The sequence below is a fragment of the Amblyomma maculatum genome, chromosome 1 (genome assembly GCF_055883805.1).
Source record: "Amblyomma maculatum isolate TAMU_Amacu chromosome 1, ASM5588380v1, whole genome shotgun sequence".
NCBI classification, from domain to species: Eukaryota; Metazoa; Arthropoda; class Arachnida; order Ixodida; family Ixodidae; genus Amblyomma; species Amblyomma maculatum.
Window position 1 is genome coordinate 319,368,246 of NC_139344.1, and position 288,358 is coordinate 319,656,603.

The window sequence follows — 288,358 nt, forward strand, 5'->3', positions numbered from 1 at the left end:
ATGGTATTGTTTCTTACAGACATAAAACTAATAAAAAATTGTGTGCGGCAATTTGGTGCGATGAGGCGGAAGGTTTTGTTTCAAACGCCGCTGATTCCTGTCTGCTTCTGTATGCTCTGTGCTGCGGCGTTCAAAAAGCGACAAATGAAAGGAGTAGCACAGACGCTTCGGTTGGACGCCCGGCGGATCAGTGAATCGCTTGGTGATGTCATTGGTTATGACCGGATGTGACGTCATCTGACATCAGTTCCGGTTATTTACGTGACAAGGTGTGGAGCTATGATGAAGTCACATCCTGTCATAATTTCGCGCATGGTCATGACCGATGACGTCATCAGTTGACGTCACAATCTCGCAGTATCCCGCGGTATCTCGCGAATAAGTGTGACACTACTCGCAGCCGAGAACTCATGAGGCTTTCGCATTAAAGAACCCCAGCAAATTTCCGGAGTTCTCCACTACGATGTCTTTCATAGTCTGAGTTGCTTTGGGACGTTATATCCTACAAACCAAGCCAAACCTTAATATTTAGATCGCTCTGCAGCGACGCCCGATTCGTAAACGAGCTGTACGTTTTGAAGGCACGTGAGTCGGTTCGAATTCATATCGCTTAACTAAACTCGCAGATGCAGCGAAATGGCTCCATGACCTCATATAGAGTCATGCCGTTTTGATACTATAAAATTTTGATTGATTGATTGATTAAAACTTTAATTTCCACCGATTTAGGAGGCTCCCTACTCCCTGCTCCTGGCACGCAGGCCTGAGGAACGTGGGCTGGAACCTCCGCGACTAAGGACTGGCGAATATATATTGGTTATTTGCGGCCTCAGCCGCCAGTCGGACTGCTTTCTGCTGGTCAGCGAGGACGTCGCTTCGCAGCAGGGTTACCCAGGCTTCTCTACTTTTAATGTCCCTAGCGCCCGGAGACTTAGGGCATTCCCAAAGTATATGGTCGAGGGTCCCCCTCGCTTCGCAGGCTTTACATTTATCATTTTTTCTCTCTTCTATCTGGGTGTGAAACAACCAGACAGGGTTCGGGAAATTTCCGGCTTGTAATCGCCGCCAGGCTATGGCCTCTTTATTATTTAAGCTAGGATCCGGTGGCGGCGGCAGACGTCTTCCTAATCTATAATTTTCGATTATTTCTTTATAGGTTTGCAAACGTTCGTCCATCGCCTGGCAGCCGGGCGGCTCCGCGTTTGCCCGGAAGTAGAGATCTCGGGCTAAATCATAGGCCGCCTCGTTGCCGGGGACGGAAGTGTGTGCTGGGATCCAAATTAGGGTGATTTTGCGATCGATTTTAGCTGCAGCTTTTAGAATTCGAGCGACTTCTTGCGAGACCCTGCCTTTTCCGATATTCCAGAGAGCAGTTTTACTGCCGCTAAAGATCAATATAGCCTTCGTTCCGACGCAAGCGAGCGCTATTGCGACCTCTTCAGCCGTGTCTATGTTTCTGCTTCGGATGGTGGCGTAGACGACTGGTGCGCCGCTACCATTGACTACCGCGGCGACTGCCGCCCCTGATCGGCCGCTTGCAGCGTCTACGTAGGCAACTTCGTTTACTCTGAATTCTTTTGCACTTTTAACCAGTGCTTCTGCTCATCTTCTCCCGTCTCTCCTTGTGGTATTCTGGGTGCATGTTGCGGGGGAGAGGACGGACAATGATGTTCTCGCGACATTGTGTCGGCTGTGCCCCTATTTATTTTTCTACCCACCCATTCTAAGATGGTTCGACCCGTGCTCGACCTACTTAATCTCTCATATTAAACCTGCTGACAGACTCTGGCTGCCCGACCAGGGTGGGAAACAGTGTGAGCAAAGACACAACCCAAGACTTAACATTCACCAAAAACATATAGAGGAGCTTAGGTGGAAGAACACAGAGCTCAACTTTGGAAGCGATCATTACGTCATAGAAATAAAAGTTTGAAGATCAAACCTGGCGTCACATAAAGGGGCGTCATATAGTGATTGATGCCTTAACGTGACGTGGCGAGGGATTCGAACCCTCGACACACTCTGAACCCATCGATCTCTTTTTTTTTTAGAATTCGAACATATACGTAACCCGGGATTCAAATAAAAAAGGACTATAACCCTTGACAATAATTTTGGACACCCTCTACTTTACCTCACTAAAACCGTTGACATTATTACGTCACACTGACACTGATACTACTTTATGCGGACAAGTTCCGTGACAGGTTCTCGCCTTAATCAATGCGAGGAGTTGCACACACGTGCTTTAAGAAGCGATAGACAAATCCTTTCTCTTGCCCGACACACACACACAAACGCACGCACGCAAGCATACACAAACGCACGCATATATATATATATATATATATATATATATATATATATATATATATATATATATATATATATATATATATATATATATATATATATATATATATATATATATATATATATATATATATGGAGGAGGAGGAAACAACTTTATTTAACACATTACATTAAGCGTTAAGAATGTCCTGGGCCAGGGTCACCAAGGCCAACTGATCTTGCAGCTGGTCAGAGGCTAACCAAGCCCGCCACGTTGGGGGAGGAGGGTGTGGAAAGTGAGGAGATTGGAGGGCGACAGGGCATGAAAAGATGCAATGCTCCAAGTTTGCATAGTGTTCTGGGAAATTTGGGCATGCAGGGGAATGTATGATTCTGTATAGAAAAGATCGGGCAGGAGTAAGCAGTGTATTTAGTTGTATGCGTCTAAGAATGCGGATTTGCGTGGTAGTGAGAGATTTATCAGGAAGAGGAAGTGTACGGAGAGTTTCTCTAATGTTGTCGTAGTGAACGTTGATTTCTTTTTTGTAGTGAAGAGTAGTGTCCCACGTTGGCGGATAAGGCCAGGGAATCCCAGGCGCCCGGTGTTGAAGTTCGCGGGCGAGGCGATGCACTACCTCATTGCCAGGGATTCCAGCGTGACCAGGAATCCACCTCAGTGTTACAGTGTGGGGACGTAGTTTGGTAAGAGCTCTGTGTAGATCATCGTGTAGTTCTTCAGGAATGCGATCCGTGTAAATGGCGCGTATAGCTTGTATTGAATCAGTGTATATGGTATATCCTGAAGGGTTAGGGGGTGCTTGTGCGAGGTCTTGAATACTGGTAACTATTGGTAGGGTCTCGAGAGTCGCTGTAGGAGGAGGATCTATGTAAGGACCGAGGGTGTGCGTCACTACATCGCTACAGCTCTGAATTGAGTAAGCAGCCGCTCCGATGTTAGTTCGTGATGCATCTGTGTAGATGATCGTGGAATCTGTTGGGTGAACATGGTTGGAAACGCGAGCGTAACGTCTGCCTGTGTTAGTGTCGGGTGCAACGTTTTTTGGAATGGGGATTATTCTGAGGTTATCCGGGAGCGAAGGAAGGGTAATTATAGGGAGGTCTATAGGTTTGAGTGCAACCTGCTATAGTATCCAATGTCCTTGTTTGGTGCTAGAAAGACGTGCCATTTGCCGGTCGCGATGTTGTATGAGGTCTCCCAGGGGCAAGAACAGCCGTAGAGTATAGGCGCTCCGTGGACGTATGTACAGGGACGTTAAGGGCGGCCTTGTACAATATGTGAAGCGCAACCTCAATTTGATGTCTTTGGCGACAAGTTAGTGTAAGGTAAGGAATCGTATATAAAATTTTGCTAAGTGCTAATGCGTGGACAAGCTGCCTGACTTGACCCTCGCGTAGCATGGCGTGCTTATTGACTATGCGGCGAACTAGATGCGTAAGCTGATTGCAATCTTTAACGGTTGTAGATACATTGGCCTGATTGGTTGACTCATGGATATGAAGTCCGAGGATCCGGCAGGATGAGGGATGGGGTGACCTGCCATTGTGAGATTGATCAGCTGGTTATGTTGGCGTTGATAGCGAGTTTTTGCAATCAGCAGCAATTCGGATTTTTCAGGTGCGGGAGATAGCCCTACTTTATCAAGGTAACTAACGACTGCATCGATACCTTGCTGTAGGGTCTCCTCTACTGCTCCAGGAGACCCAGAAGTGCACCAAAGAGTAGGGTCGTCTGCATAGAATGTGTGTTTTAGGTTTGGGATAGACGCTAAAATACGAGATAGAGGAGCCATTTCAAGGTTAAAAAGGGTGGGTGACAAAATAGCGCCCTGAGGAGTAGCACGTTTGAGGGGGAAAGGATCAGATATCGAATCGGGGAGGCGGAACTTGGCCGTACGGTCGCGGAGAAATGCTGTGAGGTAGCCATACATCTTTGGACCACAGCCAGTAGAGGCAAGGATGTTTAATAGAGGATCGTGGGCAAGGTTATCAAAAGCTTTTCGCACATCAAGGGCCACTATGGCTTGGATCTGGGAAGTGGGCGGAGGGTCAAATTCGTGCATGAGGAGAAAAAATAGGTCCTGAGTAGACACACCTTTTCGTAAGCCAATTTGTTGAGGGGGAAAGAAATCTGTGGATTCAAGATGAGTCTCGAGCCGATTGAGCACCATCCGCTCCATGGTTTTTCCCAGGCATGATGTTAAAGAAACTGGCCGGAGGTTTTGAAGCGCAGTTTTTTTGCCTGGCTTTGGAAGTAGGGTTATAAGTGATTGTTTCCAAGATGCTGGGAGTGTGCTTTCTTCCCAATGTAAGTTTATAATGCTCAGAAAATGTTCTTTGTCCTTGTCAGAGAGATTTCGAATGAGTGAGTATGTAATCTGGTCTTCACCTGGGACTGACTTCCGCTTTAGCTGTTCTAGCGCCCAGTCGAGATCCCAGAGGGTAAACGGCTGATCGAGTTCTACATTGGAAGTACCAGTGTACGGAGTATAAAGGCTGGGTAGGGGAGGAGGAATGTAGAGATCGCGGAGTTCGGCTGTTAAGGCATCCGCGCCTAGTTGAGAATAGTGCTTCTCGAGAGTGGGAACAGGCGCCGGTTGAGGCCCGAGTAGTTCTCTGAGTAAATGCCAGGTTCTTTTTTGATTTAGTGTGCCGTTAACGGTGTTACAAATTTTGTTCCATTGATTGGTGTCAAGTGTAACGCAGTGTTCTTTAACAGCCGGCGAGGCCAAGGAAAGCATTAGAGATTGTACTTAGTCCTTTTTTTATTTTTACTTCGGTAATTACGTAAATTAGGAATAACTGTTTAGGGGAAAGATAATTGAACACAAAGTAGAAGGAAACACAACGTGCCGATGGTGGGAACCGAACCTACGACGAATTGACCTTGCCACGACTCCGAACATCGCGTCCGGTGCTCTTCCAACTGAGCTAACTGAGCCGAGCTACATTGGCCGCTGTCCCACCTGCTACTTTCTTGTGTGGACGTAGCGGTGGACGTAGAACGTCCTGTGTTACCGCCAGCGTCACGTAGAACGTGCGTAGAACGTGATCACAGAAAGCTGTGCTAGAACCCTCTTATGCTACCTATGGCTTCAAGACTGCCAGAACCGAGACCCCCGTAAGCTACAAGCAGATAAATGAAGGGAAAATGAGGATGCTCGTTATAATACATGAAGGAAAGAAGCCAACAGTCGGCGAGGCCAAGGAAAGTATTAGGGATTGTAAAGTATTAAGGATTGTGGTGGACACCTTGTCCGCGGTCGGACGTTTCTGTCGACGATTGTACCCAAAGTTCTTGAGTCCTCTACCACACTTCACAACATGACCTCCAGCCATCACCCGGTCGCAGCGGTTCCACCGCACGCTTTCTGACATGCTGTCTATGTACGTCGACCAGGACCACCGAAATAGGGACGCGATTCTGCCTTATGTTTCGTTTGCCTACAACACGGCTGTACAGCGGACCACAGGTTACACCCCGTTTTTCCTCGTTTACGAAAATTCTCCCGCTACCCTTCTTGATGCCTAGGTCTTTCTTTTCTACACCTGCCAGAGCCTCATCGTATCTTACTGACCTGTTCATTTCCCGAGTGCCAGATGTCGCCGACTTGCTCGCCTCAACACTGAGGCCAACCAGGAAGACCGCAAGTGTCACTACTATATATGCTACTCACCGCGAAGTTTCGTTCCGTCTCGGCGACGAGATGTTACTTTGGACACCATTACGCACTCCTGGCCTTTGTGACAAGTTCCAGCGCCGTTTCATTGGTCTGAACTCAGTTCTGACAAACCTCCCTGTCAACTATCGCGTCTCCTATGTTTATCATCCTTCGGACAGCCGTTACCGTGGAACTGCAGGTGTACACGTTTCACGCATTAATTAAGCCTTTTATTCGGCGCAGTGCTGCGGACTAATTGGGTCAGGCTGGCCGCTTCAACAACCACGGGGGAAATAGTGTGAGCGCTGTATGGCGCTTCATCTTTTACACGGGTACAGTGGATGTGCATTTGCTGCTTCATCTTCATCCTTCTCTCTTGAAGATACCCATCGTCATCGCTGAGTGTGGTTCGCTGATGTGTGGTGCGGCATTCGAGGAAACGCCAAATGAAAGGCGCAGCACGGACGGGACCGGACGCGCGGTGCGTGAATCACCTGGTGAAGTCATCGATCATGACCTGACGTATCGTCATGATGACATAGATTGGATTGGTACTGAGGCTTCCTTTTTTTTTTTTTTTTTTTTTTATCAGGTGGACCAGACAGGTCCTAGCCAAGTCAATTCCCTACTGTGATGTTCACTAATGGAGTCTGTCGCGCCGAGGCGCAACGCCACCAACACTACTAACGGTGATGTCATTACTGCGAACACATTCTAAGGTCAACACAACGGTACACGGAATGCAACGGTGCACGGAGCAACCGTCGGCTTAAACAGCATTGCTGTTAAAAAACCCAAGAATCAAAGTGCTTTGCTTGAGAATATCGGCATATCGGCAATATCGGTTCAGACCATAAACGTTGGTTCAGACAGGTTCAGATCAAAGTACGAACTGTCAACGTAATAAGAGAAATGAGCTCCTGGAGAGCACGTATTCTTAATTAGCTATTTTCTTGAAATGATAAACATAAAGTATTTTGGCAAGTAAATTTTGAATTAAGAATGTTTTTGTCCTACGACGATAGGGTGCGAAAGGTAACGACGGATCTGACGCCACCGGAAAAGCAACGTTGTGGAAGCCAACATGGCGACGTGATGTGCGAAAGTACCGATGAGCAGTTGTGTAGAAATGCTAGTTGTGCCCTCTTTTATTACTTAAATGATGGGGATCCTTGACTTTCTCCTGAAATCATGATGCAAGGGTTCACGGAAAAAAATGCCAACGACAGGACCGCATTTTGGAGAAAGAATGCGCGATCCGTACCAGGAAGGTAAAACATATTCCCTGCTTTTCCCTTATAAATCACCGCGACAACGGCGTAATGTGCACTTGCGTGCTTTAATTACGCTTGCAAACTATACCTTGCATCGCCGATCGTGTACAAGAAGTGTCTAGTACGGGCGTAGGCCGGAGCATTGCGACATGCCGGTAAATATCTTGGCAGTCGCCGCCGTGACCTCGCCTATGTTTACGATTGGAATAAGTTTCCGTAAACAAACGCAGTATTGACATTGTCCAGTATTTCATACCATTTCTGGAGGCGTCGTGCAAAGTAGACACGTCACCGCGCATAAGTTGATTCATCATGTCAACACATTCTTGTGCATCGGTTATGAGCGCGTCCGTGTCGCCGTTTTTGGTCACGGTCGTTGCCTGGCAAAATTGTCGACAGAAAACGCGCTTCACGGGAAACAATATTGCATGCTCCGTCTTCCCGAGCTCGGGCGCATTGTGAACTGTTTTGGTCAGGTTTCGCGAAATTGATAATTTTTGATAAATCCCGCCAGTTTCTGTTGTGAAGGCCTTCTCATCTCTGCATTATAGTGAGAAAAAGCTTAATTCAGTCATTTTTTTCCGCGCTTGGCGGCATATTCAGAGCAGCGGTGCGAAAGTTTGTTGAGGGTTTTGTTTTTGAGTGTCATCTCGCGGACTGTTGGTACCAACAGCGTAGGCGCTATGCGGCAGCTGTTTGTCTCGTTTTGTGCATACGGGAGCGCTACGTAGGCGCAGATTTATGGTCAGTGCATTGCATGCATGTTTGCTATGCGCATGTCCTTTTCGCCTCGAATTGTTGACTGTGTAGTTCATCTTGGATATTGCTGGAGCGCTTGATGCGGCGCTTTCTTACTTGCTTGCATCATGTACCTTCCCCTGATGCTAGACTGTTTTTTTTTTGCGCTGTATTATCCATGGCACGACTGGCCTTTGCCGGTCACGTGGGGCGTTAACATTCAGGTTTTTTTCGTAAAAGTGGTGCTCAGTGTTGTCGATTCTTGGCATATAAATTGACATACATGTGCTTCCTGATGTGCCGCAGCATAAGCTTGTTCAAACTAGGTCTGTTTCTACTATATGTTACTAATCATCTGGTTGCTTGCATTCTGTTTGGACAGGTTTTGAATAATTCCTGAGCATGCATATCGTATATGCAGAAGTGAGCACGTTGATTTAGACATGGTTTGCATTTGAATGCTGCTGTAATCTTTCTCTCATGTATTTTTAACATTAATATACACCTCCAAATACTGTGAATGTTTAAAATTTTTATTTACACCTTTCATACCTGATCATATAGGTTTTTAGGATTATAAGGCCAAGGTTTGGCCTTTCATAGCGGTGCACTGCTTTCTTTTTGTTGCTGTGTCATTGACCTTGGAGCTGTTTGCAAAAATGAAACTGGTTTATTAGTTTACCTTTGAAGGAACATGGAAAAGTAGAGCTAAGTTTGCTGATATGATAAATGTTTGATATCCTCCAGCATCAAGCCTGTTTATGGAGCATCCCATCCACCAAGGAAAGATAACATGTGAGTGTATCTGTGTTATGAGAGCACTTTGTTTCTGTTCATGATAGCTATGCCATGTTGGACAGCTACAATAACATTTAATGTGTATTTTTGTAATCCTGGTATACATATGAAGGCAACCTTCATACATGTTAATGAGTAGCCCATTAGCCATATGGAGTAGGTTGTGAATTTTGAAAGTATACAGAACTATACCTGAAGATTGATCTGGTTCACTTGATTTCACTTTTCTGACATTTCTTTTATGTAGAAACAAGAAGAAATGAGTAAGTGGTTTTAAACAAAAATGAACCACAGGACGGGTTATTGTCACTTCTTAATACCCGTGCCAAGGTCTTACTTTTCTCAGTCTTGACTTGTCAATTTATTGCATACATGCTGATTGCACAGTTTTCATTCATTAGGCAGTCCTAACGCCCCATGCTGTCTACTTTTCGTATTTTTCTTGAAGGCCATCCACCCCGAAGAAAGATGGTCACAGCAGTCGACATCGAAGAAACACATCATCTAGCTCATTCAAGGACTTTCAGGAAAGCACTGACGATGCCTGGGATATTGGTGATGATGAATTCTGCGTTGTGTCAGGTGAGGATCTGGCTTTCCATGGCTTTGTTCAGCACTGACCATTTAGTTAGCCTGAGCCAAAAATATTGAGGTCACATACTGCATAGCTAAAGCAGTTGTTAAAACGTGCTAGGGAACACTGAACCACAGCACGACGACTCGGTGGTTGGGTACTCGGCTTCTGATCTTGAGGATACGAGTTCAGTTCTGGCTGCAGTAGCCACTTTTGATGGAGACAAAAAGCAAGGGTATTGTGTTCTGTTGGTACACATTAAAGAATTCCAGTTGAAATTTCTGGAGCCCTCCACTACGGTGTCCCTCATAGCCCGAGTTGCTTTGGGATGTGAAACCCTGTAGGCCGTACCAATGGATCATCGAGTTTTAGATACTGACGTAAAGAGAGAGAGTTGAGTTTCAAGGATGAGCAAGCTTTCTTCATTCTGAGGAAGTTCAAATGGGCATGAACAACTGCGAGCTTGAGTTAGCCTGAATCATGTCTTGCAGCAGCTCATACATCTTGAGACTGAGCAGTGAATCATTCTGGAGCATTAGCTTTTTAAAAGAACACCTGAGGTATTGTGAAATGAGCTACTACATATTTTTTATAAGTATTGCGCTCTGAAACTGTGAAAAGCACGAAGAAGGAAACTGCACTGACCTCTGTGTCTGCTAGTATGAGCACTTTAAATACCAGCAAGTGCTTATTGGTAGCGCTTTCAGAAAAGTACTTCTGCCCTGCAATGGACAGAAAAGCCTGATGGTAATGACTTCAAGGAAAGACTGCAATATTTGCAGCCACAAGTTGTGCGGGAACTGCCACGTAGCATTTGGATACATCTGGTAAACAATGAAAAATTCTGGTTTCATTGCACAGAGCAGCACTTTGGTGATTGACATTTGTGACCTTCCTGCTGCAAGTTTTGATATACGGAAGGCTGTGCTGGAACTTTGTCATTACATGGTAATTTCTTTTTTTTTTTTTTTGCCTTCACCAGTTCTCAGGCTTCTATAAAAAGCAGTGCCTGTAGTTTCTTTTTTCCATAGGAAATACAAAAAATGTCCCTGTGCAGTATGATGTCTGCAATGGTAACAGCCCCGTTTGACCTAAATTGATCCAGAGTTTTCCACTGCAGAATCCCTCATAGCCCATGTGTCGCTTTGGGATGTTACACCTTGCATACCATTTTCCATTTTTTCCTTTGCATAATTGTGTAGTGACGTCATTTCGCTTCTCGGAAGTTGTAACCTTGAAAGCACTAGTAAGTCCTCATTCTGTGATGACTAATTGGGGACAGTGCTATTTATGCTAAAAATCCCCTCCTCTATCCTTGCCATTAACAGACGTGAAGATAGTGTCCAAGGTTGTGCAGTCTACCGCAGAATCTGTCATCACCAACCATAGCAAAGCCCAGAACTCTGCCGAGCTCCCGTACGAATCTCTGGGCTATGATGTCTCTGATGGATGCTCAGCAGAAGCGCGTGCAGCGGCACTGCAGCGGCTCGCCATACAGAAAGGTAGCCAGCTACTCTCTTTTTTAGTCTCCTCTTGCACAATCCTTCTATTGAGTATTTTGTATTGGGTATTGTATTGGATATATTGTATTGTATTGAGTATTGTATACTGGCAAGTAATGTGCGGGGCACATCAGATGAGAATGCTTGCATGCCCTGCATTTCGTTCGCCAATAGGAAATATAACTATGTATAGTAATATGTGGGAAAAAGAAATATACAAAGTATAGTAGCTGAGAGCAGTGCATGATTGTAAGAAACGTATTTCAGCAAATATGATATTGCAGGGCAGCTCATGGTACCATTACACTGTTAAGCCTGGCTGTCTCAGTGTCATGCAGCATTTAGCCATTGAGCATATATGCACTTTAGGTCATATTAGATAATTGTCAAAAAAGAAAGGAACAAAATCTAAACTTTTGCATCCTAGGAATGATAGGGTCTGAGGGTAGAAGTTACCTGCAATAATGCCAAATTGCTTGAAGAGCTAGCCTGTCTTTTAAGTTCCTGCTAGCAGCAAATCTATAAATGTTGAGTGTACAAAAACACACACAGATATTGCAGTTTTGGTCTTCCTTGCAGAGTTAAAATTAATCTTGGTCTTTTCCATAACCCAATTTACTTTGCTATGCTCCATGGAACAAAGTAATGTTTCAAATTTTCATGGTTTCAGTATTTTTTCAATCTAGACATGCTATGTATCTTGTACATGACAGCATGTGCAGGTTCCCCGCTGGAGCCATGTGTGGTGCCGCCATCGCGAACAGGCTTTGGGCCAGGCATGGCTGTTCGCCATCCAGCCGGCATGAATGCATCACCCCACCACGCAGCCTCACAGAACGCCCTGAACACGCAAGCAACCCTGGAGAAGTTCCAGAGTGTACTGCAAAGTCCCAAGACAGACCTCGGTGAGGTGCAACCTACCTCCTATTGTATAGGAGTTCTGAAACAACGAAGAGAGAGGGGGGGGATGTGCTAAAATATGTTGACACAGCATGGGACTTGCACAAGAGAGCCAAATGGTAAAAAATTCACTGTCTAATCTGAAGTTAAACCTGGTTCCAATGAAATGTAAAAAAGTCTACAATTTTTTGTTACATCCAGGTTTTCGTTATTTGCAGCTTTCGCTCGCAGAATAGAAAGGACAATGCAGAATGGAAACCAAAATAGAATTAAAAGTAGGAAAAAGTCCATTGCTTGAATTTATAGAAGCAGTGGAACATTTTGCGATCACGCTGAAGGTGTGGCATAACTGGCAGCAGCCTCCACCTCTACCGCAGCTTGCACGGATCAACTATGAGTTGGGGTGGGAGAGGGGGATGATGGAGGCATCAGAATCTGCACACCATAGCCAGGCTAGAAAAGAGCATGCACACGGTCACGTGCCACCGGACAAGGAGGTGCCTGCGTTGTCGCGCATGTTCTCACTTGCAGTCTGCCTGCGATCGTTGACTCTTTGCCTTGGGGCACCAGCGCTCTTAGCTGTTTCTGCTACCAATGCATGAGAGCTGTTGGCATTGCAATCTCGCGAGTTACAGTGTGACAGCAGTAGGTGCACGCTGCTCGCCCCATGTTTTTATTTGTTTTATTTTCCTGCTATTTTTCGCTGTTTTTAAGCATGAACTATTGCAGTGCCATATTTCCAAACACAAAAGCAGTGGAGACTGCTGCATTTGCCACATAGATGCGCCGTCGTAACTGAAACACAGTGCTTTGTTAGAACTGCGGTCGCTCGTTGGAATCGTAGATGTTTCTGTCATGTTATTTCATGTTTTATTGTAATGGAACTTGTGCAGTTCTGTTAAATATTTCTTAATTAAGCACCACCTAGGAGATAGACGGCATAGCAAGTTCAGTGTGTCAAGATCAACCGCTGCAACATATTCGTTACATAGAGTTTTCAAATACATACACTTCAATGGGGGCAGCATTGTGGAATTGAAGAACTTCAAAATAGCGAAGGAATTCACTATGTGGAGGTTTTTTTATGTAGAGGTTTAACTGCATCAATATTTTTGGAGATGGACCGAATTAACTTCCTTGTTGCAACTATACTTTGTGTTGATTTCTAACATTAGTAGCTCAGGTGTTTTACTCAGAGCTTGGTGGCATGTCTACCTCATTCATAACTGTTGCCTGAGTGAATGTTGTGTTTGAGGGCATGCAGGCTGTTTGAAATGCTTTGTTTGGAAGAAAATAGTTCATTAAAGTACAGTAAAACCTTGATCATTTGAACCCTTTTCATTCAGTATCCACGATAATTTGATTTATATTTGTAGTCCAATAATTTCTAATGTAAATTTGATCAAATAATTTGATGTGGTGGCCTGCACCATCCCAGGTAATTTGATGATCTGGGATGAAGCGATGGCCCTTTGGAGCTGCTAACTGGCGCTGTCAGGTGATGCTGATGCTCGATGTGCCTTTGCGCTCTAGCCCCAAGACTTCCAGCATATTACGGCTTCTGGACTGATGATATGCACGCCTGCAGATGAGAATGTGGGCTGTTGCTTTCAAACTAATGTGCTCTTTGTGCTTTGTCAAGGCACGGCCAGACAGGAGGCAGCATTATGTGCACTTGTTGCCGCTCTTGGGTCCAGCCATAGTGAAAGCAACATCTAGCTAAGACAGTGCATGCCCCACGATGCACCATTCTTGCCCGCAGCATGTTGACCGCACGCACCACTGGCCTGCTCCATGGCTAGAGGGTTAGGTTATCGGCATTTCAATTGTTTCACATACCTGAGTGAAAATATGAAAATTGCTGGCCTATTTTTGGGGTAGGTAGGTAGCTTTGGAAAGGCAGCAGGTATAGTACATGCTCCATGCTGTCACCTATTCCTGGCTGGGCATATGGTGCTCCGAAAAAGAGTGTTTAATTTGTATGCAGATTCTATAGGAAATTCGAATAGTGTGCTGTTTGTCTGGCTGTGTTGTGCTGGCGGTCGCTTCCTCGAGCAATAGGTAACATGAGAGCAGCTTCCGGTAGTAATCTCAGGGGTGTGCTGGAATCTGAAACTGCATGGCCATTCAGGTTCGCTGCAAGCCGTTCGGGCTGCTCTGGAGTGTGGAAGGCAGGGTGCAGCAATGTTTCACTTTTGACCTCTGCTGGTATTGTTATATGTTTCAAATTCATTGCGGTAAGAATCGCGCATTGGTATCCAACAGGAAGCTAAAAAAAAAAAGTGCGGCAGCGGGATGAGGGGCGGAAAAGGGGGAGGGATATGTACAGTGTATTCTTGCTCTCGGAATGAACTTTTTGCCCAGGTTTCATTTTTATATGTATTCGGTTATTTCGAAATTCAGGTTGAGAGAGAGATTTTTTCTAGTCTCAATGACTTACGATTAATGAGATCTAACTGTAATAATTGCCAATTAAATTAATGTTTTCAACATTGAAGGTTATTAATGAAGTTATGCGCCTCAAGAACTTAGTAGCTTTATAGAATATAATTTAAATATAATACAAATCTGTCGAGGTTGTGAAAAATATTTGTATCATTCAAAACCAATGCAGTCTGTGCACAGAAGCAGAGGAAATGCATCTATGCCAGTTTGCTTGCAGCAAACATGAGCCATTTTTTGCTGCACTCTGCCGCTCGCTTGTTATGTTGCCAATGTGCAGGCTGCATGTCGTCGCCGACTTTGCATACTGGTACTGCATACTTTCCATGTACCTGGCGATCATAGTGTTAGCGATGTGCAGGCAGGCATCACATATGTTTGCATCATCCATGATTGTGTGTAGGGTGTTTAGAAAACAGAAAATTCTACAAATTGTACACAATGCATTCTGGCTAGGAAACTTTGTTAAATCTTATCATCCCGAAATTTGCCACCAATGATGATATTGTGTCATATTGTTGGCGTTATTTTAATCCTTTGGTCTGCCTCCATGCAAAATGACCTGTAGGTTGTGGAGCACCTGTGTGTAGTTGTTGCTTGGATTGTGGGCTTATGAGGACATATGTAGGTGCATTCTTTTTCACCTGATTGACATTTCCTGCCTGCTGCAGATGCACTCCGCTCTTTAAGTTGGAAGGGTATTCCCGCCGAAGTGCGCCCCATCACATGGAGGCTTCTGGCGGTGCGTATCATTTCCATTTTTTTTTGCTCTGTTCAATAAAAGTGTCCTGCAGGACCATGGTGTGGGTTGTTGCTAGTCTGAGGGACATCTCATTACCATGGTTGTCAGTGCTACAGCAGAACTAATTGGGAGTATGCAACGAAACGGGAAAGCAACCATGTCCTGTACTTATACCTAGTGAAAAGGAAAGATTCAGAGGACTTATTTGAGGCTAAGAACGAAATTGAAAAAGTAAGGCTTTACGGAACCTGAAACCATGACTGAAGCCATGATAGAAAAGCGAGGGAACCAAATTTAGCTTCTTGCATTCAAAATGGCACAGGAACTGGGTTCCACACCCTTTGTCGAAAGTTTTAAGCCCAAAGGGTTTTGTTTCGAGCCACACTATTGGTTTCATGATGCATTCATAGTGTTCCAAGTTTTCGTAAGGCAACAAGATTTCTGTCCTACCCTTTCTGATAGGAACGACTTCCACGAATGCTAAAGGAGCGGCACTACATGGATTACAAGCAGACCCTGCGGGCTCTAAACTTTTGACAAAAACTGTACATAACTTGAATGAACATATGTAGAACTGTGATGGAATAGTTTTGCTACTTGACAGAAAAACGGTGACTTCAGAGATCGTTTCAATGCAGCTTAAACACGTTTTCAGAAAGGTTTCCCAAGAGACTATATATCTGTCTGCAGTGTACAAGTGACTAGTATAAGAATGGCTGAAAAAAACAGATTTTTCTCTCTGCCGCCATTTTTGCTGATGCAAAACAAATCTTTTTATTTGTTTAATTGATTTGATTGATTGCTTTATTGATTGATCTAAATATTTGCATCTTTGCCACAGAAAGCTAATGTGCTACAGAAATGAGGGCATTATAGGTGAATTTGCATTCAGCCTAGGCTGGTACTCTGCCTAAGTATGCCTGGAAGGAAAACGTTGGTGTTGCTGTGTACACACTCATGGGGCTAATTCTCAAAGGTGGTTCTTTGAGAATGTCAGCATAAATGCACTCGGGAGGTAACTACAACAGCGTAAGGCTATGACATGTTTTCTCTTGTAGCCAGGGTGGCTGTTTTTTCCTTCCATTTCCAAGTCTACTAGCGCACATTCTCATCTGCATGCCCTTGATTGCTGCTTTCAGTAAGCTTACCTTCCTTCTTCCTTTCCTGCAGGGTTACTTGCCAGCCAACTCAGAGAGACGGGCAGCAGTTCTTGAAAGAAAGCGGGAGGAGTATTTTAACTTTGTAAAGCAGTATTACGACACACGAAACGAGGACATTCATCAAGAAACATACAGACAGGTTGGTAAGGTCTTCTGCATGGGTTCCCGTCTTCACATATGCTCTGATGGCATCACTTGGATCTGTGTTTGTTGTCAGCAATCAGTGTCTGACATTCTTTTGGTTTGGCAGCTGGTGATTGTATTGTGTGCACTGCATTGTATGCTTCCATCTTGGCATGCTTCATCGTGTGCACCCCGCCGGGGTGGCGCAGTGGTTAGAACGCTAGACTACTGTGACCAAGGATTGAATCCTGGCCTCGGCAGCTGCTTTTCGGTGAAGGTGAAAAGCAAGGCGCCTGTGGGCTGTGCGATATCAATGCACGTTAAAAGAACCCCAAGCAATCGAAATTTCAGGAGTCCTCCAGTACGGCATTCTCATAGCCTGAGCCGCTTTAGGACGTTCAACCCCACAAACCACAAACCAACTTCATCTTATGCGGGCACATAAATGCAGCTGGACTTGTAAAACCCTCGTGAACTGTGCCCCATTCTCCTAGGTACTTAGACGTAGGCAGTGCCAGGTTTTGGTTTTGATTGTAAGTATATGCCCCACTTAATTTCCAAAGTTGAAAAAAAGAAGTCAACTTATAATCGTGTAAATAATCCAGAGCCTTTCACTGCGTTGCCTCCCATTCGCCGCGAGATCGACCTAGAGGTGGCGCCACCGTCACTCCGGTAGTGTGGATCGGCAGCTGGCGGCACTCGCAGAAACGCACGCTGCGTAGGTCTGCTTCGGAGTTTACGGCGGGTTTGTTGGCTATGAAAACGTGTCTTCTGCAGTAATCCAAGGCTTTCGCCAATGCAGCAGAAGAAGAGCGGATTTTAGGAAAACAAAGCACGCAACCACCAGTCTTCTAGATTTACTTTGCACGTTTCTTGCTCTGTACTGCGCTCACGCGCCTAATGCTTGGGCCTGCCTAATGACAGCTTTGTTTTTCTTATCGACTTTTAAACAGTTTGCGCGTGTCTGATGCAAGTGAGACCGGCGAATTTAGTGTCAAGCCCACGGAGATGTAGTGGTACATTCTGTCATAGCCTCACCCACAACCAGGTACATCGTTGCAGCCACGTCACTCCTTGCCTCGCTACTAGTTATACATAGAATATCCAGGTAGCACCTTGTAATAACGATTGTGACTATATGCTATAGCCAGAGTGATTACTCATAGCCATAGTTCACCACAGTATCGCCACCAGCTACGCATTAGCTGAACCTGGGCTTAGCTATGGGTATTGCTTCCGCAATCTTCCGGGCTTTACCAAGCTAAGCCTCCGCCAATTTTTTTTTCATTATTACCACATTTACCACGTGGGATTGTTTATTGTGCAGGTAAATCCCACAGCAGAGGAACGCCTTTCGAAACGATTGTGATTGAATCCCCCGTTCTCGAAATCAGCAGTCGAGCGCCCTTCCGCGACAGAGGTTTAAAAGAAAAAAAAAAAAAAAAGAGCTCGCACAACTCTATCGTGCATACAGAAGGCATAGTAGGCATAGAGTGGTCTGTTCAAACTGCATTCTGCTATATGAAGCAGTCTGCGGTGGCATATGTTTTAGTAGCTGCGGTATTCCAAACAGAAACGGGAATATGCGATTTCTGAGCGTTTGCATTAACTTTTTTTGACGGTGGCAACCTGATTTGCTTTGACACGGCGGTAACGACAGTACCACTTCGTTTGAGACATTGCATGTCAAAGGATCTCAAGCGCCGAAGACTGCGATGGATGATGTCCTTATCCAAGCATGACATGCTCGATACGGACAAGTATATATTTTTTTTTAATGAAGCGTGGGGTTATAGACTGTTCATATTTATTTTGCAAGAGGCATATAGGTAAGCAAAAGCTCACAAGAACCGCGAAACAAACAAAAACACTCGTGTACACGCCGCATGCGCGCGCGTAAATCACTGCGGGCTGGCACGCAACGCGAAAACGCATCCACACTGAGTAGGTTTCGCCGCTGAGCCGCAGGGTGGCGACTGCTCGATCTCGAGGCCAATAGCCCGACTCATTTTGGAGTGTTAAACCCCAGTTGAGCTTGTTACAGTTTGTTTCTTCAAGATGTTTTCCAAACCCTTTCAATCTTGTAATGTGGCGTGGATGAAAATGACTTCTGTAGAGGCAACTCGTAAAAGAAGATGCCAACAGGAAGATATATTAACAGCATATATGTACAGAAACCAATTTTAACACTAGAACATAAACAAAAAAACAGACCTTGCGGTGCTTTATTCATTGACATTTACCTTAGGTTAGAGCCTAAGCACTACCACGCAAGGTGCTAGGCATGGAGCCCTGCTCAGACAGCACTGGACAGGTATTAAGACTGTCTTTTCATTGTTTAAGGGGTAATTTTGTACAGGTACAGTGAGCGAACAAAAGGGAGGTCATTTTAGGGACCTGTCCAAATCGGCAAATAACCAAATAAAACTTGTGCAAGGCAGGTGCCACCCTTGTAGGTTGGGCCACCCTCAAACACAGGCAGAGCTCGGCCACATTGCTAAACAAGAAACAAATAGCAGAATCCTTTCCCCTGTGAGAGCATCTCAGCCCTCTCTTCTAGGGACCTTTCCTTTTGTCTTTGCTATCATTGTTATCCCCGCAATAGATGCCAGAGGCAGACAGTAACGGGAATTTGTCACATAGCTGCTACGTGAAGAGCGGCAGAGGGAGCTGCTGAAAGGGATAAAAACATTCCTGAGCTCTCCTTCTTTGGTGATGATGACCTGCTTGAAGCGGTTGCTATCGCTTTTATTAAGATGAATCATGCCACTAGTATGGAGTAGTTCTTTTTGTCCTTAATTGTACAGAGTGGTTGTTCCTCCGTTTTCTTTCTTTCAGCGAAGTACTGCATAAGTAGAAAGTTTAGCAGGAAGAACAGGTGACTCTTGTCGAGCACTGGTATATAGGTTTTATATATACAGAAGACTATTTACAATTAGTATATACATAACAGCATGATATCTCACCGGCTGCCCCGTGAACCCACTCCACGGCTACTCTAGAGCACGATCTGCGTGCCTGGCACCGTTCGAGGCCAAAATTTCTGTGTCGCGATGGCGGCCGAGCATTGCATGCCCCGCACTCTCTCCCCATCACGAAAAAAAAACAAACACAAAGTTGAATTGGTCCTAAGCCGCTAGCAGGAGTTTCGTCAAACCAGGCAGGTCGACAGCATGTATTTTTGCTCTCTCCCTCAAAGCCCCGGCCTCGACGCGGCTTTGAGGGAGACGGCGACAGACGCCCATCCACAACAGGAACCGTGACACCCCCTCGAGGCAGGCAAGATGCCACTATACATTCCCAGATGTGGCTAGCAAATGGATGCAGACTCCGGGCATTGTCTGTACCGCGACACGCCACGGGGCAGCGGCCCTGTCGAGGAAGGGATGCCTTCGTTAACTGTAAGCCCGCCCTCTACTAGCTTAACTCTTTAAAGAAAGCCACGAAGCGCAAATGTTGTAATGTTGTTTCCCTTTCTCCCCACTTCGGACATGCGGGCGATCCGCACTCGGCTACAAAGGATGCTTTTTTCCCGCAATCCATGACTGGGCGGAAACGTGACTGTGAACTGATAAGGGAGACTTCTTGTTCATTTTGGTTAAAAAAAAACAACATGGAAATGAGCTTTCAGCGGAACAGTGCGCCGTCCGGACAAAAGACCCCAACGCACTCGCCGCACCGCGCATAGAGCGGCTGTTTTGCTGGTTAGTATGGCACCGGTTAAAATAGAAAGAGGTAAATGAATGGCGCCAACCTTACACCGCTATTTTCATGCAGGCATGCTTCTTAAGCTTTGTCTTGGAATACATATCTGGCAGATTTAGGAATCACCGCAAAAATAATTTCCGTGCTTTTTTAGACGAGCTGCTGATGGTGCCAGGTGCAATAGGGCATCAGCGTGCACCTGTGTATGGTTGGTGTGCAGGGAGACAAAGCTCGGATCACGAAATACGCACCTGTCAATCGTCAGTCCATCGTCTCCCTGTCAACCATTGTGCGCTGATGAATCCACAGCTGCGTCGGCTTGAAAACATCTCGCTGTTTCTTTTGCAAGTGCTTGGCACGGGGCTAGCTGGAACATGTTCTTGAGAAGTACATGGGCTACTTGGATTTAAAAGGCTTTGGTTAAGAAGACAACACGAATGGTTGAATGCAAACAGTTAAGCGTAAGCTGTTTGCACTTTACCGTTTGTCTTCTTCACGCTGTTGCCCTAAATCTAAGCAGCACGCATACTTCGCAAGTGCTCTTTTATTCCTTCCATCAGTATCTGTGGTCAGCATCACAGGGATGCAAGGTTTATGCACTTCAACAAATAAAATGAGCCATGGCCTTGCAACCCCTATATCAGTTACAGTCGCCAACCGATTTTTTGGACGCAGGATTTTCCAGACTTACCTGATTATTTGGACTCTGCCATGGCACCGTCACATATTCCATAGAGTCACTGCATAACACCGACCAATGTTTCGGACATTTTAAACTTTTTTCGTTTGATTTTGCAGACTTTTTCTCTCGATTGCAGATCAAAGCTTATGAAAAATTGTCACAACATCGCTGCCGTTTTGTTTTTCTGTAACGTGAAACCTGTGTTGCATGCATCCCACATACCCCTATACTCTCAGTACCAAGCACCGCTAACTGTGGGGAGTCAATGAACCCGTTACTTCCCGAAATAGGGCAGCCTGTGCCGTGGGTGCCTGCTTCACAGTTTTGTCGAGTGGTGGCGGCGGAACTGCGCCCCCATGGAGAATGGGCCAATAAGCGAGCGGACTTCTATCACGTGTCCATACATCACAGCTTGCGTGTAGCTGAGAGCGGGAGAGCTGGCAGCGCGGATCGCTGTGGTGGCCGCAAGCGGAGTCACGGTAGTACGGGTTTTCTTGCATATGATGGTGCGTAAGCATGAAGAAAAAAACATTTCGTGCCTGTCTAGTGTTCTGAAAAGCATCCACTGCCAACTTCATTTTGCAATACTCCGGGTGTCCCAACTAAACATGACCTCTGAAAGAGCTCGTGAGACAGCTTCTTTGTATTTTTTCTCTTTTAAACCAATGCGCTGTGCACATGACTTCCGCCTCTCTTGCAGGGACAGCCGCTACTGCCGCTTTTCACTTTTTTCATGCGGGAGAAAGAAAAAAAATGGTGCTGACGTAGAGTCATGAACATCACGCTTCTCCGATCGTTGCATGGTTTTTCCTGCCATCACTGTGACGCCGGAAAGGAGACTGGTTGTGAGAATGAGGAGATTCGCACAGAAACAGATTGACAAGTTTTCAAAGACACTCGCTGAATAAAGATGCTTTTATTGTAAATTTTCTTTTTTTTAAATCTGTCAGAGACTGTATACTAAACAAATAACATTCACAACAAGATGTCTTGTAGTCTTGACTCTTTTATCATCGCGCAAAAAATAACTTGCATTTTATCGCAACAGCATTAAGGGCTCTGTTCTCCAGAAAACCTGGCGTTGCCTTGCTGATGTCGGTGTTGTGAGCGAAAAATCTTGGGCACGCCTCTGGTAGGAAGGAGGTAGTTGGCGGGGGAAGTGGCCAGGCACTTTGGAGACCATACGACGTGGCTGCCAACTTTGGTGTCTCCTTTGAGAGGAGAATCAGACCTAGGACCTTTGCATCTCGACAACATGCTGTTCATATGGCTTGATTCAAGCGAGGCTTTATATCTTATGTTGGATGTTCTTTCATAAGGCGTGGTAGCTTGTGACTGTATACAAATGAATATGTAAGATAAGAGTCGCAGATTAAAAGATTAGTTATTAAGCGAGTAGCAAAGTGCATGTGAGTTAACGAAGATCTGCTAAGGGACTCACATACAAGAGCCATTAATACTGTGGCATCACAATCCCAAAGGCGGAGCTCTTCTGTTTTTTGTGTTGCTGATAACAGCACGCTGTTGCTGGCATAGCTTCATTTATGTACCGGATTCTAACATGCATATCATTTTTAGATGAATTTTTCCAGAAAAAAAGGTGTGTGTTAAAACTGAGTAAATATTGTATATCATATCCAACTAAATTTTATTAGTGTGCTTCAGGGACTTACTTTTTGTACACAGCTTTCAAGTGGGAATCCTTTTGTGAAATAATGTGTGCCCTCTGACCTTTCCTTTCCTGATTTCTCTGGGCTTTTCTCAGATACACATCGACATCCCACGCATGAGCCCCTTGGTGCCATTATTTCAGCAGGAGTCAGTGCAACAGGTGGGTCATTGAAAAGATGCTTGCAAGCTCTTCGCATTTCGGGTGTTATAAAGATGCCTGTATGCTACTTAGATTTAGGCTATTTTAAGGTACTCCATATGGTTGAAGTTAATTCAGACCTTTCCACTGCATTGTGTTTCATAGCCCACAGTGGTGTTTTGGCACATGAGCTAGAGAACCCGTTAACCATTTAATGCTGTATATGCTCTTGTAAGGGCTTCACTTTTTTTTTATGCACTTCTGATGTGATGTGGCCTTTAAATGGGGTCATCATTTTTTAGTTGAAATCTTCTGACTACAGTACAGCCCCACTTACTACACCTCCCTTTTAAATAGGGACACACATTTTTGCGGCTAGTTAGCACAGCCCTTCATATACATAGTCCATTGAAAGTATAAATAATATGACACGTGTGCCTGAAGGCCAGCTTAAGTTAACCTCCCGTAAGAGAGTTGTAGGCATTGTTTTATCACTGTATTATCTTTGCTGGAAATTTAAGATCTTTCTATGATCTGCCGCTTGTGACGTCTTGGAGGGGAATTCCATACATGCGACTCACTGCGATTGGTGTAGGGTGTCCTTCGCCTGGGCTGCATTTCTGTGTGCATTGCTGTCAAAGGCCTTATGGGAATCAGTTTTCTGTTTATTTTAATGTGAGGTTATTGCTTGATGGTAAACTGATAACAGGGTTTAACATTTTGTGATTGCTTATAATAGATGGAAAGCCTCAGCGCAGAGTACATTATGCCTGGCAACAATATGCTGAACTGCACCCTACAATGACACGTACCCTATTGGCACTGCACGGAAGGGCATCACTTGCACTTGTTTGCACGTTGGGGTGTACCCAATGCACCTGCACCCCTTGCAGCATTTGCACAGCATAATGTTCTGTCCTTTGTGGTGTGAAGCCAAGTGCATCAAATGATACCTTTGCTGAGCTGCTCATTTGGTGGTTTGATGCAGAATGTAGCACATTGCCACTCGTTCATGGTCATAGCGATTGTCACAGGCAGTTATCACCTGATCACTCCTTGTTGGTCAGAATATGCACTCATGAAACGTGAAATGTTTAGGTTAAGACTTTTTTAGCTTATTGGGCACCAAGCTGGGGGTGCTGCCCTTATATAAGTATGTATGGTAATTGGAAAGTTAATTGGAGTATTGTCACGTGGCAGTAACAACGCTGTGGGCAGACAAGGAGACAGAAGTGACACTGAAGAAAACTCTTTATTAGTCCAGCTCGCACTCACAAAAAAAATGAGCGGTAACAGTAGCAAGCATGCTGAATGACCTTCAAAGAATAAAATGATGGCCGCTCTTGACCGCGTTCCCAGCACCACTTATTTCCTCAGTGCTGTTCTATTGCAGTTTGTTTTCGAGTATTAGTTTACCTATACAAATTACACGCTGAAACAAAGCTCTCTGAGGCACCTTTTGTTTCCTTGCTGCAGATATTTGAGAGGATCTTGTACATATGGGCCATTCGGCATCCCGCGAGCGGCTACGTCCAAGGCATGAATGACTTGGTCACCCCTTTCTTTGTTGTCTTTCTTCAAGAGCACGTGCCTAAAGGTGAGCCCACTTCCTTGCGGAGATGTCATGGGACCTGCACCTTTCAGACCGATTCCTTGGTATATAATTCTTGCCATACTTTGTTCATTGAGGCTTCTGAAACTGGGTTCCGCGTAGCCCGTGGAGGTTCTCTGGCATGTTTTCTGTGCAGTCCTCTTAGTCCATGCAGGCCTCCACTACCTTCTTTCCTTTAATCAGTTTGCATAGGCAGTAACAGAGCTGTAATTTCTTACAGCAGGTGACTATGCTACGCAGAGAGAGAGAGATATTTCAATGGCAACAGGAGATGACTACGCAGAGCCATTACAGTTGAATTATGGCTTTTACTTTGCTTGCGTGCTTGCGTGCTTGCTCGTTGTGGGCAGGAACAGATGAAAGACAACACTTCTGGTGATTATTACTTTTGAAAGCCACGGGGGTTTATTGAGGACAGAAGATTGAGAACACAAGGACTGAATTGACTTAGCTTTTGCAGTTGACAGATTAAGGAGAATGTCGGAGTGGTTTTCTTAGTTTGCAGCTTCTTGTAGCAATCTGTATCACTCTTTTCTGCAACATTTGAGACAAAAGTGGCTGGAGCACCGCCCTGCAATACCCTCTGCAGAGGCAGAAGTGGAGACGTTTATGGTGGACCGGCTGGAGCAGTCGATCCTGCAGGACATAGAGGCGGACAGCTTCTGGTGCATGAGCAAGCTGCTGGATGGCATCCAGGACAACTACACATTTGCGCAGCCAGGCATCCAGAGCAAAGTGAACACCCTCAAGGAGCTCATCCAGCGCATAGACGGTGAGGGAGGCCTTGCTTGTTTCTTTCACCAGGCGACTTTGTAAACTTGAGAGGTAGGTAGCAGATTAATCACAAAATATGTTTACTTCTCCGAGGCCCAGTCAAACCACATGATTATGACTGATGGCAGTTATACTACGTGTTTCAGGGAAGCTAGCCACTAATTCCTGAAAATAGGCTCTTTGAGGCATGAAGACAGCTTCTGCAGCATCATATACATGTGCTGACGGGCAACAGAGAGAGCTCATTGGTGTTAACTACTATTAAGCTTGTTAAAAATTTCTCATAAATAACTTTTTAACTATTGCAATTAGGCAACCTGCTTGCAATTAGAGATTTGTAGCCAGCCATTAGCTATGATCGTATTAGTTTTTAGAATTTTGAAGCAATTTCTGTTGGCGTTGTGGATCCACAATTTTTGGCAGTCTGTCACCAAAAGACGCTTGCTTTCAAAAAACCCTCGCTCCAAGTGATGGCTCCAGTGCCATCATTCAATTGCACCTGTCTCGCCCACTGTCTGGTCCGCAGAGACAGAGACGTTCACGTGACACTGGAGCTCTTCATTGATGGAGCTGCGGCTTTTGACTTGAGCATGAGTTTTTCGAAAGCACACATCTTTTGGCGCGAGGTAGCCAAAATTTATTGAGGCACAGCGCGGAGGGAAATCATGTTTGAAATTCTAAAGTCTGATATGGCTGATACTAGCGGCTGGCTACAAATCTCTTGATTGAAACCAGGTGCATAACTGTAATAGCTAAAAAATTATCAGATATTAGTTACCTAGCTCTGTAGTTAACACCTCTTTTTTGATGTCAGCCCTCACTCATATGATGGTGCTGTAGAAGCTTCATATGAGTGAGGGCTTCATATGAGTGAGGCACATCTCAAAATATCTATTTTTTTTTTTAAATTAGTGGCCTGCTTCCTTGCTTCCTTGAAACACGTGGCTGTGTATACTAATGACAGCGTTATGTACTGACAGTGGTAGAGCTCTGCAAGGCTGTGAGGCTGGCCAGGAACAGCACTCAAGGAAGGTCCATTAAGTGGACATGTCCAAAAGAAATGAGGCGCATTCTTTTGCTTTTTTTTTTTTTTTTTTTCATTCTTTTTAGCGCGAGAGCATTACTTCACAAGGTCTAACTGGCACTGGCTCGCCGTTCCCTGCGTCGAATTGGCAGGTCAGGTGGTACCAGTTTGAAATCAAGACTCCAGCCTTCCAGGACCCTTGGATCCTAAGTTAGGTACGCTGCTCCCAGGCTATGCAGCCGTGGGTAAAGCACAGCTTTATGTCTAAGCTACTTGTGGCAACTTGGACAACACGGTGCTCCTCATAAACTTGCATCTGCCAGGTGAGGACAAGAAAAGAGCAACAAAGTCATTTGCATCTACAGCCTACTAAGATAAACCGCACCAATGTAGGGCTTTTGCGCTTTATACTAGATTTAGCCACAACCTCCGCAATTTTTTTTTTTTCAGTTCCTGACAGTTTCTTCAAAAACCTCATTACCATTTTGATGCTGACAGCCACTGTAGCTGCCTGTGCATACTTCCATTGCTCAACTCTTTTGTCTAATCGACATGCTAATCATTCGGCCTGAGTGTTGAGAGAATATGACAGATTACGTGTTTATTACAGGCAAACCCTGAATTGTATGCTTTTCTGCATTTTGTTTCATCATGGATTCTCTTGCTGCCACAACTCTGCCTTTACTGGTGTGTTTTGTGGAACCACAGTATAAACTCAATAATTGGGACTTAGAAGGTTGCACTTCAACTTTCTGAAGATCCTTTGTCACAAGTTCCTCCAGCCACATCACACGTGGCCAGATGCATAATGAACACTTGCCTTGAATTGGCGGGCTAAGAACATACCCATACTGGCTGTTTCATTAGAAAAGTACTCGGCAAAGCGAGTGGTGTTCACATTCTTTGCAAGGTTTTTGAGCAAAGCAGCTGTTGCCACTTGCATATGCAAGGCAGTGCAGTATCCCAAATATAACAGGAATCTGGCACGAAAGTGAGGGGTATTTTTCAGTGATTGAAATAAGATATCTCGTACTGTGGCTTCAGTGCCTCTATCAAGTCAGTTGCGTTTCTCTATTCTGAATAATTGAAACCGCCAGTAGCACCGTCAGACGAGGCAAGCTAGAGTGTGACGGCGTCTTTGATCTCAAGCAGTCATGGAAGCATGAGGTACTGACTGTTCCACCTTTTCTGAACATCCTGAACAATGTGAAGCTCTTCCGTGTTCAGCTGTTTCTTCAGTTCCCAAGTCTTTTCTGTGCTGCAGGACTGCTCTTATATTGTCCAGCGATTTCCCTCGCTTTCTTGCACAGTCTGATCATGGCTGACGTAGACGAGCTTGCATTACTGATGGCTAACTGAGGCTTATGAGCAAAGCATGCTCGCCCAACCGTGGCAACATTCTTGCAGCAGCTTAAATGTTGGGGCCTTGGAGGGACAAGGAGAAATGTTCGAATTAAAAAAACGTTCAGGAAGCCTTGTGAACTTTAGAAAATCATTTGGATCACAGTAATTTTATCTTTTGAACAACTCTATGATGGTAGTGTGAATTTGAGATCAAACCTTAGTGAATGATGGTTTTCACCTGTTTCGTCAAGTGCTTTACTTTGCACACACTTTTGGGCACGTTGAAGAAGTGCCCAAGAATTGTAAAGGCCTCCGCTACCCTTTTCGCAGTGCAACACATTAAGAGTAGCACCTTTCCAGAGAACAGCCCCGCCGTTCTTTGAGGATGCTTCACCGCATGGGTTGTGCGGTGAAGCATCGCGGTGAAGTGCGCAGTGCGGTGAAACTGCACGTGTCCAGTTTCAGCGTGCATGCAGCAGTGAGTGGTCGCACTCGAGGGATACAAGTGAAGGCATTATAACAGCGTGACGCCACTCCAGAATAAAAATAAAAAGTGACGCACCAAGCAGCATCTGAAATGGCGTGTACGGCCAATGCGTGCGCACAATTGCAGCCACGTGATGTCGTGGAGTTAACGAAAGTGACTGAAATTATGCGAGCAGGCTTTATATTTCGAAAATGGGGAGGAGGAGGAGGAAGAACATTTATTTCCACCAAATATGGCGTGGCAGCCACCTCCGGGTCCGCACGCAGGCGTCCGGGGAGGCAGTCTGTCGCACCGCGGCCGGAGGACACCCGGCCCCGTCTAGGAGAAGAGGTCTTCAGCCTCGGCCGCCAGGCGGACGGCGAATCGCTGAGTTTTTTCGTCGGAGCTTCTTAGCGTGGTCTCCCATTCATCGCTAGTTTTAATCACGTTGCGCCTTGGGGCACAAACGCGTCTCCATATTATGTGATCTAATGTTGCGACGTGGCCGCAAAATTTACAAATTTCGGTTTCTGCACCGTCCCTCTTCCGCCCTCTGGCCCCCGTCCAACTCCTCCACAGAAGCGAAAAGAAATTTCGAGCTTGGAGTCTTCTCCAGTCGTATGATTCCTTTTTACTCGGGGATCTATCTGGTGGCGGATATATCCTCCGGTCTTTCTTCAGGTTGTCGGTTACATCCCCAAACGTACCAATACATTCTTTGCTTTTAGATGTTGTTGTGGAGGCATCCGCAGCACCCCGAGGTAGCGAGGAGCGGGCGAGCATCGTGACCATAATCTGGACCCCAGCACGACGAGGCTGTCGAAATGGGGAACTTTTGATTGTCCTTGTGCCTGTCATAGTGTGCACGAAGTGTGCGGGCACCATTGTTGCACTCAAATGAGGCTCGGGGTATTTCGGTGATCGCTCGCTGCGTGGTTCGTTTCTCAATGCGATCGCCCGTCTGAATTAACGCGAATCCGACCCAATAGATTTACATGGGCGTCAGCCGGGACTGCGCTCTTAGTTCAAATTATAATCTGAAATTGCAGGGGCCAAATTAACGAGGTTTTACTGTATCATCGTACACAGACGTGCGACAAGTGCGCATCCTAGTTTTACGCGAGATGGCGGGGTATAACCTCAAACCGCTTTCTTCATACGCGTTTTAAATCCTTGGTTCGACAATGTAGTATGGCTGAAGATCGAAAGCTATCATTTCCGCGACATTTAGACCAAGCACGTTTAGTTTCTTTTCAGGCAAGGGCTGCTGTGTTCAAACTACATCATGGAGCAATCGTTGACTCTTTGGAACCGCTTTTATGGCACCTCTCTTGTGCCTAGTCTTGTAGGATGCTGCTTAAGGTGGCTTTGAAGCATCATAGTCTTTCTGGTTGGTGTTCGGAGAATACATTCACACGACTTGCACTGCGTCATTGGCGGCTGCGTTAATTAAGTAATAGTCCCATAGGAGAGACCTTTCGCATTTTTTCGTCGGTTGGCTTATTGCTAGCAGTCGACATATTCGCTGTGTATGCGCAGCTTGGACAGTAGCAATACGCAAACTACGATAGAAGATTGCACGTGCGAACTGCGGCATGGCAGGCAAGCTTCTGAACAAAGACTAGTTTACCCACCTGCGTTTCGGATTTCGATTGGATGGCTGCAGTTTCAGATTCAGAATGGCTATTGTCCGTGCTGATGTGGCTGTTGACCTGATTCTGCTTGTTGTCTTTTGACACACACCCGCGGACTACTTTGGCTGCTGCTAAAAGTTGACTTCGATTGTTCTTCCTTGCTTTTTTTTTTTTTTTTTTTTTTTTTTACATTTCTACTCTATCTTCAGATAACTCGTCCGGGTACTGTGGTCTCGTCGATCAGTATTGGTCTGACAGATGTCAGCTGTATTCGATCGATGCGAAATGCAGTGTAATTTCTTTTAATTCAACCTTCGTTAATTCGGAAGTTTGGATAATTTGAACTAGAAGTGTGGTGCCGGCCGACGAATATATGTCTATGGCTTTGGACACTCGTTAATTCTAATGCGGGATCGCGTTGATGTACAACCCGTGCAACCGGCGATCGCCGAAGTAGACCTCCCAGAACTTGCAATGCATAGAACAGTGGTGTCAGCGCACTTCTGTGCGCGGTGGCAGGCACAAAGACGATCGGAAGTTCGACGTTCCCAAAATGTACAACGGTATAGCTCAGTCAAGTAGTTCCGTTCTCGCTTGCTGCGCGCTGTTTCGGAGGCTACTTGGCACGTCACTGTTCTTATTTTAGAGCGCAGCTCTTTGGCGCCCATTCCTGGGTTTCTGGCGGCGTCGGTGTCGTCGGCCTCGTAGCCAGTTCCGCCCCCCTTTCAGCCCCCCAGTTCGAGCCGGCGCTTCGGCAATCTGAGCCTCGCAGGAATGGGGAGAGGGGGGGGGGGGCGGGGGGGTCACTCAGCGGCGAACGATGGGGGCAGGAGCGCGCGCATCAACCGAAGAACACGAGGAAAGGGCGGGGGGGAAGGAGTGTCGCCGGAGGCAGCGCTAGTAGCGACCTGACGCCGCTAGCAAGTCAAGACGACGTGCTACGTAGAACACCGTCGCCGTCATGCAGAAAGAGAAAGAGGGTTAATTCTTGCTAATACTTTTCAACACTTATTCTAAGAGTGGCCCACGAGCATGCAGTGACACGGTTACGTGTTACTGTGTCAAAAAGGACAAATATAGTAAGTTTCTGGAACTTGCAGCACCTGATATGGCCGCCTGGTATTAATTTTACTTTTTTTTTAATGGGACAGTGCAAGTGTAGCATTGGGAAGGTATAAACTGTGTACTTACCATGCGCTTGCATATCTTTAGCCTATCTTCACAGGTATTGCATTTCCTTCCCCTGCGGTTCCTATTGCGGTATAATGCTATGCTGCTGATCCCAAAGACATGGGTTCAATCCTGGCCATTGTGACCGTTTTAATGGAGGCGAAACGCAAGGTGCCTTTGCACTGTGCAGTGTCTGTGAACTTGTCCTGGTGGTCACAATTTCTAAAGCTCTATGGCTATGGCATCCCTCATAGATGCTGTTTTGGGTTTGGGTGCCTAGTGCATAGAGAAACGCATAATGCATAGAGGTGGGTAACTTGCCGGTACAGAAAAGTCTTCCTTCGCTCATGTCATTCCAAACATGACGCAGCGCCACTGCATGACCACCTGTCGCGGCACTGCGTGGAGTTCCTGCAGTTCACCTTCCGGTGGATGAACAACCTGTTGATGCGTGAGCTACCCCTGCACTGCACCATCCGCCTGTGGGACACCTACCTGGCCGAGCCTGAGGGCTTCTCCACGTTCCACCTGTACGTGTGTGCCGCCTTTCTGCGCTACTGGTCCTCGGCCCTGCTGCGCGAGAGGGACTTTCAGGTACTTGTGCCTTTCTCCAAGCCATTCAGGAACACACTGGTTAAGCCTAGCCCTGTGCCTTGTCGCATCTTGAGTTTTGCATGGATGAGATGCCATGCGTAACTTTGGGGAAGACTGTCCTTGCTTCCAGCCAATTCTTGATGCACTTCTCTGAAGTGTGTGTTGAGTATGAGTAGTCTCCTAACCAGTGAAGACAATTCAGATGTTGAGAGGGGGGGGGGGGGGGGGGGGGGGGGGCATATCTCTAGGATTTGAGGTGGGGAGGGGTCTGTGGTGGGTGGCGTTTCTGGAAGATGAAGTTAGAGGGTGAAGGCTTGCTCGGACTGGAGGCTTTACTTTGTTTCCTTTCATTATTCCATTTAGGCCACATCCATGCTTTTTAAGGGAAATGAAATGGCCCATATATTTATTTGTTTTCTGTCGCACAAATTGGAATGTGTCGCAGCATGTACCACTGAGGTCCACTTTGCTGTGTTTAGACTCAATGAAAATGACCAACTGTTTTGTCCAGAGAAACATTTGGGCTTTACAGCAGTATATTTGTATGAGTGCCGAGTATAGTGCAGCTGTGAAGAGCATCTTTGGTGTGCACAACACTGTTCGCTCAGGCTAACTTATTGCTTTCGTCATCTTCTTGCCTCTGCGCAGGGCCTTATGCTGCTCCTTCAAAACTTGCCAACGTACGACTGGGGCAACGAAGAGATCACTCTGCTCGTTGCCGAGGCGTACCGGCTCAAGTACACCTTTGCCGACGCTCCCAATCACCTGCAAGCCCGGAAGTGATGCCAATGAACAGCAGACACTGCTCTTTGCGTGTGCATGTGTGCACGCACGTGCTTCAGTGTTGTGCATCATGTCCCTTCTTCACCCCAGGGCAGATGCAGACCAATCACAAAGGACAGCTTAGGGCAGTGCACGTGGCAGCAGCGTGGAGGCAAAAGGAGAAGAATGAGGAAGCGAAATGTGTTGTTGCTTCCTTTCACTTCGGCAGGAAGGTGGCTGTGAATGAGAACGTTGCAGGTCTCTAAGCAGTGCTAGCTCACTAGTCAGCGTCCAACTTCAACAAAAGTAACATTGGAATTACAGCACGTTTCCAATGCTGACACATTTGGGATGACCTTAGCGAGTTCTGGATGAAGAGAGTTTCGGCTTCGTGTGGGCTCTTGTGCATAAAGGGCCATGATTCTGCTGCTAAGTGAGGCAGCACTGCCAGTAGGACTGTGAGCCGTCTCGTTGTTTCGCCACTTTCTTTTTCCGAGGTCCCTTCCCAGAAGGCCATCCTACTCCTCCTGAATGAGGCTTGCCAGCCTTCCCTTGTCACCTGCCTGCAAATTTTTTAACTGTATATTTTTGTACATTAAACAAAGCCTCTCTATGAGATTCCCATTAAAGCACAGTGGAGGGCATGCTTGGGCGGCATGCTGAGTTGCTCAGAGGGATGTGAAGTGCCTGCTGGATTTAAGGTACAGTCCCGGTGTTAGCATGTGGGAAAGCTCATTTTGTGGGAAAAATGCTTTTGGGTGGTTGTAATCTCTGGATGCGTGACGAAGTGTTGGTTGGTCCCTGTGCAATGCGACCTTGAGTGTGTTGGATTAACACACTGGCTTTTCAATTAGAAGTATGAGATTAAAAGTATGTTTGAAAGCTGATTAGTATGAGTTTCTATTTTATCTCTCTCTCTCTCTCTCTCTCTCTCTCTTTTTTTTTTTTTTTTTTTTTTTTTAAAGAGCATAGATTTTGCTATATTTTCTGCACTGGCATGTTTCCTGCTGCTGAACTACAATGTAGAGAGAAGTAAAACTATTGAAATGGGTTCTAATCATACTTATGTGAATTGGGTGGAGGATAGTATAATGCCATTTTTGATAATGTGCTTGAGGCTGCATAAAAGTATGCCCGTCATCCTTGACATGTCCGAAGCAGAAAACGCTGCTTTTTATTGTAGACTTGGACTAAGTAAATTATGCTAGGGATGGCATGAGCAATGTGAGATGCTCTTGCATTATGTTTTGCAGATTCAACATGGAATGACGGTTGGTTACTCAGTTTATATGGTTTAGCATCCGCAAAAAACCCAGGCTATTGAGAGATACCGCAGCGTAGGGCTCTGGATAATTTCAACCTACCTGGGATTCATTAACACTCGCCAATATCGCACAGTACACAAGTGCCTTGCATTTCGCCTTCATCGAAACGTGACTCTTGCAAGTGACTGTGACTTTGATCTCCTGGTCAGTAGACCAACACTTTAACCACTGTGGCATGTGTTATATTCCAATAATGGCATATTGATTGCCTTATGCATTAAGCCTGAACTTTGCCTTCTCATTTTGTTATTGTTTTTCTTTGAGGTGTGTAATCGGGATCACTACTGCTTTTTAATTTTTTGGATTTTGCTACACCCAGCTGTCAGCGTGGAGGCAGTTTTTAAAAATTGTGTTGCTTTTGTGGTTGTGATGAAGGTGTGCACGTGTTGGAAAGCTCAAGCCCGGGTGAGAGGGTCTTGACACATAAAATATGTTATTTGTGGTTGTGATAAAGCATTGCACCTTTTGCAACGCTCTGACCGAAATCCAAGGTCTCAAGCGGTTAATTTTTGGCCGCTTTAGCAGTTGAGGATGGAAACTGTGAATGGCTGCGTTATTGGCTTGTAACCAGTAACTGGAAGACTAAGATCCTGGTGTTGTAGTTTCGCCACTCACTGCCACAAATACCATCAAAGCAACCTAATTGTCTTTGTGTCCATCAGCAAACATGCAATGTGAAATTCTGTATGGTATGCTAGCTTTTAAGTTTCACTGCCTTTGCACTCACTCTATGTGCTATGTGCCAATAAGTACCTGATGGTCCTGACAGCGTCCTCCTACAGTTAATTTGGTTCCCAAAGGTGAGAAAATTACAATACAGCTTCAAAGTTTTGAGAGTACTGGTTTGCTACCTTCTGTAGTATACCTATCTTGCTCTCTCCAAGCTTCCTCGAACGTTGCTCGAGATGCATCCTTGCTTAGGGCTGCATTATAAGCTATGTTCAGAATGAAACTTTGATCACTGGCCATGTTAAAAAACATTGGGTGACATTGCAGAACCTATGCTGTGTCAGAATGTCATATCCTGGCATGATCAAGGAGCATAGTTATATTTTACTATGCTATCACCTAACCAGATGGCTTTCAATCAAACCCTGGACTACATAAGGTATATATACGAAAGGAGTTTAGATATAGAAGCCAAATTTTTACTTGCATATTTTCTTTTCTGCAGTAATTTATTTGGTAGTATGCAGGGGTCACATCGTGGTATTCAGTTACAAATGCCTAAATTTATTTGAGTTTATTCTGTAATGCTTCTTTCATTTCAACAACCAAACAATAGCTAATGTGTAAAAAGTGGGTTTAGGCCTAGTGAGGCACAAAAAAAAAATGCTTTAATTTCCATTATGTCATTTTAGTTCACAATTTTAAGCCAGCCTTCATTGAAAGCTGGAATTGCAGCCAATGAATTTTCATCAATTGCGACAATTTTTTCATGTCTTGCATGACCTAAGCCTACATTTGGCATCACAGCCATTGTCCGGTTGTTGAAATCAAGACTGCTTTAGATGATTTCAGTTGTAAATTTGGCAAATGTCTCGTGTCTGTAAAGTGAGTGGTCAGCTATGCACTTTTTCTTGGATTAATATCTGTTGGTACTATAATGTTTCTGGGCGACTGCGCGGCTGTTTGGCAAAAGCGGAAAGGAAAGGTGCGGAAGCACAGGAGACTTAAATTTGGAGTTGCCAAAGGGAGATTGTAAAGGGAGGGCACAATTTGAGGAAATACATCAAGACCTGCTGCTTATGCCATTTGTAGCACACTTGTGATTGCGATTTCTAACTTTATTATTTTTTTTTCTGTAATGAGCTGTGTGTCATAATTTCCTAAACCTAGTTTTGGAATGATGACAGTGGCATCATGTGACATGTTGGAGCAGTGAAATGTTTGCTGCTGCGAGTTTCTGTGGAAAAGACTAGTAGAGTTATTTGGAGAAGATGTTTGAGCATCATCGCACTGCCTTTGCCATCCCTTTCCTGATAATGCTGAGCTGAGTTTCTGTGGCAATAAATGTACCTTCCCTTTCATAGCAAAACATTTGCACATAGGTATGCTGCTAAATGCGTTTCTGAAGAGAGCCACAAGCTCATTCCTGCCCTGTGGTTAGAGTGCTCGGCTACTGATACAGTAGCCATGGAGGACATGTTTCGATGGAGGCAAAATGCTACAAAAATGACGCCTCCCGTCTGTATGACTCCCTCAATCGCCAATCTTTGTTCACATGAATGCACTTTGTATATTTGACTAATCAGCCATTTCTTAATTTGGGTATCTTATGTCATTTTTACTCATTAGTTAGCACACAGCCGTAAGCTACCACATCATGTGCAAGACCTCCCGACATAGATGCTACCGGCGGACCTACTACCAGTCCCTTCTCTAGAGCGGTGGGAGGCTATAATGGCCAGCTCAGACATGTTGACGCAAATTTTTTGTGATCGCGAAAAAAAAAAAAAAAAGATTACGGCCGATTTGCATATTTATTCAAATGCGAAGTATATGTGCGTAGCACTGCTTATCCCTAGCTGCTATACCTTTCCATCGCTTGCAGTCGCACAGCCCGTTGTCCTGGAGTTTCTACCACACGTTTGTTCCTCTTCGCTTCGGCATCTGTTTCACGGTGACGACGCGCCCGTCGTAGCTGACGTACCGTGGCCGACGTCACCGGCTCCGCCTCTAAGATGGAACAGGAACCTTAGGCGAAGGATAGCAAGATATAACAAAGAGATTGAAGATTACGCAGTAAAACTTTGCGAACAAAACTGGTGTAGTAGGTGTGACGAGATGGAAGGGAACATGAGCCTTGCTAATACGTGGAGCCTACTCAGACACCTACTTGATCCTGACAATTCGAAAACTCAATCGGGCATAAGACTGACGAAAGCCAGACACGCGTTCGAGGGCACGGACGGGGAACTCATGGCGAAACTAATTAACATGTACGTAGGCGACACGCAAACCTTACCCCTGCCGGATTACGAAGGACCCTTAAACGAGGCCCTAGACGCGCCGATCACGGAGGCGGAGGTTCGCGCCGAAATATTAGGCCTAAAAACAAAATCGGCTCCCGGCCCAGACGGAATCACAAACAAGGTTCTCCGAAATTTGGACGATAATTCCATCCGCGCGCTCACCAAGTACATGAGAATCGTATGGGACAGAGGCCGCCTCCCACAACAGTGGAAGACGGCAAACGTAATTTTGATACCGAAGCCAGGCAAACCCCCTAAACTAGAGAACTTACGACCAATCTCTCTAACATCCTGTATAGGGAAATTGATGGAGCGGGTAGTCCAAACGCGACTAACGCGTTTCATGGAGCTTAACGACCTGTGGCCACACGAAATGGTTGGGTTCCGGCCCGGCCTGTGCACACAGGACGTAATGCTCCGCTTGAGACACGATATCATAGAAAGCGAAACCAGGGACGCGAGGGTACTACTAGGTCTAGACCTGACAAAGGCGTTCGATAACGTAAAACACGCGGCAATTCTTTCTGGTCTCCAAGAATTGGGGGTCGGAAAGAAAACGTACGACTACGTAAAAGACTTCCTGTCGGGTAGAACGATAAAGATAAAGTTTCAGGACATTGAATCCTCCACCGTCAAACTAGGAAGCAGGGGTACGCCACAGGGTTCGGTGCTGTCCCCGTTCCTCTTTAATGTTACCATGCGAAACCTCCCGGCAGAACTGAGGAAAGTGGAAAACTTGAAATTCAGTATGTACGCGGACGACGTCAACCTGTGGGCTACCCAGGGGAGTGACGCGAGCATCGAGGAGCGCTTGCAAGCGGCGGCGGACACCGTCGTGTCCTACGCGGCCGAAAGGGGCCTCTCGTGCTCTCCACAAAAATCGGAACTGTTTATATACAACCCGAAGGCGCTCAGGTGTAAACGCCAGATAAACATCAGCGTAACAGTAGACGGCCAAATAGTGCCAAAAGTCGAACAAATTAGGATCTTGGGGCTGTTTCTACAAGCAGATGGGTACAACGATACAACGGTAAAGAAACTGAACGCGTACGCCACGCAAGTCACGGGTCTGTTCAGGAGAATCGCACTAAAGGGTCGGGGCCTTAAGGAACGAAGCCTCCTGAAACTAATGCAGGCTTACATCACTAGCCGCATATGTTACGCCACACCATTCCTAAACATTAGATCAGACGAAAGGCAGAGAATAGACGCACTCATCAGACGATGCGCGAAGAGGGCTCTGGGACTACCCATCTCGACCTCGACTGAACGCCTCCTCGAAATGGGGGTGCACAACAACTGGACGGAACTAGCGGAGGCTGTGCGCATGGCGCAACTAGAAAGATTAAGCAGAACCACCACGGGCAGAACCATCCTCGGCTGGGTGGGACTGCAGTCAGATAGAGGAACAAGCCACAAAGTAGACATTCCACGAGAGTGTCGCGAATATATAATAGTGCCCCCCCTACCTAAAAACATGCACCCTACGTACAACAAGGAGAGGAGACAAAAGAGGGCCGAGACGCTCGCAAAGAAAGCGGGGAAAATGAAGCCGGGGGAGGTCGCCTACGTGGACGCGGCTAGCGGGAAGTCGGGGGCGGCGGTGGCTGTGGTCGTCAACGGCCGCGGCGTGCCCGCCGCCGCCGCGTCCGTTAGAAGCCGAAATGTAGACACGGCTGAAGAAGTTGCAATAGCGCTCGCTTGCGTTGGAACGGAAGCCAGCATAGTTATTAGTGACAGCAAAACAGCTGTCTGGAACTTTGGAAAAGGGAGGGTCTCGACGGAGGCAGCCAAAATTTTAGAGAAAAGAAAACTTGAAAGAAAGATTCGAATTATTTGGACCCCCGCGCACGAGTCCGTCCCCGGCAACGAGGCGGCGCACGAGCTAGCCCGAGCTCTCTACTTCCGGGCAGCCGTAGAGCCGCCTGATTGCGATGGGATGGACGAGAGGCTGCAAACTTATAAGGAAATTTTAGAACACTACAGACTTAGCAGAAGGTCCCTGCCACCACCGGACCGAACGCTAACTAACAAGGAGGCCGTCGCTTGGCGGCGCCTGCAAGCTGGGAATTTCCCAAGTCCCGTCTGGCTTTTCCACACGCAAGTGGAGGAAAAGGCGGACGATAGATGCGAAACCTGCGGAGAAAGGGGTACTCTTGATCACATAATCTGGCAATGCCTTGATTCCCCTGGCGCCAAGGAAAACATAAACAGTAGAGAAGCCTGGGAACTGCTACTGCGGAGCGAGTCCCCCGCCAACCAGCAGCAAGCTGTCCGCCTGGCGGCTGAAGCCGCGAAGAAACACTGTCACTTCGCCTGTCTTTAGTCGCGGAGGCCCCGGCCTCCGTCCCATAGGCCTGCGTGCCGGGGGCGGGGAGTAGGGGGCCTCCTACATCGGTGGAAAAATAAAGTTCGTAACAACAACAACAACAGTCGCGTCGAAAACGTCGAGCTATATTGGGGCCTGTGTCTTGAGTAGGGGCTACTGAGAGGGCTCATAAGGTCGCCGAGAGCCACGGCCTCGAGTCATGTTGGAGGGTTTAATTCTCTTCTAAAAGGATTTGCTAGAGCACGGCCGGTCTCGGGGGAGAGCGCGCGCGCTCGCTGGAAGCTAGAAGCGCTCTCTCCCTCGAGACCGGCCGTGGCTAGAGGCGCCTCTTCTCGGCCGTGTCGTGTGATCAAGGTGTGATCTCGCAACGTCACATAACACAACGCGAGCAATCCATTCCTTGTCATGTTATTTGCTAGACTCATGCCCGAGATTTTTGCTTATAACTCCGACACCGGATTTTCGGGAGAACGGGACCTCTAAGCCCGTTTCGTTAAAAAACTGAGCGATGTCAGCGCACGAGGTTCCCAGGTGGTTGGTTGAAACATCGCCTCTAAAGGGTGTTGCACAATTAGACGCGCGCTGTAGAATGCTTCTCCCAGCTAAACCGCGGAATCCTTGCAGTTCAGATTTCGCACAGAAATCGCATTTTGTCGCTAGTATTTTTTAATACTAAATTTGTGTAGGGTACTTGCCTGATTCGATCAGAAGAAGTAAAATATTTCCATCGCCTGCGGCGGCGGCGACGCCAGACAAACCGCTGCCCCAGCGATGGGACTGGTGGCGCCACCTCATGCTGCTTACAACAACTTTGTAGCAGAAAAAGAGGGGGCGAACGTTTCTGGCAGAAGGTTTGAGTTGTTGTAAGCAGCATGAGGTGGCGCCACCAGTCCCATCGCTGGGGCAGCGGTTCGTCTGGCGTCGCCGCCGCCGCAGACGATGGGAATATTTTACTTCTTCTGATCGAATCAGGCAAGTACCCTAAACAAATTTAGTATTAAAAAATACTAGCGACAAAATGCGATTTCTGTACGAAATCTGAACTGCAAGGATTCCGCGGTTTAGCTGGGAGAAGCATTCTACAGCGCGCGTCTAATTGTGCAACACCTTGTAGATGAGGCAATGGTTGAAATTATTCCGGAGCTCTCCACTACGGCAGCTTTCTTTCACTGCTGCCATCCATCTTTCCTTCCTTTTCTTTCTTTTTTTCTTTTGTCACGACCGTTGTGTAGCCTACCATGGTGTAGCTGGAATAATACGCCGAAAAGCCCAGAACCCCAGAACTCTCCACTAACTGCACTTCAACGCCTTTTTTTTTTTTTTTTTTTTTGTGGATGCAAAAAAGCATGCATAATCCAAGGAGGAAGGCAAGAAGGTAAGCTTTTCTTCGTTCATAACATATCCAAGGAGGATATATAAAACTATAAAGTTTTGTATATATCCCTACCCATGTATATCCTCCTTGAACACATCCACATACCTTGCATATCCCACCGACCATGACCTCGTGACGCTGACGTAGCCAATGATACGGCGATACCGCTTTTATTCTCGTACACAACTTATCAGCATTTGTATTGATCTTGAAGTGTTACCTGCAGTGATGTTCATTTTCTTCAAAACTAATAATTATTTCGATTCCTCAAGGCATCATTAGCCAAGGGCCCGTTAGCCACAGAGACGCTGGCGCTTGTTTCTTGAGATTTAAAATTAATAACAACATAATAGTCTAAAAAATCTTTTTTCTACAAAAAACAAATTGAAAGCGATACGTCATGTTATAATTATGTGAAGCCTGCGTGAAGCGTACGGTAGCTGTGAAGCATGTGAAGTGCGTGACACTACGATTCTTCAAAGGGAAAGGTGGAGGCAGAGGTCTAGCAGTACGTTGCACTATGTATACAATAGAGGTACCGACCGGGTTTCCAAGGTCCCTTTTGATAATTTTTGCAGAAGCGACGGTTTGTCCAGCGTAGTCAGCTGTTGGGTATGTGTGTGTGGGTGTGCTTTCGGTGCCGCTTCTTTTCCGGGAAATGATCATCGTGAGGATTTGAACGGTTTTAATCAGCAGTTCTCGGACCATTATCAAGCAACGTGCTGCCGTGCTGTGACACTTGCCAGCGAAGTCGCTTGAGCAACGCGCTCCGCGCGGGTCGGCGTGACTCCAAGGTTCTTCACTTGGCGTCATAATCGAGCGTAGCGGTAGTTACACTACACCTGCCCGCCCTCTTCGATGAGCGACTTGGCATATGACTGATCAGCGGTCAACTTATTTACTGCTTCGTGAATGATGTGACGAGAAAACAATGGACTTGAGGTCGACCGAATACCGGCCACTGTTTGGTGGGCCTGTCGACAGACCGCTGTTCGACGAAAACAACACGCGGGTAAGGTGGTGTGCTGGCGTTTTCTCTGCCTCATCACCGATTGCGATTGGTCTGTCGCGCCTGCGCACGGCGCTGTGTTTCAAATATCCTTAGTAGGAGTGCTTCCCTGCGCTTGTGCGGAATGTTAGCTGCGAAAACTTTGGCTGGTTTGGATGCGCTCAAGAGTTCCCCGACAAGATATCAGTTGCCAGTTAGTTGCGAGGAAACACACTGCACTGTCGCTGAAAGCGTGGCAAGGGCGATGTGCGCTGCGTGCCGTATCACCGCATTGTGTTCGATTGCTGGCGCAGGTGCTCTTTAAGCAGAGCCTCCATTTTGTGCGGCGTCTGCTGTTTTTCTGTTCCTTGCCTGTTTCCGAGTTTGCTATGCGCTAATTTTATTTTTTTTTCTTGATGAAGAGGCGGGCAAATCTGTGATCGGGAACAGGGCATGATTTGCTTTAACTACGTGTATCAATGCAAATGGGGTTGGTTTCGCATTTGGCTTTGCAGCCAAATATATTTTCAAATGACTCCCATATTTCTTATTTGTTGCAGGAACGAATCCTGCACCTGCTAATTGGGGCCGTCACAGTAATATTTGTTTTGGTGAGTAAAAGTCTCATTTTACATTGTATTCCCCATCCAAATATTCGATTCCATGTTTCAACAAAAATATATTTACCTTTACTGTTTTAATCTTATTTCTTTTTCACAATGTGTTTTATGCAGTTCCCTAAGCCTGAGTAATTGTTGCACAGCCAAAATGTGCCAGAGTAAAAAATTGTTTTGGCATGGTTATTTTGCGTTGCAGGCAACATGAAGCCACTTGTATGTAGGTAACGTAGGTGGCATCTGGCAGCCTGAAAGCCATATTTGTCCATGCACCTTTTGCATCTTTTATGGCACTTGTTTTTCATACACACTATTTATGTACTGGTTTTAAGTGCATATATTGAAAGTACACCAGAGTGTTAACTTAGCTGTCTAGGAACAAAAGTCTTGCATTCTAAGTTACCATACGATGCCTTTGAATGAGCCTCTGAGGAAAAGTAACTGAAGACTAACCAGTAAGGTAAATCTCAAAGTGGCATTAGCTGTAAGGAACTCTATAAGGGAAGGCACTAGCGATTTGAGGTCATTCGAGGTTCTTTAACGAGTACAGAAATCACATAGTAAATAAGTGCTTTGGGTTTCACATATCGAAACGCAGCTGCCGGGGCCGTAATAATGTGCACGTCTTTGTGCTCGACAGTCGAGCACGCTAAATCCTGATTCACTGTGGTGTGGTCCTAACAAGCAGACATAGTCCTTGTAGAAGATGTAAGAAAAAATTTTAAGAGTTAACCCCCGTGGTTTTTGGTGGTTTGAGCAATTAACCTAAACATTTACCATAGGTTTTCCCCTGTCTCATGATCTTTTATGCAAAAATTCTCAACCAAGTGGCATTTTGTGTCAGTGGAAATAAAGCTGAGTTCAGCTCATTAAACAAAGTTGAGCCTGTTTTGTATCATTTGAGAAATTTAATTACACGGGCTGTCATTTCAGTTATTTAGTGCATGCATGTGGATTTTCACAATCCTGTCTAATGTTACCTGTTAGGCATTGGCGACATTATTCGTTGCTTGAAATCCGATTCCAGTTTTCCCTCTTTTTGTTGTATCGATATCATTTTGGCCATTATTTTGAAAACTTATTGATGGCATTTAAGAGGGGGATGGATTTAAGAGTAAGGTGCTCATAATATCTGTTTGTCCTTCCAGGCATCCATCAGGGTCTCTTTTATTCATATCTGCTTGTCTACTTATAATTGAACATATGGACAGCTTTCGTCCATATGCATGGTGCACGGTGCTATCGCACTCAGACAGTTTTTGCTGCATCATACTACTGCACTCAGTATGACTTGCAATACCCGGCAGTGTGGATGCAGGGCTTTCGGGAAGCATGGTGGAGCACTTGAAAGCTGAAGGGAAAGGATTTTGCTCTTGCAGATGTCACCATTCTCCCCTGCGTCATCTGCTCTTGGCAATACCAAAGTGTTTTGTGCGATCCCAGCATGATCGAATCGCCAGTCTGACAATGCTTATGCAACAGCGCAAGGTGCATGGCGCATTTCATCCTCTTTGGAGTTCATGACGCCTACATCTTGTGCTCATAATAGAGCAGTTTGGTGGCATGGCAGCTTGCATTTCACACATGTGTAAAATACTGACGTGTAAAAATGGTCCAGTGGTTAAGGCTTTTCACTCTGCTGTTGTGTTGAGCAAAAAATGCAGGATGCGGACTGCCAAAGCAGTGCAATTCTTTCCACTTTGTTTTAAGCTCACAGCTTGTTAACACCACTGTGCGCGCAGAAAGCGCTGTTGCCACTCGTGCACTCATTGCAAGTAATTTTAAGTGCAATATTACATGTGATCTAACTAAGCAGCTTGCAGGTGAGCAACATAATTTGCCTTTTTGTTAAGTGACCTTACTTAAGTGTGGAATATACTTCTTTGTGTTTAAGTAATTACTTATTATGCATTGCACAAGGTTTAGTGAAACTGGCACATCACCTTTAGAGTTAGAAATCAATAGAAAAAAGAAGAAAAAAGTATTTTTGTCCCATAATTCAGGGGCCCCTTGCACCAGTGTCGGGGTACTTCTTTTTGATTGGCCCCACCGCGGTGGTTCAGTGGTTAGGGCAGTCGACTACTGAACTGAAGGAAGCGGGATCGAATCCCGGCTGCAGCGGCCTCTTTTCAATGGCGGCGAAAAGCACGGTACCCATGTACCGTACAATGTCAGTGCATGTTAAAGAACCCCACATGGTTGAAATTTCCAGAGCCTTCCACCACGGCGTCTCTCATAGCCTGGGTTGCTTTGGAATGTTAAACACAACCAAAGTGTCATGCAGAGGGTTGGGCATCAAAGTGTGCTGCTGGGCGAGTTGGTGACAGAGGGTTGGGCATTAATGCTTTCTGGAGCGGCACCGCTGACTTGCTATGCAGTTTTTTCTTCTACGGTGCATTTGTTCTTGGGCTTCATGTATGGCTTTTCCTTTCTAAGATGTGTTAAAACAGCCTGTTGAGTACGAAACAGAAGCAAAAAAATGAGATTGCTTTCCCAATGCAAACAGGGTGCCATCTATTGCATTGGAGGCTGAACTGTGCTGTGGCCTTCTTAAGGTTTACAGTGGGGTTATCACTCCTGCTCAAATTGTGGGTATTATTACTTATCCATTGTGCAAAATCTATTTCTTAGGATATAATTGCCACAGATTGCATTCACTTCTAATTAATTTGAGCTGTAAAAGATAATCAGTCCTTCTGAACCTAGTAATAAGCAAACCACATGACAAGATGTCGCATCCATGCAAAATTTCAGATGGCCCTAAACTAGCGTTCTATATCACAAGATAACAGAAAAATCCTTGTGTGAAATTCTGTGAGATGAAGTGTGCAGTTCATAGAACTTTATTTCTACACTCTGCAACAAGTGTGACTATATTATAAGGGGTGTAAAAGATGTGCTTTTGGGGCAAGCGAGTTCAGAGTAGCATTATTTTCACCGCTTTGATACATTGAGAACAGAAGTCAGACTTTGAGTGATTGTACATTGATTAGATATTGATACCACAGATGTTGATAAGAGAGACGAAATCAAGGTTTCTTGATTTATCAATGGCCTGTGATTCCATTTCTTTTGTCCTTGACTGCGCATCCGTTTTTAGTGCTCTTATATTTTACTATGAGAGGAAGTCCCTTTTTGCTTTGCCTATGTGACGTACACAGGCATGTTTATTTCGTGCCTTCTCCTTGTTAGACATGAGGCACAGTTCATGCATTTCTAGTCTCATGCTTTATGATAGTTGAATGACAATATTAAGGATACAGTTCTGCAAAACTCTGTTGTTATCTGTGGTCTGGCAACAATGTTTAATCACTCTGATGAATGACTATGGCACACGTCATCAGGTGTAAAAAATATTTAGCACTTACGAAGGAAACATCACTTACAGTACTTTTTTTAGAGCCATTGTCTGTGCGAGTACTTCTTTGGCCTAGAAAGAAAATAAAATAAGTATATTGCAATACTGGGTTTTAATCCTGTGGTGGCACAAACAGATCATCTTCGCAGGCCGCTTTATTAGAGAACTAAATCATTACTGCAGCTGGGCATACCATGTGTTTAACCACTACTCTCTCCTGCTGCGCACTGCATATTGTCGCACAGCTGTGGCCAGTCTTGAGAGTAACGACCGTGGTGCATCACACACATGTCGTCATTATGTATGACATGCGCTCACAGGTGGTTGCAGGGAACAGCTATGTTTAAGCCAATATTGAGGTGGGCAGGGTGTTGCAAGGTGGTATATTCATGCCCATATTGCAGCCGAGAGAATTCTGTTTAAGGAGGCATAGTCCCTGGGAAGAAGAGTCCTCCCATATTGGATGCAATTCTTGCCAATGGCACTTTGATCCGTTCAAGGTGACAGCAGGGCTGAAATGAAATGCCTGCACAAGCACAGCAAGGAGTTGAGATGATGAAGCTGTGCTTTGAATTATAAGGACATTTCTGTTGGCATAACAGGTTTTAAGGATGTTCAAAAGTTTGGTAGTTTGGAATAATCACACACAAGGAAAAAGGCATGTCCTTTTGTTTTTGTTAGTCTTGGAGCCTTTATATTGCTTACTTCTTTAGTTTCATTTTTCTTTATTTTTGTCCATTTTTGTTCATACTCCAAGAGATGTAGCCCAGCATTGCCACTAACTCTAGCATCACTGCTGCTACGTTCCATGTGTGCTGTTTGCAGAGTGCACATTGATTGCATACTGTCCAGCGTGCATGCTGACGCAGCAGGGCAGTGAGGTGCTGGAGTGTAAAAAAATCGAGTAAGATCATCAAGAAGCTGTGTGTCCAGTATTGATGCAGCACATGCAGGGGGCAAATTTATATAAGTGGCTCAAGTCAAAAGAATGCAATTTGCATGTAGGTTCGGAATAAGCCCAGCAGCCCGCATGCACGGCAGGATATTTCGTTCCTCCTCTGTGTCATGTTTTGCGCTGGGAAATATATAGCCCTTATTTGCACTGTCGTATTTCATGTCGCATGAGGTATAGTAGGAGGTGGTTTTGCAGTAATAACTAATCAATGCTTTTATAAGGCTGAATTAGTTTTACAGCGAGCAGATGAGTCAGTGCCATGTCAGAGAAGCCTGTTTTCCTTATAAGTGCAGTAAGCTCACCATCTTTCTACATGTTTCTTCCAGATCACGTTCATCCTTGCATTCTTTTACTCTGTTCATCCACCATGTGGGAGACACATCTATTATGCACTTTGCATCCTCTGCCTATGCTTCGCCCATGCAATGCTGGTAAGATCGATCTTCAGTTGTGTAGTGGTATCTGGAGTGAAAGAAAATGTGTAAACGTTCAAGAACGAAAGGTGCTGCTAGTTTTGTGGCAAAGCTTATATCATCGAGTGAAAGGGGCTCACTTTTTAATGGAGGAGCTGCAAAGTTGGCATGTACAGATGCAACTTCACTGTTTTTGTGTCATGCAAATGGTGTTTCATATGGTAGGCTTAACTCTGGTTTTGAAGTGAGGTGCTTTTCCGCTTGGGAATTGTAAGGGGCACCTGCAATATTTTTCTCGGTTCTTACTTTTGGTGTCATCACCTAGCCACTATGGTGCCCTGACCCAGAGTGTGCAGGTCGGGTTGAACTGAATCCATGTCAGAGAAGGCACTGCTGAACTGAAAATGCTAGACGGTCTCAGAGCAGGTATGTACTTACATGATGAAAGCAGAACCTGGAAGGTCAGACTGAATCTAAGGACACAGCATCAAATCCCAGCCATGGCGGGCGCTTTCTGATGGTGACAAAAATGCAAGGTGCCCATGTGCTATGCAGGGTCTGTGTGCAATAAAGAACCTCAAATGGACGACATTTCTGGCGCTCTTCACCGTGATGCCTCTGGTAGCCTGAGTCGCTTTAAGACAATATAAACCAAACCAACCTTTTCAATTTCCATCCTCGCAGCATTCAGCAGCAGAGAAGTCTGATTAGCACCGCAATGTGACTTTCAACCGGAGCCCTCCACTGCAGCGTCCTTCATAGCCTGAATTGCTTTGGAGTGTTAAAACCCCATTAACCAAACTGCATCAAACAACCACTTTGCTACTTCTCCACCTTTGCCACTTCCACTGATGACAGCACCATTATGCACTGTTGACATGCATGGCACCATGAAAGCACCCGAAAGTGACCATTTCAAGACATTGTTAGTTTTCCAGGAAGTTTTAACTTGCGCTCAGTTGTTACTTTCATTTTTGTGTTGGGTCCATGGATGTTCCTGGTGTACTGTGTTCAAACACACAGTTACGCGCAAAAAAATTCAATGCTAAACACAATTTCTAGTAGTCTGAAAGACCAAGCAGGGATTGCATGCTGTGGTATTGGGCACAGAAGCTTGAGCCATTGTAGGATGCTTGGGCTTCTGTTCAACATCCTTTCCGCAGCTAAGAACAAAAGCGGGATGGGATAAACATTGAAATAACAGAGCAGTTACTCATTAGCATTCACCCAAGCATAACAATGCAGCTACAAAGCAAGGCTTTGTAGCTTACATGAGAACTTTGCAGCTAAAATAAAAACTCTTCCTGGTCTCAGGTTTGAACCCAGTTCCAACATCTGCCTTGGGCACTAACTCAACCAACTAAGCTAACCAAGGTGGCTAGCAGGTGGCATTGATAAGCAGCCCAATGTAGGAACACTCTTAGCCTAGTGTGCTTGAGGAAATCTCCCAAGGTGAAATTAATTTGAAATAAGGGCGTAATTATTCATTACCAGACACCCAAGTGCATTAATGCAATTGCAGAGAAAATCTTTACAGCAACGTTATTAGATATAGACAGTTGGAAAACTGTGCTGGCACGCTGCGCTGCAAAGTGGGCCCAAACAATCGCCGGTCTGGCCTGAACTGATTGCAAAGTGACCGTAGCAGCCCCCTTCCCTGCTGCGGTGATGGGTGAGGCCATTGAGCTAATACACAGGCAGAAATTTTAAAATACTACTAACCCTCGTCTTTCACCGAAACAACAGAAAATAAAATTCCGTTTGCTTTTTTAACACTTTTGTACGCATATTAAAGCCACTACGTCTACTGATGAGTCTGAAACAAGGAGGTTGCAGACGCGGCTCAAGCGTGTCGTCTGCTGCCTGCCTGCACTTGAGATACGTCTGCAAACGCGGTGGCGTTTCATGCGTACAAAGATGTGTTTAAAAAACTTAAACGCAATTTTATTTTTTGTTGCATTGCTGAAAGAAGAGGGTTAGTAGTTTTAAAATTTCCGCCTATGTATTAGCTCAATGACCTCACCCATCTACCGCAGCAGGAAAGAGGAGTGCTGCGGTCGCTTTGTGATCAACTCGCGCCTGACCAGCGATCGTTCTGGCCCACTTTGCACCGCGCAGTTTTCCAACTGTCTCTATCTAAGAATGTTGCTTTACAGCTTTCTCAGGAACTTCCAATATCAAGAAAAGCTTTAGCTGGTCAAGGTTTTTGTCATTGCAGAAGATTATTGTAACCATATTTAGTGTCATTAGGATGTGATAAACATTTTGCACTAGTGAGCCAGTTGAAATTGCCAGTGAATTGTTGCAATGTCTGACTGGTTAAAACACTCGACTACTGAACCAGAAGAAGACCCGCATTCGATCCTGGCCATGGTGGCTGCATTTCAGTGGTGGCTAAGCATAAAGCATCCATGTGCTGTGATGTGTCAGTGCATGTGAAAGCAGCCAGTTGGTCGAAATTACCTTGAGCCCTCTACTCTGGCGGCCCTCATAGCCATAAACCAAACGTATAAAGTGATTCCTCTTAGGGCAGAAATTTATCGCATGCTTTTGTAGAGCTTTAGCTTCTTAATTACTTGCAGCTTGATTTCTGTCTAAGCTTCATAAAGAAACCCTGTGCTTAGTAAAGTATTTGAGTGCATTTGTTCTTACCCAGTCAAAGTGGTGACTCTGCCAGCACTGAAGGATCCTACCAGCATGAGGATATGGTTTATTAGCATGAAAATTTATGAAGGCTATCGTGTGTTGGGTCAAACGAATGTTTGAAAGAAAAAGTGCATCTGCTGCAGTATGTACATTATCACTTGCCAATTACATATAGAAGCATTCGTAGCCTAAGATTATTTATTTTTGCACAAAATGGTACCAAGTTTGATGCACATATGTAAATTTCATGTCTGCACTCTCATGTCTGCATGCACATCTGCATGAAAATGATTCTTACAGAAATAATTTTCAGAAGCTTCGCACTTGTGCATAAAAGAATAACATTGTTATTATCCTCAGTTTAGGATTTGTGCACAAAACAATTTTACTAATGTTAGTTACAAAATGATGAGCAGTAGGAATTGCAAAAGAAGTGCAATTGGATAGAAGCAGCGTTTATTGCCTTGTATGTTTTTGCTCTAGACCAAAGTAAGGTAGCATTTCAGCCAACGGAAGTCTTCAACTTGTGATCCCTTCTCTTCATGGTGATACAGGTGTGATGGTGCTGTGTTGTCAGAAACTTGCTGAATTTGCGGTGTACCGGGAACACCAAAAACATGATTTACTCATAATTTTCCACAACCACACACCATCAAAGAAATATACTTTTCTAAATTTGTACCATATGTTTTACTATGATTTTTTGGTCACGAGACTGTGAAGACTTGAGGGCTACAAGAAAATAAAATAAATAGAGAATAAATCCTGAAAGAAAATTTGAATCAGATTGTCCATTTTATCTTCTGTGTATCCCTGCACAAACTGCATTCTGTTGTGCCTGCCACTTGCTTCATGTTATGGAAAATCTGGCCCTAGCCTTGTTGTACATCCAGGCTGTAATGAAATTTAAACAGTGCCTGCGAAGAAAAAATATTTTATGTGTCTACAATCAGCTTCAGTATACAACTAGCATGATATATACTTCTGGCTAAAGTGCACATATGCACGAACAGGTTACAAGGTATATCTTGCTGCAAAGTAGATAAGTACAGCATATGTGTGTATGCATTTTATTCTGACCTGACTATACATGTCTCGAAAGGGAATCCACTGAAACATTGAAAGTAGTGGGGAATGACACATGACGTGTCATGGCTGGGCCTGCTGGGACCAGTGAGGTAAATGAGAAATTGGTTTTTGAGGCGAAAGCCTTTAATTAAACCTTATCATTGTCGACAGAAGGTTGTCAGCAGAGGTATCACAGTTTCGAGAGCGAGAGTTAAAAATAAATTAATAAACCTTGTCTCCACTAGGAATCGAACCTCCATCCCTCGGATCCCCAGCCCAGCGCTTTACCAACTGCACCACGCCCCGGACCGTGAAACGCTCTTCATAATTCCCCTTGTCTACAGTGAGGATAGCGGGATTCTGCGAATGACAGATACTGCGCCTTTCCTTTCCTGTAAACGAATTATAGAATGCTGGTGAACTTTGATGCGTTCAGTGAAATGCTGGTTGTGTTCAACAAGGGGAACGCAATGTACTGTTACGGTCATGACGTCACGAGGCAATTCATGCATATACAAAGCTGACCCCTCCGGATTTTCGATCCAGGCGTTCATGCGGTGCCTTTCATTTGTGGTTGTTTTTGTTGTTGTTGTGGCTGTAGGAAGAACGAAAAGAAAATGCACGGGCCTGCTACTGGCTCTATAGCTGAGCTACCTCCGCTGCCTCGTGCGGACAGAAGAGAGGAAGTAGAGAAGAAATAAAAGGAAGAGGGAGAGAAAAACGCGCGCTGCAACAGCCGTCGTCCACCACCTAAGCAATTGTGGGTGCAATGACGGCCTACAACAGATAAAAATTTAGTAGCAGGCTAGCCCCCTCCCAGCTATGTAGGGCCAGGAACAGCCACCCTTCCCCTTTCATTTGCCGCTTTCTCGGATGCCGCACCACATAGCAAACAGAAGCAGACCCAGATGTCTAGGAGGCATTAGTACAGCAGGCATCAGTGGCGTTTGAAATTGATTTACAGGCTAGAAAAGGTGCAGTGTTACAATTCTCCATGGACATAGGAAGGTGGGAGTGAAAGAAGAGAGGGAGATAGAGGTGCCGTAGTAGAGGGCTATGATCCACCGCGCTATAATGGCTTTCGCCTCATCGCACTTTAGTTGTCCAAGGTGCCCTTTAGAATTTTTTTATGCCCTGTCACATGGTCGAAATAATAAGGCGAAATACTTTAAGCGAAATACTTTAATTGCTGATACTCGCAGCCAGAACCCTGTCCATCCAGCCATGACCATGTCACACCTTAACTAGGACTGGTTAGTGACCAAATAGTTATTAATACTAAATATTGACTTACTAGCCACTAAATAGTACTAATTAGTCATTAGCCATGGGTAATGATAGAGATGACTGTGACTACTAGTCATCACATGGTGACGTCATCGGCCGTGACGTCTTGACTGGATGCGACATCATGATCCGGCCATACCTAATAACTAGAACTGACATCATAATGACGTCACATCTAGTCATGACGCCACCAGACAATTCATGCATATACGAAGATGATCCCACCAGGCATCCGATCCAGGCGTCCATGCGGCGCCTTTCGTATAGCATGCTTCCTCGAATGCTACACCACACATCATATAGACGCAGGTGCAGTACAGCAGGCATCAGCGGCGTTTCGAATTGGTTTACAGGAAAGAAAAGGCACAGTATTTGTCGCAATTTTCCATGTGGACACCTGACCTGAGCGGTAAGGAAAAGTAGGACAGTGGGTGCAAAAGGAGAAAGATAGAGGTGGGAACCACCACCGCACTATAAAGGCTTTTGCCTCATTGCGCTTTAGTGGTCCAGAGTGCCCCCTAGCATTTTGTTTGGTTCTTTGGGTGAATCTCATATCAAAATGTAGATGCGGGGACCTTTAGGCTTCCACAGTTCTAACCCCAAATAGTTGAAAATAACTGAGTCCTCTACTGTGGAGGAAAGACTCACAGTCTACAGAGTTGGCCCTGCCATGGTGCAGGTGCAGTGGTTAGGGCGTTCAACTGCTGTGCCCAAGGATGCAGGATCGAATCCCAGCCACGGGGGCTGCTTTTCGATTGAGGCGAAAAGCAAGGCACCCATGTGCTGTGTGATGTCAGTGCTTGTTAAAGAGCCTCATATGGTCAAAAATTCTGGAGCCCTCCACTATGGCGTCTTTCATGTCTGAGTTGCTTTGGGACGTTAACCTCATAAACCAAACCAAACCAGTGTACAGGGTTGGTTTGGGATATCTCCACGTGTGACAGGTCTGTGTCATCTTCTTGGCTAATGTGAAGATTGAATACAAAGCATTGTAATGCAAGCTTTGTCTCCGTCTTAAAAGAACAGCATGCCAACAAGATTGTTAGCTGTTGGCCGTTGGCAAGACATATGTCAACATTGCCATCTTGCTTTTAAAATGGGCAGTTGCAGCTATTGACATTGTACAATCGAGTGGTTGAGGAGCGTACTGAATGAAGGCAGGTTTTGCGGGAGCAATTTGTTGAGTATTTACTGTGCAAATTATTTTAGTATGCTCACATTGTTTGGCCTAAACAAGTTTTCTTTAGTGGTATATCATTCCTATTTTTCGAACACTTGCGTCAGTGTCAAACGGGCCTTCATTTGGAAGTTTCATGCAAGTAAATTACTTCTGTAGTTGACGTGATACATAGTGAAAAGGTGCATAGGTGAACTTCATGAAACTCCTTAGTGTTTCTGCAGTTATCATGGGACTGTTTTAAGAAATGTCTGTGGTAGTATACGTTTTTAAGTGTATTAGGAATAGGTGGCACACTGTTGGCTGTAAAAGGGCTGTTTGGAATGCATCCATTTATATCTGACTTCTGCTTCATTTTCAGATCCATTGGTACAGGGAAGGAGGAGTTGATCCCAAGTTTCGAAACCTCATTTATGCTAACACTGTGATTATACACTTGTTCTGCATATCTGCCATCACATATTTTGTTCATGGTTGTTAGCAAATGTCTTGTGGTGCACCTAAATGTGCAATTTGTTTTTGGTAATTGCCTTTGGGGTTTTAAAGACTCTAGCGGTCCTCTTAGCCTTGAACCAGAGGCACTAGGTGGCAGCACGTCCAAGTAGACATCTCTTTTTTGTATTTAATTAATTTGGTAAACTATTAGAAAGCTCTGTGTAGTGGAAATAGGGATGTAAATTGCATGCTGCAGCATGAACAGATTCTGTTTCTGTTCACTGTCGAGAGGTAACCTTGTTTAAGAAATGCATGGTATGTGCATGTTCACGCGGCATGTACGCGTGCGACCAATCTCAAGAATGTTGTCCATGCGTGCCATGCACGACCACAAAACTCTCACTGAAGTGCAGGGGCTATCGTTCATGGAATATTAAGCACTGGGTCTTCATTATTGTATCCTGTTGTTAAATATTTTTTATGTAGATTGCAATGGGTAGTATAGTTTGTGTGGACACCATCTTTGTTCATGCTCCAGGAATGTAATGGTAATGATGGTTTTGAGTAAATAGCTAGTAAGTTGAGCACAAGCACTGCTACCACCCTTGATCTGATATTCGCTTCATGAGGCTGTGAACCTGAGGAAATGTACTCATTGTAAGAGGTGGGGAGGCCAGGGTGCAAATGCTTGCAGCTGTCTCTGGACTTTGCTTTAAAGCTCTAGAAATGTTCATGGTGCCTGAGAGCACAGAACAGGGACAATGTGAGGCAGGGATAGGATGAAAGCCAAACAACAGTGTCAACTTCTGAAAATGCAGGAGAAGCGACTTCTGTGCACTTCTGTTCAGAAGTCAGTGTGTATTTAGTGCCTTGGTTTTGTTTCGTGCACTTTAAGGTGCAGGAGTTGTTTTGTTTTATGTACTTCCCTCCACATTCCGAGCATCCTACATGGTGCTGTCCTTTTTATCCTTATTTCACAGCATGGAACCATAGCACGGGAGTTAGTATGGGTTACAGATCGGACCATGAAGGAATCATAAAATTCCTTCACAATGAATGGCTCACACTGTTACGGAAGTTGTACTCTCTTTATTAAAATTTTATTCATTGCATTTGTAAGAATCTTTATTGTCAAGAGTAAAATAAATACTTGCAGCAGCAGTTTTATATCAAACAGTTCAGAAATTTATTAGCATGTAATAGTGCTTTAAGGAGTAAGACATGCCTATTTGTTGAATCCCAAGGATAGAGTCCTCCTTTATCCTTGGGATTCAACAAATAGGCATGTCTTAGGACTCAAGATATGCCTCTATTATCTTAGCAGGATATGCAGGATATGCAAGGAGGACTCAGGTTATGCCTCTATTATCTTTCTTAGTTTTTGTTGTCATGCGCTTGCCCTTAGTACTTTCTTAACATTTTGTTTTTGTAGCGTTTTAAAAGTTGCTGGTGTCTGGTGTCAGCTATAATTTTTCGAGCATATGTTGAATGCAAGCTGCTGTAGGCTTTATTTGAAGGGCAACTCCAGCATTTAATCAGCCTCCTCAGGTTTTATTGAAACTCCTGCAGTATTACCTCCTCAATTCTCTTTTAATTTGTACCAAACTTTTTGAAGTTTATTGCAATGCAATTGCATTCCATTTTCCATTTTGTGTCGTCAGTTGGGGATATTACTACTACGGGTGACCTTGCATGTGCGAAGCCACTGGATGCACAGCTGTTGCAGTCATCAGTTTATCTGTGGCCACATTTGGGATGCCATATGTTTGTACTTCATGATGTTCTAGTTTGGTTGAAACCTACTTTTCGACTTTATTGGGGCTAGTAAGGGTTTTGTAAGAATCTTTATTGTCAAGAGGAAAATTAAACACTTGTAGCAGCAGTTTTATGTCAAACAGTGAATTCGCCTTACTAGCCATGTTACGTGAAAATCCATCTCGAGTTTTTGTTGCTGCTGTAGTTGTTGGAATTGTCAGCAAATGAGGGCACCCATAAAGATAACTTTGGCGTATGGCATCACTAATAGGCTTCCATGTGGTGCTAGATTGCCACTGTTTTGTATCAAAATTTTGATGCAACTGTCTTTCACGCAGCGTTCTGGGTGGTGTCATATCATTTCGCTTCCTTTTTGGCATGTACCTGCTAGTCATGTTGGACCTAGCTGGTGCTCTGAGTGGCGCACCCTCTCTCTGGTGAATTTTTTCTCATTTAAAATACTTGTATTTGATATCTTGAAAAACGCTTACTTTTATGATGTGGTTATGAACTCAAAATGCTTCAAAACGCCCTGGGGCTGCCCTTTACGATCACCATTATGGGACCTTGCAAACCTGTTCTGCCTCTTAGAAGCTCCCATATACAGAAGTGCCTGAAGCTTAGGGCTTAACAGTAACATGTATGAATCAATAATGTAAATGCTATATTTATTTGTATCTGGGCTGATAATTTTTCTAAGGAACATGAGATATGAAGCTCTGGGGTCAGCTTAAAATCGAGGATTTATAAATATATTTCATGATGTGCTCAGGTACATGTCACTGAAAATGAAAAAAATGGCGCTTAGGTGTTGCCCTGCGAAACTCCATCAGAAGGGCACATTATAGTCATTATTACTTTTAGCTGTTGAGGCGGAAGTATTTCGGAAGGTTGCCCTGACATCATTCAGGAGGTATACGAGTCGTGGAACTTCATCTTTCTATGTGACCTGGCATCCTGTACGCTGGATATGAATGGCATTTGGGAGTACATGAGGTGCTTTTGTCATTTTGCGTATTGTATCTGTTATCATAGCCTTCAACTTTGGGGTATCGGCTTAAAGTTGAGGTCAGCCTAGATTCAGGCAAATACCATTGTAATGACTCAAGAATAAGTGAGGGCTGGTGTGCAAGCAGATATTTTCACGGATCATGCACAAGCCTAAACTCAACTTTTCAGTTACTGTGAAATTTCTACATGTCATTTTTGAAAAGGAAGAACATCCACATAATGTCTACCAAGGTGCCTGCTTCTCTGTCATGCTACCGAGAGACCTGCTGTTTGGTTTGAAGAGCAGAATATGTTTGAAATTTCAATACAAGTTCAGCCACCTTTTATTGTTGCTCTTGCTAGGCTAGAACTTGGATCACAAGGTCAGATGCAGTCTTGCTCTTGCCCACACATGCAAAGATGTTCAAGTGTGCTTTCAGCATTTTAATGTTGCTGTTTCTGCTACACTCTTTCTTTACACAGTTCATTGCAGTTACAACATATTAGCCACATGTTGCTGTGAGAAGCTAGTCAGTATGGCATTGTTAGGGTTTATGTTAACCAGGCCCAATGGTTGCTATTAGCCAGAATTTTTTCTACAGTGTGTTAGAAACAAGGTAAAGGTTCTTAGCTGCTCAGCCATATCAGTATATTTGGCTTATTAGTGTTGGTTTCAGAGGGAGTCAACTGTACTGAGATTAAACTACGGGAAATGTTTACAGTGTTTGTTGCATTTATGAAAAATGTGCTCTGCTTGTGGAATCTGTTGTTTCACATATATCTGCAAGAGTGCAAATGGGTGAATGTGAATAAGCAGCCAGACAAAGTTGTGTATGCAACTGATATGCTGGTATCTTTGCTCTTCGCCTTTTATATCTGCGCTGTTGTTTTTGACTCACATATACCATAAAGAGATTTAGGCTTGGCTGCGATCTCACTCGTGCCTTGCCATCCACTCGGGCCATTAGTTGTGTTCGCCATTGGTATAGCTTTTGCTTGTTGGACTGTTGAGTTGGACTAACTCTGCTGACAGTAATGGTGTGGTCCAAGTAAGAGGCTAAAGGCATGTCATTTATTGGAGAAGGAATTGTGACTCACAGCCTTAAAAAGTTCAGTATGATTGCAGTAGTTTGTGAATCATGTTGTTTACTGATTAGCTTTGCTCTACAAGGATTCTTAACTCTAGCCACATCTTAATTGCGTCATCTGCATTATATATTTTTTTTTTGCTACATTACTCCGAGCAGCAGCACATGAAAATAGGTCCAGGGCACAGTCCACATGGTGGCTGCCTTTCAATTTTCTTCTACCTGCACCTGCACGCTAGCATCACAGCTCAAACTTAGTGTCCCTCTATAGAGTTCACGGTGTCATTTTTATCCTGTCGACCCGGCCGAGAAAGTGTCGTGGCTGTCTCGCGGTTATTTGCAGCACTCTCCGTTTTCGTGGTCATACACACTCGTATCATCTGTTCTGTTGCCTGACGATTACATAAACAGTCGACATGTTCTAAAAGCTGTCTTATTTTGCCTTCAAAAGCAGCCAGCAGTCACCCGAAAACGCGCTGCCAGCGACTTGCATCACGATAACGCGAGATGCTGCTGCCGACCCACAGCAGCTGCCTGCGTGAAATTCATTAACTTGCGACGTCTATCTTTCGCTATTAACCGAGGAAGGTACCCGGAAAGTATGGGTACATGGGCTCGACATATTTAGGTAGGCTCAAATGAATAGCAAATTCGTGCGCTGGTTTGTTCACTTCGATGAATGGCGCCGTTCATTTCGGCGGCTTGTGATCGAGCACGGCCAGTCTTGAGGGAGAGCGCGCTCTCCCGCGAGACCGGCCATGGTCGAGCATGGCCTCCGAGATCACCATCGCGCGCGTGTTTCTTTCCGGCCGTTCCAATCGGCGCGCGCCCCAGCCAAATGTAAGTTCGTCAGTTCCTCCAGGTAAGGTTCCTCCTCCAGGCGCCTCCAGGTGCCACCAGGCGGCAGTGCGCGCCTATGCCTGGTCACCCTGGCCGCCACCTGTGTGCACCGACTGGGCCTGCAATTCAACGCCAGGAAGTCCGCAGTGCTGCAATTCTCGAGCCCGCCCAGTGGGGCTGAGGTGACCCTGCCCAGCGGTGACACCATGCCCCGGGCTACCGAGTACCGGTACCTAGGTGTACTCATCGGATCGGCGCCTGTGCCTTTGGAGGCCCACGAAGAACACGTTCGGCAGTCCAGCCGCAGGGCGGGCAACATGTTACGCCGACGCTGCCTGTGGGGCTGCAATAGGTATATGCTGGTCCGCGAACTATGGAAAGCTGTTCATGTGCCCGCATTAACTTTTGCAAATGCTGTTCTCTGCTTATCGGCCAAAACCCGATCATGGTTGGAACGTGGCCAGCGTAAAGTGGGCAGAGTGGCACTGGGCTGCCATGGCCGGGTTGCAGTCGAGGCCATACAGGGCGAACTCGGCTGGTCTTCGTTTGAGGCACGCGAGGCGCGCAGTAAGCTTACCTATGAGGGCCGTCTGAGGACTATGCCTGACTGCAGGTGGGCACGCCGAATATTCCGGTACCTGTATCTCAAAGGTATCCGCACAACTTGGACTGCGCGCCTACACACGCTGAGCCGCAAGTTTGGCCTCCTGAGGCAGCCAGTGCAGGAAGCAAGCGAGCGGAAGTGGTCCAGGGAGGTACAGGAGCGCGTCCGAAAAGAGGAGACGGAGCAGTGGCGCGCAGCAATGTGCGCGAAGTCAACACTGCTTCTCTACCGCACACACAAGACCGCCCCAGCCCCGGAGAAGCTGTATGACAACGGCAGTGGGAGCGCTCTTTTCCTCGAGGCGCGTACTGGGGCGCTGCGCACTCTGGGTGCGTTCCAATACCCCCTCGTAGACGTCTACTTAGGGTGCGTTCCAATACCCCCTCGTAGACGTCTACTTAGACGGCTACGCGAGCAGCCGCCATCTTGGGATGCGTTCCAATTCTCGCGAAGCAGTCTCGCGAAGACGGCTTCGCCGAAGTCAACATCGATGCAGACTACTTTGCTGTCTAAACATGGCGGACAGAGCGCGTTTCGCTCTGAGCGAGTCGTGCGTGCGGTTGTTGCAGTAGCTGTACGGTGGTCGTGCTCTTTGCGAACGCCGGAGTATGCATATGAACGATCTTTCAAACGTGAGTTGTTACGTCAGTGTATGCGCTAGCTAGAGGCTAATTTAGCTGTCTTTATTGTCGTGAGATGTAGCACTGCAGATTCTTTTACCGCGCTAAGAGGAAAGCGTGCGTTGGATGCTGTTGGTCTTCTTTTTTTAACTTGACGACGAGTTTCTTCAGTCTGCTTTAGTCTTGGTGTTATCGACGAACTCGTCGCACCTCGCCGGGAGTCAGGACGGCTGCTGTACGGCGCATGTGTGTGTTTCTACCTTGCTGTAGTAGCCGTGGCAAACTTCCGCCGATTTTCAGTTAATCTCAGAAGAACGAACTCGCCTGACGATGCCTACTTGTTGCGCATTGATTTTTTTGTGCCTGTACATTATTAAAACAAGTTGTCTTTGGTTACCTCGTCTAGTGACTACAGACAACAGGTGTAACGGCACAGTTTTTCGTTTGCCGGTTATCACCTTTCGTCCGTAATCGCCTCAAGTTTACAGTATTTTGCATGTTTTCATTCTTACAGCTGTGTGAATGAGACATCTGAGAAGCATGTACACTTCAGAAGCATGTACACTTCAGCATCAGTAATAAAAAAGGGAAAACGGACTAACGTTCTCTTCCGTCAATTCGTGATAGGGTTCATTGCGTGAGAAGTCTGTCTGCTACAAGTTAACCTATTAATAGTTTATCTACGTTGTGGCAATTGCACATGTAATATTGTTGCTGCAAAAAGTCGGCGAACCGTTAAAAACGTGATTTTCACCTGTATTGTCATAAATCTTTAAACAAAACAGCGTTATAATAGTTGTTAAAACTGTTTAGTTCAGCCTTTATGCCGCGAGGTGACGCTAGGCGTAAACAGGTAGACGCGTTCCAATACGCGAACCTGTAGACGTCTACGTAGACGTCTACGAAGCAGTCTTGCTAGACGTCTAAGAATTGGAACGCACCCATAGACGGCTACGTGGGCAGCCGCCATCTTGGGGTCTTCGCGAAGACGGCTTCGCCGAAGTCAACATCGATGCAGACTACTTTGCTGTCTAAATATGGCGGACAGAGAGCGTTTCGCGCTGAGCGAGTCGTGCGTGCGGTTGTTGCAGTAGCTGTACGGTGGTCGTGCTCTTTGCGAACGCCGGAGTATGCATATGAACGATCTTTCAAACGTGAGTTGTTACGTCAATGTATGCGCTAGCTAGAGGCTAATCTAGCTGTCTTTATGGTCGTGAGATATAGCACTGCAGATTCTTTTGAGGAAAGCGTGCGCTGGATGCTGTTGGTCTTCTTTTTTTAACTTGACGATGAGTTTCTTCAGTCTGCTTCAGTCTTGATGTTATCGACGAACTCGTCGCTTTCTGGGCACCTCGCCGGGAGTCAGGACGGCTGCTGTACGGCGCACGTGTGTGTTTCTACCTTGCTGTAGTAGCCGTGGCAAACTCTTCCGCCGATTTTCAGTTAATCTCAGAAGAACGAACTCGCCTGACGATGCCGAATTGTTGCGCATTGATTTTTTTGTGCCTGTACATTATTAAAACAAGTTGTCTTTGGTTTCCTCGTCTAGTGACTACAGACAACAGGCGTAACAGCAGTTTTTCGTTTGCTGTAGCCGGTTGTCACCTTTCATCCGTAATCGCCTCAAGTTTACAGTATTTTGCATGTTTTCATTCTTACAGCTGTGTGAATGAGACATCTGAGAAGCATGTACACTTCAGCATCAGTATAATAAAAAAAGGAAAAACGGACTAACGTTATCTTCCGTCAATTCGTGAGCATGCTCATTGCGTGAGAAGTCGGTCTGCTACAAGTTAACCTATTAATAGTCCATCTACATTGTGGCGATTACACATGTAATATTGTTGCTGCAAAAAATCGGCGAACCGATAAAAACGTGATTTTTACCTGTATTGTCGTAAATCTTTAAAGAAAACAGCGTTATAATAGTTATAAAAACTTTTTAGTTCGACCTTTATGCCGCGAGGTGACGCTAGGCGTAAACAGGTAGACGCGTTCCAATACGCGAACCTGTAGACGTCTACGTAGACGTCTACGAAGCAGTCTTGCTAGACGTCTAAGAATTGGAACGCACCCAGAGGTTCGACAAGTCTCCGGTGGTTCAGGCGGGACGCTGCCAAACGTGCGGTGGGGAGCAGGAGAACATAGAGCATCTGGTCCTCCAATGCCCGCAATTGGCACCGCGACACCCAGAGGGCACCACCCTACTGCAGGCGCTAGGTTTTGCCGCCGGTAACACTCCGCACGCGGCGATGGCGGCAACAAAAAGCCGACTTCGACAGTGGTGGGGGTCGACTCAGCAGCGCAAGCCGAAGGCGAACTCGGTGACTCCAGCGAACGCACCCCCCGACTGTGTTTAAGTGGTCTGTGTGTGGCTGTGTGTGTGTATTTGCTAAGACTTATGTCATGTAAACGGCTAGGGTGCACATCGTGCGCCCCCCCCCCCCCCCGATGCAAAGGGATTGCCACATAATCATCATCATCATCATCATCGTAAGGGTGCCTCGATACCAGCGCCGCCGTACAGGGTGGTGACACCCTTTGGCATGCCCCGCGCCGCCGCTTTCTCCGCGCTCGCCATCTTGGGGCAAGTCGCTTCAAGCCGTTGCTGCGGAGTGTCCGAAGCGGTTGTGCTGTGCGCTGCGTGCTGGGCGACTGAACTGTGTTCAGTCGCGAAAACTAGCATGCCAGGCTGTTGTGTTCCATTGTGTGCTGGCTCAGCAAAAAAAAAAAAAAAAAAAAAAAAAAGAGCCAGATGTTTTCGTTCCCCATGGGATAAGAGACTGAGAAATGTATGGGACGCGAAAGTGAAGCGTGAAGACTGCGAAGTAAGCCAGAATACCTGTGCTTCTTTTATGCATTCATAAAATTGTTTCACCCATCTGCTTGTAATCGCGAGCTTTGTGTGGTTTTTGGCTTCCGCATCTAGCATTGTGCGCAACAGATTTTGGTCTGTCTTCTTCAACGTTTAAGCAGGTCGAATCATCGCATTGCCTGACATCGGGAGTAGCGCACTGTGTTTTTTAAGTGTAAATTTTGAATTTTCAGCGTACGTGAGGGCTTATAAACTAAATATATGGACAATTGCGTCTGCTATGTTGTAGTCACTCGGGGAAATTTAGTGTAACTTTCAGTGAGTGACACTCGACTTTAGTATCATCCGCGTAGTGTCACACAATATCTGTTGTTGAGGATCTGCCTTTCTGTGTTCATAGCCGCACCAAGAACATGTGGAGAAGGTCGAGCCTGGTATTTGTCAAAGGAATGCACCATTGTGCCCTTTCGATCGCTCCAATTTACATTCGATCTTGAAAGCTGGTGGCAATCGCCGAGGCTTCAGATTCATACAGATTACATTCCCTCTCTCCTTCTCGGGAAATAATACAATGGAGAGCGACGGATGGCATGTCATCTCGCGACAGAGTATGAAGTGAAACTCAGATTGTAACAATTATTTTGGTCGCAAAAAAAAAAAAAAATACCGTGAGTTGGCCGCGCTGGAATTTGGCAAGTGGGCTTATCGCTAGTACAACATTTCGCGAAACAGAGATAACAGGTCCTCTGAAGCTGTTCTTTTTTTAATTATACACAGGAGCAGTTTTACGCGAGGTTTTTGAGATTTGCAATAATATAAAAGGTTGGGTTCTCATGAAAATTAGGTCGTTTTAAGCATATGATTGGCAGCCCGACGAGTCTCAAAGGAACTTCTCTCGTGAGTTGGAAGGTGTAGCGGCATCATCTTGTGAAAGCGGTCGTGAGGAAACAAGGTTCTTGCGCAGTACAACAGTTCATCCCGAATGCAGCTTTTTCTTCCCTGTATAATAATTCCGCATCGCGAGGCGATGCTCACACCCTTTTGTCCCCGCAAGTACTCGTCTGAGGTTAAGCCAAATTTTGGTGAAGCTAAATTTGACCGCCTGACACCCGAATTAGTGCTGTCGCTTGTTTGGCATCCATGGAAAAATTTTGCGATCGTACATGTAAATATCGCATTGCTTCCATAATGTTTTTATTGTTTCATTCATTTGCGTGCACACTACAAAATACGCAAAATGATTGTTTCGTCACCTATCTCATTTCAGCGCCAGTTCGAGGGCAAACACTGTATGGACGGTGGCTCATCAAGTCAACAGCTGTCCCGACATTGTTTGATTGCGTGTAAAAATTATCGGAGCAAAACGACATCTTCCGCTTGAAGAGTCGAGTAAAATCCTATAAATGCCTTATCGAACAAACCGTTCTGATTCCAGTGGTTGATTGCGCGGAATACCCAGAGCTTTTGAACAGACTGTTAGAGCGGTTGGGGACGATCCGCTTGCGCGTTTACTTCAGTTGGCTAAGTCAGCCAGAAAAATCGAATGATGGGTACGGCAGCAAAACTGCAGCTGACACCAACTTTTATTAAAAGATGTCTCCTAGGCGTGCATCCAAAATCAGCTTCGAAGTCTTAATTAGGATTGTTTTGGAATAAAATGCCGTGTGCATCAGCATGCGACACGTGTCAAAGGTTGATTTACGCATCGTTTTTTTGCTGTGTCTTTTCTACGGTTTACGATGGGCCAATGCGATACAAACTATTTTCGATATACGGCTCCCTGAAACGTACACATGGTTGTTCATCTATAGCAATAAACGCAACTGAATGTTATGCACCTCATAAACTCAATCATGGCCGGCAGTGCAAAATGCATTGCCTTATAAAACAGCCAGTCGTTAAAATAACCGCATTTGAACATCCGAGACGGCGAAAGAGTAAATTCTTACCATCTGCAATTTGATCATTTCCTCTTAAACCACGCATGCTAGCAAGCAGTAGTTGCTTTCACATTTTTTTTTTCGAGCGAAAAAGCGCTCAGTATTGCGAGTATGTGTGTAAAAACGGTACACAGCCGAGTCTGCTAGCACAAGCGCGTGCTGAATAAGAAATCGAGCCGCGGCTCCATAGCCCGCCGTATCTGAGCTTGCCCCAACATGGCGCGGTCGAAGGCGGTGTCTCCACCCTGTACGGCGGCGCGCTACATCGAGGCACCCGGCGCGCTACATCGAGGCACCCTAATGCGTCGATGCATCGTCCAGCCCGCTCGCGGCGTATCTCCACTGGCGGTTCTCTCGTATTTTTGCGCGTGTACATTGACGAAAAATTTGTTAGGAGCGTGTCAGGTAGCCTTTCATTTTTAGCTGGTTTTCCAGCAAAGACTGACCGCAAGATGTGTCTGAAATGTTTCACAATTTAAGTGTTGTGTTTACTACCGAAGTGTAGTGTTGATGTTCTTGCTGCGTTTACATAATGCATTTCGTTCTACTTAGAATTTACGCATTGTGCTCATGTAGATAGTTTGCTTGTGAAACAGTTACTCGTCAAGACTACCTCGTGTAGGTGGTAGTCGTTGAGTGCCTAACTGTCACTCGTGAAGCCGGCAGTCAATCAACGTTACGAGCGTATGCTCGAGTGGTCAAAGGCATCAGAGGTGGGCATTTGACCTCAAAAACCTCGACCTCACCTCAAACTCAAAAAATATTTGGCGACCTCACTCAACCTCAACCTCATCAGTTGAGGTTGAGGTCCACCAGACGACCTCACCTCACTTTTCAGGTGACCATTGGCGACCTCACTCAACCTCACCTCAAACTCAAAATGTGAGGTTGAGGTCGGGCGCTCGACCTCAAAAAAAAAAAAAAGAATCATTAAATTAAACCGTAACTTAAAGCAAATTTACATTTCTCGGTAATCCTGGGGTATATATAGACTAGCCAGAATTTTGGCGTATGAAGGCTGTATTTTACTATAAAATCAGAGAAACTCTGGACACTACATGTCTAACTCTGCACTAAAGTGGCAATCCTCTCCCCCTCCTCGCCTACCCGGTAGTGGTCGGTTTCAATCTAAGGCCTACATGGGTACCGCGTTACTACGCATAGGCCCATAATGCCATACAAAGAGTTTATCCCATCTGACCCACGTGAATAAGATTCGTATTAGAAATAAAACAAGCCAGTTCTTACTATAAACTGAAAAGACAAATGCTGTTGACCCTAGTGACGACGACAACATTGATGATATGCTCTTTTTCTTTTCTTGCCACATAGCGCTAAAAAGACAGGGACACAGCGAGACACACGGGACGGGCGCTTTTTTTTTATCGCCCGTCCCGTATGTCTGGCTGTGTCCCTGTCTGTTTAGCGCTATGAGGCAAGAAAACCGACACCAACGCGCCCAAGCTTTCATCCTTGCTCTTTTTCTTAATTCGAAAAAAAAAAAAAAGTTGATGATTGCCGAGCTTTTTTTTAATACACTGTACATTGTTTTGCTAAAGAATACATTAATTTAAGAAACAAAAGGAATACAGTCATGCCTCGTTAGTATGGAAGCTTTTGTTTCCGACCAAAACTGTCCATAAAGCGAGTCATCCATAATAACGAGTCATGAATAAAAACGAAAAATATATAATTGGGAAAAAATATATATTAATGGCTGCTGTTTTAATTAATTTGGGTATATAAACACAGTCGAGATGTCGATGCTACCCTCTTCTCCATAAATCCGTCGACCCGAAACGTCATGTCTGTTCTTAAACCTTGTCAGCCATCCTCTTTAGTAGCTGAAGTCAGTAACGCCTAGACAGAGCGTAGAATTATATTTCTCAGTAAACATCTCCCTGTTTTACTGAACAAAAATTCCGTAAGTCATGACAGGTAAAACCTATCAAGACGGAGGAGAAGAAGCACCCATAGTTGCCGAGGCAGCGAGCCTTCTCTTGAAGCATTTCGTCGCTCACGACAGCACCATTCGCGCGCACATTCCCAAACCACATTAACAAGGCTGACTCCATTTCTTCGAACTGTGCTGGGCGCTGTCGGACTATGGCTTACGCTGTGATGTAGACGTTGAGTCATTTATCAGAGTCCGGTAGTATATATAGATGGTATACCGTCGACCTGACGAGGCTGAGGCCTAGTTGAATTTGGGTCCAGTCTTTCACGGCTTGGATTGACTGAGATTGCTTTTGCCGCTTGTATTCATAGATTTCCCGCTTCGCGCCTAAGTTCAGCTCCATTCTTTTGCGTTTAACTCCCACTATGCCAAAAGTCAGACTAAAGTTGAGAATTACAGGCTCTTGCTTCTTTGCACTCTTTTTCCCTAGTTAACCTCCCTGACTTTCCGTTCTTCTGATTCTCTTTCTTGCCTTGTACTGTTTTTGTAAGGAAGCGAGGGAGTCAAGTTGGCAGGCTACTATACAGAGGGCTATCAAACAGCCCTTTCCTGTGCCGTTTGTATGTGTTCCTATAAAACAAACACTGCAAGCTGAAGTACAGTTTAGAACGACGGCTAGCCGACTACGAAGAGCTCAGGCCTTGTCAAGGCCGCATCGCTGACTCAAGGCGAAGCCGACATGCGGATCGCTGTGGTGCAAAATGTGGTAGTTCGGCAGCGCGACAGTGACGAAAACCAGGATCACGAGAAGGAAGGGCGCCCAGGACGGGACACCCGGTCCTGCTTGCGTGGTCGTCGCGTTTCTTTTGTCGCTCTACTTCGTTAGTGTGTCTTAACCCCGAACGAAAAGCGTCGACGGCTTCATGGAACATATATACTTTGTGTTCTGGGATAGAAGAACTTCAGTTCCCACCCTCAATTTTCGGCGCTTGTCTTTCTTCTTATTGTTTCTTTCTTACGCTTTTGCCGGCCTCTCTTCTGTTCACGTTCAGCAGAATTGATTGCGACCACATGTTGCTGTTATCCCGACTGCGGCCTCTAGTTGCGGCGCTGCCGCTGCACCCAGAAAACTCCCGGTTCCCTCCTTTTGGGGTCTTCCTGAGTTAGCTGACCCTCGGTTTGCTGTGTACGATCCCTGTCATCCACCCTCCTTTTCTCCTCCTCCTCCCTTCCTTTCCGCTCCCCCCATTCCCTCCTAAAACGACTACACGCCCGCTTTGGTTCTTTGCAACTCCACAGGACTCGTTCAGGCATCCGGCCGTATCGGCTGTCGCATAAGTTCCCGGCCTGCGCACCCTTCTTTAACTTGCGTTCGGACTCCCCAGCTTTTTTCAAACGATGTCCATATTAACGAGACAAATATACATGGGCCGAATAGGCCGTGTGCATTCATTCCATCTCCATTGTTCAGAGAGCGAGTTTCTATATTAACGAGACATAAATACATTGAAAAATCTTCGCCCCTAGAAAAACTGTCCATAATTCGTGTCCTCCATATTAACGGATGTAATATTAACGGGGCACAAATTTTCCATAATAGCCACTCATGAAACGACTTGTGAAGACTAAATCCCCAACAAAACAAACAAAAGAGGAAAAGACAGCAAAACACCAACTAATAATAAAACTCGGCCAACGTCGAATAAACCTTCCGAAAATTTCGAAGAGGAATGCTGTTTATCTTATGAGGTCCCAACCGGCCACTCCTAGGCCGTTAGTTTATAATTCTGTGATCCCGTGGCGTATTGCAAGAATTGGCGAAATTGCTTCTTCGAACACCAGGTTTACATTAAAAAATTACAAGGGTCGGAACTGCTAGGAAAAAGCGTTAAACGTGAACCACTTTGCTGTCGCGAACATCGGCTCGCCCGCCAAATTTCGCCGGAGCAAAATGTCCAGCTCCCACCTGACTAAAAAAACAAAAACAAAAACAAAACGTACACACGATATAAATGCTTGTACGTCCGAAGCGAATACTGGATGCCATTTCGCCAACAATTCTGAGACGAGCTTCTTTGTGGTATTCACTTGTTTTCCTTTGAAGACTGAACTAATTAATTGCACGGTGGTGTCTCCGAAGCTGCTTCGCTGTAGGTGGATCTAGAGAATTTCACTAGAATTTGAGAGAGAAATAAAGGGCCTTAGCGGAGCGAAATCATTTTTTTTTTCATGGCGCTTTACTGCATACAAGCCCCATATATTTTTTTGTCTCTTCTATCTCGGCAAATGGTTAACATGCGCAGGCTTTTTCCTGTATACCAGTTGCACCTTATAAGCTGTGCCGTCCATTGCATCCTGTTGCATGTTTTACCGCTACACTAGCACCTTCATCACCTGTGAATCTGGTAGAAGAAACAAGCAGCACAAGACCAAAGACAGGTAGTTTTGGAGAATACAAGAATATAAATTTACAGGACCGGAATATAGAACGATGACGAACAATTCGAAAGGGAGGACTTCGATAAAATGCCCAGATGGTATTGTGCCGGTTTTTCTGGTTTGTTCGTGTTTTTTTTTTTATCTGTCAGTATCACGTCCCCTTAACAATTTCGCTGCACCATTTTCTGTTAAGTTTCCGTGTAATGTACAGCGGGGTCCTTTATCGAATGTAAGGCAGCAGCCATGACGTTAGCTCCTGGAAACGGGCATGCACAAGACACAGTTCTGCTCCGCGCCGTCTGCGCAAAGACAATTTGCTTCGCTTTTTAGTTTGCTGGTTTCTTTGCGGCATCCGACAAAAGCACCGCAGGTCAACGTGAGTTATGTGCTTTGCGCGCTCCTGGGTGTTTGAGCCTGCGGCAAGCATCGGCACAAACAAGTCAAAGGAAACGGGGGTGGCTGGCGGGGGGCATGAGGAGTTCGTGAAGTAAAAAACAAAATATCTCCTTCCAAGTAGACCAGAGGGAAGCGTCCTCGGGCTGCGGACATTACGGTGGAATGCCGAAAGCTGGGCAGGGGCTGCGGCATCCGGTCGTACGATTGGGGGGTAACCAAACACCGAGAGTCGGTGGGCACACCTCGGCAGTACGCTCGAGCTCCGCGTCAAAAGGGGCGCTCTTTGAAGAAAGCCGCGGCAACAGCAAAAAGCCTGGACCTCACAATTTCGACCTCACACAATGACGACCCCACTCAACCTCAAACTCACGCGTGAGGTTGAGGTCCAATTTCGTGACCTCACTCAAAATATTTCGACCTGTCACCGACCTCACCTCAACCTCACCTCACTCCATGAGGTTGAGGTCATTTTGAGGTTGAGGTCGACCTCATGAGGTCGAAACCTCATGAGGTTGCCCACCTCTGAAAGGCATGCATGTTTCTCAGCTGCAAGGTCTTGTTGCAGTTTGGTGAACTGATGAGACATTCGTTTTCCTCCCCATTTTTAATCCTAAGGCTTCTGCGCTTGCTTGCAAATATAACAAATTCCAGTGGAGCGTACATCGCTGCATTCCATGTACAGCGTACATGTCGCTAACTTATGTTGCTTACTTCGAGAGGTGCTCTCTTCTAGCTTTGTGCTCCAAGAAAGGACCACGCCACTGAAACAACGAAGATAATCATAGAAAAGTTGCTTAGGCCACAGCTAATCAATGCAGGAAAAATAGTAATTGATCAAGCAGCTTACTGGAAAAAAACAAAAAAGAAAACATGCTGAGCAAGATATAGGAGCTGCGTGTTTAGTCTGGCGGGTTTTATCTTTGCGAATAGAAAACTACGCAAGTAGTCATCATGTGGTGATTGAACTTTGTAAATAACGAAATGTTTGTGTGTACTTCTTGATTGTGCTTGCCCATATTGTTTTTCTCTTTGTCCACCTCATGAGTTTTGTAAATAGGGAAACTTGTACGTCTTTTTTAAATTGCTCACAGTGTTTGCCTCGTAATTTTGTTCAGAAAGTGGCTAGTATCATTACAACCAGCAGAAGTTTAGTGCCAAAACTGTTCTGATAAGTTTCGCATATCATTGAAAGTTAATGAAAAATTGCTAACTAGTGTGGCAGGCGTGTATGATAGTGCCATCCTATAGTCTAATCATAATTCGTTTGAATTAACCCATTTGCTCGGCTTGGCCCTTTGCGTGTATAGGCATAGGAGTAAAAATTAAAAATAAAAGCACTGCACCCAGTCTGTAGCATATGCAAACAAGTGAAAACAAGAAATAAGCTGAAACTCGCGTGATTATCTTCTCCTCACTTTCGATCGTATAAGCTGATCCGTTTTTAACGGGATCACTTCCGAAAACCTCGCATATATTCATATGACGGCAGAGGTGCCTGAACGTGCCCCGATTACCCTTCACCTTTATCGAACTTTTTTTTTTTTTATTACGCAAGCTTGCCATAAGGCATATTATAAAAACACATGTAAATTGTTTTCCGCAAGGACTCTATCGAACTTGAGTGCTTACGATATTCCAAGGCTGCTTTAAAACCGTGCGAGAGAAAAAAAAAAAAAAAAAAAAAAAAAGCTATCGTGACATGCATCTAAGTAAGCAATAATGTGGCTGTGGCGGAACCATTTAGAGAATTGCATTCGTGCGATGGATGTTTATGTAAGTCGCCGCACTCGTAAATACTGTATTTAGCGAGTTAATGAACTCGCAAATGTACGGCGTGTATAAACACACTGACAAAAAAAAAAAAAAGACGCTGAACCGCAGCAGAGAGCGCCGGACAGGATGACGGGCAGGATGGCGACGGGCGAGCTCAGTGCTGAGTGTACAGACGTGAACTCTCCGCGCGCGAAATTTGGTATCGCGATATCAATATCCGACATTATATAGCGTGCATCTATGTACGTATGCAAGCGCGTAGGCAATGGCTGCTGCTTCGTTGGCTGTCACTGAAGAGGTGACTGAGGGGAGGGGGGACAGTGGCAAGAGGTAAGGAGGAATTGGTGGTGGCTACCACCGTTTCCTCACCTATGCATTGCATGCAGCCTCCACTCATACGGCGTCTGTTTCGGAGCCATAGTATTTGTGGAGCGCCTCTGCTCGGGCTCGGCGGCACAGCTCGTGATGCTGGGGGTGCATGTTGTGAGGGAGAGGTTTGATGAGGTCTCGGTGCATGGGGCGAGGTATGGGAAGGAGGGTAGGGTCGTTCACTGGGATGCGAATCTCTAGTGTGGAGTATATGGCGATCAGTGGGGCGTCTGGGTGAGATGCAAGATGGGTTTGGCAATGGGCTTCCATAGGCTCCCCAGCTGTGTTGTGCAGGTTCAGCTGTAGTAGGCGTTCTGTAGAAGTGTTGATTGGCAAGCGCAGAGCCGTCTTGAACGCCATGCATAACATGACGTCCACGGCGCCCGTTTTCTGCCTGTTGAGTTGTAGGTAGGGGATTGTGTATAAGAAACGGCTGAGGACAAAGGCGTGCATGAGACGACATAGGTCTTTCATCTTCATGCCGACCCGAAACTCGGCAGATGAAGTGCGATATCGCTCTCACCTGCTTGAATTTCTTGTGGGTTACGTTTTTTTGCCAATGTTATGGATGTGAAGTCCTGTAAACCGGAGGGTATCGATCTCCGGGACGGGGGCCATCGAGTTCAATGACAGTGGATGCGGTGTGGCATCCGCTGGTCGTGGGGCGAAGTATAAGGAGCTCAGAATTATTTGGGGAGCATGAGATTCCGATGCTCTGGTCGTGTTCTTGTGTGAGTGGGACCCACATTGTGATGGCCGCATAAGGGGCGTGTTAAGATGAGATATTGTGGACAGTGTCTGGGCGAGTGGGATGAGGGATACGTTGAATAGCAAAGAGGACAGACCCCAGTGGAGTGCCGACGCTCCATAGGCCGTAGGGTTAGGAGGCAAGGGGCCAGAATGAACCTCAGCCGTGCCGTCCATGAGAAAAGCCTGAATGTAAGTACATCCGTACACCAATGTTCAGGGGGATAGGGCAGTCATGATCGCCTGATGTTCGACGTTATCAAAGGCTTTGGACAGATCCAAAGCCAGTACTGACTGCGTGGCCCGAAATAGCCGGTTCGAAGGTGTGAGTGCAGCTGCAGTATGGTGCCCTTAGCGGAGAGGTTGGGGCGGAAACTCACCATATCGTGTGGGCGGAAGCTCACCATGCTGTGCGGGTAAAGGCCGTTGTCGACCATGTGAACTGTCAATATCGCGAGTGCCACGTGCTTGAAAAGTTCCCCAGACACAAATGTGAGCGACATTATGCGCAGGTTTTGTAGTGTACGAGGTTTGTTTGGTTTTAGTATAAATATATGTGGCGTGTCGCCAGGACTGGGGACGGTTCCTTCTGCCGAGCATTTGTTGAAGTAGTCTGTAATCTGAGTGCCTGATTTGTTATCCAGGTTGCGGGGTATAGAATGGGAGATTTTGTGAAGTTCTAGTGCCGAACTGGTGCGGGGAGAGTGGAGGGTCGCTCTTCCGCCTCCAAAATTCGGCGTCTATCGTTCCAAGTCAAAGTTACCTGAGTAGGGGAGCATGATGTTGGATGTGCCGGAGGGGTGTATGTCCAGTGAAGGGTGTCAATGAGTGTGTCCTGGTCGCTGTTGTGTTCGTGTACGACGCGTGTGATATGGTGTTGCGTAGCGGATGTGGACTGTGTGGGATCTATGAGATGTCTGAGAAGTTACCAAACTCGCTTGATAGAGCTTTTCGGCGAGTTCATCGCAAGCTTTCCCCAATCCGTGACAGAGCTCCCCTGCGTGTTGTATCTGTAGCGCGGTCGGCCGCTTTTTAAGCGTTCAGTTTTGCAATTGCCTTTCCAGCACTCGAGGAGGCTGTGGTAGGCCTCGCAGAGGTGTGCTTGGCGGGATTCTATAGGTGGGTATGTCCTGTGTGGCTGTGATGTGCTGGGTATTGTGTTGGATATCGGTCATAAGTGATTCTACCCATTCATCGATGGCCGTAATAGGTGTGTTTGGGAAGTCCTTCCGCAATACGCGAATGGCTTCCCAGTTCACCAGTTTGTGGGTGATGCGTTCGTGGCGGGGTTGTTTAAAGGGGAGCGAGATGTTAGTGATGTAGTGATCGCTTTCCAGTGTGTGTTTTTGTCCATGTGATGCCACTGAGGGAGCGACTGAGTGTCAGGTCTGGACTGGTCCTTGCTGACGCTGGCGCCGATCCGCGTGGGTGTGTGGAAGTTGTGTTTAGCGAGGCGCAGCTCCTGGACTAGGGACCAGAGGCGTCGACCAATGCCCGTAGTATAGCAGTACCCCCAGTCGGTGTGCTGACAGTTGAAGTCCCCTCCGATGAGGAGGGGGTACTTGCCTGCTAGTAAAGACATCGGGTTGAGAGGGGGGGGGGGGGGGGTATATCCGCAATGAAGATGGAGGGGACGGTGTGTGCGTGGTGCATGATTTCCTTGCTTACGCGATTACGCAGGGTGTCTCTGACTTAATAGTGCGTGTTTGGTGGGTGATTAAATGGTGTATAAGTGTGGACACCCTGTGTTTGTCTGTGGCATCTGGGCATAAAACTAGGAAGCGATGCCCTACTGGCTGTATCCTGGAGGAGGATGATTATTTTTAGTGGGGGGGGGGGGGGGGGGGGAGGGGGGGAGGATGGGAACGAACGGTTCAGTTGAGCGTCTTAACCACTGAGCCACCGCGGCGGGCAAGTTAAAGATCGCCAGGTGGTCGAAATTACTCCGCAGCTCTCCTCTACGGCACCTATTCATTTCTTTATTACAGTCAATTGCCGCGTAAGCACAGTGCTTATATACGGAACTGGCAGCCAACAATATACATAAGGGGTCCTTCAGACGAACAAATAGATAAAATTATAAAATTTCCACGAAGTGTTAAAAACACTGTCACAGTTCATATTCAATCACACGGCATTAGACATTCAAGCATATTCAAGCGCAAGTTTAAATTTTCTCCACTTTTTATTGCGAAAGCAATACTACTCGCACTTTTTGATTCAGCAACATTAAACCCTTGTAATTTTTTTACAGACATCAGACAAATAAAAAATACGAAAACCCACAGAAACAAAGAAAGAAAAACAGGTAGCAATGATATCATCTTTTTCACGAATTGAATTCACGACATACGTAAGAAGCGTTTCTTAGTGCTTGTTTCGCACTTGCAGCCGAACTGAAGCATAAGTCTTGCTCAGATAACATATTGAAGAAAAATGGGAGGCAAAAATTTCTGCCCCCCTTTCCATATTTCGTGTATATGTTTGGCGCAATGTGTATATCGGTTTTCCGCAGGTTGGTTTTACGATTTTAAATTCATGGTTAAAGTATTGCTTTGTGCATATTACGTAATCATGTAACTCTTCGAAAGGCGAAACGTCTACCAGCTTGGATACGTCATTTTTACTCATGGCACCCGTTGCAACACCATATGCCATGTTTTTCACGCATTTATATACGAGCCTGTTTATTCGATTCTTTAAGGTGCCCGAACAAAATCCAAGCAAAGTAACTCCATAACGTAAAGTATTTATTTCACCAATTAATGAGTTCAGTTGAAAGTCCTTTATTGAATAGAAAGGCTCATTGTGGGATAATCTTCTTTGCACAGGTTCGTCACTCAAACCACATTGCTCTGACCAGGCCACTAAGGGAGCCATACTTCAACTATCATTTGTGATAGAGTCAGTTGCTAGAAGGGAACGGTAGCTCAGGCGGTAGGGTTCGATGTCGGAGCGTCAAGTAGAAAAAAACAGGGCAATCCCAGAGAAGAGGAGATGTGCCGTCGTGCGTTAGAGTCGTGAAGTGAGGGGGGGAGGGGGGCACGTAATCATTTCCTCTGTGTACTGTCGCCAACGGGCCATAATACGTGACGTGTCACGTGGACAATGAGCTTATTCAAGCAGACTTCTTGACATCGGGTGAGATGGGGCTTACGCGTAAAAGGCGGGTCTTGTGTGGCCACCTGCATGCGATGCTGACTGAGGCTACGAAGACAGGTCCGTGTATAGCGCACAAGGGCAAGAGAAGGGGCATGTTGCGCGCCCAAGGTCGAGTAAGGATGAAAAAAAAAAAGGGGGATGGGGAACTAAATATGGACGTCCCACCGGCCAAGGCAGCCACTACTTTTTTCAACGCAATGGTTGTGCAGCTTTTGATATGATACAGCCGTGCTAACAGAGCCTTTAACTTCCGACATACAGCCTCCACATCCTTATTCCAGGAGAGTACATCATCAAACTAGATGTCCAAATACTTTGCACAGGAGAGAGAGAGAGAGAACAACTTTTATTTAAAATGCCTGCAGAATCGGTTAGGCTCCCTCCAAGCAGGGAGGACAAGCTTTTACCGTGACGCGGCCACTACGTCAGTCTCGTGCGTTGTGCTCCTTGAGGTCTTGTTACGTCCCTCGCTACTTCCGCGGGTTCGAGAGGGCCGCCGCCCCCTTCTTGGGGGTGCTGCCCCCCTCTCCTCGGTTTCGCTCGGTCGCTGCCTCTCTAGAGCTGCCGAGACATGCTGGACGGCCTTGAGTTGTGTCTCTTGATCACAGCTCCTCGTTGCAGCCTCTAGCTGCGGCGGGATCGTCGTCTTCTCGCTGGCTTCGCGCGGATTTACGCTACAGTCCCAAAGGATGTGAGCCGCGGTGGCTCTCTCCTTTGCGCACAGTCTACACATGTCGCTCGCGTGCACACTCGGACACATGTGCTTAGCTAGCACCGGGGTGAGCAGGGACCCCGTCTGTAACTGTCTGTATAACACTGCCTCCTTCCGGGTAAGCCCCGGGTGAGGTGGCGGCATAGTCTGTCTGTTCAGTCTGTGCCATTTCACTATTTCGTTGAAGGTGGTCATCTTGTCCTTGGCACTGCGCCGCGACCGACTCCGAGTCGGCCGTGCTTGCAGCCGCGCGGTTAGTTAGTCCTCGCGCGGCCGAGTTGGTCGTCTCGTTGTAGTTCACGTTTCCGCGTTCCGACACGTCACTGCCCATGTGGGCCGGAAACCACTTGATCACCACAGGACTTTTGCGTCCGATGTCTTCGGCCTTGCGCAGTATGCGCGCGGCCTCACTACATACCCTACCCTTGGCGTAGTTCTTCACTGCCGTTCTAGAGTCACACAATACTAGTGCATCCGGGGTCGGAAACGGCCAAGGCGATGGCCACCTCCTCCGCCCGGTGCGCTTCTCGAGTCCGGACGCTCACCGCGGTCTTCGTTGCACCCGTCGATGCCCCGACAACCACCGCCGCGTATGCGTTTGTGTTCCCTCGATACTCCACCGCGTCCACGTAGGCGGCGCCTTCTTCTCTGGCGTGGAGGTCTACGAGAGTCCTAGCCCTCGCCAACCTCCGCTCCCTGTTGTGCTCGGGGTTCACGTTCTTCGGGATCGGGAAGACCCTGAGCTTTCTGTTGATGCTATCTGGTATAGGTACGTCTTTCTGCTGCTTGCCTTCCCTCGGTTCGAGGCCAAGATCCCGCAGTATCTGTCTTCCGGTTCTCGTTTCAGAGAGACGCTCGAGTTGCGCCGTTCTCTGTGCTTCGGCTATTTCGTCCAGGGTGTTGTGGACTCCCAGCGCCATGAATTTTTCGGTGCTCGTGCCCCCGAGGAGACCGAGTGCCGCCTTATACGCCTTGCGTATGGTGGCGTCTATCTTGTTACGTTCACTCGGCCTCCAGTTGTGGAAGGCGGCCACGTACGTTATGTGGCTAACTGCGAAGGATTGAACGAGCCTAGTCAGGCTCTCCTCCTTCATCCCCGCTTTTCTGTTGGACACCCTCTTGATGAGTCTCATTGCCGCAGCCGCTTTGCCCGCGAGCTTGTTGACCGTTTCACCGTTGGCTCGGTTTCGCTGGATGAGCAGCCCGAGTACTCGAACCTTCTCGACCTCCGGTATTACTTGTCCTCCCGCCGTCTTGACCGTGATCTTGGGACGCTCGTACTTGACTTCCATATTCTTTCTTTTCCTGCCCGATCCTTTCGGGGGAATCACCAGCAGTTCTGACTTGGCCGGAGAGCAAACGAGTCCAGACCCGTCCAGCTGCTCCTCGATGGCGTTGACCGCTTCTTGCAGCGTTGTCTCGATGTGTCCGTCGCTTCCTCCCGGTACCCATAGCGTAACGTCGTCGGCGTAGATGATGTGCCGGACTCCCGCTACTCTTTCTAGCCGGGTGGCCACCCCGATCATCACGAGGTGCTATATCGGATAGGGACGCACGTGCAGTTCGTGCATGTTTCCGTGCACACGCACTTTCTCTACACTTTCACTTTCACCTTCAATTCCCTTCCCTTACGGCGCGGGTGAGGTGTCAACAGAGAACGTGTGACTGATACTGCGACTTTCCTATAAATCAATTTACATTTGCATTTTATAATTTCATTTACAAGATACAGAATACCATAGCGCGCTGTCCGTGGATATACCGACACACAGCTCCTATTCGCTACATAGGAGAGCCAAAGCAACCTGACCAGGGCGCTGTAGGGCTGCAGACTGATTCTGCAGACCCTTCTGATTAGGTCCAGCCAGAAAAAAATGTACGGTACAACGAATCAGACCTCGAGATAAAAACGTTCTTTCCCATTTCCACCCACAGTGGCCCTGATTCTCACCTCAAAATAAGGGACTTTCAATCTAATGGTGCTTTCGGCTGACGGCACTAGTGGAGTTTTCTGCGCACGCGTACGGCGCCACACGTTCTGCTAGCCGCCACTATTGCAGTGCCGTAAGCTCGGCTGAAACGAGCACAGTATGAGTGTGCGGCATCGTGCCACCATGCCGTCGTGGAAACCGACCGTGGAGCGTGATGGAATCCCGTCGTGCAGCGCGTGCTAGCAGACGCTGCATGTCGACAGAGCAGTATTTCATTCTACAGTGGCCGATAGCAAGCTTTGACGGAAAGAAAAAATAAAGACGAAGCATCTCAATCTGGCATATTTAAAGAAATGGATATGTGGCATTTGCAGTGCGCTCTTCTATTCAGCCACCGATGACCCGTGCGTCACTACAGCGTGTGCAAAGTACAATATATTCATAGAAACCGGCAAGCATAACAGCGTGGTGGGGCGTCTGCCAAACCTACACCACCACAATCGCAACATTTCGCGAGAATGCGCTGGCGTGGCTTGTTAGCAATCGTTGTACACCATTTCGACGAACGTAGAATGACCTCCGAGATTTAAAGTGTCTCTGACGTATCGCGCGTTCGGTTAAAGCACAAAGGACGTACTACTAGTGTTGTGTTTGGCGCCACTTCCTGCGCACCGGCGCAGAGGCAGTGCGCTTCAACCAAAGACACCATTAGGACATTTCGTCATCGTCAGCCCACCCACGTTTACTGCCTCACGAATGCCTCTCCCGTTTCCCTGTCGTGGGCTCCCACCTTGTTAGCTCTACTCAGTGCGTGCACAAGTCGAGCACCGGCGGACTGTGTCCGTCTGATCTTCGTTTCACCGTGAAACTTTTTGAGTCAAGCCTCAGCAACACAAGTGCTATATCGCTGTGCAGCTTACGTCGAGAATAACAGCAACACGTGTTATATCTCTGGGTACCTTATGTCGAGTAGCCTTACTAGTTACGAGTTGTAATAAAGTTTATTTAAAATTGAACTGCATGCTACATCAAGTCATATATAGATGATACTTTATGGCGGTTACGGTTTCACAGGAGTGATTGCAAGTATTAATGACTATTGGTTAATTGCGATTAGCATTTGAACTTAAAGCTACAATTAACGTCGTCGTATAATATTGAACAGGTGTCCACGAGTAAAACAAAAATAAGTGTCGTGTTGGCCGGCGTGCGACCGCGGGAATCAATCACTCAGCTCATGCTACACGAGACTCTTTATTCAAGCGTGCAGCAGTTTATGATGATGATGCTCAGGGCCATACCCTTTGAAACGGGTCGGCATCAAAACTGGTGCGCAGGCCAAAAGTGAAAGGGAGAAGGAAGAAAGTTAAAAAAAAAGAAAGAACAAACAAAGACAGAGCACTAGGAGAAAAGCACGAACAGGATGATGCCACACCCTCCCAGGTGAAGTTCGGGGTGGGGTAGCTGGCTCCACACTACACTCCTACACCACGCCGCACCACAGTCATCCACTCAGTTAGTCGCCTTTTTGTCACTGCCACTGGACTTGAATCACCTTCTGCAGTGGCGAAGTTTGGCGCCGAGCGCGGGCAAAAACCCATGCGACTGCGGTAACGTGGCGGTCTCCAGCGGCGGGGTCGGGAGGCTCGTGCACTGTTGCACGATGTGCGTCATTGTTTCGCTATAGTGCCTAGAATATAGTTTTGCGCTCCTTGCCGCACACCCTACACAACATACTGCACTGACGGGTCATACTTGCTGCGGTACTCCAGGGTCCGGAGAGCATCTGCTCGTGCCTCAAAGAGGAAGCTGCTGCCGACAGTGTTATCGTGCCACCCGATGGAGCTAATAGACTTTTTGTGCTGCACGTATTCAGTGAGGCAGGATTTCTCCTTGGCATCTGAGAGCCACATGGCTTCCTCAGCTTCCACATGGCTTCCTCACATGGTGTCCTCAAGCGTAGTATATACAAAATCTTAGCGCCATCTGTTGTTGGTTATTGACAACACTTATTAACTAAGTGCACCTAGTGTTGACTATGAGCACTACATCCTCCCTAAAAAGAAACATATATGTACAAGTATTAAGGAGGTGCTAAGCATATACAGATATGTACAAGCAGTAAATATCAGTGCACATAATCCTGAAATCTTGCGGGTGGCCTCCGACTGAGTGTTGGTAGCTCGGCATCAGGTTCATTACAAGCACTGTCACTACCAGCACTATCGCCGCTCTCACCATCAGCACCAGCACTATCACCATCACCACCAGCACTATCAACACCATCACTTGGAGCAAGTCGCGTGTGTTGTGAACTCTGTTGTAGTTGACCTGGTGATATTGACTGACATGGCTCAAACGGCAGTGATGTTCCGCCAGATGTCTGTGCAGTTCGGTCACTGTGGGCCTCGTTAGCACCGCATGCTGTGGCGATGCCTTCATTGGTGCTGCGGTCAACTGCGAGGCGTTCCAGGTGTGCCCATCCTCCAGGACGAAGGACCAACGTCACCAACGTCCTATTCGCTTGAGGATTTTCAGCGGCATTCCAAAACCTGGAGAGCCTTTCGGGCCGGGGACCGATTTCTTAACTCTCACATACTTTCCGACTTGGACTTTGGTACTCGGGCCCCTCTTCGTCGGTCAGCATACACCTTATTTTTGCGCTGGTACTCCTTCACCCTTTCCGAAGCGAGCACATTTCTTGAGCGGGGTGTGCGAAGAAAGTCGGAGTGGGATGTCCAATCACGTCCAAGGATGTTTTCATGTGCCGCGGTCATGCAGAAGCGCAGCAGGAGAGACTCCAGTGGCACTATGAGGGGTGGCTCTATAGATGCCCAAGTACTGTGTGACAGTTGTTTTTACTGGTTGCTGTTCCAATATGGCAATCTGGACATATGATTTGAGCACACGGTTAAACCTTTCCACCTGGCCATCTGCTTGCGGGTGATACACATCAGAAAATATGTGCTCGATTCCTCTGTCTTGATGAAATGACTCTCGGGATGTAAACTGTGGTCCATGATCTGAGACCAACTCATCAGGGTATCCTTTCCGGGCAAATGTCGATAGGAGAAAATCTATTACTTTACGGGAGGTCACATTCCTACAGAAAGCAATTTCTGGCCATTTAGAAAAGTAATCTACTAAAGATATTACAAATCGACAGTTTGCTGATGCACACTCAAATAGGCCAACAATGTCAATTGCTATCTTACTCCATGGTCTGTCTGGAAGGGGCACTGGCTGCAGTGGAGCAGAATACGTTTTGACACTTTTTTCTGCGGCTTGACAGATCATACAGCTGCGGATAGCAGTCTTGACCTGTTTGTCTAGGCCTGGCCACCAGTACTCCCGAAGATGTTTTGTCTTCACTATTTCCGGGTGCGATTCATGGGCCAGCTGAACAAGCGTAGCTCTGAGCTTCGCTGGAACTACAATGCGTCCCGAGCGCATGAGGAGGCCGGCGGTGGTGGAGAGTTCCTCACGAACCTCATAATAAGGAGACAACTCTGTTGTCAATCTTTTCTTGGGTGGGCATGATGTCTGGACAAAATGAGCAACTTCTTGTAGCTGGCAATCCTTGGTTGTAGCAAGTTGGAGGTCATTTTTGTGAATCAAGGATGTTACGAGGGACACGATGTCCTCTTCAATTTGAACGCCATTTTCTGTGGCTGCAACAGGTAACGGGGACAAGGCGTCTGCTATCTTATGTTGCCCACGTCTGTACTGAACAGTGAAGTTGTAATGAAGCAAACGAGCGGTCCACCTTGTGATGCGAAGCGGTCGCTGTCCTGTGCTTTGTGTCGAAAGCAAAGATACTATAGTGCTCGATGATCCGTTACTTAAGTGAATGGTTGTCCCCATAGATAAATATGCCATTTCTCACACGCCCACAGACAGGCCAAGGCCTCCCGCTCTCCTGCTGAGTACTTTCACTCTGTCTCTGTGAGCGTTCGGGATGCGAAAGCAAAGTACGAACATTTGGGTCGTTAACTTGCTGCAGTACTGCCCCCAAGCCATACGCAGACGCCTCTGTAGCCGCATTAACCGGGAGCGTCGGGTCGAACATTCGCAGAACTTTGTGTGAAGCAAGAAGCTTCTTTGTTTTTTTAAAACTCTTTTCGGCAGCGTCATCTCATTGAAAACGAATGTTCTTGCGAAGTAGCCTACGCATAGGTTCTACCTCTTCAGCCAGGTGAGGGATAAACTTGGCATAGTACTCTACCAGACCCAAGAAAGAACTAAGCTAAGAACTAAGACCCAAGAAAGAACTAAGAACTAAGAAAGAACTTGCTCCAGGTTTCTCAAGTGTTCTGCCTCAGTTCTACCAAAAACGATGATATCGTCTAGATAGCAGAGGATATCTTTGCATCCTTGCAGGACCGTCGTCATGAGTTGCTGAAACGCAGCTGGAGCCGATGCTAGTCGGAAGCACAGCCTTTTAAAACGAAAAAGGCCGTCGTGCGTTATGAATGCAGTGAGGTCTCAGCTGTTGGGGTGAAGCAAAACCTGATAATAGGCAGAGGCCAAACCGAGCTTCGAGAAGTAGCGTGCTCCATTCAGCGAGTGTAATAGCTCTTCCATATGAGGCAGCGGAAAACTGTCGACAACAATAGCTTTGTTTGGCTCCCTTAAGTCAACGCAAAGGCGGATGCTGCCGCCTTTCTTGAAGACTACAACGATAGGAGGGGTCCACTACGAGGCATTAACCCTTTCGATGACATAGTCAGAAAGAAGGCGCTCAAGCTGGTCGCTAACAGGTTTGCGCAGAGAAAGTGGCAAACGTCTGAGCTTCTGCACAACTGGAGGGACAGAAGACTTCATTTTAACTTCGTGTTGAACGCCCTTGGCCAGTCCAAGGCCTGGTGAGAACAAATGATAAAACTTGGACCATAACAGAGCTCGCATACCGATTTTTGGAGGACCTGCCATCTCATTGCTTATAGGTTCTAAACCTTCTTCGGCAGCCATGTGCAGGCAACGTAGCTGCGTGCCCAGAATACAAAGTCCTAAAGCTTGCACAGCGTCCAGACCAAGAAGGGAAGTCCGCCTAGGTGTGACATGAATCATCACAGCTGTTTTTTTTGAACGACACGCTAGCTCTAAACTGGCCCAGTACAGGAATCTTACTGCGTTGGAAGTTCAGCAGCCTAAGTTTTGTGCTAGTCAAGGGTATTTGTCTTCGAACATGCTTTGGAATTCTTCCTCTCCCATAACTGACACAGCTGATCTAGTGTCGACTAAAAAAATGCTGAGGCTTAGCTAAGGTTAAGCCTAGTCAGATGCGAAGCATACTGGTGGCTAGGCTTGGAAATGCACGGTTTCTCCTTGGTTAAACTCGGCAATAGCATGACTCGTTCATCTCGAAAATACGGTAGTATAACTGTGTTACCGACACACAACGAACATGACGAACCCCGGGCCAACGCGTACCAAATGCTCTTAGAACATCGACGTGTTGAAGGGATCAACGATTATGAATTTTTCGGCAACAACACGGTCATATGGGAAAGCCTTCCCGTAAACTACCCATGTCCAGCTGGCTTGACATGCAGCAAAGGTCGTTTCGTCTTCACTAGGCATGGTTGTGAGGTCACGTCATGTATACCCTTCGAGCCATATCACCGCCACGGTGGTCCTTCAATTACACCACCGAAGCCCATAAAGCGGTCCTTACGTAAACTGTTCAAAACCGAATCACGCAATTTGTTTTGTTACCTAGACGAGGAAACGATAGGTAGTGCATGCGAGCGCGTGCCTCGTTATAAGAATGCCATTATGCGAAGAAAGATGAAACTGCCTGTAAACGATACCGCTACCAATGACGTACCCGATACACAGATGCACAATTGGTTCAAACTGAAGATGACCGACGAACGGTGGAGGTGTTACGCAGACAACCCGGCTATTTACAACTTGGCTGCAATGTACAAGTTACCCCTGGTTCATCTCGATAGTGACTCTGAAACGTACGACAAGCTTTATCGTAGTTTGGACGGAGACAATAATTCAAGCATTTATTACGGCGTAACGCTACCTCACTTCAACGAACGGTATTGCAAGCACCGGGTAGGCATATTGCAGGCACCGGGTAGGAACGGTGGGGCAAGCAATATCGGAAGATTTTGTGATGGGTACTCTCGTAAGGGAATTGTTTGTCTCTATACACGGTTTCGATGGTTGATACTACCCAGTACCTCACCGATTCGACGAATAGATGGACAAACACACGTGTTACTCTGCCTCGCTGATTTGCAAACGGCTAGCCACCTCTTCAGCACGTCGTTTCCTCCGCGTCTCCTTTTCCCTTTCTCGCCTTGGTCGTTCTTTGTCAAGTCGCTGCCGTCGCTCTTCAGAAGTTTCCCGGGCACGCCTAATTCGTTTCGTAGCATTCCAGCGTTCCGAACTGGTAGAAGTATTGTCAGACTCACTGGCCGCACTAGTGGAAGCATTGCTGACAAGTTCCTCGCTTTGTTCTTCAGTTGTTGTAGAACGTTGTAGCCGAGCCGCATATTGAGGACGCCGCTTGGCTAGACGTTCTTCACGCTCTTCATCGGCCTCTGTAGCACGCCGCAGCTTTCGCTTCTCATTCCAACGGGCAGCCCTGTCTTCAGGAGGCATCTCAACCCCGTGTGTGCCTAGCAGAAGTTGTTGTTGTGGCTGTAGGAAGAAGGAAAAGAAAATGCACGGGCCTGCTACTGGCTCTGTAGCTGAGCCACCTCCGCTGCCTCATGCAGACAGAAGAGAAAATATAGAGAAGAAAAAAGAAGGAAAGAAAGACGCGCGCCGCAACTGCAGTGTTATCAGGTACGCGTGCTGATGTATAGCATAAGCTTGACTGTTTACACGTGCCGCATTCTTGCGTATCATGATCTGTAATCAATGCGGTTCTATTATAAAACCAAGCACACCTATCAATTAAGGGGCAGTCCTTTGGCCTCCAGCCGCCGGCTACGTTCCGTTATTTCAGTGGCGACGAGGATGGGATAGTTGCTGCACGATGGCAGCCAGGCCACCCGAGTTCGACGACACGACTAGTAGCTGGGGCACTTATCGTGTTCGTTTGGAGGCCTTTTTTGAGGGCCACAGCATCACAGATCCAGGAAAACAGCGTGCGCTTCTGGTGTCGGCACTGAGTGACAACGTGGTGCGCGTGCTTCAAGGCCAGTGCCAGACGGAATCGGCGAAAAGTCTGAGCTACGAGGCCGTCGTACAGCTCCTGGACAATCACTTTGATCCCCAAGCCAATGAGATAGCAGCTAGCTACTCTTTCTTTATGCGGAACCAAGCGGACGGCGAAAGGGTACGGGACTACATCACCGACCTGAGGCGTCTCGCCAAGGATTGCAGTTTTGATAAGTTTTTGGATCGCATGTTGCGGGATCGGATTGTCTGCGGAATCCGTGACGAACAAGCTCGACGGCATAAGTTATCGCAAAAGAAGCTGAGCCTGGCAGAGGCAAAAGCTTTTGCTCTAGCCGCGGAAACCGCCGAGGCGAATGTCCGGGTGATGCAAGAAAGGAGCTTTAATGACAACGGGGCGGCTGCCAACGTCGTACGGAAGCACAGCCGGTATCCGCAGAAATCCGGACGCAAGCAAGGATCCACGACCGAGTCCTCGCAATGCGGGAGATGTGGCTCGAACCATGCTTCAGAAGTGTGTAGACACAAGAAAGCGACGTGTCACAAGTGCGGCAGGACAGGACACCTAGCACGGATGTGCTCCAGTGGTCGCGCTAACCCTTCAGGAACATACGCGGTGAAGGAGGCAGACGGCAGCGACGGCAGTGAAGAAGATATGCTCTACGCTTTGGTGGCTCACAGCTACAGTACTAACGAGGCCGTACGGCCATTCGAAAGGGATTTCATCTGGGAAGGTCGGAACCTGCGCATGCTCGTGGATACAGGGTCTATTGTCAGCGTCATTCCAAGGAAGGTATTCGAGAACCACCGCGACTTTTGGCCGACACTGGAGAAGACTGCACTGCGCCTATCGTGCTTCCTGGGGCCGCTTCCGGTCCTTGGCCGAGTGGCCATGAAAGTCGAATGCGGTAACACGCAAGTGGACAGCTCGCTCGTGGTTGTGGATTGCGACGGGCCTTTGTTATGCGCCCGGAACACCATCCAAGCCTTCCAGAATGCGGGCATGGCACTACTGGAAGAATGTGCGCCGCAGAAAGTACATCTGGTTCAGGGTGACGCAGCGACAGTCGAACTTTTGGCGGAATTTCCGAAAATTTTCGAGGATAGTTTAGGTCGTTGTAAGGGGCCGCCCGTGAAACTACACAAAAAAGAGGCCGCGGTACCACGCTTTCTCAAGGCTCGACCAGTGCCCTACGCGCTTCGGGAAAAGGTATCGGCAGAAATTGACCGCATGGTTCAGGAAGGAGTGCTTTCACCAGTGGGAGTTTCCGAGTGGGCTACGCCTGTCGTGCCCGTAGTAAAACGGAACAGTGAAATTAGACTGTGCGGTGACTTCAAACTAACCGTGAATCAGGCGACACATTTGGAACAGTACCCATTACCAAAAATCGAGGACATCTTCGCATCTCTGTACGGAGGGGAGGTGTTCACCACTCTGGATTTACGGCACGCATATAATCAACTTCCACTGGACGACGAGGCACGAAAAATGGCCGTGTTAAACACCCACAAAGGGTTGTTTGCATACAACCGCCTCGCTTTCGGCATCGCATCGGCTCCAGCTTTGTTCCAGCGTCGCCTCGAGTCCGTTCTACAAGGCATCCCTCGCGTCAAGGTATACTTAGATGACATCATTATTGCCGAAAAACAGAACGGCAACTCAACTCCCCGGCAAGTCTTCGAGCGGCTGCGCGATAATGGGCTCAAGCTGAGCCGTGACAAATGCAGGTTCCGCGAGAAGGAAGTTTCGTTCTTGGGCCACAAGATTGATGCAACTGGACTACACCCCCCTGAGAACATGGAAGCCGTCACAGCCGCACCCAGACCGGAGACGGTGAGCCAGCTTAAATCCGTCTTGGGATTGATCACATATTACGCCAAGTTTTTGCCCAACCTTGCCACTACGCTGGTTCCCCTCTATAGGCTGTTGACTAAAGGAGCGCGATGGCAATGGGGATGCGAGCATGAGGAAGCATTCCAGGCAGCAAAGCAGGCTATGGCAAAAGCACAGCTTCTCGTACACTACGACCCCGAAAAGCCGTTGCGGCTTGAATGCGACGCTTCGCCAGTGGGGGTCGGCGCTGTGTTGTCACACCGAATTGGAAACCGGGACTATCCCATATCGTTCCATTCAAGAGCACTGACACCTGCGGAGCGGAATTATTCGCAACTGGAGAAAGAAGCGCTGGCTTTGGTTTTCGGCGTTACCAAGTTTCGAGATTATTTGTTGGCGAAACATTTTACTCTGGTGACGGATCACAAGCCACTGACAGGTCTGTTCCACCCGGAAAAGCCGATTCCGCAAATGGCAGCAGGAAGAATTCAGCGGTGGGCGTTGTTACTGGCGGCTTACCATTATGATCTGAAGTATCGGCCAGGACAGCTAAATGCTAACGCAGACGCTCTCAGTCGCCTTCCAGTGCCGTGTATGGAAGACCGAGGAGGGCAAGAACCCATGGAATACGTACTTTATACGGAGAGCCTCAATTCCACCGCCCTTTCCGCTCAACAGCTAGTGGACCTAAGCGGCTCGGACGATACGCTTCATCAGATCAGGTGGTGGATCGCACATGGCTGGCCACGGTATTTATCAGCAGCACGGCAACACCTGATGCCATACTTTTCTCGCCGCAACGAGCTCGCGGCCAGTCACGACCTGATTTACTGGGGTCATCGAGTAGTGTTGCCGGAGGCGGTGCGACAAAGCATGCTAAAGGAACTGCACGACAGTCACCCCGGTATCAGTGCCATGAAGCGCACGGCTCGGGCGTTGTTTTGGTACCCTGGGTTAGATAGGAACATCGAAGTGTTGGTTCGAAGTTGCCCGCAATGTATACAATGCTGGCCCATGCCGGCTGCGGAAGTTCCCAGTCCCTGGCCGGTGAGCAACAAGCCCTGGTACAGGGTTCATATGGACTTGGCGGGCCCCATCAAGGGCTACCAAATTTTTGTGCTGATTGATGCTGAGACAAAGTGGATTGAAGCCATACCTTTGAAAACGACCACAGCGGAGGTCACCGTTCAAGTACTCGAGGTATTTTCGCACGCTTTGGCTTGCCATTCTGTGTGGTATCGGATAATGGACCACAATTTTCAAGCTCCGCCATATGTCCAGTTTCTTGCAGGAAAACCAAGTGAAACACATAAGAACCGCCCCATACCATCCCCAGTCAAATGGGTTGGCGGAACGGGCCGTGCGAACAATAAAGGAAGGTCTTCGGAAGAATTCCAACAGGTACACTGCAAGAACGACTAATCAAGTTTTTATTCCGTTATAGAACGACACCTTTGGAAGGAGGAAAATCGCCAGCGGAACGGCTGTTTGCCTTCCGTCCCCGAACCCGGCTGACAGCTTCTATCACGGATACCAAGGTGATAAGACATGACGGTTCGAGCGAAGCGGTTCCAGCAGCAGCAGAAGCACCGACCCGGTTTCAACCTGGCAGGCATGTATGGTCGCGCCAGTTTCAGTCTGCCCGGAGATGGATGCCGGCAACCGTAGTGTCCATGACGGGAACACGCATGGTGACACTGGAAACACCCGAGGGACAGCAACGACGCCACGTAGACCAACTCCAGCCACGACTAGTCACAGGTTCATCACCTAACAAGCAGACCATGACCGGACCAACGACGGAGCTCAGCGTAGTTCTGGGGAGGCAGAAACTCGCCAAGGTACGGAGGCACCAAAAGTCAGCTCTCAAGCCGAAATCCAACAACCACCACGTCGTTCGACTCGCCTGCGGAGGCCCCCAGATCGTCTTACGTACTCCAGCTTAGGGGGAGGGGATGCAGTGTTATCAGGTACGCGTGCTGATGTATAGCATAAGCTTGACTGTTTACACGTGCCGCATTCTTGCGTATCATGATCTGTAATCAGTGCGGTTCTGTTATAAAACCAAGCACACCTATCAATAAAGGGGCAGTCCTTTGGCCTCCAGCCGCCGGCTACGTTCCGTTATTTCAGCAACAACAGCCGTCGTCCACCACCAGCGGTGGCGTGTGCAATGACGCCCTAGAACAGATAAAAATTCGGTGCCAGGCTAGCCCCCGCCGCAAGCGGCTGTGACCCACCTGTACCAGCCCCATCAGGGGAGACCCCAGACGCACCCCCCTTATATACCGCCGCTCCGGCATCACGTGTTCACTACAGCGCACCTAACGGTAGAAGTGGGAAGCGCATTGGTAGCAACGCCGCGCTCGACCGCGCGAGCCGGCTGCCCCTCTCTCCTCTGCTCTGACGTCACGCATCACGTGGTACTTCTTGGAAGCGACGCCGCGCTCGACGGCGCGAGATGTAGCCCGGTCTCTCCTCTATCGTGACGTCACGCATCACGTGGTTTTCCTTGGTGGCGACGCCGCGCTCGACGGCGCGAGATGCAGCCCGGTCTCTCCTCTGTCTCGACGTCACGCATCACGTGGTAGGTCATGAAACGTCAATGATGGCGACACCGCCGCGCTTGAGGAGATGAGGCTTAGCTCTAGTAATATGCTTCGCATAAAATCACAGCGTGCGGTTGCGAACTGTAAGTGATTGGCGCGACTGTCACGTCAATGTAAGCACCAATGCTCTTGTTTCTGTGAACAGTAAGAATGCTTGAGTCCTGGTGAATCTTGTTCAGGTACAACTTCGCGGACCTGAGCGGGGCGTCGTCCTTGTGTGCTGCGGGAGTGACGACAGACTTGCATGAAGTGGCCACGGCGGCCGCATGCGAAGCAGGTTTTACCGCGAGCGGGACAAACTGACGGATCGCAACCAGTAGTACCGCTATTGCCGCAGTCTTCCGGCTTAACAACGGCGGCGTCCGTGTCTGAAGTATGCTGGTCAGAAGAACGAACGCTTGATAAACCGGAGCGCCCGTCGTTATTAGAGAGTTTTTAGCTTACCGTGATCCGCGATCCGCTACTGGGATCCGCCACCGCGCGTTCCACTGCACATGCCCAGACCCCCCTTGACGCCGACAGATGGCGCCACATACTGGATGTCGTCAGGTTCGACAAGTCTCCGGTGGTTCAGGCGGGACGCTGCCAAACGTGCGGTGGGGAGCAGGAGAACATAGAGCATCTGGTCCTCCACTGCTCGCAACTGGCACCGCGACACCCAGAGGGCACCACCCTACTGTAGGCGCTGGGTTTTGCCGCCTTTGACGGTGGCACTCCGCACGCGGCGCTGGCGGCAACAAAAAGCCGACTTCGACAGTGGTGGGGGTCGACTCAGCGGCGCAAGCCGGAGGCGAACTCGGTGACTCCAGCGAAGGCACCCCCCGACTGTGCTTAAGTGGTCTGTGTGTGGCTGTGTGTGTGTGTATATGCTAAGACTTATGTCATGTAAACGGCTAGGGTGCACATCGTGCGCCCCCTCGATGCAAAGGGATTGCCACATAATCATCGATCATCATCGGCACACAAACCTGCCGCGTCGGGACCAATCAGCTTGATGGTCAAGCTGATTGCCATCGCCATCGATGCCTACCAGATGAGCCATGTTTGGCTTGTGAATTTCTGTACGGATGATGCAAAGAAGAAGCTGCTTGAGTCTGGGCGTATCAGCGATAAAAATAGTATATCTTTGGTCATCGGTCAAATAAGGCAAGAGTTGCGTTTGAAGTATCATTGGCTCGCGTTCGACAACACCACTGACATGCATGCGGCGGACGTTCGCCGAGTATGGCGACGTGAAAGTAGTTGTCGTTGACCGATGGAAAGTGACAGATTTTGAGAACGCCGAGTCACCGTCCCTACTTGTCCGTCTTGTTTTACGTGATTGCATAGCCATCGATAGGATACAACACCAGCTTCGCATAGGCAGCGGCATGGCTCTTGTTGTGGTGCCTGATCGCACCCCGCTATGCCTAGGTGTTGAAATACGAGACACATTCGAAAAGACTGCAGGGTTTCAAAATGTGAAGCATGCCACACTTTCGGCCACAAGAGGGTGGACTGCACACGTTCGTACGCCTAGGTTGCAGGCCGAGGCGCTGAACGTGACCACACAGAGCACGTAATGAACGAGGAGGAGGCTGAGTTAGCGGCAGTGTCTGTACAAGCAGCCAACGAGCAGAACACAAAAAGTAAAGAAGGAGGCCCTGCTGCATCTAGTCTACCTTCATCGACAGAGGGGTGGTGAAGGATGGCCGATTCCTACCCTGATGGGGCTGGGACGGGTAGGTCACTGCCGCTTGCGGCGGGGGCTTAACTGCCACCGAATTTTATCTGTTGTAGGCCGTCATTGCACCCGCCACCGCTTCGGTGGTGAACGACGGCTGTTGCGGTGCGCGTCTCTCTCCACCTTCTTTCTCTTTTTCTCTATATTATTTTCTTCTGTCCGCACGAGGCAGCGGAGGTGGCTCAGCCACAGAGCCAGTAGCAGGCCCGGGCATTTTCTTTTCCTTCTTCCTACAGCCACAACAACAACTACAACCTTCGGAACTCCCTGCTATAAATGTGCAGTGTGTTAGCATTTCAGTTAGTGCCACGACGGATAGCGTCGGTGCATCGGCCAGGGACGCAGCCAGCGGCGCGGGTGCAGTGCTAAGGAGGAAAACCACATCGGAGAGAGGGGTAGAAGTGGATCAGTTGGATATGGAGACTGAGGCAACTGCAAAGAGACGCCGAGAGGAACTTGGAGACGCAGTCTCTACAAGATGGTAGCGGGAGGAAAGTGAGTGGCGGCAAAAAGAAAAGGAATGCCGCTTCCCCGCCGCGGGCGCCTTCGCTCCTGCGGGAGAGGTCTGTCCGTAGGCTCAAACGAGGCACTATGCTTCCGGTGGGTTTTAACGCGATAGCGTTAAGGAGCTCGTGTCGCAGAAAAGCCGGTCTCGTCGGCGTCGGCGGCGTTGGCCTGTGAGTGATAAATCCCGGCATGCACTTCATAAATAAAAAGCAACTTCCAAGATGGGCTGGGTGGGAATCGAACCAGGGTATCCGGAGTGTGAGACGGAGACGCTACCACTCAGCCACGAGTTTTTTTTTCTTTATTGCCATACTTTGACAAACACTGAACACACACACACAAAAAAAAACTTCATTCAATCTTGACACCAGCAACCTGCCAGAGCTGCATGACAGGCCTTGTCTTGTTTAAAATTCTTTGAGCAGGCTCAAATTTTCCATCCAGGTAGCCAGTCGGGGTTACATGATTGTGATCTCACCACTTGCACGAATCTGTGCACATTCTCCTTAAAGTATATGCGGGCCGGTCGCGCGTCTGGGTCGCAGTAATAACCCGCCATCCTGGAGCGCCATATACTATGGAGGCCCCAGAGCATTACTTGGTCCAACGGGAAACCATCCTCATTTTGAATGGCCAAAAATCTGATGCCGTACGGATGAAGCGGAAACTCTTTTTTAATGGTTCTTTGTAAAACATCCCAAAGATACACCCCCTCCAAACAGTGAAGAAATACATGATCAGTTGTTTCGGGCACTTTGCATATTAGGCAATGCGTACCCCAGGGTAAAAATAAACCTTTCCCCTCTAAGAACTTTTTAACTGGTAGTGTTTCTGTATGTAATTTGAAAAAGAAAGTTTTTATTCCTGGCTGCACTTGCATTCTTTTAACTCTTTTCAAAACGTCCCCACCGTTGCCTCCATTGTACATGGCTCTGTACACTGGCACTGGAAAAACAACATCACATAGATCACCGTATAGCTTTTTCCGCTTCACTTCACTTAAGAATTCTGCCGAAAAACGCGCTGTAAGAAATTTCACGCTGTCAACCACTTCTCTAAAATAACCGAAGATTCTCCCTGGTAAACTCTTGGTACCCACAACAAAATCGGGCAAAACACGGTTCAATCTTAGTTGGCACACAGTTCTTAAGAAAGGGTCTCTAACATCTCGGAAGAAGAAAAACCTGTTGACAAGCTGGCGGAGAAATAGATGTCCCAGTCCGAGACCACCGTCTTTCACACTTCGAAACAAGTTCGTCCGCTTGCACCGTTCCCAGCTCGATGACCAAACAAACACAGCCAGAATACGATGTATCTTCTGTACATTTACCCGGGAACAGTGCCACACTTGCATGACATACCAGAGTTTGCTTAAAAAGAACACATTGCACATCTTGCAAAAATTGATAAATATGCCCCCTTCCATCTATCTGCTTTTTCCTGTATTTCGTTCAGTTGTCCTTTCCAGTATGCATCACTGTCCCTGTAGCTGTTTAATGGAACTCCTAAGTATTTTGTGGGGGTTGTTACCCAGGGCACATTTGCAAAAAACTCTGGGGTCGATGGCCAATTGCCATGCCAAAATCCCTGACACTTTGACCAGTTCACTTTGCTTCCGGTTGCCTTCCTGAAACTGTCGACACACAGCACTGCCTCGCTTATACTATGCTGATCCACAGCACAGACCGCTAGGTCATCCGCTTATGCGAGCAACTTGACTTCAGCTGCCTGCAACTTAAAACCTTTAACTGCCTCGTTTTGGATAATGTTCACACATAGTGTCTCTATGTAGATGGCAAACAAAAGTGGGCTGAGGGGCAGCCCAGGTGCAACACTCAGCCACGAGTTCGATGCTTGAAAACGGTACAAAAGCACTTCTAGTGAATGCGGTGTTGCCTTAGAAACGTGCCGTAGAACGTTATACTGCGGTGTATATCGGTAATGAGCATGTTAGTAACAAAAGTCGCAGTTACACGAGTAGCGAAGTACGTTTCCGCTACATTTCTGCGCTCTGCGCACATGCAGAGCCATCTTGCGGCAACACAGAAGAACCCCTCCTCGCAATGTGCGGTTCTGGCGCCCTCAACCTCACCTAACCCACCCCCTTCCCCTCTAGGCCTCAGGTCATCCTTATGAATAAAGGTTTATGAATGAACGGTGCGGCGCTGCCCCGACACGTGGCGCGCCACTCGCCCCTGACGTTTCGCCGTGCACCCTCACGGGTTGTAGAATGAAGCGTCTTTCCTTTCTTTAGATCACTATATTCGCTCACCCGCTTCTCCCCTTCAGGCCGCGCGGGTAGCGGTACGAGGATGCCCCAATACCCTTGCGTTTAATAAGTTTTCTCGACGAGGTGCAATAACGCTAACGCGTTCCACTCTTGAAGGCGAAGCTTAAGCGTCCTCCAAATTTTTGCTATGCAATAGCATCGCTCGAGAGGACTTTACGAGTCAGAGCGGTTAATGTAAGAGGGTTTGCCTCTGGAAAAAAAAACAGATGCAGTTGTGTCGACTCGTTATGGATCGGGACCTTGATGTAATGGCGGTGCAGGAAACAAACGCAGAAAACGATGACCGGACCGCAAGCATGGTGTGGCGTTTCACTACGCGGTACAACGCATATATGTTAACCCTGCGGTTGGGACCTCGGCGGGATGAGTGCTGTTTGTTCGGAAGTGTGTAGGCATGGTTGTTACGGCGGTTACAACACCTATTTCTGGCAAGCTTATAGTCTGTGACCTCTCTTTTTCGTCTTCAGAATGGCGTGCGATATGTGTCTACGTACCAGTGCTTACTGATGAGAGGCACGACTGAAAAAAATTATTGTAACTGCGACCGCTCTATTAACATGCTTGGTAACAACTGCGTTCGTGCGGCTCGCGATAAGTCCAGCAATACACCTTTAATAGACGCTAGTACCACTGCACTAAGAAATATGATTAGTGAATTCGATCTAGAAGACGTTGAGGGATTAACAAAAGTGGGAGTGTCTACATACACTTTCAGGACTCGAGTCATGCTCGTTTATATACAGAGAATATATTTCTTTAGAACTTCTAGCAAGGTGTATGGATTGCAACATAACACCAGTTTCAGTGATCATTGTCTAGTATCGTTTAGATTACGTAGTAAAACAGAAAGTAGAAAAGTTTTCGCCTGGGACTTATGGAAATTGAATATAAAGCTTTTATACCTACATCAAGTGTTCAAGAGCTAGAAAAATAATAAGAAGCGACTAGTGAGAGCTATGGCGTACGATGGGAACGCTTTAAGCAGCTCATTAATATGAAGGCCCTGGAGCGATGGAGTGAAATAAAGCTCGATAAAAGCAGGCATAAAAGTGTTATTAAGTCGAACCTGAAAGCGCTGATAGATTTGGAGGCTGTCGAGCCTGGAAAGTGCAAAGATGACATCGGCGTTGTAAAACAAAAGTTTGAAGTGCTAGATGAAGGAAAATACCGAGGTACGCTGATAAGAGCTAGGGCTGAAAAAAAAAAAAAAAAAAAAAAAAAACAGCAGCTGGCGAGACAACCACTAAGCGTGCTCTATTACTTGAAAGGAGAAATGCACAACGTAATATGATTAATGAAATAGAACATAATGGGTCGGTAACAAGTGATGTAACGGTTATTGAAAATGCATTTTACGGATACTACTATGGGCTCTTTGCCCATGACCTGTTTAAGGTAGAATACTTACCTTTAATGCCGAAAGTGGAAAATGAGATGAGAAAAGTTTTGGAACAACAATTGTCTGCTGCCGAAGTTTCGAAAGCCATAGACGACCTTAACCCTGGCAAATCACCAGTACCGGACGGATTACCTGCCGTGTTATATAAAAGATTAAAAAGCGAACTAGAACCCGTTTTAACCAATGCATTTAACGAGGCTTATGAGGTGTAAATCGTTTAACCTTCATTTGGTTCTCCCACACAGTACTCATACCTAAAACAGATGATCCGACGAAGCTGAAAGAAGTTAAATCATATCTGCCGATTTGTTTAACGAACGTGGATTATAAAATTTTTATGAAAGTATTGGAGAGAAAGCTTCAAAGTGTGACGAGAGATATTGTGTGTTAGCCATCAGAGTTGCGGTATCAAAGGACGCAGTATTGTTACAAACATACAGAAAGCGCGCAGTGTTCTGGACGTATGTGATGCTACAGGGGCACTTGTTGCAATGCTGCAAGTAGACTTGGAAAAAGTGCTTAACCGTGTCTCTCACAATATTCTCCTTACCCCGCTAGATCATGTTAATGTTGAGAAGACAATTCACAATGGAGCGAAAATGGCTAACTGTGGTTGCACAACACGCCTTATCGTGAACAAAAAGGTTGGAAACAGAATTCAGGTCGAACGGTTTGTGCGACAAGGGTCTCTTTTATGTCAAGGGCCTATTTCATCGCTGCTTTGCATCTATATTGAACCGTTCTGCTTGATTATCCTACACGGCAACTGTATTGAAGGATTTCGATTGCATAGAGAAGAGTTTCGTGGGCTGGCATTCGCTGATGATGTTGTTAATTTCTGCTCCAATTACCAAAGCATTTCGGAATGGTTAGAAATGTTACAGCTTTCTGTGAAGCAAGTGGAAGTGCAGTCAATTGGGGAAAGTGCTTGGAACTTTGGTATGGTGAATGGTCTCGGACCCCGGCTATCTTCGCCAATGTAACGTGGACAACAACTCTACCTAAGTACGAAGCTGTCTCTCTTGAATTTTACGCTGAAAATGGGCCTTATTGGCGAAGTAAGGTTGCAGAAATAGGAGAAAAACAACAGGATTTCGTGGATTGAACCTCTCGATGTTTTGACGTGCCACAGTTTGCAAACTTTTCTTGGTCAGCAAGCTGTGGTACGCGATGCAAGTGCTACACTGTTCCCATCTAAATGTGCAAAAGTTGCATAGGGTGTTTGCAGTGTTTGTGTGGAATTCCTCTTGGGAAAGAACCAGTCGAACCAACCTGTTTCGGAGGGTACGCGCTGGAGTCCTTAGTTTGTCATTTATTTGTGCGGCAGTTAGCTGTTTTATTTTATTTAGGGATTCTAAGGACCCCTATTTACGTGCTGTTATTCAGTTGAGACTGGGCAGAGTTTTGCTTGATTTCGTCGTTACATCGCACTGTATTCAATGAACTATTCGTGGGTATTTGAAAGTTGTTCAAGCTTGTCATTTTATTTATACACGTCTTTGTTTCAAGGTGCGTTGTTGAAGGCGCAGTTGATGTTCTTACGCTCGCATAAAATTACGGAGCCTTTTGTCGGCAGGTACAATGACACGTTCTGTGCAACTTATCTTAGCTCATCCGGCAATGTTCAAGGTCGATTTGCACAGTGATCTCTATATTTCTGTGCAGAACGTGGCTTACGTGCATAGCTGGGTCGAACGTTACCGCCCTTGGTTAAGCTACAGTACGCAGTGTGTGTCTATGGTCCCCAATGGTGCTCGCTCCGAAATACCCCCATCAATTGCTTTGTCAGTCATTATTACGAACTTTCCTGGCAATCCGGTTGTGCTGAGGGCGGGTGCACTTACTAGCAGTCGGACGCAAAAAGGAAAGACACGTACTGTGCAGACTTGGACGCTGAGGGAACGACCCTTGCGAGTCGGAATGGCTGCCCTAAACGAATCGGGTGAAGCTGTGCATTTAATGTATGTTTAACGCCTCACTACAGATTTTGCCCCCACGGAATTAATGCATTTCATCATGACATACGATATGAGAACATACGAGACCTCATTACTTGCTAACCTTTAGTATATGGCCTCTCAGTATTCATTGTAGCGCAATTTCAGCGACGAACACTGGCAGAAAGAAGTATACAGGACTGGCGTTTGCTTGTTGCTCTTTATCTCGACATAAAGCGCCACCTTCAACTCTTTCTTTCGAGACTATTTTTGATGCTCTGTTAGGGAAGAACCTTTGAGGGGACTCTGCTAGGGGCCTTAACCAATTTAGGAGACGTCCAACTTTGCAGGCATCCTCTAAGTGGATCAGCGTCAAGAATGTTGCGCCATTTGTAACTGCTAAGCTTTTTTATTTAATATCACGTTTGGTCACATCAAGAGAGAACTTAGCACGCTCATAGTAGCATCTTGTTTATTTTATTTATTTATTTATTTACATGATACTGCAGACCTTTCTGGTCCAAGCTGGAAATACTAAAGTCATATACAAGGAAAGCTTGCATTGCATTCCACTAACAGCAATACATAAATACACATACGTTTCAAAATTTATGGGTCCAAGAAGCATCTCCACGATACCCTCATAAGACACCAAAGCAACAGGCTCGGATGAGGAATCACATACAATGTTCACATTACCAATGTCATTATCATCGCTACTGGAAAACACAGAATGAAAATACGAGATGAAGTGTGGGGTCATTTCTTCTGGGCATGTGATGACATTATCATTTACAACTATCTGCTGAACAGGCTGACTGGAAGCCTTTACGGATTTCAAAATTTACTTTAATTTTTGCGCACGAACTGCGGGAGCATTTCAATAAAATAACGCTGCCTGGCCGACCGGATGCTAGCGTACAATTCCACCATCAATGCGTCTAAGGAACTAGATTTTGGGAACTTACCTATTTATGCTTCAGGGTTTAGAGTTCGCGGTGACCGCGTACTTCACTTCATAATGTGCTAACTTAGGTGTTTACATTCTTCCTATCCCGATAACATGAAACATCTTAAGTTGGTACATTAAAGCTTCCATAGTCGGCTCTAGAAGTTTTGCGGGAATGAGCACGATGGGCACCAACTACATTCAAACGGGGCCTTTGCAAATGTTATGCTGAAGGGTGTTACTCCTCGTCGTGTCTGGAACAGATATTTCTTGCAAGCAAGAAGGAAATGGAAGCGGCATGAAGCTGTTTCTAACCATTTCTTGACATTTAGCACAAGCCGGATGTATACCTCTCGATGCCTCATGCTTTTGATGGACAAAGCGCGTTACACAACGACACAGTGAATAGTGCGCTGCCTCTCTTAATATTCGCTGCAACTGCTGCCTTCGTCACTTCCTTCAGATACTCTCACTTTTTCGGACAGACTTAATGTACTAGACGCCAGTACGAACGTACAGGTTGCGATACACAAAATTTCTCTGGGCGAACAGAAACCTGCCAAAAGCGGAGGCGTATCATCACAACGATACCGAAGTTTGGGCAGCAATGGTCCGGTCATGTGTGTTTTCTTCGTGTTCCCGTTTTTCGTGCTGCGAACTTGTTTCAAGCTGGATATCATCACAGCCGACTGTTCTAACCGAAGTACCTCTAATGAACTTGATCTGCACTCTACAAGGAAAGTGTATTCCAACAAGTTTGGGTGGGTGACTTCCTCCTTGTCGTCATGTGCCACGTTATAAAGGAAGCCTTAGTCCTATGGAAACAGATGATCTATTTTAATACATGTGCAGTTATACGGGGCCCACCCTGAGCCAACACATGGACGAAGTACATCCAAGGTCACCGATCAAAGCAGCCAAGAATGAAAGATGAGAGAAAGGAGATGTGCAGCGATAAGAGAAAGAAGAGAAAAGGGGGAGGGGTGGTGGGACGCTGTTACAAACAGAGAGGTAGAAAGAAGACAAAAGGGAAACGGGCGTAGCAGTTTTCGTACTTACCGCTTCTCGCTATCGGCGCTGCGTCGGCCACGGCAGGGGTGTTATTGCTGACACGAGTGCCGCGGGACGTTTACTGCCCACGCTATTTTCCTATGTCGCCCTTAGTTTTGGCTTTACCTCTTCATCGCCTAGGAGAACGGCCGAAGCACGGACGCACATGTGTTCGACGAGGAAGAGCTTAGCCTAGATTCCTTTTGCGGGCGGCCAAGAAAACATAATAAACCGAAAAGAACTGGCAGCGGTTTAACCATGGTTAGGTCGAGTTTAACCCTTTCAGGCGTAACCAAGGTTACCAAACTTAACCACAGTTAATCGCGAAAAACAGGTTATGGTTATACTTACATGGAATACTGTTTTGTCTGCAAAACGCTATAGAGGAAGACTGGTGCTCTTATTTACTGTTTCGCGAAGTAACAGATTACGAAATCGCTTCATGCCCGAGCTCAGTGTGCACGACGAAGAATACAGCCGGGAGTAAGTTGTTTTCATTCTCACTCATTGACACGCCCGTTCACAACTACGTAGGCAGAAAGTCGTACCCATGCGAACATGTACTCTTTTATTTGGCCGTCAAGGAAAGAAGGCGGAAGTAAACAAACGTCACGTCCTGTGGCGCCGCGGATTGGCTGAGGAGCTTCGTGGCTTGTTGCGTCGCAAGAAATCGGTCAGCGACCGACACCCCACGCGCGCGTGTCGAGCAGCCGGTGAGCAACAACAATCCATGCCGTGCCGCAGTTCTGGCGATGCGGATGAAATTCGCGCTCGCGAGGCCCGACATAGACAGATCCAACTTGTGCTTGTCGCCAGAAAACGATCGGCGGCGAACATCGCAGAAGGGAGGACCGCACCAGGCGTAGGAATCGTTAGCGCGAAGCAGCTGCCGCACAACCAATGGCCCATAGGCCGTTGCACAGGCTCGCCAATTCATTACATCGGCTTCAACACACACACACACACACACACACACACACACACACACACACACACACACACACACACACACACACACACACACACACACACACACACACACACACACACACACACACACACACACACACACGCACGCACGCACGCACGCACGCACGCACGCACACGCACACGCACACGCACACACACACACACACACACACACACACACACACACACACACACACACACACACACACACACACACACACACACGCACACACACACACACACATGTAATAATCGCTATAAACACCAATCACCCTACCAGGGGGTAAGAGGAATTGGAATTACCAAGTCTTCAAACACACTTGTGGGTTTGCACATCCGGGTCCTTCTTGTACAGTTCTTTTGTGTATTCCTCCCACCTCTTCTTTATCTCTGAGGCTTCAGTGAGGTCCTTGCCTCGTTTGTCCTTTATCACGCCCAGCTTAGCACAGAAGCTTCCTTTGATATCATTGATTGCCTTATACAGAGCTCTTGTGTTCCTTAATTGGCTGTTGTCCTCAACTGCTTGACACTGTATGCTCAGGAAGGCATTCTTATCTCTCCTTGCTATTTTCTGAAAATCCGCATTGAGAACCTTGTATCTTTCTCTTTCCCCCATAACTTTTGCCATCCTCCTTTCCTCAGCTATTTGCAAAGCCTCTTAAGATAACCAGTTTGCTTTCTTGCATTTATTTTGCTTTGGAACTACCTTAGTAGCAACATCTTGTATTACATCACGAACATCTGTCCACATCTCTTCGGGCTCTCTGTCTTCTAGATCTAATTCTTGAAATCGATTCCTCACTTCCACAGCATATTCTAATGGAATTTGATCCAGGTCATACATGAAAGGCCTTCTAGTTTTCTGCGTTTTCCTCAATCGAAGCTTAATTTTGGCAACAAGAAGCTGATGATCGGTGCCACAATCGGCCCCAGGCCTTGTTTTTACTGCTTGTATAGCGCTTCTACATCTCTGCCAGCAAAGAATATAATCGATCTGATTCCTGTACAGACCGTCCGGTGACGTCCATGTGTACAGGCGCCTCTTGTGCTATTGAAAATGAGTATTCGCTATGGTCAGGTTGTTTTCTTGACAAAACTCTACTAGCCTCTGTCCAGCTTCATTTGGTTCGCCAAGACCGAACTTGCCTATAATTCCGGATATTTCTTCACTCCCGACCTTAGCATTCCAGTCTCCTATGAGAAAAACGACGTCTGATGATGGGGTGCTGTCTAAAAGGCATTGTAGGTCCGCATAAAATCTCTCAACGTCAGCTTCTTCAGCAGTAGTGGTCGGTGCATAGACTTGGATAACTGTTATGTTGAAAAGGTGACCTTGGATCCGAAGTGAAATCATTCGGTCGTTTTTGGGGTCGTACCATAGCACTGCTTTGCCCATTCTTCTGTTTACTATGAGAGCGACCCCATTCCTTCTCTTGGATTCGTCTTGGATGTCTTGGAATAAAAGACATAATTGTCGCCGGAGTTAAATTCTCCCATTCCGGTCCACTTGAGCTCGCTGATACCCAAGATATCAATGTTCAATCGGTCCATTTCTCGCTTGACGACATCCAGTTTACCTTGCGTCATAGATCTTACATTCCATGTTGCTATGTGATATATCTCCTTGCAACATCGGACGTTCCGGTCGCTTCCCGACACATCCACAACTGAGCGTCCTTTTGGCTTTAGCCCAGCCGCTTCATTCGTCGTGGAGCTACTAGGAATCGCCCTTTGTTCATCCCCAGTAACATGTGGGACGCCTTCCAACCTGGGGGGGCTCATCTTCCGGCGCCATATCATTAATGGTATTGTGACTGGCCATATGGTTTTCTTGGCAGGAAATACTGGAGTGGGTTGCCATTACCTTCTCCAGTGAATCACATTTTGTCAGAACTCTCTGCCGTGACCTGTCTATCTTGGGTGGCCCTACACAGCAGAGCTCACGACTTCATCGAGTTTCGCAAGCCCCTCCGCGACGACAAGGCAGTGATCCATGAAGGGGCCTTTCCCCTTAGTAAAACAGAAAAAATGAAATTTGGGCTTGTTGGTACTGGTCGCACGTTGTCTTCCCAGACTTGTTGAGAACAGTCCTATCCACCGATGAAGCCACTACAATGGTGACATGTGTTCGATTTGTGTGTTCTTTTTTTCGCATTTGCCTCACATATATGAAAATACCCTCCGGCTTGGGTCGTCCCAGTCCTTGGTTAAAAGACGTCCTACTGGACCAAATTGCACTCAGCCTTACTTGGGTGCTGCAGTATCCTCTGACAGCGCCCCGGCTTATAGCACACCTTCTATAGCGCAACGTTTGGGCATTGTATGACATATGTAATGCACACGTTGATGCGAATGCTCTAGAAATCCGATGTGCAGCAAAATTTTGCTTTTAAAGTCTGTACTGCGCTCACAACGAGTAATTAAGTCTTGCATAGAAAACCGGCCGGTATAGAAGCCTATACCGGGGGAGATCTGCGGATATTCACTGTGTTATGGCGTGATCATAATAGGTGTGAATAATAATAACAATAAAAAAAGGACTTTCAGAAACATTTTGTCGGGCTTTGTTTTCTGGGAATTTCCTGATGTGCCGATTGCAGTTTCATGTGAAAACCCACTTTAAACAATCCTAGTGGAAGCGGGTGCATGGGTTTTACAGCTACTATTGCATTAAAAAAGCATACCCCGGATAAGCGCCTGTTGGAGTCACTGTCGTTTGTCGTAAAAATTAAGAAAAAAAAAACCTGCAGTGTCTGCTTGTTTTCATAAGTATTTAAGTCCTGGCTATATCTTTTTTCTCCCCAAGGACTCTTTTACTGGCCCTTCCGTCCAAATTAATAGCCAGAGAATGAGAACGTTACACAGATATCCGGCGCATAGGATGATGCTGAACATCAATAGTGCGTTCTCCTATGTGGACTTAATGCTTTATGATGGAACACGTTCGTTTACCTGTCTCCCTGGGCGTACAAATACTTCTACGTCACAAAAATGACTTCCTGCTTAACCTGACCGAAAGTGAAGCGAAACACAGCTGGTAGCGTGTTTGAAAAGCCCTGACTCTTTTTTACGTTTCACAAGCGCTGATCTTGTTTTTATTCAGCTACATAAGTTTCTGCGAACGCTGTAAAACTTTTTTTTTTTTTTTTGTAGCCGTATGGCTGCGCTCTGGTGTATGCTAATAAGTTCAGTTAAGTTCAGTCGTTCAGTCTTGTCCGACTCTTCGTGACCCCATGGACCATATCACGCCACGCTTTCTGGTCTCTCACTATCTTCCTAACAACACATAACATCGCATGCTAATAAGTAATTACTCTCTTATTATGAACTCTTTCGCAGAGTTTACATATCTCAAGCACGTTTAAAATACCACGCCTCGGAGTGACAGCGTTGGAGAAGGAAAAGGTTGAAGACAGGAGACGGACTTTCGGTTGGCTGAACCAGCGCCGGAGATTAGCATGCTTTGCCACTAGTCCCGTAGGGAGGTCAATGTAATGCCCACTCAGGTGACTTGCAGCCAATTTCCAGGACAACTATGTGGTCAGCCACTCTAAACTTCGCTAGGTTACAGAATTTAAGATTGGTTGACGAATTATCAACAACTATCTAAAGGTGACTTTTGAGACCTGACGGATCAGCCTAGCTATCTATGTCTTCGTTCTCGCCGACACCGCCCCGCTGAGGTTGCCTGCACTGCAGCGGATAGAGCCGTGGAGCAGCCGCTCAGTTGCAAATTAAGGCATATATAGTATACAGCAGGAAGGAACAGCAGTCTACATTAGGTAGCGGAATACTGGAAGTAGTAGGCGAATATGTCTACTTAGGTCAGGTAGTAACCGCAGATCCGGACCATGAAAAGGAAATAACAAGAAGAATAAGATTGAGATGGAGCGCATTTGGCAAGCACTCGCAGATTATGACTAGCAGCTTACCGGTATCGCTCAAGAGGAAAGTATACAACAGTTGCATCTTGCCTGTACTCACCTATGGGGCTGAAACGTGGAGGCTAACGAAGAGAGTTCTACTTAAGTTGAGGACAACCCAGAGGGCTATGGAACGAAAAATGGTAGGGGTAACATAAAGAGATAGAAGGCGTGCAGAGTGGGTCAGAGAAATAACTCAAGTTACCGACATTCTAGTAGAAATTAAGAAGAAATGGACATGGGCAGGATATGTAGTGCGAAGAGAGGATAACCGATGGTCGCTGAGGGTAACAAACTGGATTCCAAGGGAAGGAAAGCGTAGCAGGGGGCGGCAGAAAGTTAGGTGGGCGGATGAGATTAAGAAGTTCGCAGGGGTCAAGTGGATGCAGCTAGCACAGAACCGGGTTAAGTGGAAAAATATGGGAGAGACCTTCGCCCTGCAGTGGGTATAATCAGGCTGGTGATGATGATGATGATGATGATGATGATATACGCCGAGAATTGCGGCGAGTCTAGTGCTGTGTTACGGATGAGTCAATGACACTTAGTGCGAGCGCTCGCTACGCTCGCCTACAAGCCAGATCTACTCATTCCGCAGACATCTATCGCCGTGAAGAACTAAACGAGCGATGGAAGCTCCCGATGAGCAGGAAGAGAGGCTTGCAAAGCGACGAAGCAAGGCGATGGAGAAGATGGTGCAACAAAAACAGCAACAGACAAAGAATTTTGTCTCATTCATGATTACTGCTGGTTTCGTTTTGTATATCCTGACTTAGTTGAGTCAAGCCACTCTCTTTTGTCTGTAGTATTTTTCTCGGTGTTTGAAATAGCTCTGTTCTCGCCAAAGTTCACTGTTCTGGCCATCTACCTAAATAATAATATTACAACGTCCTGACAAAATACCTTCATACCTTTAATGTTATTTCCGCATGTTATACGTGAAATATGATTTTATACGTCAATGACTGAGAAATTTCCTCTCATAAATCCAAGTTCCACCCCGATTTATTTTCACTGCCTTTTGATTTACGGCACAGCATCCCTCTTCTGACTTCATTTTTCATCCCACAATATAGCTCCAGACTATAGCCGCCTTTGGTTGGTTGCTTTGTGTAAAGAGTTTAACGTCCCAAGTGGTCCAAGCTATGAGAGGCGCCGTACTGGAAGTCTTCGAAAATTTCGACCAAATGGGGCTCTTTAACTTCGCACAGAACGCTTGCTTTTCGCCTGTATCGAAACGCGTCTGCCGTGGCCAGGTTCGCATGTGTGTCCTTGGGATCAGTAGTAGAGTGCCTTAACCACTGAACCACCGCGCCGGGGCTATCCAGCTTTCTGTTAGCTGTTATATTTCTCTGTAACGATGATATGACAAGCCAAAGATGCATACGTGGGCCCGGGAGCGTATTTGGGTTTGCTAGGTACGGTGGCTCCGCAAGGGACAAAACGACAGAGGAGACGAAGAAAGCGGGCAGTTCCGACTAGCATCTACCGCCCCCAGGAGCCGAGCAACCTAGCGATTAGCGGCGCATGCTTTTTCAATTGGCGTCATGCTGGACGCGGCACTAGCTTGAGAAAGCCTGTACTACTACTACTACTACTTCTACTACTACTACTACTACTACTACTACTACTACTACTACTATTACTACTACTACTACTACTGATACTACTATTACTACTAATACTACTACTGCTACTAAATAATAATAATAATACACAGTAATATTTCTCTGCTAAGTATTATTATTAATGTTATTATTATTATTATTAGTAGTAGTAGTATAGAGGAAGACTCGTTTCACGAAGTTGGCACTGAATTGCCTGTAGGTAACGGCCGAAGTAACTGGCTAAATATTATCTTCACATTTTTAATTAATAATAATAATAATAGGTTCACAGGAAGGGAAAGGCGCAGTATCTGTCACACTTGTGTCTGTGGACACCTGAACTACTCCGTAGCCCTCCGCTACAGCTTTCCTCTCTCTTTTCCTCCCTTTTGTGTGTGTGGACACCTTCATCCCTTGGTGTCCACAGACACAAGGGTGACAGATACTGCGCCTTTCCCTTCCTGTGAACCAATTAATATTATTATTAATAATTAAAAATGTGAAATTAATATTTAGCCAGTTAATTCGGCCGTTACCTACAGACAATTCAGTGCCAACTTAGTGAAACGAGTCTTGCTCTATACTACTACTACAACTCCTCCTCCTCCTCCTACTACTACTACTACTACTACTAATAATAATAATAGTAATAGTAGTAATAGTATTATAAGCTTTCTGAAGCTAGTGCCGCGTCCAACATGAAGCCCATTGAAAAAGCATGCGCCGCTAATCGCTAGGCTGCTCGGCTCCTGGGGGCGGCACATGCTAGTCGGAACAGCCCGCTTCCTTCGTTTCTTCTGTCGTTCTGTCCCTTGCGGAGCCACCGTACCGAGCAAACCCAAATATGCGGCCCGGGAGGAGGCCTGAAATGACTCCGCAGCCCTCCACTACGGTTCCTCTTTCTCTCTTTCCACTTTAAACGAGTCTTGCTCTATACTACTACTACAACTCCTCCTCCTCCTACTACTACTACTACTACTACTACTACTACTAATAATAGTAATAGTAGTAATAGTATTATAAGCTTTCTGAAGCTAGTGCCGCGTCCAACATGAAGCCCATTGAAAAAGCATGCGCCGCTAATCGCTAGGCTGCTCGGCTCCTGGGGGCGGCACATGCTAGTCGGAACAGCCCGCTTCCTTCGTTTCTTATGTCGTTCTGTCCCTTGCGGAGCCACCGTACCGAGCAAACCCAAATATGCGGCCCGGGAGGAGGCCTGAAATGACTCCGCAGCCCTCCACTACGGTTCCTCTTTCTCTCTTTCCACTTTAAGTCCCACCTTCCTCCCTTCCCTTACGGCGTGGTTCAGGTGTCCACAGACACAAGTGTGACAGATACTGCGCCTTTCCCTTCCTGTGAATCAATTATTATTATTATTATTATTATTATTTTCTAATACATTGTCTCGGCACATCACATTCTCCGGTTAACGCCGTCGCTTACGTCCGTGTTTGCATTGTACATATTTGTGTGTTAGTTTTCTATTGTTTCAAAAAATTGCCTTTTCGTAGGTGCTAAGAAGCCCACTTTGGGTATCTATATTCTGTCTTGGTAAAAAAAAAGAAAAAGAAAGTAAAAAATCCCATCCCGTATACGACTTACTGTCCGGTGTGCATAAGTCCGAGCTAGGAGGGCTGGTTTTCTTCTTTTCTTGTTTGCTGCTAGCTGGCATTTTTTTAAAGCTTTTCCCGCTGGCTTATGTAGTATACAGCGTGTTTCAGGGAAGATATAAAAAATAGTTTGTTAGAAAAAACAACTATTTGCGGCAACAAACGTCCTGCCGAGGGGGACATAATATACTGCAGAAGTCCTCTAATTATTCAGATAATGAAATAATATCCACTAATTAACTTTTTATTTATCGCACTTCAGCAGTTACTCCCAATGAAGAGTTCAAAGCCGTGAACGATGTGATGTATATCAGTTATTGAAACAAGGAAAATGTAATTTTCTGACTTCCTGCAGCACGAGGAAATCCGACGCTTTTCCACGCACGAAATCGGAACTGATGGAAGAGATGCGCAGAAAGCTCGGCACAAAAGCGATGTCCAGTGCGACGTGTCCAGTGGCAACGACGATCAGTTCGAACTGCAAGTGTATTGCGCCACATAATGTACGTACAGGTGCGGACATAAGTAAACGGAGCACGCTTTTCCGATCAAGTTAAAATCACGTCTTCAGCATTCGAGCAAAAAAAAATAGTGGTCCATGTGAAAGGACACTGGCACTACTACCAGTTTGCACATACCACAACTGCCAGTTTCAATTACGCTGGTCGGAAAACATTTTAGAATGCGATAGCGTGCTCCGTTTGCTTTTGTCCGCACCGGTACATTCTTTTGCCTCGCAGCTAGGTGCAAGGGAAAAGCCAGTCTTTGCCAGCTGCGCGGTTGTTATGTTCGAGAGTGACGGAGCAAAATAAAGTGCATCACACATCACAGCGGAGCAGGCAGTTTAGGATACGATAGCGTGCTCCGTTTACTTTTGTCCGCACCGGTACATTCTTTTGCCTCGCAGCTAGGCGCAAGGGAAAGGCCAGTCTTTGCCAGCTGCGCGGCTGTTATTTTTGAGAGTGATGGAGCGAAATAAAGTGCATCATGCACGCATCACAGCTGAGCAGGCAGTTTAGAATGCGACAGCGTGCTCCGTTTACGTTTTTCCGCACCGGTACATTCTTTTGCCTCGCAGCTAGGCGCAAGGGAAAGGCCAGTCTTTGCCAGCTGCGCGGCTGTTATTTTTGAGAGTGATGGAGCGAAATAAAGTGATCACACATCACAGCGGAGCAGGCAGTTTAGAATGCGACAGCGTGCTCTGTTTACGTTTTTCCGCACCGTTACATTCTTTTGCCTCGCAGCTAGGCGCAAGGGAAAGGCCAGTCTTTGCCAGCTGCGCGGCTGTTATTTTTGAGAGTGATGGAGCGAAATAAAGTGCATCACACATCACAGCGGAGCAGGCAGTTTAGAATGCGACAGCGTGCTCCGTTTACGTTTTTTCGCACTGGTACAATCTTTTGCCTCGCAGCTAGGTGCAAGGGAAAGGCCTGTCTTTGCCAGCTGCGCGGCTGTTATTTTTGAGAGTGATGGAGCGAAATAAAGTGCATCACACATCACAGCGGAGCAGGCAGTTTAGAATGCGACAGCGTGCTCCGTTTACGTTTTTCCGCACCGGTACATTCTTTTGCCTCGCAGCTAGGTGCAAGGGAAAGGCCAGTCTTTGCCAGCTGCGCGGCTGTTATTTTTGAGAGTGATGGACCGAAATAAAGTGCATCACACATCACAGCGGAGCAGGCAGTTTAGAACGCGACAGCGTGCTCCGTTTACGTTTTTCCGCACAGGTACATTCTTTTGCCTCGCAGCTAGGCGCAAGGGAAAGGACAGTCTTTGCCAGCTGCGCGGCTGTTATTTTTGAGAGTGATGGAGCGAAATAAAGTGCATCACACATCACAGCAGAGCAGGCAGTTTAGAATGCGACAGCGTGCTCCGTTTACGTTTTTCCGCACCGGTACATTCTTTTGCCTCGCAGCTAGGTGCAAGGGAAAGGCCAGTCTTTGCCAGCTGCGCGGCTGTTATTTTTGAGAGTGATGGAGCGAAATAAAGTGATCACACATCACAGCAGAGCAGGCAGTTTAGAATGCGACAGCGTGCTCCGTTTACGTTTTTCCACACCGGTACATTCTTTTGCCTTGCAGCTAGGTGCAAGGGAAAGGCCAGTCTTTGCCAGCTGCGCGGCTGGTATTTTTGAGAGTGATGGAGCGAAATAAAGTGCATCACACATCACAGCGGAGCAGGCAGTTTAGAATGCGACAGCGTGCTCCATTTACGTTTTTCCGCACCGGTACATTCTTTTGCCTCGCAGCTAGGCGCAAGGGAAAGGCCAGTCTTTGCCAGCTGCGCGGCTGTTATTTTTGAGAGTGATGGACCGAAATAAAGTGCATCACACATCACAGCGGAGCAGGCAGTTTAGAACGCGACAGCGTGCTCCGTTTACGTTTTTCCGCACAGGTACATTCTTTTGCCTCGCAGCTAGACGCAAGGGAAAGGACAGTCTTTGCCAGCTGCGCGGCTGTTATTTTTGAGAGTGATGGAGCGAAATAAAGTGCATCACACATCACAGCGGAGCAGGCAGTTTAGAATGCGACAGCGTGCTCCGTTTACGTTTTTCCGCACCGGTACATTCTTTTGCCTCGCAGCTAGGTGCAAGGGAAAAGCCAGTCTTTGCCAGCTGCGCGGTTGTTATGTTCGAGAGTGACGGAGCAAAATAAAGTGCATCACACATCACAGCGGAGCAGGCAGTTTAGGATACGATAGCGTGCTCCGTTTACTTTTGTCCGCACCGGTACATTCTTTTGCCTCGCAGCTAGGCGCAAGGGAAAGGCCAGTCTTTGCCAGCTGCGCGGCTGTTATTTTTGAGAGTGATGGAGCGAAATAAAGTGCATCATGCACGCATCACAGCTGAGCAGGCAGTTTAGAATGCGACAGCGTGCTCCGTTTACGTTTTTCCGCACCGGTACATTCTTTTGCCTCGCAGCTAGGCGCAAGGGAAAGGCCAGTCTTTGCCAGCTGCGCGGCTGTTATTTTTGAGAGTGATGGAGCGAAATAAAGTGATCACACATCACAGCGGAGCAGGCAGTTTAGAATGCGACAGCGTGCTCTGTTTACGTTTTTCCGCACCGTTACATTCTTTTGCCTCGCAGCTAGGCGCAAGGGAAAGGCCAGTCTTTGCCAGCTGCGCGGCTGTTATTTTTGAGAGTGATGGAGCGAAATAAAGTGCATCACACATCACAGCGGAGCAGGCAGTTTAGAATGCGACAGCGTGCTCCGTTTACGTTTTTTCGCACTGGTACAATCTTTTGCCTCGCAGCTAGGTGCAAGGGAAAGGCCTGTCTTTGCCAGCTGCGCGGCTGTTATTTTTGAGAGTGATGGAGCGAAATAAAGTGCATCACACATCACAGCGGAGCAGGCAGTTTAGAATGCGACAGCGTGCTCCGTTTACGTTTTTCCGCACCGGTACATTCTTTTGCCTCGCAGCTAGGTGCAAGGGAAAGGCCAGTCTTTGCCAGCTGCGCGGCTGTTATTTTTGAGAGTGATGGACCGAAATAAAGTGCATCACACATCACAGCGGAGCAGGCAGTTTAGAACGCGACAGCGTGCTCCGTTTACGTTTTTCCGCACAGGTACATTCTTTTGCCTCGCAGCTAGGCGCAAGGGAAAGGACAGTCTTTGCCAGCTGCGCGGCTGTTATTTTTGAGAGTGATGGAGCGAAATAAAGTGCATCACACATCACAGCAGAGCAGGCAGTTTAGAATGCGACAGCGTGCTCCGTTTACGTTTTTCCGCACCGGTACATTCTTTTGCCTCGCAGCTAGGTGCAAGGGAAAGGCCAGTCTTTGCCAGCTGCGCGGCTGTTATTTTTGAGAGTGATGGAGCGAAATAAAGTGATCACACATCACAGCAGAGCAGGCAGTTTAGAATGCGACAGCGTGCTCCGTTTACGTTTTTCCACACCGGTACATTCTTTTGCCTTGCAGCTAGGTGCAAGGGAAAGGCCAGTCTTTGCCAGCTGCGCGGCTGGTATTTTTGAGAGTGATGGAGCGAAATAAAGTGCATCACACATCACAGCGGAGCAGGCAGTTTAGAATGCGACAGCGTGCTCCATTTACGTTTTTCCGCACCGGTACATTCTTTTGCCTCGCAGCTAGGCGCAAGGGAAAGGCTAGTCTTTGCCAGCTGCGCGGCTGTTATTTTTGAGAGTGATGGACCGAAATAAAGTGCATCACACATCACAGCGGAGCAGGCAGTTTAGAACGCGACAGCGTGCTCCGTTTACGTTTTTCCGCACAGGTACATTCTTTTGCCTCGCAGCTAGACGCAAGGGAAAGGACAGTCTTTGCCAGCTGCGCGGCTGTTATTTTTGAGAGTGATGGAGCGAAATAAAGTGCATCACACATCACAGCGGAGCAGGCAGTTTAGAATGCGACAGCGTGCTCCGTTTACGTTTTTCCGCACCGGTACATTCTTTTGCCTCGCAGCTAGGCGCAAGGGAAAGGCCAGTCTTTGCCAGCTGCGCGGCTGTTATGTTTGAGAGTGATGGAGCGAAATAAAGTGCATCACACATCACAGCGGAGCAGGCAGTTTAGAATGCGACAGCGTGCTCCGTTTACGTTTTTCCGCACCGGTACATTCTTTTGCCTCGCAGCTAGGCGCAAGGGAAAGGCCAGTCTTTGCCAGCTGCGCGGCTGTTATTTTTGAGAGTGATGGAGCGAATTAAAGTGCATCACACATCACAGCGGAGCAGGCAGTTTAGAATGCGACAGCGTGCTCCGTTTACGTTTTTCCGCACCGGTACATTCTTTTGCCTCGCTGCTAGGTGCAAGGGAAAGGACAGTCTTTGCCAGCTGCGCGGCTGTTATTTTTGAGAGTGATGGAGCGAAATAAAGTGCATCACACATCACAGTAGAGCAGGCAGTTAAGAATGCGATAGCGTGCTTCGTTTACTTTTGTCCGCACCGGTACATTTTTTTTGCCTCGCAGCTAGGCGCAAGGGAAAGGCCAGTCTTTGCCAGCTGCGCGGCTGTTATTTTTGAGAGTGATGGAGCGAAATAAAGTGATCACACATCACAGCGGAGCAGGCAGTTTAGAATGCGACAGCGTGCTCCGTTTACGTTTTTCCGCACCGTTACATTCTTTTGCCTCGCAGCTAGGCGCAAGGGAAAGGCCAGTCTTTGCCAGCTGCGCGGCTGTTATTTTTGAGGGATGGAGCGAAATAAAGTGCATCACACATCACAGCGGAGCAGGCAGTTTAGAATGCGACAGCGTGCTCCGTTTACGTTTTTTCGCACTGGTACAATCTTTTGCCTCGCAGCTAGGTGCAAGGGAAAGGCCTGTCTTTGCCAGCTGCGCGGCTGTTATTTTTGAGAGTGATGGAGCGAAATAAAGTGCATCACACATCACAGCGGAGCAGGCAGTTTAGAATGCGACAGCGTGCTCCGTTTACGTTTTTCCGCACCGGTACATTCTTTTGCCTCGCAGCTAGGTGCAAGGGAAAGGCCAGTCTTTGCCAGCTGCGCGGCTGTTATTTTTGAGAGTGATGGACCGAAATAAAGTGCATAACACATCACAGCGGAGCAGGCAGTTTAGAATGCGACAGCGTGCTCCGTTTACGTTTTTCCGCACAGGTACATTCTTTTGCCTCGCAGCTAGGCGCAAGGGAAAGGACAGTCTTTGCCAGCTGCGCGGCTGTTATTTTTGAGAGTGATGGAGCGAAATAAAGTGCATCACACATCACAGCGGAGCAGGCAGTTTAGAATGCGACAGCGTGCTCCGTTTACGTTTTTCCGCACCGGTACATTCTTTTGCCTCGCAGCTAGGCGCAAGGGAAAGGCCAGTCTTTGCCAGCTGCGCGGCTGTTATTTTTGAGAGTGATGGAGCGAAATAAAGTGATCACACATCACAGCGGAGCAGGCAGTTTAGAATGCGACAGCGTGCTCCGTTTACGTTTTTCCGCACCTCTACATTCTTTTGCCTTGCAGCTAGGTGCAAGGGAAAGGCCAGTCTTTGCCAGCTGCGCGGCTGGTATTTTTGAGAGTGATGGAGCGAAATAAAGTGCATCACACATCACAGCGGAGCAGGCAGTTTAGAATGCGACAGCGTGCTCCATTTACGTTTTTCCGCACCGGTACATTCTTTTGCCTCGCAGCTAGGCGCAAGGGAAAGGCCAGTCTTTGCCAGCTGCGCGGCTGTTATTTTTGAGAGTGATGGAGCGAAATAAAGTGCATCACACATCACAGCAGAGCAGGCAGTTTAGAATGCGACAGCGTGCTCCGTTTACGTTTTTCCGCACCGGTACATTCTTTTGCCTCGCAGCTAGGTGCAAGGAAGAGGCCAGTCTTTGCCAGCTGCGCGGCTGTAATTTTTGAGAGTGATGGAGCGAAATAAAGTGCATCACACATCACAGCGGAGCAGGCAGTTTAGAATGCGACAGCGTGCTCCGTTTACGTTTTTTCGCACTGGTACAATCTTTTGCCTCGCAGCTAGGTGCAAGGGAAAGGCCTGTCTTAGCCAGCTGCGCGGCTGTTATTTTTGAGAGTGATGGAGCGAAATAAAGTGCATCACACATCACATTAGAGCAGGCAGTTTAGAATGCGACAGCGTGCTCCGTTTACGTTTTTCCGCACCGGTACATTCTTTTGCCTCGCAGCTAGGTGCAAGGGAGAGGCCAGTCTTTGCCAGCTGCGCGGCTGTAATTTTTGAGAGTGATGGAGCGAAATAAGTGCATCACACATCACAGCGGAGCAGGCAGTTTAGAATGCGACAGCGTGCTCCGTTTACGTTTTTTCGCACTGGTACAATCTTTTGCCTCGCAGCTAGGTGCAAGGGAAAGGCCTGTCTTTGCCAGCTGCGCGGCTGTTATTTTTGAGAGTGATGGAGCGAAATAAAGTGCATCACACATCACAGCGGAGCAGGCAGTTTAGAATGCGACAGCGTGCTCCGTTTACGTTTTTCCGCACCGGTACATTCTTTTGCCTCGCAGCTAGGTGCAAGGGAAAGGCCAGTCTTTGCCAGCTGCGCGGCTGTTATTTTTGAGAGTGATGGACCGAAATAAAGTGCATAACACATCACAGCGGAGCAGGCAGTTTAGAATGCGACAGCGTGCTCCGTTTACGTTTTTCCGCACAGGTACATTCTTTTGCCTCGCAGCTAGGCGCAAGGGAAAGGACAGTCTTTGCCAGCTGCGCGGCTGTTATTTTTGAGAGTGATGGAGCGAAATAAAGTGCATCACACATCACAGCGGAGCAGGCAGTTTAGAATGCGACAGCGTGCTCCGTTTACGTTTTTCCGCACCGGTACATTCTTTTGCCTCGCAGCTAGGCGCAAGGGAAAGGCCAGTCTTTGCCAGCTGCGCGGCTGTTATTTTTGAGAGTGATGGAGCGAAATAAAGTGATCACACATCACAGCGGAGCAGGCAGTTTAGAATGCGACAGCGTGCTCCGTTTACGTTTTTCCGCACCGGTACATTCTTTTGCCTTGCAGCTAGGTGCAAGGGAAAGGCCAGTCTTTGCCAGCTGCGCGGCTGGTATTTTTGAGAGTGATGGAGCGAAATAAAGTGCATCACACATCACAGCGGAGCAGGCAGTTTAGAATGCGACAGCGTGCTCCATTTACGTTTTTCCGCACCGGTACATTCTTTTGCCTCGCAGCTAGGCGCAAGGGAAAGGCCAGTCTTTGCCAGCTGCGCGGCTGGTATTTTTGAGAGTGATGGAGCGAAATAAAGTGCATCACACATCACAGCGGAGCAGGCAGTTTAGAATGCGACAGCGTGCTCCGTTTACGTTTTTCCGCACCGGTACATTCTTTTGCCTCGCAGCTAGGTGCAAGGGAAAGGCCTGTCTTAGCCAGCTGTGCGGCTGTTATTTTTGAGAGTGATGGAGCGAAATAAAGTGCATCACACATCACAGCAGAGCAGGCAGTTTAGAATGCGACAGCGTGCTCCGTTTACGTTTTTCCGCACCGGTACATTCTTTTGCCTCGCAGCTAGGTGCAAGGGAGAGGCCAGTCTTTGCCAGCTGCGCGGCTGTAATTTTTGAGAGTGATGGAGCGAAATAAAGTGCATCACACATCACAGCGGAGCAGGCAGTTTAGAATGCGACAGCGTGCTCCGTTTACGTTTTTCCGCACTGGTACATTCTTTTGCCTTGCAGCTAGGTGCAAGGAAAAGGCCTGTCTTTGCCAGCTGCGCGGCTGTGATTTTTGAGTGACGGAGCAAAATAAAGTGCATCACACATCACAGCGGAGCAGGCAGTTTAGGATACGATAGCGTGCTCCGTTTACTTTTGTCCGCACCGGTACATTCTTTTGCCTCGCAGCTATGTGCAAGGGAAAGGCCAGTCTTTGCCAGCTGCGCGGTTGTTATTTTTGAGAGCGACGGAGCGAAATGAAGTGCATCACACATCACAGTAGAGCAGGCAGTTCGAACTTCGAGCCGCATCTGCTGCTACACGTCATCACTGGAGCGTGCGTACGGAGATCTGCGCGTCTCTTACGCTCAGTTTTGGTTTCACATGAAGAAAAACGGTCAAATTTCCTCGTGCTGCAGGGCTTTAAAACAGTTTTCGTTTAAAAAAACTGATATGACGTCGCCTAGTTCATGGCTTTCGACTCCCCACTGGGACTAACCACTCAACTGCGATAAATAAAAAGTTGATTAGGGGGTTTAGCAAGAGTTTTTGTCATGTTAGTTGGCTTTAATCTTGTAATTCTGTGAAAGGTTATGCGTGAAAAAAGAAGACACAAAGGCAATAGACACGACAGCCTTCACTACGCGTCGTCTTTTTATCGCATAGCCTCTCATAATTAGTATGTTTTAGTTATTTACCTGGTTAATTAGAGAAGTATTGAAGAATATTGTGTCCGTTGCGGTGGAGAGTTTGTACATAAAAATAATTTTTTCGATGTGAGACCCACTATTTTGCTTTTAATTTAAGATTCAGTTTTCCCTGAAACATCCTGTACAACAGGAGCCGGAAATAACTCTCAAGCGCTGTATTCTCGTACACGTGTGTAGCATTTATGAAATGTTGAAAACAGTCGCAATATTATTTTATTGCCACAACTCTGGATAATGTAACATAGTGGTTGTTCTTCTACTCAATTTCACTGCAGGTCAGCCGTACCTTTGATTGAGAAATTACCCTGTCTTTGGTCACACCCATACATTTGTTCGCATGCATTTAGTTTTCACGACAGCGTGCAATATCATTTAGACAGCGCGCGTGCGGCTCACTCGATCCTGATGTAGTTGCCACGGCTCTTGGCTAGTGTGTGAAATTTTCCTTCTGCACCCTCGTTTTCTGGATTTACTGCAATGGTAACCTTGTACAGAAGTGCAAGATGCCGGGCTAGTTGGTACTGCATAATGAAATAAAACAGCGCAACGAACGGGACGAAACACAGTGTTTCGTCCTGTTCGTTGCGCTGTTTTATTTCAGTAACCTTGTAGCTGGAGCATCCGCCTGTTATGCTGGGTTACTGTGTCCGACCCCAGCTACCGCCGTGTACCCGGTGGTGGAATGGGTACACACTTTCCCCTGGCATGATGCTCGGCTTGACTGGTGTGGGATGCTTGGAAGATGGGTCTTCGACTCCGCCTTGTGTAAGGAAAGATATTTTGCGCCAAAGCTACTTTCGCACCATTAAAATTCAACATCGTGATCATTTCCTGAAATTAAGAATTTCTCTACTATTGAACGCACTTCTGAGGAATGAAAGGACTTCGTATGGTGGACATGTAGCAGTGTTCAAGGCTGCTTAGATTTACTGCTAGAGATGTTGGAAAGGAAGTCGAAGTGCTTTGCAGTTAACTTTCAGCCTGTCATTTCTGGCGGCAGGATGTACTATAATGTTTCACTTTGCCGAATGCACGTGCCTACTCTATACACAAGCATCCGGTTATCAGGAGCGTTGCTGAACACTTGTCGTGGGGCGGGATTGAATGTCCATTCTCTTGTGCACAGTCGCAAACGGTGCTTGCTCGAACCGGAAAGAACAGATCTGGTGCTCAAAGCCATGCCGCCCACAGTACTGCTGGCGGCTTCACTCAAACGGAAGTGTGCAATGAATAGACCTTGAGTCGCTTAATAAAGGCTTAAATGCAGTAACGAAAAATAGACCTTCTTTTAGAAATACCTTAACTACCGACAACGAGGATGAGGGACAAAAATAAAAACGAACACATGGCTTTATAGCGGCGTTTTACACTTCATTGCACACTGCGGACATGAAAGCGGTTGGTGCCGTATTTTATATAATCAGCTAGGAGTGTCCTCCACGCTTTTTTTTTCTTGGCGCCACAGCTTTGATTTTTAGTCGTCGAGATTGGTCGTAGGGTTGTAGCTACATGTATCAGGAGAGGGCCATTGGCTCCTGTTAGCCTGAACAGACATTAATAATAATTATTAGTTGGGTAGCGCCGACAGTAATTTCGCCTGTGTCTCATAATAAAAAAAGAACCAACCTCTTTTCTACCGCACTCCTTTTATTTTCAATTTGGGGAACACAATGCGAACGGCATCATCTGATGTCACGCACCTTCAGAGTGCAAATCAATGTTTCGCGCTCGTCCGGAAAACGTGTGCGTGGGAGGAGAAAATTATGCACCTCTCCCACAAAGGCAAAACATGAGCAGAAAGGTAACACTTCAACTGTGCTGGCCTTCTCTGGTTGCCCTTGCTAAAACGCATTCAAAATGAGAACAAAATGTCCTGTGAGCTGCCGTCTCCACAACTGCAATTTTGGCTTTCCTCTCTCGCAGGTATACACTTTGACCCTACACTGTTTCACAGTCTGCTAGGCTTCGTATGGCTCACTTTTATTGCAAGAAGTCGCCATCGTCAGAGGGAGGAAACAGCATGTTTTGGGCGTTTTAAAGATTACGAAAGAAGTAAACAACGCACACTGGCTAAGACTTGCAGAAGCGGCATTCATTTCGAGTGTTTGGGTTGAGATGGTCCAACCTAGCTTGTTACAGGGAATTACAGCCATATGCGTAATATTTTCGCAGAGCAGTGAATCCAGAAGTATCCAACAGCTGTCACCAAACAATTGTTGTGTACACAAAATGATGCCGTGACCGAAGTGTAATTAGACATTGTGCTCCAAGTCGAAAAAAAAAAACACACACAAAATCCCAGCGCACAGCCACCTTGTTTTCTTCTACAATTTTTGCAAAATAGAAATCAAATATTGATATTTGAAATATTGAAATCAAACTAAGGCGTAGCTTGACTGTAAAATACAAGTGCCTCGAAAATTTCTTTTGAAGAAGGTACTGAGATATCGTTCATGTTGACAAAATAGAGATAAGAGAACACAATCGTCCGAGCTACACTTAGGGTTGCTTAATGCGATAGGGAGAAGCCGATGGTGAGCCCGGCGGTGCCATCGTTTCGGGTAAATCTATTAGGTTTAGCAGGCGGCATTTTCGGCAACCCTGTGGTGTGGAGCAGCCATACTAAAAGGAAAAAAAAAAACGAAAAAGTTTCTTACGCGTCGGTGTCGGTCTACTGGCCTTCTCCTTGCTGAGCGTCGCGCATGCATCGGACACTTGAGACGCTTCGCAACGCCGTCCAACCAGAGCTCGGATTTAACAGACGCCGTGTCATGATTCACCGTAGGCCCTCTCTATCTTTCCTTCTCCCTCTCTGATGTTGCGTTGTGCGTGCCATGGTTGCTAGAAAAGCTGCAATGACGTCAGGTGAATAAGCTCTATACCATAAGAAGGTTTGAGGCTGCAGGTAAACGGGTGGAATTGGAATGTAAATGAATTTCTTTGAACGAAATTTACATGACGTGAGATGGTGATCAAACACGAGATACTTAGATCCCAAGCCATTATGCCACTAAGTATTTTATTTAATTGATAACAATCAAAAGAAATGTTCAACCTGATTACTGACTTTTATGACACGATTATCTTTTCCAGACTTTATTCCATAGTATGCGCATAAAATTGGATTCCAACGCTGTACATGTTATTGCATCAAGATTCTGTTTAGCGTAGTGAATTCGGAACTAAAGACCATTTATGAGAAAAATGACATTCCACAAGGCTTCTGCAGTTCATCCATTAGCTGGGTGTCCTGTAAGTAGTAGGTATATATACTCTAGTGTGTGCATACCACGTGTATGTGTGAAAATGTTAGACTACGTAGGAACATTCGTCACACACACACACACACACACACACACACACACACACACACACACACACACACACACACACACACACACACACACACACACACACACACACACACACACACACACACACACACACACACACACACACACACACACACACACACACACACACACACACACACACACACACACACACACACACACACACACACACACACACACACACACACACACACACACACACACACACACACACACACACACACACACACACACACACACACACACACACACACACACACACACACACACACACACACACACACACACACACACACACGCACGCACGCACGCACGCACGCACGCACGCACGCACGCACGCACGCACGCACACACACACACACACACACACACACACACACACACACACACACACACACACACACACACACACACACACACACACACACACACACACACACACACACACACACACACACACACACACACACACACACACACACAGCGTGCATCTTCCACATAATGTGGTAGCTTACGGCTGTGTGCTGATGAGTATGCAGAAGGGAATAGAGACAATAATTAAGGTAGTAAGCACCATCGCGCGCACATATGGCAAAGTACGAACCGGTATGTGACTGGCTGGAACCAGCACGCTCAGTTACCACTGTTATGCTTGTAATCGCCATGCGAGTGCGTGTCGGGTAGGAGTGCATGCACTCGAGCGAGGATCCGCAAGGGGGGCCTCGGCAGACGGGAGCCATTAACGCTGTGGTGTCGTACTCTTAAAGTTAGAGCCTATGTGTGCCCCGAAATTTTCTGGTAATGGGCGCCATGTTGTCACCGATGAAAAGCAAGAGTAGGATGTAAACTATGAAGAAAACTGAAATAATGCCTTGTAATGTAAGAAGGGAAGAAGTTTATAGGAACTGCGTATCGAAAAGCGCTACGGGTGCACATGTCTGTCCTTGGGCGATAGGAAATCGGGACTTTCAGAAATAAATAGCTAGGAAAATAATTATATGGCTTAGCGTCTTTTATACCACTCTGAAATCACAAAGAGTACCTTACCAGTTCAAGTTTTCACGGTCGTTAGAAGCTAGATGGGAGATTAAGTTAGTTGCATGCACACCCAAGGTGAACTTTCAACTTCAACGGATGGTTTGGTGAAACAACAGAATTTGTATGCGCGATACTGTCGCTATCTATGGGAGGAGTTAAGAAGCAGACGCGTGGAAATCATAAACTTAAGCGTAGGAAACATTAATAACAACAGCACAGCTCTACACACTCACGCGTTAACCTTTTTAATAAGAGAAGCATCACTATGGAAGAGAATAAATAAAAGAAAAAAGGAAAACGATCAACCATAGTAAGAAGTTTGGAAGAGTCGGCAGCAGAGGAGAGGAAATCGAGCTACACGTTCCCGCAAGTTCACCCGGCTGGCGAGTTGAAGATGAGCACATGTATTTTTGTTTTAGCATAGATAATAGCGATTGCGCAGAGTATGGAAAAAACTTGATGCGGTTAAACCCAATGCCATCAACTTTGTATGGAAGTAATTGACCTACTTCTTAGATAAGTTTTACATGCTTTACTTGATTCTTTTCAAAGCATATTTCATCTATTTAAAAAAGAAAACGGCCCCTGTGTAAAGAGATGCGCACAAAGTATCTTGAGCAGGCCTAGAACTGTTCTCTTTCAATAGGCACTGTATGACACTCATAAATAATAACACAGGCTGTAATAGCATGACTGATGGAAGTTCATTCACCTAGTAAACACAAACACGCTAATGATTTCTGTCAATCAAATCAAAATGCAATGGGACATTGTGACAAGTGATAAAATAGAGAATACCAGCAGAGAAGCAAGGATACGGGGCGAGTGAGCGTGTGCTGTGCAAGGATGCGCAGTCTGTCCTATGTGACTTTGTCAAACTGCCTCACATGGATTGCACTGTGTAAGATCGAAAAAACTGGGCTCTAAACTTTAACTGAAATAGCAGTGATGCGGAATATTTATGGACGAGGACGCAGATAGAGTTTCTCAGATTTGATTTTTCTTGAATTAACTTTTTTTTCGTAATTTTTCATATGTATGAAACTGCATGATCATGCATTACTATCATGTACCTGGGGTTGTTGTATGTTGCCATGTACACAAGACCACAGACCCCATCAAGCTCATTTTGAGACTTTTTGTATACGGCTCTTCACCACTGCTGATGTTGAAAATAATCTGATTCTTTAATTGATTGATTGGTTGATTGATTGTAATGCGAGCTGTTACATGAAAGTAGAAATTTGAAACAAGACATGTACCGACGCCTTCTCTTTTTTTTTTTTTTTTGCATTGTATATACTTCTAGGATAATATGCATACGACTGTCGACAGGGTATTTCAGGTTGTATTAGCACGAAACGTTTGCGTTCGCTGTTTTCACTAAACAGACGCTGTATGGCGGCAACGTGGCGGACCGCTGGGAGAAGAGCTAGCGCTTGTAGAACCGTGACTTACGTTCCAGTATATACTATGTAGGCGGATGATTTTATTGAGATTTCCAAGAGGAATGCGTTCAGCCACAAAAAAGGCTGCATCGTTATGCGTCGTCGAAGCACCTCCAATATTTCCTAAACGAAGATTGGCGTTCGAACGACCACGCCCTCTACACTGGTATGGTACGCAAAACGTGCGGGCGTGAACACCACCACGGGGAGGGGGGCTTCAAGTGTGCCGACCTTGGCGAGAAAGATGAGTGGATTAGGTGTAAGGCCGCAGTGGCCCTTTCTTTAATGTTTCGGCGCGCGCGCCGCAGAAAACGGCGATGGAAAGTTCTCCAAGCTACGAGAAAGCGACGCGACCTATTACATCATCTCGGCCACCGCGCTGCGCCTCCTCGCCCTCGTCGCCATGCGCGGAGTCAAGCGTGCATTCCCCCGCACGGTCCCGGCCCTCCTCCTCGCTTCGCGCGGGAGGGCCGTGCGTGCTGACCATGTTCGAGAAAATTCGAGGCCTCTCCAGAAGGCCAAGGGGGGAAGGCATAGCTTTGGCAGCGCTAAGCTGTTTTCCGTTCCTCCTCCACGCCTAGAAGGTTCGGCGCTGGCTATTTAAGAGCGCGCCGCGCAGTTACGGACGGTTCTGGTTCTTGTGCTGAGGCTAGTCGTTGACGAAGATAGCGTAGCAGGCAGGCCCCGACTGAGAAGTCGTAAAAAGAGCGATGCGCCCAGTTTGATGTTAGTTTTTAGCTCACTCTCTTTTGTAAAGTGTGTCGCCTCTCTGTCTCGTGTAACTAAGTTTTCTGTATCCTGTGCTTCGTGTTCTTGTTATATAAAGTTAATGTTCGTTTTGTTACTGCAACTTCGTTAGCCTTCGTCTTAGTGTGTTTGCGTGTGAACTACACGTCGCCTGCCGAATCGAGGAGCACCTTGGAGAGGTGTCGAAGATTTGAAGAACAAGAAGAACCTTTTGACATTTTACTGGCGCAGCCGACAGTACGATTCGGCAACTGCAGCACTCCGCAAGCCCAGCCCGTTACTCGAGCCGTCCGAACGTTATCGGCGCTCACCGAAGTCTGCCAGCCGTTCAAGGTGGAAGAGCTTCGCCGCGTGCAAGGACCTAGGGACCCCAAGAGGAGACGGTCAGAGGCAGCGGCGAATAGGAGTGCCCACCAGAGAGGAGCGGCGCGGCAAGGAGGGAGCAACCGTTGCTGAGGTGCTGAGATCTCCCGGTCGTTCGGGGTAGGAACTTCGTCGACGCGTGCAAGGACCCAGGGACCCCCAGCGGTGACGGTCAGAGGCAGCGACGATCGGAAGTGCCCCACAGCGAGGAGCGACGCGGCGAGAAAGGCGGAACCGTTGCTCAGGTGTGTGGGATTTCTTGCGTCCGTTGGTGTGCGTGGCTCAGGCATTAGGAGCGGGAAGTGCGCGGTGTCGACGTGTAGTTAGTTCGATTAGTAAACATGAACACCAGAAAGTCAGTGTTTTCCGGATGGACCAGAGTGTCCGTAAGAGTCCCCGTAGCCTCACTGAGACGGAAGGATTGCGTAGCAAAGACGAAAAGTAAGGACATAGTGAAGCGTCGAGAGACAGAGGCGAAAATAGAGACTGAATTAGAAATTAGAAAAATGGAGATAAAAGCTAAGTTAGAAATCGCAAAGATGGCGGCAGAATTGAGAATGTACGAACTAAAAACTCAAAGAGTGATAGCGGAGGCAGAAGCTCGAAAGGTACGAGCAGAGGTCCAATTATTGGAAAGAAGACGAATGCCTCGTAGTTTCCAAATTGAAGCAAGTAGAAGAAACTAAAAAGAACCCTTCGAAAGAGCGGCCCCGAACAGTACTTGTAGGGAGCGTGTCAGGTGACGAAGCGGCCTTGCCGGCCGACACTGCCGCGAGCACTACGCCGGCGGAGACAACCTTCGCCGGAGCGAGCGATGCTGTCGGCGTGCGCGATGCGTTGCCGGCCAGCGAAGTAAACAACGCCGAAACATCGGCTGTAGTCTTCCCAATAGATGTGCCCGCGTGCGATCAAATTACCGAGGGCGTCAGCGTCCCGTTAGGTGCACCGGAAGGCGCGGGGCAGCAGGAGACCGAACTCAAACCCACGGTAGACGAGGTAATCGAAGAACGTAAAGCTGCAGCGTGTTTACTGCTCCTGACTGATCCTGACGCGTTAAATGTAGTAAATGCGGCTGAAACAGCGACACCGGTCGCGAGCGCTTATCAAGAACAGGGCGCCACAGTTGATTCAGCGACAGCGGTCGCGAGCCATGCTATCGGCGAGATCAGCGATCATGCGTTGACCGCAACAGGGGCCGTATTACGCACCGCTCTCAAACGGATTGCTCTCAAAATCGCTCTCAAAGGCCTATGTCCTATTGGTCAGTTCTGACCGGTCAGTTCTGCGTCACCGGTGGACGTCATCAGACGTCATGAACACGAAAGAAATGATGACGTTGAGCACCTAAATATGGCCGCCAATTGAGAGCGTTTCTTTGAGAGCGACGGAAGCAGTCTCAAACGTTTGAGAGTGAAAATGGCGGCCGCGTAAATTGCGATGCGCCGCTTTGAGGCATTGTATCGGCGATCCACAGCGAAGAATAAAACACGAGGACGCGTTTGACTTGCCGGACAAGTTGTTCCGGCTCTGTTCAACTCGGGAACAAGCAGAAAGTGGTGACTGCGCGACGATTGCCGACGAACATCGATGAACGGCGGCTTGCGGGCGAGTGCGGCGGCAAGCGCACCGCATTTTTTTGCTACCGGAGGCTTCTAACCACGATTATACCGTGCTTCCAACGTACTTACTACGTAGGGTATGTAAGATCGTTTGCATCACGCAGTGCGTCGGTAGCGGAAGACATCGGGCGGAACGATGATTGCCGTCAACGATACGGAAACAAGTCGCTAGGCAAGGGGTTCTACGCACGTTGTGAACATCACAATAGTGAGTAGATTTTGTTATTGACTGCGTGTGTTTGCCGAAGAGTTCTGAAGATCATAGCAAACTTGTATTGTGCCTGCTTTATCTCAGATCTGCGAAGCGAACACGCGCATTTCGTGACCCTGGCTGCCCCGTCGGACCAACGCCTCCTCCACGGCGCGTTCGTCTAGCGTTTGTGAATGCGCCGTAAAAACGCCTGCTTCGCAAATCAAAATCGTCCAAAATAAAGTTGTAAGTTCAGTGCAGTTCTGTGTGTCCCTAGTCTTGTCCTTGTCTGCCAGCGCTGCGACACCATAATGTTTGATAGCGGTACTCCTGTGCCCCGAAAGGTGATCGAAGGTCTGCTGAACACCTGCGTCTTTTTCCTGATTAAGCTCTAAAAACCCGTGTTGGTCATCGAACGATCTTGATTATATGCATTGATGTGTGCAATACCACTTGTAAGTCGGCTTCTCTGCAAGGCTTTTTTTCCAACCAAAAGGTCTCGTTCCCACTCGTGCATTGTTTTTTAACAGTTGTCTTCAAAATGACCTAGCGAGAGCTTTCGAAAGGGTTCTGTATATCTGCCCTTTATATGTAAAGCACAGGATGAAGGGACTATTGATTGTCCAGCGCGCCTTGCTCCTCGATGACTGGTTTCGGGCCATTTGTCACGCTCCCTGCCTGCGACACATTCGCGGCTTGAAAGTGAATGCACCGTAAAAACGCCTGCTTCTTTTCATTTATGCAAAGACCGGGAGTCTTTTCTGAGGACAAGACTTTTTTTTTTTTTTTTGAAAACAAGCCTTGCAGGGAGAGACTGACTTAGATTTCGGCTTTGGCAAGAGATACATTTCCTGAATATGCTGAGACGGGCTATATGCCAAAGAATGCATGTTGCAGTGAAATTTTGTTCATGACAAAAGCAATAGGAGACAAATATCTTCTGTTATGCAGTTAATCATCACTACCAAGTTACAAGGCTGTCCTTACAATGATGCTTGCCTAAACAGCACTGGCACACGTTGTAAGCATTCCTGCGAATGTTTACGATTCTGGCTGTGGGCTACTTAGTATGGATCTTCAATTGAGTGCTAAAGCATGGTCAAAAGCTGTTGAGATTAGCAAAGGATGGGCCTTAGTGGATGTCATATTTTGGTTACCCATGAGACGGCAACTACCCACTGAAGTCATGGCTGATTACACCAGCGCCAAGCCATCCCAGTCCCAACTCGCTGTCTCTTCTCTGCTACCGTCTTGCAGCCTGGTACAGTTGGCTGTGGTCACTGTGGTGTAAACATGCTTAAACTGAAAAGTGCAGTATTATAGCAAGACAGTAAATGTTCATGATGCTGATTGTAATCAGAAAATACTACCAACAAAGATCTTTTTTTTTTTACTGCCACTTATATTCAGTAGAAACACTTATTTCTTGGCAGCAGCATTTCACTTGAGTGTTTTTACTGCAAAAGAGGCAGCATATAGAGAAGCACATGTACCTTGATATACATTGACCATACAACATTGACATGTACATTCGAGAATAAATTACTAGGCCCAAAGAAGCCATTCCATTGCATATTGAAGCTACCTATACAAATAGGTACTGTATGCACGGTGCAGTATACAAAATGCTTATATATCAGATATAACAAAGCTGTCGCTGCTGCTCTGCTGTAGCAGCTGCTAGGAGAATAGTGCATTTTACTTGGCTTCACTGCCCAGAATGACTGCTGAATGACAAAAATCTTAGTGACAATAAAATAACTGCAATCATAACAAATGCATTGCTGGGGCTATGTGTGAATAAAGGTTATTTTACACTAATAAAACGTGCAACACTGTCAAGAAGAATGCTAAACAGCTTGAAGACAGTAGAGGAAGCTAAACTATAAGCATCCAATAAATGACTACGCCATAAATGTGTGATATACACATTTTGCACAGCTACTTTTGTCATTGGCATTTATTTTCTGTCTTTTCAACAAATAACCAAAAAAATTCATCTTCTGTTCAAACTGATATTTTAATAGAAAAGGCTTGTACATAATTCACACAATATTGAAAGAGAATGCGTAATGTGTGTAAAATGAACATATTTTGAAACACTAAAGACTCTTTGATGGATATAAAGGCACTTGAAAGCTAGTTGTCATAGTGCGATCGCAGAAATGGAGACGATTTCGAGCTCGCTCGCGGCATCGCATGCATGATACGCTTGCTTTTCCTGCCGACAGAGTGGACACCGTCTAGCACGAACAGAAACTATGACACCGTCAGAGAGGCCTTGCAACAATGTGCGACCAACACCATCACTCTTACCGCTGCGCGAAATGCAACATACTAGACATCCCTGCTCAGGCCTACCTTTATCGCCTCTAAACTGAGGTCTGGTAGAACAAACTCGTTCTCGCCTCGGTGACAATTAAAAAAAAAAGAGTGCTTTCTTTCTCTTGAACAAACCAAAACGGAGCGTAAACGTCGGTTTCTGTACCTCACACAGAACATCAGCTACTGGACATGCACGGAATGGAGCAGCAGTAGCATCAATCGCAATATGAATAACCGAGCCCAATGTGCCTGAAGTCAACTGGTTGCGAAGCACAGCAGCGAGTCACTGTGGCTTGCACGACAAGTCAGTGGTGAAGGGTCGTGCGTTGGATCTCGTTTCCGGCACTGCAGTAGTGAGCTCTTGCATAGCGGCTGGCACCTACTTTACTGATACTGTCAGCTTCCATCTACCGGCAGAAGTAATAGTGTAGCCTTCGTTTTCCTCTTGTATTTTCCAAAGAAAGAACACTAGATCACATGGCTACCGCTCGTCGCTCTTGTCATCGCTGGTAAGCACTGAGGGAAAACACTCTTCAGCAAGCTATTTTCGTGACAAACACTTTCACCAAGTTGTTCACTGCAGGTTCGTAGCCTTTACTGCTTTCAGTCAGATTTTTCCGGCAACTAACAACATCCGCAGAGGACCTCGATTTTAAACTACGCGTAAAAAGCAGCAACTAGACGGGAAAATCAGCTGTTTCTTTGCAGGCCGCCATGTTCACGCCTCGCTGTCGTCAGCTGACCCTCGCGGCGAAAATCGTTACCTAGGCGCACATTTATTTGTAATACTGAAAATGCGTCTATTTTTAGTTGCCGTATTATAGCTTCGAACAATGTTTCTTAGGTAAATAGAACATTTATACTTTTATTCGCTGCGTTTTTACGAAAAATGTTTGCACACGGCCCCTTTATCGTGCAAATAAAAGTTTCCGGGGTGGGGCTTTGCTATTAAGTACCCTAGCCTGCTTGTGATTAGCTCAAGCCGTGATGTCGTCACACTTCACATGTCTGAGTCTCGTCATTTTGACGTCATGCTCTCAAACTTGAGAGCGATTTTGAGAGCGGTGCGTAATACGGCCCCAGATGCTGTTTGTAGGGCAAGTCTCAGCAGCTGTCGCGAACATCAAAGTCAGCACCGCAGCAGTCGCAGAATTGGCCGCCGCTAGCACTCGTGAACCCGAGACGCTCAGTAAAGCGACGAGTCTACCATTCGAAGGCGAGTGTTTAGCATGCTGCATTGTTGCAGACCTACACGAGCCGCATGATGCCGCGCCCCTCCCTAGCTCTAACGAGTGTCGAGATGAAACAAATTCTCCACTTAAGCCTGAGCAGCATCGCGCCGGCGGGCGTGAGCGGTCCTGCTCGCCTGTGCTTGAAAGTGTGTGCGCACGCGAGCATGGAGTGGCAAGCGAAGCATGCAAAGAACACTTGCCGGACTTGACCACATGTAATGTGTGCGGAACTACGAGATCTGGGACTTGCTCTGAACGTTTTGCATGCTGTGCAGTGACTGTGCTCGAGAGAAGTGCCTTTGAACTTCGTGCTCGTGAACTTTGTGCGCCAGGAACTGTGACCAGCTTTGAATGTCATTCGTGCCACCCTGAGACTGTGAGCAAAGGGAAATGTGCCTGTAGATTGTGTTATAGCGGAAGGAAAGTCGTGGCCTTTTGTATATGTTCGGTTTGGCTGGGCAAAAAAGCCCAGCAATCCTCTTATGGTGGGACGTGTAAGGCCGCGGTGGCCCTTTCATTAATGTTTCGGCGCGCGCGCCGCAGAAAACGGCGATGGAAAGTTCTCCAAGCTACGAGAAAGCGACGCGACCGATTACGTCCTCTCGGCCACCGCGCTGCGCCTCCTCGCCCTCGTCGCCATGCGCGAAGTCAAGCGTGCATTCCCCCGCACGGTCCCGGCCCTCCTCCTCGCTTCGCGCGGGAGGGCCGTGCGTGCTGACCATGTTCGAGAAAATTCGAGGCCTCTCCAGAAGGCCAAGGGGGGAAGGCATAGCTTTGGCAGCGCTAAGCTGTTTTCCGTTCCTCCTCCACGCCTAGAAGGTTCGGCGCTGGCTATTTAAGAGCGCGCCGCGCAGTTACGGACAGTTCTGGTTCTTGTGCTGAGGCTAGTCGTTGACGAAGATAGCGTAGCAGGCAGGCTCCGACTGAGAAGTCGTAAAAAGAGCGATGCTCCCAGTTTGATGTTAGTTTTTAGCTCAGTCTCTTTTGTAAAGTGTGTCGCCTCTCTGTCTCGTGTAACTAAGTTTCTGTATCCTGTGCTTCGTGTTCTTGTTATATAAAGTTAATGTTCGTTTTGTTACTGCAACTTCGTTAGCCTTCGTCTTAGTGTGTTTGTGTGTGAACTACACGTCGCCTGCCGAATCGAGGAGCACCTTGGAGAGGTGTCGAAGATTGAAGAAGAAGAATTTGTGATGTGTGGTTGAGGCCTCAAGAACATCGGCTACAATCTTCGACAGAAATGTCCAACCGCGGTCACTGAGAAGCACTTGAGGGGCCCCATGGCGTAGTACGAGGAATTCCAAAAAGAAGGTCGCGACCTCAAGTGCTAAGCCATTAGGCAGGGCAGCGGTCTCAGCTTAGCGTGTTAGATGGTCGACGGCGGTGAAGATCCAGCGATTACTTCGTGCGGAAAATGGAAGCGGCCCGTATAAGTCTATGCCGACAACGGAGAAAGGAGTAGCAGGGCAAGGTAGAGGCTGTAGTAGGCCAGCAGGAGATGAAGTCGGCCGTTTGCGGCTCTGGCATGGCAGACAAGGGGCGAAGTACATTGCCACGCTTGACGCGAGGCCCGGTCAGAAGAAACGGGTTTTCACGCGGTGGTAAGTGTTGTGAAAGCCTAAGTGACCGGCTGTAGCATCATTGTGGAGAGCCGCCAGGATATGGGTGGAAGCGCTCTCGGGATAACGGGGACCCAACGGGTACCTTCAGAGCAATAAATATAACGGGAGAGCACGCCGTTGCCAAGTTTGAACTTTTGAAGTTGCCTGCGCATCCTAGCGGTAGGAGGGTGAGGAGCACCGGTAAGAATATCGATTAGAGAACAGCAGTAGGGATTTTCTCGCTGGTGTGAAATAATGGCGTAGCGATCTGCAGCAGTGGCAGGAGGAGCACTGGTGATGTTTGGAGCCCTGGACGACAATGGGACGTCGAGGGTGCACACAGGAAAGCGCGAATAGATGGTGATTCTGGAAGCGGGCAACGGGAAAGAGCATCGGTATCTTGATGTTTGCAACCCGATTTGTATGTGACATCGAATGAGTATTCCTGCTACGCAGAATCCAACGGCCCAGGCGTCCAGTCAAATTTTTGAGGGTGGATAATCAGCACAGAGCGTGGTGATCGGTAACGATCGTGAGATGGCGGCCGTAGAGGTAGGGGCAGAATTTCTGAACTGCCCAAACGACGGCGAGGCACTCTTTCTCAGTGGTGGTGTAGTTGCGTTCCGCTGGTGTTAGAGTTCGACTGGCAAACGCAATTACCTTTTCCCAAAGAAGCGGTACCACGTTGCTGAAGTACGGCGCCGATACCAAGGCTGCTGGCATCGGTGTCGAGAATGGAGGCAGCAGTGTCGTCGAGAGCTAGAACAGGGTCCGAAGTGAGGGCATTCTTCAGGGTTTGAAAAGTTTTCTCGCATTCTTCGGACCAATTGTAAGTAGCACGGTCGGTAAGAAGGTGGTGTAGTGGTGCAGCAATGGTAGCGAAATTGCGAATGACACGGCGAAAGTACGAAGATAGGCCAAGGAAACTGCGTAGATTCTTAGCCCGCTGAGGGCTTGCAAAGTTCAAAACTGCAGCAAGCTTGTCAGGGTCGGGTAGAATGCCATCGCGGCTGACGAGCTGGCCCAGGATCTTTATTTCTTAGCGAAATTACACTTTTTGTGTTCAGCTGGGGACCGGCGGATACCAGGCACGATAATACTTGATCAAGGCGGCGTAAATGATCAGAAAACGTCGCAGAGAGGATAACTATGTCGTCCAGGTAGCACAAGTATGTTTTCTACTTAAGTCCTCTAAGAACAGTTTGGTTTTGTTTGATTTGTTGGGTTTAACGTCCTAAAGCAACTCAGGCTATGAGAGACGCCGTAGTAGCGGACTCCGGAGATTTCGACCGCCTGGGGTTCTTTAACGTGCACTGACATCGCACAGCACACGGGCGCCTTTGCTTTGTCAATCATGCGCTCAAACGTAGCGGGAGCATAACAAAAGGCATGACATTGAATTCGTAAAACCCATCGGAAGTAGCGAATGCGGTTTTTGCTTTGTCGGCTTCGTGCATCGAAATCTGCCAGTAACCGGAAAGCAAATCCCAAGTGGAGAAATATTCAGCGCTCTGAAGACAGTCGAGGGAGTCGTCAATTCGTGGCATGGGGTAAACATCTTTGTTAGTGACTTTCTCAAGTGCGCGGTAATCAACACAAAACGCACGGACCCATCTTTTTTTTTTTTATCAAGACGACCGGAGATGACTAGGGGCTAGCTGACGGCCGAGTATGTCTTGTAGCATATCATTCACATCATCTTCTATGATTTTACTTTATGATAAGAAAACACGGTAATGGCGGCGGCTAACAATAGAAGTACCTTCTGTAATGACTCGGTGTCGTGAAGCAGAAGTTGCCCAAGGTCGGAGAAGTGACGTCAAAGGAGGCTTGGTGTTTTCGAAGTAATTCCTGCAAAGCTTGGCGGTGAGATGCATGGGAGATCAGGATTGATGGTGCCAAAGACAATACAGAAAGAGGCATCGGAAGAAGCTGTTGGTGAGAAAGGAGGGACACCGGTTGAATGTCCAGGGCACAAGGAAAACAAGTCCTTTTAGTCAGCACAATGGGCTCTGGGGAAGTGTTCAAAGCAGCGACAAGCGCTGTGCCGTGCTCAAACCGAACAAGACTTGGTGGTAGCGCGATTCCACGGGTTAGATGGCGATCAGAAGGCACGGTTAGCACATCCCCGTTGTCAATGTCAGTAGAAGTAAGCACGACAAGTTGTTCGCATCCAGAGGGCAATACCGAGTCAGTAGCGGCAAGCAGGCGATGACGGGGCTCTGGAGGCTCAGAAGGCGGATCGCTCCCGTTCATGCAAATGACCTTGTCACGACACGAAATGCTGACTGATGCGGCAGACAGAAAATCCCAGCCTAAAATAATTGGGTGAGCGCACGGTGACATCACGGCAAATTGTACTACATGGTGGCGGACACCATCAAGAAAAACACGCACAGTACACTTAGCCCGCCGGGTGGTGCAGTGGTAAGACGCCCGACTACTGTGCCGGAGTACCCGGGTTCGAACCCGACTTCAGCCGTTTCGATGGAGGTTGAAAGCACTGACCCGGTCGTAGCTGTCGAGCCAGTCATCAGCGTCGTCGCCGCGGACACCAGCGAACATCTGCGGGTCGCGCTGACGGCTGCTCACAGTCCAAGTGGCAAGGGGAGCTGGGGTGGAGTTGGAAGAATCCAGAACATCGGCGTGGCCCTCTTGGGTCATGACGACGGTAGTCGGTGTCAAACGGCGGTCAGAACGGAGCTCCAAGTAGATGCAGGTGACGAAGCAGCGGGGAAATGAAGGCGCACCTCCTCCACGCGTAAGGTCGGATTCGGCGGATCAGGTTTATTGCAGACCTGAAGCTCTGGTCGCACGCTGTAGCGAGCCACACTCAGCGATGACGATGGGTATCTACAAGAGAGAGCAGGATGAAGATGAAGCAGCACGTTCACCCGTGTGAAAGATGAAGCGCCACACAGTGCTCACAATACTTAGTCTTTGCATTAAAGTGCCACGAGTAACGATGCGCCCAATATTACGTTGTCACGCCAGGAATGGCCCTATATGGGGTTAAGCCATTTAAAACCATACCATAAGGGCTGACAACAGCTAGAGTGTGCAATATGAGTTCAGGCTCCCCAAGAATATAATGGGGAATCACTCCATACAGCATTGCACGATTTGTGGCGGCGCCACCCAGAGGTCCTGTAGAAAGTGCACGCTTGCATTAGTGAGTTGCGGCACAGGGGTCGTCATCATATTGTTACGTGGCGGCAAGCGATGACAGACAGAGAGAAGATGCTCGGTGGTCGTGAGGTGACGCTTAATGAATCTGTGTGCGGGCCTAGCGCGCTCGCTTCTGCCCGCGCCACTTCCCTCTTCTTCCTCCTTCGTCCGTAACATGACCCGGGGCCACCGAGCGGTCGTCCCGATCGTAGACGAGGAAGTTTACCGATGATGATTCCATGGCATGATGATGGGCGTATCTGGATGCTTGAAGAAGAGGAAGAAGTAAGAATAGAACGGCTTGCCGACACGATGTCGGATGCGTGGGTGATCCGCCTTCCCTGGAGCTGTCAACCATCCGTCACCAGAGTCCATGCGACCGATGGCTCGAAGTCACGTCGGGCCGCTTTGTGGGGTTGCGTGTTCGGGTCCATCGGTTGCTTCGGGTCATTCGGGTCTTTCGGGTCCCTCATCTCGGTTCTGATTGGTCTGTCTGTTCTCCTTGTCTTCAGGTCCGGGCTGGGGGCTGGGCGGTGGTAGTTGGTCAGGTCTGGGCTTGAAGGGCTGAGGCGAAGCTGCTCGGCTATGTCCCTGGGCCCTCGGTCGATGGCAGATGGCGTCGATGCTCCAAGGCGAGGATGGGGATGACGTACGCCGCACCTCCAACCAAATGTTACGTGGCGGCAAGCGATGACAACAGGAGAACAGAGGACAGAGAGAAGATGCTCGATGGTCGTGAGATGACGTTTAATGAATCTCTGTGCGGGCCTCATAGAGAAACATACATACGTAAAGAGCGGACACTACCATAGGGCCCTGCGGCCGAGCAGCGTCAGCGCCCCGAGCGGCTGGTCAGACCGCTAATTTCGTCCTCCGAAATTTTCGGCACGAAACCAAACCATTTTGAAACCAAAACAGAGATTTGCTCTGTTTTGGTTTCATTTTCGATAGAAATGCTTTCAATTCTGACTTACCTTTAGCTGTTAAAATATTCAACTAGATAGCCTAGAGTTTCGCTCAAGTGCTTTAACGATGCCATGCATACGGACGCATTAAAGTCGCGGATCGCAACCTCTTTACTGGAAATACCGGCAAGGTTCTCGCAGAATATAAACGTGGCTGACTTAGTTCATGCAGGTTAGAATAATGCGATAAAATCTGATGTTAAAGTATTTTTTTGCCGTTATTGAGCCGCTTTTCTCAGTGGCACACAAGGAGACAGTGGTTCCATACAAAAAAGTTTATTTTCTTGTGTGCAAATGAATGGCACAGAAAAAATACTGGATCACACACTTTATAAAATACATCATATTACAAAGAGCAACAAGATTGATGGTATGGTGAAGCACGCTGAACAATGTCACGATGATAAAATTTCGCATACCGGCTGTGTTTTTCCTCTAAAACATCACCCGTGGAACAACAGAAAAGGAGTGGTGAACAGGTAGACAAGTAAGGAGCAAGAAATGCAGGCACAGCCCGCGCAGAATTTCTATAAATCAGCCTTGATCAGTTGGCTGTTCAGAAATTTAAACACACCACACTGTATACATAATAGTAACCCAATGCTATGCTTATACTCATGATCGCGGACAAAATTGCCCTCTGCCTAGATGGCAAAGTCATTACAGGGAATCCACTGTTAGCGGCTAATAGCAGTAGATGTCGTCAAAATGCAGGCCACGAACAGGCAGCAGCGCTTTTTAGACCTGAACGAGAGTGCTTTAGCCACGACAAGGAATTCGGCATGTAAACATTGTGCTTACGAAGCTACAAAAGCCCATTCATTTTGCAAACACAGTGAAGTAAACGCCATTCACAAAATGATCCCAAATGCGCAACACACAGTTCTTGTACTGCCGAATAAAAGTCTGTGTTAAGATATATCTGAGCCACCGAAAAATTTTTTGTCTCAAAGCTGTCTTAGAAAATTACGCAATCAAAGGAATGCACATGTTCTTCAGAAAAACACGACCAAAAAACATACAGTAACTGCACACTAAAAGTGCGTCACGGCTTCTATTCTATGTTACACGTGCAAAATACATTCACGTTGCGACAGAAACGACTTGCTAAAAGCGTTTTTAGCTCAAAAAACAGCAAAATTATTTCTGCAGGCAAAAGGAAAGTTACCGGCCAAACGAGGTGACGCATTGAAAAGCACGGTGAGGTGGGCGTAACCGGCGGCACATGACCGGCTCAGCATCAACGTTTATATGGAAAGAGCAAGGAAAGCATACGCTTTGATGCAAACCGGTGTACGTATGATAACCTATCTACCTTTGAGGTGGAGTGGAAGCGAACATCGCTACGCCGCCTCGCGGGTGGTCAGACTCTTACTTGCTCGGCCGCGAAAAGGCTCGAGTGTCCGCTCTTTACGTAAATATGTTTCTTTGTTTTTTTCGAAGAGTTTGCCACAAGGCATAAGTTGAGAAAGGGGGAATGGGATGCAGGAGATAGAAAGTTAAAAGAAGGAGTGCAGTCCAGTTGTGCTTATGAATTCCAGAAGGTTGGCAGTATAGCGATTGTCCATTGTCCATTTGTCATAATCACTATCGCGATTCCACCGCAGGCCCACCTTCATGATTATCCGTTGCCTGATGTGCGTTGTTGATGGACACGTCCACAACAAGTGGCGCACATCGCAGACGTCAGGTGGAGTGTCACAGTGAGGGCACCTGTCAGTCACTGGTAGGTCTTTTTCCCGCCATCGATGTCGAACAGATGGGGTCAGAGCCGCCCCTGCCCGGATCCGGCGCACTGTCACCTCCTCCTGCCGAGTAAGACTACGGGGGAGAGGGTGCGAACACGGAGGAATGAGAGCGCGTGTTCGGTGGCGCAGAACTTGCGAATCGGAAACGTGGGACAGGAACGGATCTGGGGGAAGAGGGGAAGGTGGTGGATCGTCTGATGTGTTTATATGCGTCATAGCATCTGCTTGTATGTTATGGGGATCGCGAGCATGGCCGCGAATCCAGTGTATGCGAATAGGACATGGGTACTTTGAACATAGCAAATGTATGGACTGTGTTATTTGGAATGTGCGTCGAACGGCCCTAAGCTGTTTAAGGGCAGTGAGAGAGTCTGTGTAAAGATGAACTGCATTGAATGTAGGAACTGGTGGGAGGGAATGTATAGCATTGTAAATTGCTTGGAGTTCCAGTGCCAGAGGGGTGCACGTATCCGCGGTATATGTCACGTGAGTGTTGAGATGCGGATGAGAGGGACTATACATGGCAGTAACTCCTCGCTCTGCAGTATGTGATGCATCGGTATATAATATGCACCCTTCAGGCAGATGTGCGGATGATACCGACGGGGAAGCAGTGGGGCGATTGTCCGTGAGCTGGCAGTACGACCATGGAGGTAGTGTCTTTAAATGATGTAGTTGTAAAGACTGTTTGCGAGCTCTGTTTGCCGTCCGCTGATCAACGAGTTCAGTGAGCGTATTTAGCTGGGCATACTCCTGAAGTACTGGTATGGGTGTTAGGCGGGGGAGGTACGTTATTGCACGCATAGCCTCACGATTGATGGCCTCAAGGGAGTCCCACTGTCTGCGGGTGAGACGTTGAAACTGTGCCTGGTATATTATACGTGGCTGGAGGACAGAGCGAACAAGCTGGCGGGCCGTGTGAGCACGCGCGCCGCCAGAGCGCATAGCTATGCGACGAATGAGGCCTAAAGTAGCGTGAGCGGTCTTACGGATGGCTGTCAGCCACGGTGTGCCAGTCCCAGAGGAATGTAGAAGAAGACCAAGAATGCGAACGGTTTGTACCTGAGGAATTGGGGTATTATCCATCATAAAATTTATATTGGGAGCTTTCCGTAAGCCAGCTTTATTTCCAATTCGAATGAAACAGGATTTTGTATGCGAAAGAGTTAGGCCCAAAGGAGGGAGGCGAAATGTCAATATATCCAGCGCATGCTGGAGGGCCGCCTGATGGACAGACGTATCTGGGTGACAGCACCATAAGGTTATATCATCGGCATACGCAAGCACCCGTATAGAAGGGATGGCCTCTAGGGCTCGAATAAGTGGAATGAAGGCCACATTAAATAAAGTAGGGGCGAGAACGGAGCCCTGGGGCACTCCTCTGTTTGAGGGGAAGTGACCAAAGGGCTTTCCATGGACACGCACACTGAATGTTCTATTTGTTAGAAAGGCGTGAATGGCGAGGAGAAACCTGTGAGGAAGACCAAGAGTTTGTAGGGAGGCAAGAATGGCTGAGTGAAGGATGTTATCATATGCCTTTGTTATATCTGTAGCGATCACAGTTCTAACAAGATGACTGTGCGGAGAGTGGTGAAGCACGTCAGCAGCCAAAGTAGCAAGACCGTCCTCCGTTCCTATTTGCGGCCGGAAGCCAATTTGGGATTCTGGATAACAATCATGGGATTCCAACCACCACGATAAGCGAGTGGCGAGAATGTTTTCGTAAAGCTTGCAGATTGTTGGCGTCAGGGAAATTGGACGAAGGGCCGAGAGAGAAACTGGAGGATGACCTGACTTCGGTATTGGAACAACAATAGAATGCTTCCACTCGTCCGGCATGCACACGTCATTGAATGCATCAAGCAGGGCCTGCAAAGCAGTCCCTTCCAAGTTGCGGAATAAGGAGTTAGGTATGCCGTCGTGGCCGGGAGCAGAGTTAGATTTGAGGCGTTCAATGGAGGCCAGCAGCTCTGTCATGGTTAGGTCAGAAGTAATCTCATCGGGGGGTTCGGTAACCGGTAAGCAAGGTGGAGAAGTTGAGGTGGAATCATAGTGGGGAAAAAACTGTCTGGCCGCCTGTTTTGCAAATGTGTCCTCATCTACATTCATAGCAAGGCGAATGCTCTCTGTGTAATCAGAAACTTGAGAAGAGCGCTCCATGGCGTGAAACACTCTCCAAAGTTGTCGATTACTCTGCTTGGAGGACAGGCGCTCACACCATGAAGCTCAACGTTGCCTTGCTAGACGCTTTTCATACCGCCTCGCACGCGCGGTAGCCCGGTGAAGAGCGGGGATAGCCGATGGGTCATCGGGGTTACGAGCAGCATAATGATCTGCCTGGCGACGCAGAGCCCAAAGATTCAGGAGGTGGATGTCCGGGTTTGGCTCGTCTTCATTTACAGTGGTGGTAATCGTGTGGGACGCAAGAACAGCAGAGAGAGTAGACAATGCTGATGATGGGGTGAAATCAGATAAGCGATTGTCTGCGCGTACAGAGTCCCAAGATGTTATTCGTACGCTACGGCGTATTTTACGTATCCGCGAAGGAGTGAGAGAGATAAAGATAGGACTGTGATCACTACCCCAGGTATCTGGTTCAACAGCCCAACGAGGGCTACCAGGGCCTAACCACCAAGTCAAATCAGGTGAAAAGGCCCACCTCGTGGACGGGTAGATGTATGCGGGTGGTTTAAAAGGTGAAAAGAATTATCTGAAAAGCTTCCCTGGATGTGTGCACCCCTGGGAGAATCCGATGGGTAACCCCACGAGGTGTGTGCGCCATTGAAGTCTCCACCGACTAGAATAGAGATACCCGAGTAGGTAGAACGCAGAAAACGAACCCATCCAAGATTAGGAGATGCGGAACCAGGACGGCCATAAAAGGAAACTAGTATAAGTGGCGTGCGTACAGGCTTAACTAGGAGTGCTACCACCTCTTGGCGTGTGTTACACCAGCGTGAAAGGTCGATCGGTGTGTGGGGAACTGAAGTGTGAATATAAATTGCAGATTTACCTGGGCTGTGGGAAGAGGTGATGCAACGGCGATCAGGAATGGAAGGTGAATGGTAAGCGCAGAATCCTGAAAGGCGAGGAAGTGAGTTATGCTCTTGAAGTAAGAAGGCCCACGCCTTTAGCTTTTTGTCGCGAAAACGGATGTTCACTTCAGAGGCCTTATTCGCAAAGCCTCGACAATTCCACTGCACCACCAGAGACAGTGCATTATCCATTGCGAGGCCGAAGAGCTTCTACGATGAGGGAGGTCACCTGCTCCATAAGGGCTAATATTTTATCCACTGTCGGGGTATTCGGGGTTAACGTGTTGTCTGCACGTGATTGTGGTTTGTTGCTTATCCGAGGTGATTCATTTGAAATCTTATCACGAGGTATTATAGTTCTTCGAGAGGGGTGAGAGCGACGCTGTTCTCGGAGCTGGGTGAGTTCGTCTAGACGTTGGCGAGCCTCTGCAATGGCATTGTCTAAAACAGCGTCTTCATCTGCGGCATCCACATGTGATTGGTGCACTGGCCGTTTTGGTGTACCATTTGGTCCACGAGGGTGGGTCGCTTGTGCGTATGAACCATGCTGAGAAGACGTATGATGAGCAGGTGGGTCAAGTAAAGGAAGTGCAGGGAAGTCGGTTTCTTCACATGTAAGAGCAGCGAAGCGATTACTTGTAGGAATATGTTCTTTTCCAGGGGGCTTGCGCGACGGCCTCGTTCTCTTCTTCTTTGGACAAGCGGGGGAGCGCATGTCATGGTCCGCCGATTTGCATAGGGCACAAAGAGCTATTGGTTCATTCATGTCGGCCACAGCTGCCGGATTAGGGCAGGTATTTTGCATGTGCCCTTCTTTATGGCAGTGATAATAAAATATACGACGAGGTCGGAAGGGCTGTGGTTTGATAATCGCACCATAATAGGTTAGGTACTCAGGCGAAGTCAGCGGGCCTTGTAGAGTGAGTAGGTATGAACCCCTGCGCCCCAGAGGCCGTGTTTGCAACACTGAGTGAGTTGAACAGCGAATGTTTGCTCGCACCTCTGTCAACATGGTAAACGACGCAGCGGAGGGTGTCAGGGCCAGAGGCAAAATATATTTGCACTGGGACATGCTCATTCGCATCCAGGGGAATTTGAGTAACTGCACACATTTTCTGGGCGTCCACCAAGGATGGCAAGTTCACCGTAATGGTGTTCGATGGGCGATGGACGACAAATCCACAGTAGTTAGTAGAACCTAGAACTTGGTCAATTGTGGCTTGGACACACCGGGGAGGGATAGTCGTTATATCAAAGCGCAATGTAGGCTTGATGGTGACGCGGAACGAGTTAGCAGCAAGTGGAAGCGAGGCTCGACTCACTGGCGGCATCTGTGGTGGTGTCAGGGGCTGACACGCTGTAGTTGGCCTTGGAAGGGAAGACTGAATCGGTGCGACGGGCACAGTTCCTTGAGGGAGGGCTACAGGCACCGAGGCGGCGGTGCAATCCATGGGACAAGCCGAAGTCGTTCCATCCGAAGACGAAGCAGACTGGGGGCATGTAAGCGTTGATGATTGCGTGGACGTGGATGTTGCGCCAGGTTGTAACACAGCGGAAATCCGCACACCTGTCGTCGGCGGAGCAGAATCCATGCAGGCGCGTAGCCCAGCCTCGCTCGGCAACGCCGAGCTAAGCCTAGCCTGCGCCTGAGGGATCCGGTTGAACTTTCTTACTTGAGAAAGGGCCCACCGAGTCGGAAATCGCTCCACAGGGGCGTCTTCGTCATTCGTTCTTACGGAGGGCACTGTCCTACCCACACAAAACGACAGTTAATAGGCGAAACAAGATAAAAACACAGAGCTCTAAGCGGACACGTATCAGCTCAGGCGCGCTAGGCCCGCATAAATATGTTTCTTTATGCGGGCCTAGCGCGCTCGCTCCTGCCCGCGCCACTGCCCTCTTCTTCCTCCTTCGTCCGCAACAATATCTCAAACACGAGAAACATGATCGAGAAGTCACAGTTGGTTGGTTGGTTGGTTCACAGGAAGGGAAAGGCGCAGTATCTGTCACACTTGCTCTGTGGACACCTGAACCGCGCCGTAAGGGAAGGGAGGAAGGTGGAAGTGAAAGTGGAAAGAGAGAAAGGGGAGCCGTAGTGGAGGGCTACGGAGTAATTTCGACCACCTGGGGATCTTTAACGTGCGCTGACATCGCACAGCACACGGACGCCACTTCGTTTTCGAGAAGTCACAGAGATTGTTGTTCTTCGGTGTATCGTGTTGTATTCACTTGTACATGAAGTACTTCTTTCAAGCAAGCACGGAGCAAGTGGTTCCTTCCGCTTTGCGCACAAGTTCACAAGTTCAAAGACCACGCGGATGGACTCTTCTGTGCCAGCAATGAAAAGTTGATTCATGTCAAATGGAGTTCACTGATCGGCATGCCATCATGTGCTAGAAGCTCCGCTTGCGGTGTCGTTTGAATGTGGTGGCGGTCCTGTTGTGTTTTTGTTAGAAAGAACGCGGAAAAGCAGTGTTTTAAAAGTTGAACACCTTAATGGCGGCCGCCGGAAATAGGGCTTAGCTTTAAACAGGACGAAAAAAAGAAAGCACACGTGTAGACAGGTGACACGCACAGCTAAGCGTCGAATGTCACAGCCCCTACCTCGACCTTTCTTTCCGCAAAAGCATCGTATACCGTCTGCCGACGACAAGAAAGCTCATTAAAGCGCCACTAAAAAGTACGCTCATCGTATGACACCCAATTAGCCTCGAACCGAGACTTTCTGAAACTCAGCTGCAGAGCATTTAATGCGACTGAGTTGTTACATACAAGAAAGTAAAAAAGAACACTCCAGCTTCGTAGCAGCGTTTTCCTCGACTCCTGACTGCCTTAGTTTTGCAGATCGATGTTGCAGTGTGAAGCGCAAGTGTATTCGTAGAGAACGCGTGGACGAAGAGATCTAGCGATGCACAAAAAAGGTGTCGCGTAGCTCGAAGAGTCGGCATTACAGTAGCCATCCACACTTGTGTTTACATACGCGTACACAGGGCAGACGCTAAGCCTAATGTTGCGGGTTTCTATCCCGAGCGCAGCGGCCAGATTTTGATACGGGTGAAAACGCGTGTGTACTGAGGTTTACGTGCCCGGTAAGGAACCTTGGGATATCCCCCCGTCGCTTCCTCCCCTCCCTCTCCACACACATAAATACACACATGCCTACTCTCGCTTACACACAAACACACGTACACATCTGCATGACACACATGCAAAATCATAAAACCGGAGGTAGACACAAAAATGTACACAGTGACAAAGTATCGCAAATAGAAATGCAGAGTGGTTTACATTTAGCTCCGATTTTTCATTCTCGCGATGATAAGCTCTGCATTCCCTGTATTTTAACAGGATGCGTGACGTACACAGGAAAGAGAGCAGCTTGGAGCGCGCGGATGATTAAGGGAGGGGAGAAAAAAAAACATAAAACTCGCAGGCGCAGAGGGTTTTACAGAGCTGGATCTCGACTGCAGAACAGACTGCACACGAGGTACACCACTGGTCGCCATCCGCTGTTTCCTGAGCATTAACTGCAGGCTGCCACTGAACCAAACCAAGCAATGGTAAGCTAGCAACGATGGCTGGCGTGCGAATACTAGCCGAAAACACTGTCTGCGATCGAATGGGGCGCATAGCTAGAGACGTTGCACATTTAAGAGGCCTTTATCCGTTTTGTCGTTCGGCTTTTCCTAAGCTGATACCGAAGTGCGCAGTGAATTATGTTAACTGGCCACCACGAAAAATAGGTCACCCCCGCCTAAGCCAGGGATTTTACGAGGTAGGAAAACCACAAAACTGCAGTCCGGCTGGTTTCCGAACTAAACTGTATGCTTCGACACCGAATTCTCAGGGCGGGTCTTCGAGGCTACTCTGCACCACCACTAACTTCAGAACGGCAGCAAACAGTCATTCTTATGCAGACATTAACAATTTGTACCTAACGGAGTAAAAACTTCTGATTATAAATTTTTCGATCATAATTTCTTTTATTTATGCACTGCCAGGCAAACTCCAATTCGCACGCAGAAGGGGCCAAAGAGTATATTCTTGCTTAGAACAATGACTCTGTGGAACTGTCCTCAGTGCCTCTGTAAAATCGTGATGATGAAAAGTGAGAAAGGGGCACAAGGGTGAAATAAAAATACTCAGAGAGTTTCATGCACGTCAGTAAATTAGAGGGCGTATGCTTTCCCGGCCGCGATGCTCGCAGCTTTGGCCTACTGTCGGTCTTCTTTAAACCTGCAATTTGCTTCTCTTTTTCAACACGAACGAGGGCAGGGCTACGGTAGGCACGAAATGTTCAAAGCGAAAAAACATCGGATAGCAAGGTTATAAGCTGAATACGGGAATACCTGTCCTTTCGAAAACAGTACGTCGTCCTAAGCGACTACCAATCCGCATGTGCTGTCACGTCCGGAGTACCTCAGGGCTCCGTGCTTGGTCCTCTGTTGTTTTTACTTTATGTGAATTATATTATTGACAGAGTGGCCTGCACTGTGCGTCTTTTACGGACGATTGTGTCTTCTACAGAACAGTGCGAAACAGTGATGATTCCAGGATCCTACAAAAAGATGTTGATTCAATTGTCGATTGGTGCCGGATGTGAAAAATGGACATTTTGCCTTTTTCAAGACGTGTTCAAATGCCTGACTTTCCTTACTCTATTGACGGTGTGTTAATGAAAACAGTGTTTGAATTTAAATACCTGGGTGTAATTCTTACACCAGATTTATCTTGGAATAAACATGTTGACTACACAGTATCTAAAAATGCAAAAATGCTTGGATTTCTGCATCGCAATTTCAAAACCGTTCCCCGTTCTCTGAAAGAAAGACTTTATTTCTCGATCGTTCGCCTGCACGGTGTGGGATCCTGACATCGCAACATTATACGAAACTTGAACTTGTTCAGAACCGAGCTGCCCGTTTTGTTTTGGTTAATTACAGTAGGAATCTAAGCATTACAAATGCCAAGAAAAGCTTGGAATGGCAAGAGTTGAGTCATAAAGAAGAAGAAAAGAAGAAGAAGAAGAAGGAGAAAAGAAGAAGAAGAAGAAGAAACGCACTGAATCCTTCCAATTTTTTTGCAAGACCAACCGACAGGGATACAGTAGATAGTAGGCTTTAACTAAGCCTACTAAGCAAGTACGAACATGCTTTTGTGCCCTACGGGCAACGTGTCTAACTCGGATCCAGGGCTAATGGGTTCGGTTCCCATCTAACAGGAACTATCCGAGTTGGCAGCTTCCATCAGCTCGGCCATGTCCCGTGGTCTTATGACATTAAGCAACTCGGCCATCAATCAGTAACCGGCCGTCACCTGCCAAGTATAGTCTACTTGAGCAATGCTCGCGATTTTTCGCTCACGATGCGGACAACGCCGGCGTCGCATTTTTTGTATGGCGGCAGCGTTAAAGAACTATTTACTAAAACTAGAAAACTCGTACGAGCAATAGGTATGTTATCACTCATCTTTGCAAGTTGAAACTATTTAAGCTAGCCGAATTAGAAAATGATACCCCTCTTCTCCCCCTCCTCTCCCCCTCAACTCGGCGCACGTCGACGCACAGAAAAAAATGGCTGAGGCTTAGCTTGGTTAAGCCTGGTCAGATGCGAAGCATATTGATTGCTAAACTCGGCTTTCCATGGTTACACTTGGCTAAACTTTTCTTTCCTTGGTTACACGTGCTTTTACACGGTTTAAACTTGGAATGCACAATGTTTTCCCATCGCATAAAACTAGGTAATAGCATGACTCGTTCATCTCTAATCTAACTGTGTTACCGACACGCACAACGAACATGTCGTCCCCCAGGCCAACGATACTCGATTGCCACTACGCGAATATGTACGCAAAGCAAAAGCTCTTAGAACACCGACGTGCACGGCGTGCAACCGCAGCCGACGGCGCGAGCTGGACCCCCGTCTCTCCTCTGTCATGACGTCAGCGTATCACGTGGTGTGACGTCACCATACCACGTGGTCAGCACGGCGTGCAACCGCAGCCGACGGCGCGAGCCGGTCCTCCGTCTCTCCTCGGTCGTGACGTCAGCGTATCACGTGGTGTGACGTCACCATACCACGTGGTCCGCACGACGTGCAACCGCAGGCGACGGCGCGAGCTGGACCCCCGTCTCTCCTCTGTCGTGACGTCAGCGTATCACGCGGTGTGACGTAGCATTCCACATTCTTTGCACGGCGTGTAACTGTCACGAAGGGCTGTGGTTTACCTCTAGCAATATGCTTCGCATAAAAAAACGAACACAATTAGTGAAGGTTCCCTATCACACCGCGTCCCGCCCGCCTCTCTTGGAAGTGTCCAATGAGTGGACACGCCCACAAGCCAATATAACGTCGTTGGATAGGGAGCCGGCTGCGTTTCGACGGAGGCGAAACGAAGAGGCGTCCGTGTGCTGTGCGATGTCAGCGCACGTTAAAGATTCCCTTGGTGGGATTCCGCCAGGCGGCGCCGAGGAGTGAAGACGCTGCCACGTCGAGCTCTGCTGTTAATGGCCTTTTTCGGCGGCTTTTGGGTGCACCCAGCAACATCTCACTTTGGACCGATTTTCGGAAGTCCCGAGGATCAAGTGGAACCAACTCTCTAAAAGGTGGGACCACCAATTTGGTCTTTACGATACTTTGAAGTTCGGAGCAACAACGCCGCCAGGTTAAGCCTAGCGTCCGAGCCTAGCGTCCGGCCTAGCCGCCCTCGAGGGAAGACCCTCGGAGCGTGGACGGCATGGACTGGCAGGGCGAGGAAAATCAGAGCTACCAGCCGAACTCTGACACACTAGTAAGGACGGAAATATGGAGGCGGTTGAGGCCTTAGAAGAAAATTCATGGTTCCGCCGACAAGGAGGCAGATATGTGAAGGAATGCGACGCAGCGTCCCAAGCGAAGAAGGAGGCACCCGTGAAGGGGAGCGAAGGGACCGAGGCCGCCAAATCGCGGCAAAAAGCGATAGGAAGGTCACTCGCCGAGAGATCCGTAGGCACGGTCATATCGAAAATACCGAAGGAGATGTTCCGCGTAGTGCTGCGACCGCACGGCGGCGCCGATCAGCTGACAAGGAAAGCGGGACCGAAGCTGCGCCAGGTCCTGATTACGGCTGCAGGCCTCAACCTGAACGGGGAAGACAGATTCATCGCCAACCCGAAGAATCAGTCCCTACTAATTATGACCCCGGAGCTTGGCAGGGCGAAGCGGTACGAGCAAATTACGACCATAAAAATCGGGCCAGTTGAGATAGACGCAACTGCTCACGCGGCCATGCCGGAGGGCGGCAAGGGCGTCATATACGACGTTCCGCTGGACGTCACGGAGGAGGAAATTCGGCAGGGACTCAGAGATAACCCTGGCTACATTGGAGCGAGGAGGCTCGGGAAAAAGTCTAAAACCGTGCTCATCATTTTCGAAGACCAAGAAGTCCCGCGAGAGGTGTGGTTCAACGGATTGCTATACCGGTGCAACCTCTACAAAAAGAAATTCGATGTGTGCTACGCATGCGGCAACCTAGGACATCGGTCGGACGTCTGCCCGGACCCCACCAGCTCTGGATGCCGAGGGTGCAGAATGCTTAATCCACCGGAGGGGCACGAACAAAATTGCGAGCCGAAATGCCTACTGTGCGGCGGCTGCCACCCCCTGGGGCACAACCGCTGCAGAAGCATGTACCGGACCCCGCACATTCTCAAAGTCCGACAAGCAGAGAAAGAAGCCACCCAGGCTCAAAACAAGCAGCAAGAGCCAACGAAAACCCGGGGCAGATCGAGAGGAAGAGGCGACGCCGCGGGCACAACGGGCCGTGCGAGAGACTCCAGCGCATCCGTCACCAGAGATGAGCCCAGATCCAAGAGCAAGAACAGGGGGCCGCCACAACCACCGCCACCCAAGGACGACAAGAACCTCTGGCCGAAGCCCGGGGAGATGCCGGCCGGACAAGCAAAGACGAATGAAGAAGTTAACGCAGGCGGTAAGTCGGTCAGCTTCGCTAGCGGGGTCTCCAAAGAAAAAAACTTGGAACTTTCGGAATTACAACAGACTCAGGCCGAGCATAGCAAAGAAATCAGAATCATTAAAGAAGACATCAAAGAGATTAAAGAAACCCTCAAATCCCTAGTCGAGGTAATTAAAGAGTTAAAAGAGGCAAAACCTACACCTGCACCGGCACCTCCGATGCTCAGGCCGCCCGTCATACGGGGCCCCGGTGGGGCAAGCGAGAGCAATTGTGGCAGGGACAGTGACCACTCAGATGAAATGAATATCGATCAGGCTAGACCCGCGAAACGTAAATCAGACGACACTAGTGTAATTGGACAAGCCAGAAAGCACGTGGCTTTTAGAAAATTAGTCAAGGATGAAATCATAGACTTCGAATTGAACCTGAATAAGAAACTTGAGGCGAGATTTGGAGTGCTAGAAAAGATGCTTCAAGCCCTTTGCAACGCATCGGGTATACAATATCAAAATCATAATGGATCCCAAAACGTCTAAAATTTGGCAATGGAATTGCCGGTCGTTGTCAATGAAGCGATGGCTCTTGCAACAGTACGTAGCTAGCCAGAACACACAGCCTTTGGCGATGGCTCTGCAGGAAACGCGAGGTGTATGGAAGCTTTCGGGGTACAAAAGCTACGATAGCGGGAAGGGAAGTAAAACACAGGTCGTGACGTACGTCAAAAACAACGTCGCCGTCGTCCAGCACGAAGTAGGTAACAGGGAGACCGAAACGGTCTTTGTGGAAATCCTGACCGGTAAAAAGAACAGAGGCAGCATATGTCTACTCAATGTGTACAGCTCCCCGAAGTGCACGAAGGCGAGGTTTGGCCCGATATTTAAGAGAGCGATTAGCCTGGCAGGTAAGAACCCACTAATAATAGCCGGCGATTTTAATGCCAGACATCGAGAATGGGGTTACACGACCAGCAGCCCGAAGGGTCAAACGCTGTTGGAAGATATCACTGAGTCAAACCTCTACATCGCTAACGACATTAGATGCCCGACGAGGGTGGGCAACAGTGTGTCAGCGGACACAAACCCGGACTTGACTCTCTGCCATAGAACTGGCATAGTCAAGTGGACGAACAAGCATCAGTATCTAGGTAGCGACCACTACGTGCTAGAGGTAGAACTAAGTAGGAAAGTGAGCGTTAAGCGCGCTGTGTGTCGGACGGAAACCCAAGTGGATTGAGATAAATTCAGACAGATCAGAGAACGGGAAGAAATTGGAGATATAGAGTGCATTCAAAATTGGGCCGCCCAATTAATTACCCATGTCAACGAGGCCACCGAAGAAATTAAAGGCGAAGCTCTGCCTGAGGCGATGGATAGCAGGCTATTCGGCATGTTCAAAAAGAAAGAAGAGCTAACGAAGAAGCTCAAAAAGCAAAAGTGGAACCGCAATCTCAGGAGAGAGATAGCCAGACACAACGTCGAAATAAAAAAATACGCCCGGAAACTCGAGTCGCAACGTTGGGATAACAAATGCGACGAGATGGAGGGCACCATGAATGGGGCCAAGACGTGGCAACTGCTCAGGTTCCTGATAGACCCGACTAAGTCCAAAACGGTCGCCAATATAGAACAGGTCAAGGCGAGGTATAACTTTAAGGGTACGGACAAACAGCTCATTGACAAGCTCAAGTCCATGTACGTAGCTCCCCCCGCCACAGCGCATTACAGAGATTACAACGGACCGGCGAACAGCGAGCTTGACGCGTCCATAACAGTGGCAGAAGTCAGAGCGGAGCTGCACGGCCTAAAAAGACGCTCGGCCCCCGGGCCGGACCTCGTTAATAACAAGATGCTTGCAAATCTGGACGACGAATCGATCAACGCCCTAACCAAATATTTAAATCAGGTGTGAGAGAGTGGTCAAGTACCCCAGGAGTGGAAGAGGGCTAAGATCACCCTAATCCACAAGCAGGGAAAACCACCGGGCTTGGAGAATCTCCGCCCAATATCACTAACATCCTGCGTAGGCAAACTACTTGAGAAAGTTATTCAGAGGAGGCTAACCAAATACACCGAAGAGAATGATGCGTGGCCGGCTGAATTGGTCGGATTCAGGCCCGGCGTTTGTACGCAAGATACCATGCTCAGACTACATAACGATGTTGTCAGAGACTTCAGGAAAAAAAAATACGAAAGCTATTCTAGGCTTAGACCTTAAGAAAGCTTTTGACAACGTCAGTCACGACGCCATTCTCGACGGGCTCGCTGAGCTTAGAGTAGGTGAAAGAACCTACAACTACATTAGATCATTCCTGCGAGACAGGACGGCGATCATCAGCTTTCAGGGCTTATGTTCGGAGGAGTTCCCACTGGGTAACAGAGGCACTCCGCAGGGGGCTGTGCTCTCACCTTTCCTTTTTAACATCGTAATGAGGAAGCTCCCCAGTAAGCTTGGCCATCTCGATGACTTAAAACTAAGCATCTACGCGGATGATGTGACCGTCTGGATGTGCGAAGGGAACGACTCGTACATCACATCCAGGCTCCAAGAGGCAGCAAATATAATCAGCTATCACGCAGAGGACGTAGGTCTATGCTGTTCGCCAGAAAAATCGGAGCTCCTGGTAATGACCAGCAGTAGTAGGAAGATAACTCCAGATATCAAAATTAAAGTCAACGGAAGCGAAGTCCGGAAAGTAGATGAAATTAGAATATTAGGTATGATTATCAACCGCAGGGGTAGTAACAAAAGCCTGATTAAGAAATTAAAAGATCAGGCGGAGCTCGTAGTCAGAGTATTTAAGAAGACGTCCAACAGAAGGAGTGGTCTCACGGAGGCTAGTAGACTCACACTCGTACAAGCTTTTGTCACGAGCAGAATGTGCTACGCGACTCCATTCCGAAATATCGACAAGACCGAAGAACACAAATTAAACACTATAATTAAGAGATGCACGAAGTGCGCTTTAGGACTCCCCATAACTACTTCTACTTCTAACGACATTCTAGAGAAAATGGGGTTGCATAATGAGTGGAAAGAGCTGGCTGCGGCGGTCAGGCTGTCCCAGAGAGAGCGACTCGCAGGAACGGCGGCGGGTAGGCAAATCCTCGCTTAGGTAAACCTACTAGCGCCCGGGGAAGGCGAAAGTGTCAATGAAAGCATAGATCGAGAAATCAGAAAGCATCTATACGTCTCGCCCATACCGAAGAACATGCACCCCGTACACGACGAGGGGAGGAGGAAAAGCAGAGCTAAGCACCTCGCTAACAAATTGGACAAACTCCCGCCGGGATCGGTCGCCTACACCGATGCAGCGATCGGGAAAGAAGGCGACGTAACCTCGGTCGCCCTATTGGACACTGGGATCGCCATAGGAATAGAAAGAAATCGAGATCTACCGCCGGTAGAGGCGGAGGAGATTGCAATAGCCATTGCCATTGCACGACCAGGCGTGAAACACGTCATCAGCGATAGCAAAGCGGCGGTTAGAAATTTTAGCAAGGGTAGAGTCAGCAATCGTGCTGCAAAACTTCTGAACGAGTCGTCTCTCGCCGAAAGCGTGACCATAATCTGGACCCCAGCACACGCCGGTCTCGCCGGCAACGAGGCTGCCCACATGCTCGCCCGCTCCTCGCTACCTCGGGGTGCTGCGGACGCCTCCACAACATCTAAAACCAAAGAATGTATAGGTACCTTTAGGGATGTAACCGACAACTTGAAGAAAGACCGGAGGATATATCAGCCACCGGTTAGATCCCTGAGCAAAAAGGAATCGTACGACTGGAGAAGACTCCAAGCTCGAAATTTCTTTTCGCCCCTGTGGAGGAGTTGGACGGGTGCCAGAGGGCGGAAGAGGGACGGTGCAGAAACCGAAATTTGTAAATTTTGTGGCCACGTGGCAACATTAGATCATATAATATGGAGATGCGTTCGTGCCCCAGGGCGCAACACGATTAAAACTAGCGATGAATGGGAGACCACGCTAAGAAGCTCCGACGAAAAAACACAGCGATTCGCCGTCCGCCTGGCGGCCGAGGCTGAAGACCTCTTCTCCTAGACGAGGCCGGGTGTCCTCTGGCCGCGGTGTGACAGACTGCCTCCCCGGACGCCTGCGTGCGGACACGTAGGTGGCTGCTGCACCATATTCGGCGGAAATAAATGTTCTTCCTCCTCCTCCTCCTCCCTTGGTGGTCGAAATTACTCCGTAGCCTTCCACTACGGCTCCTCTTTCTCTCTGTCCACTTTAACTCCCACCTTGCTCCCTTCCTTACGGCGTGGTTCAGGTGTCCACATACTGCGCCTTTCCCTTCCTGTGAATCAATTATTATTATTATTATTATTATTATTATTATTATTATTATTATTATTATTATTATTATTATTATTATTATTATTATTATTATTATTATTATTATTATTATTATTTTTCTAATAAATTGTCTCGGCACATCAGATTCTCCGGTTAACGCCGTCGCTTACGTCCGTGCTTGCATTGCACATATTTGTGTGTTAGTTTTCTATTGTTTCAAAAAATTGCCTTTTCGTAGGTGCTAAGAAGCCCACCTTGGGTATCTATATTCTGTCTTGGTAAAGAAAGAAAGAAAAAGAGAAAAAGAAAGTAAAAAATCCCATCCCGTATACGACTTACTGCCCGGTGTGCATAGGTCCGAGCTAGGAGGGCTGGTTGTCTTCTTTTCTTGTTTGCTGCTAGCTGGCATTTTTTTAAAGCTTTTCCCGCTGGCTTATGTAGTATACAGCGTGTTTCAGGGAAGATATACAAAATAGTTTGTTAGAAAAAACAACTATTTGCGGCTCCTTCTTCTCTCTATCCACTTTCACTCCCACCTTCCACCTTTCCCCAATGGTGCGGTTCAGGTGCCCACAGAAACAAGTGTGACAGATACTGTGCCTTTCCCTTCCTGTAAACCAATTATTATTATTATTGGATAGGGAGCGCGCTAATTGGCTGCATGTGGTCTCCAGGAGCACTTCAACCACACACAGCTGAAGTAATGGACAAAGCGAATTAATACTTGTTATGGACTCGAAGCACACCTGATAAGCAGGAAACTGTCGTAGACATTGATCTATGCTAGGGTCAAATGGCCCAGCGATTTGTTTATTTATAAATGGCTCTTTATGTCATATTGAAGCTGATATTAGTAGGGTGATGCATAGCGATGAAGTCCATCTTGCATACGGAAAGCAGGTAAGCAGATAATTGAATGGGATTGAAAGGCTTGTAAAGATACACGAAGGAAAGAAGCCAACAGTTAAGTTAAATTGGTTCACAGGAAGGAAAAGGCGCTGTAACTGTCACACTTGCTCTGTGGACACCCGAACCGCGCCGTAAGGGAAGGGAGGAAGGTGGGAGTGAAAGTGGAAAGAGAGAAAGAGGAGCCGTAGTGGAGGGCTACGGAGTAATTTCGACCACCTGGGGATCTTTAACGTGCGCTGACATGGGATTTCTCGAGGGAGCGGGCACATACATTTTCTGAGCTCACACAGCAAGCACGCCTTGCCCGTCAACTCTACCCCCCTCCCCCCTCCCAGCTGTCTCACTCCCAACAAATCCTCTGGAGGCGTCTTCAAACCCGAACGCTTATCAACCCTCAACGCCTATCCTACTACCGACCCGTTTCCCCTGAGTGCACTCGCTGTGGAGAGCTGCACGCCACCTTGGACCACATTCTTTTCGGCTGCCCTGCCGATCCTTCCCCGCAGGGACAGCCCGCCATCGGATCATGGGAGGAATGGGAGGCCCTCCTTACGTCGCAGGACCTGGACATCCAACTTCGCTGTGTGGACCGGGGTGCTAGTGCCATGGCCCTACTTGACCTGGACACATGCGCGTAATGTGAGGGCCGTGCGGTGGCCCTGGGCCCTTGAAGGGTCCAAACTCGCTCGAGAAATAAAGTGTTTTCCTCCTCCTCCTCCGCACAGCACACGGACGCCACTTCATTTCGCCTCCATCGATTGATTGATTGATTGAAAACTTTATTTGTTTTTTGGAAGTTTGTTAGCGGTGGAGGTCGAGGCTTTTTCTGGAAGTCCGTCACCTCCCTGGCCGTGGTTGGGCCCCTAGTCCAGGGCTCCACTGAGTCGGGCCACCTCGCTAGCGTGTGCTATGAGTGCCCTCTGGGCCTCTAGCTCGCAGCTGGTGAGCCGGCTCTCCTATTGCTCCGCACTTGGTGTTTTCTGTTTGTGAAATGCATGATTTCTCTCGCATTCCCACGTGATGTGATACAGTGTTGGTTTTGATCCGCACCATGGGCAGCTGGCGCTATATTGTGTTGGAAAAATCTTGTTTAGTACGTGTAGGTTTGGGAAGGAGCCCGTTTGTAGTCTTCTCCATCCCGTGGCTTCTTCCTTGGTTAGTTGTTTGTGTGGCGGGGGGGGGGGGGTAGTGGAACCTCAGCCCCTTATATAGGTTTAGTAGGTCTGAATAACTCTCTCCGCATCTGATCTGGGGGTCCTCCGGGGTGTGCGACGCTCCCGCTCGGCTGGTCATCCCTCGAGCTAGATTGTCTGCCCCCTCGTTGCCCCTGATTCCCACGTGGCTCGGTATCCAGATTATGTTTTGCTTTGGTGTCTCCTCCGAGGGCGCACCCTCTTTGAGGACCTTGAGTGCCGCACTGCTAATCCTGCCCCTAGTGTAATTCCAGCACGCCTCTTGTGAGTCTGTTAGGATGTGGAGAATCTTGTTTAGTACGTGTAGGTTTGGGAAGGAGCCCGTTTGTAGTCTTCTCCATCCCGTGGCTTCTTCCTTGGTTAGTTGTTTGTGTGGCGGGGGGGGGGGGGGGTAGTGGAACCTCAGCCCCTTATATAGGTTTAGTAGGTCTGAATAACTCTCTCCGCATCTGATCTGGGGGTCCTCCGGGGTGTGCGACGCTCCCGCTCGGCTGGTCATCCCTCGAGCTAGATTGTCTGCCCCCTCGTTGCCCCTGATTCCCACGTGGCTCGGTATCCAGATTATGTTTTGCTTTGGTGTCTCCTCCGAGGGCGCACCCTCTTTGAGGACCTTGAGTGCCGCACTGCTAATCCTGCCCCTAGTGTAATTCCAGCACGCCTCTTGTGAGTCTGTTAGGATGTGGAGAGGTCTCCCTGTCCTATATCCTTCTCTTACAGCCAGAGCAATGGCTATCTCTTCTGCTTCTGTTATGTCAGACACCCTGGTCGTGACACTTGCGATGTGTTCCCCTTCGTGGTTTACTACCACCGCTACTGCGTTTCCTTTGTGTGTTTGTGGATATCTAGAGGCGTCTGTGTAGACTGCGTCTTCCCTGTATCCCATGTTTTTCTCGTAATGATCTGCCCTAGCTGCCCTTCTGCGAGCGTGGAGATTTGGATCCATGTTTCGGGGTATGGGTTGTGTGCTTATCTTTCTTCGTAGCAGATCCGGTACTGTCACTCGGCTGCTCTGTGGTTCTTCTAGCTTGCGACCTAGTCTTGTCAGGAGCGCTCTTCCGGTCTTCGTACTGCTCAATCTTTTCTCTTGGGCCTTAAGTTGGCTCTCTCTTAATTCTTCAAAGGTGTTGCTGACACCAAGTTGCATGAGTTTCTCGTTGGATGTGTTCCTTCGAAACGCAGCCGCCGCGGTCGGGTTCGAACCCGGGAACTCCGGCACAGTAGTCGGGCGTCTTACCACTGCACCACCCCGGCGGGGCTATAGGCGAGGCCAAAGAAAGCGTAAAGGATTTTTAAAAGTTTTTACTTTGCTATTGGCCTGAATTAGTACTACGGTTGCAGTACTGATAGCAGTGTTAATTCAGGCCAGTAGCAAAGGCAAAAATTAAGAAAAAATCTACTCCTTCCTTGGCCTCGGCGACTGTAGGTTTCTTCCCTTCGTACACTGAAAGCAGGCTGCATTAACAACTAGCTAAACACGCACGCACGCACGCACGCACGCACGCACGCACGCACGCACGCACGCACACACACACACACACACACACACACACACACACACACACACGCACGCACGCACGCACGCACGCACGCACGCACGCACGCACGCACGCACACACACACACACACACACACACACACACACACACACACACACACACACACACGCACACACACACACACACACACACACACACACACACACACACACACACACACACACACACACACACACACACACACACACACACACACACACACACACACACACACACTTCCTAATCTGTTCATACTGAACTAATGCTCGGGCAAATAAAGTAGGTGATTTATTGGCGTATTTAAATTTTCCTTAATGGCCCTCTCGGAAAGCGCATTGAAGTATTTCATAACGTTCAGCTCATGTTGCACACTTGAAGCATGCTTCGTAGTCAAGAACTAAGTTATACTCATGGCAATCAATTCGTGCGAACATTTCACCAATGCACCACTTACGGTTTTAAGCTCGAAGCAGCAAGATTAACAAAGCACAAAACGTGCACGTATAAACCGCGGACACGCACAGATATCGTCTCAGCAACGCATACACACATGTAAGAACACATAATCTCTCAAGAACATAATACTGAACACAACCAGATGAGGGACACAGAGGCAGCTGCCGCCAAATAAGAAAAAGAAAGAAAAAAAGAAACGACGCATATTTTTTTATTGTTGCTGAGATAAGCTTTGGCAGTCAGAATTGCATTGATGCGATGCATGGGTGGCATGTTCTAGCACGAGAGCGGCCTACTTGTGGAGAAAAATGTAGGCTTCTTGCTTTACTAGAACCGGGTGAATGCTGGGCATGTAAGACACGTCTTACATGTTTCATGAACGAGGTTGGCGCGCGCTCTTCCGGTTTACGAACTGCCCAGAGGCACTGAGTGTGGCGAGGTTGTCTAGCGGTGTGTCGGGCGAATCCACCTGGCGGTGTAAACGCGATCGTTTCGCACTGTTACACCTAAGAGGACAAAAGCGCACCCCTGAAATTTTTATTCCGGAATCTAACGAGAAGCAACAAAGCGTTTGCGTGCTTTTTTTAAATTTTAGCTCACAGTATTATTGTCTTGATTAGTAGAAAGGCAATCTTCGTAGAAAACCAGCACCATGTAATTGCGACTGACGAACAGCTGTGGCGGGTGCTGTTCTGGGGGTTATTTTTAAATAAATTTATTTATATGTTTTCTAATACCTCAAATTCGCCTGCAAAGCTGCACTCGTGGCAATCAAGCTATACACTAACTGTGTGAAGGGCTGTCACCGTTCAATTTATACAACGTTTCGTTGTCACTGCTAAAGGACTTAAAGCTGCAGTGGCCAATCAACAGCTGAAGTAACGAGTTCTGTGGACTTCCGGCTCCTGATATGCTTGCGCATGGCTGAGAAAGTGAGGCCAGTTCCAGTTAAGGAAACACATGCCGGCTACATCTTTCGATGCCTTCTCCAACTGAGTGCGACAAGAAAAGTTCACATTCCGATGCTCCTCTTTCACCAGAGTTTGATGCATCGCTGTCCCTGAGTGCAGTTGGGCGGAATGCGAAATGCGTAATACGGCTGCGCGCAATTGGATGCCAGTGCAGGGCAGGCTTCCGCAGATGTTTGGATTCACCCCGCAGCTCTCTATTGCTGCGTCCTTCACAATGTAGATTCCGGACATTAATTACTCTTTAGGCCCGTTAGAGCGAGCTACAAAATAAGGAACTTATCACCAGACTTGAGGTCGTACCTCTGCGGTGTTTGGAAGTTTAAAACCAACAGCACTGCTCATCTTGTTATCGCGGGTCTCGGAGCACCGATGGCTATGAAGTGTGCAAATCGTACGAGGCAAGGGCCGCTTTTGTCACGGAAGAATAGCTCCTGCACATTTTGTGATATGTGTATGGTGCGTTGTATATCTTCCTTGCATGCCTTAACTCTTACCTCTTTGCTTCCTCCATAGGAAGAACTCAGAGTCCCCAACAAGAAGGACTTGGTGTGCCCCAGGGCTGCCCAGTATGCTGCTGAGCATACACTACGGCTGCACCCGGTGCAAGAGAAGCTCATGGAGGTGAGTTAAATTAGCATGGAGTCCCGCTTTCTTGGACACCACTTCCAATTGCGTGGCAACTGGGGAACATTGAAAGATACCGTTATGAGATCATTCTTGAAAACTGTCTATACCGATCTCATGTGAAAGAAAATCTTGCTCTCAGTGTCTGTCCAACAGTTTCTAGAAGTAGTTAAGACAACCATAGAGAATCAATTGGATGTTTTTTTTTTTTGACATTAAACAGCAAATTTCTACTAGCGTCCCAAGGGAGCGTCTGGGGAATATCTAATGTTACCGTACTTGTAACCTTATAGTAAACAACTGCGTTCATAAACAACACATTTGAAAAACAAAAAAGCCTTTTTCATGCAATGGACGGAAAGTATTTGTGTCCGTACCTTATTGAGTGGCACTTTTCACTGTGAGTAAACATTCTCCAACCCATTTACGTATTAATAACAGAGTTGAATGTTTAGCTAGTCGGTCACACATCTTGGAAGAAGGCAGCAGAGCAGGTAACAAAACTAAAAATAACAAGCACACACAAACACAAGGACAACGCTGCACTGACAACTATATTGACCAGAACCCGCAAATAATTTCCCTTCACTTCAAGTCTGCATCTAACTTCTTCCTTATCTTTAACGTCCTGTCGGTAAGCGCAAAAAATCAAATTCCTTTTTGAACGATACCACTAAAGGCGTACTGACACATTGGTCTCCCGAGTTCCTGACTGCATATGCTTCGCAATTTCGTCTTGCTAATCTGTCCTTTATCCTTTTCAAAACATTTTTAAGGTGAAGTTCAGCTGGACGTTGCTATGTTCGCCAACAAAAGAGTAGCCTTGTTGCTCTTTACGCGGTTATCGCAAGCAGTATAATTTTTTCCAGTTACTGCGGAACTAAATCTTGATAATTATACTCAAATGGAAATGCACAGCAAACTACCAGTGCCTTATAAGGGTGGAAGAATCGGCTATGCGGCAGATAATGACAGAGAGGCAGAAAGAGCGAGAGACACGATGTTTGTAATGACATCCGAACAGCTGCTTACAGAGGTCAGGATTATTCGGCTTAACGAGCTTCGGAAACGCAGTCGGTCGCGCTGTAGTCTTTTTGTGAAATCTTTCTTTTGTTAATTGCGCATTTGTGTCTAGATACAGCGCCACATTTAATTCAGGTTGGAGGTGTAAGTTGCTCTCTCGCTCCCCGATTGGGAGTAATTATTTCGGATCTATCCACCATTGCACGTCCTTATATCTTCCATCGTCCACTGCTGCTTTCCACTCTTGCGCTATGACGACGTTGAGATACCTCGATATGTGAGAGAATTACTACGCCTTTCATTTCCTCAAGGATTATTTTCACTCACTCACTCACTCACTCACTCACTCACTCACTCACTCACTCACTCACTCACTCACTCACTCACTCACTCACTCACTCACTCACTCACTCACTCACTCACTCACTCACTCACTCACTCACTCACTCACTCACTCACTCACTCACTCACTCACTCACTCACTCACTCACTCACTCACTCACTCACTCACTCACTCACTCACTCACTCACTCACTCACTCACTCACTCCTTACATACTAAAATAAATAAATATACAATGAACGTCAATGATTTGCCTTGATATACAGTGCAGGCCGAATGACGCTTCATGTTTACTTTCCACAGTAAAATCAGTGACCATCGTTGACAATTATTTAAGCATACAGGATATCTATCGAACCAGTCATTATTTTTATTTCTCAGTGTTTAGTATCATCGACTTCTGAACTGGTGTAGGAGTAAGATGATGCCATAAGAGTGTTCATTGGGCATACACGTACGCATCCAAATGCTTAAGAATAACGAGAAGCAAGGAGTCAATACGGCTGGCTCATTACATGCCAAAAGAGAGAAGGAGAGATAGTATTTTAATGAGAAGAAAGTTGGAGAGGTCGGCCGGCGGTAAAGAGACCCTGGCCTGCCACTACACACTGGGGAAAGGGGGAAAAGGAAGTAAAAGAGAGGAAGGATGCGAATGGAAGTGATGCAACGTTTAAATCGTGGTCGTATAGTGTATGCGTCTGAGGTGAGAGCTTAACCTACTCCTTGTTGCAGGTCACGAAGAAACATCGTTACGGTTCCATGCTGGGTGACAGCTGTCAGCTGCAGTTCTTCCAAATTCTGCTCAAGACGATGTCAGCCAAAAAGTACCTCGAAATAGGTGAGTGCACGGAAACCAGTCGCTTTGCTACATCAGTTTATTGTTACACAGTCAGCTGATCAGTTGCATAGTTTGTATCGAAAGTTATTGCCAAAATTCACCAGTGCTGTGTACATATTGTAGCAGTCCGCAGAGCCGAGGCGTCGAGAAACTCAGGCACGGCAGAGGCGATGTAGTGGTTGAAGTCAGCATAGTCACATTCAGTCGTAGGAAGGGGAATACGTGAAATACAGTCTGCATCAGAGTGTTTGCGGCCCGTCTTGTACGAAACAGTGAAGTCGCACTCCTGCAGACGAAGGACTCAGCGTGCCAGACGACCAGATGGATCACGACGGTTGACGAGCCAACACAGGACATGATGGTCCGTCACAACTGTGAAATGGCGTCCATATAGGTAGCACAGAAACTGCTGAACAGTGAAAACTACAGCGAGGCACTCTTGCTCAGTAACATTGTAGTTACGCTCAAGTTTACTGAGGGAACGGCTTGCATATGCAATTGCTTGCTCGCCGGTTGCCGAACGTTGTACAAGCACAGCGCCGACACCAATCCCACTTGCAACAGTGTGGACTTCCGTTGGAGCGGAGGGGTTCCAGTGCCGTAGTATGGGATGTGATGTAAACAGAAACTTTAGCTGAGGTCCAGTCGAGAGGGACGTCCTTTTGGAGAAGGGACGTCAGAGGGTAGGCGACGTCGGTAAATCTTGGGATCAATCGTCGAAAGTAAGAGCACAGCCTTAAAAAACTGCGAAGCTACTTTTGAGTCTGTGGTCGTTGGAATGCTGCAACTGCTGCAGTCTTCTGTGGATCTGGCTGAACTCCACCCTGGTCGACGAGATGTCCGAGTACCAGCGCTTGACGTTCGTCAAAAAGGCACTTTTTAGAATTCAGGACAAGGCCAGCTTTCTGCAGGCAATCTAATACAATAGCGAGTCGCGTGTTATGTTCAATAAAATTCCGGCCAAAAATACGTCGTCTGAATAGCACATGCAGATTTCCCACTTGAGGCCACGAAGTATTATATCCATAAATCTTTCAAATATCTCCGGTGCATTACAAAGGCCGAAGGGCATCACATTAAATTCAAATAGGCCGTCCGGCGTTACAAATGCAGTTTTTTCTTGTCAGCACGGTCCATCGGAATCTGCCGATACTCCGATCACAAATCAACCGAAGAGAAATAAGACGCGGAGAAAAGATAATCGATGACATCGTCAATGAGCGGGAGAGACGGATACTTTTTAGTGATGGAGTTGAGGCGATGGTAGTCGATGCAGAACCTCCATGTCCCGTGTTTTTTCTTCACCAATATCACGGGGCCGCTCAACGACTGGATGACTCCTGTGCTACGCCCCTGTCCAACGTCTTGGACTTGCTCGGTGATGATCTTACGCTCTGATGGCGACACACGGTATGGCTCGTGACGGATCGGATGGGCAAATCCCGTGTCAATCCTATGACGTGCGTGAAACAGGAAAATGTTGCGAGCCGTCGGACTGCGTAGAATTAAAGACGGACACGTGCTGAGATAATAGGTTCATCAAGATCTGGTGTTGCGAGGCGTTCAAAGATGCGCTGATTATCGGAACAAGCTTCTTGTCAGCGGGCGAGTAAGAAGCGGGGTTTTAGGGGGAAGGAGTAGCGAGAGCTACATAATCCGGGATAGCTGTGCTAATGAAGCTAGTTTCAAGCCTACTGAAAAGCCAACCGGTTCCGGAGAGCAATTTATAGTCCACAATTTCGTACGGTCCTCTTTCACACAAACCAAACAATGCGGCACTAGCACATTTTTCTTTACGCACTGTGAATGAAGAGGCGCCACAGTAGCCTCAAATGAGTCGTAATGGCACGGGAGCTGGACACCTGGACGCACACTGCAGAATGTGGCGGTACGACGACTTCATCACACAAATCCAAAAAGTCTTCATAATTTGACCAAAAGTTCACGAGGAAGAGAACCACTAACACTTAGCGCTCCCGTCCGGCAATAAACTGTAGCGACGCACATACGCAGGAAGTCAGTTTCCAAGATTACGTCGTGTGTCGATCGAGGCAGTACTGCAAACTCCGCCGGGAATACTGTGACCCACAAAGAAACTTTAACACTGCACACTCCAACCTGATACAATAACTCTCCACTTACTCCATAAAAATGAGCAGATTTGTCCCAAATAAACAGAACTTTGTTCTTCAAAAAGTTCTTGAAACCTCAACTCATGGCCGAAATAGTATAGCACCAGTATCTACCAATGCCATTGTACACAAACCGTCAACAACCACATTAACCTTATTCTTTAATATGTACTCAGACGGAGGAATACTAGGTATAGAGCACATTGTCCAGCGACCTGACCTCCATCGGCCGCGCTGGCTAGTTTTCCTGCAAGGGTGGCGGAGATTAGCGGCGTGGTGACGGGGAACGGCGCACACTGAACGAAGAAGGGGGTGTCACACTACGGTCGGACGCAGGAGAATGGCTTCGCACTCCTTCGCTTAGCAAACGGCTCCTCCGGTTAGGATAATCTGGCCGATAAGTGTCGGTGTAGGACTGGACGGCCCGTCGGTTCCATGCCGTCGGAGGATTCCTGAGCGGTGCGCGCCGATTGCAGTAGCGGGAAATGTGATCCGCGACACCACACCAATAGCACACCGGAATAGGTGGATCAAAAAGGGGCGTGTCAGCTGATTCCAGCACGGTAGAACGCGACGAATATCCAGATGATAGTTCCGGGAGGATGTATAGCTGTCCAGCGGTCGGCGCGATGTACGATTGGAGTAAGAGCGAGGATCTCTGCGCTGATGGTAAGAGAACTGTTGGTAACTCTCGTCGGGTCTTGGTCGCGGTGTGTACAGGTCGTCACGGCAGTTGAAGTCAGTGATATTCGCTGACATTGGCGGGTGGGCACCCCCATAGGTTGGAAGACCGTATACGTCACCTGCGAAGTTATTAGGCCGGGAAAGCTGCTCACGTCGTGACGTCTCATCGTGAACAATTTTACGGATAGCGAGATGGCGATTCTTCGATGCTAGCCACTGTAATGACATTTGTGAGCCGTCCAAACTTCGGTGTAATGCGGCGAGTCTTGAGGGTATAGAATGTGCGGCAGTGTCGGATAACGTCAGAGACAGAACTCAAGTTGTCCTTGGCAATAAGAAAGTGGTAGACGTCTTCCGCAATGCCCTTGAGCAGATGGCCTACTTTATCTTCCTCAGTCATCCTGCTGTTGACAGTCTTGCACAACCTCAGCATGACCTCGATGTAGGTGGTGCAAGTTTCCCCTGCTGCTTGGGCCCTCTGAGCAAGTGTATGCTCGGCCTGTTTCTTCTTTGCAGCTAGGTCACCGAAGCATTCCTCGACTGCTTCGACAAAACTGTCCCAAGAGTTCACGGAGTCCTCACGATTTTCGTACCACATCAAGGCAGTTTGCGTAAAGAAGAAGACAACATTCGCTAGTTTAGCCACCAATTCCCAGCGGTTATAGCGGCTCACGCGTTCATAATGCTTGACCGGCAAAGGAACGAGGCTCACGAAACGGTAGCGTCGCTTTCGTGGTCGTCAGCGGCACATCGCCAGACGGGGGCAGAAGGTCCCTGTTGGCATTCGGGACAGCTCGGTAGTCTGCTGTATTCTTACTGAAACGGGCGGGAGATCAGCGAGAAGATGGCTACGAAGAAGCTCCAGCGGTTGAGGATGCGTCGTGAGGGTAGTTGTACCCACCACCTGACCAACAATTTATTACGACGGGGTTTGACAATATATAAGTGGGAAATGGGAAGTCGCTCACTTATGTTATTCTATCGAGCTTTGTATAATAGATTATTTTAGAAGACGGCTGCGCAAGTACAAAGAACAACGTTGCCAAAGTAGGCATCAGACTCTAGAACGAAAAAGTTAAAAAACAAAAATCTTGGGCGAATTACTTACAACGCAGTTTCTAGTTCAGTTTACTAGGTGAGTTTCTTCAAAATAGGTCTGACGACTTCTCTGCTATAGTAGCAAAGGTGTTCAATGCAAAAAGTATTCTAATGGGAAGCTGAATCTGGAGCAGTTCATTCAGAACACAAGGGAGCGAAACGTTGGCGCAAATAGGAGTAAGATACCCCGGGAGCACGCATAAAATTTACCATTACTTCTATTGAGAGCTGACGTGCTTTCTTGCGGTATACCAGTGGGGTTAAACGAATAAAGCCGTCGGCGTGGCCATTCTATAGACTGCGCTGCGGTGTCATTATGAGTAGAAGTTTCCTTTATATTTGATTTGAAAGTGGCCTTTAAGAGGCCTTCTTTTGACGGCTAATAACGGCATAGAATCGGCGTGTGTAGGGGAGCGGAAGATTCCAGGGTGAAATGAGCTTGTCAGGTCTTAGAGTTGCTTTTGAAAGTGACTTACTAGTGCTGTGACGGTCTCCTACACTTCGTACACAACGTCACTGAGTTGTTCTACTTTAAAGCAGCATTTTGCTTACATATCCCAAACAATTCTGCTTTCACTTGCTGGATGGGCTCACAGGCTCCGCTGCCTGACCCCAAGACCCTTTGACGGCCAAGCCTGCGCCACTTGCAAGTTTCAGAATTTTAACGCTCAATAACAGTCTTCGGGCTGTACAAACGAACATTGTATAAATTTATTGTTAATTTCTTAGCTAAATACGAGTGGATGTAAAATGCGGCTTAATGCGTCTCGGTCAGTGTACTACCAGGATAAGTATTTTGTTGATAGTTGACATAACTACCAATTACCTTGAAGTATTAGAAACGTATTGCCTGATGCGACCAGCGCTGCCATACATTGCTGCCGGTGTAAAATGGTCTACCTGATGGCATAATGCAATGTCTAATGGGGTCATAGATTGCTACATTGGCTCGTATAAAAAAAAAAAAAGAAGAAGAAACTACCAGGCTCGTTTCCGGCCGTCTGTTTTGTACTGCGCACAGGGTGAATGGATGGGTGCAATCTCTCTCTCATGGTGCGTCGCTCCGTTTTCCTGTGCAGGTGGCAGAGACACGTCGTATTTTATGTACGACTCTTTTCTGGTGTCGGTACTTCGCGTAAACATATGGTGAGGCTGTCCTTTGCGCATCCTACATTGTTTTTTTGCTGTTCTGTAACGACATAACGCTTGGAATTTAGGTATTCCACTCATTTAGCGTCGGAGGCAGACCCTTTTGTTCCGAAAAATATGTTTTCGTCGGGGCGTGCACGAAAAAAAAAAAAAAAATAACCAGGGCATTTTGGCAGGCGGCTAGGTGGTGTAGTCCTTGATTATAATAGCGCCGCACTGCACGTGTAGACAAACTGGGAAATCGCCGCAGTGTGATCGGCTTTTAATTGCCTTTCGCTGTTAAAGGTGTTCCGTCGCACTAATGTTCGCAGATGATGCATTGAGCAGCAATGCCTCACTTCGCCAATACAAAGAGGACAGCATCCTGCTGAAGCTGTAAAGGGTCGCAGCTGCTTTGCAGGTTGGGCAGCGTTGCTGCATTTTCATGCGCTGGAACTGCCGCCAGTCGCAAAAGCGCTATTCCCCATATCAAGGGGTGCTTCAAGATATTGCCTTGCGGCGAGGTATCGAATGGAATGTGAAGACAAATAAATTTTTTTTTCAAAGTCTGTTGCAAAATTTTCTAGAACACAATTGCGGTCTTAAAATTGGTGAAGTAATGTTCAATGGTTCCAGGAATATCGCACATGCTGCAGTTCATAAACGGCACGAAAATGCCCTTTCTCTGAAGCCAAGTCTTAGTAGGCAATGTTTCCGTATGCAGCGTTTAGAAGAAATTCTTATTGCAAGGTGAAAGTAACATTTTGTTGCGAAATCAACATTACGCCAGGTATCGCCTCGTCGCGTAGCCGATGGGAACGAATGGCCTTGAACAGCCGTTGCCTAGCAACCGTTTCAACCGAGCTCCGTTGTCGACGCCGCGCCGCTGCCGCTCGCTCCAGCCAGATGTTTTGCCTTGTTTTGCTGCGAAAGCAACACTCCGACAGCCTAAGCGAGACCTCGGGTATAGTATCGGCAGCTACGGTCTCTTCATAAAGAAAAAAAAAAAAAAATCAGCCTGCCATTACATTTTAATTCACGTTACCCCTATGCCACGGGAAGGAGCTGCCAACTCGGGTCGCTCCTTTCATATGGGAGGGTGATATCAGAATCAGCCTGCCAGAACGCAGGCACCTTTGTACGGCTTGGTTGAAGCGTGACTTTATATGTGGGCTGGTAGCTTACGTTTTCGCATTATAGCCTTAAATAATGAACTTGAGCCTCCCCATTAATATAGCGCCTTACATTGATAGGGCGTGACAGGGGAATAATGTAGCACGCAAAACAAGCTTCCGCCGTTGCTTTCGCAATTCAACTAGGGTTAACCAGAGCTCAACCACAGCCAACTTTTTCGCCCTCGCTCAATGACGTCATTTCCTGGGAATTGAATATACATCGGGCAATAGAAGAAGGGAAAAGATCGAAATTAGGTCTGTGCAAGCATTTTGAAAGCAGAAAATTGGCGACGGCCGCAACGCAGGGGAAGCTTACTGCATACAAATCCCTAGTTATACCAATTTTTGAGTATGCGTCATGTCGATGGGACCCCCACACCAAAAAAAAAAAAAAAAAAAAATGAGACAAGTTGCAAAATGGGCAGAGAATGGTCGTCCGTTTTATTTGTAACCGCTACAGACGAACAGACAGCGTAACAGAGATGATTAATCTCCTGGACCTTGAGACCCTCCGATCTAGACGAACGGAATACAGACTCAAGTTCTTATACCTCCTATACAGCAATAATACGCAGATTAACAAGGCTCGCTACCTGATCCCTGTATCACGGACTAACACATACGCATAACCACGGGAAACTTACAAGAATACCATGCTTCTATCGATTCTTTTACATATACCTATTACCCCCTAGACTCTATCCCTATCGGAATAGGCTGCCTCAGATTGTTTGGGATTGTGGGCTAAGCGGAATATTTTGCCTTTTTTAAAAGTATGAATGTTTAACTTTTATTGTTTGCCTTTATTTTGTATTTCTGGTTTGTACATGTTTGTTTCCCCTCCTGCTTAGACTCCAGAAGGAGTCTGCAGTATTGTTAAATAAATAAATAAATAAATAAATAAATAAATAAATAAATAAATAAATAAATAAATAAATAAATAAATAAATAAATAAATAAATAAATAAATAAATAAATAAATAAATAAAATATTCGTGAAAGTGAAAATAAGAACTCTATTGGCAAAAAGGACAAACAGAAAACGTACAAGATATATCTCACATTTAGAGTATGCACAATTAATGTGGGAAAATCATTAAATAAATTTATCTGTAAAAAATATCGACGTATTGAGTAGGGATGTATCACGAAAAACAAATCGGGCAGCAATTAACCGCACATAAATATGCACTAAATTTAGCCCACTGGCGCTGACAGGTTGGAAAACGGAATGATTTCGCATGGGTTCATAAATGAACTCTAAAAAAAAGTTGCAAAACCTCTCTGAAAGCATCCAATAGAGCTCCTGGAGCAGTGAGTGATCTGCATTACTTAATAAATATTTGTCACTAAAAACAAGTTACATGCGGTAGCCTTGACGAATATTGACAGGCCATGTTCTGGAACAAATGTCTGAGCATAGCGCTGTACACCTAATACGCAATCTTTCCGATTGGTTTCGTTGCGCCTCATACGCGTTCAATGGCGCACTAAAATACTTGGGCGGTACACACTTCCATGCCACGCCCGCATAATACACATATTCCACGGCGGAATATACTCTACGCCGACTTCCTGAGAACCGGTCCATAAGCTGAGGACCCTGGAGGGCGCGTAGGGGAAGAAAAACGCCCGCAGGAAGTAAGGAAAGAAGGTTAAAAGGTAACAACCAATAGAAACGAAATAGAATTAAAGCAAAATAATTAAACAATAGAGCATACAATAAGTCAAACTAAATCCTGAAAGAAATAAGGGATAATAGAGAATTAAAAGGATAAAGAAAACGCGGATAAGAAAAGTAAAGTAAGAAAATAAAGTAAACTCAAATAAAGTTGTAGATGTCTGAAAAGCTGTTAACTGCAGAACGAGCTCATAACGAAACTAAGCAGGCAACGCGCAATGTTTTCGCAGTTGTTCACGTAAGGGGGCTTAAGTGCACTCCTGTAAACTGTTTTTAAGTGTCGCTCGCCTCTCGGATCGGTTCTGCGTCACACAAATTTCGCTGGTTGGTCCTTAGATGTTAGCCGAAAAGATCTCGGTTAGGAGTTTCCGGTTTGCCATAAGAGGGTGTGGAGGTTCGGCCTAAACGCTATGCGAAAAACGGCAACATGCTGTATACTTCAAACCTGACGCTGCCATAGTTTCGTGTACGAACCATCCACGCGCATTGTCTGGGATGGCAAAGCGTAACTAAACTCAAACAGGGTCGGAGGTTTGCAGGACTGTGGAATGAGTGGCATGCGAGTGTCGCAGAACCGGAGATATACTTGCAAAGAAGGCATTATATGGCCATATCATCGTGCTGAGTAGGGGAACCTCCAAAAGCCAAAGGGCCGCTTTCTAGCGATCGGTAAGGATGATGCACTGATGATGACGCGAGTTAACGTCTTGACCTTCACTACCTGCTCAGGCACCTTCACCGGCTGCAGCGCAATCGCTGCCGCCTTGGCGTTGCCCCCGGACGGAAAAGTGGTGGCGCTGGACCTTCACGAGACGCTGGTGAATGTCGGGAGGCCGTTATGGAAAGAAGTACGTCAACACTGTGTCGCACTGACATGCTTCCCAGCACTAGCAGCTTTAGCATCAGACTAATTGAGCACTCTTTAGTACTGCTGTGCCAGAACTTATAAGCACTGGCCTCGTTGGCATGTGTGTGTACTGGAGCGCTGTTACGTGCACTTCATGCTTCTTTGTGGCAAAAAAGGCGCATATTGCCCGCTAATAAAGATCGGCGAAAAATATAGCCCATTTCATCCTTAATATTTTTATGCGATCAAGCGCACCGAGGGCAATTTTGTATGACTACGTGATGCCTTGCGTCGGTATATCTCCAGTTGCTGAGTAAACCGTTAATTTGTTCAATTAACTGAGTGCACTGGAAGCTTTATTTTTAACGTCTAGTGTGGCGATGGGATACCCTATACGTGGTTCAACTTGCATTAATTATTTTGCCATAATGATGATGATAATAATTACAATCGCCCTGTAATAATCTTATTTCATTGAACATTTCTTCCTTCAGGCTGGCGTTGAAAATAAGATTGAGCTTCGCTTCGGACCAGCTGTTGATTCTTTGGGTGAGTGTCACATGTCGAGCACCTCGTGGTGTGCGGGCGAGTTTCTACACAGACCAAAGTATTTGAGTAATATAGAACTGGTTAGTTATAGAAAGAGATGTGTTACAAGTGCACATATTTGAGGGCACCCACTTTCAAATGTCGAAGGTAGAAAGAAATATTATCTTCTTTTCTGTCAAATAACAAGTAACTTCTTCATGTCACAAGGCAGAACTCAACGAAAACTTTTCTCTAAGCATACTACGAGAGCATTGCGGACGAAGAAGGGTTGAAAAAGAGAACATTATATTCAAGAATAAAAGCTGCTTCTTGATATCAGGGATGAAATCGAGGGGATAGAGTGCACGAAACTGACGGGGTAATATAACAAAGAAGATTATTGATATGTTCGAGTGCCGACGTTATAGTGACGTTAGAGCGACGTTAGAGTGACGTTAGAGTCCCGATAGAGTGGCGATGTTAGAGTGCTCATGTTAGAGTGGTATGTTAGAGTGCCATTTTCGCGTAGGGTAACAAACTAGATTATAAGGGGAGGAAAGCGTGCAGGGGGTGGCAGAAAGTTAGGTGGGCGGATGTGGTTAAGAAGTTCGCAGGGGTGAAGTGGAGGCAGCTAGTACAGGACCGGGTAAATTGGAGAAATATGGGAGAGGCATTCGCCCTGCAGTGGATATAGTCAAGCTGATGATGATGATGATGATGATGATGATGATGATGATAATGCCGACGGTTGGGAATCTTGGTCAGCAGTGACAGGCGATAAAGTAAGCGACTTAGCACAAATGGACGACAACAGGCTCATATAATCTGAGTCCGAATCTCCACTCTATTTCGTAGAAGACTAGGTTTCAAGAAAATCACGTCGAGGAAGAAGATGGGCACTGCAGAATTTTTGCAAGCGTATTCATTTTGGGCTACAAACATTTTCTAATAATCTGAGAAAATGAGCAGCGGATATTTGACGCTTTATTTTTCTCTTGTCTCGGCCTTGCAGATGATTTATTGCGAGAAGGACAAGCGGGAACCTTCGACTTCGTGTTCGTCGACGCTGACAAGGAGAACTACGACAACTACTACGAGAGGTGCCTGCAGTTGGTCAGACAGAACGGACTCATCGTCATCGATAACGTACGTCTCGCACATATCAACACGGTGGCATTGATGCCATGGTGGGATGGACTCCGGCATGGCGCGGACTTCATTAGGATTTTTATTTTCCACCCTTTACTAACGGTAAAGTCTCACAGTCAATCTATTCCAAAGTTACCGGATGCTACTCCCCATTTCGCCCTTCACCCCAGCTTCCCATGTTTGCAAGCTGCAGCGGAACATTTGGGCGACGTAGTAGTCGTCTGCGCACGGTTATTTTTTAATTAAGTTGTTTCAACTCCAGCGGAGGCTTGCGCTTCCTGGTAGTACGTGCCTGATAGTAAATATATTTTAGACACTGTCCAGAACAGCACACTCTGTGTGCGGTTAACGAAGGCTCCTTTATCGGTGTCACCAGACTAAGCCAGGAGGCTTGAATCCACGAGGAATTGGCGGTAAAATGAGGCGGTTCTGGAGACCCCTCTTTCCAAGGGGTTGCGGTGTTCGCTACTGCGCATTGAGGGGAACCGGAGGAACGAATGGACTAGCGAACGTTTTCGCGGAGCTTGTATTTTTGTGTATTGCAGTCTTAGCGGCTTATGCACCATAAACCTCCTACCCTAATATATTGCCCTGCAAATGTTGGCCGGCTTTGTCCCTGTCGTTTGTCCCTGTCGTTTGTCCCTAGTTGGAAGTGAACAAGGATAAGGGATTGTCATACAGGTTGTTGAAGGTTCTCCTCTTATTCGTGGCAGGTGCTGTGGCGTGGTACAGTTTACGACCCCGAAGACCAGACGTCGGAGTCAATGGCGTTACGGGCATTCAACAAGAAGCTGCACGAGGACGAGCGGATAGACATCTGCCTCCTCCCCGTGGCTGATGGGATCACATTTGCACGCAAGAGGTGAAAGGTCATTTAGGGTGCGCGCTTGTCTACGCAGCACCTCGCGTTTAAATAGCCTTAATGTCATCAATAAGGGAAGAAATCAACACGATACGTTGTTTTGGAGAAATAAATATTTTATCCCAGAGTACATGCCGTCTTTATTGAGCTTCGTTGCGCCGAAAAGATCAGAAGATGGTTCTATCTGGAACACTAACCCTCGCGTCCTGCGCTTCTTCTGATATACTCGCGCAAACCAGCACAATAGACACCATTATACCAACGATGGCTAATTGTCCATGTGTGCCATCCAAACTCGGCAAGTTGTAAAAAAGTGTGGATCAAGGTAGTGAACCACATGTTCAGTGTGTCTACACAGACGCTTGTGGAGGGATAAACTTGACTACTGAAAAGGAAAGTAATAATAAATTCTGGGGACATTTCAGCTTTGCCTTCAAGGCTATGGGACGCCAAAGTTAACGGAACCTGCACCTGAATCCTCTTGTGAATTCTCGCTCGCGTACATGTATGACTTGCGAGGATTCCACATTCCCCTCGCCCGCATGCAGATTGCGTGACGATATGCAAGAAAATTATAAGGGACACTTAAGCCTAATATCAATAAATGTTAAGTTCACACAAAAACATAGCCCTTTCCCTCCCAATACCACAATAGCAGCAACTCCCTTGACCGTGTTGATAATTTCAAGTATTTAGGCGTAAGCTTCTCGTCCGACTGTTCATGCAACAAACATGTAGACTACTTGGCTAACAAAGCTAGTACTGGATTGAGTTTATTTAGGCGAAACTTCAAAACTGCACTTCTTACCCTCAAAGAAGCCTTCCATATTCCTAATATACGCCATATTCTAGAATATACACGCCCAATCCGGAACCCACATACACACAACCTGATTAATTAAATAGAACGTATTCAGAACCGCGCCGCGCTGTAACTTTGGCTCCAGCATAATAAGCATTAAAACCGAGCTTTGGTGGCAGCCCCTGTACCAAAGGGGAACATTCCTGAGATATAAATTTTTCCACAGTGTATTAAATGGTGACACTGAAATGGACACAAATATTTACCTGAATCTCCCACACTATGTTTCCGCTAGAAATTATCATCCAAAAGAAGTTAGAGAGATTGCTTGCCGCACTAATGCTTTTGCTCATTCATTTTTCCCTTTTACGGTGAACGAATGGAATCGACTGTTCGACAGTGTAATGAATATCCCATCTACCATCTTTTCATCAGCCCTGGTTGAAGTGTGTTGTGTGTGAGTTCCATTACATTTTTCACTGTTTATTATGAATTTCATTGTATAGTAGATGCATTATTATTTTATTATTATTCTTGTTGTGTTTGCTGTTTTCTTTCTTTTTTTTGTCTTGACTTTGCTTATTTATGAGAGATAATGTTTGTAATCCCCTACAATTAAGCCCCATGTGCGATATAGGCATGCGCATAAATAAATAAATAAATAAATAAATAAATAAATAAATAAATAAATAAATAAATAAATAAATAAATAAATAAATAAATAAATAAATAAATAAATAAATAAATAAATAAATAAATAAATAAATAAATAAATAAATAAATAAATAAATAAATAAATAAATAAATAAACTTCGTCTTTAAGGGTATGGCGCGATAGCGTAGGCTACCACTCGACATATAAAGCCTCGCTTTAACCAAGCCATATGAACCTACCTGCGTGGTCTGGTAACGAGAATGCAGGGGTCCTGCAAGGCTGAATCTGATGCCACCCTCCCAAATGAAAGGAGAGGCCCGAGCTCGTAGCTCCTGCCAAACCTAACGCCACACTACCCTACGGCTAATCAGTGCGCGGCTAATCAGTGTCAGCTGCCTGCTACTGCCTGCCAACACTATGCTCGTGATTTTAAACCCTCGACGCCGATGACGGATTTTCATTGAGCGGGGTCTTTAACGATATCGTTTTAAAATTTGGGGCACACTTAAGCTCCACCTTCGAGAGCATGATGCGACACCCTTAATGGCTCCTGTCTGCCGACTCTCCCTTGCGGATCCCTGTTGGGGTACATGGACATGGCTACTCGCATAATTATAATCCCTCGAACAGCTCAAAACATGCTCATGCATGCAATCATATTTCATGCAATCATATTTCGTGCGAATGTGTCCGCGTGGAATAAAGCTGGCGTGCCTGACTCCTGGAAGCTGTTTCCGATATCGTCCACCCATCAGAAAGGAGAAGCCCCAGTTAACAGCTCCTGCCACATCTACCGTGTCAGGGGATCGCGTGGCGTCAGACAACCCTAAACTCAAGCAGTGCCCTGCACCCACCTAGCACCACCTGCCAGAGCCGTGACCGTGATTTTTTCGCCCACAATACCGACAACTCTGACGGAGGGTTTTCTGGAGAACCTGGCCTCCAACGTTATGGCGTTAAAATTGGGTGACCCTTCAGCTCCTCTTTCAACGCCATAGCGTTCAAGGCCTCGTTCACCAGGAAATCTGACGTTGGCATCGGCGTTAGCGTCGTGAGCGAATAACCACGATCATGACACTGCCAGGAGGTAGCTGGCAGCTGACATGGCCGCGCAGTGACTGGAACTGACGTAGGGTTGCCTGATGTTACGTTTGGCAGCCAACATATCTTCTCACATTAGGTTATTCGCCGACGATTCTGTAATATGCAGGAACGTATCCACTAGCTGCGATACAGAGATTCTGCAGGAAGGTTTAAACACCATAGCCGCATGGACCCAGTCTTGGGAGCTACAGTTGAATAGCGAAAAATTTTATCATGTAACATTTTCGAGAAAAAAGATTGATAGGTTTTTTTTTTTATACAAAATTAAAAATAATGATAAAAACACCTGAAATATAATATTTAGGTGGTACCCTCACTATCGATTTCACATTGAGTCAACACATTAATAGGGTAATAAATAAAACAAGCGGAATACTTAACTTAGTAAACCGGACACCTTCGTAATGCTCCCCAAAAATTAAAACTTACAGCCTATCAGACGCTGGTAAAGCCACACTTGGAGCACGCTAGTCTCGTCTGGAATCCCCACCAACACTATCTGATCCATAAGTTGAAACGTATGTGCAGAAACGGGCAGCCAGGTTCATATCAAGGCAATATTCAAGAGACGTTATCGTCACTGACAATAAAAATACAATAGGATTAGAACTGTTGGAGGAAAGGTGAAAAAAAAAAAGTAGGCTCAAACTGATGCATTTCATATATTATAATCAGACAAAAATTGAGAGGCAAAAATATATTCAACATCCCACTACCTGTCAGCCAGAAGAGACAACGAAAAAAAAAAAAGAAAATTGGCTGTGGTTTAGCTCGGGTTAAACCGGGTTGAATGGCGTTAGCAATACTTGGGTCTCTCGTTTCACATGGGACTGTTATGTCTGAATCAGCCTGCCAGGACCCTGGCATTCACGTTAGTCCTATAAGCCACTAAGGCACGTTCATAAGGCTTGGTTAAAGCTGTATTCGGCTCCGCTGCGGCTCAAGGCCAAACGTGGCCCTTCCCGGGACTACGCGACGGGCTGAAACCTGTCGCAGGATTTCTAACGCAATAATAAGATGCGAGAAATTGGGTGCAAGATGAACTACTTGAGGTTTTCCTTTTTTTTTCCAAAAATAGTCACGGAATGGAGTGCGCTTCCTGTTCATATGGCGGGCGCCAGCAGCAGTAATTTTGTTTCCTTACTGACTGAGACCTAATGCCACTGTACTTGTTCGTTTCTGTGTCTCTTCACAAAATCTGCTTGCACTTTTTGTTTTGAATAACCTGATGTTATCGCTGAAGCCCACTCCACTGCTCTAATGCCTTGGCGCTGTGGGGTTCACTGTAAATAAATAAAAAAATAAATAAATAATAAAAAAATTTGCCAACTGCGGCCTCACATTTCACATTGAAGAATGATATCAGAATCACCTTGCCAGGACGCTTGCATTTACTTTACCCCTAAATAAGGCATGCCTGTTTATACGGCTTAGTTAAAGCGGTGCTTTATATGTGGGCTGGTAGCCTACGCTACACGTCATAGCCTTAAAGGCGGAGCTTAAGTATCCACCATACTTTTAATTGTCGTGAGCTTAATTTACGACTATGCTGTTCATTGTACATTGCTAATAGAATCGGGAGAACTTAAACTTTAATCAAGCAAAATATTAATCATGTTTTCGGAAAGAATACTCTACTATCGATCATAACCATACCATTAAACAAGTACAGAAAAATGCTCGGAATATAATCGATCCTTATATGTAGCATTCATTGATTATACAAAGCATATGACTCAGTAGAAACCTCGGTGGTCATGCAGGCACTGCGAAATCAGGGTGTGGACGAACCATATGTGAAAGTACTGGAAAATATCTGTAGTGACTTCACAGAAGCTATAGTTCTGCTTAAAGAATGTAACAAAATTCTCTTGAAGGAAGGTGTTAGGCAAGGAAGACGCGATCTCTCCAGTAGTATTCACAGCTTGCTTAGAGGCTTTCCTTTTTCTCCCTTTGCTCCCCTCCCGACATGTAGGGTAGCCTACTGGGCATCGCCTGGTTAACCTCCCTGCCTTTCTATTATATTTCTCTCTCTCTCTCTCTCTTTTAGAGGAAGTATTTAGAGACCTTGAATGGGAGCAGTTATAGGATAAGGGTTGATGGAGAATATCTCAGTAATCTGCGATTCGCTAATGACATTGCGTTGCTAAGTTACTCACTGGATGAATTGTAAATAATGATTGATGACCTAGACAGGAAAAGTAGAAAGGCAGGTCTGAAAATCAATATGCAAAAGACTAAGGTAACATTCAACAGCCTCGGGAAGGAACAGCAGTTTACAATAGGTAGCGAAGCACTGGAAGTAGTAGTCGAATATCTTTACTTAGAACAGGACTGGGTTAATTGGAGAAATACGGGAGAGGCCTTCGCTTTGCAGAGGGCATAGTCCGTCTGTTGATGATGATAATGATGACATTATCTGCGACTAAGCCATTTATTCAAAGAAAGCCAAGAAAAGGAAAAATTATGGAAGATACTTAAGCTACCTGAGCAGCTTGCTACCCTCCTCCCTAACTTATTCCCTGATTGCAGAGAGAGAAATGGAGAGAGCAAATATGAAGCAAAAACAAGAGGAAAGAGGAGGTTGTGGCGTAGAAGGTGAATTCCGGTATATTATTGTCCGGTCTAGGATGCCGCGAGGTCTCGCCGCCTCGCGAGCCCGACGTCGATCCCTCTGAGTGGTGTGGACGAGGACCGTCGACGTGGAAAGGCAGAGCTAATGGGGCGTTGGCGTGAAGCCGAGGCAGAAAAGCGGAACTGGTGTTTGAAGGCGGCGGCGGCAACGCACCGGGAAAAGCGTGCTCCTGTAATGGTTGAACAGCGACGTCACAGCAAGAGTAAGATGCAGAAGCCAAACGACGTATAAGACAAAGGGATACTGTGCGACGACAAATGTAGTCTGAAGCTAGGAGAGGCACCAGAACAAAAACGAGCGATATTGACGTTCCAGGACAATAATGGCATCAGGCGACGAAGCCTCTCTTGCGCCATTTTACAGATCAGAATATGTTCGTATTGCTGCGAAAAGAAGTGCCTAAAAAGCACAACGTGGACCACATATGAACTGCGACTTTCGGCACGAAAAAGTCATCAGTGAACACTTTAGGTTTTCAGTCTTGGGCAGTGCTGGACAAGGTGGTGCTGCGAGTCTGGCGTCCAAATTTTCTCTGGCAGCCAAGAGGCTCCGCCCATTAGTAAACTCCGGGGAAAGTAGCGCCGTGCCGGCTGCCATATTGAGTTATACTCTACGCGTAAATAGCTTTCGTGCTCCTGCAGACAATATTATACGTTAATCCGTAATACGATCTCCGTAGCTGGTCGCTAAGCAGGCTAAGACGTTTGAATTTTGGAGCTTCGTTTTTTGCTTTGAATTTCATTGCACATGTACCCGTCCAGAGCCTCGAGCACGGATTTTGGCTCGTGTAGTAGAATTCACTTTTTTCGCGGTCTGTTTGACGCGCGGGCCTGAATTTTCGCAAAGCAAATCGCTGTGTGCTGGATCAGCCAATACTTGATGTAAATGTTTTTTCAAATGCTTTCGTCTACTTTCAAGCGCAGTGATCTGGGCTCTTTAAGGAAGTTCGCAAGCAGCAACGGTAACCAAGCGCTGCCAACGTAATTCCGTCAAACACTTCGCACTCAGGCATGTCGCGTTCCGTTCACGAAAAGCATTGAGTGATTCGCGCCTCTGCTATATATATTATTACATGTACGTCAGGAGATAAACGTGTATGCGGCGTCACTGCGAAAAAACTGCGTCGAAGTGACTGAACGTTGGCACCGTCTACTAACACAGAGGATGGTGGGAGCTTGCTAGGTCTTGTGACCAAGCGCTACTTCTTGTCAGAGCGGAAGATGAGATCTGTCAGCGCGCACACCGCAAGTCGGATGTACCCGATATTATCACTGTGACTGCGAAAGCTCGCGTGACGCTCAAAAAGATGCTTGTTTCGTAGCGTTGACAATTATTGCTTATCCAGAAGACGAATGACCAGGCAAAAGACTTGTGTAGATGGCGGGGCGACAGTATAAGGACTAGCGTGCCTCGATGCAGCGCGGCACTGATATTGAGGCACCCTAATCAGGACGATCAGTTCAAGAAAAAGGGTTGCGTCTGCGTTTGGTGCAGGAGCGTGTTGCGAATACTGTGACGTGATCTTTGTGAGTTGGGGTAAACCGTATATTACGACGGCTAGCGCGTGTCTGGGGTTGTCGAGTCTGGTTCTACGGGACTGGTGTTTGTGTCCGCAAGTGTGTTTCGCGGTAGTTTATTTAGTGCACGAGAGCGTGTAATTATTTACCGCGGATTAAATCGCTGGATGATCGTTCTGCATTTGCTGCCAGTCGTCTCTTCCGGGGACGGGCCACTCCCAGACCGAGGACCGTAGGGCAGGGGTCCTACAGAGCGTAAGATATGCTTGATTCCCTTTAGAACGAAACTTGAGAGATGCTTGAGAAAGAATTCAAGTAGTATTTAATCAGTCGTCTTTTTGTCCGTTTGTTCGCGTGCATTTGTGCTTGTGTACATGTGTTGCAAAGCAGTTGTGTCATGTCGCAAGTGTGTGTTGTGCAGATGAGCTGCACAGTCTCGTGTATGTGGCAAAAAGTACTTCTGTGTTGTGTTATGGGGTAAGAAAAAAAAGGCGTGCCACGTAGGCATTACACAAAGTAGTGTTAGGGAATAATGCTAATGCATGTTCGATCGATCATGTAAAAATCGCCCGAAGACTTTTTTTACTGTGTTTGACGAAACGTGATCCACTATGAATGCAAAGATGAACATGAAGTAAACATACGCATGTCGTTCAAAACGAACAGACACATGTTAATATTTTTGTGAGATGCAACCAAGCAGGTACTTACGTAAAGAAAACGCTGTTGCCTCTATAACAAGCTGTCACACTCAGCTGTGCCTTTCCGTTTTCCTCCTTCTTTTTGCCCACTGAAGTGGATCTGCTTCTTACATTAGCCGTCGTGGCACACATCAAAGGAACACAGTACCTGCGCAGAGATTGTAACTGCATGCTGGAGAAGACATCCAAAGAATCTTCTGCGCTCTCGCAAGGCCTTTGGGTATTGTATGCGCAACGTCGTGCGCGCTTAACTGAGGCTGTCCTTTCGCGTCCGCTGTTGCGTGACTGAAGCAAATTCGCTTCCATTTTTTTTTTCGCTTTACGACAGTTATCACATGCTTTCCTGGGTTTACTTCGCTCCATCCCGCATGTCATCGTCACCGCAGCGTGAAATCTGGAAGTAAACAAAGGCGAGGCGACTGGGTTGCTGTCTTGCGGCTGTATGACTCACTCAATGGAACGCTATTGCGACTCTGCCTCGAGTTTTCGAACTGTAGAACATTGCTTTATTTTTCTACATATTAGTTTGAGACCTGACATTCTTCTTCGCCACTAGTAGTTCATTGTTCATATTTTGCAGCCCGTCTTCCAAGTCACTTACTATGGCGGTGCCATCAGCAAAGCACAGGTTGCTAAGGTATATTTCATCAACTTTAGTCCCCAGCTGCTCGAAACCCAGGTTTAGTCCAGAACTGAATACTTCCTGGAAACACGTGGTAACTACAACGATTGTGCCTCTCAGCTGATAATCTGTCTTATGAAGATTTAATACTTCAGCTATGGGAAACCGTAAGAGCTATACAGTAGCTGTCGATATGCTTCAGTATTTTTTGCATACTACTCTGCTACATCTTCGTTCCACAGTTCCAGCATAACGGCTGAGGTTTAGAAGGAGCAAAACGCTTTTTCTTAAATACTAGTCGGAGTAGTACTACGAGAGTTTATTCGGGCAAAAATTACAGGCTCATCAATTATTCGTTATATACGATTCTTAAATATAGGGGCTGGCTATATTGTGCCCACTTCTCGATTACCTACTTGTTAGTTTAAAGTAGAAAAGTAGTGCAGTATCAAGTAGCTTTTAGAAAAGCTTGCCTGTCCTTTGGTTGACTTAAGTCTATAATCGTCCTCTTTCTATTATAGAATACATCGCATACAAGGACATCAAGCCGACGCAGTTCTTAGGCCACAGACCGTTTTTTAATGAAGTAAACCACATGTGTTAGGTGCACATGTAAAGGTAAAAAAGGGTTCTTTACTATTTCACTGCTGCCAATCGAAGCTTATCAGGAGGGAAATTGCGTCTTCCTGCTTGAAGTCGTCCCTCATCAAGTCTTGTTCGCACATAGAGAAAACCAGTTTTTGCGCTGAAGTGTCTCGCGCCTTCGTCGCTCAGAGTTTTGTGAGTCTGGGGTGAAGACCCTGTACCTCCACACTGGTTCACGAGAGAGATAAACGCAGAGTGTCGGAAATTTGAAGTGCTTCCCTATAATCACAACGTCTCGCATGACCCCGAAAGGGTTGGAAGTAAATTCGATCTAGGCGTTTTTTTTTTCTGCAGCTGTCCTACCTGCCTCAGCTAACCGCAAAGATACTCGAAGGAATGCCGGCTGCGGCATCAACCGCACAGCCAAATATATGACTTGCAAAACGGAAGGGCATGGTATATGAAATTCCACTCAGCTGCGGTTTGGTTTATGTGGGATAGGTGGGACGCTGCATCAATAAGCGTGTACAGAAGCACAGCAACCTGGACTTATTGCTCTAACAGCCCTTGCCCACACACTGCCTATCCTGTAACAAAAATTGCAAATTACGTTTTGAACATACTAAGGTAATCGGTGGCCCCAAATAAAAGAAGGCGCCTTGCATATAGCCAGATATGGCCACAAGAAGTCTGTCTGTGAGGTTTCCGTTCACTTGTACAAAAAAGAACTAAACTTTCTTGGTTTGATAATGTGAATAATGTCAATAAACTAGTTGAAAGTCGTCGCTTGTCTCTCTTCTCTCGTGAATGTTGTTTGCAGTTTTCCGCTTTAATGGAACACTGCCCGCACCAGAGCTGAGACGCGATCGAGACAGCTGCTGGGGAAGACGGGCTATAGCTAGCTGCCAGCGTAACACGAGAAGCGGGAGCCTTGTTCGGCTCTTGGATACACGTCGCAATGAGCTGGACGCAGAGCGCGCTGCATAACATATAGAGCAAGTAAATCGAGCATGTTCAACTTGCATGCGCTTTTTTTTTTATTTTAGGGAGCGGGACACTGGTGGCTTTGCTGTTCACGAAGGAACATGGCTCGCTGCTGCCGGCAGTTATTAAACGACCGAGAAGCACAAGGGTGTTATTTTGCGAGTCAGGCAAGAGAAATAGCTGCAACATTTTCTACGAGTGCTGGAGCTGACGTGATGGTGTTGTGCATGGTCTGAGTCGTTCATCTCGAGTCAGCGGCCGGACTTCGGCGGTTTTCGGTCGTATACGTGTATTCCGCTCTCCTAAGCTAAAGCGCTAAAGGGTGGAGGGTGAAGCCTTTCCGTGAGCTATAAAATTCTGTGACTAAAATTCTAGCGCGGCGCGTTGTCACTTAAACTTGCGTGTTATCGACAAGTGCGGAATAAAGCACAAAAGTACGTATTAAAAAAGCACAACAGACGATTTAAATTCATGGAAGAAAAAAAAAAAAACGATATGTGAACACTGACTTACAGGAACGATAAAGGAATAGACATCGATGCTCCTAAATAATTCAAAAACAAAAGGCCAAGAAACGTCATTTATTACGGCGATTTGTTTGTGAAGCCCCACTTAATGTTTAGATTGCTGTGGCCGCGTTTGAGGCCGAATGGTATCTGCAGAGTAAAATGAGTTCTAAAGATGGGACAGAGCGAAGCAAGAGAGGCGACGAGTGAGGAGGAGGAGTCAATGCTTTCGCATTTTTCAAATGCGGAAGGCCGCAGTAATCTCTAACATTTTTTTAACAAGTTTAATCTCAAGTTAAGAAATCGATATGTTTAATGACATTCAACCAGCTTTGTACATAATTTTACCAACCTGATTGGTACGTGAGAAATTAGTTTGGCATAGAAAAAATAAAGTTTATTTTAAGCATTTATGGCAACATACATCTTAATTATTTTGTTTATTTGCTCAAACTGCCTTTCTTAAACGTTGTTTTGCATTCAAACCTTCCCTTCTTCGATCTTGCCTCATTTTTCTCAGTTTGACGTTAGGTGCACTATTTCATTACTATTTATTTTTCTTCGATTTCTGTAATGCCTAGCTTTTTTTGATATCACAACCTAGCCTTATGTCGGCCGCAACTTGCGAACACCACTTAGTTATTGCGGATATTTTATGTTAAATTAAAAATTTGAGAAAACTGCTGAGTTTCGAGAGATTCTTCGTGAATGTCTTGACGACTACGATTGATTCTTTCTCGCTATAAACTCAGACCTGTAAAATGCTTCCTGTATCCCCGATGCCTTTCCCGATAGCCGTCATTGAAAATCAGTAGCATCCGTAGAACATTGAAAATTTTGCCTTCTTTTTTTGTGTGTGTGTTAAGCACCTCGCGATGCGTAGTGGCATCCACGGAAATCGAGTCTTGGTCCACATTTTCTTCGTTATTTAAAATAAGTCCACCTCCATGCCCCTCTTTCTGGACACGTATTGTGCAGAACGGAGGATCTTTCGTTTTGTTATTTTACAAAAGCCTCACCGTAACAGCTGAATACGTAGCCTTAATTGCCCCTGTTTTCTGAATAACAAAACGTGACAATATGAAAGAACACTGAACAAGGGTTCACTCTTGTTAAGTGTTCTTTTATATCGTGTAGCCATCTTCTTTCTCTCTTTACACTGAATACAAATCATGGCAATGTCTTTCAAGGCATTAAAAAGTGGTAAAATGTATGTCCACATAATTAGGCAGAATGTGATCTCGGCTCCATTGAAGAACAGAGCACATAGGGCCATTGACCATCTAATTACGCCCATGCAGTGCACTTTTGGGCGAGTTAGCAGAAAAGATTTGTGCCAAAGCAGCATAGGAATGCGAGCAAGAGGACGGCATGAGTGTGCACACAGTGAAAGAGAGACAGCGTTGTGCGCTCATAGCAGATTGCACTGAAGGCTCTGTTTGGCTGGGACACTTTCCGCGAAGAGGATGACGAGGAACGACTTGCTTGCCTTTCAGTTTGCTTGCGCCCGTGTTTCCGCGGTGAGTAAACCGTGTCGTCACTGGATCTGTGCCGCATGACGATGCGGCGACTCTAATTAAAGGTCTCGACAATGTAATCATATGGCCTCGTATACGCACAAACACTGCGTGCGAGACGCCTCGAGAAAAAAAAAAAAACAAATGTAAGAGGCAGAGAGACAACTAGCAGTATTTGTCCTTCCACTCCAGCGACTTATATTGCTAACGCGCTCTTTTTATTTCGCTAAGGATAAGAAAGTACAGATCTCGAGGTTAATTAGGAAAGTTCCGTCGTATTTGGGATTTCAGAGGAAAAACTGCGAGAGGTCTGCCAGCAGGCATAGAAGTGGTTTGCCCGCTCCTTCAGCCACTCTACGTTCTGAGTTCTCTTTGTGCGTACCCAAATGAGGCATGCTCTGGAAACACTGCGTGCCTTGAGCTGCAGCTGCATGTAGGCGCGTGAGGCTGAAAACGGGCAGTACGTTGAACGACTCAAGACGACAAATACCTTTTTCGGTGTTATGAGCGAAAAATCCTGGACGTGGCTCTGGCAGGGGATAGTTGGCAGGTGACACGACAGTGCACTAACTTGTCGTTGGGCTGCCTGACGACACTTCGCCATGTGACATGACCGCACTGCCAGGGGCTGCAAACCTGTGCCTCCCCATTGAGATAGGAGGGTGAGATTGGAGTCGAGCCTTCCAGGACCTTATTGTAAACAGAGTTAAGACACGTTGCCCTTAGGCCAAGCAGGCAGGTTCATAGAGCTTAGTTCAAGTTGCGATTTATATCTACGTGGTCTTTCATATAATGTGGTAACTTAAGAGTGTACGCTAATGAGTATCATACGACTGCATGCTAAGTGAATAAATGCGAACGAAGGTCTACAAGGGAGCCGACAAAGGGGAGTTGCGTCACACTCTTAAAGGCCTCATTGTCCAGATAATACGGCTTCGGGGTTGTCAGCGTCTGCATTTTAAATGCAAAATTGGGGACATAGCTCTGATAGGTGGCATAGCAATACACTCTGGAGGGCTAGCAGGGGTATAGTCTAAAAAACAACAACAACAACAACAGAAAGAAGATGCGAAACACATACATTACAGAAGGAAGAAAGACGACGGTGGCAGCTCACCGGTCCGGACACTGATTAAGCCGCAGGGTTGTGCGACCTCACGCGACCACGCGACATGAGCGATTTGGCAGCAGCTTCCAACATGGGGTTTACAATTCAGATGGAAAGGGGAGAAGAATCGAACCTTCCACGACTCTTAGATTCCGAATCAGGCATGCCATTCTATAGGCCACGCAGGTACACTTGCATGGCTCGGTCAAGTAGGGCTTAATGCCTACGTCAGGGTCTTTCACCTAATACGGTAGTTTACGACAGTATGCTGAAGGGTATCAGTGAGATAATCGAGGAACAAATTAAGGGATTAGTAATTATTAGGCGACTGGTAAACTGCATGTACGCGAGCGAGTACCTGCAAGAGAAGCCGTCGATAGGAGCCACTACCACTGTCTCCTCATATCCTTAAAACCGAAGCTTAGGTGACCCCAAATTTTTATTTTAGCTGAAAGGCGCACCGTAGAGGATGCATTTCCGCAATAATTTATATCGCTTCAAATTATGTATAAGAAAGCAAACTTTTTAATCAATATACTGTCTTCAATTTCCCCTTCTACCGTCATGGCCACTGCTGATCTCGAAAGATCGCGCTTACGATCACTGTCGCAGCCGGACGGCCATCGCGATGATTACGTGGCGAAGTGTAGCTCCTCTGGCAGCATGAGCAAAAATTTCAGAAGAAAAGAAAAAGAAGCCGTTCGAGAGGAATTCTCAACACGCTTTCCATTCCTTCATCGTTTCTCAGGGGTCATTTCAAGTCATTTTCAGGAGAGCAGTACAGCTTCCTAGACTACATTATGCTTGATGGTTGACGAATAGCCGTCGAGGTGCAGATCCGTACCACTTTCTGTGCTCTGGAAAGAAACCTTCCGTCTACTTTTTTCTTCTCCTGACACTATGACACCATGGCCGTCGCACTCCCACGGTTCGTTCTAACGCGATCCAAAAAGAAGAGTGCGCAACACCATTGTAATTCCGATCATTTTTCTTCTTTACGTCTGGAAATAGAGAAACGTAGGGATTCACTCCGCGTACACAACGCTCTCGGCGGTTATGCTTGCCTAGAATCGCTCGCTCGTCAATCATATTCTTCCCAAGGTTGCATCGAACGCAGTTGAGCGTGGATGGAGCGGAACTCCGATTTCAGTTGCGAAAATGAAACACGGTGGGGAAGGTTTTTGTTACGCTGTTGCTATGGCTCTTTTTAAAGTGTATACAAGGAAGAGCATCGTAATATTATCTCATGTGTCCCAAACCTATACTTCACGCCAGCAGAAAGAAAGGAAAATGAGATGTACGCAGATAAGCACGTCGTCTTGCTCGTATGCGAACTATCGCCTCCCAAGGCCGCGAAAAGTTCCGATATGATGCAGCGCGTGCTGAAGTCTCTTACCATGGCCGCTCGTTGAGCGGCCATGCTACCACTCTCCCAGCACTCATTCAAGTAATCTGTGAGCGCTGTGGCCGACTTTAGATCTAAGTTTCGTAGCACCTTATTATTGAATTTATCTGGTCCAGGCACAGATTTTGTCTTGAGTTGAGACAGTGCGGCCGAGATCTCTGCGTCCGTAAAAGGCTCGTCAAGAGTTGGGTTGTCGCGTCCCCTGTAGTTCGGGTACAAATCTCCATCTTTGCGAGCGTTTACATATTTATCTTGTATCGACGGCATCAATTGTTTCCCGCTTCCGGGGTATACATGGATGATCTGGTCTATAGCGTTTCTGTGGACTGTCTTGGACTGGCCTCGGTCAAGGAGGTGGCGGAGACGGTTCCACATGTTCTTGTTTCCAAACTGCCCGTTAAGGTTGTCGAATACCTGATACAAGTTCCGGAGTGTAAGGTAAATGGTGTGATCTTCATGCGCAGCTTGAGCTTCCGCTAGTTCTCTGCTTTTTCCATTTCTTCATGAGGGCGTGTCTGGCTTCCCACATGGGCATTAGCCTAGAATTTATGAGAGCTTGCTTCCCGTCCGTTTCTATGCTACTGATGTGCTTAAGAGCGTCTATGCATATATCCTGGACCGAAATGCTGCACGGCGAATTATTCTCCTTGTATTTCCTGAATTTATCCCAGTGAATGTGCTTACAGGAGTTCCATGCATGCCTTCTTATTACGGGAGTTGGTTTCAATTGTAATGGCGAGAATGTAGCGGTCGCTGTTAAGGTCTTTCCCGGTGATGAGCCATGTGGGATTGATCACGTTTCGAGCTAGTGGCAGATCAGGATTAGTGTCCCTCGATATACTGTTTCTGTTTCTCGTGCGTTTGGTAGTATCCTTCAGTAGCGTGAGGCCCAGCTCCTACTTTCCGACGCACTGATGCCTTCGACAGCCATGCGCTGTCGCCTGGGCAAACGAATGATGCCGTAAACACCTGTCATCGTCATCACGGCGTGATGTCACGCATCTTGTGATGGGATGGGGGAGTGTGATTCGAACCCGTGGCAAAGGAAACATCAGCTGCGCAGTCTTCTGTGTTAGGCTGCTTTCACCCCTCCTTAAGCATGTAAAACTGCCAGTTCCTAGCACTGTGCGTAGTTGTTTTCATCAACGTACACCCGTATGCCAGTAAGTCCAAAATCCAGATAAGGCGGGTCAAAAATTGAATGCGTGGCCGCCATATTTTAAACGTGCAATATAGGCAGATTTTAATCAACAACTTCATTTATTATGGTGAACATTAACGTATATAAAGTATCTAATGCTGCCACATCGTGAATGGCTAATGCGACTGTGAGATTTTTTTGTTCTCTTGGGAGCGTATAGTTTGCGCCGTTTTCAGAAGTATCGATTTCACCGTTTTCGCACTCATCTAATTTTAACAAACCTTGGAAACGGAAGGGGTCGCAAACAAACTGATATCCGGTTTTCGTGTATCGCCAATCAGGCGACTCGGAGAAAGGGCGAAAACGGCACTTCTGAAAACGGCGCAGACTCAGAATACGGGCTCTGACGTGCACGAGAGACGATGTACAATCGTATATCGTCAATGCAATGTGAAGTCATAAAATTAGACGCTGTTTATTCTTCTGTTACAAGAGTAGCATGAGTATCACGTTTCCGTTTGAACATTGTAATATGGTTTTGATGTCTATCAATAAATGCCTTTGAAATATGTTCCACTCGCAATATCTATGTAAAATGTGCGCCCAGATACTGCCTTGATCATATTTGTTGCTACTGCCTTGTGTTTTGTATTCATATTGGTTCAGTGATCTTTTGGCTGTTATCATGCGTTTCAACCAATTTTCTTCATTCTGTCGTGCATAGGCCTGTACAATGTCCAGAACGTTTCAGGGCTGGAAAGAAGGAAAAGGTTTTTTTCCTGAACTATTTGAAAAGTGTGAAAAATATCAATTATTTTTATTTTTAGAGATGTATAGCGGCCTACAAACAGCAGACAGTCTTTTTTCATAGATTTTTGCTGCTCGTGCATATATCGCGGCACTTTTAATTGGTTTAAAAATATATAGATGAGTTTTTTAATGGTTCAAAACGTTATGTATTACTGGCTTGGCAACATTGTTTGCATATGGTGGTATTCAGTCAGAGCTATTTCATCTTACCACATGCAGAATTTCACTTCAAAAAATGTCCAGCCCCAGGGGCTACTTTACTGCCGTTAGACAAATTTTCGTGCCATCTGGAAGTTACCAATAAACTGCAGGCATTTGAAGAGGTCATATATTTTTTTCTTCATTCGTTTTTCGGTTAACTGTGATGCTGTTATATCAAAGCATCTTTAATTGTGTTGTAAAAGTTGTTTTCAAGAGTTATTTCACGGTTTCTTTATTGGTTCGCGGTTTCTTTATTAGTTATTAGTTCACGGTTTCTTTATTAGTTACTATTCACGGTTTCTATGTTTTTTCTTACAGTCGTTACTTCTGCTATTTGAACAGAGTTTACGCTAGTGCCCTCGAGTGTAACCGCTAGCGACGCGTATACTTTAAAATTTTAGACCAACCAAACCGTCGTCTTTCAATACGTGAACGCTATGGGAAGTTGAGCCCCTGTAAGAATAGAGAGCTGAAACTGTTAACGCGCGCTGTTCTGCATTTCGGGAGAGAGACACCCTATGGTAAGACTTCATTTTAACATTTGGGCGAACTTTGAAATGTTGAATAGCAGCAAGCTACCGGTGATGTGCTATTTCTACTGTATCAAGAATGAGTTTCCTAATGCGACGAGCTTACGAAGCCGCGTTGTGAACTGCAAGAAACATCCCCTGCAAATTAAATCTACTTCAAAACGCATGCACAATGACAAGTCAGGCGCCTCATCTCAGCGCAGCCGCTCCAAAAGTTATTTTATTGAACTTATGAGGCCTGAGAATTCGTCATCAGAAAATGTTACATGGCGCGCCCAAGGTATAAGCTGGCAGACAAGTCACTTCGTACGCCTCTATATAAGCGTTTCTCTGCCCCCCCCCCCCCCCCCCCCCCCCCCCCTTAATAGCACGCTGTATGAAATACTGACACGAGCAATGTACTCAAGTGAGGCAGTTTTATCACAGACGCAGAACAGTTACTGGCGCGAATTTTTAAACTTATGGCGGGCATTCGTACCGCCGTGAAGACACTCACTCAGTGGGAGCTTTTTGAAGGCCGAATGCCTTCGTGCAATCACAGGAGTCGAAAAGAAAATTAGCTGTGCGGAAAGCCTTTCGTTACCTACCGAAAGCTGGACAAATGTGCAAGGAAAAAGAGTCACGAAGTTTGTGGTCACAACATCCGACACATTGTTTCATTGTTCCGTGGAAACACCGAACAACAGAAACCCTGGAGAGCATACAGGAGAGAAATTTCCAAGAGGATAGAAAAGCTTGGAAAGTAGAAAGTTTTTGCGTTGATTGCAGACAATGCTAGCAACAAGAAGGCGGCATGGGCGCATGTAAGCCAGCAATACCCCACCGTCACTATAGATGGGATGCTGTGCCCAAGTACCTAACTTAATTTCGTGTGGGATAACTAAGCTTACGACTATTCAAGAAGTTATTAAGAAATATAAATATGTTGTCAAATACATATTTCTCACCGGATATCTGCTCACTTCGAAAAGAAGCAGCGGGAGTGCTCAGTGGTAAATCAGACCACCCTTATGCTGTACGCTGAAAAACGGTGGCAGGCGCTGTGATGTGCTTCGAAAGCCTGCTAAAGAATAAAGAAGCTATAAAAAAAATAAAAAAAAGGGATTTTTTGTGAAGCGCGAGTGATGAAATAAAACAAAATAACTGTTTTAGATGAAAATGACTTCAGCAATGAATTGCAAAAAAAAAAAATGCAATGTTGAGCCCGTTTGGGCATGCAATTTCTGATGTCGAATCTGACAAGGCTTGATTTAAGATGGTCACGAGCTCTTGCTCAAGGTATCTACGCAAGTGGAGAGTACTTTTCAATACTCGCCGCTGACAGCGAGCGAAACAAACCGAGAAGGAAATCATGTGTCATCTCCTTCAGAAAAGCACTTGACGAGTCGGATAGTCATATATTACCATCCATGTATTATTGGCGGTGCCCCTGCACCGGGGGTGTATATATCTCCCCAGGCCAGCGTTGAAACTGCGTTGGACGTTCTGGCTACCGGAATGCCTAGTCGACTGAATTGTCGTGACGGGGGACTTTATTAAAGGCAAGAACTCCGCCTTCGTTCAAGCTGCAGAGGAGTGGTTTCTACTCGAGTTGAGCCAACACCAACCTCAAAACACCACACATTGGGGAAGCAGTTTAGACTTGGCTTTACACAGAGCCTCGGCAGGTACAGAGCGCGCTATAAGCAGAGTGGAAACCATACAAGTCCCACTATTTTACTGATCATCGCAGCGTCATCATTGGTATAAAGAATAAAAGCCTAGTCGTTACCTGAGCAGTTTGTCTTGTCTATACAATAGAGCTAAACCAAACGCTTAACCACAAGCTGCAACCACAAGCGTAGCCATGCAGCCGTTGCTTTCGCAATTCAACTAGGGTTACCGAGAGCTAAACCACAGTCAACTTTATTTAGAACAGGGTGCAGCGGCCGGCCGCATGCAGATATATATATATATATACATATATATATATATATGTATATATACCCAATACATATATATATATATGTATTGGGTATATACATATATATATATATACATATATATGTATATACCCAATATATATATATATATATATATATATATATATATATATATATATATATATATATATATATATATATATATATATATTGGAGTTGGAGTTGGAGTTTATTTTCTTTCTTTCTTTTACAAGAAAGGGGAAGCCAAGGCAAAAGGCGGCAAGCCTGACTGGGCCTTGGCTCCCAAAACAGATAACAACAGACAACAGCACACACCTCTAGTGTATATAAAGTAAAAAAAAAAAAACATTATGCAACACTTATATACGATATGTAAAAGATATGCATACATGCAGTGTTCATTGGATATATACAAATCAACAGATCACGCTGTCAATAACATAAATATTTACACAAAAAAGATTACATATGAGAAAAATACAGTTACTACCACCATTGCAATTATAGGGGATATTCATTTAAATATTGTTTTAAGTTCTTTTTAAATACCCTAGGTGTCAATGAAAATTCCACATTTGGTGTGTTGTTGATTAGGGATGGCACCTGAAAAGTTAATTTCTGTTTTCCATAGTTGGTTCGGGTAATAGGTACAAGTTTTTTTCGTGTTCGCAGGTCATACGTTACTGTAGATCTATCAGGTAGAGTAGTATACAGCCTATTATGGTGAATGTACTGCAGAAGACGAAAGTAGTAAATCTGACTGGCGGCTAATATGGCATATTTTTTAAATAAGGGTTCTGTAGGCAAGTCGCGCGGTATACCGTAATAACCTTCAATAGCTCGAAGAGCTTTTTTTTTTGAAGAACAAGCAACTTATTAATATTTGTAGAAGTTGTGGTTCCCCATATGAGAATACAGTATGTTAGTTTGGAATAAAAAAGAGCATAATAAATTGAAATTTTTAACCAAACGGGTACCAAATTAGAAATTCTGTAAAGACATCCTACAATTCTACTCAAGTATTTTACTAAATTTAAAATGTGCGTATTCCATGAAAGGTTTTCATTGAACCAAACGCCTAGAAACTTGTGATTAGTAACTTGCTTTATAACGTTGCTGTTATATTTAATTACTATACTACATTGAAGAGTAGTGTTGATTGGCCTAAATATAATGTAGGTAGTCTTATTAAGATTCAAACTGAGTTTATTTGCCGTCAACCAAATCTCTAAATTGTTTAAATATTCATTGACCGTAATTTCTAATCTAGACAAGGCACAGTTGGTAAAAAAAATATTGGTATCATCCGCGTACATGATCAAATCAGGTGAGTTAGGAATATTTGTGATATCATTAATATACACTATAAATAACATTGGTCCCAAAATTGATCCTTGGGGAACACCTTGCCGTATAACCATGCTAGTAGAGCAGCAGTTATTAACTCGTACAAACTGTAGCCTGTTCCACAGATAACTTCTTAATAAATCTAGTGGCACACCACGGACTCCATAATCAGCCAATTTACTTAATAAAATATCATGTTGTACACAATCAAATGCTTTTCGAAAATCCAGGAATAAGCCAAGGGTATATTTCCGACATTCAATATTATCAATTATTTTTTCTTTTATGGTTAACAATGCTTGTTCAGCGCACCTTCGCTTCACAAACCCATACTGAGAGCTGGTTATAATGCTGTACTTGTGAAAGAACTTTTCGAGCCTAGTATTGATTACTCCCTCGAACACTTTGGATAATACGGGCAATATGGAAATTGGACGATAATTAGAAATTTCATTCTTATTTCCACCTTTATGTACCGGGCATACTCTAGCTATCTTTAACTGATTAGGGAACGTTCCAGTTTGAAGCATTAGGTTAATGATATACGTCAGGACATCACATATAAGCATTGATACGTGTTTTAGTGGCGATGCTTTGATATCATCATGCCTTGCCGATGCGTTATCTTTCAAGTTTTTAATTAAATCATTGACTTCTTTTGTAGTTGCAGAATAAAAGTTAACAGAATTTGGTAATGGATTAATTAAATTTGAGTACGTTGTACATGAGACTGGATTATTGAAAGCTGCGCTGCCAACGTTAACAAAGAACTCATTCATAGCTGTGGCTAAGTCGGTGCCAGCCATTATCCCATTACTGGTAGTTACTTCTAAGTAATCGGAGCGCGTTTTTCTATTGAGTAAATTATTTACTTGATGCCACAATTTTCGTGCATCATTACGCAGCTGTGAAAAGCGATCAACATAGTAAATGGATTTGGCACTTTTTAGCTCCTTATTTAATTTATTCCTGTATTTCTTGTATTCAGTAAAAATATCAGCATTTTTAGTCTCAATAAATCTATGGTACATCTTATTTTTTTATCTTAATTTTCTCGTATAGCGCTTTAGTGATCCATGGTTTTCTAAACTTCTTACTTTTCACCTTTTTGTCTTTCAGCGGAAGTGCTTCGTCATAATATGCAAGAAATTTGTGAATGAAGCCTTCGTATGCCTCATTTACATCGCTCATCTCATATATATTATCCCAAGAAGCACCCTCGATGAGTAATTTGAATTTATCGAGAGATCTTTCATTTATATCTCTGACCTTATAAGAAAACGCGGAAATGTTTTGCTTATGCATTCTAAGAGGAACAAAACAAAAACAGGTAGATGGTCGCTGATGTCAGTAGTCAACACACCAAACACGGCTTCAGAAACTAACACATTTGTAACGCAGATATCTAGCAAGGTAGAAGTAGTTGGAGTTATTCTTGTCGTTAAGGTTATGTTGTTAGAACACGCATATGTATGAATGATACTGTTTAGTTCCCATGAAATGTTATCATCGGAACTTATATTTATGTTAACATCACCCATAAGAGCAAAAGGAAGCTTGGTGGAACTCAGGAATTCCATTAGATTTTCCAAGAACCGGAAAAAGTGGGATCTGCTGCCAGCAGGTGGTCTGTATATTGTAGCAACCATAATGTGGGGCAATGCTATTACCAAACATTCAACATTTGGCGTCATAATTGAAAAATCTTCTATTATGCTGTGCGCATAACAGTTTTTTACATAAATTGCAACACCACCGCATCTGCCACTTGGCCTATGTAAACCGTTGTAATTATAACCAGGAAACGAAACATGATCGTCATTACAAGTCAGCCAGGTCTCAGTAAACAAAAGTGCATCAAATTTAAAGATTCCAAAAACAACGTGAGGCAATCGCTTTTATTCTTCATACTACGAGCATTGATATGAATTGCAGAAAATCTAGTTTTGTCTGGGCCAAACAGTAGGTTGAAAGCATCATTATTATAATACTGACATGAGGGTTCAAAGTCCATGGAAAAATATCAACAACGATATATCTCTACCGATGCACAGATTATTCAGTCATCTTCTCCAAATCAGACAGATCACGGATCCTCAGCACATCCCCCGTCTCATTCTGGCGCGCAAGAACCTTACATCCAGAGGTCCAAACAAATTTCCATCCTACTTGCCTTTTGCGCGCATTAGCAGCTCCGAGCAACTTTTTGTTGGTTTGTGTGAGGTGCTCATTAACAAACACTGGCTCTTTCCCAGAAAAACCAAGTTTATCGTTTGAAACCCTTTGTTTCCTGGCTTTGTAGAGAAAGGCATGTCGCTTGTCCCTTTTCACAAATCGAACCAGAATATTGGTCTCGGAACTTTGTGTCGGAACCGTGTGGCACGTGTCGATGTCCGCTTCAGAGACAGGCTCGTCAATTAGTTCCCCAATTTTCATTACAATGTCCACTGGGCTTTCATCTGAGTCCGCACCTTTTATCTCCAAGTTGTTCAGGCGGCTATATTGTTCAAGCTCATTTACTCTTTCGGTCAAGCGCTTGTTTATATATATAATCTGCTACTACCCTCCAACCTGTATGTACGCCCCCCCCCCCCCCCTTATGTAATGCCTTCGGGCCTTTAAGGGACAAATAAATGAAATGAAATGTGTGTGTGTGTGTGTGTGTGTGTGTGTGTGTGTGTGTGTGTGTGTGTGTGTGTGTGTGTGTGTGTGTGTGTGTGTTTGTGTGTGCCGCTGCAGCCATTAAATGGTCAAGCAGCAGCGAACACGATGCTATTTTGCTTCCGGGCTGAGCAGCAAGGTCAAGGGCTGTAGCTGACAGACGACGTCGCGCATGCTCGACACGTTCATCTCGAGTTTGCCATCGAGCAAACCCCGTGCTTTCAGGCAGTTGCCAGTACCTCAGTATGGTATGCCCCGCCGAGTTCCCCTCTAAGTTTTGAAATTTGACAAGCGTAGCATTTTAAAACATCAGTAAGCCCTGGCACACAAAAGAAAAAAAAAAAGAACTCGAGATGCACGCCTTCCAGCTGCTTTTGCTGCTGGCTGCACTGTCACGAGAATTGAGACGTTGTCGATCAATCCAGGCTAGAACCGTTCACTTGAAGCATCTGCATAAGTGTTTCGAGGAAACTGCTGAATAAAAATAAAATGTTAAAGAAAAACAACCACGGTTAATTCTAACGACAGCCAGCAGCAGTGATGTTATGCCTCTCAAAGGCGGCAGAGCGAGGGACAGAGAAAAAGTATAAGCCAAAATAAGAGGCATTAACTGTCACCATAACACTGGCTCTGGTTCTGAAATGTCACGGCTCAAAGCATTTTTGAACGCCGCCACGGCTACACGCCGTACAACGTCAATCAATGTTAGGATCGAGTTGGAGTTTATGACATTTTTGTTTTGCCTTAAAATTCGTCTGAGGCCTTTCAATATTAAGTAATCCGATTCCCACTCAAGACTGTTTTTAGAGTTCCGTTCTTGCAGCTGTTTGGTTTCAGTAACTCTGTGGATGTAAACATAGTAAGAGCTGCTGAGTTATCCGTACTTCGATTTTTTCATATTTAGTGGCTTGCAATTTATGAAGATGGCTTTTATTTATGCTTTCATCAGTAGACACGTGCAAGCAAAGATTAAAAGCGCAGATGACGTTACGATATTCTCAGGGCACAGAGACACCAACTTCTATTTGCCGCTTTCATGACATGACTTGCATAATAAGATTCCATTTTTGACTATTCTATCTACAATCTACCATCGTTCATTCGGCGTGCTCACCTGCTCTGGCCTCATTTTACTGAGACACACAAGTGCAGATCAGTGCAAAGGTAAATCTGCCCAGTTTGGTACCGATGCATAACCCTGAGCACACATGAACCTGTGCACCGTTCTGGACGATGCTGGTCGTGAAATAGGTCAAGAACCTTCTACAACTGGCGCTGCACATATTTCAGTGTGAACTCACATCACCAGTGCAGGCCGAAGCCATTTTGACAACAGATCCACTTCTATGTATCATGCCGTTTTCCTAGACATCCCAACTGGCGCCATTTATAGGCCGTCATTCGCGAGTGCCGCATAACTGAATGAGAATATTTTGGTCTGTAATTGATAAAATTGTAAAGCCTTGCGGTATATGGGACGCTAAGAGTTTGATATTGGCAGCTTACTCTTCCTGCGCGCTGCAGGATATGACTTATTCTTACCGCGATCGCGTCGAGCAGTTTCTAAGGTCTGCAGGAAATCTATAGCGTGCACCCAGCATTCAAATTTTACTCAATACTGTTTTAATTTCAAAGCCATGTTGCACGTGGTAACAGCCGCACAACTTGGCATTTCTTGTCTAGGTTTTGGGCTTGTTACGAGGGCAGATGACAGCCAAGAAGAATCAATGGGCCTGCGTTATTTCGGTGTTGAGACAAGCAGAGTGAGAATGTGCTTGGCTTAGGTGTCAAGCACATTTCTTTGGTAAGCCGTGACCAAACATAGGTCTTCACTTAGAATTCGCATTCAATCTGTTTAAATTAAATTAACTTTAAAATTGACATATATTCTACTACGCAATTTCGGCTTTTATTTCATCAGCCAAGAGGTATGTATCTGTGACGTTGCAAGTATATTTTACAGCGAATATTGCCGTGAACCTTTGACATTTTTATTTCATGCGGTCTTATCACTGTGACTGTAGCGCATGTAGCTTTCTTGTGTTTTTTGTTAATGCTGGGTGTCACTTAACGCGCCTTTATATCTCACTTTTTATCACGAGATGCGCCGAGATAAGTCTGAAATGATCGCGGGTAAGCACAACGTTTTCCACACACTATTTCAGATTCCCCCGTATCCCTTGGTTGATTTATCAGGATGCTTCGGCGCCGACTTTGCAGAGCAGAGCAGATGCGCAACTCACGTACACGACTGAAGTATTGAGCAGTTGATGCCATTTGGAGAAAGGAGCTCCAGATTAGTGACTTCAAACGAGACATTGGTTTACTTGTAATGAGACTTCATGTTAAAAACAGGGCAGCTGATTCTGTAGAAAAATCGACAACGATAATCCCACTGATGACTTCCGGAATGTTATTGTTTGTTGGTCTTTGTTTACACATATCATGTACTCGTGTCTACACAGCAGAAGTACGAAGCAATTCTTCCTCCCTAGAATGTGTAACGTAGCAAAACGTGTGTTGGCCTAACTTTGGAAGCCTGAAATAAAAGTGCAAAGGAGGGTATTGCGCTGCCTGCGTTTAACTATAAGGTATCATTTTGTTCAAAAGAGCGCCTCACCGACTGTGTAACAAAGTGGCAAATCAGCCATTTCGCTACATCAGTTAACCCTCTAAGGTGGCACGCACTAGGGACGGAGTTCAGATTGGTTTTACTTAAAGAAAAACAAAATAGCAAGAGAGGAGAGAAAAACGTTAAGGCCATATATAAAATAATAAACAATAGTTTACCAACCGGCTTCAAGAGTATCAAAACTAGTTTGAAGGTTTATTTCCTCAGAAGGCACCACTGCGAACAACAATACTGGGGCAGTGCGACTCATTCGCCTTGAAATAATCTGGGCACTTGAAGGTCCCTGAGAATAACGAACTCTGTCGCAGCACAATATTAAGTTGTCGCCAAATGTCACTGTCTCTGCCGTCGCAAAGTGAGTTGCCCATTCTGAGGAAGAAGATGTGGCCGAGGGTGACATGTTGCCAGTGAGCGGATGCATTTATGAACTTATTCCACAAATCAGTACGCTCAGCATTGAGAGCTGTTTGCAGTGCAAGCATGGTTTCGAGCATATTCTTGCGTTCTGACCGGTTCTCCCTGTTTCCGGGCAGACAAGATGTGTTCGCACTGTAGTTTTTGAGTATGGCATTAAGCCACTTATTTTCCTTCTGAAACAAGTAAGACCAGATAGCCTTGGCCATTGGAACGCCGACCACTGGCAGGTTCATGAGGTCCTTGCGCTTATTTTGGACATCAAGGAGGGCGAAGGCCAAAGGTGTCACGACGACATAAGGATTGGACAAGTACACTGCCTTGTCATTCACTAGCCACATGGGAAAACGCCTGTGTCTCCAATTCATGTCAAGTCGATATTCGTAGTCTTTCATCAGGAGAAAACTCGAGCTGAAATTCGCCGAAAGTATAGGAGGGGTAACGTCGTCTGGGGCAGTACTATATGGAAAATACGGAATAAGGTTCCGAATATGAATCGCCATAGCGTCGTCTTCAAGGGGAAGGAGGGCAGAAGCGGTAGCCTTCAGCGCCGTGATAATTCTTGCGAAGATTTTTCTCATATGCCTGTTCTTGCTTGAAGTAACTACCACTTCAGAGTAGAAGTTGGTCCATATGTTCGGGAAGCCTGCTAGAAGTAGACAACGGTTCTCGAAGTTGTGAGCCGAGATGGAAGTGCCATTTGCACTTACTTCCTGGTATATCGATGCAAGAGCATGCACAATCACTGATGACAAAGTAAGGGCAAGGTTGTCATTAGTCGCGAAATTTTTGAAAACTGCAGAGATGAGACCAGGTTGATCAGCACAGACCGTCCGAACCTGTTGGATGGAAGTTTCAAAAATGTCTCGCATCAGCGTCTCCCAGGCCATTAAGACGCCTAGCGACCGAAATAAGTTTGGTCCGCAAGCCGATATGCCGCTGTCCGGGTGCTGAGTGACGTTTGTCACGAAGGCAAAGAAATTTGCTCGGTGTGTTGAGTTTCCCGTGTGATTTTGCACCATACTTAGGACGTCGTCGATGCATTCAGGACAGGTGTAGTTGAAGAACGAGAAGGTGGAGGCAAGATCCGCCAGAGGGACTTCAATTTGGACCGTAGGGTAGAACGAGCCCACGATGGAGATGTGTATCGGCATCTTGGCCTGCAGCTTGAGCGAAACGAACGCCATAAAGCGCAGCAGTTGGTTGGCGTTCGCGGAGTGGGGCACCTCGGTGGTGTGCAGAATGGCGGTGGTCATCTCTTTCACGAATTGCTTGGGCCCGTATTCCAGTAGCGCTTCGCATTGCGCGCGCAGGGTGTCCAACAGCTTTCCGGAGCGCGCCTTGGGGTAGTCTCGAGAATGAATCAGAGCTTCTCGGGCTCTCCACGTATTCCAACGGAAAGGCAAAGTCCCATTGCGTGGACAGATGTACCTTTGGAAGTCGTCACATGGGCTCTGGTTGCGGTCGACGCTTAGGCTTTCCAGGAAGGCGGCGCAACAGAAGAGCTCCTCCAATGGTACAGGTGTCGCTCTCCTAATGCCGACTTTCAACTCCTGCATTTTATGCGACATAACCCAAAGGAACAGGATGCACCCTGCGCCGATGGCCACGCACGATACCGCCACAGCGGTGAGCTTACGTAGAGTGGGCGCTGGCCGCCCGCTGGGTGGAGGGATGGCTTCGGGAAAGCTCGGCTGTGAGTTGCTACTCATCGTCGAGTCTTTCCCTAGACGAGTAGTCGTCAGCGGAGCCCTCTCGTACACTCGCATTGTACTGGCAATCCTTTTCGTCTTCTTTTGCGGGCTCTACTTGGAGTATGGAGCTTCTTTTTTTTCTTTATTGCGTGTCGTCGACACAATATATACAATACAAAATAACATTTACAATGACCGCTTTGTATTTGATGATTTGATAATCAAACAGTCACACCTGTCTCCGTAATATTAAAATTCTCTCGGGACAACGGAAGCATCAGTTTCTTAAGAGCCATCCAGGAACTTTATGTGGTCTTTTCTGTGTTCCCGCAAGCCAGTGCATGCTTTCGGGCAAGTAGATGTGGGCTTGTCTTGCGTCATGGTTCACAATGGTATCCAGCCATTTTCGGACGCCAAATACTGAGAGGTCAGTCAGCATTATAAGACACTCCCTCGTCTTTTTCTACAGAGAGAAATCGTATTCAGTCCGGGTTCAGTGGAAGGTCTTTCTTTACTGTTCCTCTGAACACGTCCCATAAGTACACAGCTTCCTAACAATGTAAGAATACATTATCTATTATCTCCAGCTGCTTGCCAATCAATCTGCATCCCAAGGGAGGAGGATTCTTTCTTTTTTTTCCAGAAATACGTTCACGGCCAAAGTTTTGGCGTGCAACTTAGAAAACATTTGGCAGCTGCTGGTACTTGCATTTGTTTCACCCGTTTTAATACATTACTACCCTAGCCTCCACGGTACATGACCCTGCACATAGGCGCAGGTAAAAAAAAAAACATCAACTAAATCACAATAGAGTACAGCCTCGTCTGTGGGCGAGCTAAATATGAAAATACTCGGTATTGCAGCGAGTGTACTCTGCGGACGAAGGAAAACAAAAACAAACAAGTGGAACAAGACAGTCATGGTCAATATATAACTACTTTGCCTTCGTGGATCGGAGAGGCAAGATGCATATTTTAGAAGTAAAAAAAAAAAATAAAGGAAGAAGATGCGCACTTGAAAATTTAGTGCCGCATGAAAAGACAGCAATACTAAAATGAGACTATTTGTTTCTGTTACCCATCTGAGACAGGACGCACTTGCGGGTTAAATACTTTGTTTAGACGCGCAGTGGCAGAAAGTGAATACACTGTGAGTTCGGGAATAGATTCTTAAGGCTCATTTAAATGCATGCAGGCGAAAGTTTATTACCAATGACCCAGTTCAAGAAGAAAACATATTTGTAAAGGTTGAAATTAAGTTTGCATGCAGGTGAACGCTGACAGTTTCGCTTTATCGGCATATAAATAATTTTTCGTGAGTTCGCCCAACAGTAATGCTTTCGAGCAACCGCCATCACAGTTTACAGTTTTCGCCTTTAATTTAACGACGAAGTGATTTCTCTCTCCGCGCTTCTTCGTTTTTGAACCATGCAGACATTTTCTTTTTTGTTGTTGAAAAATTTGGACAGGGTGCAGAATATGCCTTTACTGAGCGCAGCCTGCGCTTTTGCCCCAGCAGACTAAGAGCCCAGACGGAACTGACTGGGTGATAATTTGCGCAAGCTGACTCCGGAATTTCTTTACCATGAGGCCTTTAACGCGACAGCTTCAATTGGCTCGCTTCAAAGGAATTCCGCTGTCGGCGTTTTGAACGAAAAATCAAGGGCATTGGTCTAGCAGGTGGTAGCTGCTAGCTGTCACGACTGGACACAGATTGAACGTTAGGTTGCGCGACGTCACGTGGCCATGCGACATGTCCGGATTGGCAGGAGTTGACAAATGGGCTGCTGAATTGAGATGGACCGGTTAGGGAATCTAACTAGCCAGAGCCCTTGCATTCCGAGACAGACGTGCACCCCTAGGGAACGCTGGAAGGTTCATACACAGCTTTGTTAGGAGATGCTTGTCTATGTCCGGCGGTATTTCACATAATATTATGTAGCTTACGAATGCATGCTAAAGAGTATCTGTGAGATACACAGGCCCAAAGTAAGGAACTGCGATGAAGCCATTCGCAAAGTGCATGTACGCAAGCGAGGATCCGCTGTCGTGTTTTTTTTTTACTCTGTGACCACGACTTATCTGATATCCTTATGAAACGCACTGCTCATATACTCCATCCTCCTTGTTTAATTTACGCCAGAGTACCATTCACTCGCGTTCACATTTCATCCAGCCCACTCTCTTCGAGTCGTAGACTACGCCCTAACATTTACCTTTAATTACTGGCTGCGCTGCCCTCAATTTAATGAGGCCTTTTCGTTGGGCTCCTCGTAGCTAGAAGCATACAAGAATGCTGGAAACATACAAATACTGCACATTTTCCTCTGGAGTGACAGATGTAACTTGCCCTGCTACGTCCTCGCAATGTTCTCGCCCATAAATTGGGTACTGTGAGCTCTTAAAACTAAGCGCTGGGATTCCAAGGCGGCCAGTAGCATTGACTGTGTGGTTTGGTTTATTCTATATTCGCTATGAAAAATGCACATGATATATGTGCAGAACGTAGCCGCCGACCAGCCATCCTATAACTTCATGTCGCTATGAAAAATGCACATGATATATGTGCAGAACGTAGCCGCCGACCAGCCATCCTATAACTTCATGGAACTGAACTCGATGGCTTAAAGTGATTGCATTTGGAAGCAGAGCTACAGGCCATAGTGGCATCATTTCACAAATTATTAATTTCTAGACTATCGCAAGTATCGCAAGTTGAATGGGCCTTAGCCAGCCTTGCTAAGAACAAAGCTAGCGGAATTGATGGTATTCCAGCTGAGTTGCTTCAAAACCTCAACCACGACGCTGTTAACACACTGCATACATTATGTCAAAAGATTTGGACAACCCTGCAGTGGCCACAGGATTGGAGGAGGTCAGTTTACATCCCCATTCCAAAGAAAGGCAGTGCCAAAGATTGTTCCAACTACCGCACGATCGCGCTTATTTCGCATGCTAGCAAGGTGATGTTAAAAATCCTGCAAGGTAGGCTGCAGCAGTATGTGGATCGGGAGCTTCCGGACGTGCAAGCTGGGTTTCGCAAGGGCAGAGGAACTAGAGACCAAATTGCCAACCTTCGCTGGATCATGGAAAAAGCAAGAGAGTTCCAGAAACCCATTTACTTCTGCTTTATTGATTATGCGAAAGCGTTTGACTGCGTAGATCACAGCAGATTGTGGCAAGCTCTCCAAGAGATGGGAGTTCCAATTCACCTCATCTGTCTCCTCAGGAACCTTTATGAAGGGCAGGAGGCCACAGTCAGAACTGGGCATGGTCTTATTGATTGGTTTCCGATTGAGAAAGGGGTGAGGCAAGGCTGCATACTGTCGCCCTGCCTATTTAACCTATATGCAGAGTGCATCATGAGAAAGGCCGGTCTGGACGAGTCTTCAGCTGGAGTGAAGATTGCTGGAAAACGTATCAACAACCTTAGATATGCGGATGATACCACTTTAATGGCAGAAAGTGAAGTGGAACTCAAGAGACTTTAGATGCGCGTACAAGAAGAGAGTGAGAAGTTTGGGCTTAAACTGAACATTAAAAAGACGAAGATCATGGCGTCTTGCCCTATCAAGTCCTGGAGCATCAATGGACAAGAAGTGGAAGCTGTGACAGATTTTCTGTTCTTGGGCGCCAAGATTACCTCGGAAGGAGACTGCAGCCATGAAATTAGGAGACGCCTGCTTCTGGGAAAGAGAGCAATGGTTAGCCTTGACCACCTAGTAAAGAGCAGAGACATTAGTCTGCCAACCAAGATCCGTATAACCCGTGCTATGGTCTTTCCAGTTGTGATGTATGGATGCGAGAGTTGGACTGTGAAAAAGGCTGACCGCCGAAGAATTGACGCGTTTGAATTGTGGTGCTGGCGAAGACTCTTAAGAGTTCCTTGGACTGCCAGAAGATCAAATCAGTCGATATTGTCGACCATAAACCCTGACTGCTCATTGGAGGGTCAAATTCTAAAGTTAAAGCTCAGCTACTTTGGTCATTTGATGAGAAGAGAGGAGTCGCTGGAGAAAGATTTGATGTTGGGAAAGGTTGAGGGTCGCCGGAGAAGGGGTAGGCAGCGAACGCGACGGTTAGATGGCATTCTCGAGGCATTACAGATGAAGCTATGTGATGTTAAGAAGATAGTGAGAGACCGGAAAGCGTGGCGTGACATGGTCCATAGGGTCACGAAGAGTCGGACACGACTGAACGCCTGAACTGAACTGATTCTACATTGCCATTGGAAAATGATATTTAGAATTATAAAGCGTGCGTATCTGCATTTTAATTCGCCAAGGAAAGTGTAGTGAACAAAAAGGCGTCGAAATGTATTCAGACATTGGAAAAATAGTGGAGAATTACTACCATGAATGAGCTTATGGTTCTGACAACCCAGTATTGAGGTAGGGCACCTCGCAGTGGTAGCGCTCTAAAGAAAGCGCCTCCGAGCACTTGAAAGCAGTTGCAAACTCTAGGCTCAGCCTTAGGGCAGCGTTCAAAATAGACCAGGTGCTCTTATCGTTCCTGTCGCACTCCGAATCGCCAAGCCTGAGGAAGAAAATGCTGCTCGCGGTCACGTCCTGCCACTCCACGGACACGTTTCGGGCCTTGTTCCAGTCTCCTGTGTCTACAATGCGAAGAACTGTGCGCAGTGCAAGCACGGTTTCTAGAACTTCCTTGCGTCGCGTCAAGTTACTGTCGCCGTTGTGAAGGCACGAAGAGAAATCTTGTTTGTCGTCTAGCAGGGCGGTGAGCCACTGGGGCTCTTTGTCGAACAGGAAGGACCATATCGCTTTGGCCAGTGGTACGCCGACAACAGGCAGGTTCATAATACTCTCCTGCTCATTGGAGTCGTCGACCAGGGGGTATGCGAGCGGAGTGAAGACTGCCCACGGCTCCGAAACGAAGACGGAGTAGCCCGTCAACAGGGTATTAGGGAAGTGCCGGCGCCTTCTGCTGGTCTCTAAACGGAATTCGTAATTGCTCACGAGAAGGAACTGGTCACTGAAATTGTCTTCAGGTGTAGGAGGAGGCCGCAAGCTGCGTGGCAAGACATTAAACGGTAAAAATGGGCTCAGCTCTTGTACGTGAGACAAAAGTGCTCCATAGTCTTTAGGTGGAATAAGGTTTGCGGCTACGCGGTGGAGTGAGGCGGTAACCTTGACGAAGATGTCTCTGATACGTTTGTTCTTCGACACGTACACCAACATTTCCGCATAGAAGTTGCTCCATATGTTGGGGAAGTCTTGAAAAAAGCAGCGGCCCAAAGGACTGTCCGGTCCGTCTGCTACGCTGGTCGTTGTTAATCTCTGGTAGATCGATGCTAGAGCGTGCACAACAACAGATGTCAAAGCTATTGATCTGACGTCAGCTGACGCGTAACGCTCGAAAGCCGCATAGATACGACTTGGCCTAGTTGCGCATTCAATTCTAACGTCAGCGGCAGAAATATTAAATACGTCTGTCGACAATTTCTCCCACGCTGTATGGGCGCCCAATGTACGGAATAAATTAGGGTTGCAGCTCGACACTGAACTTTCCAGCCTGCCCTTCAGACTTGTCTCAAAAGCAAAGAAAGCTTTGAGCCGTACAGAGTTCCCCGTGTGCGCTGTCAATAAGTCAATGACTTCACCGATGCACACGGGACAAGTGCGGTTGAAGAAGGCCAAGGATGACTCCAATTCTTCGAGCGGCGCTTGTACTTGGAAGGTCGGATAGTGCGAGGTAGCCATCTCGATGTGTATGGGCGCTTTGATGCGACACTTGAGGGACAGAAACGCCATCAAGAGCAAGAGATGGTCGGCGTTCGGAGTATTGGGCACTTCAGCACCGCGCAAAATCATTGGAGTCATTGCTCTGACGAAATGCACAGGTCCCATATCCAGCAAAGCTTCGCACTGCACTTGTAAATCAGCAAGCAGTTTTCCGGAAAGAGCTTCGGGGTGATCTCTAGCGTGACTAAGGGCCTCACGCGCATTCCAAGTGTTCCACCGAAAAGTCGACGCCTTGCGCAGGCGGCGTGGGCATACGTACTGTTGAAAGTCCTCGCAGGGACTCTTGTTGTGGTCAAGGCTCAGGCTCTCCAGGAAGGCGAGGCAGCAGAAAGTGTCCTCGGTCGGTTGGGTCTGCTGTTTGAAATTTAAGCTGAGCTGCTTAGCCCTGAGCGACAGGCCCCACAGGAAGACGAGCAGGGCCACCACAACAGCCGTGAAAGAAATAGTCGCAGCCGTCAGCTTGCCAGGATCCGTCTGCTTCTTCCGTTGCTCTGGAGTCACCGGAAAAGCTTTGATGTCAAATCGTGGACTGAAGCTGTGCAGCATTGTCTCTTCGCAGACAGTGAAAGCGGGCTTCTTCTTCAGAGCGGGCCGTTGAGTCGGGCCTAATCGTCTTCTTCATTTGGCTTCTTTCTACAGAAACTGATTTGAATGCTTTATAACGAGAACAGAATATTTTAATAAACAGTTTAACACTCCCCGGCTAGTCCTCGTGCTATCTTTTCTATTAAAACGAAGAAAATATAAAGTTTGCTTCATCTGTAGAATAAATGCAATACAAGGATAAGGAAACTAGTCCGACGATGCGTGACAAACGGAAGCCATCAACAGACAATTTTCCCATTGATGCTTCCTACTGTTCGCCCAGAGCGACAGTTCATTTTTTTCACGCCGTGGCGCGGCTAACCGGATACAAATGCCGACGCCATTGTGCACCAAACTGACTGGAACGAGAAGCAAATCGAAATAAATTAGGTGCTATTTCTGACATGCCTTGATTCTTCCTTCTGTGAGATCATGGTCAATTTGACCTGAGGTTGTCCCTACAATCGGGGAATGGGAAATAGTTAGTATAGGCTGAATTGAAATTGAGTCAATAAATTCTCTATTACAGAACAGTCAGAAATCAGGAAGACAATCAGTAGAGTTCAACTAGGCTGAACCTAGTTAACCGGCCTAATATCTGTAGGCGGGCTACTGTCAGCAGGATTGTCCGATTCCGCCTGACGCTTGCGAAAGAGTAGACATCGACGACCCAGGCATCGCATCACTCATGGCTAGATTAACAATCAAGATTAAACCGTGTCAAGCAGCTTATTTACCCGCTTTTAAGTTGCTGCTCGGCGGCGGCGAGAACACTGGTTTAAACCAGCGGTGGGGAGAAACAAGAGCGCATGGCGCAGTTGCGATCACGTGATTGCGAAGCTGACATCACTCGCTGTTCGGCCGGCGGCAAGTCGAAGGAGCGAGCGGGCGGGAAGCTGTGCGGAGGCGCAGATGAAACTCGCGGATGCGCAGAACGGTAGCAGTACATTTAAGGACATAGTTTTCAGCGCAAAGGCACGCGACCAAAGGAAAGAAGAAGAAGAAAGACTATAGGGACGAACATAGCGCTTACTCACAACTGTTAACTCTTGTGTGCGCCGAAAAATAAACAGTTGTGAGTCAGCGCTGTGTTCGTCCCTATAGTCTTCCTTCTTTTTCTTTCCTTTGGCCGCGTGCCTTTGCGCTGAAAACTATGTCCTTAAATCTAGAATGCCAACTAGCCCAACAACTAACTCTACTGAAGTAGCAGTAGAGCTTACGCTCTGAACAAAACTGCTGTATGTGTTGTTAACACACAACTCATTAGATGAAGCTACGTATGTTGGGGAACGTCATCATTGTCGTCGTCACCGGCAACCAAGATGTTGGGACAACAATGGCGGAGAAACACCAGTCATGCTTACCGCAGCGTATGACCTGGCATGGAGAAAGGCCTTGTGGCGATCACTCTGGGGAACTGACAGAAGGTTGTCCTTCCAGAGGAGCGTTTTCCAGCGTTCTTGCTCTAGTGCGTCCCTCCTCTACGCACGTGTGGTAGCGGTGGCTTTGCAGTATGAGGATGGTAGATTATTGTCATCAACCCACAAGAGGAATTGTTTTGTGCGTTAGTATGAAGATCCCGTGACACCGAAAATCCGGCCTCCGCGTTTCCATCACGTCGTGGAAATCCTGATGGCTCGACAGCGTCACATCCACAAGACCTCGCGCGGAACACCCCATAAAGCTGACGTAATAAAAGTGTATAAATCATGATGTGCTATGCGAATTAAAGGTCGCCGCTTTTCTCAGATTATTTACCTTAGAAATTGATTTCACCCAAACAAAATCTCGAATATTACTCCACGGAACCTGCGTCAGGGTGGGCGCTCCAATGTTTCTTTAAAGCTTAAGCTTTCTCCGTTCGGAGGCCGACCTCTGAACAATTCGGTATCGCAATGATCTCTGAATGGTACGGCATAAATTTTCTGAACACTACCCAGAAGAAACGTTGGCGCCACAGTGCGTGTAAGATTTCCTAAAGGACATTTCATCCATCGTGGGAGTGCGTAGAGACTCGGCGGCCGATTTTCGATGGAGGCGAAAAGCAAGGCGCCCGTGTGCTGTGCGATGTCAGTGCACATTAAAGAATCCCAGGTGGTCGAAATTTTCGGAGTCCTCCATTACGGTGTCTCTCATAGCCTTAGTCGCTTTGGGACGTTAGACCCCACAAACCAAACCAAACAAGGGTACTTACTTCGCTTGGCCCCAAAATGTTACTATGACTAAAAAAATGAAAAAAATTGCTACGAAAAGTTATTTCAATATCAAAATGTGCTTAAGTAAAATCTGCCTCTGTACATTGAACCAAAAGCGCAGAAAAACAAACAGGCTAAACAAGCACCGAATTTGAGAGAAAGCTTTCTCCCCATGTCACCAAATGTAGCCACAAACAAAAGCAATTTTTGCGTTTAACAGGTGCCCCTCCGCGGTGGTGCAGTAGTAAGACGCCCGACTACTATGCCGGAGTAACCGTATTCGATCCCGACCGCCGGCGGCGGCGTTTCGATGGAGGCGAAACGAAGAGGCGTCCGTGTGCTGTGCGATGTCAGCGCACGTTAAAGATCCTCAGGTGGTCGAAATTACTCCGAAGCCCTCCACTACGGCTACACTTTCACTCTCACCATCTTCTCTTCTCTTACGGCGTGGTTCAGGTGTCCACATAAACAAGTGTGACAGATACTGCGCCTTTTCCTTCCTGTGAACCAATTCTTGTTATTATTATTATTATTATTATTATTATTATTATTATTATTATTATTATTATTATTATTATTATTATTATTATTATTATTATTATTATTAACAGGCACACTTTTTAGACCGAATATTCTTTCAAAACGTTGTTAGCGCCTAAAATAGTGCGATTTAGGAGCTTCCGCTTTTGCATTGCAAGCAAGTAGTTACACCTCCGATTTTTTTAACCTGAACGCAAGAACGTCGACCGTCGAGTCGATAAGCGTCATACGACGGAGCACAACGGCGAAATGAGCGAGAATACGCGAATGCGCGCAATGAGCATTTCGGTGCAGCTGTCCTCTGCCAGGCTGTTCTGGGAATGGGACCTCACCCCTGTTTCCTTTGAGCGCCGTTATCGTATCATCCTTTTTCTTTTCTGAACGCTCACATCAAGGTGTAAATAAGCGGTCATGTAGATGGCACTAGCGCGGATGGAATGCGATATACGCCCGCTGATTATAGTACATGCGTATCAGCATTTTGTTTCTTTTTGCTATGTGATTACTTCGCATATCAGTTCCTCTTATACAGGAAAGCAGGCGGTTACACGTGGCTTTCTCCAAGCTTTTCCCAGCGGCAGGCAGAAAACAGAAGGAAATGCATAAACGCCCAATAAAGCAGGTGGGGTTGGATCCGGTTCCCATAACAGCCTGGCAGAGGACAGCTGCACCGGAGTGCTCACTGCGCGCACGCGCATATTCTCGCTCATTTCGCCGATGTGTTCCGTCGTACGGCGCTCATCGGCTCGGTGGTCGACGTTCGTGCGTTCAGGTTAAAAATGTGGGCGGGTGTACAAACATTTCATTGGTGTCGTCTGCGTTTTCGTGTTCACGCTGAATGACCCAGATTTCAGCCTATGTCAACGTTCTTATAGGAGACGTCTCTTATCTAAGAACGTTGACTTAGGCTGAAACGAACCGCCCAGATGGCAGTTCACAAGGCCGCGGACTTCCGCTTACCATTCGGAGCAGCTGATAAATATGCTCTCCACTCTAACGGCATGTGGTTGCATAGAAGAAAAAGTAGACTTGTGAATTCATTCTTTGATTTTCGCTTGTTGCCTCGATCGATCTGCAGAACATGTACGCTGTTTTTGCGAATGAGACAAATCGAAGTTTCTCCAACAGCCATTTTCATTTACGACGGGAAACAAAAGGCGAATCGTTTCCGTTTCTTGATCGTACAGCTAAAAACACAAGGAAAGGTGAATGAGCTCATACGCGACTTCACGTGAAATTATCGATGCACTCACAGTGAAAGCAGACATCTGCGAATTTTACCACACAGAAGTGCAGTTACTATACTTGCGCCTTCTTTACGGTGATCATACTCGTTGCACTGCAGCCTTCTGATGTTTCGGATCTGAAATGAACTGCGCGCGTTGTTGGATAATCATACGACGCCAAAGTGCGCAAAGAATAATGTAAACGACACTGAAGAACAAAAAAAAAAATCGAATTCGTAGAGCAGTAAACAAGCCCCATCCGAAGCCTTGTCTTCCCGGCATGTCTTGGGCCGCGTCCATGGTGGATGAAGTGCAGCGCCGCCAGCTTTCCCTCTAGTTAGTATTTAGAAACTCTATGCGGCACGGTACTACAACTTCTTTTATCTCTTCTCTTGTCGTTTCTAAGCATTTTAAACTTTAAACGGCGATTTCGGCTCGAAAGTGTTTCTGAATGCAATTAAAGAATAACACACACACACACCCTAGAACGGTGGTAAAGTATTTAGGTGCTGTTCAATGCTTTGCCAGCGTAGCCGTACCCCAGAGAGAGAGAGAAAGCGGAAATACTTTTTTTTATTCAGACCAGCGAATGAAGAAGCTCCGACCCTCCGTCGCTTGGGACGGGTGGCGGGGGGCCCCTCCCCAGACGCAGACCGGCATACGTTGTTGGCCGGCCTGCCCAAAATTCAGTCGCCTCAAAGTTCTGCTCACTGCTTCTTACGGTTACTCTGGTACAGTCTCGAAATATAACCTGAAAGGCAACAGCGCCTTGAGTATATGGTAGATCATTCGCTTGTTAACATAAAATTATAGTAGTCAAGAAAAAAACCGCTACGAAATGGTACCGAACCGCTGTCTTTATTGTTCAAAAATGTAGCGCGAATCCTTGGCGCCAGAGTAAAATGTCAGTACAGTGCCTAGAACATAATGAATAGTGTGCCGTGCAGCGGCAGTTGCCCAAACAAAGGGCTGGTGCCGTTTGCAATGACTGCCACCAGTCGCCATTGAGAGAGCGGCGCGCAGTAAATGTGCTAAGGCGTAATCATCATCATTGTAAATCAATACACATTTGGTATAAAAGGTTTTATATTTCATTTTTATATTTTTGTGGCTTAATTTAGAGCTTTATGATTTCTTGGGAACGGCCATATCAGCCTCAGCCATCAGCAGACGATCTCGTTTAGCTGACACTTTCTCTTAGCAGGCGATATCGCTTGTGCAGCTGGCGTTGCTGAGTGCAGGAGTGCATAATTTCTTTCGTCGAAGTCAATTCTCTGGAGCGTGTCTTATGTAATGTGCGTTCATCTGTTACAGTGATTACCCACCAAAATACCGAATCGCAAGGATGTCCTGGTAAAGTGGTCTTGTATAGAACGGGCATGTTTTGCATTAAATTACCGGAGTGGATCTCTTTCAAGCAGCAGCAATGTGTCCTTGTTGATGGCCCCGGTTGACGCTGCATGGCTTGCACATAGGGTAAATGCATTAAGCGGGCAGATGGAAGATGCACACATGCCAAAAGAGTTTCTCGCGACTCGATCGAGAGCGCCTTGCCCGACTTCCTGGCAGACACGCACACTCATAAAGCCGCTGAAAAAAAAAAAAAAAAAAAGACCCTTCCGCACACTCAATGTCAGGAGTGCTGCCTTGCGGCAGCCGTTGGCAGTTACTGCTTTTGGTGCCACCTTGGCGCCTTAAGTCGGCACACTAGGTGGTATATTCTAGACACTCTAACGTGATTGAGCACTTTTAACTGCGATCTTAATCTTTTCTTTTTTGTAGAATTTCTATTTTTTGTTAGGTGACGCTGCCTAGCTGGAATCTGTGAGAAATAGGTATTGAAGCTGCTTTATTAGCAGTTATTTATATTTTGCGGTGGCCAGGTAACAGTTGCATTAATTTTCTTGGAATTTGTCACCAGAAAAGATCTGCTGTGCCGATCATTTCTGGTGACAGGGTTTTTCCCACCACAACAACAGTTCTTAGCTCGTTTAAACACTCGCCTCGACCCATACAAATCATATTACTCAGGCGCATTTCTTCCCTCAAGGGAATGAGACATCCCATCAACATGCCCGAGGATTGGCTGACCTTGCGGAGAGCTGAAATCATTTAGGGGCTGCCAGGGATCGTATGGTGACCTACCGAGAAATATCTTAACATTACCGCTTCAGTAAACCCTTTCCTTTAGGACATAAATTCCTAACTGAACTTCAAGAAACCACTTGCAGGCAGCTTCAAACTAAAATCTTTCTTAGCCCTGCAGCATACACTTACGCGTTCCCGGACCTCTATTCGTCTACTTGCACACACTGCGGCCGACACGGTACATTATCACATATCTTATTGGCTTGCACTCACTACCTCCCTCTTCGGCGATTGCGTCTCGCTCACTCTTAGCAATGGAAGGTGGCATTGCTCAGCTTGAGCCAGACGACCAAGTCTGATCTATCGAAGTTCGAGCTAAGAAATCGCCAGAGGCAAGGCCTCTTGGCCACTTAACATGGCTGAAGACACCGTACACTTGAAATCCTTGGACCGAAAATAAAGTTGTCATTCTCCTCCTGCTTTTTAGCGCTGACCAACCTACCTACACGTCAGCGCAATGCTGCGCTACTGCGAGCACTGCGTTTTGTTTAAAGCCCAGTGTAGTTACAGTGGTTTTCCAGTAGCGCTGACTGTTTGTTTAGTTTGTAGTAAATTGCGTTTTGTCAGCTCTTGTATTCTGCAGCATATTCTCGGTCATAAGTAGGCACCGAGTGTCTTGAAGAAAAATAAAAACAAATAAAAACTTTTCTGGAAATAGAAACGCGCCAATTCCACTTTGCATAAGATGAAAAAAGAAACGAATCTAAGAAGTCACAGTTCTCTGATGATCCCTATACGGACAAGTTCCGAAGAAATCGTTCAGTGCGAGACACCACCTCAGGACCCGATGAATAGCTCGAGCAATTCCCGACGATTTCACCGGGCACTGATGACTCGACCAAGGATTCAATCAGAATCTGCTCCCCGGCTACGCAATTTCGGTTGGAAATTTCGCCACAAGTCAAGCATTCTCCTTTCATTCTCGTACTACTGTAGGAACCTGCTCTGCAAACAAAAAGAAAGCACAAAGCGCATCCAGATACTTCTCCTTTGTCACCCGGGTCTTTTCAGCTGATCTTCATTGACGTGTTCCTGGGAGTGACAATGCTCTTGGCAGTTCGTCCTCGCCAGAATGAATTGCCTCGATGTGAAAATTGCCTCACATGATGGCTACCCTGTGGTTAGCAGTTGGCATTGAGTTGCTGCTTCTGGAGCCTTTTATATTTTCTTTTCTTTTTTTTTTCAAACCAAACGTCATAAGGAAGGCAGCAACCCCAGCTGCGGAGTTGGTTTCAGGGACAACGCCGCCGATGCCGACGCAAACAATATGATACCTCGCTTTCGCAGCGCCAAGAACCAGGTCTAGCCGTGGGAAGGTGGTCACGTATTCGTCGACGTGCCGGGGCCTACGTGAAATAACCGGCGCGTCGGCAACTGAAGAGCACCCTATCCGCCACACAGGAACAGGGGGGGGGGGGGGGGACCCTCCCCTCCTCTTTCTGCATGGCGGCGACGGTGTTCTATGCAGTCACGTTATCTTGACTCTCTAGCGGCGTCAGCGGCATCCAGCGGTATCAGTCGGTCGCTGCTAGCGCTGGGGGGATTAAAGGGGGGCGGAGCTGGTGACGAGGCCGACGACGACGCCGACGCGAAACCCAGGAACGGACGCCAAAGAGCTGCGCTCTAAAACAAAATTTTTGGATATAATTGCATAAACAGATAGTTATGTCACACTGTCACGAAAAAGGTGCCGATGCTCGTGCGTAAAATTGGTAACAAGTACATGTGACTATATTGAGTGATACGTAGCTGTTTTTTGCGAATGATTGCTGGAGATCTTCAAGCTTCATGTGCGCTTCCCATATCCTTGATGGTCATTTTCCGCTTTAGTTTATAAAAAAAAAGAAAAAAAAAAGCTTTAGTTTATAATCTCTTCATAGACGCTGAAACAACTTTTTTTTTTTTTCGTAGGGTGCCTTTTGGTTTTAGAAGTGTCCTGTTTGCACATTCATCACCCGTTTTTCTTTTTTTTTTAGACAATCTTTATTGTACGCGCTTTAACTCATGTAGGCGTGTTTATATATATTGTTACGTCAATTACGCTGCGTCGCGCGGTGTTGCGCATGTGCAAGATAAGGACAAAGTGGACGGTTGCGCATGTAAAAGAGAAGGACAAAGTGGACGGTTGCGCATGTAAAAGAGAAAGACGAAGTGGTGGCGCGTAGACTCGTTCAGGGACAAGCTTTGCTGAGACTGTGTTGACTCGTATATTTTGTAAATACTAAACCCATTTCCCCGTAACAATATTTACAGTATATATAATATATATATATATATATATATATATATATATATATATATATATATATATATATATATATATATATATATATATATATATATATATATATATATATATATATATATATATATATATATATATATATATATATTAACTATAAGAATTTTTATGTATATATATTACTTTGGACTAGTGTGTACATCATTTATGTGTTAATTCACATTCGAGTTGTCATTGAATTGTGTTTTCTTACACCCGAGAGGATGGCTATGTGCGATTTTGCTCTTCCTCTCTCGATTGTGATGCCTTCTTTTGCTTAAACGTTGGAGTCTGTCAGCAGCAACTCCAATATTTTGTGTCCGTTGGGGATTTTTATGTTTTGTGAAAGACGGTCTTCGATACGGTTTATAGGTATATATTGCCGCATAGAAGACGAGACCAAAGATGACGACTGGGACAACAAGCGCGAACCTGGATAAGAAGGAAGCTTGAACGTAAGACTCATTCTGGTCGTCTATTTATACCGTCCTATCTTTAAGCCCTCCTTGGCATTCTATCGAGACGTGTCAATATATAGCCAGACAAAGGTAATAGTGCTGACTTGTAAGTGGCGCCGGGTTCATTCTGCTTTATAAATTCTCTCTTGTTACTCCTTGTTACTCCTTTGTTACTCCTTGTTACTGTCTTTAGAAACTTTTTACTTTCATTACAGCGCTCTCATAGTGGGAAAGTTTCTTCCCCTTTACCCATTTTTTTCGAGCTAGGAACTTTTTCAATGACTTCGTTTTATATACCACGCCAGCAATCCCATAAGCGACGTGAACACAGTGCATTGCGCAAGATGCAGTATATACTTTTATACTATATACTTATATACTTATATAGTATATACTTATAGACACAAGGGGGGAGGGGGGTACTTACCGCCCTCTCGTGTTTGATTTCCACGCAGTGCCTAATAACATTAGTATGAAACTACCAGCGCTTCTCACGTGGCCTTCTTCATCAAGAGACGGGACACATATTTATTTGCATCTTATTCATCACGCTCCCCTCACTTCTCAATGCCCCGATAGTAAACAGCACTTTCTTAAAGTTACTCTGTATCTTAGGCATCCTTATGTGAAGAAGAAGCGCTGTTTTTTTCGGCCGATTTTTATTGTTTGCAGTGTGCTTACGAAATCTGTGCGAGTCATGCTTCTCACAAGAAACGTGCCAAGTTGTGTTAATCATTATGCGTGTCAATTTATTTCATGCTCTTTGGAAAACACGTGGCGGAGGCGCTGTCTGCGGTTGCGAAACTAAAATTCCCGGCTTTGGTTTGCTGCACTTCGTGACTAGGGTTTTAGACTGTGGCAAGAGCCAAATAAACGTCAAAGTAAAAGCGAAGGAATGCATGGCCACTGTAGAGTCTGTTTCACAACGAATTCCAGTGGAGTTTCGGACACAACACCACCCAGTGGAGTGCAAGAGGGGCTCGACACCGAAACGCTGTTTTGAAACGATGCGATGAAAACAGTCTTGCGTAAGAGCGCCGGCTTTGCCTATCGACTGACAGGAACACCGGACAATTGCCACGTTGCTCCAGAGTACTAAAATCGCTTATTTGCATGAAGTCGAATTTAATTCCGCATAGGTTCTATCGGGATGGACTTTACGAAACTTTCCACTGAATAGAGGACAGGCTTCGCGTGCGAAGTAGTGCTAGGCTGCCTTGTCCAGGCATATTAACTATTATCTCGAGCGCTGTTTACTTGCACGAGACATCTGTTGACAGGCACCGCTTTGTGCACATTTATTTTTAATTCGGGTGTGCCGAACTTCCTAGACAAGAAGGAAAAGAAAGAAGAATTTATTAACAGGAATGAAATAAGGTTGCGTTAGTCTCAAGATTGCTATTCACAGCCTTCCCCGACTCGACGCCGCTGCTGTGATAACTAGCAGCCCAAACTGCCCGGTCATCAATTTGAAGCCAAGCAATGTTTTAATTCAAAATAGAAAAAAAGTGGAAAAATTTCGCAGACAACCTTAACGGAGAAAGCTTGTTATGCAAGGAATAGTTTTAATTCTAATCCGCTACTCAGGAACACATTTATAAGGGCCTACACTGCAGCGCGCATTCTTTCTTCGTAGTATGTTTTTGATGTCTGTCATTCAATTTAATGTAGCTATTTTTTCCTCAGAACGTTGTAGTGCTTTGCCTTCGCCAGTCCTGCTAAAGCCGGGTATCTGTGGCGCATCGGCAGCCTGTATGAATGAGATGAACCTTGGGGCATGTCGCAGAGGACGCAAATAGTACGTTGGAAATGTTCTCGCTTGCCGATAAAACGTCAGGCAGAGATATATGTGGATCGGTATTTGAGGGCAAAGCAACACCGCGAACTATGAGATGAAAGGAGAGGGCTCCGGAATGATTCGGGCCACCTGGCCACATAATGTTTTAAAGTGCAGCCGAAACTCAAAAGAGCGTTTTTGTGTTAGCCTCGAATGCAATGTACGGTCCCCACGGCTGAGATCAAACCGTAAGCTTGTGCCCAGGAACCGCATGGTGAATGTGATATACATAAAAAACTGAGCTCGCCTTTGAAAGCCTATATAAACCCACCTCTTTAATTATGGTGCTTCAATGGCCAGCGCCGCTTTCAGGATGGAGACACTGCTGGCTCTGTCGGCATATTGGGTCCTATTCGCCCGTTCGTCTGCACTAAGCGCAATGCGATGGTGGACGGTTTTGATGACCAAACTGATACTTTCACACAAAACTCCGCAAATGCTGTCTTCTACCAAGACAGGGTGATGCCAGAGAATACTGAAAAGTGGATCAGAGTTATATACATTAAGATATAAAATATTTTGTATCTCAAAACTCGGTCCCCGGCGAACAGTCTTAAGCCTTCGAGCAAAGAAAGTAGCAAATACCTTCGGGATTCGTTGCCCTTGGCGCTTTAAGTTACGAAATCACGAACACTTTTTCGACAGTCAGGGTGAAATATTTCCAGCTGCTGAGCAGAGCCACATCATTTCATCTGTTTACAAGGACAAACGGGAAATGCAGGAAAAGAAGTCGTAACGCCGTGCTCACAGGTTTCGAGAATGTTTTAGTTTGTGTCGGCCTGTCCCTGAGTTTCTTTTCCTTTTCTTTTGTGCTGACAGCAACGCGGACGTGGCTTATTTCCTTATGGACGAAAGTGAAGACCGAAACAGCAAGCAAGGCGATGGAAACAAGGAAGGCCCGGCTTTTGTAGTCACAATTCCGTTTGACAGTTTAACGTACGTGGTGGCAAATACCCCAAAGAAAACGGTTTCGAGCAGCACGTCCTTCGCTTATTTAAACTTTTATTTGGGTAAATTACTGCTAATCTGTATTCATATTTGTGTCCATGCTGATCTTACAGGGGGTTTACATGAACTCGACAAAGCTCACATGAACCCGACAAAGTCGGGCTCATGTTTTGTCGGGCATACTCTCATGTATACAACGCATAGTGAGAGCATGCTAGCTGGCATACTCTCATGCATACAACAATGCTTTAAAAGTTCAAGCTGAATGTAATTTTTATGCGGCGGTTTAATATTTACGTATCAACAAATTCCCGCTAACTGCGTCTGCACGGAAGGTTCTGGGTGGAAGACAGCATCAAAGTTGCCGATAATGGTTTGGCTCTCCTTTGAGTCAGCTACTCGGTAGACGTAAGCCGCGTTTTGCAAAACTTTTGACACATAGGAAAACGAGTTATTTTACATGGACCGATGCCATGTCCTCGCTGAAAGGGAGATGAAAGAAATTCCAGAACTCTTGAGATTAAGTATGGGTACCTAACCGGTTTGGGTAAAATTCCTTCGGTTCTGACTTCGTGGATTGACTGGGTTTGGGTTATAATAGAGTTTGGACTTGATTTTTTTTTTTTAAGCTTGCTCTGGCCTTTTTAGGTGTTTATTACAGAACGCAACTTTATTTTTTCAGCCAACGTATACTTTCGATAAATGAGTTACTGGATTTTTTTTAGCGAACTGATATGATAGCTCTCTTTGGTTCAAGAGTTATCTCAGTGCTTTCTTAATATGAACTGTTTATATACCAGTAATTAAGGTGACCATGATAAATATTGAACCTGTGCTTGAAGAAGAAAGTGCTGTTGTTAATAAAATCGGTTGTCTCGCCTCCCGCGCCAGATCGTGGAGCATCTCATGATGATCGTCTTTTCTTATGGCAGCCATGAAAATTCTCAATCGTCCGAGTAACCAGGACATGATATTTTCCACCATGCCCATTCGCGATTTCGTGTCTTTGTCATACATGCACCTTGTAAACCTACTTTACCAGTTAGCATCTCTGGCTTCCGTTGCTGTCAACTTTCACTGGGCGTTAACTCGCACTAGACAGTCAGCTATCTATGATTTGCATGCCAAGAATACTGAGATGTCTTGGTTAAAACCGAATATGAAATATTAAATTCGACTTAACTTTATCATCTATTCATGATTTCAACCGAAGCGTATAATCCTTAGTTATAAACCTCATGATACAGAAGAAAACTAATGGGTGTTGGCTGTAGTGAAGGTTGATTTTGTCAGGTTTTTTAGTCAGTCTCTTTTCATAGTTTTCACTTCGTTTTTTTTTCTTCTTTGTAGTAAACAAAAAATAACCTTTAGATGCAACTTATGCTCGAGCAACACGACTTCAAGTTACGAAGATACAAGACGCCGTCATATCATATTATTAACCTACCTCGGGGGATGAACTGCAAAACGGCGGCGAGGGTAATACAAATGGTGCGCGCACCGTGAAAGTGCAGGCAAAGCCACCAAAGTAACCTATTTTGCAGTCTCTAATTAGCGGCATCTCTCGTCTGTCTGTAGCGAACGCGTATGATACTGCTGGAATCGGCAACCTGGAATAGCGGCAAGATATTGCGCCCACTTGAAGTGTAGTGGTCAATTCGTCCTAATCGCTGCACAATGTTGCCTAAAATGGTTCCTATGCTTGCACCTGTAAATTCCTGCGGCAGCAGAAAACCGAGTGGATACACCGGAAGGCTTCAAGATTCCCACGACAGTAGCGAATGCTCGGCGGCGCGCGGCAGCAGTCTCGCAAACTAGAAGTGCTTGTCCATATGTTTCGGATTGAGCTCGCGGCATGGAATCGGTATGAACACTGAACAGGCCCACATGAAGAAAAGTTCATTTGTCGAAACGTTGGCTCGGCTTTCAAACCGATGCTCCCCCTCAACTCTTGTTCAGTGCTCTTTCATACTGTGTAGCCATCTTTGTTGCTCTCATTCTACCCTTCTCGTTTACAGGAAGATGAATAGTAAGAAAACTGTAAATGCGGCGACAGTGTCTGAGTGCAAAACATGTGCCAGGCCTGAAAGTACAGCTGTCTATATATATTTTTTTCAAATTCGTATTATGGACGCGTTGACCATCCCATGCAGAACTGTAGAGACTAAATGAATGAGATCGCGCGCATGTGTACAAAGGGATTGCCTGCTGCAGCGTCGATTGCTCGTTTGTTCTGCAGACGTGACACAACTCCCGCTGCTCGTCTGCTCTTGGCGAAGTGTATCAGCTGGACTACTTTTTGTCATAAAGGAGACTGTAATAAGGGAGTAATTACTCATTGACACGAACTCCAGCGCAGCCACACGGCTACATGGGAAAACTATACAGCTTTCTCAGAAACTTCGTGGTTAAAGAGAAATTCGTCCTGGACCGGAAATCAAACCCAGGACCACCGCCTTTCCGGGGAAGTGGCTCTACCAACTGAACTTGTGGCTCGACCAACTGGGTCGATGGCAGTGAGTAATTAATCCCTTCTTACAAATCTACTCCACCTTGGAGAATTTCCCTAAATATTTGTTCAAAGGAAACTGTATCCGTAGGGAAAAAAGAACTGAGGTACAGTTTACTTCTTATAATATCGTCTTTATTAACAGCGGACTCGAGTGGTTTTGTAGACAAAAATAGATGTCGCACCTTCAACTTGCGTGCAGACATTACTTCCTAAACTAGCGTACATCCTGCTTCTCAAACATTGCAGAAACCCCAAAGATGCATCGATGTATTCTGCATCATAGTACATACTTCATCTTCATTTTCTAAACAGACGAAAAGAAAGAAAGCAAAAGATTTCACGGGCTGAAGCGTGAACTCTATACTTTTAATATTTCGAAAGCAACGCTGATCATTTCCTTACTGTGCCAACATGTCAGGACGGTGTTTTGTTTTAAGGGGGCTCATGTGACTGGCTACGAACGCCGCCGCAATTCATCAACATAGCGAATACCGGACGAGGTAATCTATTTGTGGCTGCAAAAAGATGGCCAAAAGGAACCGCAGAGGCCTGTGTTGGTGCTAGAAGAAATGCATAAGTTAGCAATGAGTTGCTGTTTTATTAGTGACTTTGTGAGGATGGTTCACTTAAAGAAATTTTGGAATGTAAACGTACGCTGCTGTCGTAATTTACCATTTATCAGAGAAAAGTACCTATAAAAGTATGTCTGGCTATGCAGCAACGCCATTTATATTTGGTTTCTAACCGGTTGTTCTACAACTGCACTCAACGTTAATGGACCTCTGCCATGCCTTTCGTCCTTACCTTTCTGTCCAGCTGAAAACGCAGAGGTGAGCGATGGCTTGCGGCTACATGACAGCGTATTCATTGACAGGTGTATACTAACTGGCTGAGTTATATATTCTAAACGCTATCTTTCTAACTTATAAAGTAGCACTGAAGTGAAACATAAGTCGCCTGCAAGCTCACTTTATACACCATGCAAAAACTTCACAAACACCTCTAAGAGACTTGCTCATTAGACGAAATTTGTTTGAATTATTGGTGTGAACACTTCGGGCGAAAAAATATGCTCCTAAAGATATATGTCGTTCTGTCAAATCCTAATTTACAAACATATTTGCTCATTATATTCCTGTATGATCTAAATCCTGGAAATACTTTGTTTTACTATTCAGAAGGATGTTGTTGGCAATGATTATCAGTTGCAAGATTGTTCAAACACAGCCCCTGCACTGACAAAAGAACACGCCCAGCTATTTCTCTGCATGACCTCGCCCATTGTGCATCAGCTATAGGACCTGCATTGTGTTTATACAAAATTATTTTCGAAAGGTCGTGTGCCAAATGAATTTATAGCACAAAAATGTAGGATCAACGGATGCGCGAGAAGGCAGCCTACTACTGCTACACATGGCGCTTGATTTGAAGGAATATTGCCCGAGCCACAATGTTCTAAACCATCTGCTGCGCTTGTCTAGTTCTTTGAGTGTTTAGTCATCGTATCTTTTTTTTTGCGCAGTGCATTTGTTTTAAACTATGTCTAATTACCAATTCGCCCAACTATCTACCTTACTGCATCTGCTTAAAACTGTCTTATACTGAAGTGTACGTAAGGAGACATCATCGTTTAATGAACAAAATGGCATTCAGAGCATTGAACACCGAACGAGCTAAGCGCATGTTGCGCCACTGCGTAGCTGAACTGTGATTGGTTCCAGGGCAATAAATAACGCGAGGGCTTGTTCCAGAGATTAGACTGACATAAAAACATCTCTAACCATGCTTTGCATGTACGATTAGCTTGCGGATGGAAAAGACAAATTCTTTGACTGCACGAACGGCTGTAGAACTTATAACTTGGAGCATATTAAATGCCATAAAATCGCTGCAAAGCACATGCGAGAATATTACTCGAAGCCAAGAGTGACGGCAAGAAAGCGGTAGCGTCTACTATACTTATTACACTACAGATCTTCAGGTGGTTGGTGCAGCGCTATAGAGACATCGAGCACAGTTGTTCACCGCTCTAGTCCCAGCGGTAGTGCTATGAGTGGAGAAAGGCGAGTGACTTTATAAAAGCAGTTACTTTGGCTTACGTATTGGACTGGGCTTCGAGCGCTGCCAGAGGCTCGCCGCACCACAGGATCAAATCAAGGCTTGGTCACCTAAGCTTAGACGTGAAAGGCTATGGGTTGTCTTTACACACAGTCCCAGTCACGTGATCTGCCACTCGATCAGAGACGTGATTGTCCTTCTCCATACGGCCCTGCAGCGAATCCTTGCGGCGACAACCGCCACGAGAGCACTTGCGATGGGCAATTCGAATTCTCTTTCCCTAGCTACTCTCCTTCGATCTTGAGAGCTTGTCGACAGAGCGCAACACATTCAAGCTCCGGAACACTGGGAGCAGCCCGGACAGTAGGCCGCAGTGGTCTTTAGGCTATAGGAGCCATCACTTTGTTCCGGTTCTGCGGTGTGACAGCGAAAACTTCGGCAGGAGACTAGAAAAAGAAAGAGAAATGGAGGGGAACAGAAGATGGCGTGTCGACAGTGGCCATTGATCTCCCCCAAAGAATTTGGGCAGACAGGATTTCCCTGGCGACATTGACGACACGATTGACTACAGCCTTCGAATGCGGCGTAGTGTCTATCAGCTGTCCTCAGCTTCCTTGGCGCATATGCGGTTGAGCAGAATCTCGCTGTAGATGGCGTTTATGTCACCCTCGACGTGGAATGAAGGCGCCGGCGGTGGTTTGCCCGGAGGCCGTGTCTTGGGCGTCTGCACCGGAACTACCTGCGAAACGAGCAGGACATGCTTGTAGAGGAGCACTAACAGCAGGCAAGCATTAAGGGTTAGCTTCAGCTATGGGTCGTGCCTATACCTTTACTATTTGTTATACATATCCTTTACCATACTCATAGCTACATCAATACACAAGTAAATCCGCCCTATCCACTCATACCAGATACCCAAACTCTTAACATTACGTAACCACGCCACCTGTAGCCACTATTATGCCCATATCCATTTCTACGACCACGGACAATGAGACAATGAATGATAATTTGTTGCTTGGATGCTTTGGATTCGCATTTGTAATGCTATAGCGCTAAAGGCCCCATCCTTTGGAGAATCTGGCGTCGTCGTTGTCGGCGAAAAGTTATGAGCACGTCTCTGCCAGGGTGCAGTTAGGGGATGATATGACCGGGCACTAAATTGCCGGCGGTTTGAGTGACGTCATGAGACTATATATTATGACAAAGATGGCAGGCGCCAATTCGGGGCTCTCCTCTGAGATGATGGGATGGGAAAGTCCTTCGGGACTCTCGGTCCCAAGTCGGGAACTTTGCTCCTAGAAAATGCAGGCACTTTCGTACGGATTCGTTATAGCGGGCTTTTTATCCAAGTCGGGAGGCCTTTCATATAACATGCTTACTTACTTAACAGTAACGAGTACAGAGACACAAAGTAGGAGATAAGTGATAACGCGAGTAGCAAAGTGAACATACGCGAATGAGGATCCGCAAATGGGAGCCGTTAACGCGTTGACGTCGTACGTTTGGAGGCGGAGTTTAAGTGTCCCCCCCCCCCCCCCCCCCCAATTTTTATGCAAAAACCTCGGAATGCCTAGCCACAGACAATCACCTTTAAATGTAAAAAAAAAAAAAAAAAACACACGTCTTGAACTTATTGGTTCTCGGTTTCTGTTATTTTCCGCGCTGTCCTACTTAACGTTGTTACAAACTGACTTGACCAAGCCCGGAAGTGTCACTGAACACATGACACTGTTACGAAGAGCCGGAAGTTATTAGGTTATCCAGTCTCGTTCAGTGTTCAAGAAATCTATATGACTGCTTGGTCTCAGTGCGCGGCAGTCCTATTTCCAAAACCACCGGGAGTGAAATACGCGGCAGTCTTAATCCATATTCTGCGACATCAGTAATCATTTACACCCCCTAGCTCACTATAGTCACATGCTCATCTCAGAGGACTGCGGTGGAGTGTTTACCTCAACTCAGCGATTTTCCGGCTCGTCTGACACTGCGAGAAACTTTGAACATTTTCATTCCTAGGGGCCTTTCCTACTGCAGATGAATTATATTACATGATAAAAAGAGCACATTCTGGCCGTTGCAGCGTTATTTTGCTCGTGCTCTACATACAAGGCGTTGAAATAGCTATTCGTATTGTGATTTTTAAATTCTTGCTGGCAAAACTTTTGCAATTTGCAGATAGACGACCAGTATCTGTTAAGACCTCGTAGAGTTATTATAAAGAAAGCAGAATTAAGTGCTATAGGGACACAGAAAACAACAGGCGAAAAATAATTGCCTGCACTGTAGCTCCAAGGTTGCGACGTAACTGTCCACACTTTCTGCACAGCGCACGCTCAGCAGTAAATCAGGGTATGTGCAAAATATTTGTGTTGAATCGCCTAGAGCCCATTTTACAACTTTTGCGGCGGAATGTCGGAACTCTTAAAATATTGAGCTCTTAGGATGCCTTGCGAAGTTGCCTCAGAGGCGGCCATTTTCGTTTAGGATTCTACTGTGAGCTAGACAAGGAACACCTATGCGGAAGGTAGAACGATGTGCAGCAGTGCAAATGACCACACCTTGTGGAAGTGGCAGGCACATTTTCCCTGGAGAAAGTCCTTGTAGCGAGCCACTGTAATGTTGAAGGTATCGATCACGTCAATGTTGTAGTGCCTTGCGAATTCTGCCAACCAGAGGTTCTGCATCATCAGCTTCTTCTGCTCCTTCTACGGGAGGACAAAGAAAAAAAGTGAGGTTCAATTGTAGACTGTTACTCTAATCAGAAAGTATACTACTTTAATTGGCATTTGCTTGCTGTCTCCTAACTTGTGCAGTGAATTATAACAAAACAAGGTGCAAGGACTCTAGCGATTAATTTTGCTGATTTTTATGTATATATTTTACGTAGGTCGCCGCTACACTTATAATCACAAATCACCCTTAGACACAGCGGCTGTGACCTAGACAGACGCCTTTCTCACCGAAATCTGTCGTTACACAGCTGCTGTCTTCCTCCACGAACGCTACACGCAACGAAATTTCCATTTAGGTGATTTACATCCGCCACACCCAACCCAATCGTTTCTTGAAGCCCACATATTTCGCTGCATGCAATTTGATCTTCTACATATACCAGCCAAACATTACCTTCGTCGGTATACTTTAACACCCTAGCGATCTAACCGTTCACACCTCTTTTCTGCCTTTTCCATTAAAAAGTTTCTCTCTCTTTCTATTTTTCAGTTTACGCCGGTATAGATAATTGCCTTACACAATGCCACACTAGCCTTCTAGCCCCCGGTAATCCTTCCCACCCACCTTTACCATGGCCTATATGACTAGCCTACCGGGACTTGACCTTAAAACCTGCCCGCGCCACACCCGCCAGTGGCCTTTTAAACGCCTAATAAGAATGCTGCTTAATATTAAAATACATTTTACCACCCAATTATGCAAACGGATGTCCCTGTAGTATATCCGCAAACGAGAGCAACTTTTACAACAAGCAGTGCTTATAATTACTAGATGATCGAGCCCCTTTACATGGAGGCTATTCGCAGACGCATGCCACTTGGACTCGAATTCAAGCAAATGCGCAGGTCCTTAGGAAGCCTTTTCACTTTACTGGCATAAAGAAACACTTTGGATCCAAAACGCTAAAGAAAGAAAAGCAGATTGCTCACCATACTCAGGCAGTGAATCCCTTCAACCGGCTGGTGGAATCCGGCCCCAAGTGTCTTGATAATAATCTTGATTCCCTGAAGGTGGTCCCTGATTCATTGGACAAAGATAAGAACGGTAGAAGACGTGCTTGCTTTTTGAATAAGTAAACAGACGTGACTGAAAAATGGGATCCACAAGTACATTGCGTAGTGCAGTCGTTTTCCAGACTCTTAAAGGGATGCTAAGGAAGAATTTGAGGTGCCCTTTTGGTTACCACTTTCTCATGACACAGACACTATTTATGCAACGGTGTTAATGCCCTCGTTCAGTGCATGTCAGTTGACGCAGCTGGTGGTTTGAGAGGGGGGGGGGGGGGGGGGGGGGGGAGGAATCGAGATTAGATTAACATATTTGCCGTCACATGTGGAGCGGCGCAGAACTCGAAACTAAATGGATAGAATATTTAGGAAGAGTGGGATGGCAATCGAGCCCGGAACCGTTGTATATAGAATCGCACACGCTACCCTGGACCACACAAGCACGCTCGTACGGCTTCCGACTGTGTGCTAATGAGTATGTGTGAGTTATAACAGATAAAGAGATAAGTGATTAGTCGAGTGCAAACTTCATGTTGCGAATGACGATCCGCAAGGGAGGCCCCCATGGGAGCCATTAACGTTGTCGCGTTACAGATGCAGCTTAAGTGTCATGCAAATAGTTTGTAACCACATATGGTCCAAAAAATGACGTACAAAATTGCCACAAAAGAGCTGCCTTCGCAAGCAAACTGCGACGACATCAAGACAGTTTTCTTTGTGTGTGTGCTGTTAACGACTTTAGCCGAAATCACCTTTAATATTTACTTAGTAACCGCAGAGCCCTTTTCGTTCTTAAGGTTGAAAATGTGAATCATATAGCGAAAAAGAAACTAAGGTTTATTTCTAAATTCAAATTAGTAAGCGTTGAAAGCATCGTTTGACATCGAACAGACAACTACTTCTATGAAAATTGCCAAGAGAATCCATTTCTGCTATAAATAAAATTGCATACAATTGCCATCGGTGTTTTTTATGTGTTGTGCTCTGCCATTCTAATGACGCGTGTCTGTTTCTTAAATTCTATAAGAATACGAAGTCCATGTGATCTAGTTTTTAAGTTGCTTTACTGACGAGTCAGGTCACCAGTCCATTATTAGGACAGTGTGTGGGAAAACAATAAGACGTCTGAAAATGCAGCCAGCAGTGTAGATGTACGGCCAACACTCGGGACTTCATGGACCGGGATACTTTCGGAGCGTGAGCTCTGAAGGCATGCACTCTTGACACAGACATGACTTTTTGGCTTTGTAACTTGAAACTAGCGAAGAACACTGCCCACTTACCCGCGTAGTGCTTTGACCAACATGTAGAGGTGCTGAGTGGCAAGCCAGTGGACGCCTCCCACGATAAGAACAGTATTAGAATTGTTCTGGAGAGGCTTCGACCTGAAACAATACACAGCAGAACATTGAGCTTCTGATTGGAAATCATCCGGATGATTGAAAACGATACGATAGTTGTTGGGCAACGTCGACGTTCAATGAGCTGAAACCACGCACGCAGATGCATTCGCGTCGCATTGTTCACGGCTCTGCTTTTTATTCGCTTAAAGCAACAGAACCAGGTTACTAATTCTCTCCTTATCTTTATATTTGCACTCGCCTTGTTGAGCCTTTCGTCAAATCTGGCTGTGCTTAAAAGCACATGCAAAATTTGTTTCTCTTGTTTAATCAGGAGGAGAACGAATAAATTGAAAACGCGAAAAATGCCAGCATTCTAGCATTCTTTTTTAAGATAGAGGTGAGGCAGCACATTTCTGAACGAATACTTCCGCACTTGCCCCGTTTCCAAACTCTGGCGTCTGCGCAGTCCTGGTCAAAGCCTACCAAATGGTCTGCAATGGCGCGAGTAAGTGTCACGAGTCTTCCTGGAGCTAGTCGTTCCGCAGCACTCTGCATATACTGGTTTGGTGACAAGAGACAAGTATTTTTTGTTTAAACGTACTATTCAAATAGTTCTTGGCGAGAGAACATGGTCGTAATACACTAAGATATAAATATGACAGAGGGCAAAAGAATGCCCGTCTGTCATTTCTTGTTCACTTCTCTTGACATACTTTCATTACATCATCATTCCTCCCCGCAATAGTGTTGTTCCAGTGTTTTTGGTACCAATATAAGGACACTTTTTTGTGAGCAACGAACTTGTCCAGGGTAAATGGCACATCGGGTGCAGAGTCTTCGTGCAACACCCACCGTTGCAGAGAAACGGTAGCCTGAGCGTGATGCTGACTTCTAGGGGACCTCACCTCTCGATGAGCTGGTACAGGGCCTTGTCGAAGACTGGCCTCTGACTGGTAGGTAGCCAGAACTGCGGGTAGTAGGCGAACGCCACCGCAGTCTCTCCACGGTTCAGGTTGGCGTAGACGCGAAGGTCGTGCGTCTTGTCCCAGTGCTGCAGCGACCCGTTGAGTCGCTCCATCACATAGTGCATCATGCCGCGGTTCGTCGAGTCACCGATGAACAGCAGCTGTGCACGAAAGGGATAAAAAGAAAAGCGTGTTTCGCGTCAGTTACGAAGACGATCGATTAAGGAAACTTGATATGAACGGAGGCGATTGTTCCAGTCCGTAAGCAGAGTTGCACAGTATGGTTTGCAGGTTTGATTTGCAGTCTTTATCTCCTCCTTCCCCCTTGATTAGTCACGTGTACATTCTGACTATATAAGCACCAGCGACGTGAATGGTCTCCTGAAGATTCGAGGCTTATCTGTGTGGTGGGTCAAAACTAGTAGTGATATTTTAGGACACCTCCAACTCGACAAGTGTCAGGAAAGCCCTTTGTTTATATTCAGAAGCATAGATTGGGCACTTCAAGGCATACTAAATGTGAGGCTAATCTTACCTACACGAAGACAGCCACTGTTCGATTTCGCGCTGCCAGTTTCATTCAATGATGAGCCTACACAAGACATCTCCTGCATGGCCGTATTGCAGCGCGACATCTACATCTGTCTAAAGGGTGCCAAGCGAATGCGTAGATGACCGGTTCGATGCGTTACATGTTCCTGCAGGTCGGTTCTTGGAGCGATTTGGCTCGCAGTGCTTAAACGTAAGAGAAAAAAAAAAAAACTGGACTTATTTGTAGTTGCTATTACCGACTATGAACAGATCGTACTTTAAGCCTTGTGGTATTTCGGTAGGCCACTCGGTAGTGCACTGGTTTTCGGTCAGCCTTTTGATCATTTTGAGGTTCAGGTGAGTTTGAGATAGTTGCTGGCTACGGGTTGAAGTAACTTTCAGATTGTTGCCAGAAATGACTCTACGATAGCGACATGTAAAATTAAAATAGTGTCACACTTTGTGCTACTGTTAAGTGCCCTTTATTTGTCTAGAGTCGTGTATAAACCCATCTAATTGCTGCTGTCATTACTTGTTCCTCACCCCATCCAGTTACTGATCGTATTTGAAAATGAAGTCATATTTGAAAGTGCAGCATCTTGCTGACGATTGTTCTGTGGCGCTCATGGTTGCACAGAAACTCCGTCATTCTGAAGAAACCGTGCATGACACTGGCCTAAGAGAGGAACGACGAAGGCATCGGGCCGTAATTCGTGAGCGAGGAATCCAGAGTAACCAAGAGGAAAGAAGGGCTTAAATGTTAGAAAGTAGTAACAAAAATATTGGTGAGACCAGATGAAGAAGCCAGAACATCTAAAAGCTAAAAAAAAAAAAAAAAAAGGGACTCGGTGGAAACTGCGGTGCTCATTCCGCGTTATTGAAACGCAAACATTTTCTCACCCCGCAGAGGTGGCCTTTCGCCTATGGCAGATCACCGGTAATACACAGGGTGCACGATACCTTTTTTCCGGCCATGCATCGGGCAAGAGTCCTCTGCGGAAGGTTCACATAGCGACAGCTGTAGGGCTGCCATCGGGCCTCCTTCCAGAAGCAGGACTCTTTCGCCGCGCACTTCTCGCATGGCACCGTCCAGCGACCTGCAGTGAATGCACCGTAATGTTACATTGAAGTAAAAAACACCTGAGCACCACACGTATAAAACATGTCCAATTTAGAGGCTTAATCAGCTGTTCGTGGTTGCAGCGTGTACGGCACTGCTGCTTTAGTTGAGGGTAAGTTTCGCGTACATCCTAAGCGGCAGTTATTTTAACCGCCAGTCGAACTGAACGCCAGTTGGCGGTGTTCCACTGCACCTTTGCTTGCCGTTGAGATCCCAATGGCAGTTCAGTTCAACCGCTTCTAGGGCAGCAGCCGAACAGGCCAACTTACAAGATGTGAGTAAACGGTAACGCCACATCGGCCGACTGAGTGGCATTTTCCGCCGCCATACATTTTATAATCATACGTTAGGTCGTTGCTTCGCTAGAAAAAATGCCAATCTACGCATTTCACTAATTGAATAAGTGCAGCACAAAATAGCAGAGAAACCTGAGAATACAAACTCTAAGCAACGAGGCGAGGTTTGCCTTTGCTGGGTTTTCTTGTCTGGGCGCAGTATTCAGCTGCGGCTTACGCGAAACAAAATTTGCGAGGTTCCAACTCAGTGATTTAATGTGCGGGATTATTGCTCAGATTTATAAATGCCGAATTGAAAGCATATTTTTGTTCATAAAATGCCCGCATGTGGAAGTATCACGTGACCCAGAGATTGAACTCTGTTTCATGAAGCATGCCGGGGAACTGCAACCGAGTGACATTCATTTCAACGTCAGATGGAAAGCTGAGCTGCCTTAAAACACTCAACTGAAATTGGAAGTGCAATGTTAGCTCGGGGATTATTTTTTCCATATGGTATAAAAAGGCATAGCTGAATATTTCAACGCACATTAAACATTGTGGTTAAAAGTGTCTTGAGGGTGCAGGCTGGTCAGCTATTCGTAGAAAGCTGGACAAGACTAGATGATTTCTCAGTATGCAGGAAATAAATTCAACAATAAATCCGCAGCGGGATCCAGCACACCTGCTTTGAACATGTTCACTTGTGCTGCCTTGCGTAACTTTGTATATTATTGGCAGGAAGGGGTGTAATGAACAGAGGCGCCGGAAAGTTCGAATCAAAATTTGCGTTTTCTGAGTGGTTTCTACAAAAATATGCTATGCGAATCTGTACGAGATGTGACTACAACGCGAGACTGTTGCTAGTGGCTTTAGGTGCACGCGATTATGCCCATACACATGTAGTACAAGATAGATAAGCATACACGACATGCGAATCCTCCCCAAATATTACTGAGACTCACGGTTAATGAAGGCGAAATGCTTTCTCGGCTCTTGCGCACCGTTTACGGAAAGTATGAGCAGGAAACATCCATCGCACTGCCACTTACTAGGAAGCTGAAACGGTTTTAAAATTACAATAAATTCGGTGGTTAGAAAAAAGTTTTTTTTTTATTTATGTGTGTCAATTTTTCTCAATTCTGTCGATAAGAAACAAAGATTCCGCTTGTTAAAATACGCGCCACTGTCACGTCCTCGTCGCTGGGGCCAACGGCGGGGCGGGGCGCCGAAATTGGGGAACAGGTGGACGTGACGTCAATCTCGAAATGCCGGCCGGCTAGGCCGGCCGCGCGTTTTGCACGCTTGCTTCGCTCCATCCCGCGCTTTAGTGATCGACGGATCAGCGCAGTCTGTTGCTAGTGCCGTTTGATTTCTCTAGTTCTGTCGTTCTGTGCTGAAAGTTCTGCGTGTTTAAAGATTCCACGAGGTTAACCAGCAGATACGCATCTGATGCGAGGGTCCCGCCACGCGCTTCGACTCCCTCCGACTAATGAGCCTCTTTTCATCATTTGTAAAATAAACGTGGTTCGATGTTCGAAATTCTTTTTTCCTCGTGTCATTAGAAAATAAACATTCCTGTGAGTGTACGAAACGACTACGCTATCAGCTCGGTTTTTCGTTGTACGAACATCGCTGATCCAGGCGACATGTGCTTTATATTTTCTCAGAGGATAATAAACTTTCGGCGCATGGGTCTGTGTCATGAAAAGGAAAAAAAAAAAAAATCATTGCCTTTGGAATGAGCTGTGTTTTGTTCTGATGATTTTCATGCTGATGATGATAATAGAATCTTGGCAGTAATTTCGGCCACTTGGGATTCGAATTAAATCAGCGCATCTGAAGTCCGGTGCAGTTCTGTCATTGTTCATGCACAGGTTAATATCATTGTTGCGCGGCTGGCTTCCCCGTCGTTACGCTTAACCGAGGATGCCGAACTTGAAACGCGATTCGCGGCTCACTGTTACACAGCTCGCCGCCGTTCTCAGCTATGTCAACAATTACCATTTAGGCACAGCAAACGAAATAAATGATCGGTAGAACGAAGCTGCACTTGCAATAGTCGTTTATAATGCAGTGTCTGGAATGCGGTGCTGCTCGCGCAGCAATAGCGCGCTCAAGCAAGGCCCGAAGGCAGCACTGACTCCACATGCCGCTCCGGCCACGCCTCCTGCAAGCTGTCCGTGGAGGAGCTAACGTCAATAAAGCGTGCTCAAATTTATTGGTATCTTAAAAAATAAGCCCATGAATAACAGAATGTAAAACATTAACCCTTATTGATGATCGCTGACCCATACCGAGATGCTGCTAGGATAACTGCGTTACAAGCAAGTTTCTCTTCGCAGCTGTATAGCGTCAGTCGCCGGTGAGTCGCGGCTCATTTGATCTTCTTGTATCCATTAGCTTCTCTGCTAAGACGGCGCCGTAATTAATCGGGCGACGAAGAAGCGGCCACCGGCGTCGACAGGCGCGCTCGCGCTAGGTCCACCATCGTTCAATAAAACGTCATCTACCATCGCCATCGGTCATGTTCTGTCTCCTTTCATCGGCTTGCCGCCCCGTAACAATTTGGTTGGAGGCGCGGGGTACGTCATCATCACTCATCATCCTGGCCCGGAGCTTCAGCACCCTGTGTCTTCTTGTGCTGTCGGCAGTGGGTTCCTGGGACGACGCATCGCCTGGTGGTTCCCCAGCCTTCCGGACCCGAAGCGACATCACCGTTTTCCACTCCCCGCCCAGTCCCCCGCCCTGACCACAAGACACGAAGAAAGACAAGCAGGCCGACGTTAAGACCCCACCGACCCGAGACGCCACGAACGCTAGAGGACACATCACAAGACACAACGCATAAAAGACCAAAACAAAGGACCCGAGACACCGACCAGGCGAATCCACCGGCCCAATACAACATTACACGTGAAGACAACACCCTCGCCGTTTGATGCGCACCTGGGACTCGGCCGTCAAATCCTGACGAACATTGCAGCAAAAGCTTCCTGGGCCAGGCTTCATCGGTCATTATGGCGTCAAGCCATTACCTTCTTTCTGTTCTGTCTTTGCCGATACACACACCATCGTCATGTCATAAATCTGGTCGACTTCGACTTCTTCGTCCACCGATCGGGACGATCGCTCGGTGGCCCCAAGTTGTGTTACTGGCGACGAAGAAGAAGCGGACAATGGCGTCGGCAGGCACGCTCGCGCTAGGTCCACCATCTTTCATTGAAACGGATCATGTTGTACCTTCTTTCATCGGCTTGCCTCCCCGTAACAATATCTTCACTTTGTTGTGAGACAAAGTGATTTACAGTAGGCACTTCTATCAGTAACCCGTTTACTACAGCGCTGTTCAATACCCAAGTGCCGTCTGCTGCGGCACCGATGCGAAATAATGTAGGTCTAGCGACGACAAGGGAATGCGTTCGGCCTGAGCTCCCGTCCGCCGCGCTCGCTGCCGGCACCGTTCCGCTAAGCTTGCTTGATCTGGCGCTGCAGGTGCTGTGAACTTGTCTGATTTCATGATGCGGCTCAAGCAGGACCATTTTCGGCGTTGCAAAGACGGCACGGGCAGCAGTGTACGCGTTTGTCGTTGCGCCGTCGGGCTATACTCGAAGGCTGTATAAACGCGCCGTAGAGTATAGATTGCACCCTATATAACGCCTATTCCATTTGTTGCTATTGAAATCTGATTTAATGTGTAAAGGAAAGTTGCTAAAGCGGGCCAGCTCGTGCGCTTTTCGCACTCGGGGGCCAATTTCCGACTCGCGCAAATGTGCTGACTTCACTTTCGCTATCGACGTACTCGAAAGCGTCTTTAGCAGCGCCGTTTTTTGGAACTGCTGGTTGCTCGCAAGCGTACGGTTAGTGTCCAAGGTGTTTTACGTTGTTCAAACAATCAGTAACATTTTAAACTGAGCTGTCAAGTCGCCTGAAGCAACGCGCACGCAGCAACACCGCCAGCTTCGGCCTGGCATACCCGAGAATAACGTCATGATGGGCCAAGCCAATTACGGACAACAGCGACGTTTGTTCGGAGGGTGGAGTCGTTGATGCTAGTTTTCTTGTAAAAACTGCCATTTGTGCTCATTTCGGCCATTCTGAAGTATGCTAGTCTTCTTCAGCGGACAAAAAACTAAAAATGCCGCACAGAACTCATTTTTTTTTTCGAATAAGTTTCAGCTTGCTTTTAAAGAAAACACAAATCTGCCGTCTCCACTGATAATCGAACCACTATCACTTCGATCCCCAGCCGAGTGCTCAAACCACTACTACACGCCGGACTTCCCAGGAACACATTCGTGAAAAACAGGTCGTAAGTTTCCTTGTCTAGCGTAAGCAGTCAAATTTGGTAAGGCAACTGTTGTAGTTGGGTCAGTCTATGTAAGACCTGGTGGTGGCTCTCCCTCCCGCATAAACCTGGGATGGTTACTGAATGGTTACTGAACAATACCCGGGATGTCCAGTTTTAGTTGGTGGTGACTTCAATGCGCCTCACCCGGACTGGGGATACCCCACCTTAAGTCCTCGCGGCAGGCGAGTGCGAGACGCCTTTACGGATGCGCTTTTTATTCTCCTGAACCATCCAGATACACCAACAAGGACTGTGCTTCATACTAGGAGTGGAACATACGCTCCAGATCTTACGTGGTGGTCAGGAACCGGCACCCCCTCGTGGCACTTAGAGCCGGACTCCTGGGGCAGTGACCATCATCCTATTTTCATCGGTCTCTATCCATCACAGGCCCGACGATTACGCCGCAAGTGTACAGTTGTCCATTGGGACAATTTCCGCGCCCTTCTTCAAAATCACTCTGTGGAGTCGGTACCATCGCTTCTAGACCGCATAAAAAGCGCACTAAATGAGGCTACAACCATTACCTGGGTGGAGGTTGGTCTACCAACACCGGATGTGCCTCTGCTCAACTTGTGGGCTGCTCGTCGACAAGCGGAATTGACTGCAACCAGAGACCCAACTTCTGCGCATGCACGTACAAGACTAAATTACATTACTGCTAAGGCTCGAAGGTTTGAGCGTGATCTCTCACGACGACAATGGCACCTGTGGTGCGAGCAGTTCTCCACACAGTCATCGAATGCTCATCTTTAGCGAACTTTCCATGCCATGGAGCACGGTTGTCGTCGTCCTGATGCAGCGGCCACAGCATGCTATGCAGCAAACTTGTCTCCGAATGATTTCGCAAGACAAGCAGCGCGCAAGTTTTCCCCAAGTACGACGTGTTGCCTGCACCAGTTACAAGAACTTACTTGTGGGGCATGCCAGCCCATGTCGATAAGCTGCCATCTGCTGCCGACACCGAGGGAATCGCGAGCCCATTCTCCATGCCCGAATTGCTTGCAGCTATAGATGAAGCCAACCGAAAGACAGCGCCCGGTCCGGACTCCATTACGTACGAGGTTTACAAGAACCTCAGTGGTGATGCACTTCCTCAACTCCTTGACACCATTAACAAGGTATGGCTAGACGGCGATGTACCAGACAGCTGGAAATCGGCTATTGTGATCCCTATTCCAAAGCCGGGGAAAGCACCAACAGACCTAAGCAACTTTCGGCAACAATTAACGGCAACAATTTGCAAGCATGCTGAGAAAATGCTCGCCACACGAATCTCGTGGTGGCTTGAACATCACGGTTTCTACCACCCGACCCAGATTGGCTTTCGACCATCTATAGGCACAGAAGACGGATTGGCTGTCTTGGCGTCCTCAGTATTATCATCAACACGCAGCCACAATGTACGCACCGTCCTCGCCATGGATGTAGAAAAGGCTTACGATAATATCAGTCATGCTGCCATTCTGGATTCAATTGACATGCTCCATTTACCACTTAAAGTACGCAATTTCGTAAAATCTTTCCTTGAAAGTAGACAATTTGCAATACGCCTCAGTAGCGAGGCCATATGATCATTTGTCACTCTTCGCGGCGTACCCCAGGGATCTGTGTTGTCACCAACATTATTTAATATTGCGTTTATCTCACTTGCATGGCGGTTACATGAAATTTCTGATGTTAAATTCTTAATATACGCTGATGACATCACGGTGTGGAGCACACACAACGACCTACTGACTCAATCATCGGCCCTGCAATCAGCTTTAGATATTAAGTGCACATATGCATCTTCCATTGGCCTTGAACTTTCCGCCAGTAAAACTACGTTCACATCAGTCGCCAACCGCTGGGGCCGCCTTAAACTATCGGCAACACCTATTCGTCTACATCTATCCGGAACCCCACTTCAGGAAAGTTCAACAGTAAAAATATTGGGCTTAACAATTCATGAGTCAGGAACTGGAACTACATGGCTGTCTGGCGCTAAAAAACAGGCGTTACAGACACTGGGTCTGATTAGACGCATTGCTCCAAAAATGGGCGGCGCTCTCACTCAGATGTTGCGAGACAGTTGGTGCAGACAGTTGTGCAACCGCTCCTTGCTTATCAAGCCCAATTTCAGCATTTGACAAGGGCACAATGGGATCGACTTGAGGCTATAAATCGAGAGGCAAAGAGGATCATCACCTGCCTCCCTCGCATTACACCAATCGTGGCGCTCCAAGAAAACGCACAACTAAACACAATAGATGAACTGGTGCAGCAACGACGTGATGCACGCAAGCTTAAGGCCACACTCTCTCACGCAACGTGCGCTCTGAAAGCTTATGCTCCGACACATTCACTACTACCACCGCCACTGCCAGTTCTTCCTCCTTGGCGTTTTGTACAGCTGAGCGATAACAAGCCAACTGATTTACGCCGACCAAGAACACAGGAAACGGCGTCGTCACTTCGCGACCGAATTATGGAACAAGACGCCCGCTTGCCACATGGTTCCATTATAATTTACGTCGACGCAAGCATCAAAGCCTGTGAAGTGATAACAGCAGTTTGCTGTCCTACCAAATCTTCATTGAACAAGACGTCAACGTTTCAATTACCGGAACCTCCATCTTCTTTTTGTGCGGAACTGCTTGCAGTGCAAGAGTCGCTTCGCTCTGTGACCGCCATTCCCATGCTTCCCACGGCCCGTATTATCATACGTACAGATGCCCTCCAGGTGACAAAGCTACTTAGACGAGTTAGTAGTAGCCCGGAAATCTGCCAGAACATACACAGTCTAGCGGCTCGCATACCAAATCCAATTCGTATTTAATGGACCCCGCGTGACCATTTAAGTGCTCAAAGCCAAGTGGATTCTGCGACCCGCCTTTCAAACTCAACCTCGACATCGCCAAACCTCATAAAATTGGACAATGCCGCCCTGCTTTTAACAAGAAAGGAGCACCTCCGGCGCCGTACACGTGCTCTTATACCTCCGTGTACGGTAAGCCTCCCCCGCGGTCTAACCCGTGCAGAGGAGGTGGCGCTTCGGAGGATTAGAGTTGGGGTGGCCCTAACACCAGCAGTGATCCGAAAGTGGCCACAATTTCGGTATTTATATCCACACCCTGGGTGCCCCATCTGCAAGTCTAGAAATATAGAAGCTGACATCCATCACCTACTGTGGGATTGTCCAGCGTTGAAGCCAACGCGGATCCGGCACCTGGCGGCAGCTGGCCTCTCCCCCCATAATCCGCAGTCATATGCTGTTTGGACACTGGGACCGCATCATCGTTCACTCCTCGATTTCATTGCATCAGCCAACCTTTTTTCATTTAACTGACCACACCCTTCATCCATCATAATATTCCTTTTATGCCGTAAGGCAATAAACTTCGCAAAAAAAAAAAAACATATTAGCGATGACAATGACGCCGCAATTAGTGATAATAACGATAGCAGTGATGACAATGACGCCGCTGTTAATGATTGGTTTGGTACTGAGGCTTCCCATTTTCACCAGGTGGACCATAAATATCCTAGCCAAGTCAATTCATAATAATAATAATAATAATGATAGTAGCGATGACGATGGTGGTGCATTTAGTTAACAACGATGATAGCAATTCTTGTCTAGCGTAAGAATGATAGCAGCGATGAGAATGACGCTGCATTTAGTTTATAATTAAAATGATGATAAGTAGCAATTGTGACGATGATCATAGTAGCGATGGCATGGCCGCCGTAGTTAATGATAATGATAGTAGCGATGACAGTGATGGTGATTTTAGTTGATGATGATGATAGCAGCGATAGTGATTATGACAGCACCGATGAAAATGACGTTGCAGTCAATGAAAACAGTCCTGTAAATTGGCTTTCTCAATGTCGCTCTTAAGCAGACTTAAGCGCAGTCTGCAATCTTATTTTCTTTTTTTTTTCACTTTTAGGACGTGACAATTTTTTTTTACCCATATTACTGCGCTATACGCTTTCATCCAACGTGAAAGCAAAAATTAACGGTATTTTCGCACGGACCAACTTTTATATTCATATTGCTTATGCATGTAATGCCTAGTGTTTAAGGCTACATCACAAAAGGCCATGCAGACATAAGACACGCTTTGGACTCCTTGACACCTGCCCTAACTTTGCTGCGTGCAACCTCTTATTTTTATTTATTTTTTACTTTCCCTATCCACATACAGTATGTGCCAAGACGTTCGCGTCAGTTTTGATTTCAAAAAAGAAACGACAACTAAACTAAATGCACCATTCGAGGGACGGTGCGAGAAAGCTGCATATATAAATCTAGATTAAAAAAAAGGCTATTTTATTTCTATAGCTTCGTGTCAGATATATGAGCGCGCTCAGTCTCATTAGCTTGAGGCTAAAGTCAGATTCTTCGCTTCGCTTTTCCTGTACTCAGTTTCATTTCATGTGTTATTTGTTTCTTCTTTTTGTGTTCTATCTGTGTGTGTAAAACTTGTGCGTGCATTTTTTTAATTTGTGCTGCTGCACGAAGACCACATGGTTGTTCCTGCGCACATTAAATAAAGATTAATTGCTTATTATTATTATTATTACCATCATCATCATTAGTATTACTATTATGATTATTAATATTATCTGGTTTAGGTCATATTACACCGGAAGACGCGTTATTCGAAGTTACATGCATGCACTCATGCCTTGAACTGTTTTACTGTGTATTCATTTCCTTCCTCACAACACGTGTAACATTTTATGTGAAGCTAGAAAAGCAAAAAAAAGAAGAAAACAGAGAAACACTGAAACTGAAAGTTAACTAAATAACAAGGTTATTTCTTTTTTCCCTGTCTTCATCTCCATCTATTGTAGGGTTGAAAAAACAACTAGTGTGCTTTCCAGACTTACCTGGCGAGCTTCCGTCTTTGCAGACGGGAAGCCTGGCCGTCTTTTCCAGGTAGGTTGGCCAGTCCACGCCGATTTCGCTGTACAGCCCGCATGGTTCTGCTGGGGATACTTGCATTTCGCATTCCTGCAAAATATAATTGAAACGAGCTTGAAGGACAAAGAGTTGGTTACAAGCAGGTAATAGTCGCATTTATTTCTTGTCATCTACATATGTGTTTCGAAATTAATTCGGAAAACGTCAGCAATCATGTCATGAGTGACTCGGCTTGACACACTATGGTCAAACGTTTTCAAAGGTGTGCTTGAACCGATGAGTTGAGTTGCGAGAGCTGTCTGTGTCAACTAAGACACTATATGTTGCAAAGGTTTAGTCGGTCGGCCAATTGATCAATCAGTCTAAAAATGTTTATCAAGCAGCAACTGTCCGTCGACAAATGGTTGGGGTAGTAGCGTGAATTCTGAATCAAAAGAAATAAGTGCAGAAATGGAAGGCGGAAAATTAAACGTGGAGATGAGATTAAGAAGGTTGTGAGAAAAAGGGCAGTGCTGATGCTAGACAAGCCAGGAAAGCATCTGTCCTGCAGTTAATCTAATCGGTTTGATGACAGCAATGATGATGACCGAACAAAAACGAATCCTTTCAACCCCGCCACGGTAACTTAGCGGTTACGGTGCTCAACTGCTGATCCCGGAGGCACGGGTTCAATCCTGGCTGCGATCCGCAGCGGCCGCGTTTCTATGAAAGCGAAACGCAGGCTCCCGTGAATTGTGCGATGTAAGTGCACCTAATATAACAACAACAGCAAAAAAGAACGTCGAATTTTCCGAGGCCACCACTACGGTGTTTCTTGCTGTCAATAGAGAGATTTAGCTTACCGTGATCCGCGATCCGCCATGGTGACCTTCTACCGTGCGTGGACGAGGGCGAACAAGCTCATTGGTCCCGACGCGGGAGGTCCATGTGTGGACATACAGTATGTGGCGCCATCTATCCGCGTCGAGGGGGTTTGGGCATGCGCAGTGGAACGCGCGGTGGCGGTTCACGGTAGCGGATCGCGGATCACGGTAAGCTAAAACTCTCTAATGTCACTTTGGGACGTTAAAATCCGATAAACTGAACCGAACCATTGCAAAGTTGTTTGAAATATGATACCGCCGGTTGCTAAGCAGTGATTTTTGCTATAGAACGGTTTTGCTTAGCGAAGTCGACAGCTCACCCAGCGTTAGCGATCCTTATCTGAGAAGCAGCTCACCTGCTTGAGGCTGCACACCTGGTGCTGCGCGGCGGGGCTGAAGAGGAGCGAGTCGTCGGCCAGTGGCATGCGGCGAATGAGCAGCGTGTACGCGTTCACTACCCACGGGTCCGGCTGGCCGCCGTCCATCACGTACAGCACCACCTTGTTCTCACCCACGCCCAGCGTGTAGTTGGACGGCCTGCGCATGCGACAATGTAGGAGGTCAGGCCACCACACACCTAGAGGAACTTTCTTTTTTTCTTTCCTTTCTCCGTTGCTCCTGTCTTCTCAAGTTGTTTATAATGGCGCTTTTCATGATTCTGGATAACCCCAGAGGATCGGTACAGCGGAGAAAAAAATAATACGTGTCTATGCAAACGTGCTGCCTATTCATTGCATAGGACTTCTTATAGCAAAACCTTCTAGGCGCGTAGCGTCCGCACCGTTCAGCGCACGCCGCGAACTGATTGACCACTCAACACCGGCCATACCTTCACTCACTGCCAACAATCACTAATCCTTATCCTTCACTTTTTGTCTTTTTTCTTTTTCTCTTCGCCTCCCCCGTATTTTTTCCCAACATGCGGAACGCGTGTTCATGGGTATCAAGAGTCAGCGCCTGCAATTTGACTTTGCCGGTGTCTTGTATACTCCTGACTCGCGGTCGGCGCCTGGCGGACTGCCTGACTTTGTGGCGGACCTGCTCTGTGTGTGTGTGTGTGTTGTTTGTGTGCTTGAGCTGTCTGTCTGTATGTACGTACACATACTCTTTTGTTTGTATTTGTCGCTAATTTTGGTGCACATCAACTACAAAACGGTATAATAATAATAATAATAATAATAATAATAATAATAATAATAATAATAATAATAATAATAATAATAATAATAATAATAATAATAATAATAATAATAATAATAATAATAATAATAATAATAATAATAATAATAATAATAATAATAGAGACCCGATATGGCCTGAACTCACTCGAAACGGTCAGTGAAGGTGTTCGGCACCTGTTTGCAACAATTTTATTTTCGGCTCGCTGTTCAATTCGAAGCTTTCAAGGACTAGCGTTTCTGACGGGCTAAGCCTAATCGACGCCCTCAGGGCCCACCACGACCACGGCTGCTCCCGGGCCACAGCCGGGCGGCGCTGCCGCCACAGCGCATCCGGAAGATGTGACCTTCAAAATTTTACGCCCGGCGACCTTCACTCCGTGCCAACCACCGACTACGACCCCACAGTCAAGCCAAGTTACAAGGCGTTCCGATTATCCGCCATTACCGGCGGGTCACGAGCAGATGGATGCTGCGCCATACTACGTATCCAGCCAAACCCTGACTCCGACACCACGAACGCCACAGGTTACACCGACTACAACCCCGCAGTCAAGCCAAGTTACGAGAAGTTGTGATTACCCGCTCTTACCGGCGGGGCATGAACAGATGGACGCGGCGCCGTACTTCGCATCCAGCCGAACGGTGCCTCCGACGCCACAAACGCCACAAGCTACAGGGAGCGTTGATTACCCGCTATTGCCGACAGTGCACGAGGAAATGGATGCCGCAGCTGTGACTGTCTCTGCAAGCCCTCCTGCTCAGGTTAAGACAACTACAGGATGCAGCATGACTTCAACCTATCGCAAGCGTTAAGTGTCCCCGCAACGTCTGCACACAGAACGGGTGAGTCGTCCTCATTTCACTGTTCTGATCAGGCCACTTAACAAAGTGCATGCCACAAACATCCCAAAGCAGGCTATTACCAACGCAATAGAGCAAAGCGCTCCGTCTCAGTATTTTTCGGATATGGCCATTCTCCGCTTTGATTCTGCTGCTAACTGCATCCGCATAACTGTCAGGGACGCTGAGCATTTCAAGAAGCTGTGTACATTGACCCGTTTAATCGCGCGAACGCGGGATTCTGTCCAAGCGTTCGATGTGGACACGTCCCCACTGAAGCAGCCTGCGGTTGACAGCACGCGAGGTGTGATCAGAATTAGAGAAGGCCTCACGATGGACTACATCATGACACATCTGCGCTGCGAGACAGCTGAAATCACAGACATACGCATGCTCGGCAAGACAAATTTGCTACTTCTGACCTTCGCATCAGACGCATTACCTTCTCGGCTAGTATTCGACTACGAGATTACACGAATCCGTGAATACCGCCCGCGCCCAGTCGCATGTTATAACTGTCACCGCATCGGCCATGTAGCCAAATACTGCTCGTTTCCCGCCGTTTGTCGGGATTGCGGTAAGAACCCGCACCCTGAGGACCCCGGCTGCAAGCAGTTTCCTCATTGCGTAGCCTGCGGCGCTTCCACGCATATCGCCCTGAGTGCCCAGTGCCCGGCTCGAGCTTATGCAAAGCCTGTCGACAAATCGGCACCTAAGGAGTCGGATGATCCGAATACGCATCAGGTGACATCCTCACATACTGTCTCCAAACATGTATCATATGCTGAAAAGACCTCTTCTCCAGGTTTAGCCGAGGTCATTGAGAGCCTCAGAGCAGAAATATCTGAACTACGCCAGGAAAATCAGCGTCTCCGGGAGATGATAACTAAGGACAAGATAACAATGGACACCAGAACTCGTTCCCAGACTCCGCAACGCAGCCGCTCACAGAAGGGCCGCAAAAGCCGTTCGCCTACCCGCCGGCCGCAACCGGTCACAGCGTCTGATTCCGCCTATACCCACATGCTCGGGCTAATCCGACAGGAACGCGCTCAAGAGACACAGAAGCTGGAAGAAACTCTGCGAAAGGAAGTTAATGCAACTCTTACTGCTGCCCTCACTTCCATGCAGAGCCATCTGCAGACTATGTTAGAGGAGTTCCAACGTACCACACTCACAGACGATAGTAAGCGCCGTAAATCTGTGCCCCTTTCATGAGCACTATGGCTCATGGGATTCAATGGAACTGCAGAAGCTTCAATCAGAACGGTCCTACCCTTCGTACATTTGTGCCTCAGCGCCGTCCTCTTTTCATACTTCTTCAAGAAACGCGCGGTCCTTGTAAAATTCCTGATTACTGCACTTACCAGACACCTACTATCCAACATAAAAACGGCCGTTCAGAGGAACAGGCGGCCGTCTTAATCCGAAACGATTGTCCTTCCACTCAGCTCTCGCTTCAATCCCTTTGCTCTTCCACTCGTGAGATTGTTGCAGTAAAAATCTTCCCCCCTGGCCAAAAACCTTTCGTCGTAGCGTCGGCCTATTTCCGGCCAGGTAACGTCATGGCAGAACCCTGTTCCTGGCTCCCTGACCTTGAAAACGCAGCACACCCTTATCCTATTCTTATTGGCGGAGATTTCAACGCACATCACGCAGCCTGGAGCTCATCTCAGCCTAACCAACGTGGTAAACACCTATATGACGCCCTTGATCAAACTCTTCTTACCCTGTGCAACGAACCTAACGTGCCGACCCGTATCGGTCTCCATCCCTCTCAAGCAGACACTACACTGGACCTTACATTTTCATCACCGCGTCTTCTTCGGCGCTGGGAAGTCCTTTCTAATTCTTCGGGTAGTGATCACTTGCCCATCTTGCTCACTCTCAATCGTAAATGTCTTCGCGTTCGGACAACACGTTCGTTTTTCAACTGGGACAAGTTTCGTGCTAATACTACGACCCCCTTCTCGGATATTGACTCCTTTCTGTCTGTACTCCGAGATGCCCGCACTCAAGCTCTGGAATATATCCCCTGTGACGATTCCACAGTTGGCATGGATGCTCACCTGGCTAACCTTTGGCGTCGCGCAGATCACCTCACGCAACGTTTTCGGACACGCGGAAAACGTCACAAAGATCTCGTGCTTCTTCGACGACAATTCAAGCTTATCCGGGCATACCAGCTTCACCTGCAAAGTGAGGCTTGGCACTCTACATGCGACCGTCTTGGACAAGTACCGGGCCTATCACAACTTTGGCGCATCTTTCGTGGCCTAAATGGCAAGGCACGCGGGGCACCACCTCTCGCCGATCTCCTTCTCAATGGCAACCCGGCTGATGTTGAAGATGAAGTTATACGCACCTTTTTCCCACACGCCAGCCTAATGCCTCCACCAGCAGTTTCCATTTTCCCAGTCGGAAACCCTGATCCAGACCTGGATCGCCCATTCTCAAAGGGAGAACTGCAAGCAGCCCTCGGAAGAGGCCGCGCTCGCGCCACACCCGGGCACGACCGAGTTAGTTGGCAGGAGCTTAGCAATCTCGACTCGGCAGCCCAGGATGCCCTTCTCGACATCATTAATTCTTACTGGGAGACCGGAACGGTACCGGATAACCTCAAGCTTTCTCTTATTCTTCCTATCCCTAAACCTGGCAAAAACCCTCGACTTCCTAGTAATTTGCGTCCAATTGCACTGACTTCACATCTCTGTAAACTCATCGAGCGCCTGCTGCATACCCGGATTAGTCACTACATTGAATACGTCAGTCCTGGATTTCATCCAGCTCAAGCCGGCTTCCGCCCTAACCTTGGAACGCATGACTGCCTTTGGCTTTTGCGAAGAGTTCTGAATAGAGCTCATCGTAAAACGCTACCTGACTATCTCCTGGCTGTCGATATACACAAAGCTTTTGACAATGTTCGCCATGAGGTTATCCTGGAGGAACTCGCCAAGCGCTTTCCTAGTAATCGTGCCCAAATCTGGATCCGCAATTTTTTGACATGTAGACCCATTCAGCTACATGGCAAAGCTCCGGGATGGGTGCCCAAAACCTATTACTTGGATAGGGGTGTACCTCAGGGCTCCATTCTCGGACCCATATTGTTCAACTTGGCCATGACACGCGTTGCCGAGAATCTGGAAATCAGCACAAGCGCAAGATTCGCTATATATGCCGATGATATTACCGTCTGGACGGAGGCAGCGGATTACGTAGACAAATATTCTATGGAGACTGAACTTCAGGCGGCCCTTCTTTGTCTTGAAGATACACTAACCAAAATTGGCCTCGAACTCGCACCACATAAAACAGAATTGATTAGTATCGACGGAAAACATAAAACCAACCCCAGTATGCAGATCCATCTTCACATCGGAGGCAACACCATCACCTCCTCAAATGGGCAAATCCGCATTCTTGGCCTGCCCATATCAAGCTGCAACAGCCCCCAGAAATGGGTTCGTCAGTTACAACGCCTTTGGCCAGCACTGCTACATACTATTCGTCGCCTGTCCAACCGGCACGGCGGTGCGCGGCAGCATGCCTGCCGTGCGATGGCCAGAGCAGCGGCGGTCGGAAAAATCCTCTATGGTACACCGGTCCTCCAACTGTCGAAGACTGACTTCGCTAAGGTCGAACGCCTTCATCGCGCTACACTACGCACTATTACCGGTCTACCTAAGCACACTCCTATAGCCGAACTTGAGCGTTTGGCCGCTCTTCCACCGCTCACTACCATCGTTACCGAGTCACAGACGCGTCATCGAATACGTCTAGAGAACACTGTCCAGGGGCGTCGCCTGCTGGCCTGGGATGAACAGCGTAACGACAAAACACCAGCCCTATATGCATCACTTCCCCCTTGGGAGATGCCAGTAGTCACACGCGTCCATCGCCGACCTATAAACCGCGATTTTGTCATTCCCCGGGAGCTCCTAGCTGCCCATCACCGACAAGAGCGAATCCCCGATACGACTGACATATACACCGACGCATCCATTACAAGCGAATTCGCATCTATGGCCTGGGTATGCGATGACAACCCTTCCCTTTCAGGCGCTTATGCCTGCCATCTACCTCAGGGTACCCCTCTTCACGCTGAACTCCTCGCGATTTGGGGAGCCTTGTCAGGAGTGCCTTGCACCGGAACTGGGTCACTACGTATTCTTACTGATTCCTTTGAAGCTTACAAGGAAATCGCTACTCCGGGTTCACAAGATGCAACAGCTACGGCTATACAGCGCCTCCTTAAACGCCACCAACTCGCGACCAGAACTGTCGCTATTCACTGGACCCCAGGTCACTCGGACGAATCAGGGGGCAATGCGGCGGCACACGCCGCGGCTGCCTTGGCAGGTGGGATGTCCACATTTACTTCCCCACCCCCCTTGCTTCATCCTTATTCGACCTTGGGCGGGCAACTCACCCCTTCTCTTGCCCTTATGCACTATACTCGGACCAGTCTTCGTAGCCTCAGTCAGCATCGCATGCAGGTGGCCACACCAGACCCACCTTTTACGAGAAGAACCCACCTCACCCGAAGTCAAGAAGTCTTTTTGAATAAGCTCATCGCCCATGCGGCTTACACGCCACGTATTATGGCCCGCTGGCGTCAGTATAAGGAGAAAATGATTACGTGCCCACACTGTACGACTCTAACCTGCGGCGGCATATCTCATTTACTTTGGGAATGCCCTGCTTTTTCTACTGGACGCCCCGAGATCGAACCCTACCGCCTGAACTACCGTTCCCTTCTAGAAACTGATGCAAACACACAGATGATATTTGCCAAGTATGGCTCGCTTAGTGGCCTGGTTAGAACAATGTGATTCGAGTGACGACCTAAACAATGAAGATTATGTCTACTCCCCTTTATCCCCATCCAAGGCCATGAGCCTTCCCATTCAATAAAGGACATTCAATCAATAATAATAATAATAATAATAATAATAATAATAATAATAATAATAATAATAATAATAATAATAATAATAATAATAATAATAATAATAATAATAATAATAATAATAATAATAATAATAATAATAATAATAATAATATCCCATTACGTTTACCTAGGAGTCATAGACTGTTGGCTCCTTTAACTATATATATATATAATATATATTAAATGATTATATATATAATTCCATCTGGTGTTCCTGGTGTTCTTAGGCGGCGTCTGGAAGAAGAGGACGCGGAAGTCGGCTCGCGTGCTGTGTGCGGAACTCTACCGTGCACAGACCACTCGGAGTTACGACATGTCCGCCAGCGGTGCGAATCTGCGTGCCAGACTATGAAGTCAATACTTTTTTTAACAAGCGCCGCTAGCTTCCCGCTTATAATCGAAAAATCAGCGCCTGTGTCTACCAATGCGCTAACCTTATAGCCTTCGACAACCACGGGTATATTCAGCGAGAATAGATCTTCATGCGCAGGAACTGTCGTCGGTGCCGTAAAATCGCGGTCGCTCACAGGTCTCGTTGTCAGGGTGTCTTCGTCACGTCGATTGCAAGCGGCCTCGCCCCCGGAGGTCACTTTCTTTAGTTCTCCCGACGGGGACATGGCGACCGTCGCTGCGCCATCGAGGAGGATCTGGGCTGCGGCGATGGTCGGTGTGGGGATGGGAAGCGTGACTGCCGCTGGTAAATTGGCGCCATGCGCTGCGGGGCTAAGTAGTCCTCATTCTCACAGGGTCGTTGGCCTAATGGAGGGCGACGCATGTCGATAGTAAATCCGTGCAGTCCCAGGTGTCGATAGGGGCACTGGCGGTACAGATGACCTGGTTCCCGCAATGGAAGCACAGTCACTGGTGACTTGGGGTGCGTCACAGGTCCGCCTAACGCTGGGGTGGTCGTCTGTTGTCGGCGTATGGGTCAGTGTGTGCGGAATACAGTAAGCCTTCATCGGGCGGCTGCAATGGCGTCGAAGCAGGCGTAGGACGTCGCAACATATCAGCATAAGCTGGACGATGGTACTCCATGGGAAAAGGTGGCGGATCAGCAGACGGTACCGAAGGCCTCAAGGCTTGAATCTCTTTGCGGACAATGCTAGCTACAGAGCCGACCATCACCTGGGGAACACCGAAAAGCGTCTGGAGCTCCTTGCGTAAAACTGAGTGGATGATGTCGCGTAGGTTCGGGGTGGCCCCGAAGGCCAAACGTGGTTCCGCAACCGGAGTACCCGCCTGTCGTAGGTGGTAGACCGCTGCTGGAGCATCCTCTCCGTTTTGACAGCTTCCGCAAGAAACTCGGCAACCGTTCTCGATTAATTACGAACGAGGCCAGCGAACAGTTGTTCTTTAACATTGCGCATGAGGTGGCGCACCTTTTTGTCTTCGGTCATGGCCGGGTCAGATCGTCGGAAGAGCCGGATCATGTCCTCGACGTACATGGTTGCAGTCTCATTCGGCATCTGCATGCGAGACTGTAAAGCCCTTTCTGGGCATTCTCACCAATCCGCGCTGGTATAGGTCTCAAGGATGCGTCGGCAGAACCCGCGCCATGATGTTAGGGCGTCATCTCGGTTCTCGTACCAAGTACGAGCGTCATCTTCTATGCCGAAGAAGACGTTTCTAAGCTTGGCGGCGTCGTCCAACTGACACAACGAGGCGGCCCGTTCAAACTGGACGAGCCAGTCTTCGACGTCTTCGGTCTGACTGCCGTGGAAGGGTTGAGGCAGTCGTGGGTTCTGCAGGATGTAGTAACTTGGAGCCTGATTGGCAGGTCGAGGAGCGGCTGCGGTGCTGAACTCCAACGGCTAGTGCGGTGCACACGGGTGTCGACTGGCACAGGAGTTGAGTCCTGGGCATGCTGTGGTGTGCGGGACATGTACTGGGTTTGATACGCAGCACCTCCATCAAAATATGTCGTGGACAACGGGGCAAGACGTGACTAAACGACAGGGTGAAGCTGTACGAGCAGGAGGCAGAGTTCCGCATACAGCACGCGAGCCGACATCAGCGTCCTCTTCTTCCAGTCACCACCTAAGTACATCAGCAACACCAGGGCCCGCTTGCACAAAACAATCTTAAGACTGTCTTAGCTAAGTCCCGACTTATCAGGAGTCTAAAGAATAGGCCACTAGCATGGCCGCTTAAGACTTGAGTCAAGACTCAGCTTCAGTCCTGACTTGAACAAGTCGGTTGTATGATTACGACTCTAGTGCTGTCTTGGTTAAGACACAAGGACGCCAGGTGTCTAAGTAGAGAAATTAGAAGAATACAGAGATGCGCTGGCGCTGTCACTGCTGTAAGATGTACACATTCCGTCAATTTTGCGTTGTGTAAAATCCGTGCCATTGCTTTTTGCGGCTTAAGATTGTGTTACGAAGAAAAATGCCCCAAGTGGTTGCTGAGGCCGTTCTGGGAAGCCACTCTGGTGAACATGAACCCGAAGCGTTCGACGTTCGGAACACGAGCCGTCTTAAATAAGCTTGGTCTTTCTAAAGACACCATTTAAGTCTGGACTTAGCTCGAACTTTATATATATATATATATATATATATATATATATATATATATATATATATATATATTAGCGATATCAAACCTTTTCAAGGCAACTGATTAAAAGTAGTATGTTCAAGGAGTCGCATCAAAATACTTAACATACATTTATTTCGATGGTTCGGTCGTAGCACGACCTTTATCAAGAATGAACGGTCATGCTACGACCGAAACGTCGAAAAAAAATGTTTTAAGGTGGTGTTACGACCGAAACTTTAAGTTTTCCACTGTGACTCTTTGAACATAATAATATAGACAATGGTCGGCTACGGAGCTCCAGGGGGAGGGGATCGCTATCGCCTACACCACTTGTAATAAAAGCCCTGCACAGGATGCCACGCCGCAAACAATGCACAGAACGTTCGGCGATGAGTCGTAGCATTGTCCAGCACACGTATAAGCGTCGGAGCGACTGTTTTACTTGAGCATCAGGATCTGAAGATTCCGGACACACACACACACACACACACACACACACACACACACGCACACGCGCGCGCACACACACACACACACACACACACACACACACACACACACACACACACACACACACACACACACACACACACACACACACACACACACACACACACACACACACACACACACACACACACACACACACACACACACACACACACACACACACACACACACACACACACACACACACACACACACACACACACACACACACACACACACACACACACACACACACACACACACACGCGCGCGCGCGCGCGAGGAGCTGGTCGATGTCGGCGGTCATAGTTGCGTTTTTGCGCCTGTTGCGCACGAGACGCTCTTTTCCGTGCTTCCGACCTGATGCGCTGACAAGCTGCTTGTCGTGGTACAGGGGTCTCGATGCTGATAAGTGTTCCCAAGTTGCCCGTTCCTTCAAGTTGAGGCTGTTGTCCGATGGTTCTCCCATGGTTCTCCCTATCTGGAATTGCACTCGTGATTCATCCACACTTGATGTTGGCTTGCTCTCCTTGCGCGGTATCCTATGGTTCTCCCGGATCTGGAACTGCACACGTGATGCATTCACAGTGGTGACGGAAATGGAAATAAGCTGCACCAAAATGCTTGTTCCTGCTGCCACTGCTTCCACCGGAAGCACCATGCCGCGCACAGCTTCGCTGGGTACGCCGGTATGTGTGGGCTGGTTCCTTCCCGACGAACTGGTAAGCTTTCTGCTCGGGCTTCACATCTATCACACTGATATTGGCAGTACTGATGCCTTTTGCTCCTGGTATCACTTCATATTCAACTTCCTGCCCTCTCCGGATGCGGCGAAGTTTACGGGAGTATTTTATCGCGGTGCGGTGATCAAAAACGTCTTCGACAGCGCGGTTCCACTCATCCTCCCTGCTCACTGTTCCACTCATCCGCCCTCTGAAAACAGAGGCTTCCTTCGCGTGCTGCACCGCTTCCTGTTGTTGTTGCGTGCGATTAGCCTCACCTTCAGGATGTTTGTCCACTAGTGGGCTATGGGCGGTACGGCATGTGCGTAGCTGCAAGTCGCCGTTTTGGAGGGAATGAGCCATGCATGGGCGGGCAGCATGCTGAGCGGCAGCAAGAACCCCGCGACGACTGGCGGTGTCATGCAAGGCGGCCACCCGGTGGTCAAAGATGGACAGGCTGTCGGTGTCCAGTGTAGTGATAATTGATGCGTGGGTGGCATCGTGGAGGCCGTCGATGATGTACTGTTTAGCAGCGGGCACGGGGCACTCGATATTGCAGGCCTGAAGAAGACGGGCCTTGTCGTAAATGTATAAGGCGACGTCTTCATCTGGAGCCTGGCGCCGCGATCTCATCGCCGTGAATTTGACGTCGTACGCATTGGCCAAGGGTGTATAGGCGGCAAGGAGGGCAGAGGTCCAGGCCGACGAAGTGGGTGCCAGGCTCAGGCGGCACCACGGAGATGTTCTTCTGCGACGGTGAGCGTGGTGGCAGGAGACCAGGCGGAACGCCGGGCAACAGCGTCGGCAACTTCAATCCACGCTTCGGCGTCGTTAGAAAAACCACGGAATTCCGGAAGTGCTACTGGCGGTACTGGGCACCCAGAGGACAGCGAGGCGTAGCCAAGCGCTGCAGTGAAAAAGGCGGATAACTCCCACAGGGATGAGAGGGCTTCGGGAAGGAGGGCCGCCGGAGTCGAATCCGCCGAGGAGGCATGGACGCCTTTCTCGGCCGAAATAGAAGTTCCGGGCGCCGAGTGAGCCGGTCGTGGCCCGAAGTTGGTCGACTGCGCCATTGTAACGGAGAACAAGCAGAGACACGGCCGTTCTTTCGAACGCCCTGCTTTATTCTATCTTCCTCGTCTTCTTCCGCTCCGCTTCTCCGATCACTACTTCATATTTGTTGTCTCGGCATCACATATCACATCACATCACATCACATCACATCACATATGTATCATATATATATATATATATATATATATATATATATATATATATATATATATATATATATATATATATATATATATATATATATATATACAGAGTGTTACAGAGAAGACTAAGTAATTTTAAAAAATTGGCTTTCAGAGGTAAAATTGTTTGTGTTGCACGAAGTTATCAAGGGTCTGGGCGGGTTCTATAAAGCTGGTTAGACGTGCTCTTCAGTGGAATAATTAACTAAAATTCTTTAAATAACATTTTAAATATTGCAATTGGGCGCATGATTGTAATTCGGAAATTGTAGAGAATCACGAGTCAACCCGATATCCATCGTTAGATTTACGAAAACTTTATTGTGCGGAGAACTGCAGCGCTCAGAAACTCAGCTTTCCAGACGCGCGCAACGGGCTCCGCGCGGCAGCTGAGCGCCGCAAAGTCACGGCCCCACGTTGACGTCAATCACAGTTGTACAAATCACAGGCAAGCCGCGTGTTATCTTCGACCGAGCAGCGGCGAGCCTCTTTTCTTTCGAACCACAGATAAAGCGTGGCGCTTGCGATGTGTAAAACTGTAAGTGACGTCAACACGGGGCGTGACTTTGCGGCGCTCAGCTGCCGCGCGGAGCCCGCTGCGCGCGTCTGGAGAGCTGAGTTTCTGAGCGCTGCAGTTCTCCGCACAATAAAGTTTTCATAAAACTAACGATGAATATCGGGTTGACTCATGATTATCTACAATTTCCAAATTACAATCATGCACCCAATTGCAATATTTAAAAAAGTTAATTAACGAATTTTAGTTAATTATTGCACTGAAGAGCACATCTAACCCGATTTATAGAAGCCACCCAGACCGTGCAACAAAAATTATTTTACCTCTTTAAGTCCATTTATGAAAATGACTTCCTTCTTCCTTGTCACACCCTGTATATATATATATATATATATAGGGTAAATGAGGGTGCTCGTTATAATACATGAAGGAAAGAAGCCAACAGTCGGCGAGGCCAAAGAAAGCGTTGGGGATGGTACTTTATGTCTTTTTTTTTTTTAATGTTTACTTGGATAATCACAGAAATTAGTAGTGTAATCTGTTTAGGGGAAAGATAATTAAACACAAAGTAGAAGAAAAAACAACGTGCCGATGGTGGGAGCCGAACCCACGACCGGACGCGATATTCGGAGGTCGTGGGTTCGGCTCCCACCATCGGCACGTTGTTTTTTCTTCTACTTTGTGTTTAATTATCTTTCCCCTAAACAGATTACACTACTAATTTCTGTGATTATCCAAGTAAACATTAAAAAAAAAAAGACATAAAGTACCATCCCCAACGCTTTCTTTGGCCTCGCCGACTGTTGGCTTCTTTCCTTCATATATATATATATATATATATATATATATATATATATATATATATATATATATATATATATATATATATATATATATATACATGGCGACAGGATGACCGATGATTTTAATGACTGGGCTAGCGCGAGGACTGCTCTGGCGCAACTGCCGATCTTCTTCTTCGCAAGACTTCCTGGGGCCACCGAGCGATCGTCCCGATCGGTTCGTTGAAGTCGATGGTGAAGTGATGGTGTAGATGTTCATGAAAAGATAGAAGAGAATGATGCACTTGCCACCACGATGACGATGAACGCGATGATGCTTGGTTAATCCGCCTCCCCTGGAGCTGTTAAACCATCCGCCACCAGAGTCCATGGGACCGATGGCCCTAGGTCGCGACGAGCGGCTGGGCAGGGGTTGCGTGTACATGTCCCGCTCCTTTGGGTCTTTCGGGTTCTTCGTCTCGGTTCTGGTTGGTCTGTCTGTTCTCCTTGCCTTCAGATCTGGGCTGGGGGCTGGGCGATGGTAGTTGGTCGGGTCAGGCAGGAAGGGCTGGGGCGAAGCTGCTCGGCGATCAGGGCTCTCCTCAAATGGTCCCGGCGTAAGGATGGCGCAATTGCTCCAAGGCGAGGATGGGGATGACGTACGCCGCGCCTCCAACCAAAATGTTACGTGGCGGCAAGCAAAGAGAACGGCACAACATGGCGACAGGATGAACGATGGTTTTAATAACTGGCCTAGAGCGAGGGCTCCTCTCGCGCAACTGCCGATCTTCTTCTTCGCAACAATATATATTTGAATTATCGCTTCTACCCCCCCCCGCCCCCCCCCCCCCAAAAAAAAAAATAAATTATTTCCTGAGGAAAATCTTCGTCCCTCACTTTTATTTAGTAATGTACTGAGCTATGAGAAGCGCAACCAGAAAAAAAAAAAGACAAGCGTGCAAAGCCAAATCTGACAACGGGAATGCTTTGATCTAAGCAAGCTGGGCGTTTATGTAAAGCCAACAGTATCCAGTAAAGCAACACGTGCGGGGAAGCATGCTTTTATCAGACAAAGAAAGCGGGGTCACCTGGCCGGGCCGTATTTGTCGTCGACGCGCACTTGGCTTCCGCAGTGCTGGGCTAGTCCCCACACCTTTAGGAGCACCAGGTCGTACGAGACGTTGGCGAAGTACTCGGTCCGCTGCGGCTTGAACGATGGCTGGAGGCGTACCAGGGGCTCGGTGACGATTTGCGCCAGGTACGGCATTGTCGACGGGTCTGCGGCAGCGAAGCATTCGGTGAACATGTCGCGTCACATGTCGGATCTTAATAGTGGGAAATGCCAAATAGATTTCAGGCGTGTCACGTAGGACTGACACTAACGAGGTACAAAGTTTCCGTTCAGGCCTTTGAAGTAACTAATAGCGCATATATAAGGCAAGAGATGGCGGGGGTATAAGCATGGCCTAAACGCAGTTTTATGAGCGAACCTTTGTTAAGCATGGTGTTCGTTCAAAGTCTTGCACAGGCTGTGTTGTGAAGCTAAGAAAATTTGATGTATTCGTAAATGGCTCTGTACTGCAGCACCACGGACTCCTCACAACTGCATCTGCCATGTGCTGTCCATTCGGTTCATGCGTGCGTGCGTGCGTGCGTGTTTGTGTGTGTGTGTGGGTGCGTGCGTGTTTGTGTGTGTGTGTGTGCGTGTGTGTGTGTGTGTGTGTGTGTGTGTGTGTGTGTGTGTGTGTGTGTGTGTGTGTGTGTGTGTGTGTGTGTGTGTGTGTGTGTGTGTGTGTGTTCGCACTTCTACTACCCTGCCACATCGGTTCTATACATAACAATGACCACTATTTAACTACAGCCAAATTATTTATTAACGGTCAGTCACTACATATATGCTTGTAATGACCACGCATCCCGTGCCATTCATAGTCAGATGCCTCAAAGCGTAGCATATACACTCACAGCTATACAATCGTGTACCGACTGAGGCGACCACCGCACAAATAAACCGCCACAAAAAGGCGTGATCGGGCGCAATATGAGCCATCGATAATAACAATTCAGCTGTATCAGTGTTTTAGAATATTCAACTAGTGATTATTCAACTTTTATGCTTGTTGGTTCTCTACATGCTATCTATTTAAGACTTTCATCGAAGAAACAGATGGCTGTAGTTCATTATAGGTTCATAAAGCGTTCAGAGCTGAGCTACATTTCACCCTGAAACGTATGGGGGGTTGTTACATCCTCAATGAAAACAATAACTGGCCTCACTGGACTTGGTCATAGAGTTTCCTAATGGGACCCTCATCACCCCCATGGGAGAAACTATTTCTAAGGTAGATAAAAAATTTAGCAGTGTCCAGAATCAAAGGCAAGCTTAGAAAAAAGAACTGCAAAGTAAGGACAGGAAGTAGAAATGTGCGAAAAGCCGGCATGAAGGAACCTACACTGTGGTGCGCAAAGCGATTTTTAATAAAACTAAAGGCGCGTGGTTGCGCACAAATTGTTTTGGGAAAGTTCAATTCTTAAGCAAGAAGTTAGAGAAAGGAAACAGGGCATGGTAGAGATCTCGACATATTCTGGGCTCAATTATGGGCAAAATTTACGTAAATGCTATCATTATTTCAGCTCAATGAATCTTTCGTGCAAGAACTGTTTCAAGCGTAATTTTGTCCAGACGGACTCTTTGTTCACCTGTGTGCGGCTGAATTTTTCTGCTTACACGTCAATGCGTCCCGCAACGGCATGTGATGAAACTCATGTCTGTACTGTTCGCCACGTTAAAAAATGCAGACGCAAAAGACAAAGCAAAACCAACTCCGAATTTTCTCGCATTACAGTGTTCGCCTGGTCGCGAAACGCGGGTAATAGCGTTTCGGTCGTAACTTAGCGGGACGTCCAAAAATGTCGCGCCCAGATTCGAGGCGACGCTCACGTGAGAGAATCTTCGGAGGAAGAATAAATGAACAGTCGAGACGACTAAAAAAAAAAAAAAATTAGAGGGACCCTCCGACGGGAGAGGAAAAAGCAGTCCTCAAGTCCCATTTTACGGTCCAGCGTACTAAGTAAATACGGGCATTTTCGCCCCAGTTCGCTTTCTTATTTTTCACGAAGTCGACTTTCAGGGGACGGTTAAAAAGTAAAGATTAGCAAAAATAAAACGAGGAACGAAGCGGTAAGCAGCGAGCGCATTTTCCAAAGACGATGGCAGCGCCATTTGCCGGTGTCTTCCAGCCAGGATGCAACCCGTTGTTTCAGCTCGTGGCCGATTCAAGCGCGAAAATGCAGCGGCGCTGTGCGCGCGCGCCGCTGTAATGCCGGGTCGTATATCCTCGGTGGGAATATGCGGAGCGCCTCGCGAACACCGGATAATAAATCAAGACGTCGTCTCGACGCAAGCTTACCTTTGCTGCAAGTGACGTTCGTCAAGGTCGCTGAAAAGAGAACAAAAGAATTGGAGGGAGGGAAAGAAAGAAAGATGAAAGCTCTGTTATTTTACATCACAAGCGGGAACGTTATTTTTTCCAGCCTGAGATGGAGGGGTGTAACGCCTGTATTTTCTTCAGGCTGCTCTTACTTAAAGCTGCGAACTCTACAGGTTGTAACGACACGCCGTTACTTGTTCCATACCATGGGACGTAACCACAAATTTTCCTGGAATGACTCTGAACGGGAAAGGGGATCTTATAAGCTTTGCCCCGAAAAAAAAGAAATGAGGAGAAGTTGCTGTCAAGGTTCCGCGTAGATGCGAGGTAGAATGAAAAGTAGAAAAATCTCAGCACGTGGCACGAACATTTTGCAAGAAAAATGTGTTGCCCGAAATTGGGGTTTAAAATGTTTAATACACTCAATGTGGATTCTCCTGCAACGCTTTGCATAGCGAGAATTTTTTTTTTTTTCTGCGTGTAACGCGTGCAAACCGATACAGCTTTCCGCTGATTGAGCACCTATCAGGATGCATCTGCACTGAAAGGCAAGAACATCGCAATACTGAAGATCGGGAGAAACATTGCTTAGGGAGCGTTTCTGAGAATTACAAGTTTCGAGCTCATAAAGCACAATCAAGGTTTGAAAAATCTACAGCGTACGTTCCTATCAACCGATTCAAAGGTAGAAAGACAAATTAATGAACGAAATGAAGACAATGAGCCTTGCTTTAATAACAGTAACTTTCACAGAACAATAAAAGCTGGCCAAAACAAACAACCGCAGCTGGTGCTCAGCAACGCTTGACGCGTGTACAGTACATTATCAGAACAGCGAATACTATGCACAGTACTGAATAAAAAATTACGACAGTTTAGGTGTTTGTTATAGCTTCAAATATATAGTTATAGGTGTTATAGTTTCACCGTAACAATATGCAGGAAATAAATTGCCTATATGTTATTTTGAGGTGCATTGATGCAATAACGCCCTCTTTTTACCCGGGATTTGTTGGGTCCTAAGGTTTTGGCTTTAGCTTGTTTCACCGTTTCGCCCTTTCATGACCGCTTCCATTCCGTTCATTTTATTCAGTTGTAAATTATCCTAAACCTGATGTCATTTTCCAATAAAAAAGTCTGCTGTTATATGTGCTGCTGTCCCTTCCTAAAAGCAATGGTCAGTCTTGGAGGTTCACGTAAGGGTACCAAGATTCAAATAAACATTATCCGAGGCCTCAACTCGGAGATCAAACACCATTAGTTTTCAATTGATTTCAAAGTAGCGCAGTCCGCGGCTTCGCAAGTTTTGCAGAAATATAGGTTGAAGAAGAGTTTTTTTTTTTTTTTTTTTTTTTTTTTTTAAATCATGAAAGCGACACGTCAGGTCGACCAACCCATTCATCGAAAAGTAAATTGCTTGCACGTGCCGAAAGAACTTTTGGTAGTCTGTTAATGAAGTTTCCAAAACCTTCTCAGCTATCAAACTTTGCAATATCCCCAAGTATAGCGGGACGTCATGTGTAATGTGCTGTGCTTGACGACAAGAGGCCAGCTGAAAACCCGTACATCTCTGGAAAATTTTGGGGCCTCTAGGATGATATGGAGAAAGGTTTGGTTCATGGGGTTTAACGTCCCAAAGCGACCCAGACTATAAGAGACGCCGCATCTTATATGGCTCCGGAATGTTCGACCACCTGTGGTTCTTTAACGTGCGCTGACATCGCACAGCTCACGGGCGCCTTGCTTTCCGTCTCCACTGAAAAGTGCGCCGCCGAGGCTGGAATTCGGTCGCACCTCGTTGAGCTCAGTAGTCGAGTGCCCTAACGACTGAGCCGCCGCGTCCGGGTGATATAAAGAAAGGAGCGCCTAGTATGGTGACCAATGCGAAAGAGTCACTTGGTTACAGGAATCGAAATTTTGCCATGTGGGAACGATGAGATTCGTTGTACATTTTGCCTCAAGCGCCCTTTGTATGGACGTTTTCAAATTTTCACGTTGACCCATATAGGCGGAAAGTAACGGTACAGGGCTGCTCCTTCCCTTATGAAATCTGCCTCTTTAGCCGAATTGAATATATTACGATTAAAGAGGGAATCAGACATTTGAGACTATGCCTCTGTACGGAAGCAAAATGTTGGGCTTTGAGTATGCTTCTCAACAAAACGACGACACAAAGCACTTTTCCACTCTTGTGAACAATCGTTGGAGGGAGGGAGGCTAGCCCTTAGAGAGTGACCAAGCTGTTGTTCTGTGGTTTTTAAAGTTGAAAATCTTTGGTTAGGCTTTGCGCATCTTTAGAGGAACCATTAAGCTACCAGCGCTGTTCACTGCTTCGGCCAGCTGCTGTGATTAAACGCTGGAGCGCACCCTGGACGTTCATTCACGAATTCTTCGACTTCACTCCTCGTTGGCGTAAAGTAGTGATCAGCTGAAAAGACTTGCGAGCAATGTACTGACAGCATTAGGCTATTTTGAAAAGGCCTTCCTGAGATTTATACCTCCTTTTGCGAGAGCATCTCGTATTATCGCGATACCTTGACGTAGTACAGAACGTTGTTATTTAAAAGATTGTTGTGGGAACAAAATTTTGCTGATGATGTTAAATATTGGTTGCTGTAGTGTAAAAAAAAATCAGAAGTTATCTTTACAACAGGCTCATAAGCAAATTACAGGACGGTAAAAACAAGGGAAAGAAAGATTGAAATATCATTGTTTTTGTCCTTTACTCTATTTTGATTCAAAACTACACAAAAAAAGAACAAGTACAGATGAATACTTATTGAGTTAAGTTAAATTGGTTCACAGGAAGGGAAAGGCGCAGTAACTGTCACACTTGCTCTGTGGACACCCGAACCGCGCCAAGGGAAGGGAGGAAAGTGGGATTGAAAGTGGAAAGAGAGAAAGGGAAGCCGTAGTGGAGGGCTACGGAGTAATTTCGACCACCTGGGGATCTTTAACGTGCGCTGACATCGCACAGCACACGACGCCTCTTCGTTTCGCCTCCATCGAAACGCAGCCGCCGCGGTCGGGTTCGAACCCGGGAACTCCGGCACAGTAGTCGGGCGTCTTACCACTGCACCACCCCGGCGGGAATACTTATTGAGTCATTAGTGAATTAGTGAATTTGTAGCGCGAAGACGTCCTCCAGGACTCATTAGGCACCTCGGGAATAGACCCCAAAATTAATGTCTTTAGGATACTGAAAAATCAAAATATTCAAAAGAAACTAAATTTGCAAACTTTCAGGATAATGAGGAGATTTTCTAAATCTGTGGCTGGCGCATAAAAGCCTTACACACCGTCAGATAACCCCAGCACAACTGAGTCTGGTCATTAAAATCTGTGAAGCACTGGTCTTGAATAAAGATTGTTTCAATGTACAGACAGTGTGTGCTTGCCATCTATTCCGCGAACAAAAGAGCTAATTTGGAGCGATGAAACGGCCGTTCTCGCGATGTCATTAATCCATCGTGGCAATGCCAAAAGTGTGTCTTACGCTGGCTCCATGCGTACAATTCCGGGCCACCGCTGAGGAAGTCATCTTCCTGCTTGTCGCTGTGCTGCACTGAATAATTGTTGGTCCCTTTCCTGCAAGAAAAGTGTTTTCATTGCAATAGGCAGACATAACACACAGCCTTAATAGCCGAACCGCGGGTATCATTTCTTTAAAACACACTTTCATAGAGTATTAAGTTGCTGTTTTAAATATGGACTCTACCTTCTGTAAGACCAGCATGAGCTGATGAGCACCCGTATTAATGCCCGGAAGATGCAAGCTTTTTTGCCACGTGGACTACGCGGACATTGTTTGCTTTACATACCAAGTATGGGACACTTATTCCGTCGTGAAGAAAATAAAATACTATTCGGGCATCAGGAGCAAACACAATACAGCCACAGTCAGGTTGGCCACAATAATAAAATGATTGTTTTGCGCACGCACGCACGCACGCCCGCACACGCACACGCGCACGCACGCGCGCGCGCACACACACACACACACACACACACACACACACACACACACACACACACACACACACACACACACACACACACACACACACACACACACACACACACACACACACACACACACACACACACACACACACACACACACACACACACACACACACACACACACACACACACACACGCACACGCGCACGCACGCGCGCGCGCACACACACACACACACACACACACACACACACACACACACACACACACACACACACACACACACACACACACACACACGCACACACACTCACACACACGCGCACACGCGCACACGCGCACACACACACACACACACACACACACACACACACACACACACACACACACACACACACACACACACACACGCACGCACACACACGCACACACACACACACACACACACACACACACGCACACACACTCACACACACGCGCACACGCGCACACGCGCACACACACACACACACACACACACACACACACACACACACACACACACACACACACACACACACACACACACACACACACACACACACACACACACACACACACACACACACACACACACACACACACACACACACACACACACACACACACACACACACACACACACACACACACACACACACACACACACACACACACACACACACACACACACACACACACACACACACACACACACACACACACACACACACACACACACACACACACACACACACACACACACACACACACACACACACACACACACACACACACACACACACACAGATTCATAAACTGCCATGTCATTGCTGTTTTAGTCCTGAACAGAGCGCAGCGCCTACGCCCCTTCAGTAACTGCTGCACGTTAGCAGCTTCGAAAATCAGCATTTATTCCGGTTGTGGTCACCCCGGCAGCTTTTTAAGTAATAGTGACCCTACAGAGAAAAGGAGGTGCACTCGGTCATGGCGGAATAGAAATCGTTAAAAAAAGAAAAGGAAAATCGTGCGTTACGAGAGACACCCACGCATGCGCGCTTATAGTGGCAGTTTTCACGAATTGTAGGCAGCAGGCGGTGGCACAGTTGAGCCAAGATGGCAACTGTAAGAAAGAATGCATGCGTTTCTCATCAGCCTGGACGCCAAAACAAGTTTCCTTCGTTGCTTGTTTCGATGGCGCTGTTGTGTTCGAGGTGTGCGCCTAGTTTTAGTTTAACAACATTAACTGGAGGGCTAGTTGGTCTGACATCTTCAAGTGGTGCAGCGCAACGGCACGAAGCTTTAGCTAAAGAGCTTGGTATCAGTCGTTGTAAAACTACAGTGCATAAAATATACTGGCTAGTGTGCCCACCGAGTTGGCGAAGGTACACTATAGCCTTGGCGACACCGAGAGCAATGAATGTTTGTGGCTGCCGCATAGGTGCGCTGTTGAGTTGGAATGTGGAAACGTATTAGTCTGCAGATGGGGCCCTTGATGAAAAGAGAAATGGAACTTAGACAAAACGTCAACGCAAAATTAAACGACGATCAAATAGCGCAGATGGCAGCAGACATAGAGGAAGCAATAGAGAAAAGCCCCATGGAATACTGGGATTATGAACAGGTAGAACTACTCATAAGGAGGAAAATTCAGTAGGTTAAAGTAGCAAACCGCTGGAATGGAAAGAGGAAGCCACGGAGCTGGTGGAATAAGGAAATCAGGGAAGCTATTGAACAACGACGGGCTGCTTCAAGGGAACACCGAGTGGCAAAGAAAGCACAGGCATCTCAGGAGGAAATCGACCAAAAATGGGAATCATATCGACAAAAGAAACTTGAGGTACAGGCCCTCGTCCAATGTAAAATAAAGCAGTCCACCGATCGCTGGATGGCTGACATACACGATGCTTCTAGAGGCGGAGCAAGAAAATTCTGGAACCATATAAGCTGGCTAGGGAAGAAGAATCAAAGAAAGCAGGATCGGATTCAAGATAACGAGGGAAATTGTTTAAAGGGAGACAACGCAGTGAACTACATTACATCAGTTATAGCCGAGTCATTTAAGAGCGACGATAGGGCAATCTCCGCAAATCAGGAAGCAACACAAGGTAGCAGAATACAAAGCAGCTTAGAACTGACCAATCTAAACTGGAAAAAGGCAGAAAAAAATATTCCTAAAAACACATCTACAGGAATAGATGGAATTCCGAACAAGCTGATTAATGAACTCGGTCCAAAAAGTAAGGAAACGTTGTTAAAAGCTCTGCAAACAGTCATAACGAAAAAGCAAATTCCGTACAGCTGGCGGCAGAGTAAAATGAATTTGATTTATAAAGGGAAAGGAGACAGGATGCACATAAAATCCTACAGGCCGATTACCATAACATCTGTTATGTACAGGTTAGCCATGCAGGTGGTGAAATTAAAGGTGCAAGCATGGGTAGAAAGTAACAAGATACTCGGAGAACTTCAGAACGGCTTTAGAAATGGTAGGCGCTTAGATGATATCCTGTTCGTGCTTACCCAATGCATCGAAATATCTAGAGTGGAAAATAGACCTTTGTATTTGGCCTTCCTGGACATAAATGGGGTGTACGACAACGTAAGCAGGGAACTCCTGTGGAGCATATTAAAGAAAAAGGTATCGGTTATGAGATAATAGAGTTCCTACAGGAAATATACCGGGATAACAAAGTAGAAATTACGTGGGAAGGGATAAGAAGTACGGAGGATGTCAAAGTATGCAAAGGATTAAGGCAAGGTTGTCCTCTATCACCGGTGCTGTTCATGCTTTATATGATAAACCTGGAACGGAGGATACAAGGCAGTAACCTAGGTTTTAACCTGTCATATAGATTGGGTGGAAAGGCGGTAGAGCAGCGCCTCCCCGGTTTGATGTATGCAGACGATATTGTGCTGCTAGCTGAGAGTCTGGAATAATTGCAAACTCTAGTTAAGTATTGCGGAGAGGAAGGGGACGCTCTAGGCTTCAGTTTCAGCGCAGTTAAGTCGGGTCTGATGATTTTTAACGGCTCAACTGATCAGGGTCTTAAAATACGAGGCCATGAAATACCTAGAGTAGCTGAATATAAATATCTGGGGGTATGGGTAAACGAAGGATTGGCATACATTGGAAAGCATGAGCAATCACTTAAGGCCAAAGGGCGAAGGAATGCCGGGATAATGAAGCATAAGGCATTGTGGGGATACAATAGGTATGAGGTTTTGAGGGGTATTTGGAAAGGAATTATGGTGCCCGGACTTACTTTCGGAAACGCGGTTTTGTGCCTAAAATCAGAGGTACAGTCGACATTAGAAATAAATCAGAGATCCGTTGGACGACTAGCACTAGGTGCCCACGGCAAAACTACAAATGAGGCGGTACAGGGAGATATGGGCTGGGCATCTTTCGAAGTACGGGAAGCTCAGAGTAAAATATTATATGAGGAACGCCTGAGGAAATTGGACAGTAACAGATGGGCAGCTAAAGTATTTAAATACCTGTACTTAAAAAGCGTGGACTCACAATGGAGGAAAAGAACTAGGAAAACTAACTAGTAAGTATGCTAGTCACAAGGACGGAGAAATAAAGTGCATTAAACAACAGGTGAAAAACACAGAAGGTAAAAATTGGATAAATTCGATGGAAAAGAAACAGAGTGTGGAATTATACCGAAAGTGGAAAATGCAGATCAGGAAGGTTTTGATTACTCAAGAGGCAGTGCCCTACTTTTTGAAGCTAGATCAGGGTGCCTTAGAACACGCAGCTACAAAAAGAAATTTAACAATGGAGATGACGCATGTGCTGTATGTGGAAACTCCAGTGAAACAATTGACCATATTATACTCGAATGTAATGGTATCCATCCGGAAGTTGATGCATGCGCAATCACTGTTCCTGAAGCTCTGGGGTTTAGAGATACCAGTGGCCGGGTGAATAAACCGGCGGTGGAAACTAGCAAAAAACGACTGGAAGATTGGTGGCTTAAAAGCAGAGAAGTGACATAATGTTAGTAATGTAGAAACAAAAATTTAATAAATAGAATGATCAATAATTAAGATATATGGAGAAAAATGAGCATGAAAGCTACTGCTACCACCCCGTTTCAAAGGGGACGCTCCTATATTCCATCCATCCATCCATCGTGGAAAAAACGAGCATGATAGCATCTGCTACCACCAGGTTTCAAAGCGGGCGCTCCTATATTCCATCCATCCACCCATCCATCCAGTGCTGAAGTTTTTACAGTGCAGTTCTGTGCTCTACAAGTCGTGCTGAATCATCGGTGGCATGAACAAGGACGGGCTTTCGCAGCTGTGAGTGATATTCACTCCGCCACATTGATACAAAACGTGTCCATTCTTTGTAAGGCCGCTTTACCTGGACATTCTTGAGATGCTGCATTCGGATGAGTAATCACTGTCACAATATGAACGCACCGAACAATGAATTGCGCCCTCATACATACGGCAACGCCAGGTACGCTAAGCGATGTTGTGTCCTAAGCGAAATAGTCTGTTGAGGGCTAACATTGATATGGTCGTTCCCCTTTGTAGCAAGAAATAAAAGTCCCGAACGAGGCCAAAGAAAAAAGGCAAAAATAAAATAGAAGCAAAAAGCTTATGCAAAACGTGTATCGCGATGTATCGGCACACTATCTGTGTTTAGCGGCCTGATTGAAAGTGGCGCCATCTCTTTCAATGGCGAGCTGTCCCGCAACACGATAGTCAATATATTCTAGGCACTGCAGTAAAACAAAGAAGCGATGAAAAAAAGGCGAAGATCGTCAGCCTCTGTTCACAAATGCCTGCCGCGCCAACGAAACCGCGCATGATCATCTGCGTGCTTCGGGCGTGCTCTCGGAGGGGGGTGAGTAGTAAACGCAGGCTTCTCTCCTTGCTCTAGCTCGCCGGTAATCCAACTTCTATGCGAGATATCAGTCAAGTGCTATTTGCCGATTGGGTATAGCGTTTAAACGTACCCTACACCAGTGAGTTGTTGTTTGATGGCACATACCTACACAGGGGGATCGGCCAATAATTGGGGGGCAAAGATATTTGTTTTTGAGATGTATAATTACATCACAAAAACAAAAGAATGAAATGAGTGCTAGGGAAAAGAGAAGAAACGTAAAGCATGAAAAATCAAAATGAAAAGGACTATTCATAACATTCTACCTGCTTCACACTTCTCTTTCTTTTTTGTCTTGTCCGCTGGCGCTTACTTTCTGGAGACGAATAGCAAAAAAAAAAAAAAAAAAAAAAAGAATTATCGTGTAGAGAGTATAGCTAGTAATGGAAAAATAAATAGTAATGATTTCTGCAAAAATACTATAATAATTTGCTTGCCAATGGAGCATTTCAGCGCTCAAAATAGAAAACAAGGTGACTCTTTTCTTTCCCGTGTTCTGTGCAAAACGGTGAATTCAAGTACCCCTGGTTATAAATTGAGCTTCAGGCAGTTCCATTTCCGTGAGAGAAACGAAGTAGCATTTCGAGCGGAAGCGTAAACTTACTCGAACCGCGAGAGGCCGGTCAGTTGGCCGGCCATAAAATTCTCGTATACCGACGCCTTGCAAACACGCGCTTGCTTGGCCGAAGGGCACGCGCATTAAAAAGCGCTCAGGGATGGCCCTTCCATTGCATCGCCAGGCCTGCACAGGCGCAGTTCTCTTGTATTGTTTCGCGGTTACCTCACGCCTTTTCTGGCTCTTTTCCGAACGTGCAACAATGTAAAAATAAATAGCTGATAGTATAAGCTTGCGTTTTGGTTTTGTGATTAAAGGGGTACTAGAATCCACAAAAACACAAAAGCGAACGAGGAATGCAGGAGTGGGAGAGAAACGTGGGAAAGAGGTTGCAATATGGAAAAGGTATAAGAGCACTCGAGCTATAAGGCGTGCTTAAAACCCGCGCCCGATCTGAGCCTAGTCCACGCAGTGCAGACAGAAACGTATAAAGCGAACTAAAGAAGGGGGGCCCCGTGTATGAATTATGCATGGAAGCGAACCCGAAGCTCCGCGAGCCACGCGAACCGGGTGAGAGTACGGTGTCGCGCACGGCTCCTGGTCCTCTCCCTTCCCGCATTTCTCTCCGTAATGATTTCTTCTGGCATTTTACGAATCTCATATAAATAGTTGATGACTCGAGATGGGAGATCGATGCTGCGGAGCCAACCCGTGTGCTGTGCCTGGTTGCAGCACAGCTCCCGCTATGTACGTGGGAGTTGCTCTCTTCCTTTCCTTCTCATGTCCCCCCCCCCCCCCCCCCTCCCTCCATTCTCGATGCTCCATCTTTTATATCTCCATTTCTCTCGAAGCTGAAAGTGCTGCTGCTACCGCTGTTGGTAGGGCGGTGTTCCGTCTCCGCTCTTCTCGTCTGACAGGGATCGGGCGAAAAGAGTGCGTATGGTGCGGCTCGCACTCTTCCCTCGTGAGCAGGCTCGATCACAGTTCCTTTTTGTCATGCATTCTTTACAACATGCTGTACTTGAACAAGAAAAAAAAAATCTGCAGAGTACAGAGACGGAGCGGCTAACGCAGGTGAAAATAGAAGTGGTGGCCGGCTTGTAAATAACGAACAATGAGTGCAATTCCAACTCCGCCACCTCAGGATAGAAAAGACATACAGCTCATACAGCTCTACAACAACGTTCCGCATAGGAATATTCACGTAAAATTACAATGTATGTAGAAGCTGCGGAAGCACGCAAATGTTTGATTACGCATTCGATATTGTTTCAAAAGTGTTATTCTGTAGGTAACCTGCATGTGACTTGGAACCAACGATGTTTCATCCTCGATAAGCGGGTGTTTTGTGATCACGGTAAATGATTTCAACAAGATTTTGCTTTAAGAGCTACAAGAATGTAAAAAAAAAACAAGAAAACTGCAGTTATATGCTTCCAGCATCGAATGTAAACAATGACAGGTCTGAGAACACAAGGAGAATCGACGAAACAAACACCGGTGCCGCCAGTTTTGGCTCTGCGAACTTTTATAATAAAATAACATTTATCCGGTATTTGCGGGAACAGAAAAAAAGAAAAGCATGACGATATAATGGGGCCAAGAAAACCCCTACTAAAATGTTCTACACCAACACCTTGAATTTCTTGTAAAAATCTGTGATTGTCGATTGCTTATCGTGCGATAAATTAGCGCTGCAGTAAATGCTGTCACATTTGGATCACATGGTGCTGTGTACACGAGATATTGAATCAAACGGTTAATAACAGGACAACCCTCCCCTTCCGCTACTACATTCACCTGCACAAACCACCAAAAAAAAAAAAAAAAGAACGTACACACACTGGTTACCGCACACCGCCTTATGAAAAACGAATGCGGGCTCCGGGGTAAGACGAAGGACGCTCACGCGACGGTTCGCGACCCGCAGGCAACAACAGCAACAAAAATTGGCATAAGTTATTCTAGTTTCAGCTGTACATGCGTTGCATTTATTGCACCGCAGCTTCGAATTGCGGAGATTTAACCGTGACTTCCACGATCAGCTCTGCTGTGCTTGGTAGCGGAGGCCATCAGTTTGTAGCCTCATTTGGGAGCCGCTGCTTCAAATGACGTATGCTTTATTAAAACGTGTTTATAACGAGCGAAGGCATGCCTCGAGCTGAATGACTAAGATGATCGGCTACTAAATCATAGCACCCGAGTTCGTGCCTGAACAGTTCAATTCCGCTCCGATCGTTTTTTAGTTAGAAAGCACTAAAAGCGGTCATGATCAGTGATATGCTCGTCACTCTGTCTGTTGCCTGGAGAGGTTGAGACTCGTCGGGGAGACTAGGGCATAGGAGCCGCCAAAACGCGGACTGAAGTATAGTTACTAGCGCGAGACCATGTAATCACCACCTTACGACAGAGTTTAACCAGTCAGAGTGATTACATAAATAAGATCGAATAATATTCTTGGTCGGTGATGGATGGCGAGCGGGTACAGTGCTTTCGAACAAAGGTATGGTGGTGCGCAGAACAAAATAGACAACCTTCCCATCGTATAATACAGCTTTCCTACTGATGAACAGGAAGATAACTATGATGCCTTTTAGTCGGTTGAACACAAGCTACAGTCATGATGCAGTGTCCATGTTTTTGAGTTACTTACCGAGCATCATCAAACTCATCTCCGGCGCTCTGAACACATGCGAGCTTCGCAGCCTCTGAGAATAATTTGCCAATCAGTCCTTTTCTAACTAACGCTAGTTTCACGCCAAGATTTTGATGGTACCGAATGGGTGCTCACATTATTTTTTTTTTAAAATTAACTATGAACGAATCAACGAAGTTTTGCTACTTCGGTCGATCTCTTGCGCAGTGCCATGAGCAGAACCTGGACAATGGCTTCATCCACTCTTCAACACACGAAGATCCGAGCACCGTGTTTTTTCCCCCTTCCTGCTTTTGTCTAGCAGTCGCACTAACCCCCTTTTTTCTTGTACGTCATCGGAAGGTGACACGCCTGCAGTGATTGATAGGTATATATATCGAAAGATGGCGCCAGTGTGTTGACGAGCATGCCTACAGGCAAGATTAAGCGACAGGTGTAAACCAATCAATTTTCGTCGTTTAATAACTGTTCGAAAGTGTGATACGTTGGGCTAATAAAGCAAACAAACGAAGTGCGATCGTCGGGTGATGTCACACGATTGAGCGCGGACAAGAACAGCGAACTGCAAAAGGCAGTTTGAGTTCGCTCCACACGAGCGCTGAACTCGCGAGCCTCTGGGACTACAGTGATGGTTGTTTAGTGAGTGTAAGCCCGCAGACATGTCCCAGATATTATCTCAAGCTTCGAAAAAAAGGAGGAAGAATAATAAACGTGAGCGAGGCGTAAGCGAGATCTAGAGAAAGAAAGTGATAATCAGGAGAGCGCCAGGTTCGGTGGAACCTCGCCAAGCGGGTCCGATCCATCACGTCTCTGGCGTCCTGCGCGCGCCTACGCATGAAGACAGCGCTGCTTGTCGGGACAAGGAACTCCACTCGCTGTATTGTGTTGCCCTGGGGGGCCACGAGGCTTCGCCGACCCGAGCGACCCTTCTTAAGTGGTTGTAACTGCAGAACCTGCAGGGTACCCGCCGCATGTTGTTCGAAAGGCGTAACATCCTTCCCGGATTTCAGCGCGCCGCTGCTCGTTCGCCTCTTTGTTCCCAAGCCATCTCCCCGCCAGTATTTCTTTTTTTTTTTTCTTGAGGGATTTGGCTTGTTTCTTGCCGCTGTATTTTTCGCCATTGGCTCCGCCGTACAGACCGTAAGGCTCTTCCGCTTTTCTCAGAGGTGGCGCCTCGGGACGGTTTGAGTTTCGGGTTTCTTCGGCAAACTTCGCCGATACGACGCTTTGCCGACGTGCTGCCCTTCTGTTTTTGCTTGCCACAGGAAAATGGGCGCGTCGGGATGCAAGGGTAGAATGTCTCTGATGCTGTAAACCCTCGGGTAAAAGGGAGGAGGAGGTGGTCAGGAAGTGATCAAGGAACGCGCTCCTGTGTGACGTGAAGTGGTTTGGTGATGAGGCAGAGCTGTGATTTTGCTTTTCACATTGGGTTTTATGGATGGATCACCGAGATCAAACGCGCGAAATTAAAGAGCACTTTGAGTGGTATTGCGTTTGACGTGGCACCCATGGTTTGCCTATCGCGCTAAACTCGATGAAAGACCGGGGCTAGACGTTCTTGTGAAAAGTATTCAGTTTTTTTTCTCACCCGGCCTCCTTTCTCAGCAACCGGAAACTGCAACCAATGACAGAGAGCACGCATTGGGCGTATTCGTTCTAATGAAGTGAGAATTACACAGAATAAGGCGCCATAACGCAGCGTGGAAACTTCCAACGACAATAGTACTTTGGTCACACGACTAACGCTTCTACGGTTATGTTATACTTTCACATGACTGCCTAAATACTTCCTAGATGAGATCTGGATCTAAGTCACTCTTGAAATAGCGCGTCGACTTCTATGTGTGTTTAAATAAAACAAACCATGAAAACCACTAATCTTTGGAAATTTCTCGCGTAGCGTACCGCATGCTTCCTGCTACGTCTATCACTTTTTCATGCTACGCAGTAAAAAACAGTGCAGATTTTGTTCTTTTCACACGCATTTTTCTTCTGTAACGTGGGGAACAAAATGTAAGCGTAGAGAAAGTGAGTGTCGCTCAAGTTGTTTCGTGCGTCCTACACGCATTGAATACGAACAGAGCAAAGCCACTATTATAGTAGCGTGCGTAACATTTGCTACTCTGTAGTGCAGTCGCCAGTATAAGATGTTGAGTGGATGGAATTGACTGTATGAGGACGATGTGCAACGCGACTAAGAAGGATCGAGTATGGTATAATCATATAAAAAGCCGCTTGCGGTGGCGCACATAACAGTCCAGCTACAGGAGTCAAGACCACTGCAGTGGGCTCATGTCATGAAGATGAAGATGTATGTCGGACGAACGGTGTTAGCTTTGTACATGGAACGGAAGAGGGCACAGAGTCATCCGGAGAAGCGATGGAGAGAGCTATGGAAAGTACACCCTCGCAAGAGAATTTGCTATTCGAGACCGCTCAGTACACGAAGTGAAGGGCAATCATTAGAAGGAGCGACTACTTTAGAAAAGGTGGATAAGTTGAGGGAACAAACCAAAATCAATTTCAGGTCGAGTCTGTGTATGCTAGAAGCATGGAGCACTGGCACTGGCACTGACCAGACGTCACTGGGCTCCGGCTCCAGGTCCGAGTAGTTGTCGTCGGCCAGGTGCCGATTGAAGTGCCTCTGCAGAGCCACCACCACCGGATGCATGTCGGCCGTGCCGTGCTGGCTGCCGGAGCTCCTGCGACCGCAATGGACGGAAGATATTACATAGGTGGTCTCTTCGTGTGAAAACAGCACCGTTTGTTGAAGCGGGAGGAAAGAATAACATGTGTTTATATACACCTGACAAATACATTTGCTTCGGTTGCGGCCAGTCCTATACTCAGAAAACTTATCTGCGCATTACATTGGATCAACATCACAAAATGAAGTCTGAAAACTGTTCCACGAGTTATCACCTTTATGAATATCTAAGCGGTGGAGCGTGTTCCGGCATTGTTGCATTGGGAAAGTCATGCCTGTATAATGTTACAGTCACTACAGCCTTCACCTATTTTATCAACTGGGATAAAGTATTCGGCCAGTTGTTGACACCTGTTACCTGAAAATGGAATGCGACATGAAACACGCTGTCGTCAGGTAGCATCTTCGGTAAAAAACGCAGGAACATGTATTTTAGGCGTTGACGGAAGCAGAGTTCTGGCCGTGACGATGAAAAGTTCTCTTAATTTAATTTCTCTCAAAGCTATATAGAATCAAATTTTGCTACTTAGTGATCTTCGATAAGAGGCCATAGTGAGAAGCTAGTTCGATAAGAGGACATTAATTTCCGTTCTCTGAAATGGAAAGGGTACACATTATGTAGTAAATGTGGCTGTACACACCTTTGTATGTCTTCAGTTGCTCCTCTTGCGTCCAGGGCTCCCATCTGCAGCTGCTCTAGCTCGTCAATGAAAGTTTTGTACTGCCCGCTCTTGTAGGTAGGGTACAGCTGGAAGATGCAGAAAAAAATAAGGGATTTGGAGTCCTACTGGGTCTCTCACTGGACAATTTTTAAACACTTATGAAGCCTATTTCGTTTAGTACTGAGGGACATGGGGAGTGAAATTGTGAGGCTATTGTGTTACTAAATTGGAAAAGGATAAATAAATTCAGGACAGAAAGGATTACGTGCCTCCTGAGCGAAATGCAATGCATTTTGCTACATGCTGCGCGAAGGAATGTTTTGCGAGGCTTGTCTAGAAATTATCAATCAAATTTTAACTTAAATCTCTGTTTTAGACTTCATACATTGTGCATGTGAGATGTTAGCCTGCATTTCTCCACACCGTTAATCGGTGACACGCTTTTGAACGCAATCGAATTTAGAACGGCGGAGCAGATTGATCAGCGGATATGTATCAGCATCAATGTGGCATGTCCTGAACCAGCAGTGTCAGAAGTGGCGGTTGATGTAAGTGTGCCAGCAATATCTGTTTTGATCGAAAATGAGCGCTCAAGACCCGAGCAAAATGCAGCGCGGATGGACTGATCGAGTCCTTGCTGCTTGCTGCCCTCAGTGCATCATTAATCAAATTGGTATACAGCATAACACCTCACCCACCAGGTAAAATCGAAAGTCGCGGCCGCTTTATGTAAAGTATTACTTCTGCCTGACGACCGAATTATGTGTGAGCCATGCCAAATGCTCGGGAGCTATCAAATCTGGTAGAATGTTGTCCTTAAGAGCGCGAAAAAAAAATAAATGAAGTGGAGTCACTGAGATGCTCCATGATTGTATATAGTGGAAAACGATTTTTGATGTCTACGTGGCTTTTGTCAAGCTACTCTCTCTAACAAGTCTCTCATAAGCGGTTTAAGAGTGTAGCCTAAAAATAATTTGTTTTGTTATTCATGGAGGAATCACTTCTTTGACGGCTTGGCTTTCGCAGTCCAGAAACAAGCCTGCAAAATTCATAGTGGTATCACAGCATAACAGAAAATGTGGCCTCCTGCGTCAACCTCTAGAACTGTTGCAGTCCTGGTTTAGTTAGGCTCATACACCTTTTGTGCAGCGCCGAACGCGAATAGCTGTGCGTACAACAGCAGCAAACACAGGCTGCAAAGCAAGCTCCGGAAGCACACAATAATAAAGACTTACGGTTTCCGTATACGAACAAAGTCCATGACGAAGAAGGTCAGTTCAAGCTCGTGCGATATTATATTTTTCCTCTGTATCAAATGCGCACTCGAAAAACTTCCGTTTTCGTTCGACAGTGAAGGCACGTGCCGACTACGAATACCCCTCGCTACGCACTAAGCCTAGTCTTCATTCGTGGACGACCAAGTTCAAGAAACAAACAAAAGTTGCCTAAAAGAAAATAAGGATCTTTCATGCTTTGTTATGGCGAACAGCGTTCGCAGCGGGCAATTATAGCTGCGTCATTCATCACGACCAAAGCGAAAGCATGCTCGTCGCACTCGGAACGTAAAGAGACCAGGTGGGACGAGCGAGATTCCTCGGCCGTTTCGTCTTCGTAACAAAAAAAAAAAAAAAGTAATAATAAGTTTAAAAAACGCGAAAGAGATACACGAGGAGACGACGTCCAGGAAATTGGAAATAAAAGGAGCTCCGCGTAACGTTTTTCCGCTCCTGCTTTCTGCGGCTCCATATACCGACCGCGCGCGTGGACGCGAGAGGGCATACGTCTTTTGGCGCGTGCCTCTCTAATCTTCCGCGCAAGGCACATAAGTAGCGCCGCGAGTGCTAGATCACGTTTTAATGAGCCCACTATTAAGCGCGGTATATCGCCCGGCCATTAAGAGCGGCCGCTGGCTGGACAGAGCGGATCCGGTTTCTCGCCCCTTGCTTCGCCCAAACAGCCGCTGCGTGATGTCCTCTCCACCTCCTTTCCTTTTGTTTATCTTCTGCATTCTCTGGTCCAATTTTTTTTTCCGGTAATGAACTTCGCGCAGTCACAATGAGTTTCTTCCTCGGAGCTCTTGTGTTTTAGCCCTGGCGCCGTATACGGACACGAAAAAGGACGTTGATAAAATGTTATTCGGCTGTTTTGAAAGAACAGAGCACCGTGAAGATTCGCGAGACTCACAAGCACAGGGCATATGGTTACGGAGGTGGTGTATGCCAGGGGCGAGAAAAAGACTTGCTTTGTAAAGCGAGGAATTTTCGGGTTTGATTTTAAAAAATAACGAAAATAACATTAAAGCATTCCGGTAATGCGTCCAGTGTGCCTTTGCTTTCGGCTTTTATTTCTACGTATACACTCTCTGCAGCATGTTCGCCGGAGGGAGGCGAAATTAATTAGAAAAATGACCTCGTTTGTTTTATTCTGTCCTTAATAATTTAAAGGGGCACACACGTGGCATGGCACACAAGGGGATTTAAATTTACAGCGACCCTAGCTAGGATTTAATTTGATGGTCAGTGGTGCTCCTGTGCCTCACTTGGGGGAGGCTTTGTGCGTACGTTATATGAAATGTCGTGACAGCTGGCAATCTTGCAAAAATGCAACTTCATGGCTTTTTTTGTTGTTGCTTTGTTACCATGCTGATAATGCTTTAAGCATTTTTCCCTACAACATTGTAGCGGCAGTGTCAAAAATGTCTGCTGCGTAAGGCGGCCAGCGCTTTGTACCTCTAGGAAATTGCTTCTAGTGATGAAGAGAGAAGCTGTTTAAGGAATAACAGAGAACTTAGCCGGCAGTAAGAATTCTCTGGCCTGATATTGTGCGTAGAAAATAGAATTAGGGAGCAAACGACGAAAAGAGAGCTGCGTGGAAAAATGAAAAAACTAATAATATACAGAAAAAAGTGATCATTGAATGCGTGTCAGGGTGTCTCAACGAGTAAAGTAATGACATGAAATGATGAAACGCGCAGTCCGGCAAATGGGTTGCCAAAGTTCACAGCACCAAAAATACCTGAGGTTAACATGTAAGGCGAAATTATAACTTGTCGAAATGTCCAATGTCATTTGAATACATAAATAAAAAATTCATTGCATGACTCTGTTCCTTAGGGCAGACTAAGGGACCTAAAGCACTGTCCAAATTGAGAGCTTCTCCATGCAATATTCATAGTAAGCACACTCGTCAGTATACGCAGGACACTTAAGCAAAGTATGTTCTACAGTTTCGACCGCGCCACAGTTGTCACAATGCGAACTGCTCGTGTGATCGAAACAGCATCTCAAGCTGTTTGTAAATGCAGAGTTCAGGCGAAGCCGATGATATTGAGTTTACAGGTGGCGAGGAAGTCTGGGAGGGATTCGTGATCTTAGTTTTGGGTGGACTTTGTAAAGAAATTGGTAATGATGTGTCGGGAAGCTAGAGAACCGATATTTTTTTTTTTTTTAAAGCAGATATTTTAGCCAGATTGGATGCGTCAGATTTTGTGAAGAAAGTCGATCGGCCGGAGTTTCGGCGTAGGGTATATGAAACAGCTTCTTTAATACCGTGATGCTCAGCTTTTTGCAAAGGATGTCTTCCGCTGCAAACGGTAAGTTGCTTCTAGTGACCGACGAAAGCTCGCTGGTGTAACTTGGAACCGGTAGCTTCCAACTCAGTCATGTGGCTTAACTGGTGCCGTCTCAGGTTCGTTTTTTTTTTGTTGTTGTTATTGTTGACAAAAATGTGAAAGGAATACGTTGCTCGGGCAAATTAAGGCATATAATCGATAAAGTCACAACTACCGTGACAGGCACTTCTCCTGTGTCCGGATTGCTTTTTTTTTTTAATCATCAGTGGTGTGTTTCGAAACCCTTACCTTCAGCTTTACCTTGCTGTGTGCAATGGCACGGGTACCTGAGAGTCGCAAGATATAGATCGCTAACCCGCTTCAGTGCCAGCGAGCGAAGTGAACGTAAACTCCATGCTTGCATCAACCCGCAACACAATCGAAAAGCGACGCCTCTGCATCAACTAAACATGGTGGTTTCCATTCTCAAGCGGCAAATTGTAACTAGGGAGAGGCGGCGCTGATCTGTTTAGCAGTGTCTTACTTTTTATTAGCGAACCGAACGCGTCGGCTGTTTACCCTTCCTAAAACTGCCATCGCGGCCGTTCGCGCGAAGTTGCGTCTCGAGAGCGGTGGAAACGACCTAAACGACCACGCTGTATCCTTCTGCGCGACGTCGGCGAAGCGGACACAAACTTCGTCTTCTCCTCCCCTTGGTCCTTCCCTTTCTACTCCCGTCCGGCTCAGGCATTAGCTAGATTGCCCGGGCAGCTGAGCGTGACGCAAAACCGCGTCCGGACACGCACTCGTTGTGAAGTGAGCGGGGAGTGTGGGAAGAGCCGGTCCCTTCCCTGTTTTCCACCCCGCCGGCTGAGCATAGCTTGCGCTCACGGCGACGCTCTCATATCGATACGCGGGCAAAGCGAGTGCCATCTACAAAAGGACACGGGCGCGAAAGCGACCCGTACAGTCAGTGTACCGCATTTTCTCGATCCGTAGGGGGCTGCCCTTGCCTGCTATAATTTGAGTGTTAGGTCAGTCCTGTCATGAAACGATGCATCTCTTTCGCCACCTGCTTTTTCAGCCCTGACATTGTTCAGGTACCCAGTGCAGAGCGACGCTGCTACGTTGCCCGCATCCACTAGCTCTCTTTCTGTAAACGACCGCCAAAACACAGACAGTCGGAAGCGGCAACAAATAGGCGTTGTTACGAGTCTTTGATCAGAAACGAGAAAAAGATTGTAATCTCAAGGGGAGAAGAAAAAAAAAGAAAGGACCAGAAAGGAAACTCCTGTTTCATTTCGGGCAACGTATGCCAAAAAACAGTCATTTGCCCTAACCTATCTGCATATAAACATGAGTCAAGATTTTTATTGCTATTTCTTTTGAACATTTAGTTTTAATACTCACCTCTTGAACTTTCTTTTGACTGAGATTTTTTGTTTATTGAAGTGTTAGTTTCCTTCATGGCGAAAATTATGTACTGCTTCACGAAAACATTATATATACTGCTTGAGGGATGATGATCGTCTATTGTAGGTATGCTTTGGTGTAGCCTTTTACTTCAAACGTTGGTTACCCGCTAGTTCAGGTGGTAAGTTTTTGCAAAGTAACAAATCACGATATCCGCTTCGCAGCAGTGGCTCAGTGGTTACGGCGCTCGATTGCTAATCTCAGGGACGCGGGCTCAATACTGGCCGCGGTAACAGCTTTTCGATGGCGGCGAAAAGCAAGGCACTCGTGTCTTGTGCGATGTCAACCGACGTTAAAAAATCCGAGGCGGTAAAATGTTCTGCAACTACCCAAAAATTTCTAGAATTTTAGGGGATCCTGAACTCCGGCGTTCCTCAGGATTAAAGTCTACTTTGGCACGTTGATTCATTATAGGCACATCACAAATCATAGCACATCACAATATCTGTACTATATGTGTTTACTTAGCTTAGTACAGGGAGAGAATTCCGATTTAACCAAGCAAACTACATCCGAAGGAAAACTGTAGCTTGGTAATTACAAAGTACGAACAATACAGTCCCGAGTGAGTTGAGGGGCGTTGAAGCGAAAACTTAGGATGTCAGTGACATGAAGTAATCGTCATCGTTCTTGAAATGAACGCAGGCACCCTTCGTGAAGGAGGCAGTTTGGGCCTGCTGGCACGGCACTCACTTGATGCAGACAAGAATAAACACCGCTCACTCACTTTATTGTTTGTTTCAGGACTTGTGCTTGCGAAATATACGTCGAAACGGTCAGTGAAGGTGGATTGTACAAAAGAGCGAACATAATGTACGCAGTAAAGCTCAACAATTGGATAAAAAATAACTGAAACTAACAAATCAACCTTAAGGGGCAATGTTATGCTGCCAAACACAACGCCGTCAACCTCAAATTGGGGATCAGTTTTTAACTTTTTTTAATGGGCAGTGTCATTTCAAGTAGCGAAAGTAAAAAATACGCATTTTAGAGTTCATTACTTGTCTAAACATTGCGCCCTATCAAGTACGTAATGTTCGCCTTGCTGCAATCCCTCCGCACACACCACGCCTATATATTCCGCTCTTAAAATAAAAATATGTTAACATTAAGGAAATCGCACAGCTTAAGCGCGAAAATAGTAAGTGCGAAATAGTAACTGGGACTGCATCTAGATACAGAACAGTGAGAATGTGGTGGGCCGACACCCCATGATAAATAGGTTAATATGTATAACTTTGTCTTTTTTTTTCTAATGAACATAACCTTAAATTCTGAAACATTCGGAATACGCATAAAAGAGAAATCGAGATAAACAGAACAGAAAGACAGGGAGGTTAACCAGGCGATGCCCAGTAGGTTACCCTGCACGTGGTGAGGGGAACAAAGGGAGAAAAAGGAAAGAAAGAGCAGCAATAAAATGAGATTTTCACGTGTCCACCATCTGAATAGGCATATATACTTCCTGTGAAAGCGAAAACGGTTTCATGCAGGAAGGAATATCATTGTTTCTTCTTTTGCAGAACCAGTTGTGCTAGGACTGCCACTCGGATACTACATTGATTCAAGCTATGACGTCGTCATTACATAGAGGACAGCGCAGTGTCAGCGGCAGCCAAATATATCGTCTATAAACTGAGCTCCCCACTCTCCCTACATCTCTTTTTAAATCTAAATGGTTGATGTGATCCAATTAAAGCGATCACTAGAGGCATAATGATGAAGTGATTGAGTCTCTCTCCATCATCTCCGGCTTTCACTCTAACACAAAGGGTTTGTCATGTGTCAGGGAAACGCAGATACATGACAAACCCTATATATATATATATATATATATATATATATATATATATATATATATATATATATATGGTGAACACTCTCAAGGTTCGTATACAGACAACATAAATACCCAAGAAAGTAGCAGGGGGGACAGCGGCCGATGTAGCTCAGTTGGAAGAGCACCGGACGCGTTATTCGGAGGTCGTGGGTTCGGATCCCACCATCGGCACGTTGTTTTTTCTTCTACTTTGTGTCTAACTATATTTCCCCTAAACAGATTACATTGCTTATTTCTGTGATTATCCAAGTAAACATTAAAAAAAAAAAACCATAAAGTACCATCCCCAACGCTTTCCTTGGCCTCGCCGACTGTTGGCTTCTTTCCTTCATATATATATATATATATATATATATATATATATATATAAACGTAAAGGAGGCGACACACGGTGAAAAACAAACCACCGTGCGTCACCTCCTTTACGTTTATGCCCTACCGGATCCATTCGAACTTCAACCCCCTCCCTATATAAGTGTGTGTAAGTGTGTGGTTACGAAGCGCTCTACTGTTCTCACGAGCCAAAGAAAATTCCTTTCAAAAACAGAAAGAAGAGCCACGGCCTCTGAAAGAAAGAAGAGAGAGAAATCTGGGTACTGGGTACTGTGGGTACTGTTCTCAGTACCCAGCACCCACAGTACCCAGTACCCAAATTTCTCTCTCTTCCAGGATATTACTATACTCAAACATATGACCCTCTATGAGCCTTTTTTTTTCGACTTATAGTAGATGACTTCGGTGCACATTTAGGGGCATCCGATTCGAAACCCCCTCCTCTCCTATCAAGCAAAACGTTATAAGGGCAATTAAGTTACTAAGGCGAAATTTCAACGCAGCTGTTTAAGCGTTTTTACGATATATTGAGGCAAAGAATTTTACGTATGTATGTATGTATGTATGTATGTATGTATGTATGTATGTATGTATGTATGTATGTATGTATGTATGTATGTATGTATGTATGTATGTATGTATGTATGTATGTATGTATGTATGTATGTATGTATGTATGTATGTATGTATGTATGTATGTATGTATGTATGTATGTATGTATGTATGTATGTATGTATGTATGTATGTATGTATTTGTGTGTGTGTGTGTGTGTGTGTGTGTGTGTGTGTGTGTGTGTGTGTGTGTGTGTGTGTGTGTGTGTGTGTGTGTGTGTGTGTGTGTGTGTGTGTGTGTGTGTGTGTGTGTGTGTGTGTGTGTGTGTGTGTGTGTGTGTGTGTGTGTGTGTGTGTGTGTGTGTGTGTGTGTGTGTGTGTGTGTGTGTGTGTGTGTGTGTGTGTGTGTGTGTGTGTGTGCGCGCGGTTACGAAGCGCTCTACTGTTCTCACGAGCCAAATAGAATTCCTCTCAAAAATAGAAGTGCCACGACCTCTGAAAGATAGAAAGAGGAGCCACGAGCTTCGCGCCTCCTCTTTCTATCTTTCAGAGGTCGTGGCTTTTCTTCCTTTTCTTGAGAGGAATTCTCTTTGGTTTGTGACTCTCTTTCACTCCGTTTTATCAACAACGGCATAAACTGCGACGCGGGCGCGTAAGAGCTGTACTCCAAAAGGGAAAAGAGAACACATTATATGACCTTGTGCATGCTAGTTACAGCCGAGTTGAAACGGTACTGCGGCGCTGGTCCTAGGCGGATCACGTAGACGGACGAACGCTGTTTCCAGCTCACTCTGTTTTCGCTTTGGCCCGCGGTCGCCAAACACTTGGACCCGGCCGGCGTCGTTCTTTCCGTTGTTTTACCAACGCTGAGCCACCGCACCGGGTATAAGTAACGTGAACCCTGGCGACGCCACGGGACTCCAGGGGAGCGATGCTAAATCGATTCTTCGCCCGCCTCGTGTGAAACGTGTCCTCTGTGCGACAGCTTACCGAGTCCACCTTCTGCGTGTTACTCCATTCTGCCGAATCGGAACAGTAAACGGTAAGAGCAAAAAAACAAACAAACAAACAAACAAATCTTAAGGGGTTTTGTTTAACGTAACATGAATTTCAACATCAGCTGCCCATTGAGAGGAAATATATGAGAAAACGTTTGATTTAGTTGGAAACTTATTTGACTGCACCGGCTGCAGGCAGTTGTTGAGCATGGGACTCATCTAAGAGGTCATATTTGGTCATTTAATGGGTCACGTCACCTATTAACGTGAGCAATGGTTCTCGTAATTGACTGGCCATAAAATGATCCAAGTCATGTGACTAACGAAATTGGTATCGGTGAAATTTTTATGCAATGTCGTTATTTGTTTGGACGACAACTACAAAGCCTGGGAGAGAAGGAGTTGAGTGGGGTTGAGAAGGAGTTGAACGGGGAAGGACCGTTCTGAAAGCAGTAGGAGCAGTATGTAAGTGCAAAGTCATTCGGCCAGCCTACATGGAAAGCCTGAACGATTACATGTGATGTTCATGTGATTAAATCTACATTGGGAAATGTTATGGGCACGCACCACGCCCTCTATCCCACAGCTTATTACGCATTCAAAAACTTTAGCAAACTTCTAAACAACGAAGCACGGACTACATCATGACTTAATAAACAAGCGTTAAATCTTTGCTCGCATGAATGGACGCCTGCGTTAATTGGCCAGTAATTATGACCGTTTTGTACCCTAACGCATCTCCCATTAAAAGAAATCAGGAGTAAAAATAAGATCACTAAATGGCCGGATGAGTGAAGTGCCGCACGTGCTACATAACTCGAGTTGTAAAGTTAATCAGCTTCTTATTCATCCCACGTATACATCGTATTCTGAGGGATTACTGATCGTATACAGTTACGCGCCGAATTACCTTCACGTGCCCGCGACGGCATTAAAATTCCCGAAAAAGGAGGAAGGCTGAGGAGAGACTCTCTGAAGTTTTATTGCTTCCAAACTTCCTCTCGCTTCCCGGCCGTGCTGCCAAATTGCGATCCACTTCTTGTAAGAGGAAAAAAAAATGAAAGTGAAGGAAGGCAAGCCTACTCCCGCACACAGAAACAAGCCCGAGTAGTTGGCCACGGCTGCTCAGTACAGCGCCCGCATCGATCGGAACGTCTCAAGCCGCCTCGAAAATCGACCAATTTCTGCGGTTCTCCGATAAATACCGCTGGGAGAGGAACGGAGACTACGCCTTTTCGACTCAGCGGGGAGTCGTTAATAGATTTATTATTTTCTTTCATAAGGCCACGAAAGCCGCAGGCACAAAACGAACGTCGTGCCTTTCCCACGTCCCGGCAGAGAAGCAAACAAAACAATAAATTACGCTTCCAGAAGCGTGACCGATAACTGAAAACTTTCTCCACTGCTGAATTAAAGTGCCAGACAAGTGAGGAAACGAATGAGAGAGAGAGGGAGAAAGAAGAAACGTTAAGTGTAGACAGAAAGGCTTGTGATCACAAGCGAACGTCTTGTCCTTAAGAAAATTTACTTTTGCAGCTGCTGCTAGGCCTTTGCAATGCAGAAAATTGTTAATTATTCAAAGGTTCGGGAAAATTACGCACTTTGCTTTCTGATTATCGCTGTGACATTACTTACATTACTTATGGCTACCACGAGCGAAGTTCTTGTTCTTCATTGTTGAGAGTTTATTTTTATGATCATTTCTATACTGTGGAGCAAAGGAACAAAGTGGCGATTAATTGGCGACTTGGTTCAACTAGATGCTTTGATTTAAATCTTTGCTTTAAAATTATCGATGTGTAATATTACTGCAGGCGGTTGCTCGTCTGTTGTCGCCTTTTTATTGGAGAATAGACTGATCAATATAAAGAGAGCTCATTAAAAGACGTCAAAAGAAGTAATTGCTCCGTTCACCTATCGATCGCGCGTACAATTCGTTATCGGAAATCGGTCACTTTTGCTTCTCCTTGCAGCGAGTAAGAACCGCCGCTTATGAAAGGTAAGTTGGATACACAGTCTAAAAGCCTCAAGTTCTCTAAGGTGCTGTTTAAATAATATTGTTACGGGGATGTACTTTAGTGCAGTTGGGCATACAAACGCAGTCTGGGAATTTTGTAAATATAGTGTCATTATGAGCACCTTAAACGGCAGGAGCCTACTGAAGATATTTAGGTCTACTGCCATCAAAACGGCAACATATTTACCGTCCCTCCAGGTCGCAGTACCCGGCCCTTCTAATAATGCTAGCAACCATAACGTAGACGGACTCTGAGAACCACGTCATTAAGTTATTGTTCTCGGTAAACATTGTTTTTACGCCATTCTTTTTCTGGCTGTGCTGACGTCGGTCCGGCAGCAAAAGTTACTAGCGAGAAAATAGGATTTCGAAATCTTCTAGCCGATCTATTCAAACTCTTTAGCTCTTCCACCAAAAAATGACCAGAGCTCTTTATTATTACCAGTTGCGAACCTTCCCAAGGGTTGCGTGTATTAGTCAAATTCGGGTGTTTACGGATAGTGGAGATGACTGCGGTCATTAAAGTACAGTGTCCAAGTTGCAAACTTTCTGGTTGTTGATAAATGTACAACCGTCTGGCAAATAAAATCACCTAAAGAGATGAATTAGCAACCTTAGAGATAATTAAGTGGGAAAAGAAAAAGAACAAAAACGATTTTTCAAAAGTCAATAGCATGCTATAGCAAATAGCTTTCGTCGGCAACTTCCAAATGGCGCTGAGTAGAAGCGATTTTCAACCGTAAATAGCACGCTATAGAAAATAGCTTTCACTGGCCACTTCTAAATGGCGCCACAATACATAAGCGTAGCAATATCTATGCAGATGCTGAAGCCGATGCAGTCACTCTATCCGAAGCCCTGTGGTTTAGAGATAACGAAGAAAACATGAATGCATTTAGGTAAAGGTTAACAAGAAGCGTATGCAAGATTGATAGCTGAATAGCAGGGTGGGGAAGCAATGGTTCTAAATCAGAACTGAACAAGGGCATTGAAGAAATATACCGAGCCTAACACTAAAGTCATCAAAGTTGAAGGGCCGCCTAAAAAATTAAGAAGCACAAAAAGAAAGGCTGAGCATGGTGACGACCATAATCACCCCGTTTCAAGAGGGTCTCTCTTAACTTCTATCCATACCAACCACTAAAAAAAAATAAAAATAAAATGCATACTAAAACCAATCACTTCGTCAATAGGAGTTTCCTAACTGGTATGAGCAATCAACTCAGGAAAATGAGGGGTGTCTGCCATTTTAAGGACATTGCTGTTCTGACGTAACAGTTGGAATACGCACTCAAAAATCCACATCGGCGCAAACATTTGAGAGAACTGACAGAATTGAAATTGGCCGCTTATGGCGACATGTGCACTTATGTTTCATTTTGTGGTATTTTTCTGGCTTAGCAAAAGATCGGCTTCCGGTGAGAACGGTGTATTTGCGATCGGGACTGCTACATTATTCCTCTATCTCGCCCTACCAGTATAAGGTGCCGCACAATTGGGGACACTTAAGCTCATCCTTTAAGGGTACGACGCGAGAGCGTAAGCTACCAGCCCACATATAAAGTAACTCTTCAATCAAGCCGTATGGACGTACCTGCGTGTCGTAGGGGTAACGAGAATGCAAACTGTTCTGGAAGGCTGATTCTGATATCACCCTCCCATTGGAAAGGAGAGGCCCGAGTTGTCAGCTCCTGCCCGTGGCATAGGGGTAACGTGAATTCAAATGTCATGGCAGGCTACTTTTTAATGAAGAGGCCATAGCTACGCCTCTTCACGGCATAGCTACGTCGTGAAGAGACCTCTTCACGCTTCTTCACGGCGTAGGTGCGGCCACACGAGGTCTCGCTTTGGCTATCGTAGTATTGCGTTCGCAATAAAAAAAAGCACGAAAAAGCAAACATTCTCTCCCGCTTCCTTTGATGAGCAGGTAACAAAAGCACCACTAGTGAACTATAGCGATTTGATGACAAACTAAATGTGATGTATTGGACCGTTACAAGACAAAAGTGGCGGGAAGCAAAATAACAAAAGTGTCAAGGAGCATCGGTATCCAAGCCTTTAAGGCGAAGAGCATCGATATTTATGACCTTGAATTAGTTCTCGGCCGTCTCTTGTTGGTAGAATAAGAAATTAGAAGAGTTCTACGCTGCTGAGCCGAATATTGAGCGAAAGCAATAGCTGCGGGCTATTGCTTTCCATCTTACCTCCAGGTTCTCAGCGCTGCAGTCACCTGCCGGTTGTGCGTACCTCCGCTCTGACTATAACCTCCTAAGCTACCAGGTCACTTGCCGCCTGCATATAACATGGTCACTGCTTTCAAAGCAACGCTGATTGCGGCGCATGTTGAAACAGAGCGATCTGAGCACAGATGCACTCCGAGGAGTGATACGCTTGCGTGTCACTTAGCTTTATTACACAGCTCAGTTGAACGCAATGTCAATTTGAAAGCAGTTACTGTGTTGCAGCTGGAAGTGGATGGCCCTGTACGGCTCGAAATGTCAGCAATAATTATAACGCGTCTATGAAATATCTGTAGACATGAACCTTTTGATCTAATGAAGGAGCTGAAGCCTTGTACAACCTTGTTAACAAATAAAGATGACTGCGAAGTAACCATTTCTGGAGCCAGGGTCTCCTCTAATGGTGGCTGAATACCTTTGTGTACCAGTGCAAGTTTTTAGGTACTGGCTGTTTATCTTCCTCGCTTCCCCATGATGAATCTGGTGCTCACCTGCTGGAATCCTCCGGTCTGCATAGACTCGCGCTGTGTATCCATGAGAAAGACCAGGTCTTCACGGCTAAGGCACAGGTCGTGGGAGATCTGGCAACTGAGACCCTGCAATAAGTGAGATAAAAGAAAATCGACTGGGAGCTCGACGGAGAGTCTTTGTGCGTTATAAAGGGCTCTTCGCAATATGTGCCGTATTTTTGTCGTTTTAGTCTATAGTAAGATGCGCTGTTTTTCGGGGGAGCCACATCAGGGTATATTAGCTCGTACTCACCATGTCAAGAAAGACTTTCAGCAGTTGGCACCGTTACTACGTTAACACCCTGCTAAAACAAAGCTATAACGATATATGTCTGTCTGCTCTGTAGCCCGGTGACCCGCATGGTGCGACGGTACATGACCATTTCGTCACAATGTAAATGCGAGACAGCATCAGTTAGGTCTTATGCGTACAGTCGCGCTTCTTAGCATGCCGTCTCGTTACTGAGACCTACAGCGGGCGAAAAGAAAATTTAGAGGGACACTTAATTGTTTATTACCACTGTGAGAAACTAGCTTTCTCCTAGATATATCTGAGTGCACCGAGAGGGATTGACTCTGACTTAATGCCCTTCACCATGACCTCGAGTGAAACTTCGTGACTGAAGGAGGGATATCAGACTGTGAAACATTTTTACGTGAATATGTGTGTGGTGAGGCATCCTGTAACGTTGTCTAAAAATTTCCTATTCACAAACTCGCCGACGACGATTACTTGCGACCTGGGACTACTCCGCTCTCATAGGCGCCCTTGCATTTTGTTGGTGTTCAGCTTCACTCCTATTCGATGGATGACTCAAGTTACGACTATCTATTCTGGACAACATCCAAAACAAATTTGAGCATAACCAGCCCCATACTCGTGACTCAAATCAGAGAGTCACAATCTTTGACCTAGAACTACCTAACTGCTGCAAGATGAGCCATTCTAGCGGAACGTGTACATGTAATATATAACAAGCATAGAGGTGTAATAGTTGAGCGGCAAATGCGTCGGTAGTGGTTGAAGTCGTCTCACGATTACATTCAACTCAATTTCAATTCAACATAAAAGAATCACAGAAACCAGGGGAATGAAATTTCATTCTGAGATCAGAAATTTACCGAAGTTTGCGTTAATATTCCTTCAAACTTGCAGTTTTAGCAGTGTTTTCAGTGTCTACCGTAGTTTTGCAAGTGTTCAAAATGTCTAGCGCTTTGTTTCCAATGTCGTAGCACAAGACACCGTCTTCCTCTCTATAACGTTTGTTGACACCACTCACCATAATACCGAGGTTCTCGAAGACCTCGTCGATGGCCTCCGCTATCTGGTCGGCCACAGAACGGGCTCCGAAGAGCAGGTTCACGGCGTCCGCCAGCACTCTTTGCTTGAGCCCGTTGGTCGGTTCGTCTTCCGCTCTGGGGCTTCGGTAGAAGCTCGGCTGGCCGTTGACCTCGGTTACCACCGGTTGGAAAGATGTGTTCAGCGTCAAGTCGACACCTAGTAGCTGGAAGTATTTGGGGAGCCTGCGCGTAGTGACGGTGGCAATTAAGATGTTTTCTTATAGGCGCGAATATATTTCGGATGATTTATTGGCTGTTCAAACGCAGTGAATGCTCAAATACGTTTTCACCAGAGACCCCAAATCAATTTCTCACCAACATTTGCTAGAACATTAAGTATGAAGCCTAACTGCGAACCCTTCCTGCATGCACTTCCAACCGCCACTGCAGGCCTCAAAAACGTTCACTGTCTTCGCATCTTAACCCCACGTGGGCAAATTTTTCGGAGCGCTCCACTATGGCCGCCCTCAGCCTAAATAGCTTTGAATCTTAAACCCTAGAAACCAAACTCACTCACTCACTCACTCACTCACTCACTCACTCACTCACTCACTCACTCACTCACTCACTCACTCACTCACTCACTCACTCACTCACTCACTCACTCACTCACTCACTCACTCACTCACTCACTCACTCACTCACTCACTCACTCACTCACTCACTCACTCACTCACTCACTCACTCACTCACTCACTCACTCACTCACTCACTCACTCACTCACTCACTCGCTCGCTCACTCACTCACTCACTCACTCACTCACTCACTCACTCACTCACTCACTCACTCACTCACTCACTCACTCACTCACTCACTCACTCACTCACTCACTCACTCACTTTAGATGGACAGAAAATTGCATTGTTTTACTTGCATATGAGAGTGAAATAAGTCATTAACGTGCATTAACGTTATTCAGAACAGCCACTGAAAGATCGCGTCATAGGGGCTAAATAATATTGTGCTGTATGCTGTGATGAAAAAGATTTAAATGAAGATCAGTAGGTTATCTAAACAGAAGACAGAACCAGAAGTGACCAGGAATGGAGCTAAACTAATGTCGTTTCCATAGGCCTAGGCTGACACTAGCGCAGTGGAATCGAAGGTGGTACTTTGGGAAATAATATTTCAAGCTCAGAAAAGCGATGCGTCCACGATAGAAGTTATTGAGAGCAAAAACCTGAGTTGCTCGCACTTAGTGCCAATATAATTAAGTCTCCCGAAACGCTTCAGAACTGTGAGAAATACAAATGCTGACTAGCCAAGGAAAAGAAAAGGACATTAGGATGTCACGTAGGAAGGCGTTTCCGAAAGGAAACGAATTTTCCTAGTGCCAATTTGCTCGCCCTGCGTTATAACGAGCCACTCACCGACCGAGAAAACGTGACTCTGACTTAAGGCTCTGCCCGGCACCGACACACTGCGACACGCAATGCACTTACAGAAGAAACGACCGAACAATAAAAGAAAAGATGAAATGAAAACGCAATGCGCCAGTTTTTGACACGCTGCCACGTTCACTGCTGGCCAAGGGAGAATAAAAATAGAGGAGAAAAGAACAGATAAGCTGCATCGGGAGCGGGAAAAAGGGGAGAAAAAAGGCAAATCGGAGGCGCCAATTAACAGCGTCAAAGTTTTTGAGAGAGAAGCTCCCAGCAGGCGACCATTTTAACGCCGTCGCCAGTCGTGGAAAGGTGCCAGTAAGACTTGCAAGCTGGAAAACAGAGGCGGGGAAAAAAAAAAAAAAAGAAAACACGGGAAAATAAGAGTGAAATGAAGAAGAAAAATTAAGGCTATAGCGAAAGTGAGCAAGACAAGAATGTCAAATCGAACGGACCAGGTCTCGCAGACCGCAAGTGTGCAATGATTCTTCCGCGAATCTTGCTTGTTCATCGAAGTACACAGTATTCCAGAAGCAGGATTGCTTGTCAAGTTAGACTACAAAAGCCTCGGGACCCACCGTAAAAAAAAGAAGGAAAGAAAAATGCCTCATAAATTTTAGTTCACTTTCTTATGCACCTCTCGCAAGGGCTGTTGAAAGCCCATTGATTCAATGGACATCGGACTAAATAAACGCCGGCTGGTCCCACTTGATGATTTTCCATAAATCGTGTGCTCGATGTGGGTTATTCAGTTTAACTGCCGAAATCTCAATGAGCCATGAAAGCAGCTTGGCACACAATAATTTTCGGGAAAAAGAAAAGAAAGTCAGAAATAGGGAAACTTTCTTTAATAATTATTAAATTTTCCACTGGCTATACAAGTTTTTATTTGATAGTCAGAACGACAGCTCCGCATGATTGTTCACTTGTGAGATGTAAACAAACCGACATTGTTCCTAGCAAAGTACCGCTGCACTTTCATTTCATTTGTTTTAGTCCATTTACAAGCAAATGGAAGAGACCAAGGTAAAATCTGCTTGTTCGCAGCTTGAGTGTTCGTTGGCCTCCTTTGCATATTGGTGACATAGCAACAATGCTTCGCCAGCTTTAGCCTGTGAGCACGCTCTCCAACAACTGAAACCGAGAAGTGCGCAGGGGCTGCAATTATAGCAGCAATGAAGGCCAGAAAGACGGCCCCTCATCTGTGGGCAGCTCCGCCGGCGGAAACTGAAAGATTCTGAAACGAAATGGGCGTCACTGTCCATCGCCTGCCTGTCATCTATTTCTGTAGACTAAGCCGAACACTTAATTCTTCGAAAACTGAGATTTTGGGTGAGATATTAACTTCCACTACAAGCGGCTCTAGGGAGCACTATATACCGCGAGACTTACATTCGTTCGGTATATTACCAGTTATGATGCTATAACCACTGCAGATGTGGCTTCTCTGCCATTGTTGGTGCGCGCAGGTCAAGAAATCCAGTTTATCATGCCGTGTTACAACACTAGTATCCAGCAGTCGAGTCCACACATCTTCAATTTCTTCAAATTGAATAGGAACATACAAGCCTGGAGAATTCCTTTCATTAGGCACTGCACTAAAGAGGCTGATAGCACATAGAGTATTACCTGGACTTCCTGAACCCCAGCGAAGCGGGTGATGACTGCAGCACTGCCTCGGCTACGAGCAGCGTCCTGACCAGCACGTCCGAGAGGCTCTCCAGCGCCGTCTGAAGCGACTGGCGGCCGTAGTTGCGCTCCACAAAGCGCCAGAAGCGCGATAAGGGCTGCACCCGCATGCTGGCCTGTGCGGAACACACAAACGAGACAGTGCAGAGTGTTACTTGCTTGGAAGAAACCTGACATGAACCGTCTATAGAAGCGCACACAACAACATTATTGCCCTGGTTCGTCAAACAGGATTACATCTGCTGCCGGGAATAGCGTGTCTTACCAACGAACCAGTCTATGACGGAGTTAGGGTCCAAGGAAGATGTACATATTTCATCCCAAACTTTCTGATTGATACTCTATATTTTATTCCCTGCCGCAATACCACCGCCAAAGTCAATCCGGTCTGACTTTATTGCAGAACAGTGCCTTTTCTTCACCCGCAGTCTAAGGCGAATGCACCTGTATTATATCGTAGCTAGAAAGACAATCTAAGTCACACTAAAACAGAAAAAAAGGCTTCCATGTCAATTAAACTCAGAAAGGTAAGCAAGAATGAGCCGTAATGCACTAAACATGCAATCACCGGTGCTTTTCACCCCCTAATGCCACAATGAGTTCTGGAGTCGGAAGTTCCACCACCATTGTTTTAGTGTTCAGACAGTTGCTGCTTTTTGCATA

At 46.6% G+C, this 288,358-nt stretch overlaps 3 protein-coding genes across 5 annotated transcripts in view; 2 read left to right on the top strand and 1 right to left on the bottom strand.

Moving 5' to 3' along the window:
- The first annotated feature begins 7,042 nt into the window (after positions 1-7,042).
- Positions 7,043-32,689, top strand: Tbc1d22 (TBC1 domain family member 22). 2 transcript variants are annotated; one of them, XM_084577493.1, is made up of 12 exons: positions 7,043-7,243; positions 8,732-8,779; positions 9,231-9,364; positions 10,685-10,858; positions 11,572-11,763; positions 14,872-14,942; positions 16,113-16,241; positions 22,378-22,443; positions 23,899-24,019; positions 24,624-24,806; positions 30,817-31,040; positions 31,689-32,689. In XM_084577493.1, exons 1-12 carry the CDS (start codon positions 7,164-7,166, stop codon positions 31,821-31,823), a joined length of 1,557 nt encoding a protein of 518 aa, XP_084433619.1. In that variant the 5' UTR covers positions 7,043-7,163; the 3' UTR covers positions 31,824-32,689. The 2 variants fall into 2 exon arrangements, with proteins under 2 accessions (XP_084433619.1, XP_084433703.1); XM_084577577.1 differs by having other exon boundaries at positions 11,581-11,763.
- A 7,589-nt stretch (positions 32,690-40,278) lies between these two features.
- LOC146207240 (putative caffeoyl-CoA O-methyltransferase 2) lies at positions 40,279-169,418 on the top strand. Of its 2 annotated transcripts, XM_084577698.1 has the most exons (9): positions 40,279-40,818; positions 41,355-41,405; positions 46,051-46,155; positions 155,817-155,924; positions 158,025-158,130; positions 166,758-166,876; positions 167,370-167,424; positions 168,416-168,549; positions 169,266-169,418. In XM_084577698.1, the coding sequence occupies exons 1-9, from the start codon at positions 40,738-40,740 to the stop codon at positions 169,416-169,418; spliced, it is 912 nt and encodes a 303-aa protein (XP_084433824.1). In that variant the 5' UTR covers positions 40,279-40,737. The 2 variants fall into 2 exon arrangements, with proteins under 2 accessions (XP_084433824.1, XP_084433859.1); XM_084577733.1 differs by lacking the exons at positions 155,817-155,924; positions 158,025-158,130; positions 166,758-166,876; ... (1 more) ...; positions 168,416-168,549; positions 169,266-169,418 and adding an exon at positions 52,677-56,214 and having other exon boundaries at positions 40,319-40,818.
- A 48,838-nt stretch (positions 169,419-218,256) lies between these two features.
- LOC146207241 (cadherin-like and PC-esterase domain-containing protein 1) overlaps positions 218,257-288,358 on the bottom strand; it is a 169,520-nt gene continuing 99,418 nt past the window's right edge. The window contains exons 9-24 of the mRNA XM_084576418.1: positions 287,636-287,811; positions 284,562-284,805; positions 283,264-283,368; positions 269,748-269,854; positions 268,976-269,098; positions 257,791-257,882; positions 254,274-254,303; positions 251,952-252,141; positions 237,944-238,124; positions 236,691-236,814; positions 227,021-227,157; positions 225,470-225,690; positions 224,505-224,606; positions 223,144-223,231; positions 222,040-222,186; positions 218,257-220,217 (exon numbers count right to left, since the gene is read on the bottom strand). Of these exons, the coding sequence (XP_084432544.1) occupies positions 220,074-220,217; positions 222,040-222,186; positions 223,144-223,231; positions 224,505-224,606; positions 225,470-225,690; positions 227,021-227,157; positions 236,691-236,814; positions 237,944-238,124; positions 251,952-252,141; positions 254,274-254,303; positions 257,791-257,882; positions 268,976-269,098; positions 269,748-269,854; positions 283,264-283,368; positions 284,562-284,805; positions 287,636-287,811 (2,211 nt within the window). The 3' untranslated portion in view covers positions 218,257-220,073. The remainder of the gene's footprint in view (positions 220,218-222,039; positions 222,187-223,143; positions 223,232-224,504; positions 224,607-225,469; positions 225,691-227,020; positions 227,158-236,690; positions 236,815-237,943; positions 238,125-251,951; positions 252,142-254,273; positions 254,304-257,790; positions 257,883-268,975; positions 269,099-269,747; positions 269,855-283,263; positions 283,369-284,561; positions 284,806-287,635; positions 287,812-288,358) is intronic.

What these genes read in the sequence shown, in the direction of transcription:
- Tbc1d22 (XM_084577493.1), top strand. Translation starts at nt 7,164, where the DNA reads ATGATGCAAGGGTTCACGGAAAAAAATGCCAACGACAGGACCGCATTT. An exon ending in CCACCAAGGAAAGATAACAT is followed by an intron (nt 8,780 to 9,230) that starts GTGAGTGTATCT and finishes TTTTTCTTGAAG; the next exon opens with GCCATCCACCCCGAAGAAAG. An exon ending in AAGTCCCAAGACAGACCTCG is followed by an intron (nt 11,764 to 14,871) that starts GTGAGGTGCAAC and finishes TGCCTGCTGCAG; the next exon opens with ATGCACTCCGCTCTTTAAGT.
- LOC146207240 (XM_084577698.1), top strand. Translation starts at nt 40,738, where the DNA reads ATGGACTTGAGGTCGACCGAATACCGGCCACTGTTTGGTGGGCCTGTC. An exon ending in GCTTCGCCCATGCAATGCTG is followed by an intron (nt 46,156 to 155,816) that starts GTAAGATCGATC and finishes CTTCCTCCATAG; the next exon opens with GAAGAACTCAGAGTCCCCAA. An exon ending in TGCAAGAGAAGCTCATGGAG is followed by an intron (nt 155,925 to 158,024) that starts GTGAGTTAAATT and finishes TCCTTGTTGCAG; the next exon opens with GTCACGAAGAAACATCGTTA.